The sequence below is a fragment of the Hypomesus nipponensis genome, chromosome 21 (assembly GCF_054491055.1).
Source record: "Hypomesus nipponensis isolate SF chromosome 21, ASM5449105v1, whole genome shotgun sequence".
NCBI lineage: Eukaryota > Metazoa > Chordata > Actinopteri > Osmeriformes > Osmeridae > Hypomesus > Hypomesus nipponensis.
In genome coordinates, this window is record NC_140381.1 from 11338007 (window position 1) to 11626364 (window position 288358).

General features: G+C 41.3%; 5 protein-coding genes, 2 long non-coding RNA genes and 3 pseudogenes across 12 annotated transcripts; 7 read left to right on the forward strand and 3 right to left on the reverse strand.

The window, feature by feature from the left end:
• The first annotated feature begins 272 nt into the window (after nucleotides 1-272).
• On the forward strand, nucleotides 273-71973 carry map4k3a (mitogen-activated protein kinase kinase kinase kinase 3a). Of its 3 annotated transcripts, none has more exons than XM_084684820.1 (34): nucleotides 273-500; nucleotides 20653-20710; nucleotides 30057-30147; nucleotides 30900-30964; nucleotides 33134-33189; nucleotides 33549-33596; nucleotides 34493-34535; nucleotides 35472-35544; nucleotides 35976-36107; nucleotides 36414-36476; nucleotides 37120-37201; nucleotides 37649-37768; nucleotides 41375-41447; nucleotides 43914-43972; nucleotides 44747-44809; nucleotides 50992-51050; nucleotides 53226-53264; nucleotides 54240-54347; nucleotides 55317-55371; nucleotides 55533-55716; nucleotides 60142-60245; nucleotides 60612-60653; nucleotides 61053-61137; nucleotides 61837-61916; nucleotides 62136-62196; nucleotides 62467-62584; nucleotides 62743-62801; nucleotides 63208-63311; nucleotides 64834-65005; nucleotides 65399-65467; nucleotides 66149-66241; nucleotides 66394-66464; nucleotides 66687-66742; nucleotides 70124-71973. In XM_084684820.1, exons 1-34 carry the CDS (start codon nucleotides 405-407, stop codon nucleotides 70209-70211), a joined length of 2769 nt encoding a protein of 922 aa, XP_084540946.1. In that variant the 5' UTR covers nucleotides 273-404; the 3' UTR covers nucleotides 70212-71973. The 3 variants fall into 3 exon arrangements, with proteins under 3 accessions (XP_084540946.1, XP_084540944.1, XP_084540945.1); XM_084684818.1 differs by lacking the exon at nucleotides 70124-71973 and adding an exon at nucleotides 67233-67513; XM_084684819.1 differs by lacking the exons at nucleotides 44747-44809; nucleotides 70124-71973 and adding an exon at nucleotides 67233-67513.
• Nucleotides 71974-73442: 1469 nt separating this feature from the next.
• On the forward strand, nucleotides 73443-109642 carry sos1 (son of sevenless homolog 1 (Drosophila)). Its single transcript, XM_084685119.1, has 22 exons — nucleotides 73443-74474; nucleotides 85265-85390; nucleotides 87450-87581; nucleotides 88309-88473; nucleotides 88840-89049; nucleotides 89373-89516; nucleotides 91020-91130; nucleotides 91438-91536; nucleotides 93197-93324; nucleotides 96083-96744; nucleotides 99561-99642; nucleotides 99807-99929; nucleotides 100124-100227; nucleotides 100516-100738; nucleotides 101804-101923; nucleotides 103636-103798; nucleotides 104184-104301; nucleotides 104773-104945; nucleotides 105178-105294; nucleotides 105786-106059; nucleotides 107631-107752; nucleotides 108013-109642. The coding sequence occupies exons 1-22, from the start codon at nucleotides 74388-74390 to the stop codon at nucleotides 108580-108582; spliced, it is 4053 nt and encodes a 1350-aa protein (XP_084541245.1). The 5' UTR covers nucleotides 73443-74387; the 3' UTR covers nucleotides 108583-109642.
• Nucleotides 109643-110856: 1214 nt separating this feature from the next.
• On the reverse strand, nucleotides 110857-112103 carry gemin6 (gem (nuclear organelle) associated protein 6). The gene is made up of 2 exons (XM_084685643.1): nucleotides 111643-112103; nucleotides 110857-111542 (listed from the first exon to the last, which is right to left on the reverse strand). The coding sequence occupies exons 1-2, from the start codon at nucleotides 111771-111773 to the stop codon at nucleotides 111164-111166; spliced, it is 510 nt and encodes a 169-aa protein (XP_084541769.1). The 5' UTR covers nucleotides 111774-112103; the 3' UTR covers nucleotides 110857-111163.
• Nucleotides 112104-115828: 3725 nt separating this feature from the next.
• LOC146238007 (uncharacterized) lies at nucleotides 115829-119420 on the reverse strand. Its single transcript, XR_014740588.1, has 2 exons — nucleotides 119110-119420; nucleotides 115829-118017 (listed from the first exon to the last, which is right to left on the reverse strand). It is a non-coding gene; the product is annotated as an uncharacterized LOC146238007 (long non-coding RNA).
• Nucleotides 119421-120183: 763 nt separating this feature from the next.
• Nucleotides 120184-122052, forward strand: LOC146238008 (uncharacterized; annotated as a pseudogene). Its single transcript, XR_014740598.1, has 3 exons — nucleotides 120184-120241; nucleotides 120663-120965; nucleotides 121106-122052. The product of XR_014740598.1 is annotated as an uncharacterized LOC146238008 (transcript).
• Nucleotides 121874-122756, forward strand: LOC146238009 (uncharacterized; annotated as a pseudogene).
• A 10679-nt stretch (nucleotides 122757-133435) lies between these two features.
• LOC146238010 (uncharacterized) lies at nucleotides 133436-135631 on the reverse strand. The gene is made up of 5 exons (XR_014740626.1): nucleotides 134606-135631; nucleotides 134268-134329; nucleotides 133878-133946; nucleotides 133730-133786; nucleotides 133436-133616 (listed from the first exon to the last, which is right to left on the reverse strand). It is a non-coding gene; the product is annotated as an uncharacterized LOC146238010 (long non-coding RNA).
• Nucleotides 135632-164337: 28706 nt separating this feature from the next.
• Nucleotides 164338-219737, forward strand: hnrnpll (heterogeneous nuclear ribonucleoprotein L like; the record flags this gene model as incomplete). Its single annotated transcript, XM_084685979.1, has 13 exons — nucleotides 164338-164424; nucleotides 193649-193767; nucleotides 196112-196349; nucleotides 196743-196828; nucleotides 199498-199594; nucleotides 199746-199818; nucleotides 210262-210333; nucleotides 211450-211664; nucleotides 212468-212589; nucleotides 216643-216844; nucleotides 217099-217156; nucleotides 217318-217416; nucleotides 218359-219737. Coding segments are annotated over 13 exons (1524 nt in total), but the record flags the coding sequence as incomplete, so codon positions are not given.
• Nucleotides 219738-240515: 20778 nt separating this feature from the next.
• LOC146238012 (atlastin-2) lies at nucleotides 240516-278475 on the forward strand. Of its 3 annotated transcripts, XM_084685374.1 has the most exons (14): nucleotides 240516-240636; nucleotides 259747-260039; nucleotides 264675-264809; nucleotides 265851-265955; nucleotides 266038-266088; nucleotides 266625-266681; nucleotides 267337-267429; nucleotides 267953-268091; nucleotides 268170-268297; nucleotides 271766-271822; nucleotides 272022-272093; nucleotides 275541-275972; nucleotides 276444-276458; nucleotides 276598-278475. In XM_084685374.1, exons 1-14 carry the CDS (start codon nucleotides 240564-240566, stop codon nucleotides 276706-276708), a joined length of 1761 nt encoding a protein of 586 aa, XP_084541500.1. In that variant the 5' UTR covers nucleotides 240516-240563; the 3' UTR covers nucleotides 276709-278475. The 3 variants fall into 3 exon arrangements, with proteins under 3 accessions (XP_084541500.1, XP_084541502.1, XP_084541501.1); XM_084685376.1 differs by lacking the exon at nucleotides 276444-276458; XM_084685375.1 differs by lacking the exon at nucleotides 276444-276458 and having other exon boundaries at nucleotides 277231-278475.
• LOC146238013 (uncharacterized) lies at nucleotides 250631-251635 on the forward strand (annotated as a pseudogene).
• Nucleotides 278476-288358: the final 9883 nt, after the last annotated feature.

The following is a 288358-nucleotide window of genomic DNA, read 5'->3' on the forward strand; positions in this document are numbered from 1 at the left end:
AATGTTGTGGTCGTCGCAATTGAAACTCACCTAGGCTAGCCTTGTCACACATAGGCTACCCGATTAAACTGCCATTTGTTTGTAATTCCTGTTGTTGGGTGAACATTGTGCTGCCTCTGTTTGAATATTATTTAGCGGGTGGAATTGCTAAAGTTGCCCTTCGCGATAGTCTATCAGTCGGTGACCCACCCCCCTTTGCCTGCCATTCCTAGCATTCCCCTCTTGGAGAACCCAGCTGGCTACGGCGCATGCGTAGAACGTAGAGGAGGCCATATTAAAGTTACAGTAAAGTCAGCCTTGATTTTTTTCTGACGACGTATGTTTATATTGTTTGTTTCCCGTTGTTTGTTGAGCCAGAGTCCCAACAAACAAAACGGTTGGATAAAGAAACTGGAGTTATAAAAATGAATTCCAGTTTCGACCTTTCAAGGCGAAATCCGCAGGAGGATTTCGAGCTCATACAGAGAATTGGAAGCGGGACCTACGGAGATGTGTACAAGGTAAATCTGAGGCTTTCAACTCGATCCCGTCTGGCTAAACGTCATTATTCTGATATCATACGTCAATATGGAATATAACACGACCTGTGGTCATTGCACTGGTTATTAGGTGGCAGGTTCAGTCTGCCATCGCTGTGAAAGAAGACAATGAACTTGTCAACTGCGGTTGTTGTTCAACTGGAATGGGAAGCTATGTTTACTTGGCACCACAGAATATTTCGGGTAGCTTAAATCAGTTTATCCACAGCGCTGCTAGCTAGCTCGATGCAGCAGATGCAGGGTATTGGTAGGCAAAAGACTAATAAAAAAGGAGATTCAGTACCCCTTCAAGAACGGCATAAATGCCAGACCAGGGAACGGTGATAACTTCAGTTGACCGTTCCAATTGTTTCATTCTGCCTGGTATCACCTGCAATAACTTCCTCCCTAGACCCAAGAAAACGATACAGTCACGCTTAAGAGGCCTCAAACATATGTACAGCCTACCTGATCAAGACTAAGAGTTAAAAAGAATGCTTTAGTTAGAGTAATGCTTCTAAATACTAGATATGCCCCATGGTCTATGCCTGCCTTATATTTTTGGTATCTTGAGCTTGTGTCTTTGCACAGTGACCCTGTGTTTATGAGAAATAATTTATTTGAAACAATGAGCATTGTTTTTAAAATTGAAATGTGCCTACAAGTTGAGTATACTGACAGACCGGACTACAGTAGCTCACCTGAAGGTGATGATGACCGATGCAAATACATAAGGTTGTGCAACCATTAAAGGCCATTTTAGGCAATCATGTCCCTCTGGTTCATGTCATTTTCTTAGACATGCATAAAACCAGACTAACATCCAATTCAAAGTCCTCCTAACTTCAGAGACAAGAAGAGTAATTTGGATCTTGTTGGCTGGATATAACGAAAGTGGATGTACCCACTGCTGATCTTCTTAATTCACATCCCCAGTGTGTCACGTTGTGTTAACATACATTCAAACCAGTCAAAATGCTCACACGCTTTTGAGAATTGACAATGGTTTCCCGAGACCATTGTGGACCAGCTCTCCCTTCCCCTGGCGTCAAGCAAGGCTACTAGCTTTAGCTTAGCCCAAAACTTGTTGAATAATCAATCCTATTTAGATTCTACACTGAGTTACCTGGCCAAATATGGTACCTGGAATCCGAAATCCAAAGATGTTGCAAGTCAGGATTACTGTGCATTACTAAACGCTCAGTAGTATCTCTGTGACATGAAATGGGTTTCCAGGACTTGTCACAGTTTTTAAACAAACAAGTGCATGAGTTAAGTCACATATTATACAGAGTATAATTGATACACAGGCAGGTGAGGATGGTACAAATGAGCCTTGTTCTGTATGGAAAAGGTTCATATTTCACTCAGTCTGTACTCCCTTTGGTTCAGGAAGGACAGCCCTTGTTGCAGTTTGGAGAGAGCTGCATTAATTGAGTAAAATAGAAAATCAGATTGACTTTGATAGAGGAATGCAGATGTAATGTGTCTCATAATGGTCCCATTCATCTTTTTTTTAAATGTTCCCAGCAGTCAATTTTCACCGTTGTTTCAGGCCACCATGCTTTTAACTAAGATAACCTTTGTGCATTGGAGAATGCCACCCTGTCTGGGCATTCCAACAAATATTAGCATTCCAAAACATTCATAGAGATAATCATGCAAGGATTCCAATTTGCTTGGATGATCTGATCTGCTTCTTGGAACGTCATACGGAATTAGCATTTGAAAGAATGCCAGGTAACTTAGGCATGCCTGAAAGGGGATGAGATGACTAATATTGTCTGCTTTTGCCTGCGGTATGTCATTTGATAGCCACACTCTTCACTTTGAGTGAGTAATCAGCATAATAGGTTGTGACACTTGCTGCGATGTACAGTGACTGTTGAAACAAGAAAATAAATAACAAGAAAATAAATAAAATGTTATACCTTTTATAGTTAGCATCAAACTGTGTAATGGTACCATTGTCAGGGTACCTACGGTATGTTTCATAACAATAAACATCATTATTTATTAGCACATGGCTTGTGGCTGTGCCTGAATGTATTAGAAGGGAAGTGTGTTGGACTTAACTTGGGTTGTTTTGATAGTTCTGTGGCTTCTATGTACCCAGCAAGTAGTTTTGTATTGATTTTTTACAATCTGAGAAACAATATTACATAGGGAGGGAGTGTGTTAATGTGGACAGATGGGATAGGAAGAAGGACAAACGGAAGGGGGGGAGAGAGAGGAAATGAGAGAGAGAGAACGAGAGAGTGTAAAAAGGAAGGTGGAGTGAGAAAGGGGATGAGGAAGGCAGAGAGAGGCAGAGTGAAGATGAGGGTAGTAATAGAGAGAAGTGGAGAAAGGAGGAGAGGCAGAGGAACAGGGATGGGGGAAAACAAGGAAGGAGAAGGAGAGAGTGGTGGCGAGGGGTGGAAACCTGGTGTTGCAGCATATTTAAGTTACAGCCCTAGTTCAAGAGGAATGTGCGTCCATCCTCTCTCAGGGCTGCAGTGGGAACTGGAAAAGGGGTTGTGTAATCGGATTCCTCTGTCACTTTTTCTGTCAACCCCATCTCTCTCTCTGATTCCTCTCAGTCAAGGGAAAATGATGCTTTTCTGTACGATGAGGGGAGGGAAGGGGAGTGAGGTGGGACTGGCTGGTTTGAGACTGGGCCCTGTTGACCTAAATTGTCCATTTAAACCATCCGCAAGCATGAGGATGGGTTTCATTTGGTTTAAGATGCTTACTACTTGATCTCAGTAATCCTGCTAAGCCTTATTAGTCCTACTTTCCAACTTTCTCCTCAGTTTGTCTGTCTGTCTGCATGCCTGTCTGTCTGTATGTCTGTCTTTCTGCCTCCTGTATGTCTGTCTGTATTTCAGTTTGTGTTTGTCTCCTGTATGTCTGTCGGTCTTTGTCCCTCTGTTTCCTCTGTCAGTCTGTGTCTGTCTCTCTGTGTTGACTGTCTGCTTGTCTGTCTGTCTCTCTGTATGTTACTGTGTGTGTCTGTTTGTCTGTCTCCTGCCTGTCTCCCTGCCTGCCAGCCTGCCAGTACTAGAGACAGCAATGCAGTTAAAATTCCAGTTCAAGTTTAGAGGCTGGACTGCTGATATTACCACACTGTTAACTATTCAGATCATTCAGTTCTTGGAGAAGGAATCACATTTGTTAGGTCAGTTTTGATCTCTCTCAATCTCCTTCTCTCTCCCCCACCGTCGCTCTAATTTCCTTTGGTTTCCTTACCACAGTTACAGAAACCCTACACTCGTTATGGAATGGACGACAAATCACATTTCTATCCTCTATTCAAGGGGACACAGTCCCTGCTTTTCATTCATCAGTATAAAGCATGTCTTTTACTCAACATCCTTTTGGTCAAAAATAGCGCATGGGGAAATATTAGACGGAACCGTGGTTTTTCGCGACAGTCCCTCATGAATGTCGTCACCCAATCCCTTTACACTCTCAATTTTAAAGTGAATTTGCTGGGGAGAAAAAAATGTACGCGCTCCATTAATTCATAAATTATTTACCAGTGTCCCACAACTGGGCATTGTCCCTTCCTGTAACGGTATCACAGTGCTGAGATTGGAATCTCCCAATACATGCCAGGGCTCACACAAACCCTGATTTTTTAACAACTCAGGTGGATATATTTAGATTAGGACATAGATGTTATTTGAATGTCGTATGGTTTTCAGAAGCATGACATTTGAATTGTCAGGCTGGTTGTACTCAGGGATCCAGGACCATTTTTCAGATTTTGATGTTTGTGTCTTGCTCACAAAATGTATTCGGAAATTGGTGAGCCCTGCTCCACCATGTGGGTGGAATGATTGAATGATTAATTTTGCGGGGTCCTAAAACCATTCAGGTGCCTGTATCTTACCGACAGTGAAAAGAAGTGAGATTGAGATTGTCGAGATTAAGACAACCTAAATCACTGGCTCATCTAGCTCGTCATCACATTGACTACAGCTCTGCAATGTGTCCTTTTGTGGCATTCACTGGATTTTGATGACAGTCTGTTTTAGTGCTAACCCTCCCTGATCTATCAAACATTGAAAACACTTTTTCATGCACCCAAATGTTCCTTCTCTTACAACTCTGGACGTTGACAAGGGGGGGGGGGGTCAGATGGCTGAGTGGTTAGGGAATTGGGCTATTAATCAGAATGTTGCCGGTTTGATTCCCGGCCATGCCGAATGACGTTGTCTCCTTGGGCAAGGCACTTCACCCTACTTGCCTCGGGGGAAATGTCCCTGTACTTGCTGTAAGTCGCTCTGGATAAGATAAGATGACTAAATGTAAATGTAATTACAGCATGGATTAAATGTATTGTCCTAAAGAGGTGGGGACAATATACAGTATGGTGTGATGAACCAGGTATTTAATTGTTAATCACTGTTTCCTATCAACCACCCGTCTTTGTTGCTTTGGAAGATAGGAAGTTTTAAATTTTGTTAGGTAAATGAGAGAATCATGTGTCGGGTCGCAAACAACCTAAACATTAAAGCAATGGAAACCTCTTTTTACATAGATGGCATAACCATGTGCTTGAATGACTAATTGGTTGTTCTTAATGGAATTGTAGTGCTGGAAATAAATTGTGTAAGTAGTCACTTGCGAAGAGGCCATTTGGTAGAAGCAGCAGCATCGCCCGACACCTCCTGTCGACACACCCATAACCTGCTTCGCCAACTCTGTGGCAAACATTGCAGAATCTTCGCAAGCCACACCTGAAGTGGAATGAAAAAATGTAATGCCCAGAGCAAAGACGACTGCATAACGAAAGAGTTTTGAATGTTTTCAGGGGTTTTAAAGCTAATTTATCAGAAAAGTCAGTAGGACTGAGACACTAGGAAACTGGGTGGCTTAAACCTGGTTTAGCTTTCAACAGGTTGGGATGTTTTGAAGCATTGTTATGATGATGTCAATCGGTTGCCGGAAAGATGCACGACAAAATTGTTTTGTGATAGAAGATTCTGTAAGATTTGAGTTTTATGGAATTTCTTACAAGGATAGTGTCTAAAAATAGCCGTGACACAATAGCGTGTAGCCTAATCTGTGAACCTTCTATGACATGATAGTCCTATGGAATTCCAGTGCCAAACCCTGTTTTTGCTCTACAGCTTGTCTTTGCATGAATAATTAGATTTTAAGACTGCTTTCTGCAGAAGCTTCCACTTTGATACTTTGATTTAGGTGTCCTTATTACTTGTAATGCACGCGTCTTCTTCAACAACATTGTTAAGGGTTCAAATGTTTTAGAAGTAGAGTTAAACAAGCCTAACTAAAAACTCCTTCTTTCTTCATACCTTTTCTGCACATTATGCAATTTGTACTTCTCAAGGACCCATAAGGTCCGCCATGATTGATTTTCCTGTACTGTGATAATTTGGGAAAACCTTCAAAATTCCTCTTCTCTTGAACCAAAGGTGAAATTGACTTGAAATTTGGTACAGATATGTATCATTGACGTATTTAAAAACGTTACTTAAGGCAATTGAATCAAGTACAAAATGGCTGAAATGGGTGTATTTATGTAAATGTCCACATTGCCTCAATATGTTTGTGTCACTAAATCAAATGTATTTTTGAAGGATGATTCAAACCTAATAAGCTTTAAGGTGACATGCGTCTGAAGTACCATGCAAAGTTTCACCTTGATATGTCAAAATATGACTGAATTACAGCTGTTTGAACTTGGACCAAATCTGCCAATGCTCGCCATTGGAGAAACAGCTTTTTTTAAATTATCCAGTTATTGAACTTTGTGTATTCCATGCCTGGGAATGGCTCAATTGGCTGAGATGTTGTGGCGTTAAGAAAAGGGTTGTAGGTTCAAAACCAGTCAGAGGCATAGTTTTTTATTCTGACAAAACGGTTTCTAGTCTTCAGATAAATCCTTCGGTTGTAAAACATAGCAATGCGTGTTTATTTGAGCCCATCACAACACTCCAATCATCTGTTTAGCGAGACTATGTAAACCACTGCAAAATAAGTCAGGTTCACCACAGTAGCTAGTTACTTGTAGTCTACGCATGGTAGAGATAACGCTAATGGTTATCTCTAATGAAGTAAATTGAGTGTTCAGGTGGATCCCTTGTCTGTTGCACAAATTCATTTCAGTAACCTAAGCCAGGACACATCCCCACTGATGCTAGGCATGATTTGAAATTCCCTTCCATGACAAGTTATGGCACTCCAAACAACAACTTCCAAACAAAAAAACAATAAGTTATTCTTTACAACAGCAACCCAGTCATCCCATTGTCCCATTTTCAAAGGAAATGTACAAGCAGTTTCAACTTTGGCTGAATCTAACAACCCTTACCACAGGAGAATTCAGCTTGTTGTTGGCCAAACATTAAGTAGTTTTGCTCTATTGTTGTCCAAGTCTCGATCTTCTACAGTGTACATGTTTATAATATTTTGCCATTTTGCGGAGGAACCCGCATCACTGCTTGCAGCTATATTTAACTTTTGTTCTTGCAAAAAAAAGGAAAATTATTTTATCGGCCATTATAAATGCCGATACTGATAGTAATGCCTAATATCGGCCGATAATATCGGCCCACCGATAAATCGGCTGGGCTCTACAACCTTTTTGACGTTGCAACCAACATACCCATCCCCTTTTGATGTAGTGTCTGCGTTGGGCTGTATGTAGTCCTATGTGGTGATCATGTGGTCTCTTAACCCTTTCCTACCGGACCATTCAAATATGAGCATTAAAACGCCCATGGTTCCCGCCTTAATATCTTTGCCGTCCAATCACCGATTTTATTTCTGAAAACTGCCAGATACTCATAACAACTTAACCTCAGAGTACATATCATTGGTTAAGGGGTTACTGGGAGGGGAAAATAAATGTATCGTCAGCAACAGCAGTCATTGTTTTCCGAGGCGGAGCCAGAGCGGAGACCATGGGAGATTGCCTACAGAGTTAGATTTACAGCTTTTCGTTGTTAAAAGTCAAAACCTTTTACTAACGAAGAATTTGTTTGTGGGAGTGACAAGAGTTTTTCAGGAAATAATTATGTGACCGGTTTGGCCGTTTGTGACACAGGCAGTTCTGACGGTAGTAGCACTGTTCAGCCTCGATTTTTGTGAAACTTCGAAAGACAACATTAACTGGCTTATGTACACTTTAAGCTAAATGTACATGCCTTATTTGGTCGATTGTGGAAGAAAGTCAAACGTTTTTTAGTTATTGAGAGGAGTATCCAGCCATAGCGCTAGCTACTTTTGGGTGAGGAGAATTCCGGTTTCCCCCATGTTTCCACTAGTCACTAGAATGGTCATAATCTTTAATCAAAATATGATATTTCTAATCTGTCTTCTTTTCTACATTGCCCACAGATTTGTGGATATTCCACCTACTCAAAGTTTTCCACCATCTTGTAATTAAAGTAGTTAAAAATTAAGTTGTCTGATGATGTATGGTGGATGGAGAAGTTTTAGTAAAAAAATGGCTGCCTGAAATCACCTTGATAAAGTATGATTTGCCTTAAGTAATCATATATTTATTCACATCATAAAAATCCCCTAGTTCTCCTCTAGCCTGGCTGCCAGCCCTGGGAACAACTACATAAAACCAGGATCTGGGCGGACCAATGAAATTGCCAGGGCGGGCTTTATAAGATGATGGACAGATGATCAACAGTAACGTAATCAACAACGTCACGAAAGAGCCCTTGGGTTGAATTTGTTTTCAACAAACAACATACTACGTTGCTCTGATTGGTTGTAGGTCTATCCAATTGACCGTTCCCGAAACTCCTCCCTTGAACGGCCCTCGTCCAATCGTACCTTAGCAACCGCTACTAAGAGAAGAAGGTCCGTCAAGCTTTGACTCGGAAGCAACATGTTTAAACGGTGTGCCTATGGGACGTGTCGATCTGACACTAGATATCCCAAAAGTTTAGAGGGAGGTGTGATCTTTTTTCCATTTACAAAGCCGAAGACTCAAGAGGGAAGGTGCCGGCGGTGGATAAAACAGTGTGGGAGACCCCACTCCCAACTTAATTTAGAGAACATCACCAAACATATAGCATATGTCTGCTCCAAGGTAGCTAGCTAGTATTAAGCTGCTAGCGAACAATATCTAAGATGTTAGTTGAGAGAACATCCCCAAACAGTTATGGTTCATGTAAACTAGTATTATTACCACTCTTAGTGCATAACTAGTGACTCCAACAAATTTGTTAATGTTAAAATCAAAATGTTAATGTTAACGTCTGTAAAGCTGAGCTAGCCAACGAACGCCAGCAAGTTGGCAGGAGCTTTAAAATACTGTATCAATGTTGAATAAAACGTCCCAACAAGCCATTATAAACTTATTTTATTTTAATCTTTGTAGAATTTTGTGAGTGGGCGACCTATTCCTGAGTATCCCAACCCTGTGCTTGCTGTTCAAATGCCTGGCCAGACAAGGCTACTTGAGACCTGTATGCTTTGGCTTCGATTTTTGTTGTTTCCCCTTCGTTGCTAACTTTAATATTTTGAATATATCCTTCCACTGCATATTGCAGTCCCTTCTGCCTGGATCTGGGAGATATCGCAGAGGTATTACTCAAAAAATCCTCACTCACACTGACAGCTGTCACGCTTATCCCCGTACTCACCATGGCTTTTGGGTTGACAGTTCCGGGAATTGTGTCAGACGTAGCAACAATAACTAAGGGGGCGTGGCCTGGGGAACAGTCAATTGAGCGAAGAGGCATTTGTTTTACGAGTTCGGTTGAAACACGCCCCATAGTCACAGCCCAACGGAGAGTTTTCAGACTCATATTCTGACTAGAATTATGAGTATGACAACGTCAGGCTAGTTCTCCTCTTCAATATGTATACAGTTAAGGTGTATGATTTAATATGAAATATCATATTCATAACATATTAATATTAATATGAATATCATAGCATATGGAATGTTGCATATGGAATGTTGTTTCAGGCAGTAAAGGGTTAAGTAGCTGTCATGTTTCTTACATGCATGTGATTTAGTATTTGGGACAGTCTATTTGTGTGGGGGAGATCAACTTGTGCAGGTTAATCCATAAAATGTTTCATCTTTATTTAACTGTGGTTATGATATAAGCAAAAAATAACCAGTAGCTTACTAAATACATGTTAATAATGTTAATATTATTTCTTAAACGTATTTAACCCGTTAATGAGTAGTGTCACATATGTGATTGTTCGAATGTGGTCCCACAGCGTAACATTGCAAATATATGATTCGAACATTCCAATTGAATATTTTCCGATAGACAACAACTGTGCGACAAACGCTTTATTATGGCTTTAAACAGGGCTGGACTGGGACAAAAAATCGGCCCTGGCATTTTTGGCCCAGGCGGCCCACACCCACCGTGACTGGTCAGACACATTCCCTGCAGACCGTTCTTAAATTATGCGTGCATTCTATAATATGAGTTGCCTAGTGTTCTGCGTTCATGTGATAGTTTTGGATCCTTCAAGAAGGGTCTCAAGACTTAGCTGTTGACCTTACACTTAAATAATTAATTAATTCTTAGAGTTATGATTTGTATATTTATGGTATTAAAAAATATATAACCTACATATTGATATTTGATATTGTACTGTTATTATTACTATTTTGCTTAATATTGGCTTAGCAACTTTTAAAAATGTTTCCTGTTAATTTAAATTATTGTAAGATTTATATTTTGTCACTTTGGACAAAAGTGTCTGCTAAATTCAATACAGAAACACACACACAGCCTCCCTCTCTTCCTGAGTCCGTGTTAATTTGCCTACTCCTTACCACGTTGTCAACTACTCTTTCTCCAATCTTTTTCTCACTCGCTCCCATGGCCCTGTCATGGTCACTCCTGCTCCTCGGCTTCCCTGACACTGTCATTATGTTTCTGCCTCTCTGAGCCAGCTACCTGTCCTCCTTCCTCTACAGGTAATGCTGATGTTGAAGCAGCTAAAGCCCCCCTAAACATGTTCGACATGTTTGCACATTGTGTGGCATTCGCCTGTAGATTTTTCATCTTTTTCTCCCTTATGTTTTCCGCGCCTCCCTTGCGCTTTGGTGGTCGTTTCTCCATTTTAGCTATGCTAAACTTGAACGATGCTAAACCAGCATACGCATTAGCCAACAGCTCGTGTCTCAGGGCCTGCAGGGGGCGCTATTATGAATCAGGGGAAGGGGATTCCTGAATTTGATTGGGTCAGGCCAGTGCCAATAAAGAAAATGAACCAATGGGCCGCTGTCAGTTCTCTATAGGCCGGACCAACCAAAACCATTTTTACCAATGGGCTATTGTCAGTTCTTTATGGGCTGGTGTTGTCCCTACTGGTTTCCCGGCTGTGCGATCGAATCCCACTTCATGCAAGCCTGCATGAAGCCTTTTATTTTGTTCCCATTTATTTTGTTGTGAATGGTAATGTAGTGTGCACGTAACCTATACCAGAGAATGTCTAATATAGAGAAACTGCCACTCTCGGGAAACTTCCGGGTTCTGAACTGGTTGAAGTTCCATGTGAGGGCGCTAACGAGCGAGTGCAGAATGAATGGAGGTCTATGGAGCAGTACCCCTCAAAATCCACTTTTCTCAGGATATAATTTTTTGTCTAGTAATTTGAATTCTGAATTTGAAAGGGGAGGCAAAAATAATACACACTGCTGGCTGTTAGATTGTTTTAAAGTCGCCTTTTTGTTCTAAAAAGCTTTTGAAAATGTCATTGATGTCATACATATCGTACGACCAGAGCTACTGCTTTACGGCATGCTCTGGTCACTTTACTTTTTTCTCTCAGGGCATCGACAACACAGCTGACAGGTTAGGCTCTTCCTGTCAATACACATGCTAGAAAGAGTTTTGGTTTGCTAATGTTGTTCCTAATATTCTGATTCCGCTTCGGATGCCATCAAGCGGGAGCTCTGGTCGTAACAGTCCTTCACTAACCAATCACCATTCATTAGCAGAATGCTAGCGTGTTATGGGCAACAACGACTTACCCTGTAAGAAATCAAAAGGACATAAGTACTCGTTCATTTAACTTTCGACCTATAATTAATGTTGAACATGCAAAAACTACAATCAAATCGGAGATTTCTCAACGACAATTAGGCGAAAGAGACAAATTTAGCCGTTTTGCTCCATAGACTCCCATTCAACATGCACTCGCTCACGATCACCCCCAGTGGAACTTTGGTGGAACTGCAGCCTGCAAATTTGGTACAATGGGGCTTAATAGGGAGTGGCAAGGCTCTCCTTAAACAGGCTCTGCCTATACTTTCATATTTGCCACAGCAAGAATGACCCGACTTGAAAATCGCCAGTAGGCCCAATATGTTTGTGAATTTGTGACAAATCTGGTGTTAGAGGCAGACTGATCGGTGAACGCACAGCTGGGAAATCAGTTAGTTTGGAAACCAGTAGGGAGTAGGGACATAACACCGGCCCGACCAAAAACTTAAAAAGCCTATAAATTATATCAGCAATTCGGCCCAAAAATGCATCGTTCTACTGGGCAAATGCCCGGTTGGGGAGCCCAACCATTCTCGTGACGGCAGATGTATACGTCATTTAAACATGGCGCCCAGTTCTTAAGTACATAATTTACACACTAGAGATTTCGATTAATCATAGAATATGGCATACAGTTGTATGTTATATATTTTTTTATATCATTAAATGTATATACTATTATAATATCACTGTGTTTAATTGCAGTTCAGTTTCACTTTAACATATCTTTAGCAATCGACATCTTCTCGAGTGACACTGAACTTTTGAGTAGCCTAATTATCTTGCCGTAACTGTCTTTGCCCTTACCTCGAACCCAGGTCTATGTTTATAGTTACTTCCTAGTAGAGAGTCAAGTCGAAAGTGCGCAAGGGACTCAATTGGTTTAGGCGTTTAAGGCGGTGCTCTCTAATTTGCTTGTGCTACCTGTCGATCAAGCTGAGGTGGCGTTGACAGCTTCGGTTGAAGATGTTTTAAAGCTGAACGCATACTACAAATGACATGCATGGTCTGGTGTATTGTTTGCCTCCTAAAGAGGATGTATTTTGGGTGGGTTATGATCAACTTAAATAAGTTCTCAGCCCAGCCACTTTGCCAAACCTGTGCTGGCAGATTGCTATATCCAGAAAGATTAATTCTCTCAACAAAATGATAATTAGCCACAGACCATGTGTTCGGACAGTATATATTTGAGACATGCTGAAAATCATTTAATTATACCTTGGTTGTTATCAGAACAGAAAACATATATTATTTTTCCATCACTGTGTGTGGGTCAGCACCACGTTAAACAAGCCCTGTGTAACTTGCACCCTGTCTTGTGGATAGGAGTTGCCATCTTTTGCTTAAACCTTTTGACTCCATGAGATTGAACGCTAGCTCAGTTACACTTTCTCGTTTTATTGATGTAGTCTGTCTCTGACAAATAGTTCAACAAAACCCACCAAAATTTTTCTTTTGTGAGAGTTGTGCACAGTGATGTCAGGGCTTCAGACTAACTTATAACCTTGGTTGCACTGGTGCTCCTAACTTTTTTTATTTAGGTGCACCAGCACAAAATGTAGGTGCACCCACATTTTTCCTTGCGTCACCACAATAGCCAATTCCTTCACCACTACTGTAACAGAGCTACCTGCCGTAGTTGGAAAATCAAACTGTTCCCAAACCCCGTGGGGAGGAGGGCCACAACATCATGGCCACCAACAAAACTCAGCAAAAGTTGTTCTTGCTCCGGCTTTAGTTTATAGAAATTCGGCATGTGTTGCCACAACGGACCGAATGGCTTCGCTTGCATCTTTCTCTGCCGCCATTACGGAACTACAACACAAACTAGCGTACAACATCAACGTCACATCGTTCTCAGCCACTCCCTCTGTTCGCTGATTCGCTGGTAGAAAATCAACCAGCAAAATCTGACTTACATACCGAATGGCCAGACCAAGTACAGAAGCAAAATCCAAATTGAGCGGAATTACTTAGGAGGGCAGAGCCAGGCTACTTCAGATGGCCATCACCTATAATTTGGCCTTCTTGCCTTTTGGCCTGGGCTAAACCAGCTTGCCACACTCTCCCTATTATCAAAATCCTAGCTCCATGGGTTAGCTCCATGGCCCAGCTCCATAACTCAGGGGTGGGAAATACATTTTTACAAGGGGCCACATAAGAAACCTGAAATGTGTTGGAGGGCTGCATCAATGATAACTTGAACTTAGTGAAAAAATCTGTAAAATATATATTTTGATTAGCTGCTACTGGTTATCAGAAGAATAAGGATATTCTGTAAATATTTATATAAATATTTTAAATTTTGGTGGTCAAATAGGAAAAGACTATAGAAGTAATAGTAAAAACCAAAACAATCATTACATCAGTGTTTCATTTAATTTGTTGTAGTTAATCTTCACAAACACTGAAACGTTGTTTTGCAGTATGTTAAAGATATGCAATTGATCAACTTTATACAAAAAGCAATACTCTTTTTCAGTTAATTTTGTTCTGTGAGAGAAATCCAGTGGGTTTGAACAATTAAGTGCATCAAAATCTGTCTGAATGTCTGAGGTGAATATGCGAAGGACGGCAGACAGGTGATGATCAAGGTCTGCAGTTTAACTAGCAAACCATCAGCGGCCCGTGCCCTCTGAATCAGTCAAGTTCTTATTACGTCCGCGTTCGTTTTTTTCTTTAGTCCCTTTACTGGTGATTCAAATTATAATCCTTCAACACAACAAACTGTTCTCCACAAACTAAAAACACAGCTTTGACCTCAGTAAACATATAATTAGAAGTCCATGTCTTGTTAAAAACTCTACATTCTGAATCAACCTTTTGGTTTTCATTTTCGAGGGCTAACCAACAACTAACTCTTTTGTCGGTGAAGTTGTGCAAGCGCACATAAATTATCTGATCACTGTAGTCTTTCAGCACTAGCTACATATTTACTACCGCTCAACATGTTTATTTATTTTAAATTTTTGATTTACCTCACGCGGGCCGGATTGTGACAGCCCGTAGGCCGGTTGTGGCCCGCGGACCGTATAATGCCCTGGTCTGCCGTAACTCACTACCGATTCTCTGGTCCTGGTAATTCAATCGCACAGCACGGAGCAGTGTAGGCCTACAGGAATATCTGGACTATAGCCAATAGCCATCAGAGGCAAAGACCGGCCCCATCTCTGTCTCTGTTTGGTTTAGACCAAGATATGATCCAACCATGAGTGTGAGGAGAACAAACGCTTCGTTCGTGGAGAGGCAGCGGGTGCGAGGAGGTTAGGTGCACTGGTGCGACCTAGGAACATTTTTAGTTGCACCCGTACAAATTTTGGTCGCATATGCAACAAAATTGGTCGCACTCTAGAGCCCTGGATGTCATAATGTATTTCAAGAGGGCTTAAACAACTCCTCGCCAAATAGTTCCTTTTCAGACTTTGACTCGACCCCAGGCTCCTCTCTTACCCTCACACAGAGGTGTCAACTCAAGGTGTGAGAAGCTTAAAAGTCTTGAAAGGTTTTTCTCACTTCGGTCTACTGACAGCTCAACCATCCTTATCCGGAGGCTTCCGTTGGAAGTTCAGCTAGTTGAAGTGTCAAAATCGATGTTAAATAAATCCTTAGATGACAATTTATCTCCAGAAGATATCTCCAGTATACTTAACAAACAAGTCATGAGAATGATAATATAATCCTGCTCTAAACATTGGCATTATATCTAATTGCTGTGGGAAAGAGGTTATTGCTGGAGGATTTTGTACACAAATAATTGTTTGGGATTTTATCTGTTCCTGGGAGTGATACTCACTCGCTCACTATTAATGTTGTGTTTTAGCGCTACTGTTAGACACCCTACCTATGTGTCATACTCTCTTCTGTAAACAAATCTGTTGGATCAATGGCTGGTTTTGTGAGACGGATTACAGGGCATAGAGCAGAGGTGGCAGGAAACAATACTAGATTAGATTTGAGAATGTAAACTCAGACTAGAGAAACAGGAAGTGAGACGGATTACAGGGCATAGAGCAGAGGTGGCAGGAAACAATACTAGATTAGATTTGAGAATGTAAACTCAGACTAGAGAAACAACAAAAGTGTTTGTGCCTGGGATCTGGGTGTGTTTGTGTGTGCGCATTTCCATGCCTCAGCAACTCATTACTAAAGTCCTTTCATTTTGATAAACACCAACAAATACTACATCATCTTCATACATCAGGCGGCAAAGCCCCAAAGCCACCTGGAAAACAAAACTCGAAAGCAGTTACAAAAAAAAAAAAAGAATGTAGTGAATAGGGCTGTCCCCACTCAGTCGACTAGTCGATTTTCTGGTCGATATGCTCTTGGGCGACTAATATTTTTTGAGTCGAGCTGCAGTATGGCAGTGTGAGATCTGATTCCCGCTTGTGTCATAGCTGAATTAATGAAATGTTCTACAGAAATTGTAGATTATATTATTTAAGACAAAAAAAGCAACTCTAGAAATATATTAAAAGAAAAGGTGTTACTATTTTCCCTTTCGTTAATCTGCGCTATGTTTTGGTTTGGTATTTTGAACACGGCACAAGCACAATTGGCTCCAAATTCTGCCATAGCCTACTTTGTCGGTGTTATTAGTCAAAATGGCAAAGAAATCTGTGGTATGGCAGAATTTCATTACATTTACATTAACAAAGTACCAGGTGAATTGAACTCTGCCAACAACGGTTTATTTTTCATAGTTCGACGTCGAATATGATGTAGCCTACCACATGAAAAACGTAAGTTGGCCTAGCCATTCTTCGCTCATGCTAACGCGCTGGGTTGAAAAATAAATATGCCTATTCACATCCAAATCGAATGACATTATCTTCTCCGGCCAATACAACAACATCTTTCTCTGTTGCACCGTTCGCCACTCAACTTCTACGTAATTTCGCATGCCGCAAGTTCAGGCAGTGATAAGCGCGCTCTGATGATTTGCATGTTAAACAAACAATATTTTAAATTTGTAGTACGTTGTAAGAGATACTAAATACCATCGGCTTTCGGTTACAACAGGACTGGTGATACGAGTCTTATTATTAGTAGGCTATTAGCGGCTGAATCTGCAATATCCAGCTGCTATTGAGTCAGATCTCGAAAATGTTTACTTTAAAAAAAAAAAAGCGTTTCAAATTTCGATTGGTCGATTTTCAGAAGTTTTAGTCGAGTCTTGGTCGACCAAAGAAAATCTTAATCGGGGACAGCCCTAGTAGTGAACGTGCTGAACTAGACTGCACCTTGTTACAGGGAGAAGGATGCTCCAGATTCAGTACTGGACCCCAAGGGCCTGTGTCGAGTTGGCCTGTTGTGATTTATTTTCTCCGTCTGTAATTACCTGAGAAATCAGCCAACAACCACCCCACACACACACTCCCCCACCAACCACCCCACCACCCGCTGCATCTGTGTGGGTCTTTGTGCGTGGCAGCCAGGGGGCTGGGTCAGAGCCCTCCCTGGAAAGAAATAAAGGGCACCTCGAGCCTTGAGGCGAAGGTTGGCATGTCCGATTGGCTGGCCGCGGCCTAGATTCTCAGAGGGTTTCAAGGTGTGTGTGTCTTTCTGTTTATGTACATTAGTGTGGGGTCCAAAAAAAAGGTAAGGTAAAGGCTAAGTTTGTGACCCACTTATCAGCATGGCTTTTCGTGCTTCATAAGCAAGCATGTTAGAGCAAATAGAATGGTTTACCAACAGAAAGTAAATGGCATATTGAAGATTTTAGGTCATGAAACTGTTTGGCTTGCCTTTCACCTATGATCTAAATATGTGAGTGGTTGTTTCTCGAAAAGTGGCTTTGAGCTATGGCTCTATGACTACACAGTGGCCTATGTTTAAGGTTTTGGGGTTGAGTTTAATTTCAATTTCCTGCTTCCTTTACTGTGCTTCCTTTACTTGGTGCGTGGCCATTTTGGTTGATTTGGAATCGGAAAGGACAGAAAAGGGTCTACAATGTCTGGACAAGTAAATCATTACTAAATCATTACTGAATATCCAATGTCCTGTAGCAATTGTTGCGTTTTCCTGGAGTTGACGGTGCATTTTATGCAAAACAACATTGAGGAGATTAAGAAAGGAGTTACAAGAAACAGATTGTGAAATTCAGATTGTGAGTCGATTTAAAATGTTGTGTGGCATTGCATAGAGACTTTGCGACATGAATCCAGCTCCCTACCTTACTGTATGCCCCTCAATGAGCACCAATCGATATCCGGGTGGGTTGTTTCCCACGATCCTTAGAAGGGGGGTGTGCTGGGTGTGTGGGGTCTGTTGAAGTGGCCAGTTGTACCCAGTTAGCATTTTCATTATTTCATGCATGCTAATGAGCCCATTTAATTTTCTCATTTTCTCAGAGATGAGACATTGATCTGTGTTACAGCAGGATGATCATCAAAATTGACTACATTTCCCTACAAGGTGCTAGTTAGGCTAACCTTTGGAGGCGTTTTGAAGGCACGTTCAGGTCATTTGGTCAAAGCAATGCTAAATTAGCATTCAGTTTCACCAAGGTTTAATTAACACTTCCTCACAAGGGAGACAAAGGCTGTTTATTCATTTCACTGTCTTGCGGGAGAAAGAAAAATAAATAAATGTGTTGCTGGTCGCATCATTCTAAAATATGCTCCAACTGACACTTCTGCTGTGATACATGCCAAGACGATGCGTATGTTATAAGTACAACATAGATTTTTGATGAGTTCCATCGGGTCAGCTACAGTGCGGCAGCGCTCCCCTCGCTCCACAGGAACTGCCGGTGTTATGTGACAGGTTCAGCGCTGATAAGCATTTTACGTGTCACCTGTTTGACGCTGTTTGAGTCCTTCATGTGTAAAATGAATGTGGTGGACTCGCTGCTTCAGAGAAGGTTTTTCAGGGATGGTAATGTTTTTTTGGGGGGGGCTTATCACACCATGTTAAACCATGCTTCTCTATCAGATGGGTTTGAAAGATTCTAAGAGTAGAATAAATAGAGTGTCATTGATTCTTCATCCTGTTTCCTCCCACACAGCCCATTCCAGGCCCTTTGTGAGGAAATACTGATTTTTCAGGACCTTATTCTAATTAGTCTCGCTGAAGTAAACAGACCTTCTAAAGAGAATCCGGGCTTTGTAAGGTGTCTGTTTTATCGTATGAAGTACCTCATTTCAGAGGTCTCATCAAATTGAACTCTAAAGGTTGTTTTTCAATTTGACTCAATGCAATCTGGTTTGTAGGGCCTGGATGGAAGTTTGGAAACACCTTAGGCCTCGTATAAAGGATTGTGCAGCTTTCATACCAAAAGATGGCGTACGGCCTAAACTCGAAAAGTACCTACGCACAGAAATATTCACATGTATAAAACCGGTCGTACGCCAGGTCCTGTGCACCTTTCCTTTATAAATCACAATCAACTTGAGATTGACCGCATGTGAATGAGCCACTGACCCCGCCTTGCCTCCTCCCATAAATTAATATGCAGATGGCTTATAAATGCACTCCTGAGGTAATTTCTTTGTCTGAATTACAGTAATTCTTCAAATAAATGCTGCCCTCGAATAAACGCTGCACCAAAAATGAACATTAAACGCCGCGGCATTTATTCGAAGAAATACGGTTACTGTGTGATCGAGGTTCTGACAACAGAGGTGGAGGCAAGAAAATGTGTCCTGTTTAGCGGCCTGTCATCAGGTATTAGTGACAAAATGAAGTTGGCGGAGTGGAAAACTGTCACTATTTGCGCCCTTTCTTGTTTTTAACCTGTAGCACTTTGAGATTTAGCTAAATGTAAAGTGCATTACAAATAAAATCATTATTATTATAGGGCCATAAATGCTGTGGTTTCAGAGAACTGGACCATGGTAGAAATTAAGAAATGGTTCAATGTAAAACTTTAAATGAAGAAACAAGTGGTTGCGCATCGTAACAGCATGGCAGCTATAGGGTTAGCGTGACATGCATTTCCTGAGTGATTTTGTCATTTGTTTGACACCCCCAAGTTTAACAGAAGTTATTAAGTGGTGGTGGATTAAACAGAAGACTATATAGCATTTCCCGTTTTGGGTTTTGGCATTTTGATGTGATCATCCACATTAATGATCAAACTTTTATTTGTATGTTTTTGAATAGTCAACGTCATAAACGTAGTAGTGGAAACTTTATTTTATAATGTTTGGTGAGTTTAGGCGCTTTTCAGTTAGAATTTGCCATGTTACAGAGGCAGACAAGACTTTGTGGACGGTCCGCACATTCTCACGCATGCTCAAAACTTTTTGTGATGGCCCGTACATTCTCACGTCAAGTTAGTCATTATACATCACAAAGAGTGCGTGAAAACCAGCTTAAGCAAGCTTTTTATGTGTACGCAACATTTATACATGAGGCCCCAAGTCTTATCATTTTTGAAATGATACATTCATCCTATTGTTTATATGCAACAAAGTTGGTAATTTAACTGTATGAAGATTTACTTTTACCAAAATGTAGGCCTATTGGTACAAAAGCTGTCACCCTGGGCATTATTTAGGAAAAATGCTACCTCATTAAAGTTACATTCCCTACAGAGCGTGATTGAGGGATTGATTGTGTGATTGAACTCATGCATTGAAAACAAGTGGTGCATGTGTCTCTCAAAAACGATAAAAGGCTAGGTGTTTCCAAATTTGACAGGCACTGTATAGAGAGACAGAAAAGGTAGGGGATAGAGGGAATGACATGAAGCAAATCTGATTCAAACTCAAGGCTGCTTCTTGCTTCTGTGAGGCATGGTGAGCCACTGGGGCACCCACAGAAAGGACCAATATTAATGATGCCGGCTTTTCTATTTAATGAGCACTGTTGGGTAGCTTGTGCATGTGTCACCTAAACAAAATGCCAAAAAAGCTCACTGACTCAAATTACAAACCCAAACTTGGCATTCGCCCAAGAACCAGAACTCTGGCAGTGCTGCCGTAATTAAATGACCTCTGTATTAGCCATGACTGTGCAGATTTCAGCCTCTGGGTTTTTGAGGTACCAAACACCATCTTGACCACTCTCCAGATGCTGAGATGCCCCCCTAGGCAAGTATTTGGGGAAGCCAGCCATCGATCCGCACTGCTTCTTTGTGTGTTTTCGGAGAGTGGTCGATGCGACTCAATCCTTTGCTGTTTGTCTTTCAGGCTCGAAACGTCACCACAGGAGAGCTGGCAGCCATCAAGGTCATCAAATTGGAGCCTGGTAAGATTTTGACTTCTCATCCATTTTTTACTAGTCTGGCATTGAACTGGAAATTTGGCTCATGTATGTTTGGTGCTTTGTTCTTCACCGCATCTTTTCCCAATCGTCTTAACTTATGTTTCACCATTAGTAACATCATAGAAGCAAGTTTCCACCAAGTGCCTTCCAAAAGGTTCTAAAAACTCAGCCACAGCAAGTCAGCATGTCATTTTGTTCCATCAACAGTGTGCAGGCATCCAGTAATTATGACCGATTCTGAAATGGTATGGTTATCCAACTAGGCCTATTTGTTGGGTTTCTTATTGTTTTTGAAAACGCTGGTCTTTAGTGTGGTTCCAAAAAACAATTTCCTTCCCTGTAACCATCCATCCATCCACACAACCAACCATCCATCTAACACACTACACATTTACAGGTACTCTGCATTCCTCTCTCCAGTCACACATACCTAGATAAGAGGAGTGTTTGCTTCTTTTTTTCTCTTTCCTATAATAGAATGGCCTCTGTCTCTTGAGGAATGTGGAGCTCAGTGGAGCTGTATATCGGACTAGATCTCCTTTAATCTCATGCTTAGATGGAAGAGCTTGATTTAGTCCAAGTGTTGGTGTAGGGGAGAGTAGGAAGAAAACCTGTTACAGCTTGTGTCCAAGCTGTCTGTTTGCACAAGCGGGAGATTATCAAGAGAAAGCTGAAATTTCTCCTTTTCTAATCACTGATTTGGAAGCTTTTGCCATTGTGGCGTTGAAAAGCTGCCTACCCATGCATACTTAAACACTTTTGGGTTTGCAAATTTCATATGCGGGTTCATTGTGTGACATTTGTGATTTTTCATGAGTTGTGATGTTTTCAGCAAGAGCCTAGTGTTCATTCCTTACAGGAGTGTTCAGTACTGGTGTTCATTCTATCCTGGCATGGTCGTCAGATACCACGATGCAGCTGCAATTCATGCAAATCATTACAGAAGAGTAACTGGAGCTGTGGTTAAGATCACAGTGGTGTATTGTACTTTCATAGATCAGTAACCCCAAAGGTGGTTTGGGAGTCCTCAATGTATAACTAGACAAGGATTACTTCAGACTCGGTTATAGTAGAGTCCTTTGATATCCTTTGAGATCTTGGAGCATTTAGCTTATTAACGAAGATTCAGTAGACTTCAGATTTGAACACTTTAATTGACTTTTGGAACTTTTTTACTATGATCTATTCTCCCTTGACAAACAAAATAAGTGCAAAATCCCTAATTGAGTAAACAATTCGAAATCAAATCAAACACAATTGTATTTGTATGGCCCTTTTTACAAGTAACGTCAAAGGGGACAGTCACATATTAGCCATGGATTCAAAGTCTGACGACAATGGTGTTAAAATCTTGATAGTGACGATGTACATCATGGGGGCGGACACTGGTGGGCAGGCCAGAGACAAAATGTTTGGTTGCTTTCATCCTGTTGCAATATAAATCAACTCGGATAAACTTTTAAAGTTAAGCTCGTTAGGCTTCCAGAGTCAGCAGGTGGGAGGCTTGCTTGATGCTGTGTGTGTGTATGTAGACGTACGTGGAAGGGGGCAGCCTGAGGCTTGTAATGTACCATTTGATGGTGCGGTTTCCAGCTTGCGAGACCGGATGACTACGAGACTGAAGATATAATTAATACTGGTAGCCTACAATGTTTGTGCAAACATTCAATGCGCAAGTAAAAAATGTTTGAGCTTTTTGGTCATCTCAGGTGTCAGCTGTTCTATTAGAGCCTCAGCAATACCTCTTACTGGACTATCAGTTGAAGGTTTTAATGAGTTGCCACTAGTTACTTACTCATGCTGCATTTCATGTCGTGAAATTCTTCACGTTATGTTATTGCTATATTATCTATTCTAGTTTTGCCATACACAAACAACATATTATGCCTTAAGCAGTTTATCTGCTTAGGTTTTCTTCAGCATTTAACCTGAATGTTCCATTGATTTGCCTCAATGCACTTTCCCTCTGTCTGTGAGGGCCTCATTGCATCACTTTCGCCAGCACAGCCGGACCTGATATAGGGTACGCATGCAGGATATTGCTGAGTGCAAAAGCGGTTTGCGTTCCTATCAAATATTTAGCGTGTTAGCATTAGCATTCACACCTGATCACCATGCTGATTCTCTGGAGAGCTCATCATGAACATTCGAACATCACGCGGTCCGAACGCCGAGGCTTGCACCAGTGCCTCTTTAATATGCAAGGCCCATGACCAGGGGGTTTAGCGAGGCGTCACATCAATACCAGGGAGTGTCTTCTGCCTCCCTCCGCATGCAGTCGCTCCGAGGCACTTCACTCAAACCCTCTTTCATGACAAACAATCAAAGACGAGTCATTCTCTTTTGTGTCATGGTTAGAACCGTCTGACATTATCTGTTCAGGCTGTAAGACAGATTCTTCATTGGGGGGAGTTCCGGAGCTTGTTTGAACTTCTTTCAGAGTGTCTGACTGGTTGATGTTTTCATTTTTGCTAGCAGGGGAAAGGTTAAAATTACTTTCCAGCCAGGAATGGTACTGAAAAGCATGCTTTTAAGTCATGGTCAACATATATTTTCTAATGTACCCTATGTGTGTGTGTGTGCCTGGCCATTCCCTCACCAGGGCCTTTTTGCCAATTTGCCCACACACATCATCCACAGCCCCAGAGGCCTCCTCATGTTAGCCATGCAATGCTAATGCACGGCAGGAACCGCATCTAAAATTCATGGGCCAACATATATATAAAAAATAAAAATAAATCCATCCTTCCCCTCTTCAAATGTCACCGGCGCTGCTTGACAAGGGGAAGGCGTTACAATCCTCTGACAGGGCCGGGTGACAAGGATGTGCATGGCGCTTCACAGAGCGGTCAGCAGCAGCTGGCGTCTCTGACAGGTGTCACCAGCGAGTCCAAGACTGTGTGTTTTCCAGGGTGACAAGGGGTTGGATGGCCCGGAGGAGTGTTGCCAGAACCTTGCACGATCCCCCCTTTTGGGCGCACGCTGACAGGATGAATGACAGCGGCTGGATCCAGTCTCACTTCTCTACGCACGCACGCTGTGCACGCACGAAATGCCAAACATGCATTTTTGCATGCGTGCACGTTCAAGAACACGCGGTCACACTTGTACCTAAGCAGTGACAGGCATCGTTTCAGCCTTTGACCCATTCTTGCCTTTTGTTCTCACTTTTTTTCATTCTCACACACACACACACATACACACACACACACACACACACACAGCCCAACTCAAACACACAGACACACACTGTAACACGGTTGGTATAAAACCCTGCAACATGCCTGCAAGGGGGAAAACATGTCACATTTGACCAAAGCTTGACATTGTGCTCTGCACCTTGCTATATGCCAGTCTTCTTTAATCTCAAACAAAGAATTGTGAGTTCACCTCTGCTGATGTTTCCCTAGCAACAGTTAGCTGCCAGCTCATTGGTGTCCTTCTCAGAAGGAGAACTGTGCTGCCCATACTAAGTAGTCCTTTAATGTTTGCCTCAACTGTAAATCGTCTCAATTCAGTTCTAATTTGCCCTTAATCGTGCTGTTTTGTTTTTGGAGCAACATCTCTCACAAGGATTCCATGAATTCCCGTAAATTATTATGGCATGCAAGATTTATCTTTTGTGTGTGATTCCCTTTGTCCATGTAAAGAATTCCTACTTTGTCAGGATTAGAGGCTGCCCAGATCTTTAGAACGGCTTCAAAAGCTTCCAACCCGGCCAATCTGTTTGCACAAAGCCTTCAACTTCCTCCCTGGCTCCCTGAAAACACACATCACATGGATATGCTTAAGCATGCAAGCACACACACACAAACACACATTCTACCAAGAATATGGTTACACACACAGGCACCCGCATCCCTCAGCCAATGGTTTTCATACCTCAGGACTGTTTTCCCACCAGTGACGTGGTGTTTTTTAGCCATTGCCACAACACCCTATTTAAAAAACACACACACAGGCACATGGTGTGCCTCACAATTATTTTGAACACATTGAATAATGTGATTTGTATCAAACTGGGGTCTGATTTAAAGCTCAGCTCTCATAATTATTACCATTATAGTTATTTCTGTTTGTAAACATAAACAAAGTATATTAATACTCATTTTAAGGTGTTCTTTTGACACCGAACTGTCTGTCAAACGGCAGCTTGCTTTTATGTCCTGACTGCTCAAGTAAACTTGGCTGCTGTAGTGCTTGGATGGGTCAATGTTAAAGCTGTATTGATTCCATGTCACCTTTTTGGTACTGCAATGTCAGGTCAATGTGCGTAGCAATCGTTTTTTCAGCTTCTAGGTACATCAGATAGTTTTCCCAGCAGACCTGTTATATATCAACAAATCTTTGGTTGATATGAGTCTTTGGTTTCTGGGTGTCTTTGGTTGGTTCAGTTACAACCCAATATTTACCTTGATAAATGCACTATTTCTACTTATGGTTATGTAGTCTAAATATAACCTGACACGAAACACCTGTAAAAAGAACACCTGTGTAATTTGGGTCAGGTGACCTGTGATTTCTAGCTTTTGATCGGTGTGGGGGCTTTTTATCCTATGGCTTTTGGTGACAATGAGAAGGGAGGCTGGATAGGACCCAAGCACAGCCAGCTATCCATCCCCCTCCCTGTGCCGGAAAATGTCATTGTGTCACCGGAGAAGGACTACTTGCTACGAAACGGAAGCCCCTGAGGTCACCTGACCTCACCAGCCGTGTCATCTCTGAAAGTGAAGCCCGGGTTCACAACCTTTGGGAGTAGACTGAGCCGCAAAAAAAAAACAGTTTAATGTTTAATTAATCATAGGGTCATGCAGCTACTGTAAACTTTTATTAATAGAAATACTGCAACACAAAGTGTGTGTGTGCAGCATTGTTGTCAGCTTGACTGACTATTTAAGTGTGTCCAGGGCTCCAGACTGCGACCAAATGGTCGCATTTTGCGACCAGTTTTTGAGACAGTGCAAGCATTTTTTACAAACACTCGCGCACGTGCGACCTACAAATGTTGAATTCATTAGGTGTGCACAATGTCAGCACACGTTAGCAACAATGCATATATACGACGTTCTAGTCAGACAGTGTTATCAGTGTTCCTTCTGTATTAGCCCTTACCAGAAAGAAGTATACTTCAAGTTTATTTTGTAAGTGTACTTAGTATAAAAAGTATACTATTATCATGTTACTTAAAGTATGCTAGCAGTGTACTTATTTATATACTTTTGTTGTACTAAGTAAACTGAATTGGCCCACTTTTTAGGTCATTTAGTACACTTTAAAGTACACTTGTAGTGTATTTCAAGGTTTACTTTTGAATACTGCAAAGTAGCCTGTGTAGTGCACTTTGAGTTCATCAAGTATACTTCCTAAAGTACTTCAAAGTATACTTTGGAATACTCTAAAGTAACCTGTGTAGTGCACTTTGAGTTCATAAAGTATACTTCCTAAAGAACCTCTAAGTATACTTTGCAATACTTTCAAGTGCACTATCATTTAATGTAAGTACGTCATCAAGTAAACTTCTAAATGTAATTTTACTATTATTTACTAATGTATTCAAATGTTTATGGGCCCCTCAAACGCCTCAGATATTGAATCACTTGGCGAGAACGGGGCCCTCATCGTTTACTGCAGATTCGTAGCTTTTCACTGCGTACTACTACCAAGAATCCAGCTGTTCTTATCAAATGTAACAGTCATTTAACTCATGGTTACAATGGTAAACCAGCACAACAATGACAATTACCACGCAACAAAACTCTACATTTTAAGCAGACACATTTAAAAAACGAAATTCATGAAGTTACATTTGTATTTCGAAAAAACGGCTAACTTATCAGCAAATTTTAACACTATTTACCGCCTTGCATCATGGGAATTGACTAGCCAATGAGCCACACTATCTTCATTATTTCACGTTGTTATTTCGTTCTTCAGTCAGTTTGACAGTATAACCTTCAAATTCTCAAGTAGCTTTTTCGTTTTTTTCCATTAATACTCCAATAGATAATTATTAGTATAAGAGTATAGGGTTTCAGAATGTTTTAGCAGTAATTAAGGTTACAGCTTCAGTAACAAAAAAGATTCAATGCAATGCATTAGATTTTCATAGACATGAATAATTAGAATGAGATGGATCTAAAAAATGTAACCTGTAATGTACTTTAAAATTATTTTGACAGTTTTTGCTGTATAATAATAGAAAACATACATCCTACTCCAGAAAAAATTTATACAATTTTCTGTTTCTAAGCATACTTCCTAAAAGTACGTTATTGAGTACGTAGTGAAGAGCTACGAATCTGCAGTAAACTATTATGAGGGCCCCGTTCTCACCAAGTGACTCAAGATCTGAGGCGTTTGAGGGGCCCATAAACATTTGAATACATTAGTAAATAATAGTAATATTACATTTAGAAGTTTACTTGTTGACGTACCTACATTAAATGAAAGTGCACTTGAAAGTATTGCAAATTATACTTTGAGGTTCTTTAGGAAGTATACTTCATGAACTCAAAGTGCACTACACAGGCTACTTTAGAGTATTCCAAAGTATACTTTGAAGTACTTTAGGAAGTATACTTGATGAACTGAAAGTGCACTACACAGGCTACTTTAGAGTATTCCAAAGTATACTTTGAAGTACTTGAGGAAGTATACTTGATGAACTGAAAGTGGACTACACGGGCTACTTTAGAGTATTCCAAAGTATACTTTGAAGTACTTGAGGAAGTATACTTGATGAACTGAAAGTGCACTACACAGGCTACTTTGCAGTATTCAAAAGTGAACTAGTTTCAAAGCATACTTAAAAGTATATTAAAAGTAAACTATGTTGTAAGTATACTTCTTAAAAGTATATTAAAAGTGAACTATTTTTTAAGCATACTTCTTAAAAGTATATCAAAAGTGAACTAAAAGTGTACTATCCATATTTTAGTATACTTATAGTATACTTTAATATACCTATTTTTTGTAAGGGAGTACCGTAGCTAAAAGTCTAGGAAAGTTTAGGCTATTTTTCGCTAGGTTCCTACGAACGTCGTAATCTGCCAGACAAGTGGGTTCCCCTTCGTTCTTTTGGTGAGCAGTTTCACAAGCCTTTCTTACCTGGCGTCATGGAGTCTAGCAGCTATACTTATTTAGCACTAGCGTTTCTACTGTATCCCTGCCTGTGTTTGAGCTGTTGCGTTGTTATACTCAGCAAGTATCGTGTTGTGGTGTCGGAGGACTGATTGAAAAGAGCATCTTACATTTAAGTCATTAAATAAGACTTGCATGTACAGTAGGCTACATAAGTCACATTAATATAAATAATGTATTTAAACTCAAGCTTATATGGTGTGTCGCTGTATATCAGTTGTAAAAATGACAGTAAAAAAACTGACCCATCTGCAACCGACGCAGTCACACCCCACAATTTCCCCAGAAATGGTCCCAGGGGCGATTCTAAGATCAGACTCAGCCCCCAATGAGAATGTGACATGAATACAGTGCCTTGCGAAAGTGCTAAACGTAAACCCCTTGCTAATATAAATCCCTAATTTCACTGGATAACAATTGATACATTTATGTATTATAATGCAAAATATTGAATGAAAAAACAAAGGATGTCCCTTTCTTCATGAACTAGCAGCATCAAACGATAATAAACAACATATTTTACAAATATATTATTTTTAGGGGTGCTGAGATTAAATTTAGGGGTGCTCGATTACTCCCCAAAAAAAACATTGCCACTAAATTGTAGCCTCTCTAGTTACATTAATAAATGCATTGCAGGTCAATATAAGGTGTGCCCCTAAATGTTCTGCTTGCGCTCCTAAAATGTTCAGTCAGGTGCTACTGTGCTCCTAGTAAAAAAAGTTAGTCTGGAGCCCTGGTGACAGTCCAGCAAAGTCCCTACATTTAATGAAGAGATTATGTAAGCACTTTATGTTCATTTTCATGGTAGGGAAAACAGACCCCTTTTTCAGAAAATTGAACAGTGGCAGTAAAAATTGCGAAAGGAGAAAAGGAAGGGATGAGCTTCTTTTTTTTTATGAGGCCTGCAGCTTCCATCATTAAGCCAGCAGTCACAACAAAGTGACTTTGTTCTTTTTCTCACTGAGCGCTTGTCCCCCCGCGCGCACAAGATGATGCACGTGTCTATAGATGTTGAGACCCGAGCTGGAGATCAAGGTCAGCGGAGATCGGTGCCGTCAGGTCCAGAAACCCCCCTGGGGGGGTGGATGTTGTAGGGGGAAGAAAAAAAAAACTAAAGAAGAAGAACGTCCTCTTGCCCAATCATATGGGTCGCTGGCATCCTCCCAACTGCCCCTGAGGCCAATCGAAAGTGAGGGGGAGGCTTCGTGGCCAGTCGTTTCTCATTAAAACCAGTAAACGTGCACGCCTCTTTCCTCTGAAGAAGCTTCCGGAAGGGGAAGCTCGCTCAATAGCCCCGGCCTAGGAAGGGAAATGTGCTGACATTGCAGTGGGACGCTAGCAAGTGGGCTGCAGATAGATAAATGGGGTGAAAGAGGTGGGGGTTTTGAGAGATGGGGGGGGGGGGGGGTAGCAAAGGGGGTGTTGGTAACGGAATCCACACATGTCCCCGTGTCGACAGAGGCGCCAGAAACGAGAATCAGGCACCTTAGTGTTTGAGGTTGTTTTGTCATTGTTAATTTAAGATATGGGGCTGGTCATGGCTGATGGAGGGGGGGGGGGGGGGGGTCTGCCAAGTGTCTCGGATGTTGTCAACTGTCAAGACATACCCAGTCCGCACTCCCCCACCCCCTCTCAGTATTAGTATTGTTGCATATCCAACTGTTTATTAACAACCTGGATGGACCAATATCTGTGTGCTCTGTCAAAGTGAAATACCATGACTTCCTGTAGACCTGCCAAGCCCCCCTCAGCCACTCCGTTATAATAATGATGCCTCAAAATTGATTCTCCCTGGCGATTATGACTAAACATCGCCAGGCTCATTGATTTCGGAGATGGCCTCACCGGTTTACAGCTCCGCCGCCATGACGGATACCCTCATCAAAAGAGACCTGCATGGATTACGAAGAACCCATCGATTCGGGATGAGTCGATCTGCAAGCCATTAAGGCTGTGTGTGCATGTATGTTTTTTTGTGTGTGTGTGGCTTTTCTGATGGCTGGTAAGGGTGGGGCGTGCTTCTTGGGCCAGCGTATCAAACTTTGACACCACAGCGCTGTTGCAGTGTGTGTATGTGTGCGTGCACAGGCGAATGTGACTGTCCCTAATGTGTGTGTGTGTGTGTGTTTAGGGTGTATCTTGTGGGCAACCCACTCACACAGTGCTACCTCTGTCACCTTCACAGGGGAGGACTTTGCAGTGGTGCAGCAGGAGATCGTCATGATGAAGGACTGTAAGCACTCTAACATCGTGGCCTACTTCGGCAGTTACCTGAGGTACCGTCTTTAAGGCTCTCCAACCACCCTGCTGTCCGTCCAATGTCATCCCCATCGAGTCCATTCTCATGCACTAGCAGGCTTTGGAGGGCACACAAACACCTCACACTCACGGTGAACGTAAACACATCAACAACAACAAAATATAGACACACAAGGCACAGATTAACTCTAATGTCACAAAAGCTGTAAACACAGACTCTGTATGGTGTTGACAGAGTTAGTTGTTAACACACACACCCATAAGCCATCCTACGTCTGCGCACACACAAATGTCCACACAAATGCACACTCACACACACAGACAAATCTCCAGCTTTTCTTGTGGCTGTGGTGTGTGAGCTCACACAGTCTGCTGCACTGCAGTCAGGCTGCGGTCAGACCTCTTAGCCTCCCTGCGCTAGCTAACACAGTTGTTAATTGCTAGCTCGGGGGGTGGCGAGGTGTGTGTGAGGAGATGGTGGTTGGCTTCTCTGTGAATGGTCTAGTGGAAGGGGGGAGGGGGGGGGGTGTTGGACCATAGGGGTGGATGGTGGTTTAGACAACTTGTACCACACTGTGTGGCGACCCAGAAAAGAAACCCCCGAAGCATTAATCTGTATATTCTCAGTTCTGCCATTCCCCCCCAAGACACTCCCACATACACGTCCCCACCTTCCTCTTTAGGTATTCTTCTTTTTGCTCAGACGAGTCCTGAGACATATCGATTGAAAAACCTAATTTGTCTTCTTTTTTCCCTTCCCTCGTTTCAGGAGAGATAAGTTATGGATATGTATGGAGCATTGCGGGGGCGGGTCCCTTCAAGACATATATCATGGTAAACACACCACCAGAGTGCTCAAAAACATAAGTATTTGAAATATGGCACAGCAAGCCTGGACACTTTGAAGTTGAATTGAAGTTTGATTTACATTGGCTTTTTGTAGGCTTTATTTGTTAACAGAGTCTGTCACTAAGCTGCCGAACCCGGTCAATTTTTAACAAATATTGTCAAGTAATAATTGATGATTATTTGGGTGTGCTTGTTCGTCCACTGTCATAAAACCAACATAAAACCAACAAGGCAACTGAAACTCCCCTCAGGCAATTTTTTTAATGTAATTGACCTACACAGTATTTGGGGATGCTGTAAAATGGGAAACTGGACAAACAGGAATTCTTTACCCCAAAAAAGGAGTGGGTACCGTATCCATGACTGATATGACTGAAATGACAATAACAGAGATTTTGTAGTATGGTTAGTCATACATTTTAAAGGTACAGTTTACATGCTAGGCGGTTGTTAGCAAAACACCTTGAAGCAAATGGTGAGCGACAAAATTGCAGTGCTTTTGAAACTGTCAGCAGCCAACCACGTAATAAGGCTGGCAGTTGATGAGGAAAGTGTTTTGTCCGTCTCTTCATAAACAGAGTGACTAAGTTCAGTTGAGTTCTGGATTTTAATAAGTATTTATCAATCTGCAGATTGGGAGAGAAAAACAGACCTCTGACAATAAATGACAACACAACACCCGGCTTAGATCTCAATCATGTCTCTCTTGGCTCTGAAGGCCAGAGGACCATCTTTATAGGGCACAGGAATGTAAACATAGATAGTGACAGTCAGGCAGTAATGACGTTACAACAGTCTCAGAAAAAGAGATTCACAGCTCCCAACGCATGACCACCCAGACTAGAGAGATCATAGTTGGCGCTCTCCTTGTAGTCATGACAAAGGACATTTACCCAGGACTCTCTCCTGATCCCGAACGTTTATTAACCCAGACACAATCTACTCTTATTAATAGAGAGCTTACATGAGAACATACTAACTAGTATCCAATGACTAGTTCTATTGATTAGTGAATAATGTAAGCACACAGGAAATCGCAATTTCTTCAACACACTCCCTCCTCCTCCTGACGGTGGTTAAAAGCCCCCGGGATCATTAGAGCCTCGGACTTCAGCAGCTGCAGAAAGACACAGTTGATTCCGCTCTCAGACACTGTCGTTTTGGGGCTGCCAGGCCTCATTAAGGGCACCATAGCACCAAGCTCCCCCCTCCTCCGCCTCCCCGTTCAGATACTGCCTCCAACATATTGACCTCCTGTCGCCGAGGAGACACTGATTTCACCCCCTCACCTGCGAGCCCCTCCTTTCAACACCCGCAGGCCCCTCCCACTATTCTGGAGAAGAGGAAAAAACGGGGTCAAGGCACGGCAGGCGCCCGGCTAAGCGAACTTCCCTCGCGGCCTCGCCAAATAAAGAGACGAGAGCGCAGGGGGAAAAGAGAGGAGAATATGACGCCCTGTCGCTGCCAAACGCTGTTTAAATTCCTTTAACCTGTTGAAGTTCTCCAACTGTCTGAACCACGCCTCGGTTTGCCTTAGCAGGGACCTGACAAGAGAGAGGGATGCATTTCCATAGTGTGAAAGTAGTGGTTCAAGGCTTTTTAGTTTAGTCCCCCCTTCACCCAAATGGGGCACACAGGATAGGAAGAGACAGCAATGTACCTCAATAGGGAACTCCCAGTCAAATTGCTTTAGCACTAAACACACAAGAGAGAAGGGGGCTATTTTTGACTATTGAGATCCGGCCAAGGGCTGAGGAGTCTGGAGAGGTTGCACTTTACTGCGGTGTGTCTGAGCTCTAATCTGACGACAGGCTCTCTTACAGACTCTTAATCTATTGGTATGATCATGATCAAGTAATTCCGTCACGTCAAGATTACCCCCCTTTCCTGGGGAAGACCAAAAAACTGGAGTCTGACATTTTCAAAGCATAACATGCAGTGTTGTTTGTTGTTGTCTATGGACAGATTGTGATGGTGGTGGGAGGGGTAAGGCTGGGTGTGTGGGAGGAGGGGTGGGGGGGGTGGGGGTGGTGGTGTTTGAGAGACAGTGTGCCATACTCTGTAGTTCAAAATGATGATTCTTGGAAATCTGTTTTTCAAAGCAGGAGCTCTCCCCATTTGTCTGACTACATGTGTCCTTTCCTTATCTTGCAGTGACTGGCCCTCTCACGGAGTCGCAAATAGCCTACATGTCGAGGGAGACTCTGCAGGTAGGGCCACGATGGCTTCCGTTTCTCTGCCCAATCACACACACATTAACCTTTGTGGCGTGCCGCCTTTCGTCTTTTGAAGTGCCGCCTTTGAACTGACGCTCTCTTTTGATTTGATGGAGGCACTTGAAATGTGATTGGGAAGAGAGGGGAAAAAATGGCTTGATTTAAAATGAATGAATAAAAAAAATAAAAATAAAGAGACCCAACTCTCCGAAATGATCCTCTTGAAAATGCTCGTAGGAAATTAGTTTCCTATCTCTAAAGCAAGGCCAAATCAATTTGTGCGTTATCATTTGCAAGGAATGCAAAAAAAAAAAAGGTGGACATGTTTACATGCCTGGCTTTTGTCTCCACAGGGGCTGTATTATCTACACAACAAAGGGAAAATGCACAGAGATATTAAGGTGAGGTTTTGAACACGTGTGCCCCTGTTGGCACAGTAAATGATCGAAGCCCGACGGAGCAGCTGTAGCACTGCATATGGAAAATAAATATCACGATATGCAGCCTACATCAAAGCCGATTGTGTTTGTATTGCCCTTTTTCAAGCAATGTCACTGAGTGCTTCACATATGCTGGCTTCATCGAACTGCACCAAACACCCTCAAGCTCAATTATATATATGGACTTTATGCAACACATTTATAAATGAGTCTTCACTAAATGATTAGAGTATTCATGAGATGTACTGTACAGTATGTATAGTGTTGATTGGCCTGTAATGGCTAGTTGTTTGGGAATGTAAAGAAGCCATCTGTCACACATGCAGGGTTATATGTATAATATACCCCCACATAATACTATACTTTAAATATTTAATTAGCATTAGGCCATCATAAGATATGTACATTTGAATCTCCCTAGAATGTATCACCAATTCATTTATTTCATGTTTTTAAAATAAAAATTTGAAAATTGCGTTATTTATTTTTTCTTTTGTACGCCTAATTGTTGAGCTCTCCCTGCCTGTGACAGATGCCTTCCTTACAGTCAATAGCAGGCCTCACAGGGAATTATTCGACTAGACGCGTAATGGCCATTATACAAACATTTATGACACTAATGGCGGCCATTTGAATCCCCCGAAGACCTATCTTTCAAACTCACTCCGGGCTTCCCTCCCTTTGGTTGCTCCTCTTTTAAAGTCCCGTTTGATAAATGGCCTTGTTAAGGAAGTGCAGTGCCGATGACGGCGACATAGAAAATGCACCGGCCCACTTTGGAGCTTCATGTTGAAAAAACAAGAAAAATGAATGCTAATGCGGTATGTGTAACTTGTGTCATTGACTCTTTCCCAAAGGGAGCAAACATACTGTTGACCGACAACGGATATGTCAAACTAGGTAAGCTGGCATGACTTTCTCTGATGGTCTGTGGCCCAGGTCAGTTAATTGCAGATAAACAGGTATGTTGTAATGCATGTCTCATTATGTCATTAAGCAATGTATGTCTCCATTTCTCAATATAAGGGGGTAATTAACATGCATAATGTAATAGTTACGTGTGATTGGCCGGTTGGAACTAAGCATAATGGAATTGATTCTTAATTCTTTTGGTCTATATTTGCAATTGATTGAACTGAAGCTGGTAACCTACTTTCTGTTCCCTCAACGTTTAATGAATAATTTAGCTTTGGCCAGCGTAAAGACATTTACGTTCCTACTAATGACTGACACGTGGTTCATTGAGATGGTCTGTGAACATCACCTTCTGCTTTCACATTGTATGCCATCAACTAATGTAATTCTAATTTAACACACATCCAATCTTTGGAAAACTAGTGTTGTTAGCTGAGCGCATGATGTTTGACATTTACATATATGCGTTTAGCAGACGCTTTTATCCAAAGCAACTTCCAAAAGAGAGCTTTACAAAAGTGCATAGGTCACTGATCATAACGAGATAGCCCCAAACATTGTGGGTAGCCAAAACATGAAGCATACACTGTGAACTAAATAAGTCCCAAAGGGAAGAACCAAGTGTAGTTGAACTATTAAACAAATTAAACAATGTTTTTACACAAGAACCGTGTAACTTTTTGTAGCTTATTACAATAGCTAGACCTACACTAGGTCACCACTGCATGTGTACAGTTATTCCTATTTTGCGTTATATGTCAATTCTAATGTGTAGAATTGTTTATCTGGGATTCCTTGGGCTATAAGTATTCAAATGTGTAAATTTGTTGGTGTTACAAAAACACAGAAATATCAATGAATGCGTCCCTAATAAGTAATAACGTATTAACTGCAATGTTTTTTTCTTTTTTTGTGGGGCAGCTGACTTTGGCGTCTCTGCACAAATCACAATGACAATAGCCAAGAGAAAATCCTTCATCGGCACACCTTACTGGTAATGTCCTTGGTCTCCTCCTCCTATCGATCTCGCTCCCTCGATACCTGTTGTCAGGCTTACGAGCAGAGATCCCTTATCAGCCATTTTGTCAAGCCACATGTAAATGTGCCCTGAGATTGATTTGAACTTTGGAGGTTTGAGAAAGGGGCAAGCAATGACGCACTACTGATGATGATGATGATAATTCAATTGTTTTAAATACATTTTATTTAGTTCATCGTTGTGTTCAGTTGTCAAGCCTGTCCTGTATCATTTAATACTACCTGTCATCTGTTATGGTGCCATGATGATGATGATGATAATAAGGATTTTTATGATTATGATGGCCATAATTTATCGTCAGTATACATGCTCAATAAGATCCAGACTGACCATTGCAGCATTTAATTTGGCCTTGCCGGTCTGTCACCTTCCGTGCCCATGAACAGGATGGCACCAGAGGTGGCAGCAGTTGAGAGGAAGGGCGGGTACAACCACCTGTGTGACATCTGGGCGGTGGGTATCACAGCCATCGAGCTGGCAGAGTTGCAGCCACCCATGTTTGACCTGCATCCAATGAGGTCAGTTCACACACGTTTGACCTGGCAAACTAAATTGATGCAATCTTTAGCATGCTGGACCAAAATGTTGTCTCTTATATGCATTTGTTATTATTATTTTAACTTTTGTGAAATCCTTTCCATAGGCGTAAACATCCTTTTACGGATCCTTACAAGAACATTTATTTAGATTTTTTTTTTGTCTTACTCTACTCTTTACTCGTCTTACCCTACTCTCTGTGCGGAAGCAGGTTTTCTACTTCAATCCACAATTTCACTGTTTGTTCTCTTGTCTTTTTTCTGTTTTTCTCTTCCCCTTCTCCCAAGGGCCCTGTTCTTGATGACCAAAAGTAACTTCCAGCCTCCAAAGTTGAAAGACAAGGTGAAATGGTGAGTTTGTCATTGGACCGGTCTCCTGTCTCTCCCTCCTGTCTCCATCCATTTCTATCTCTGTTTCACTCCCTCCTGCCATTTCCTCCCACAATGAAGGGCAACGTCGGTCAGAAAAGGAACACATCAGGAAGACGGAACTCTGTTGTAAATTTAGGGAAAACTTCCAGCTGCTTCCAATTCTGTAGTTAAATACATGAATGCAATTTAATTAATGTATTGTACACAAACACTAGATTCTACCTTCCAGTTGAAGGTTTATGAAGGAGATATCTCCGACCCTCCAACCATTAGATTCATTCACACCTAGTCTGATCCCACGGCTCAACAAAGCGTCAAACGTTTTCACCCCATCTGTTTACAGATAACAGGATGGAAAAAGTTAGTGATACAATATTCATGAACCAAATCAAAACACTACTGAAATATTAACAGTCAGACGCACCTGCCTTAAAGGGACAGGTGCCCAATATTAACATGGCAAGGGAAGGTACATTTGACAGTCTAACTATCTTGACTTCACAAAGCAAAATTTTTCTTTCCCTTCGCAGAGGTTTGGCACTATTACCATATAAATTCAACTTTTAGCACAGAGGGATGGAAGAGGTGTAATCATTTAATTTATTGTTTTTGTTTTCCCAAGGACCAATAATTTTCATCATTTTGTGAAGATATCCCTGACAAAAAACCCTAAGAAGAGGCCTTCTGCAGACAAGCTGTTACAGGTGAGATGATTTTGGCAAATTATTTCTATGAGAATGTCCAAAAACTGACACAAAACAACATAATTTTCAATTGAAAGTTTCACATTTTTGTAACTGTAAATTATAAAATCTGTATTCCATTAATTAGGACAATATGTTACTGTCCAAGTGACTCAATGTTTTTGCATGGTAAATACATGGTAATCATTTATACTTTTTTTGTATATTGTTATCATGCCATAATTATTTCCATTTACAACTCACACTTGATTCATTGTTTTATCGTATCAGTCAACAACATTTAAATTGAACATCTTTTTCTGCAAGCAAATTATGAAATTGTCAGTTTCCTCAACTTAAACTTGGGTCTGTGTGTTTACCTGTATTTCCGAATGTTTGTGTGCGCAGATGCTGGTGTGTTTTGCGATTGATCCTGCATATGCTGTTATTGCCTTGTTGTTTTCCCAGCATCCCTTTGTATCCCAGCCGCTGAGTCGGACACTGGCCATCGAGCTACTGGACAAGGCGAGCAACCCGGACCACTCCACATACGATGACCACTTTGACGACGAGGAGACGGAGCCCGAGGTATATCTTGCTACTAAATTCTATTAAGATTTGGCCATATTCAGCTTCCATAGTCAGCTCAAGGGTTCTATTCAATTAAAACAGGCCCACAGGTTACATTTTCAGGAGACTGAGAACGTTTATTTGAATTGAATTGGTTTGAGAGAAGTCCAAAAGCCAAAAAAGTATTTTGATATTGTTTTATGTAGTTTGAATGATAAGAATCCAAAATGGCTGATAGAAGCACATATTCTCCCTGGAATGCAAAATTATTGATGTTTTCTAATATTGGCAAAGCTTTTACCAGTAAACTTACAACAGTTTCTACATTTTTCTTCTGTATAGTCTAGACAATGACATTTGAGTCTGTATTTTAGAATATCTTTGCAAACATAGATTCACCACATTTTATAAGATTAAAAGTCAAAACTGTATTCACCAAATAGAGTAAATGATCAGTGGTACAATTGTTTGCATTACAGTACTGAAATATTCCAGAATGCTGCAAGAACACTATGAAATCCTCTTTAATGTACTGCTTAATTACATTTTCATCACAGTATTCTGAGTAGTATGGTAAACTTCGCTTTGAGGTTTAACCAAGACTTTTCCAGCTTTCTAGTCATGCGCTGTGTATACGTTTCACTCATTTCTCTTAATTTATTTGTTGATGTGTGCTACAGTAGGAGGCTATTGTTTTCTTATGCATATTTCTGCCTCTCTCTTCCTCCTCACACTTAGTTTGAATTGTGGGGTGAGTTGGTGGTCAATATGCGATGTGTTTTAAGTTATTTGAAAGGCTTTGAAGTGACGAGTTATGTTTTTGTTGTCTGTGTTTTGCGTTTGTGCGTGCTCATACTGTATTGCACCTGTGTGCGTAAGAGTGTGTGTGTTGCTTTGATAAATAGGATTCCCCCACTCCTATGCAATTGTCACTGGGAATGTTGTTTGGTGTGAAATGTAAGTGCATGAGGCTACTCTACTCTGTGTTCTAGTTGAAATCCAGGCAAGCACGTATTGAAATGGTTTGCTGTGGAGTATGGTGTGTTTTCTCCCCCAGTCATGCCACTCAAAGCTGTAAACCTTTAATGAGAGCGTTTTTGTCAAACTATTGTCGATTATGGGAAATTGCATTGCGGATTCATTTAGAAAGCTTCTGCTGTTTCTGAGGTGTTGTCTGCATTAACACTGTGTCAACCCACAAGCTGTTCTTCCTTCTCTCCCTCCTGTTGCCCTCTCCACTCATTGTATATTGATGTAAAACCACACCTGTTCAGACAAAACAGCATCAACATGCAAAGTGAACCAGCTGTAACAGTTCTCTGGCATCTTACATCAATTGAATCGTGACCAAATGGCCTCAGCACATTTTTAGATTGTACCCAAAGCACCCCACCCTGTCGGACTCGTACCCCAAATGCTCGCTTGAGTCCTTACCCTGTCCTTGGCTCGGACCAACATTTTGTCGCAAGTGCTTTTAGTGCCTTCCTTTTCTTCTTCTCGATGGAGCAACAACTGGATGGAAGTGAGTGACAGATGCTCTTCAACTGCCTCGTTGTGGCCTGGAACTGTCAGTTCTCTTATACTGTAGGCCTCTCTTCCTATAATGTCCTCTCAAGCATAAGAAGGACGCAAATAAATAAATAACAGCGGAAACATTGAGGGCCACCATTCCGCAATTGCTCCTCGGCGGCGTAATGCAACAGAACGCTAGCTATGCTATTCCCAGGGAACTTAGCCAAGGGCGGATGTCTGGGTGTGCGATCCCACAAGATGAGTCGCTTTCGTTGTGTCTCAGTCATCAAAATGTGACATTCAGGGGTCAGATTTTTTTTCCTTCTGTTTTTCTTTATCTCTCACGTCCGATTCTTATCAGCTTTGTAACAGGGGAAATTGCCAGTATGTTGCAGTTTCTGTGGAGATGAGGCAGTTCTTCTCTTATCGTCGTTTGTGCAATGTTTTCTTTTTTGCATCGTCATGTTCATCATTCTAATTCACGAGCCACTGCTTGTTGTTAATGAGCGTCTGTTGTTTAGTACTGTTTGTTGTGAAACAAATTGGTCTCCTGTTAAGTTAGTATGAATAACATAAAGCAAACGAATTTCTCAAATGTCCAAACATTCTTATTAGACTTGTTAAATCTGTTGAAAACCTCTCCTAAGATCAGAATTGGAGCTCTGGAGTAATTGTGACACTACAGTTGTGTACAGCAAACAAAAAATACTATAGATAGAAATATTTGTAATGTCATTCTGATATATTAAGCGTCAGGGACTCTCTGATTTACCAGGCTGAGGGTGAAGCAGCGTTGCCAGATGTATGGTAATGATCGTATTTGTGAGATTAATTTGCCCTTTGTTTGATGTACAATCAATAATACCAAGTCCCATAGTGGATGATAACTTGACTAATTTCTCATGAGCATGGCTGCTCATTGGAAAGGATTTGCACAAGAGAACTGCTGCATCCATGGAAAAACAAGAAAACAAACAAAAAAATGGGGTAAAGAAAAAGGCAGAGCCGTTGCTGGAACAGTAAAAAAAAAAAAAAAAAAAAGTAAGCTTAGCCAGCAAACATGCAGGAATGAGTGGGAAAACAACTTCAATTTTACTGGATGTCTTAAACCTGTTGCAGGCTGTGACTTAAATGCATTATGTCTGTTGTAACATACAGGTGGTGGCTGATGTCACAGTTTTACAAATGAAATTAAATACAGTAGCCTTTTTAAGATTGTGCAACGCTAGACTGAGGAACTTGAGCTAATTAAGTAAGCAGGTTATTGATTTATGTTTCATGTAGATGCTGAACAGGCTACACCTTGTACACCTCGCACCTTGTAATCGTTTACGTTTATAATATATAGATTACTGAATATTTTAAATTTCAATGCTGGACAGTTTTATTTGAGTGAATCCGGAAAGACTACTCCCTTCTACGCATAAAGTACGTCAGCAATAACAACACGTTTAACTGGATTTGTAGGTGGTGTCAAAAAGTAGTTTGTCTCAATTCATGTGTTTTCAGGAATTTTACATATACAGCTAGTTGGTTCTCTTGGTAATGACGATAATAATAAATACAATTTGTTTCCTCAAACTACAATAATTTAAAGCCTCTGGGTAACATTTCCGATCTGGTACCGCTGTGAGGTGTTCTGCATGTGTTTAGAGTTGAATTTACACTTAACCTTCTCAATCTTAAAGAAACCTAGATGTAATTTAATTGTATCATTTCTTCAAAAATTGACATGTGAATTTTTGCACATTAAAAAAAATGAGTCCTTGATCATTTTCCTTGCCAGCCTCATGCAATGGTTGACAGCTTATTATGAGCGCAGACATCTGACGACCAGCGACATGAATGCAAATGAATCACAACAGCATATGGAACTGTATAAATTATCAGGCTGCTGATTAGCTAAATTAGCGCCGCAACCTGTGAATCACCTTCAGAATGTGTTATGTTTTTTTTCTGTGGTGATATTTTTGTCCAAGGTTCCAAACTCCAGTGTCAAAATTTGAAAATGCATCTTTTGGATTGCACCTGTTTATATATATTTTGTTTCAACTGTTGTTGCGTTCCTCCACCTACATCCCTTCAGCTCAGTGTTACTCTTTTTCCTTCCAGACTCCTGTGTCTGTGCCTCATCGGATCCCCTCAGGGAATACGCGGGAGGGGAAAACGCTCTCTGAGATCAACTGTAAGTCTACCTGGGGACATGTACTTCATATAACGTCCAGTCCATGGGCATCAGCAGCATTTTGAAAGTGGGGGACACACATTTTGCCGGGGGGTCTGGGGGTTTGTCGCCCAGAATTTTTTTTAAAGATGTAGATGCAATTTCCCACATTCTGGTGCATTTACCACAACTATTACAACCTTAGTTGTTATACATATACTGAGGGGCTGGACATTTAAATATTTTGAAAACTAAACTTGCCAATAAGCAATGGGACATCTTCAACTACCTGTCACCTTTCAGCACTCACCTCAGCAACAGAGCTGTCTGCACTGCTCCTGCATGCTGCCTCTGACTCACTCTCAATCTCAACCACCTAGGCTATATCAGGAGACGTGGAGATGCATTGAGCATTCTTTCATATTGATAATTGACATAAGCTTAATGTAGATTGTTCATATGAAGATTTCTGAGATGTATATCATGTTATCAGCATATCAAAATTACCATTGGTATAGGTTTAGAAGCCTAATAATTATGTAGGCTACATAAAAAAATTGCATCTCCGTAAAGCATGACTGGACAGTTCAGAAATGGTCAAATGTGTGTTCAAATCTGTGGTCTTTTCCACAGATCACATCCTTAAGATGTAAGCTTTCAGAAAATACATGGGTTAGGTGGTTGAATCCGTTTCCCTAAATGGCACAGCCCAAAAAAGCCATATACTCCATTTACCAATACTGAATTTATTATGCATGGGCAGCATACTAATATGGAGAGAAGGATGTGTCTCTTGTCTCATTAGATAACATCCTGAGGATATACATTTTCAGATGATGGTTTTAATGGTTGAATCAGTTTTGCCTTCATACAGACTATCATGTAGTAATGAAATGCTACGAATTGCCAAAATTACAAGTTGAGCAACCTTGTTAAATTTGGAAGACAATTCTGAAATAAAGGGTTTTTCTTTTTTTCCAGTCGTTAGAAAAACTAGCATGTTAGCTAACGTTAACTCCAGATTAGCTCACGGTTGTTATGGCAATAAAAAAAACACCAGCAATTTATTTTGTAGCTACTTGGAAAAAACATCCTTGTCATCTCTCTCTGCCTGAAACAGACGCCTAGGTCTGAACACGGCCAAAAGCACAACATATTTCAGACCCATATTAAAAAATCAACAAATGCTGTTCCACTTGTAATGGGTAAATAAAGTATGCTATTGCAAAGTGCTAGATGTAGGTAAAAAGCTTGCTTATCTAGCTAGCTATAATGTTTGCAGAAGGATCTTTGTGACTTAATGCTAACTAATGCTATTATAGTCAGAGAATGTCTCATAAGGGTGCTTTGGCCACTGAAGGGAAAACTTGGGCAACTCTGACTTACTTTCCTTTTCCTCGAAAAAAACCTCCTTATGTCCATCTCGTCTGTGGAACAGTCATGTCTGAAGTGCTAGCTGCAAGCGCGATGCGTCGATCAGAGTATGGGAGTTGACACTGCGTGCGTGATGCCGTTTGTCTAGAAAACGTGGTGTGGAATTCTATTGCTATGGGTGATTCCCTACTGATGAGTGGAACGGATTTGATTGTGAAGCAATGGAATGATCGCTGGACTAGTAGACCAGTCATGCACTAATATTTTGATCGCAAAAGTGGGGGGGTCCAAACGACTTTTTTTTTAAGTGGGGGGGACCTGACCCCCCTAAGTTACATTGCGGCAACGCCCATGCTCCAGTCTCTCTCAAATGAGAAAACATTTTTTACATGACAAATGCATGTTTTAAGTAGTGTGTCATATAAAACTGACCTTATAACTTCCATTATGTGTGGTATAGTTTGACTGATCTGTACTTGAGTTTGTTGCTCTCTTTAACCTTGATGCATATAGTTATTCTTACGGACACGTATATGAGATTGTGAAAAATGTAAAGGCGGCTTCATGAAAGATTCATGCCTTGTGTTTCTACCCCTCTCCCCCCCCCCCCAGTACAGTTATCCTGCCTTTGACCTTGTGGTTTAGCTCAAGAAAACCACCCCCTCCCTCCCTCCATCTTTCTATCTCTCCTACCACTTACTGAGTCGCCTCTCTGGAGAATTAAGTATTCATCCTTCGAGTGCAAAAAGCATAAGGAACAGCTTACTGTTCAGCCTGGGACTTTATCTATTGGTTTTAATCACCACCGTTTTGTTTGAGTCAGTGTCCTGGAGGATTATGGGGAAATAAATTGCTTGCACAACCATTAATATAAGCCCATAAGCAATATTCTACGTTGGCAGTCTGTTACTTTTACTCCTAAAAAGTTGTGTATTTGAGGAAATAATTATTTGATTTAGGACTGAACATTTTTGGTTTTGGCATGCTTTTAATGTAACATGACATTTTCTGTAACATGAGAAAGCATTTTTTAGTAGTCCACCTGAAGTAGTAAAGTTTTTACGATGTAATCAATGCATGTTTTACCTATTTGTCTCTGTTTATCTCCTACAGTTGACCAAGTCAAGTTTGATCCCGTACGTAGAAAGGAGACTGAACCATATCATGACCTAGTGAGTGCTTGCTCTAAAACGCACACAAGCACACACATACACACTCTCTATTTGTTTGATGCGTACGTGCATGCCCTCTGATTCATTCAGACACTCACTCTCCCACTCCCCATTTTCTGGCTGACCAGACAACCTCATCAACATCTGACAAATTTTAGCCATGAAATCATACAATGCAATAATAATCACCACCACATCACAGCCTCCCACTGCCAGCCTCCCACTGCCAGCCTCCCACTGCCAGCCTCCCACTGCCAGCCTCCCACTGCCAGCCTCACATTCCCAGCCTCACAATTTCAGCCTTACACTTTGTGTTCATGTTAACGGTCACTTCTATCTGTGGCCATCTCATAGCTGACTACTGCATGATGATCAAGCCCGGGTATATTGATGTTTCCTCAAAAGTCTACTCAATATGATGTCATTTATTAGTTTTTACAACACCATGAACTTCCTAAAACGATCAACCTAATCAACAGAGGTACCAAATGACAGACAATTGTAACTTCTGTGACTAGTTCAAAATATGAAAGGGCTGAATGACTTACACATTGCCTATTTCTCTATCACTGCCACATTGTTAAAACTGATCATTTTAGCTAACAACAAATGCTCCCCCCAACCCAACAGTCCTGTTGGATCACTTGTTTCTCACCCCTCACTTCTCATTTCAGCGACAGTCTCTCACCCCATGGTTCTGTGTGTTTTTAGTAAACCCGAAAAGCCGCCCCTCTGAATAATCTGTATTATTTTCTTGGTCTGTCTACTAAACAGCACGACTCTGACGATTTTTTGGACTGTGAGGAAGATATATACTACACTGCAAGATCTAATCTGGTATTTTTGTTTTCTCTCATATGCTCTGGTCTCTTGAATTCTTCCTGACATCTTCCTGACTGTCCCTTTTTTGTTTTGCTTCATCTTGTCATCTTTCATCCCGTCTTTCAGCTCACTCATGCTTCGTAGTTCATTGAAACAACATATCCTCATCTCTCCTTTTGTCCGTGCTGCGTTTCATTGCGCATGACGGCCACTGCCAAGCTGTCTGTTAAAGTCCAGATTCCCGGTGATGTGCTGTATCCTCATATCCTAGTGTTTTGTTCACAGGCAGCTGTGATCTATCCGTCTGCCTTCCCATATAAGAACACGATAGTAGCCCCTTGGTGGTGTTATTGCGATATGAGCGGGTATTGTATTTGACGCTGGAAGGTTTGTCATTATCGTTATTTAATGTATTCAAATACCCTAGTTTTGACTTGAATTATGCAATAACCAGCCCAAAGGTTGAAATAAGGGTGACCATTTCTATTGTAATAGAAACAAAACAACAATTAAATAAAGGAACAGTCCGGAAAATGACCGCTGAAATGTTGAGCTAACTAAAGGAAATGGACTTTGACCTATGCATGGAGGTAGGGAGTAAAGGAGTAGCTATTTTATCCACCCCCTTGGGGAAATTGTTGGCAGTCCAGAAGAAGGGGATAACAGTGTTTCCTCTATGTTGATTTTGGCCGACCACGGCTTCATTTCTGCCGCCACGGTATCAGAAATAGGGCTGTACGAAAGGCCGTCTATCAGCAGTGATGTTGTGCATGCAGCAGAATAGCTCGGACACGCGCTTCACACCGCAGTTGAGATTGTGTGTGTGCGTCCTTGAGAAATAAGTCATATAACTTATGTTGTCAGTTACTTATGTCAGTAACTTATGTGGTCTATAGTTCTTTGAAGTTAACTGGTGATTTTTGTTGTTTGTATTCTTCCCCTGCTAGTTAAATTGCACATGTCTGTTGATTCGCTAGCGATTGCTGCCCTCGCTCACGTTTGTATTTTAGGTGCATTATTATGCTGAAATAATTCATTAATAAATAGTGGATTTATTGTTATTATTTGCTACAGACTGCTTAGCCTATCAAGATCAAATGACCAAGTAATAATTAATTAATCGATAGGCTAGGCTTCCTGACCATTTACAATGAGTTGTTACGTCAATCATTAATTGACAGAATTTATGCCATTTATAACATACTTTCTAAGTGGAAGGTGTCTTTAAGTAGCCTAACCTTATTACTTTAGGGGAAATAGGACAAAATATGTGCAATATTACATTAGCTATTAGACTATTACATTAACCTGCTCCTAAATATAGGGTTAGGGTTAGAACTTTGTTTTGGCTTTGTTTCAAACACTTGTGAAGGAATTGTTTATGAGTCCCTTTGCCCTCTTTAGGGCTAAATGAGCTGCTGGCACACTCTTTTTTCATGGGACCACAGAAGGGCATTTTTTTCAGCGTTTTTCGGCTTCAGTGAGGCCATGTCTCTGGTCTCAGACAACGAGAGAGATGGAGGTGGTGGGAAATCTAGATGATGAAAGAGGAGACTGCACAAGAGAGGGATGGTAAAAGGAAGTGGGAGAGATGAAGGGAGAGTTGAGTTTTTATGTTTGAGGGAGAGGGAGAGAGATGGGGAGTAGGTGAAGGAGGAAGAAAAAAAAAAGCCAAGATGGGGAGAGGGAGAGGAAGAAAGAGCAAAAGTGTGATTGTGTGTTCCATAGGGACGTTGAGGCTGCAGCAGGCTTCGCGCCACCAAGTTGGACAGAAGAGTGCTGCCTCAGCGCCCACCATTACTTAGCATAACAAACAGCAAAATAAGGCAAATACAGCACCTGCGCTGAGGTAAAGGAGCTCCCATGCTAAAGTCAAAAAGCCCCCCCCCACCCCAGCCTGGCTCTGCCCTCCTACGTACTTCCGCTCAATTTGGATTTTGCTTCTGTACTAGGTCTGGGAGCTAGGCTCTGAAGTCGGTTTCTAGAAACAAATTTTTTGTAGGTCCCATCAGCAAACAGAGGGAGTGGCTGAGAACGATGACGTTAATGTTGTGCACTAGTTTGAGTAGTTCAGTAATGCCGGCGGAGACTATTCTGCGGTTGTGGCAGCAGCACTGCCGAATATCCATAGGTTAAAGCCAGAGCTAGAACATTCCTTGCTGAGTTTTGTTGGTGGCCATGATGTTGTGGCCCTCCTCCCCACGGGGTTCGGGAAAAGTTTGATTTTCCAGCTACGGCAGCTAGTTCCAGTAGTGGTGAAGGAGTTGGCTAAGGCGAACGCTTGCGATTGGTTTTGGCAAATCAGAGTGGCTCTGGGCAGATCCAATAGATAAACTTCAACAGAGGACCCGTCTTCAAGGAAGCTAACGTTTGTCAATGGAGAGATCCCAGACCCTCTGTACAAATGAAATGTACGAGGGTCTGGTTAGGACCAGGCTCCCACCCCCCCCCCCCCCCCCCACCCCCGACAAAACAAAGTTCTAACCCTATATTTTGGAGCAGGTAAATGTAATAGTCTTATAGCTAATGTAATATTGGACGTATTTTTGTCCTATTTCCCCTAAAGCAATAAGGTTAGGCTACTTAAAGAGATCTTCCACTCATAAAGTATGTTCTAAATGGCATAAATGCTGCCAATTAATAATTGACGTAACAACTTAATGTAAATGGTCAGTAGCCTCTGGACCAATTATTTGTTTGTAAACATTTGGGATGTGCGCGCAGCATGGTGGTAGAAAACCGGGAAAATTTAGCCTTTATAATGGCTGGAGAATTACACTGACTATACAAATACAGGGCCGGCATAAACTAACTAAGCGGCTGCTTAGGGCCCCCGTGGCCACCAGAGGGCCCCCAAGAGGACATGAAATTACAGTTTAATACCGCCTTTCTTCAATTTAACGCTACTGTCGTTTAAATGCCGCACCAAAAATGAACATTGTGTAATAAACGCCGCCAGAAAACACCGCCCAGAAATACGGTAGGAAAAGCATGTCCTGAAATACCTAGTAGCAGCATGTACTTATAATGAACATTCTCTTGTGTTGCACTAGGGGTCCACTGTTAGTTGAATACGTTTCAAATATCACATCAACATACCTTATTTTGCAAAATACTCTAGCTAGCTAGAGACTAGGTGTAAGTCAGCATTAGAAGGGAAACTTACAGAAACATAGCCAGAAAACGAATAGCAGTCTAGCCTATGGCTAACGCACATGTAGATTATCTATTGAAAGAACTGGAGAGCTGTACTCTTGCGTTAGCAAGCTAAACTAGTTTACAGGCTACAGTAGGTAGTCTAGGTGTTTTTGCTATCTAGCTGTTCTTGCATTCCTTGCAAATCAGTGTTAATAAAAAGCAGATGAGATAGAGCTAGCTAGTCTAACTAACATTGACATTTGCTTGTTGCTTAAACGGTGATTTAGAAGACCGTGATGTTCAAACAAGTATCTGAATCTAAGAACATTTAATGTAGCAAACACTAAGCATTCTAGTGCAGCTAGCCTAGAATACCGTTTTTCTTAGATTAAACGCCGCCCTCGAATAAACGTCAAACCAAAAAAAAAAAAAAAAAAATTGAAGTTTAATCAAAGAAATACGGTAATTAAGAAGAAAAAAAAATGGCGACGCCGAGGGGCCCCCAAATCAATTCTGCTTAAGGCCCCATAAAGGCTTGGACCTGCCCTGTACAAATATTTTGATTTAAAAAGACCAAAAAGGTCGAGAAGGACAGTCTTTAAGAGAGAAAGCGATTCCCCATTGATCTGTCACATCAAAATTTTGAATGAAATTGAGTTTTGAAATTTGAGTGAGAATGTCGCCCTGTAGACCGCATAGAAATAGGCAGCCATGTCTTCACGTCATGTCACACAGTTCATAATTTTACAGTTTTACAGTCAAATCTATACCAAAAAAAGTTGAGCAGGGAAGATTTCAAGGGAATTCAGCTTTTTGCACCTAAAATACAAACTTGAGCAAAGGCAGCAATCGCTCTCGAATCAACAGACGTGCAATTTACAGTAGCTAGCAGGGGAAGAATACAAAAAAACGAAAATCACCAGTTAACTTAATTTAAATTAGCAATAACTATATAGACTTATACAATAACAGGCTTAAATGAACTGACAACATAACTTATACGATTTACAGTTCTCAAGCACGCACACAAGCAATCTCAACTGCGTTGTGAAGCACTTGTCCGTGCTATTCTCCGACATGCAGTCTAACAATCACTGCTGATAGACGGCCTAAAATTTTGTACAGCCCTATTTCTGATACCTTGGCGGCAGAAATTTAGCCATGGCTGCCTCACTATCCAGGCGAAGTTGCAAATATTGGTTTCTACATCTTTACCACAAATATATATTTGATTTTCCTTTATATGTATAGTCTAAAGCAGATAGGCCGGTGGAATTGTTTCATAAACTTCAAACCTGCACAGACTAACTACAGTACCAGAATAGATGTTTCTGGAATATTTAATTAGCTCTAAACATGCTAGGCAAGCTTAATCAATCCCAGATCCAGTCATTAGGAAGGATTTCAACCCAGGTATAACAATGTGTTAAAAGGTTGTCAATATCCAAGGCACAGCTGTAACAGCCAGACTGTCACCTCACCAATGAATGTCTAAGAATAAAAAAAGTTGGGCCAGTTATCAAAGCATGGCGCCATCGTGACAAGAGACCTAGACAAGGGAAATGGATAGATGAAAGGGGAGAGGAAAGATGGAGCAATGGAGAGATGAGGAAAGATGGAAAGGAGAGATGGAGGGATATAAAGGGGAAATGAGGGAAGAGAGATGAGAGGGACAGGAAGGGGCAGAGAGGTGACGAGTCACTGAGACGGAAAGCCCTGGATCTCCACTGTCAGTTCTCCTTCCCTCTCTTCCTTCTCCTTCACTCTCTTCCTGTTCTCTTTTTCCTCTCTTTCATATTCACTTTGCTTTCTCTTAGGGCCTCACTCACTCTCCCACTTCCATCCCTGTACACTTCTCTCTCCCTCCTCCACCGCAAAAACCCCTCACTCAGCAGAAAAAAAGGCTAGTGGTGAATAACGATATGACAGTTTGCTGCGCGAGGGGAAATTTCCATCAGTAATCTAGAGCGAGTGGAGAAAAAAAATGAAATCAATGGTGTTTTGCATGACAGAGAGGTCTGGTCTGGAGTCAGAAGCGAGAGGTGGCTCAGGTTGGTGAAGGAGAGGATCTGATCATCACTGAAGCTTTGATAATCACTGAAGCTTAGGTAATCACTGGAGCTTGGGTAGAGTTAAAGTTTACCCCCAGCGATGTGGTGGGGGGGGGTTAAAAATTAATTTTAAAAGCCTCTCTCCACACTCTCCCTCCATTGCACCAAAATCTCTTAAATGATGGGATGATCATCAAGCCTCTGTGTGATTGCTTGAGCAGAGCTGCCCCCGCCCCCCCTCCTCCCACCTCAGTATTAATCTCTAGAAGCTGGATTTGACTAAATTGAGAAATGGTGTACAGCCACAGTGGTTTGGGTTCCAGAGGATAAATCTGAGTTTTTCCTGCAGTTGCCCCGTTGCTTTCATCGTCTTGTCATCATTCTTCAACTTTTGCTGTTTTTGTTTCCTTCTCTCTACCTATTGTCTATCTATGGCATGTGGATACTTCAATTAATGCTCCTAAAGTAAACCTTCTAGTCTGAAAAGAACAAAGACAGTTGATGGAACCATGTCAACTAACACCAAAGTGGAATAACAAATGAATATTAGCTATATGTTAATGTTTTAGGAGGGGCTCAGGGATCATTTAGGTGTCATTAAAGGAAGTGTCAACCAGTATGTCCTCTGTTTGTTGGATTCCAAGGTCTACACAATGCCTTTCCATTTAATCTCCACTCAATCTTCTGATCATCCTATCTTTATATGCTGTTAATCATATTCATTATGTATGAACATATCAATGCATGTATACCTGTATACATCTCAATGTTCTATTGGCAAGTTACTGGATTTTCGCCAAAGGACACTCACTTAACACTCAAGGCACACCACTCCAAGTCTGAAGTGTGGCTTTCAAAAACGATTGAAATTAAATTCACGGCCTAAATTACTTTAGATGAATAGTACTCACCATGCACCTGTATGGCTATGGGACTCTGGAGGTGTGTACATGTAAAAATATTGCGAGTATTCCTTTTTCTTACAATTTTTGTTCCTTCTTCTCCGAGGATTTGCAAATGGACTATGAAGACGTATCTCCCAAAGGTTCCATCTTGGGTGGAAATAAGTAAGTGAGACTGTTACCATGCACAGCTGTACGCTATAGTGCAATTAGAGAGTATTGAAACTCCTTTGCTTTTCCCCACATTTTTGGTTTTTGATTTTTTATAAAGTTGCAAAAATATGTCCAAAACCTTTTTTGCCTTGTTTTTGTGGGTAGATTGGCCATTCCACTGAATGGGTGACTGGAATGGATTTCTGTCCCCAGGACATTATATGTATAAAAATGCACGAAAATGAACTCTAAAATGCATTTGATTATTAAGCAAAGTGTCCTGCACATTCAGCTAAATGCAAAATTTAAAATGTATGATTAAAAACATTAATAAAACCTACATAGAACACAACAAAACTACTACACCACTACTACAAGGAAAGCACCAGACTCTTTTTTTTAACTTTTTAAATAATTTATAAATACACCTGTCATTCTCAGTGCTCTATTTACTCAGGACTCAGGGTAACTCTATGAAAACGAGTGATACGTTGACAGATTTTTGTCTTCCCTAATGGTTTAGCTTCTTGAATGACAACTTCGGGCTAGCATCAATGACTGGCCAAGCCACCATCCTCTCAAGTACCGTTTCTGTAAAGAATTGAGTTTCTTTGTCAGTGTGTCCGTTTATTGCAAATCATTATTGATTGGGATTGCTGACTCAGTTATCCCTGGGAAAGTGAAGCCTTCTCACTGTTATGAGTGGGAGGGTGTTTGTATATGTTAGTATATGATGACGGATGGGTGTGTATGTTTGTGACTGTAAGATGGGAGGAGAGAAAGAAGGCAAAGGAGAGAATACCATGTGACAACCTCATCTTCATAGTCTTACTCACAGACATTTCAAACATTGTGTCTGTGTATATACATTTATAAACAATACTCTAATAATATACACTTGCGTTAATACTTTGACTATCATCAAAAAAAGCATGCAACTGTTGGGAACTGGAAAATGAATTAGACCTTTCACACACACACACACCTCGCACATCCACATTAAACTCACACACACAGACTGGAAACACACCAGAGCAGGAACAGAGAGTACTGCATCAGATGGAATGCCACACGAGCGAGACAGGGGCAGGAGGCTGTTTAACTAGACCCTGGAAAGCCAGAGGCTCCCAACAGAGAGCGACAGGTACTCAAGATAGATTTACCATACAACCGCTCATTTGGCCAGTGTCATAGTAGTCTGGCGGATGGCTGGGTGGGTGGAAGGATGGAGGGATGAACGCTTACATGATGTGAAATGAGAGTCCAAGCTTGTATGTGTGTCAATAACATTGTATGATAGATCATTGCACACACAACACATTTTCCCCCATCAAAGGACAGTGCATTTTGCCATGAGAGAAAGGAAAGGAACTAGTCTCCCAGCAATCCAGCCATACCATGGCATGCCCTAAAGATTTGGTTTGTAAATGGGGGGGGGGGGGTCACATGGCTCAGCGGTTAGGGAGTTGGGCTATTAATCAGAAGGTTGTTAGTTCAATTCCCGGCCGTGCCAAATGACGATGTGTCCTTGGGCAAGGCACTTCACCCTACTTGCCTCAGGGAGAATGTCCCTGTACTTACTGTAAGTCGCGCTAGATAAGAGCGTCTGCAAAATGTAAATACAGCACTGGATATTTTTGCATAGAGTGACGGTTTAGTCCCTGATAGGAATTGGACCCTGTTTGTTGATGTTTTTCTGCTATTTCCACCAATTGAAACGTTTTACCAGGGGGAAAACCATAAAACATATTGTTTTGTTCTTCATTTTATTAATTTTTTTAATTAGCTCCGCCACAATCACTTGTGATTTGCTTGTGGAAATTGCACTCTCCTCCTTTTCTCTTCTCCCCCTCAGTGTTGAATTATTAACAACCAAAACACAGAAATGTGGATTTTGAGGAGGAGAGCGAAACATTAAGTTATTTGACCAACAAAAAAAGAGTTTCTTTTTAAATGTTAAAGCTGAGGCACTTGAGTTACAGTGCTTCAGTTTTGTTTTTTTAAACGCTTGGGGAAAGAAAAAAATCAACCCTTGAATGCTTTATATCCATCATGTCTCTCCACTTGAAGTTTATATAAGCTTCCTAGTTTACTTGTATTTTGTAAATTGTTTTTCTCCACCCTCTATCCAGGCATTTAGTTGTTGTCCAAACACAAATCTCTGATCTCTAATTATCTCATTGACAGGAGTCTTTTGAAATCGGTTGAAGAGGAGCTAAACCAAAGGTAGGCTCTATTCCTTTGGTCCTTCTCTTAATCATAGCCCTTTTACTTTTCCTCTGTCTCCCTATCTATATATATTTTTGTCTCTCCTTTTTGCTTTTATCTATCTTCTTTGTCCTCTTTCTCGTCCTCCATGCCTCTCCTCTTTCCTCTCACCTCCTCTTAGAGCGGCTTCTAGCGCTGCTCAATATTTGATGTGACCTAACCCCTCCGACGCCACGCTTGTCCGGGTGAAATGGAGGAGTCATTTGCTTAGAACCACTACTGTGGACACAGCTGGGGAGTCTCTCCTTTCCCTTCTTCTCATCCCCCCTCCTTTCCTATCCTCTTCCCTCCTCTCTTGTCTTCTCCTCTCCCATCCTCCTCTCCCATCCTCTCCTCTCGCCTCCTCTCCTCTGGTAGAGTATTGGGTATTAAAGCCATATGCCTTGTCACGGCTCATGGTAAAACAGTGTTTGACATTGTTTCAGGCCCATCTTTGGCCTCACAACTAGCTGCTCTGCACATCTATTATTTCGCTGGTTCCGAGGTTAAGGTACGGGCAATCAAGCGCTCGGCAAGACTTAAGTTGTTTTCTTGACCTGCTTTTGGTTCCGGATGCATTCAGGGTTCATACTTTAAACTCTAAAAGACTCAAATATCTGTGCCCCCCACCACGCCCCAGTATTTAAAAAAAAATGCTAGTTTGTCTCAAAAGAAGGCTTTGACTACCTAAAAATGCAGGTGTCCCCAAACATCATAACCACCTCACTGTACTTCTTAAAAAGCCAGTCAAGAGCTCTGTTAGTGACTGCTGTGTTATTAGTCATCTCTCAGTTGTACTAAAATACAAGGTTACCCACCTCTGAGAGGTAGTAACTAAAACAATAATGGAACAATCCCATTCTTGCAGACCCTGTTGTTTACGGTCGTTAAATCAATGATCTCTCCCTTTCAAGCAAAGTAAGCTAAGACATGCTTCCTCTACCTTTTCCTCAGGGGACACGAGACTCACTTAGAAGACGAAGAGGATGATGATGGCGGCAACGACGCAGATTCCGTGAATGGGGATGACGCCGATATCGAAGATGAAGATGAGACGCTACAGTAAGTCTACTCACATGATACGTCTGGAGGGCTGGCTCATCTACAGCTCTTGAAAGATCTACGAATCTACAGTTTTGAGAAACTGCCACTGTGATTCTATTGCAATGCAACAAATGTTTGGTATGCAAAATCTTTTTTAGGTGAACGCTGTGTAAAAGCATATATATATATATATATATATATATTTTTGTACACAAATTTGGTTTTAACCATAAACGGCGACCTTATTGTAATGTCACTGTCGATGTTCAAAACAACAATCTTTTCACAGAAGCTACAGGAGGCCAATGTGACATCTGAACATACTTTACATATTTGTTTGTCATTCCAAATCCATTCCTAGCAGTGTCAAGGAATTCCATTGCCCTAGATTCTCTGGCCCCATTCCTTTTCAAGAAAAAAAATGACTAGAATACAAAAATCAATCTAAACCCTGTCGTCTGTTCCCCTCTGCCCCAGTCACATACCAAACCCCCCTTTCCAGACATTTTCTTTACTTTTTATTCTGTACTTAACAAAAAATATATAAATATTAACATTTAGGCTGCATACGTAGTCTTTGTTTGGACCAACATGAAAAGGCTCCAGAGGAAATTATTCCTGGTCGGCATTCAAATTTGACCCGTGTTGTCATATTTGGAAAAGAAAAGGCAGTTTCTTCAACTACACACACTGATCAGTCGGTCTTCTATTCTACCTTTCCACATCAGAAACATTCTATTACATGCATTTTTCTTTCTTTGCATTTTGACACTATTTCGCAAAGTACTTTTTGAGGGAGAGAAATGCTCTTTTTTTGTCCAGCAAGCTTATCTGTGAAAACAGGCCTATTCAGCCTGAACAGTCACTAGCACTCACATATATACATTTTCTTTGTCTTTATTGCTTGCCATCAATTAGCACAAAAGTATGTGGGACAACAAGTGTATTTTTGTTTCCTAAAATACACCTTTACTTTCACCCTCTCAGCTCTAAGGGCTCAACTATGCGACCCAAAGTGCTTCCACCGCCTCCTCCAACCAAGGTAGGTTTGCCATTTATACATTTTTTCCCCAAACTAATGTGCTAAAAAGCATTTTTTTCACCCTACATCACACTGTCAGTACCTAATTATACCTCAATTCAATAATGGTATCTTGACCACTTTGCCTGATGTTCTTCTTCAATGGTGTGTCTTGCTCTCAGGAAAAGGCCATTCCGACCCCACTGGAAGACTCCCCAACCCACCAGGGTTCCCCCAGTGACCATGACAACCACCAAGGGACCATAAAGCGTTGCCCCACGTCAGAAAGCCCTGCCCGGTCAGCCACACATGGGCCTCCCAGACCGCCGCCCCCCAAACTCCCCCCACACAAGCTCAGCAGCTTAGGTAGGTGCTGAGTTTGCTATGAAGCAAATTAGTGCTGCTAAACAATGTTCCCTCGAATTTTTTCCCGCACTGAGCAAATAGAAAATCTGTCTTAGCACAAACCTCAGTGCTCTGAGCAAAGTTTGCAGAGAACTCCGCTAGCTTCTTCGTAGCTAAATATAATAGAAATCTTCACCAGCCTACCTGGACCATTGCTTGTGTCCGTTTTAACAATTTCATCAAGCCATTCGTGTTTAAAGTTAAAATGTAAAATTGCCCCTTATTTGGGGCACCTGTAACAAGGGCATAGGTTTGGTCTCCGCTTTGGTAGGGACACTTGTTTGTTCAGAATTTTTTTTTAGACGTAAGGTAGGTAATTGGTTCAGGTTTTATAGAGCTGTACTAGGCCTAGCAGTTACATCATCTGTACTGGATTTCTGAGCAATGAAATCATATGATGCACACATTTGGGCATCCCAATTTATAGCACCTTTTTACTACAAGTATAACTACTATACTCTTATCTACAAGTATAACTGTGAATGATAACATTCATTGGTAACATTGTCTAAATATCCCTTATAAAACTGCAATTTAATGCAATATTTACCAAAATGGACAATTCAACTTCTCACCTTAACACCTGATGCTGATTTATCACCAACCTGCTCTACATCTGTATCTTCAGGGTGCTGTTTTTCCTGCACAGTTATTAATCAATTTAACACAGACGCTAACCATGCTTAGTTGACTGCTGACATTGGTCGAGATTACAGGGATAGGCATATTACTATCCAAGGGATCATATAGGCCTACTTATTACCAGTTAATATTTTGAGTTGCTAGCCTGCTGGTACTAGGTTAAACTAGCACGGTCCCATTATGTGGGAAGGTTAGGTTTATCCTTCTGGCTTCAACAAGACAAGCTGCTGCTAACACACTGGTCGAAAGATTGCAGACGCTAGGGATATATTTAATGCAAGCAAAAGTTACATGCTCTACTACACTAACAACTTTCAAAACGTGTCCATTGTAGAATGGGTGTCGGTGTAAGGCTAGCAGGTTTGCACTGTGTGTGTAGTTTTCCTACTAGCTATTTAACAACGACCTTCTTGATAGCTACTTACTCTCTGGGTGATGAAAAAACTTCTGACATCTTTCTTCTTTTTGGGTGACATTTTCCTATCTATAAAGCACACAAGGGTCAAAAATATCAATGCTGAGACCAAACGAAATACTAATATGAGGCTTTATTATTTCCTGGCGTACTGCCAGCTGTCTTTCTGCAAGTCATGATTCACTAAGTGTTTCTGATTCTGCCTGCCACTTCAGCCAATTAAATGACATAATCTTGTCTCGCAGGCTCGAGGGCGCATTGTTTAACTTAGAAATGTATTTTTCACTTTTCTGGGTGACAAATATAGTAAAGATAAAAATACGAATGAGTTTTGCATATACAAAGTGCAAAATATTTATTTAAAAAATTCACAAAATATTTGTGGGGACGATTGTATCTTTCCCTAACTTTGGTTGTGACTAGTCCCTATGGACCCTATGCAAACCTACGCCCTTGGCCTGTAAAGGTAACATTTCAGATTTTTGTTGCCAGTCAAAGTTTGAGCAGAGCGCCAGGGTCGTTGTTTTGTTAAAAACTTGCTTGTAGTCTAGAGTGACATTGAAATGTATGAAGTTTTGCTGATCAACTGAACATTTATTGGTTTTATAACATTTTATAAAAAGTTATAGTTTTATAAAAAAAGAAATACAGATTACATTTTGTGCGCGGTCTGGAAAATGTAGTGCGCGGGTCCTTTAACTGGTCTGCGCGGTCTCGCAGGCGCGCAGCTTAGAGGGAACATTGATGCCATGGGCGTATCTAGCCCTAAACTTTTCATTTTTCATATACATTTTTTTTTCTTCATATTTTAAATCTAAATGTGTTCATTTCTCTTCCTAAAACCCACTAAAGGACACTATTTAAAAGGATATTTTAAAACATTTCTTCTGGGGGAACACGCCCCCAGACCCCCCTAGTTTTAGTTTGGGTCACAGGAAAAATAATAGGTTTTATCTAGGGGCTTAGCCCCCCCAAAAGTGGGAACCTAGATTCGCCCCGATTGTTGCTAAACCCTGAGAGATAAAGGGCCTTCAAGCTGAGGACACACACAAAAAAAATCTAATAAATACATTAAGATCTGTGTTTGAATTATCCCTACAAACTGAATTATTCTTGCTGCTAAATCGCTAAAGTTTCATTCTGTGAAACATTTTAGTTTGGGGGAAAATGTAAATGTAATTTAATCTGGGGCAGTGCAGTCAACCTTGAATACCTTTGGCATAATTAATTTTCTTAATGCTTTGCTCACAAAAAGCCAGCGCAAAGGTGCTTTCTAACTTAGTCATTTGAACTTATAAAATGAACTCCCCCATCCCCTTCCCTGATTCTTTCTTTACAAAACAACCCTCTTTCCCCCCTTACACACACACACACAAACAAGTTAATTGTGTCAGTCTTTTCCGAAGGCATCAACCGATCGCACCTCCTGCACCCAAGCGTTTTGTGAGGCTATTTATAGTCCGGGGGCAGCGGTTGTTTAGGCATGCGATAATGTCACACACCCACTCTGCCACATCATAAGTCACCATGTACAACAGCCCTGGTCTGCGTTTCCTGATAACGATGGATCGTAGCAACAATCAAGCAAAAAACGAAACCATTGACATTTCTTACGTGTGTTTCCAAAACATGCTCGTTAGGAGTTGGCTAATCTATGCGCTTTCAATAGCTACACATTTTCAAGAGACACTTTAGCTACCATGTCTTTGGGAACGCCCGTAAAACTAAGATTCGTTGTACGATGGATTCTACGATCAATTTAGGCTTACGACACTTTCAGGAAATGCAGCCCTGGTCAATATCACTTCCATCCAGGGCCACCCAAAGGGGGAAAGCTTTCTGGGACCCAGCGGTGGTGGGGCCCAGCCGCGATGCCTGCAATAATCATGTTCGTCCTAAATATTTTAAGAAATTATAACAAATTTTATTTTGAACTGAAATACTCACCATTACTTAAAAAAAGCAAACATAAACATTGTATTGTTGCTCTAGTAAAATGTAGCCTGTTTCATAATGAGGGTTCCCCCCCCCCCCCCATCTCCTAAAAATGGTATGAGTCGTTTTTTGTTTAGCAATGTAATTTACTGTTCTAAGGTTAAGATAATACTAATGTCAGAGTAGACTACATTTTGTAGTTATGACAGGACCTGTTCAGAAATCGGGATATCAGAAAAGAAAAGAGAAAAAAAGGAGAGAGCTAACAAGGGCATTACCCCCAAATAAAAGTAATAAACATTTTTTCCAGTCAACTTCGAAAGATGCTCCCAGCCAGGCTGCAGAGACAAGCAGAGCAGCAGTAGCCATGATGCTAGCCAAGAGGAAGCTAGTTTGAGCAAAGCTGACACTGAGAAAGTGCATGTTCTGCATTGCTCATATTGCTCTGAGGATATTCTGCACTTTACCTTAACCACTTAACTGTGGCAGGAGGAGAAAGGTCCTTAAGTAAACACAAAATCATAAAAATGACTTGCGCTCCACAATGAGCCAGGAGAGGCTCAATCACAATACTTGCCATTGAGTGTGAAATGGCTAAACAAATTTACTTCAAATAAATTATAAAAGACTTTGCATCCAGAAAGACAAGGACGATGGCTGTATAATAGGCACAGATGAAGGCAGGTAAATTGTATAATATACTAGAAAATGTGGTGTAAGTGTAGAAGATTTCAGTGTGTGAAATTGTCATTTTTATGTGTGTGTGTCTGGCCCGGCACCACACAAGTTATTAAGGCCTCTCAGTTATATTTATTGAACTTCATGTTTACATTTTAAAGATGTATAAAGATTCTATAATGTAGCTCCCATCACTGAGTAAGTCTCTCTCAGTTTACATATGTTTTATGAAGGAGAGAGAGAGCACACAAGTGCAGGCGTTAACATAAGTAAAGACCTATTGGGGGGGCCCATTCACTGGACCTTTTCAGGGACCCAGCCATTTCTATGGGCGGCCCTGCTTCTACCTCAAGTAGTTTGACCGCCTGTCTGACCGCCAGCTTCTCCTCACTGCTGAATCCACATTCTATATTATCTGTACTGCCTTCAGTTTCCATGTGGCCCTTGTGCTTATATATATATATATATATATATATATATATATATATATATATATATATGAAACTGAATCAATGTGGTAAATTGTAATAATTCTGTACTCTGCATATGACTTTACTAAATGTAGGTTAAAGACAACACATTAGTATGTTAACTGTTACATTTCAGTTAGTTGAATGTTGTCCATTGTAGTTATAGTATTTTGTCCATTGTAAGAACCAGAGTCCATTTTACATTTTGACAGCCAAGTTCTTAAACAACAAATCCTTTTCCGACAGGCAATGGAGTTAGTTCGACAGACGTGAGCAGTGATTCTGGGGCCGAAAAGCAGTCTACTACGCCCCATAGTGGTACCACAAGGAAAGACAGGAAAGAAATTCCGGTAACAAGGATACAAGGAAATTGTTAACTCAGTTTGTTTGCTTATAAGTACTCAGAACCTACATCTAGCTATATCTAGTTTTTTTTCTCCAATATAAATATTAATTGAGGACTGCTTTGACCTTTTGGAGTTCATGGTCTTTCTCACTTATTTGAAAAGAGAATATTTAAATGTAGCCAAGAGCTAAAAACTGAAAAGGAAGCCATCTATTCTTACCTAATTATATTTACTTTTTTTGCATGTATTCAAAATGTTATCATTTTCTGAGAGTGCAATATGTCCGTGTACGTGAGTGAGAAAGATTGCAACTATTATTAGTCACTGTTTGGCAACCTTGGTGTTAATGACGTCACTTCTTTTCATAAGAAACCTATCAGTAATGGCCTCCCCCCCACCCCGAAAGTCCATGTAAGTCCCTAATCACAACCACATTCATACACACTGCTTTGGTCTGACTGGAAGTCTTAATACTAAAGCTATTTTTCAGTAAAACTTCTAGGGACTAGTCAATTTTGTCTCAGTGTAATTTAATCAACCTTCTACTTACAGAAAAACTAAAATACCAAAAGTTTCAAATAACTTCTGCTGGTCTGTGACTTACTGCATAAACTAGAAATATGACCTTCAGATTTAATTTATTTGTGTCATTGGAACATTGGTTTGACAGTCACAAGTTGAACAAATGAATGTACTATTAAGTAACAATAAAATGTTTTCTTATATTTTGACATGGAACAATAGACACCTGCAATAAATATAATGTTCAATTTTGATTATAATTTAATAATAATTGTTTTTGTGCCTCAGATGGGTGCTTGTTTCTCAAAAGTCTTCAATGGCTGTCCTCTCAAAATACACTGTGCTGCATCCTGGATCAATCCCGATACAAGAGGTTTGGCCTTACATCTGTGATTCACCTAGTATCCATTTATAGGCTCACCAGTGGCTAGGATTGGTTGCAATGTAGTTCAATTAAGGATTTGTCTACTATTTTTACAGTTGCTTGGTGGTATCTCAATTACATTTAAAACTGTATTCAAAATAGCCCTTTGGCCTTTTTGCAGTGTAGTAAACTAGTTAAACTATTATTTTCATTTTTTTCCAACAAAACTTAAACAAAGGCAATGTTTCGCTTAACAATTTAAGTACATTTTAACTACCAAGTGTAGCCAATGTCTTCAGGGGCACATCATTTTGTTATAGTGCTTTCCAACAAGATTATATATTAATATCCAGACTCAAATGTGGTCTGTTTTAGCTGCCTCTATCATATTACATTACAGATATGGCAATTGTCCATGTCTGGTAGTTTTATTGAAGTGTCTACTTTTTTATGGATGTATGTTTGGATCTTTGGATGGTGTAGCTTAGTGCAGCTCATATTTGACAAATTGAATGTCTTCTTTACTATTGCAATCGGACTGCAGTAATTATAGGAGTGTAGACTTGCATGACACAGAATTGCATTGTCAGTGCTTTAGTTGTGACGTTTGCAATTTTAAATTTGGTTCCAAGGTAGAAGCAGATGCACAATGAAAGATAAATTAGTAAAAATGGTTTGTATTATTTGTCTTTTATTTGCCTGTTTCAGACCAGTATCTCATATTTGGAGCAGAAGAGGGCATTTACACGTTAAATCTGAATGAGCTGCATGAAAATTGTATGGAGCAGGTACGCTTAACGATCTTCCCTTTGTAAATGTATCTCTGACATTATACATACCCATAGGCACAATTTAGAAGAGTTTAGTTTAGATTTTGCCTATGAAATACGATATAATTAGAAAGGAGGTTTGAAGTCAGACCGAGAACAATTAACTATGTTGATGTGCACCACAAAACTTGTATAATTTTTATTAAATACCTGTATATAAACTTTTATTTTCGTTAGCTGTTTCCCCGAAGGTGTACGTGGGTTTACGTCATGAGTAACAGTTTACTCTCCATATCTGGTAAGGGTGCACAACATCATAGTCATTTTATTCACTCATATTCACTTTACTACTTTATTACTATTATTCCAGTTAGTGTCACCAAGACATAACATATCCTGTGCACTAAATGTCACAATTGAAGCTACTAGAAGCCAGTTATCATAAAGAATATACAGAAGTCGATGGCTCAAATGTGTCCACACACGCCTAGAGTCAAACTTTCCTGTGAATTATGACTGACATTCCTGTAAAGAATCTACAGTTTTTCATCCTTGAATAATTTCCCAGGAAAAGCCTCCCAGCTGTACTGCCACAACCTGGCAGGTCTGTTTGAGCATGCTCGGCAGATGCAGAAGCTACCTGTGGCCATTCCCACGCACAGGCTCCCTGATAAAATCATTCCAAGGTAAAAAGATGTCAGAGTCCTTCTTTGAAAATGTCCTGTTCAAATAAGTATCTTTTTCTTTGTGTTACTCTCTAAAATACAACTGCGGTGAGCCTCTGTCTGTGAAAACTTCTCACTATTCTGATTTCTTATTAACTTGACCTCAATCATGATTTTAGGAAGTTTTCCATCTCCAATAAGATTCCTGACACTAAAGGGTGTCAAAAATGCTGTGTTGGTAAGTAAGACATAATCTCCCATCACTCCTGCACATGTTTTTTTGTCTCTGCCTTTGGTCTCCATTTGCCTGTCAGGAAGTTCAGAATCAGAAGATTCAACCCTTTAATAAACTCATAACTATTTTTTTGATACATTTTGGGACTCCTTAAATGTCAAAGTACTTATAGGCCATTATAATTGTACTTTCAGCAATAATCAGTCTATCAGCCTTTTTTGTAAGGATGACTCGGCACAAAAAGCTTCGCTTGCAAAAGCAATATCCAGGTGGTAGTCTTTTTGGCAAAGGCCAACCTATTATTGAGACTTCTCATTGATAACCATTACAAAAAGGAAGGTGCTGTTTCAAAAGGATTGATAATGTCTCACAATGTCCAGATCTAATTATACTTGTTCTTCACCCCCAGTGAGGAATCCATACACGGGCCATAAGTACTTGTGTGGAGCATTTCAGTCAAGTGTGGTCCTTTTAGAGTGGGTGGAGCCCATGCAGAAATTCATGCTTGTCAAGGTAACCCCCAACCCATCCATGTGTATAGCAAGCGAGTGTTGCTAATTACATTTGCTCCCAGTATTTTACATCAACAAGGTTTGTGCTAATTTAACTCCAATAAACAAAGTTTTACCCAGTACAGTTCAAGTAGGTTTATTCAAAATAATACAAAACATTCATGCGTAAATACTCAAATGTTGTAAGTTATAAAAGGTGGTTGAGGGCCAGTTTGAAAGATGGAAGACAAGTTTGCCTGTCGATTGTGGTTGTGCATTATAGAGGGAGGGTGTGGCACCTGAAAAGGCCCTGTCACCCCAGATCTGGAGCTTGGTCCAGGTGGGTTTAAGGGTGTAGTGCAGTAGGCCTGAGGTAGGGGTGTGGTAAAGGACAAAGTCAGGGGTAGGGAGGGGCCAGGCTATTGTAGGTGGTAAGGAGTATTTCAAGGTGAATCCTGTATTTAACCAGGAACCAGTGGAGGTTGTAGAGGACAGGGTGGATGTTATGTCAGTAGTGGGTGGAAGTGAGCATAGTCATAGTTTTTCTTAGTTGATAAAGGCTTCCCTACAACAAAGCCAAAATAATTTATACTGAAAGCAATTTAATTTAGTCATTACATAACTGAAAAATAAAAAAATTCCCCCCTGTGTCCTGTAGTGTCTGTGTTGCCTATTGCAGTGGTCTTCAACCCTGGTCCTCTGGGCCCACTGTCCTGCATGTTTTAGATGTTTCCATGCTCCTATACACCTTATTCAAATTAATAGTTGTTATCAGGCTTCTGCTGAGCTTCATAATGATTCATTTGAATCAGGTGTGTTGGAGCAGGGAAACATCTAAAGCATGCAGGACAGTGGGCCCTGAGGGCCACGGTTGAAGACCACTGGCCTGTTGGACGTTTTAGAGATTACTTCATGTAGACATGACAGATTCATATACACTTCCTCTTTAAGTCTGTCCACTAATTTGAATACTCTCTTTCTGAATGAATTAGCTAGGGGTGGGAATCTTTTGGTACTTCACGATTCAAATCGATTATTGGGGTCACAAATCGATTAAAAATCGATTCCCGATTTTTTCTGATTTTTAATCCCCCCAAAAATGTACAGTTGTGAATCGATGTGATTCGCTATAAGACTGAATCGCGATTCAAATGTGAATCGATTTTTTTCCCACACCCCTAGAATTAGCTTCCTCTTCCTGGTATGATATTAGTTTTTCCTGTTTAGTCAACTTTAAGCTAACACTGCACTTCTTTACATTGGTTTGGGATTGTTAGGGATTGTTATTGCTGCCTATCATTAGCAACAACATAAAACCCTATGAAGTATTCATAGTGTCCAGGTTTTAGCACAGTTTAAAACGTATATTTAAATGGGACGGATAAATCTGGCCTAGGCCTGTGCTAGGGTCAGGCTCTATTTTTGACGTGAGCATTGAAACCTTTTCAGATACACATTAGCTTTGCATGCTAACAATGGCTTCCTCTTACAATGTGCATGCTAATGTCTATGCTAAGTTGCTAAAATGCTGCCATGTCCCTCAGAACATTGAATTCCACCTGCCCTGCCCACTTGAGGTGTTTGAGATGTTGGTGGTGCCAGAGCACCCGTACCCCCTCATCTGTATGGGTGTCAGCAAGGGTGCAGAGTTCAACCAAGTGGTGTGTTTTGAAACCCTGGACCCAAACTCCACTTCTCCTTGGTTTGAGGAATCTGGTAAGATTTACAGAGGGAAATCATATTGTCTAAAATCATATCATTTGATTTCTTTATAAATAGCAGGAAATTAATTGGTGATTTTCTTTGCTGAAAATATCCCTCAAACATATGCAGCAATATATATGTGAATAAAATAAATGCTTCTATAAAACGGGTACAGCAATACAGAAAACAATATGTTATACGGTAAATGAATATTACATATTACTATTCAAGCATGGAAAAACACAAACTTTTTTCCCACAAGGACATCATCCTCATCATCATATTTGTAATTACAACATGGATGGGGAGGTGTGTGGCCTCCATTACAATAGAAGATGTGATCATGACGAAGTGAAATGGAATACAGTGTACAGTAACTCAAAATCAGTTTTGTGTTTGTTCTAGACAATCCACAGACCTGTGTTATCCACGTGACTCAGCTGGAACGAGACACCATTTTGGTCTGCCTGGATCGTAAGTTCCATTTAATCAAGATGCAATGTAGAGAATTAATATCAGATAAGACATTTGGCTTACACAGCACTTTCTACCCAGTATTAAGCGTTCAGAAACTGTTGTTCTGGGTGTAACACAATGTTCAGCACCCACATGGGTAAACCCTTTATGTGAACTGTCATGCATTCCGATAGCTTCTATGTTGTTATGTCTATGGATGGCTCTGTATGTGTTCCCACCCCACCCCCCCCATCCCGTAATGTTGAACGCAGTGCCCATTTTGTGCCTCACAGTTTCACACACAATTAACGGCTGGGGAGGCAATATTGTTGCGATAAACTTCACATCCTGCTGAAATAAACTTCACATTCTGATAGAAACCAATACATCTAGGTTTGACAGTAAAATGGAATCAATCTGATATCTGTTGGAGTTGCAAAACTAATATACATGACCAATAGTTAAGGTTGGACTGGCACAAATGATTTGTCGGCATTCAGAACTAATGCAATGATTGGACAGGCTTATTTGTCTGTCTACCTACCTCCGGCAGTAGTCAAGCATGTTCATGTGTTTTGGGGGAGTGGCTTTGAAAGGGAGGGGGTGGGATATTTTGAATCCTTTCAAACGTGAGCTAAAATTGCTAGGTTTGCAAGAATGGCCTATCCTGACATTAATATCTGCATCTCCCACCCTTAGGGTGCATTAAGATTGTGAATCTGCAGGGGAGGTTGAAGTCCAGCAGGAAACTCTCAGCCGAACTGACGTTTAATTTCCAGATTGAGGCAATAGGTAATTATCCTTGATCGATGTTGTAGAAATTCACTTTTATTTGTTACCTTTATTTACACCTACAGTGCTAATATTGTCCAACACGCACATGCACACATACATGCACAGGTGGTGAGATAATTTTAATTTATAAATATTTGTTCTTTTCATAGTTTGTCTTCAAGACAGTGTTCTTGCATTTTGGAGGCATGGTATGCAGGGGCGCAGCTTCAAATCCAATGAGGTAAAGATTTGTCATGGAGATACTATGTGAATGCTCACGATGATATGTATCCGCTTGAGAAAGGAGCAAAATATGGAATGGAGTCACCTTTACTGAAAATGAAACAATTTTCATTCTATCTTGAAACAGTTAATTATTAACATTAAATTGTCTATTTGTTATTTGTTAAATATTTGCTATACAGTGAGTTTAAAATCCTGTCTATGTTGCATTCTCGCTCAGATTACGCAAGAGATCTCAGACAACACAAGAATGTTCCGGCTTCTTGGATCAGACAGGTGAGATGCTCTGGAAGATAAATAGAAAGTTGTTTTGGCAAAAATAAGCTATATAGCTGCCAAAACTGTCTTTGACTGAGTTTTGAATTGACTGTTTCACAATTTTGTTGCACTTCTCAAAGTGGTTATACAGAGGTGTAGTACAAATACTTTGTTACCTTACTTAAGTAGAAATTTCGGGTATCTGTAATTTACTGAAGTAATTATTTTTCAGACAACTTTTTACTCATTACATTTTCACGCAAATATCTGTACTTTCTACTCCTTACATTTTAAAAATAGCCTCATTACTCCAATTTCATTTTGGCTTGTTTTCATTCCTGCTTGTCATCGTTCAAAAAATAACCTATCCAGATAAATCGCGCCATCCGGATAGAGTGAATTTGATTGTGGTTGGATGAGAAGTATAATTATATACCATTCCGACACCCTATTAGTTTGTACGCGATCAATCGCACCGGCACATGACGCAAATTATGTCACACTCCAGCAAGGAAATAGCAGGCTCATGTAGCCTAAGATGTCCGTGGCAGAGACTCAAGAGAACTCGAGCAAAATGTCCCAACCAAGCACCAGCGAGGAGGTTGGTAGCCAGGAAGACCAGCCAACCCTTCTACATCCCTGGCCGTACCTGGATTTTTTTTTCAAAATGGTTGGATGAAAAACAACTTTCGAATGCGCTGCAAGCTCTGCGCACCCAAGTAGGCTACCACGAGCTAATGGCTTTCAAAAACTCGCTGTTTAATTTGAATAAAGGCTATTGATAACATGCCTCTGAAGTTTGACTTTTTGCACCATTACAATACTTATAGGCAACTAGTCATCATATCTTCCACTCCATGAAACACATGTTAATGCTAAGTAGTACACATATATGGTACATTGCATTGTACTAAAATGCGTTGTTGTCGTTATCTACCACTTGTCCGGGGGTCGGGTCGCGGGGGCAGCAACCTAAGCAGTGAGGCCCAGACTTCCCTCCCCCCGGCCACTTCCACCAGCTCTTCCTGGGGGACCCCGAGGCGTTCCCAGGCCAGTCGAGAGACATAGTCCCTCCAGCGTGTCCTGGGTCTTCCCCGGGGCCTCTTCCCAGTGGGACGTGCCCAGAACACCTCACCAGGGAGACGTCTAGGAGGCATCCTGATCAGATGCCCGAGCCACCTCAGCTGGCTCCTCTCGACGCGGAACAGCAGCAGTTCTACTCTTAGCCCCTCCCGGATGACCGAGCTTCTCACCCTATCTCTAAGGGAGAGCCCGAACACCCTGCGGAGAAAGCTCATTTTGTCCGCTTGTATTCGCGATATTCAATCTCGCGCTCCATTCTTCCCTCACTCGTGAACAAGACCCCGAGATACTTGAACTCGTCCGCTTGGGTCAAGATCTCCTCCCCGACCCGGAGATTGCACTCCACCCTTTTCCGGTCGATAACCATGGCCTCAGATTTGGAGGTGCTGATTCGCATCCCAGACTCTTCGCATTCGGTTGCGAACTGCTCCAGTGAGAGCTGAAGGTCGCGGCCCGATGAAGCCAACATGACCACATCATCTGCATAAAGCAGCGACCCGATCTTGAGGTCACCAAACCGGACCCCCTCAACGCCCTGGCTGCGCCTAGAAATCCTGTCCATATACGTAAAAGACAGAATCGGTGACAAAGGGCAGCCCTGGCGGAGTCCAACCCTCACCAGGAATAAGTTTGACTTACTACCGGCAAAGCGGACCAAACCCGGTCGTACAGGGACCGGACAGCCCCAATCAGGGAATCCGCCAGGCCTGACTGGCGTCCTCCCCCACCATAGAAGCCAACCACCAGGTGGTGATCAGTTGACCACCCCTCTCCTCAACCGAATTTTTAAGACATTCGGCCCCAAGTCCGACGACGCGACTACAAAGTCGATCATCGAACTGAGACCTCGGGTGTCCTGGTGCCAGGTGCACATATGGACACCCTTATGTGTCTAGTCCAACAACAAAACACCGCTCGGGTTCAGATCGGGCTGCCGATCGGGCTGCCGTTTGGTGCGTAAGTACAAACAACAGTGAGGACCTGTCCCCCCACCCGAAGGCAGAGGGAGGCTACCCTCTCATCCACCGAGGTGAACCCCAATGTACAGGCGCCAAACCGAGGGGAAACAAGTATTTACACCCCAGCTCAACGCCTCTCACCAAGGGCAACTCCAGAGTGGAAGAGAGTCCAGCCCCTCTCAAGGAGACTGGTTCCAGAGCTTATGCTGTGCGTCGAGGCGAGGCCGACTATATCTAGCCGGAATCTCTCTCCCTGGTGCACTAGCTCAGGCTCCTTTCCCGCCAGCGTTTCACGTCCCTAGAGCAAGCTTCTGCAGCCGAGGATCGGACCGCCAAGGCCCCTGCCTTCGGCCGCTGCCCATCTCAGACTGCACCCGACCCCCATGACCCCTCCTGGGATGATGAGCCCACTGGAAGAGGGTCCCACGTTGTCTCTTCGGGCTGTGCCCGACCAGGCCCCATGGGAAAAGGCCCGGCCACCAGGCGCTTGCCATTGAGCCCCACCCCCGAGCCTGGCTCCAGGGGGGGGGCCCCGGTGACACGCTTCCGGGCAGTGGCAACTGAGAACCATTGTTAGTTTTCTTCATGGTAGGTTTTTGAGCCACGCTTTGTCTGGTCCTTTGCCTGGAACCTGTTTGCCTTGGGTGACCCTACCAGGGGCATAAAGCCCCCGACAACATAGCTTCCAGGATCACTAGGACACGCAAACCCCTCCACCGCGGTAAGGTGGTGACTCAGGGAGGGGGTACTAAACATTAAAATGCGTTCTTTTTCAATTGGCATAAGCAGGTGCAGCCAAAATTTGTCAACATTAACATTTCAATATAACATTATAGTCATTATAGCCTTTAGAAAAACATTTTTTGGGGGAGGCGGGGTCGTGCATTATAGGCCCCTGTGGTGCGGCCTAAGCTTTTATCCTTAATGGCCCTTACATTGCTATTTTTACTTTTATACTTTAAGTAGTTTTGAAACCAGTACTTTTATACTTTTACTAGAGTAAAAAGCTTCTACAAAAGTATTTTTAAACCCTAGTATCTATACTTCTACTTGAGTAATGAATGTGAATACTTTTGACCCCTCTGAGGTTATACCCCTTGTAAAACAAGTATGCCACACTTTCTAGATGGAAAAAAACAATGGAGAAGTGAGTCACTTCAACTTCTGTTTAGTGCCCGCAGGCATATTGGGAATAAGTCATTTCCCAATATGCCTGCGGCACAGGAATAAGAGTAGAGATGACTTTCTCAACTGATGCTTCATAATGGTTATTGAAATGGTTTATGATGGATTCTGTTGTTGCATTGTGAAACTCAACTGCACCTATAAGTAGCTGTATTTGATCTTGTGTTATCAGGGTGGTGGTGCTGGAAAGCAGACCTACGGACCACCCCACAGAACACAGCAACCTCTATATCTTAGCGGGCCATGAGAACAGTTACTGAAGTGTAATGTGCAACATTTGGATCAGAACGAGGACAGGAGTCAAACCCCTTTTGAAGAGATTTCTTCTTTTTTTAACTATACACGAAGTTGCTTTTTTCTGCAAGCTAATGCTGTTGCTGCTGTAGTAGAAGAGTAATCAGCACTGGTTTAGACGGTAGTTAAACTACAGTGTGATAACATTTTTAAATCAATTTGTAATATGGTTGAGCATTTAAGGCAGTGTTGGGAACAATCTATAATGCAAGAACAAAACCGCTCAACCTTACATAGCAATAAAGTGACTAAGCAATAAAAAAGGTGTACAGTTGAGCAGAGCAAAATGAGCAACTTTATGGAATGTGTGGATAATTAATTCATTATTGAAACATTTCCTGATCCCAACTCCATAGTAAAGGAGTTGACCTTGAGTTGACCTTGACTCAAATTGTTTTATTGTCATTTTTTTGTTTTAATTTGTAGGTGACTACAATAACCAACCTGTAAACTAAGTATAGTGACCTTAGATAGCATGTGCCATTTAGCCTACTTGTCTTTTTCAGAGACAGTCAGATCCCTGTAGATTGCATAATAATCCACACAGACAGATGCCATGCTTCAGATTTGTTTGTTTTCTGATGGGTTAATGTCAATTTTCCAGACGCTCTCAGATCTTGATCAATGTCTGGAATATGAGGCTTAGTAAAATGTGATTCGATCATGGAGATTAAATGTTTCACAGAAGAGAATAGCTAGACTGAGCAGTGAAGTGAAACAGAGCTCAGAGAACGAGACAGTGTGGATTACCAGATTTACAGACTTAAAATGTACTGCAAATGTTGTCGTCATCCCCCCCACACACACACACATCTCTATCCTAACAATAGCATGTTACATTACCGACTAAGTGCTTGACAGAAGTGTATGTATTTAATGTAAATAGAATATTTAGGCTGTACACTGACCATGTACTGTAGATATTCTAGAATATTTTGTACAGCTGTGCCCTTGCTTGACATTTGTAAAAAGCTGCTGCCTAAGGTTTGCGGGGTACTGCCTCAAAGGGCTTTTTTTGTCATTCTACGCAACAAAAGTAGTTTGGACCACAAAGTGCAAACTATTGGTCCATCATTCATCAGATGCCTTTCTTTGTTTTTATTTGTTTTATGTTGAACCACCTTCTTTAAATTAAGCCATATAGAGATATGTTATTTGCTTTTTACACTGTTTTCATTTCAGATCTTGTATGATTTATATTCCCCTTGCTCAGACATGCACTGGCTATAAAATCTGCACATAGTAGCTTAATAAACATGGTATGTATCCATACAGTACATTTAGGCTATAAGTAAACAAAGTATAAGTATACTAATAAAGCATTATGCAGGAGTGTATAGGCTGCAATACATTTGACATATTGCTAGAAACAGAAACACCTGTTACGTGAAATCGAAGCAATAGAATACACTACATATTTTACAAATGATACCAACCTATTACACAAAATACAATTACAAATCAGTTACACACATGAAAAACACAACATGTGTTTTATCATATTGAGGTTTTCCGGCTTGAATATTTGCCATAGTTCATGTGCCACTTACTGTTAATGTTTTTCTGTTTTATGCTGGAAACAAGGTGGGAATACTTTTGGCCAAATTCATTTTTACAGATTAGTGTTCGTTTTCCTGCCAAATGACCATAATGTAGGTCATTTCATTGTCTCTTTCCATAATGATTCATTGTAAATAATGTACAATAAAAAATTTGGTTTACAAACTACTGAGCCTCGAGCCTTGCAATAACCATCTCTAATAATGCGGTGTGTGCGTGCGTGTACAAATTAGAATGGGTTTATAAACTATAGTTTCCCACGATCAGCTCAAGATCCGGGCACAAGTTCATATTCTGCATGTGTCGTCTTTATAACCCAACGTGCAGTGTCACGATTGACGTTATTTGGATAAGCATTTCGACATCAAATAATGAAAAAAATATTTGCTACTGTTCAGCTTGCTTTCTTTGCGTCCCCGCCACTTCACTTTGATTGGTCCGCTGGTCTGCAGCAAGTTTCCTATGAACATCTTGAGAACAGGGCACTCTGCGAAGTTAATATTTTAAAATATTAAAGTTAAAAGTATCCTTTTGATAATCCAACGGAGTGCAGTATAGGCTACCGCGATTGAGCTAATGCGATTAACAAAGGCATTTGCAATTAAATTAAATGAAACGTAATATGGAAATTCTGTTTCGTTATTTAGAAGCAAATTGGCTTTTACAACCTATAATCAGCTACTTTCAAAGGGGCTGGCTAGCGAACAGAACGACAATATAAAGTGGATATACTTTCAGTAAGTTGTTACATAAATTAATGTGTTTACTGATGTCAAAACTGCCAGCATATGTACAAGCATATGGTGAATTAGGCCTACAATTGTGACAACTGGCTCAACCATTGTGCATGTAATGAATTCTGTTATGAACTAAATGTATAGATGTTTATGCTGGTAAGACAATTTAAAAGATCACCAATACAGTGATTTCTGATCAACATGACATAGGTTAAGCAATTTATAACGTAGGAAACAGCAGACAAATAAAGGCTAGCTACGTAATCATTTGTATGAATGTAGGCTACAATTGGCTATTTGACTAGAATAGATGTGGAGGTTGATTTAGAGATGACAGAGAATTTTAATTGTGATCTGAGAAATATAGGTACCAAAACCACTGATAAGAAATGTCATCACCAACACTATCTGCACTATCTATTTATAATTCTAGATATCACCGACATCATCGCGGGCACTGTGCCCTATCTATAATTCCAGGAATCAGTGTGTGTGTGTGTGGCACCAATTTTAGCAGGGGCACTATGCACTATCTACCAATGGAACTGAATTTGTGCGTTTTATTGACGTCTCATCGACTGCATCACGGGCACTGTGCTCTAGCTTTAGCCAATGACGGGAAGTTTTTGGTAACGAAGCATGCTTCTCTACTAGTTAATCCCTATATAGTGTTTATGCCGAGTGACGCTGCGATCTGTTGGTCGAGTCTGCGACTTTGCCAACAGAGCGCAAAAGTACACTTCACACACACACATCGTTTACGTCACCCACTGCTGAGTTTGTTCGGATAATTAAGCTGTTTCGATCATTAGAACCTCTTGTCAACTTATCCTGGTTGTTTTAAGATCTGTGCGTTTTGGCAGGCATTGACAACCGAGAACAAGCCCCCTAGCACGTCATGTCAGCATAATTGCGCATGCGCAATTAATTCACCAACAACTGCACCCAAGTCATAACAATCGTCCAAATAAATCGTTTTCAATAGTTGCTAACTGGACATTGAGTGGATGTGTACGTGGGATTTGGTTTGATGTATATTTCTTACGAAACCACTGACGATCTTGAAGATATCGTCTTGAACATGGTACATTCATGGAGGATAACAAGGTTAGCCACCCTTCCGAAGATTCTGTGAAAATGGGCGATTATGCACCGAAGAGGGTTTTTTACCCCAAACATCGACCATGCTAGTAGAAAATGATTAATCTGTCTGAAGAGGACTATTACATTTCCCACGATTTTGGGCTATCCAACTCAACTTGGATAATAGCTCTCAATAACAAATATATGCCTAAAGATTGCTAGCTTGTCCATCATTACGTCCAACCATCTTCCGATTCGGATCGATCGACAACAGTGGCTAGCTAGTTAGCCTACTACCTAGCTAACAACATAGCATGCTGGTTCGCTGTCTATCGTCGACCACGAATCATTGACGTGCGAAATGAAGTTTGAAATGAACTGTTCTTGTCAACATATGCTTGCAATATTGGTACAGTTTTTGCCCTGTCAAGTTGAGGTTGTCAGTGCAACCATACAGCAAGTTTATCTGTCTGCCATACTAGCTAGCTTGTGTTAGCAAGCAAGCTAGCTGCTGCCTAGCCATTGCAGCTGGACACTGCTATCAACATCTGTCTACCGATGCAATGGTCGGATTGCCAACAGCTTTGGTAGAGGAATGCTCATTCTTGAGTGGATATTCTGAGGCTGCGGGGCGCACAGAATATTGCACTTCTCAATACAGACCACGGGCCTCAACACACACTGTTTTAATGTAAAAAGTGGCCGCGAAGACACCTTGCCCGCTGGCTCCGAGATAGCGCACGACGACGGGCGGCTGAAGTCATGCAAGCGGCCCAGGTTCAGTACGACTTTTTCAGCGAGGAGAACGCACCGAAATGGCGGGGACTCTTGGTACCCTCCCTAAACAAGGTAAGGGTGATGGAGCATATACTTGTTTAAAGTTTCCAGCGCAAAATTGCAGACAACTGAAGTGGTTCAACTGAGCTACTTGCCTCATTTGTGGATGATGGCATACCTTGCAACATAGGCTACTGACATTGTAAACTACCTATAATTGGGATATAACAAACACAGTGATTGCAAGGTGTCGGAACACGACTACAGCAATACCCTGTGGTTTGCTTAGTTACAACCAACATTTGTATTCAACACCAATCAGTGTTGAATCTTGACAGAACCAGATTAGTCGATCAGGTCTTCGACACACACACACAATACGCTAGACTTTCATTGAATGTCCAATTGTTAACATAAAACCACCATCACTCACTGCACGTCTTGTCCACAGAATCAGCTTGTGTGTGACATGCCTGGCAGCTTATGTGGGGGAGGACGCTGTCACACTCACAGAATGTCCCTCCCAAACAGTGCTGCACTCTCTTTGAGATGGGGTGCGTAGCAACAGGGATTGAAGAACTATGCTCAACAGGCACAGTGAAACCTGAAGCATGTTGACAAGTGTAGGCTTCCAAACACAATTAGTGTATCCTAACATGACCAGAGAAGATTTGTCAATATTATTCCACTTGTATATAATGTCAGCAGGGTCCTCAGGATAGCGTTGACTTTTCGTGGACTTTTCTGTGGGATTCTGTATGGCGTGGTGGCAAACATAGAATTGCATTCTTCACATTTGAATATCCGGTAATACTTTTACAGTCAGCCATGAACCCCCAACTAAACACACTAACTCACAACACCACCCGCTTAAAATCTTGCAGCTGTTACTGTGAATTGCAACAGACATTTTGACATATACAGGCTTGGGTGCAAGCCCATTAAGATTGACTCAGCATTTTATTTTATTTTTTTCTGAGTCAGGCAGAATATTTAGCCCTATCAAGAAAGGTATGGCAAATGTTGGGTGATTCAGACAGCCAGTACTGGTTATTCATGAGACCAAACTCAGCTTTGGTGTGGCATCAGATATCATGTGCAACGTGGGCTTACATGGTGACACACACACACCTACCGTCTTTTTTCGAAAATAAAGCTGCGGTTTATACCCTGATTTTTTTCTTTTCTTGTGGTGGTGAGGCTTAAATTTTGATGCAGCCTATAGCACATTTTTATAACAAAACAACTGTAGAAACACTTTTTTTGTGAATGCCATTTAACCCGTTAAGGAGTAGCATCGCACATATATGAACGTTCAAATGCGGGTCTCCGTCGCATACATATGCTGTAAGATCACCTATACTCGTGCATTGCTTGGTATCATTGTTCATGTATCAAGTGCGGCATATATTCCAGTGTTGTTTATACTCAGATTTACAAGCACAAAGCTCCCATTATGGTGGGGTGTGGTTTATAGAAAAGGCGGCTTATTTTCAGAAAAATACTGTATAGGCCTGCTTTGCCAGGCCCGTAGACCATCCTATGTATAAACAAACGTTTCTGCCTCACAGGTTCTCCTCATCAGTTTGATGTTTTGTGCATGTTGGTAAATAGAGGCCTGTCATGAGATGATCAGGGTGCAGGGTGTTAAACATGATGCTGCAAGCAGGAAATGCCCTATGGACTTCACAGCTTTTAACTGAGAAATGGTATTAACAGGGTGGCCACGGGTCCTTAAGTTTTTAAAAGTTTTAAATCACTTCCTAAAAATAAGGCCTTAAAAGGTATTAAATTGTCTTAAATTCAGATTGGATGGGTCTTAAATTTGTTTGTGTCATGTCACTACAAAAATGCAGGCAATCTGTTCTGCCAGGTCGAATATTTTTTTGGGAGGCTATAGACCAATTATCACCCTACGTCACACAACTGTCAAGCAGGCTCAACTGCGCATGTCTGTTGCAAAAGACGAACTTCTCCCCGGTCTATTACACTTGGAGTGTCGATCAGGTCATCATATATCTCTGGCCACTGGATTGCAGGGCTTGATATTAACTTTTTGAGGCTCTTGGCCTTTGGACAAATACATTTACGTTCCACTTGTCTATGCACCAAAGTAACTTGACCCCGATACCCATAAATAGCCTGACCAAGTGATCGGGCAAAACTAGCCTAGCTAACGGAGGTCGCTTTCTCAGGCAATGACGAATGAAACAGGCTCGGTTAAAGAAATCCGAGATGCTGGCTATCTTCATCAGGCTCGTATCTACATTAGGCAGTCCTCCCTAACGTTTCTGGTTTAGTATAAAGTGAAATACACATTGTGCACACTGCCAGTAAGCGACTCTGACTGAGGCTAACGTCAAAACAGTTAAAGGGGATGCAGTCTCACTCACATTGCCAGTTTAAACAAGTGAGAAAAATAATCGGACCAGCTGGCTAAAAGCAGAATTCCCATATCTCTTGAAAGCTGCCCTGCTCGACTTTTTAGATTGACTGTAAAATTATGAACTTTGTGACTTATGTCACATGACGTGAAGACATGGTTGCCGCTCGACTATGCGGTCTGTAGCCTACCGGGCGACATTCTCAGTGAGAATCTCACTAACATTTCAAGACTTTTGTGACCCGAATCAAAATTCTGATGCGACAGATCAATGGGTAATTGCTTTCTCTCTTAAAGGCTGTCCTGCTTGACCTTTTTGGTCTTTTTAAATCTAAATATTTGTATTATCTGTGTGGTCCTTTTGCCATTTAAAATGCTATCCTTTCCCGGTTTTCTGCAGCCACATTGCGCGCGCATACCGAATGTTTACAAACAAATAATTGGTCTGCGTTGTCTAGCCCAGTGTTTCCCAAAGACTGGGTCGCGATCTTCGGGTGGGTCGCAAGAGATTTTTTTGGGGTAGCCTTGTCACGATCTGAATCTCTGCCAGTGGCGATTTCTTAAACTAATTAATGGTCAAATATTAACTATTGTGTTAACATTTTAAATGCGTTAGAACACGTTCATATCGAAGACGAGTTCATTCAGAATCAGCTACATATATTAGCAGGTCGACTGACTGATTTCCTTTTCATACATTCCCGTAGCGCCACAGTGCATTTCCCTGTTGAAGCTCAGCTTCTATGTACTTCAATGGGGCTGCTTTGAACAGTTTTTTTCAGTGCTTCGACACTATACGGTCATTGGATAAATGCTGCGATTATGTCCCGCCCATAGACGCTCAAGTGGGGGTGAATGGAGGAGTGGGCTGGCCTGGATGCAGGGCTTCCGCGTGATGATTGGAGGGTCTGTTGAAAGACATCTCCTTTTGATTGACAATAATTTTGTACTATAAAAAGTCACCGAAGCTATTCAAGCTCAGTCCCATCGCGGACTCTGTAAGTGTAGTCGAAAGAGCTGCTGCAACCTCTTTCTTGGTAATTGCTTGGCGAAGTTGCTAGCAAGTTTTCATCATACATTTCATACAATTATACACCCAGTGGCGACTGGTCATTAGGGGCAGGTGGGGCCCACCTGTTATCAACAGAAAGTACTGCAACAAAATTGTTATTTTTAATTTCTCGAAGATTTTTATTTTTGTTTAATTCCAATCATTTACTATCTATGAATATAGCGTCTTCCTAAATTGTTTTGTTTCATTTGTTTGTGTTAAGATTAAATTTTATGTTCATTGATCCCTGCCTTGTTCCTTCAGACTGCGTTCTGCCAATTCGAGATAGCATAGGCTAATCGTGAAGGTGGGGCTCTGGTGGGGCTAGCCCCTCTCTCACAATGCAATGTACATTGGACGTGGGAAAGTATTAATACGCATGCTCAGAATATAATGTAATGTAAAGTAGATCACACAAATTTGATGCTAGTGGGGCTGAGAGCCAGTTGCCCCACCACAGCGTCATTTCGTATTTCAGACCTGATTGGCTATCTGTCTTTCTGGCGCCAACACCAGTCGGCAAAAAGAAGAGCGTGGTGGGGCTAGCCCCTCTCTCACAATGCTATGTACATTGGAGGTGGGAAAGTGTTAATACGCATGCTCAGAATGTAATGTAATGTGGATCACACACATTTTATGCCAAGTGGGGATGAGAGCCGGTTGCCCCAATACAGCGTGCTGAATCTCTGCCAGTGGCGATTTCTTAAACTAATTAATGGTCAAATATTCAGGGCCTCCGCGGAATGATTGGAGGGTCTGTCAAAAGACATCTCCTTTTGATTGACAGTAATTTAGTACTATAAAAAGTCACCGAAGCTATTCAAGCTCAGTCCCATCGCTGATTCTGTGTAGTCGAAAAAGCTGCTGCAACCTATTTCTTGGTATTTGCTTGGCGAAGTTGCTAGCAAGTTTTCATCATACATTTCATACAATTATACACCACATGCCTTGTTTCAGTTGAACCTAATTCCCACATTTTCTTTGAGTTTAATATTTTTTCATTGATCGTTCCTTCATTCATTCATTCATACATACTACATACATACAGTAGGCTAGGCTAGTGTCCTTAGGGTGAACTAGAAAAATAATGTAAAATATATATGATTTATGAAAATGAACTTCCCCTATTTGAAAGACCAGCAGCCATCTGCGCTTAATAAAACTCATCTCGTTGCGCTTATTGAGAACTTTGATCGCTATTTTCCACAGAGAGGTATGCCCTTCTGAATGATGAAAGGTGGATGCAAAATCCCTTCGAATTTGAGAGTCCTCAGGCTTAACTTGAGTTGATAGCCTGGCTGCCAGCCCAACTTTTCCCCGCCCACAAAAAAAAAATTTGGTCGGGAAGTTGGGTCTAGAGGGTCTCCTATTGGGAACAACTACATAAAACCAGGATCGGGACGGACCTATGAAATTGCCAGGGCGGGCTTTATACGACGATGGACAGATGATCAACAGTAACGTAATCAACAACGTCACGAAAGAGCCCTTGGGTCGAATTCGTTTTCAACAAAGAACATATTACGTTGCTCTGATTAGTTGTAGGTCTATCCAATTGAGCGAAGAGGCATTTGTTTCACGAGTTCGGTTGAAACACGCCCTGTAGTCACAGCCCAACGGAGAGTTTTCAGACTCATATTCTGACTAGAATTATGAGTATGACAACGTCAGGCTATTGAGTTGACGCTTAGTCCTACAGAAGAAACCGAGTTGTTGCAGTCTAGCTGCGATCGCACTGACGCTATGGATCTGTGACCTTATCATTCAGGATAAGCATTTCGTCAGAATATCCTGTCCTCAGTAGGGCCAGTATTTCTAATTATGTGCTTATTCCTTTCACTACCACGTAAATGTGCGAATTGGGATTTTCTGTGCTCACAAAAATGAAGACAAGCACAGAAACTGACTGAATGCTGCGCCTGATATGCGTGTTGCGCTCTCCTCCTGCAACACGGACTGAATCGCACTACAAAAACGCAGACAGGCCCAGCTATCCAATTAGCAATGTTGAAATGGTACAACATGTTTTGTATAATTTGTAATCTTTTTGTAATTATTTCATATTTTGTTCCAATATTGCTGGTTCAATTGAATGTCGAAAACAATAAGAATACATGGGCTATATGTTTTTTTATAGCTGTATGTCCAGTTAGGCACTTACCTTCTTTAAACATTGCTGGTTCAATTGATCAGAGAGAAGTGATCACTCAGTCTGAGATAGCTTACAATGGCAGTAGGCGTACAAGTTCTGAAATAACAATATTTCAAATTTCTCTTGAGGCTAAATTCACTCTTTTAAATTTTAAGTGGCGAGATGGCATTCTTGGTGCCTGGAAATGCTTATGAAGCGAACTGCGTGTCGGAAGAATTTCAAACTTGGGACAATGGGATCTGAGCGATTGAATCGCACGTGCAGATCAAGAAACACAGACACTAAGTCAAGGCACGCCAGCAGTCTGCAAAATTTCTAGTTTCTGCTCCACCATTACCACCGCGAGCAACGATGTCAACGCTACAACGCTGGATGTTACGATAGGAAATCCAGAGCCAACAATGACACCTGCCCTCTGAGCAATTACACACATTTAGTCGATGTTCTTAAACTCAAACTGTTATTGTAATTTTACTATAGGCCTACTGTTCATTTTGAACAGACATCAGTGTGTTTATTTGGAAAGATTACTGTATATTTCCACTTTTGATTTGTATTTCCATTATAAGTTTGGTCTCAAATTTCATTTAGAAGTGGTATTAAAAGGTCTTAAGTCTTTAATGTAACTTTTTTTTTTACCTGTAAAAACCCTGATTAAACACCCCTGTAAACACCCTGATTAAACACCCTGATTAAACTAGGAATGAATAGTGTCCCTTAGGAAAGAAGCTCAAACCAAGCTGCCATTGATTTTGTATGTGACAACTATTTGGCCTAATTTTGCTTATCCCAAATGCAAAAAGTCTCTTTCCATTCACTCTAGGTAAACTGTTGTTCCTGAATTAAGGATATCCAATCTAGGCATTCATGTGCAGCGTATCAATTCCAACAGTCTACTAGTTAGCATCACATAAATAACCTATTGAGTTTACAGTGGAGCGATGAGCAATGTTTCTAATCAAACTATTAGTTTTACATGCAGTGTTATCAAATGTCACACTCATGCCACAGTGGTATCTTTTCGGGAACTGTCCTAATGATTGAAAAATGCCATGGCAACAGTAACCACCATTCTTAACCACACGTTTGAAATGGCTTAATTTGTGAACAAAAAAGAAATGCAGAAATAAGAAGTTTGCGTGAATCACCACTGTCAGAATTGGCATGTGGAATTCCAGCACGGAGGCAGGGCTCCTGAATTCCTGTTGTGTGTAGACTGGCAGAGCGCTGCCAATGCTAAAGTGCCACGATGCCTCTGAAATGCCACTCCACAGGAATGGCAAGAATGCCAAGGTGTGCAAATATTAGAGAAAGCCAGAAAAGACAAGCAGAACATAAAAGAAAATTCCAGTTCTTGTGGTTCTAGGCCTTTTTACAACAAGCTTTTTACTCTCTTTATTCTACTCCCCCCTTGGATCTCCTCAAGTGTTTCTTTTCCTTGCTCAAGCTGTGTCAACATGTCTCAGAGCTCTTTTTTGGAAGACTTCAAACACCCTATGGCAGAGACGGCTTCTCCTCGCTCCGCGTAGTCGCCTGGATCGGACACGCCCTCAGTTCACTCTATTGATTTTGGCATTGGTCTGCCCTCACCAAAAACAAAAACAGTTACATTTGGCTGGAATGTGCTGGCACAGGGAACTGAGGAGACAACCCTGTGCTTCAGAGCAGAAGTATTTCTTCTGGAATGAAGTGGATAAATGCAATTTTGTTGTACCGGCGCATTTTTACAACATCCACAATGGTTGTTTCATGGCAGAAGACATTTTGGCAAGCCTTGCCGAGAAAAGGATGCCAACGTTCCCTGCTCTGCTGGAGACTGGGGGGGGGGTTTGCATAATGGTTTGCCAAGAAGCATTTTGCAAGAACAAGCTCCCCTATTCTTCCCTCCTCATAGAGTAGGCTATATCCCCCACTGAGTTAGCACCATGTTGCTGAAGTCATCTGCGCTGTCAAGATTTAGCCTTAATTATTTATTGGAATGTTATGACAAATTAATAATTGGTTCCTAATAACTGAGATTTATTGTTCGTTCATTCATAGACTGAGAAACACCTACCTAATTTAACCATAAAGACCTTTATAAGATGTGGGGATAGAAATGCCACAGCTACTTTTTGTTTCATTTAGCAAACATCTTTATTCATAGTGACGTACAGACAGTGCATGGCGAGTGCAGCAGAAATTCAAGGTTGTCGTGGTTGTAATTTTTTTATGTACTTAGTTACTTTCAATGCCTTTTCAACACGACTTCATAAAAATTGAAAAGAAAAACTGTTAGGCCAACCTAACCTATTTGCATGTTGTGCCTTGCAGGCCTGCACAGGTTAGGGTTCCTGGGAATGGAGTTCCTGGCATAGTTTTGGGTTAGTCTAGCATGCACAAACTAGGGCTCGATACCACCACACCCAACCTGATTTGGGACGGACATCTCCTGCCCAGTTCTATTCTGTTCTGTGCAAGCCTTGCACCACAACCTTGCACCTCCAGACGTTTGCGCTGACTTGAAATGGCCTCTGGAAGGGGACAGCAGATCAACATATCATGTGTAGTTGTGCATCAGACAGCACCATACAAGGTGACCTTTAGTAGAGTATACATGCAATTCCCCGTAGTTACGTGTGGGATACACTGTATAATTAGATGTTTTTAGAAATTACTTCTCCAAGCTTGGTTCTGCTCATGTTTGCCTCACCCAGCCAATGGTTGGTGACCTGGGTGTGATGGATGACTTTTATTTGAGGCCTGTGGCACAGATTATAGACTCATTACCCATTATATTGTTAATTTAAACATTTGAGATGGAAGAACCAGGATTCACAAACATTCCTCTTAAAAATAATCTGCCTTAGATGCATTAGCAGATTACATTTGAAGAAGATAGCTTAATTGCAAGACGATCCGTAATAACTATAAACTGATTTTTTCCAACAAAGATCAATGACTCCCAAACCACTGTGAATGAAAGCACATCAACAGGCAATTTTTATAATGAAGATAGCAACCCGTTTTAACTTGAAATTTACCTCAGGCACTGAAATATTGGAGTGTACCATGCTCCTGAATTCAGTTGAAACATCTTACTGCTCAGACATTGCTCAGAACCATGGAAATCTAATTAGTTGCGCATTTTTTTGTGCAAGTTTTTTTTTTTTACCTCACGTGTAGGCATTTTCCATACAAACATGGACTACATCTTCATACCACATGACCAAATTAAGTCATCAAGTTCTGATTTTGCAAGACATCAATGGCACCAATGTATAGAATTTTTTACAAGTCTGTGGAGATAAATACCAGCTATCATGTATTTTTTGTCTAGTCAAAATGCACTGTAACTAAGCTGTCTGAATCTCTGTCTGAATCACATGTCTTGTGGGGGTCAGATGGCTGAGCGGTGAGGGAGTCGGGCTTGTAATCAGAAAGTTGCCGGATCAATTCCCCGCCGTGCCAAATTACATTGTGTCCTGGGGCAAGGCACTTCACCCTACTTGCCTCGGGGGGGGGTAATGTCCCTGTACTTACTGTAAGACGCTCTGGATAAGAGCGTGTGGTAAAATGACTAAATGTCTGTCTGAAACTCATACTCAACTCAAGCTCAGGACCTTACTGCAAGACCTTGGCTTGTGTATGTGGTCTATATGCCCTCAATGGCTGTATACCTTTGGATGCATAGTGAAAAGGATAGGTAGCCTGGGTGTGTGGGGGTGCTGGATGACTTAATGTTCTTGACGCAGGCACTTTGGATAGAAGATTCCCTTGGCAGTAGCCTTGTGTGTCGTGAGTATAATGAGGTTTTATGGCCCAATTACAACAACTTGTATAAGATTCGATAGAAAATGTTCTCTTGGGATTTCTCTTGGGGGTTCTCTTGAGAAGATTGCGCTTATCAGGTTTTAACATCTGTCACTTAAAATGTAGTCTATAAAAGTTAACTGAAGTTTTGTGAGGTTGGTGGCCAACAACTTAGCCCTGCGTTCTTTTGTCGTGTCAAGTTGATGGCCTGCCCACTCACCTCCCCTTCTTCTGTTTCTAATAGCCTGGCTTCTTCACGCCATCGCAGTGTCATCTTTTGTGTTGTTGGCTCTCCATCTTTTCCCATATCAACCTCCGCATTTACCTTTTTGTTCTTCTTTCTCCTTTCTCCGGGAATGTCTCCCATTCCCTTTGAAGTGCTGCCAAGTTGAGTGGTGACCCTGCTCGGTCTAAAAGGCAGAGGAGGTGAATAGACACGCTTGGAGCTTGCTTAGTCATTCCTAGGCAGGGTGAGGAAACTGGAGTGTCGGCGCTCATTGTCGCCACCCTATGCTCAAAGTGCCCCTGATGCCAGAGCCGGAAAAGTGTAGTGTTCCAAATTTGAAAGAAACAAGACATTGAAATACACCGAAGCTTAGTTACATTTTGGCCTTAAACCAAACCTGTTAGCATCCCTAGTTCAGAATGTTTGTTTCAATGTCATCTGGACCACTCACGGCCTTGGCCTTCAACTTCTGAACTTGCATTGGCATTTGGCATCGGTAAACTTGTTGTTGAGCTCTCACGTCGTTTTGAGTGGTCCAATTAGCTAACCGACTAGCTTAGCCCTCGTTAATATTAAGGGTTAAGACATGGGCCTTTGTTCACAACTGCTTGTGAATTGTGATAATAGGAGTTTGAAATACTCAAAATATAATTTGTTGGGGATAATGAGCACGAGAGCAACATTTGCCATGCAAATGTTTGGATGATTGACAAACAGAAAATTGCTTTCTTCATTGGACTCATTGTTTGTTTAGTATTTCATTATATTAAACAAGAGAGGCCACCAGCTCTTATTCCAGCAGTTTCAATGGGCTTGAAAATATCCAGCATATCAATTAGTCAACTATTGATTTGCTATAGGCTTAGAACTGTTTGGATGGCCTTTAACCAGATATTGCCCAACAAGGCTAAGCAAATGAGCCACTTCATGCACTTTCCATAGAGTCATCATGACTGTCATTTTACAATACATGACCATTGTCAGATATCGCTCCATGCAATATCTGATAGTGCGATAGTACACTTTCCACAAGTTCCCCGAAATTGCACGTGGCATATATTTTGTCGTTTAGAAATATATGCCAATCACATTGTGATCTCACACAATTAACAGCTGTGGTATCGTTTCAACATTCAGCCCAACACCACTATCAAAGATGATGATTATAGCTAACCTTGTAGCCTACATGTAACACCTTAATCCTACTGGCGGAGCAGTACTGAACTAACGGCCTGTTGTGTGGTTCCCCGGAGAGCAGGTGCTGAGCCAGGTGCACCCGAAGCTCAAGTCCCAGGAGGAGGCGCTGCAGTACATCGAGGAGCTCATCCTGCTGCTACTCAGCATGCTGTGTCAGGCCCAGCCCCGTAGTGTGCAGGACGTGGAGGTATGCACAGGCGCACAAACACACACACTCTCACACACACACTACAGGCTGTATATGGCACAGCCCTGCAGCATGCAGGACGTGGAGTTGAGCCCCGCGTCACGCAGAGCCAGTGCTCACGCCACACCTTTAAATCACCTCCCTTCAAGTATGCTTCAATGCTTAAAGACCGAACGCAAAACCAGCAACCTTCTGATTAATAGCCCGACTCCCTAACCACTCAGCCATCTGACTCCTGTTATTATTTATGAGTTCTCACTAAAATAATATGATAATGCAGTTTAAAAATAAACTTGTTTGTTTTATTGTCACAACAGAACAGAGGAACATCAAAATATATTAAACTTCTGATAAATAAAAGGTGTAAAAATACAACTTAAGAGACTCAAAGTCCTTTGAACAAAAACACAATAACCACCCCAAAAAAATAAATACATTAAAAAAATATATTGGCCCTTATAAATGCCGACACCGTCTGGAAAATGCCTAATATCGGCCCGATATATCGGTCGGGCTCAATTAGTGATACACATGATATATGATATTATCATTTGGTTTAGTTATTACTTTCTGGGTTTAGTAATTTCTCTCAAAAACAAATGTTAGTTCCACCCCCAGACACTAAAGGATTCCACTATAGAAAAATATATTAAATACTTAGACACCATTATTCAACATATTGTACATCTCGCTAATGATTACTGATTAAAAAAAAAATGTTTATTCTGAATGATTGCTTTAAGTTTGACTTGTTGTTTTCTGCTTTGTCATTCAAGCTACATTGTGAAAAGCTCAATTGATTGTTATTGTGCATTTCCCTTAATGCTATCAGGTTGCTTTGTACTTCTAATTTTATTTACATTTTTTAAGTGGACATGACACGCTTGCGGAAAAAATCACCTGGTATTTGGTTGCTTTAATACAGTTTTGTAGAAGGCAACTTGATTTTACCTCTTGCTTTTGTTTTTGCTTTTGGTTGGTCCTCAAACCTATTTTGCGGCCAGACGGATCCGGTGAAATCCGCAGGTGCTTTTGTTTATGGTTCGTGGCTTTAACCATGGGGCATGGTAAACTCAACCATGAGAAAGTGGTAATTTTACCATGTTTCTCCCCCCTCCCCCTCAAGTGTGTACTTCATCGACCTATTCCTTCGTAACCTGTGTGTTTGACATTTGACCCCTGTGTCACAACCTCAGCCTGAGGCAGTGACCACTGCTTGTTCGTACCTTTGGTGACCCATCCAACTGTATGGATTGCTGAAAATGGCATTGTGTACAGTTAGTCTACATAAGAGCTACATAACACATTCATAAGTGATACTTAAGTTGTTCTTAAGAACCTGCTCGGGAACATAATTCCCTTAAGACACAAAATGTTTTTAAAGACCTAATATTTGGTTGGCAGATATGAACTTAAAATCGCCAAGCACTTATGAATGTTTATGTAGGCTAGTGCTTTTGACAGCATTATGCATTTACTGTAGCTATGTTCCGTTGTTCTAACCCATGTCGTGTTGGTAAGTAAAAAACAGTAAGTCAGTATATGAAGTCAAGATGTTTGACAGAAGCAGTCATAGATATTTACTCACCTGCACTTACCTTTGATGTAACCTGTTGCGTGCCTGTTAAGTCAGGAGAATGAACCATGTGAAACGATGACTAATGCATGGACACATAATGTGAACCTGTGTTAAATGAGTAACCTCTTTGGAGGGTGGCATGTCAATCCAGTATGATTGTTCTGCCCTAAGGATTTGGTACATCCCCGTGAATGACATACCAATAAAATAAGATGGTGAGAATATACACTGTGTGCCTGGTTCCATTTAGTCATCATATCTATCTATCAGAACCAACAGTGAGGCTGTTGAAATGGAAATGGAACCAGGTCTTACTCTGGGTTTGAATATGATGACATTTCACCTCCTTGATAGCAAAGTATCTGCATTTCTTACTTGACTTTCTTGTCCTCTTTTTCTGTCTTAATGTCTCTCTCATTCTGTCCTCTCAATCTGTCTCAGTCTATACTCTCTCACTCTGTGTCTCTATCTCATTTTCAGGAGCGTGTGCAGAAGAGTTTCCCCCACCCCATAGATAAGTGGGCCATAGCTGACGCCCAGGCAGCCATTGAGAAAAGGAAGAGGAGAAATCCATTGGCGCTGCCAGTGGACAAGATTCACCCGCTACTCAAGGTGCGTCCTGGAATACTTGTCATAGATGTCTTTTGTTTGTGGTGACATAAGAATATTTACAGTCACCACGTTTCCCACTTGACCTTTGCTTTGGAGGGAAATATTCCATGTATTTATTGATCACCTATAGAGGGAGACAGTGAGCTGTTGTTCAAGCATTTGGTCACTTGATCTCTAACAGAAGGTGTGATTGATTACCGCTTTTTTACTTCTTGTTGTATTGTTAAATAAATAAACAATTTGAGTTAACTGCAACCAGTTCCAGTTTTTTCGACAGATTAGCATTGTAGAGTTGATAAGGGAGTCAGGTGGCTGAACGGTGAGGGAATCGGGCTAGTAATCTGAAGGTTGCCAGATCGATTCCTGGCCGAGCCAAATGACGTTGTGTCCTTGGGCAAGGCACTTCATCCTACTTGCCTCGGGGGAATGTCCCTGTACTTACTGTAAGTCGCTCTGGATAAGAGCGTCTGCTAAATGACTAAATGTAAATGTAAATGTAAACAATAGGAACTGGAACATTTGTCATGTTTTGAAAATGTTGTTCGTCACCTTAATAGATACCCATTCCCCTCATTTAGAAGTTGGAAAGCCAGTGGCATAATTAAATAACAAGTTTGAATTAAACCCAGGCAGGGGATTGTAAAAGTATCCTTCACAACACTCAAAAATTCCGTTCACCTCAGTGAAGGAATGACAGATTTTTCCACAAATCTTTGTACCCTCACAGGAGGTACTAGGGTACAAGATTGACCACCAGGTCTCTGTGTACATCGTGGCAGTGCTGGAGTACATCTCTGCCGACATCTTGAAGCTAGCGGGGAACTACGTACGCAACATCCGCCACTATGAGATCTCCCAGCAGGACATCACTGTTGCCATGTGTGCCGACAAGGTGAGGTGGCTTGCTGTGATTGATTGATTTTCAAAAAATATTTGTTTTGAAGTTCCTGATTGGGGAAATGGGATATGAATGATTAAGAATGGAAAGAAGGGTTGTTGTGTGGGGATTGTAAACCTTGCCCCTTGCCCGGGGTGCCATGTTTTGTATGTTAATATTTAAACTGATGTATGTCTTTTGAGTGGAATTTGTTTTTTAAGCCATTACATGCTTCTACCACATCCTAACACACTTTTTAATTTTTCTTTCATGTTTTCTTGTAGTTATTTTTTGTATTTACGTGTATGTGAAACCATCAATAAAAATAAACAGACACATTCTCACCCACATCTCCTCTCCCCCCCCCCCCCCCCCCCTCAGGTTCTCATGGACATGTTCCACCAGGACGAGGAGGACATCAGCGGCTTCCCCCTCATGGACGAGGAGCCGTCTACAGCAGAGGAGCAGAGCTACTACGACCTGGTCAAGACCTTCATGGCCGAGGTGCGCCAGTACCTCCGCGACCTCAACCTCATCATCAAGGTGTTCCGGGAGCCCTTCACCTCCAATGCCATGCTGTTCTCTCACCACGTAAGTGCCCACCTGCATACACACAGACACACACATTTTTTTTTTTTTTTTTTTCATGTGTCATATGGAAATGTCTCTGTGTTGTTTTTCTGTGATACCTTGATTTAAGCAAGTTTCCATCATTCTCCCATGTTCTGTACCTCCTTCTCTACCCTGTCAACTTCCTCCCCATCTCTCCCCCCCACCCTCTCTTTCATCCTTCCCTCTCCATCCCTGATTTCCTCTCCTCCACCCCTCCTTCATCCTTCCCTCTCCGTTCTTCCTTCTCCTACCACCTCCTCTACATCCCTTTCCTCCCTCCTGCCCACTGTTGTCGCCTGCAGGACGTGGAGAGCATCTTCAGCCGCATCGTGGACATCCACGAGGTGTCCCTCAAGCTGCTGGGCCTGATCGAGGACACGGTGGAGATGACAGATGAGGGGAGCCCACACCCGCTGGTGGGCAGCTGCTTCGAAGACCTGGCCGAGGTGTGTGTGGGTTTCAATTATTCATTTGTCATTCTGAACATGTTGACACAAGAAAAAAATATGTACTCAGGACCAGCAACGTACTGTATAGAAAAATAAATAATATACAAACTTACAATAATTAAAACATTATTTACAGGCAACTACACTAAAACCTATTCATTAATAACTAAATAACAAGTTTAAAAGCATTGCATCATATTACTATATTAAACCAGAGCATATTAAACCAGAGCAACATTATGACAAAGCCGCACACAAAGAGATAACAGGTATAAATATGTTGTAGATGTGTCCACACTCATTCTGTCTGGTAACCGTTTCATCTATCAGTGTTTGTAGCTATCACGTTTTTAACATCATGTCTTAAGATGTCCTAAAGTGATAGCTAAGACTTAATCCTTCTCGCATTAACTGGTGTTAAAATATCCCTGGTTACATTCAAAATGCCCCTGTCTGGGGCGTTCAGTAAAACAACATTATAAAAAAAGAAAGAATTGTATAGCACAATTTTAAAACACCAGTTGACCAATTTACTCTACAGTGTGTTTGTGCAAAACCCCCAAATACAATAAGTCATAGACAGGGGTGCACATAAGTGGTACGGAGGTATGCATGCGCAACAAAAACCAGGAATGCGTATTACCACGCGCCTTTGCATACTTGACTGATATTATCTAACCTACACATGACATGTTGGTTGTCAACTACTGTCAGAGATGTCCAAAAAGCAACAGACAATCAGTTGCTTTCTTGGCGTCTCGCTGTCTACAAATAAACGCCAACTGGAGCCAGAGCTGAAAAAGTGGCTCCAAGACATGCAGTGGCTTGAAGCTAACGATGAGCGCACTGAAATGTAGTGCAAGATTTGCCGCTCAAATCCACATCTAGCAGACAAAACGGGTGCTTTTTAACCATCCTTTATTTGACAAACATGAAAATAGCAAGGAGCACACGATTGTGGCCGAAGCCATCGCTAATAAACAATCTAGCCGAGAATAAATGTCCAGTCGCCCACTTACCGGATGGCGAGACAAGCTCTGTTTAATATTTTTCTCCTTGCCTTCCTTAAAGCTAAACACGCATGTCCCATGTCTTCCTATTCTGAATATATTCCTTTACTGAAGCGGCTAGGAGTAAATGTCGGAGGTGCATATGTATCATTCACGTGAACGGGCACACGGATCAGAGCATGGCTCACACAATCAGCGGGGAGTTACGAGCAAAGTTGCTGTCTGCTGAATTTTGGGGGCTGCGTACCAGACACCATCTCCTGGTACTCCCCTGAGTAACTCACTGAAAAAGTTATGTGCACCCCTGATCATAGAAATAAATAACCAGAAGACGAGTTTTAGGCTAGAGAGAAAAGATGCATATGTTGTGTTGGAGTACATCACTGATGATGTGTCAAAGAGAATCAAGAGAAGGATTCATCCTGCTAATGAGAGCCTGGTGTTTACCCTGAGTTCAAGTCGTTCATATGTCATCGACGACCTTTCTCAGGAGCTGGCCTTTGACCCCTATGAGTCGTACGCTCAGGAAATCCTGCGGACCGGATTCCACGACCACTTCCTGAGCCAGCTGTCCAAGCCGTGCGCTGCCATCTACCTCCAGGTCAATGCCTCTCCCTCACGGACCGACCACCCATTCACTGTTGTATCCATTCCATGTGTTTGATTTGGGATATGCCTTGATTGTCTCGCTTTTGATCTTGGGGCTTTCAGACCTTATCTATGGTTTCTTCTTTGTCTTTGAGAGGCTTTATTAACCTGGTATCTCGTGTGTGTGTGTGTGTGTGTGTGTGTGTGTGTGTGTGTGTGTGTGTGTGTGTGTGTGTGTGTGTGTGTGTGTGTGTGTGTGTGTGTGTGTGTGTGTGTGTGTGTGTGTGTGTGTGTGTGTGTGTGTGTCGTTCTCCCAACAGTCTATATGTGAAGGCTTTAAGGAAGCAGTCCAGTACGTCCTCCCCAGGTTGCTGCTGACGCCAGTCTACCATTGTCTCCACTACTTTGAAATCTTAAAGGTACGGACAATCTAAACTTAACAATGATTTTAAAGAGATAAATAGACCAACTGACATAATTTTTTTGTTGTTGCCATTTTTCATCCGTTATTGGACTGTTTTAAGTGAAGTGTGACAGGAAAGGCGGACGGGCGGGCAGGAGGGAGAGGGGGAGAGAGGGATGCAACAAAGGGCTCAGGTTGGATTTTGCACTTATCCGGTGGGTTACTGGGATGCCCCCTGACTTGATTCAGTGTGTTGGATGTATTCATTCCAGAGGGAAAATTACACAGTTGCAGCAGCATTGAAAAGCAATAACCATGAACATATGGATTTAAAAAACTGCAAGTTTATAACAAGAAGTTGTTAAGTGATGGGTTTAGCCCAACCTGTCACTGGTGACCAAAGTTCTAACAAAAGGACTGGTGACAAAGGTGTGTCCACCATTCCGTCTCTCAGCTTACCAAAAAACAAATTAGCAAAGCTGTCTCCTGTTCAGAAGTGTTTTCTTCCACCATTGAGTTTTAGACCCAAAGGGCATTACATAATTGGTACCTTCCAGGTGTACCCCCCTCCCCAAGACATTGACCCCCCCCTCCAACACAATTAACGTCCATCATCCACCTTTCTCAGAAGTCACAAGGGGTCCAAGCATGCGCCCCCTGGAGCAACGAGTGCCTTAGTCTCACTTACTCTCCTTTTCCCCTGTCCTCACATACTTTTGCCTTCACAGCCCTAAGCTACTTTACGCCAGCTCTGGAAGGCAGTGGCTGAGGGCTAAATCTCTGAAATGCCTCAAGTCATTTTTTTTTTCTTTGCGCCCCGGCTTTACTGTTGGATTCCATGCTGAAAGTGTGGACGGGAAGATGGCAGCTGTGGAGGTATGCATTCTGCAGCTTGTCCTCCGACGGCTTGGCTAGAAGCCATGTGCAACTTTCACAGTTTCTTGATCCTTTTTATTTATGAATTTTTTCTTCTTTTTCAAAGGAGGCTCAAAGTGCAACCATACATTGCTGGTGCCCAGCTTAATTGAATGAGCTTCGGAATTTCTTTCTTTCTCTTATTGTGTTTGTTTCCATTTCCAAAAAGACCACTGGAATTGTCGAGTGTGAATGATGAAACTAACTAAAACCCTTTTCTTTACCTTTGACGATTCTAACCGTCTTACACAATTAGTGTAACTCCATACACTAGTTGCATAATACTAGACATGAGGAAAAACATACTAGGCAACTTGATCTTATGTCGGTTTACAATGGTATAGAAAACAGCTAATGGTAGATTGTAGACCAGCTAGGCCACTGGGGATCGCTTCAATTATCCCAAACCCACAACCTCAATCAGGCCATATTATGTCCACCAACCCTGAATGTGCCCAAGACTGTGGCTTTGCGCCCAACTATGACAATTTATGGGAAACACTGAAATGAGGGAATAGGGGAAGCCAAAGAGCATGTCTGGTGGAAGAGGGGGATGGAGGGTGGATTGAGAGAGAGAGAGAAAGAGAGAGAGGGGGGGGGCGGGAGAACTTGTTCTCTCCACAGTTCTAATCTCACTCATGAGTTTGGCCTTGCATCACAATCCCTTTGTCGCCTTCCTCACCAGCAAAGCCACCTGACTCACCATTTCCTCCCCTCCTCCCCCCTCTCTATATGCATTTCTCCCTCAATGTTTTCCACAGCAACTTGAGGAGAAGAGCAAGGATGAGGAGGACAAAGAGTGTCTGAAGCAGGCCATCACTGCTTTGCTAAACCTCCAGAGCAGCATGGAGAGGATCTGCTCCAAGAGCCTGGCCAAGAGGAGGCTGAGGTAGGCCCCCAACACCGACGTCACTCCCCTTGTCCTTCACCAAACCAGCCAATTGGTGCCATTCTCCCTCTGCTGAAAAGAAATGTAAATAAAATGTAGTTCAATAATGGCTCTCAAATGAACACTGAAAAGTAACGTTCTTAGGTTTCCATGAGGTTTGAAGCCAAAGAAATGTAAAATCACTTAATAAAGACCAGAAGCACCACTGTGTATGTATATGCTCATGAGTACAGAGTACTCTTGCGTATACACACCTATAACAATACAAATGTGCCCTGACATGAAGCCATCAACACTGGTAGACCCCAGTGCATTTATCAAAAGGTACAGGCTACATAAACACACACGTTAACATTCATGCGACTGCCCTGTTGGAACACCCCTCCCATCCTCTGTACACTCCACCCTAAAGCTCAGTCCTGAGTTTCCCTCTGGACCTAAAATAGACCTGTATGGGGGTTGGGGGGGGGTTGACGGGTTGTGTTGTCAGAGGGAAGTTGCGTCAGGAATTGGGCCGTGCTGTTCTGGTTTTATTGTTCTCTGGTTAGGAAAAAAAAGAAAAGCTGAGAAAGAGATTGAGAGAAAGGAGGAAAAAAATCAAATCACCTTTGAGCACTAGACTTCGGCCTCCCATCTACACTGGACCAAACTTTTTTTTCTTGATATCCCTTCTAGAAATGTACTTTAAATGCAGTTTTGTTCATTGCCTGTGCTGAATTGAAGATTGTTGAATATGAGGACATAGCTATAAGCTTCCGTTTTTGTCCCTTTGTTGCTGTGCTATTTTTGTCTAGTTTTTCTTTCATGGGGAAAGGATGGCTTATATTACGGTATGTTCATATGTCTATACTCTTTGGGAATGTGTGTCGGAGGATTATTTAAAGAAACTTGGGTGAAATGGACAAGCTGTTGGGGGTTTCTATTTTGGGGGTACCTCAAGGTTCAGTTTTGAGGACATATGTTGTTGGTACACCTTTCCTGTCTGTAGAGATCTTTGTTCTCAAAAACAATGAACAAACCAGTAGTTCCATCATCACAGCCATTTTTATGATACTGTTAAGTGTTTGATTGCTCTGAATTAGGCTAACCATGAATATCACTGAGTTGGTAATGCTTTGGTAATTCTTTGGCAGGGCTCTCGATAGGATAAACAACTGTTGTTTTGATACGACACTTGTTTGCTTCCATTTTACTTACATTGAATGTACTTTTTATGTTCTGAAGATACACTGCCATTCATTTTAAGGGGGAAAGGGGGGGGGTTAGAATGATTTGTATATAGAGATAATGAGATTGATAGTCCTGTGCTAATTCTCTAGATTTTTGGTGGGATGTACCACGGTGCTTTTGGTATGGAGTTTTGAGTGTAGTCTTGCTTGCCTTCAGAGGGGCTTTCAGTCGGGCCGCTTGACAGTCACCCTGTACTTTGAGGTGCTGGTATGAAGACAGGCGCGCACGAGTCGGGCTTGCCTACGGCCATCTCCACCTCTCGGGAGCCCTGACGCCTGTCGTGCGTCCCTGAAAACAAAGTAAGCTCCTTTTCCCCATGGTTGTTTACTCGTAGACTAGTTCAGATTCCTGTAGCGGCAATGTGAAATCCTTTTTTTTTTTTTTCACGATTGATTATATAACCCCCCCAGCAAATCTTTTACAAAAAACAAAAGAAAGAAAAGATCTGGGCTGGAACAGTACAGGGGTGGTACAGTGCTGTTCGGTTACATAGTTGGCTTTAAAGATGAAATCAGCTAATAAGTACCATTTGCTGATTCAACTTCTTCTGTGAGCAAGATTTTGGTGCTAACATTGCCTTTATTATCTCACTACTAATGGATATTCATTCCTAAATAACAGATAACCAGATCAAAATGAGATGGAATGTTGGAGAGAAGGAAAATTGTCAATTTTCATCTAATAGGATCACAAATTATCACAGAGATTTTATATTATCCATTAGTTTTCTCCTCAAATCAAATACATGGACAGAAACATCTATTGAGGCCTATGAACACACTTCTTGCACCCTATTAATCTTTGGGTGTGGGCCCCTTCCTCAGTAGACTCCCATTTGTTCTAGTGAATTGTAGTAAGGTTTAGTTGACTGGCCTTTTTGTTTCTGAGATGCTATGAGCAAGTGGCCACATGGAAAATCCTAACCATATTGTGTTGTGTCTATCAGTACTAAGAGAAGCAGTCAGTTGAGATGGTCTTTGATCATCTCATTAACACTTCCATTTTGCTGACATTTCTGCTTCACAAAAACTGCCAACCTACACAAATATTCAGTCTCCTCAGCCTTTGTGACTAGGTACATTTGTGAATACATTTCACAAATGTCCCTTTTCCAGCCTTCTTTACACACCATCCCACTCTTTTGTAATGTAACTTTGCTTACTTTACCTAACACCTTTTTGGTTCCAAAATGTATACAAGCAATTTTTCCTTTACTCTTGATTTTTTCTTTTTTTTTCTCTCTTTTTTTTTCTTTGTCTCTCACTATACTGTTTTGTTCTGGCTCCATTATTGTCCTTATGTCTGTCTTTCTCTCTTGTCGCTCTCCTTCTCCCTTCGTCTCTTTCTCACTTCCAATCACGTCTTAAACTCAACCTAAATCTGAACTTCTGTCTTGTTCTTTCTTACTCCTCGCCTTTTCTCTTTGTCTCTTATCTCACGATAGTATCATACCGTCTCACTCTGTCATCTATCTCTCCTACTCTCTCACTCCCTGATCCCCCCCCCCCCCCAACCCTCCCCCACCCAGCGAGTCGGCCTGTCGCTTCTACAGCCAGCAGATGAAGGGAAAGCACCTGGCCATCAAGAAGATGAACGAGATCCAGAAGAACATCGACGGCTGGGAGGGCAAGGACATTGGCCAGTGCTGCAACGAGTTCATCATGGAGGGCACGTTGACACGCGTGGGCGCCAAGCACGAGCGCCACATCTTCCTGTTCGATGGCCTGATGATCTGCTGCAAGTCCAACCACGGGCAGCCTCGCCTCCCTGGCGCCAGCTCCACCGCAGAATACCGCCTCAAGGAGAAGTTCTTCATGCGCAAGGTCCAAATCAACGACAAGGACGATAAAGAGGGCGAGTACCGGCATGCCTTCGAGATCATCCTGAAGGACGGCAACAGCGTGGTGTTCGCCGCCAAGTCGGCGGAGGAGAAGAACGGCTGGATGGCGGCGCTGATCTCGCTGCAGTACCGTAGCACGCTGGAGCGCATGCTGGACTCGGCCATGCTGCAGGAGGAGAAGGAGGAGCAGATGAGGCTACCGGGGGCGGAGTTGTACCGCTTCGCCGAGCCAGACTCCGAGGAGAACGTGGTGTTCGAGGAGAACGTCCAGTCCAAGTCGGGCATCCCCATCATCAAGGCGGGCACAGTGCTAAAACTCATTGAGAGGTTAACCTTCCACATGTATGCAGGTAAGATTTGACTGTCTTGAAGATTTGGTAACTTGAGACACACCAGTCTGGGTTTTCATTATTTGTTTATTTTCCCTGCAAAGAACGGATGGCAGACTGGGAATTTCAATCATCTTACAGCACGCCGTAATATTATTGCAATTCCCAGTCCGCCATCCCAAGGTGGTTACAATTACTAGCTTTTGGCTGTTCACTAACATATTTGAAATACCAACAGCCGTAAAAGAAATGAACAACAAATCCTTGACAAGAGTATTGATTGTTGGTGCTGGCATGCCCACACAGTGTCAAATAGCAGTCACAAAATGCCTTTTTGTGAAGTAAACTGATGTTTTTGAGTTAAGGGGATACACTTTAAGGTTAGGGGAAAAGTAACAGACATTGCTGTATAGGGCTATTAATAGTTTTAGTTTAAACTTGCAGTTCAGGTGTTGCAAACAATATGAGAAAAAGAGTACACTGTACACAATACATGTCCAGTTTCCTTGCCTCAGTGGATCACGTGTGTAGCCGGAGGTGTCGATGTATAGCTCGATCAGATTTGGTTTTGGTTGTTTTTCCTCAAACCGCCTCTTATTGAGACTTATTGTGTGACCCTCCACTTCAAGGAGGTAGTCCTAATCCACAGGTGGTTCCCTATTTGTTGCTGTTGAGTCATGTTTGTGTTTGAACACACTTCCCTGTAGTGACTATTTCTGTCACCCTCTTGTTGTTTTACTGAAAACCTTGGGGTTTGTGCAAACATGGTATAAACTAAACATGGAGAAGGAAATAGTGGAAGGTCCGTGTCTTTCCTAACATTTGTTATCCAATGTCCATTCAGAGCTGTTTTTAAGCATGTGGTAAATATTTGACATATCTTGACGTCAGAAGCCGGGACATGATGACCTGCTTTGTCCTTCTGTCATTTACACACTGATAACAGAACTGGAAACTGAGATGGGAGGCCTATTCGTCTTTGAGTGTCATTTAGCAGAGTTAGTGGTCGCTAGTTAGCCTTTCCTGTCAGTAATTGACTGTTTAAACATTGGTCTTTTTGTAGAAATTACACCATTAAGGAAATACATTTGAGGACCTATATGGTGCACCAAGGCTAAACACTAAAGAACCTGGCCCAAAAACTGGGTTTTACTGCAACATTGTGGGATCTTTTTTACCTAACTTGATACAAGCCACCAATAAGCTTTTCATTAATAAGAATCATGGAGCTATTTGGAGAAAAGAAATTGCTGTTTCAAAATTCATATTAATGTGGTTCCAGTAATCCCTGAAACCAAACGTTGAATTTGTGTTTAGTCAATATGTTCATTTAATTATAATAATTATGATAATAGTGTAGTCTAGTGTTGCTCCTGAAACATATACTTCAAACCTCCTCAGTAAGTCTGTCTAAAGTATATGTACCCTCAGACATACTTTTTTTTCAGAACAAGGTTTGATGTCAGTTTATTGGATAGTTGGAGACTTAATCTGAGAGTCACCTGGAGAAACAGGAGAAACTTGGGTATTGAGGTTTTAAATGGCCCTGAACTAGACAGGGAAATCAAATAGAAAGTGGGGGCAAAAGGTGATTTCGATAGGTCTGTGAAGTGCAGGCTGTTCTTTGTCTCAGTTAGTCCATGTGCCCTTCATTTGCTTTGTCTGGAGGCCAAGAGGGTTTAAGTACAAGACAAAGCCGACAAGAGAATTCCTAATGTGGGTGGACTATCCAGCTAACACCCCTGAATAAACTTCCTCCCCCCAAAAAAACAGGTACGGTGGTAAATATAGGCTGCCATTTGTCTTTTTAGTTTCCAACAGTCAGTGCCCTGCCGATTTCTAATAACCCAGGGGAAACAAGTCTTTTGAGGAAAGTGTGTGTGTGTGTCCCATTAACATTTGGAAGGGGAAAAAGGTGCTTCCTGTACGATGCACCTAATGTTTGGACCCCATTACCACACCCAGTAGACAGGGGAGGGAGGTCAAACACACATACACACACATTCCTGTCTACCATGTATCCCTAATTTGGCATTGTGTCTCTCGATATTCACTTGCAACAAAGTAGTAGCCTGCCCTTCTAAACAAACTTTCACAGCCACAAAATTTCGTTTCTCGAACTTGAGTTGTGTCTACTGACCAGTGTCCACCACTTTGTGTCTGGGACCCTCATCTTAGCATGGCTGCTCTTTGTCTTACTGTGAACATGCTGTGTGTATGTTGCTAGGGTGGGAGGGGAATGAGTGAACAGTCTATTTTAAACGTGTGTGTGTGTGTGTGTGTGTGTGTGTGTGTGTGTGTTCTGAAGTGCTGTAGTGGCTGCGTGCGTCAGAGCAGCGTCTGTTTCCTGGTTGGAATGTTTCCAGGCCAATTGTTTGTAAATCCACACTGAGGCGGCTATTGTTCCCTCTACTGGATGCCCACCCCCCACCAGCCCCTCCTTCAGTGAAACAGCCCAGGACAGATCCATCATGTGAACAAGTGTCTGCTTAACTGCTCACTGCTTGTTATGTACTTTAAATGATGCTCTCCTCTACAACCAGCAAAACAGGGGCAGATACATGGACAGTTGGACAGTATTGTCCAGTATTTTAAGGATGCCAAGTACTTGGAAAAACACTTGTTTGCCTGCCAAACTATAGGAAACATCTGATACACCCACTGTCCCTCTTGACCCTCCATGGCAGCTTGACCATTTAGGCAGCTACAATGTCTAGCCTTATACTTAATAAGCAGATCTTATTTTTGTGATTATGTAGTAATATATACTTATTTGTTTCAGACTGCCACACTGTTACTGCAAACTAAAGGAAAATCTGTTTTGTCTTGTGTTGCAGATCCCAATTTTGTCCGAACATTTCTAACAACCTACAGGTCTTTCTGCAAACCTCAGGAGCTGTTGGGTCTTCTAATGGAGAGGTATTTGAGAAAATATATGTTATAAGGAACTTGTAACCGGCACCATTCTACTAAGACAAGCAACAAAGTACATTGCTGTGTAATTACTCACCATACATCCAGTGTCACACCACGTGATAAAATTGACTTGATTGATTTTGCATTGATTTTGTTGTTCCTTCCAGGTTTGACATTCCTGAGCCCAAGCCCACGGAAGCAGACCAGATGGCTATAGAGAACGGAGACCAGCCACTCAGCGCCGAACTCAAGCGCTTCCGGAAGGAATTCGTCCAACCGGTCCAACTTCGGTATCCTGATCACACACTATCACACCACTCATAGCCACTACACTATTAGTCAAGCAACAACAATGGAAAAACTGATATGTTGGATGTGTGCTCATTAAAGAAGGCTTTATGAAGTCCTCTTTCAAGCTAGTCTCGGCAAGTTCGGTTCACAGCTGTTTTGGAAGTGATGCTGACTGGTCATTCTCTTCTTGCAGAGTATTGAATGTATGTCGCCACTGGGTGGAGCACCACTTCTATGACTTTGAGCGGGACGCCCATCTACTGAAGCGCCTGGAGGAGTTCATAGCATTGGTGCGAGGTATGGGATCTTAAGCTAGGAAAGACTTTTCATTCTCCCGCTTGCTTCAACTGTAATGTGCCGTGGATCGATTTAAGATCGTAGAAGTTCATGCATAGGTATCAACGTTTTTGTTCCAAATCTCATGTAATGTAAGTCATGTAATGTCTAATAAAAACAGGAAAGTTTGAAGAGGCCCATTGCTTGTGTGATCAAGAAGCCTGAAGTTTCAAAATGCGATCTGGGGGTTAAAGCCACCGAGAAGACCTTTCTCCACAAAGGTTATTTTACCCTTTCCCCCCCCTCCAGGCAAGGCCATGAAGAAGTGGGTGGAGTCTATAACCAAGATCATCCAACGGAAAAAGCAGGCCCAGGCCAATGGGCCAAGCCACAACATCACCTTTGAGAGCTCTCCTCCACCCATTGAGTGGCACCTCAGCAAACCCGGACAGACAGACCAGTTTGACCTCATGACCCTGCACCCCATTGAGATCGCCCGTCAACTCACCCTCCTGGAGTCTGACTTCTACAGGTGCGGCCATTGTTGGTTTGGTTTACGAGGTTTTGGCGATGATAATGCCTCTGCTTGTAGGTTGTTGTGTGTGAGTGGCTGCAGTTTGAACCCAGCTCAGTACATAATATTATCATAATGTTCAATAGACGGCGCTAGGATACTTTTAACCTTTTTTTTTTATTACATAAGTATTTGTATACTCTTAGGAAAGCACCACATCTGTCAGGGAATTTGAGGTCATTTGTTGCTCTCCTACCTGCTGAGAATGAACCTTGCAAACTCAATGACATTTAAGTTTAATTTATATTCAGACAATGAGGCAAGATTCTGTAAGACAACCCCATTCATGGATATTTTGAAATTAAATTGTTACTTAAGTGGTCTGCATTTTCAAGTTTGTTTTCTGATTGTCCTCCTTTTTAACATTACATCTTGTTTGATACAATACAGAGGGGTTAAACACACACACACACACAAATCACCAATTGAGAGAGGACATGGGGACACACTTCCCTTTTGTTGTCACACTCTAGCATCGGGCGTACCCAAGGTTAGCCCCTATCCTCTTTTTCCCACGCAGTACTCATTCCCTGTTGTTCTAAAATGGCTGCCAGTATTGTCTTAAAATACCACAACAACCCTAGCAAAGAAAACCTCCTGAGCTGCCAAAGATGGATTTTATGATGTTGCCCCTTAAGTCCTTATAAAGGACCGGCCTGTTTGGTTATTTTAATACAGAGCTGTTTGGTAATTTGTACAGTAGTAGGGTGCAGTTCCCATTCCACGGGATCAGACACACAACTCATCTTATTAAATCATCATACTTTGATCATCATACTTTAACTTTGATACTGCCCTACTTTGATGATTCTGTGTTGGTCGAGACAACCTTGTCCTCAGCGGCCTATTCTATTAAACCTATTTAGAGTAGTAAGGATATCAGAACAGTCTGAATTATTTTTATTACTATGCATATATTTATTGAACAATATTTGACACATCTATGTTAATACAAGTAATTCTCGTTGTTCCGTTTGTGTAATGTGAATAGATGTATCAACCCTCGCTGACCTATTCCCACAGGGCAGTGCAGCCATCTGAACTGGTAGGTAGTGTCTGGACCAAGGAGGACAAGGAGCTGAACTCTCCCAACCTCTTACGAATGATCCGCCACACCACCAACCTCACACTGTGGTTTGAAAAGTAAGGACCCCTCCACCAAATACACAAGAAGATTTATTTCTCACAACAGTCTATGCTCAACAACTTGATGTCATAATGTCGTGCTATAACAGGGTTTTATGGCTACAATGTATGGAAGCAAATCGTGACCAAAATGCAAATGCATTTCCAGAAATGCATTTGCATTTTTAGAATGTGGCTGCATTATTTGACTCATAAACTAAATTTGCAATCAATCATCCTATTTGCATTTTAATTTTCTTCTTCAAGAGTGCTCAATATTTCACTTAATTGAAATGAAAAAGAAATAGACATGAAATTTAATTTTCAAAATATGCCCCAGCAAATTCCAAAATGAATTTTAAATGTAAAATGTTCCAGAAATGCATTTTCATTTTAAGAACGTGGGTGCAAAATCGTGACCACAATTCAAATTCAAATGCATTTCCAGAAATGCACAATGAACAAAAAAGCATTCTGAGCGGCGCAGTAGAGTGACGTCAGTAGCCGCTCTTCTTCAGCTCCCTGCTGACCGAGCTACCCATCTTGTTCGGTAGGGGGCGGTGTGCACTGAGCAACTTGATGTCAAATAATGACTAAAACAGTGGCAGAGCTACAATTAAAGTAAATCTGTGACGGCAGAGTATGCAGCCACGCTCTCTATAACTTGTTCCACTCGGTCACGGGCATCAGACTCAGATATATTATTAGATTCTACCTGTTCAGCTCATTCTAACAGTGTTTGCACAATTTGAGGGAGCGCCATGATCTGTGATGTGTCCTCTAAAGCAGTGGTCCCCAACCTTTTTTGCGCCACAAACCACTTTCATGTTGGACATATTTTCATGGGAGGAAAGATAGGCCCTGGACGGCTGTTGACGTCACTCTATAGTGCCGCTCAGAAAGCTTTTTCGTTCATTTTGCATTTCTGGAAATGCATTTGAATTTGAATTGTGGTCACGATTTTGCAACCACGTTCTTAAAATGAAAATATATTTCTGGAAATGCATTTGAATTGTGATCACGATTTTGCAGCCACGTTCTTAAAATGAAAATGCATTTCTGGAAATGCATTTGAATTTGAATTGTGGTCACGATTTTGCAGCCACGTTCTTAAAATGAAAATGCATTTCTGGAAATGCATTTGAATTTTCAAATTTTACATTTCAAATTGAATTTTGGAATCTATTTGCTGGGGCATGTTTTGAAAATTAAATCTCATATGTCTATTTCTTTTTCATTTTAATTAAGTGAAAGATTGAGCACTCTTGAAGAAGAAAATTAAAATGCAAATAGGATGATTGATTGCTAATTTCGTTTGAGTCAAATAATGCAGCCACATTCTGAAAATGCAAATGCATTCTGGAAATGCATTTGCATTTGAATCTTGGTAACAATTTGCTTCAATAATAATGCACTTCATCGCTAGATGTCTCAAATGTGTCAGGGTTTGGTTTTGGTTTAGGTTAGCACTGAGTCGTTTTCCTTACCCTCCCCCTTCCAATTCTCTCAATGGAAAGGAAGGAATCATTTAGGAGTGTTTGATTACTTGTTTAGGCTTAATTAGAAGTCCTAACAGTTTAATATCATCATGGCTAGTATTAAAGTCAAAGTATGTCTTAAATGAACACTGCAAATAAATGGAAACTGTATTTGGTCAATTAAACATTGGAAAATGTGAAATGTTTGTTCGTTATTCTTCCTCACCTTGCTCTCCTGCCCTTCCTCTCTAGGTGCATAGTGGAGACAGACAACCTGGAGGAGCGGGTGGCGGTGGTGGCTCGCATCATCGAGATCCTGCAGGTCTTCCAGGAGCTTAACAACTTCAATGGCGTGCTGGAGGTTGTCAGCGCCATGAACTCCTCCCCAGTGTACCGTCTGGACCACACGTTTGAGGTACCACCGCAAGTCCACTACCCTTTGGGTCGTTTTGTGACTCCAGTCAGCAGGTTCATGGTTATATGCCGTTATTTTATTTTAATATACACATACAGTACTGTGCAAAAAAGTGTTTTGCGGACAGAAATTCAGAACATTGCACTTTTATACAGAAACACAAATAATGAAGACAAAAGATAAATATTTAAGATAATATTTGTGTAAAAACTCTTTGGTGCCTGTTTTTTTGCACAGTACTGTATAAAACGTTTTTTAAAGCTTTTTGTGTTATTTACTTTTTTTTCTTTTAATGATGACGTTGGTACAAGATTAGCAGAATTACATTACACGGCTTCTGGTAAACCTTAGACTTTATTGTCACTCGTTTTGCTTCCCATCTCAGCAAATCCCTAGCCGACAACGTAAGATCCTGGAGGAGGCCCACGAGCTAAGCGAAGACCACTACAAGAAGTACCTCGCCAAGCTTCGCTCCATCAACCCCCCCTGCGTGCCCTTCTTTGGTACGTCCCCGGCACACAACGCTTCAATGGATAACAACGGCAATGCCAGTTTTGGCAGGGGGAGGGGAATTGAGTGCCTTTGCAATTGTCCTTGATTAGCCTAATGTATATTGTGGATGACATATATTTACATATATTTTTTCCTGAAACGCCTGACTGACTGAGGAAGTTGATGTGTATGAAAATCTAACAGGAATCGCAGCAAATTTGGTGGAAAAAGGAAACCCACAAGGTGTATAGCCACATACACCTTGTGACTGCATCCATTTGTGGAGGCATTGTGATTAGGATTTTCAGATGAACATTCAATGATGAAAGACGAAACATCGTCAGTAAAAGAGTGTCATCATGGCTACACATATTTATCTTCATTTTTGTATAATTTCACTTTTTACAGACATGCTTTATGCCTGTTATGATGCTTGTCATGGCTTGCCATGGTGTGACATTTGTGCTCATTGGTCTCCACAGGGATCTACCTGACCAACATCCTGAAGACCGAGGAGGGGAACCCAGACTTCCTGAAGAGGCACGGCAAGGAGCTCATCAACTTCAGCAAGCGGCGGAAAGTAGCAGAGATCACAGGAGAGATCCAGCAGTACCAGAACCAGCCTTACTGCTTACGGGTCGAGAACGATATCAGGGTAAGGCCAGGTTTACACACCACAGACCACAATATAGTTGCATGGGATCATGGGAATTGGAACAACGTGAAATTATATCAGAAACGTTTGGCAGGTTTTCTTGGAATTACATTTAAATTCCTAGTAATAGATTATAAGTAACTCGCTTATTTGAAGTTGCCAACCATGTACATCAGTACAGAAAACATTCCTCCTTGTGCTTCATTGCGTCTTTCTCTTTTTTGCTACACAGAAGTTTTTTGAGAACCTGAATCCAATGGGTGACAAAGCTGAGAAGGAGTTTGCAGACTACCTGTTTAACAAGTCCTTGGAGATTGAGCCCCGCAACGCTAGGTCGTTGCCTCGATTTGTAAGTCTTTTACGTTTTTGTCTCCTGTTTTCAGCTACATCAACATAGTCTATGGTTCCTTATTGTGACTAATGAAAATCATTAGGGGAACCCTGTTCTGGACTATGGCCTGTAGATGCTCGATTTATTATGATCACCTAACCCTAACCAGTTTTTGCACATTAGCAGAGGTTACGGCAGAATCTGTTTTTGATCAATTGGTTATATACAGATCATTTATAAGGCAATATCCACATACAAAGCTAGTGCCATAGCTAGTGTTAATACTGTTCTACTGAATAAGATTGTAAATGTAAAGATTTTTTTTTTTTTGAAGTATGTGCTGATACCAACCCCAATTTCTTGGCGTTGACCTGAAGCAAAATCTGTTACCAACTGCCTATGCACTAATTACAGCGTACAATAAATGTGTAGTAGTATGTTTCGGATCCAATATATAACTGCAGCTCTCTGATTTATTTGCCCACCTCCCCCTTGCTCTCCCATCCCAGGCCAAGAAGTACAGCTGCCCTCTCAAATCGCCTGGCGTACGCCCCTCCTCGGTCCGCCCGGGCACCATGCGCCACCCAACGCCGCTACAGAATGAGCCGCGCAAGATCAGCTACAGCCGCATCCCCGACAGCGAGACAGAGAGCGGTGCCGCCTCGGCACCCAACTCACCCCGCACCCCGCTTACCCCGCCGCCGGCCTCCGCCGCCTCCAGCTCCACAGACATCGGCAGCGTCTTCGACTCGCCCCAGGGCCCCAGCAGCCCCTTTCACTCCAGTAGGTTCTTCACAGTCAGATATCGCAGCAGGGTTTTTAGGGGAGGGATGAAAGGAACCATGACTGTCAAGAAACAATGGAGCTAGTTGAGGCAATTTGGCAGCAGTTTACGACAATTTAAAAGATACAATGTTAAATATTACAAAGATTATTCACATTTTAGTCAATTTCAACATAGAGTTAATGTTAAATGTCATATTTCTGTTGTGTCATTTGGTATATGCAAATGATTATATTCCCACTGTGGCTCATTTAGATTAAGCAAATGTTTTCCCTTAGCAAGCTGCCCCAGAGAATCAAACTAACCCTGAACTAACTCATTGTACGTTTCCTCTAACATGCATTACCCAGTAACACGTTTCAAACAATGGATTCCAGTTTTGTTTTGCAGGGAAAATAGAATAAGTGATAAGAAATAGAGTAGTGTACGTTCACCTTGGCACCAAGCAAGCTAAATCAACTTGAAATTGAATCAGTCATCCATCTGCAAGAAATTATAGATGTTTTTAATGAAAGGACTTTGTTTTACACACATTTAGTCTATCCTAGTGATGAGGGTGTTTAGGCAATAAGGGTTTGACATGGAACCAGGCGAACTCGGTCATGTACTCGTCTCAGGGCCTCTTCTCTCTCCTTCTCTCCACTGGTCTTGCCCCCCTCTCCGCGCAGACTGTGACAGCATCTTTGCCCCGGTCTCCCTCCCACACGGCCTACGTCAGTATGAGCTCTCGCACAAGCCTATGTACATGTTGTCAGTGACACCCCAACGTTCCCTCCCCTCCATGTCCCCCACCATCCCATGCAACCAACCAGTCAACCCCTCTCTCACTCCGCCCCGACTCCCTCTCATCTTTCCCGTCCATTAGTTTCCCCTCGCATGCACCCAACATTTCCTTCCATGGCTCCGCCTCCGTCCGCAGCCACACCCTCCTCGTTGTCGTCGTGACATTCTGTCGCTAAATCTCCTGACAGTTTTCACGATGGTCACATAAACATCCATGCATCAGAAATGGAAACGTGCTTCATGACACATTGTCAGGGAGTGGTCTCAATGCAATGACGGACTCCTACACAGCAAAGCTATTTTTATGTGACTAGTGTGAAGCTGTTGTGCTCTGTGTTCAGCCTTGACCGATCCGTTACTGTGTGTCTCTTTTCAACATCTAAAGCAGGTTTATGATGGCTTGTTTAAGGCATTTCAAAGGGTTCATTCTCCACTAGTATCATCCCCGCAGCTATTACACTTATTTTGAGATTTAAAAAAGATTTAGAAAATTAATTCATAGCTTGGTATGGGGTCTGTGTTCAAAGGTCAGGATTCAGATTGTAAGGGATTGAAGGGAGGGGGGGGGGAGGTCATGTGCAAACCGTCATCCAGTCAGGATTAACATAACATGAACTATCAAATGACATGAGTTAGGTGATTAGGATCATATAAAGACAAATAAGGTTATACAACTTTTTGTTTAGTGTCAAACATTTTATTTCACGCTTATTCAGGGGTCAAGTCTTCAAAGTCACATTATCCCTGTGTGCTTCTTGGGAGTTGACACTGTTTGTGTATTACCCAGGGTCCTCTTCGGTATCCTCCATGGTTAGTTTCCACAGGAGCTCAGAGGACGTCCCCGTCCCCCCACCTGTCCCGCCCCGCCGACGGCCTGAGTCCGCCCCCGCTGAATCCTCCCCCTCAAAGGTGAAGACATTATTTTGACCTTCAATTGTTAGTGTGAATTGATTAACTGTACTGTTACGATGACGTTTTGGTAAACAAGGAGAATGTTACATATGAAAAGCTGGATTGCATCTTTGTTCAGCTGTTTTGAAGAAGAACAGGTCAGAGTACAGTGTCTGTTGTAATTTGTTCAGGGTGATGATTGCAGGGTGGTGATGATTCTTAGCTCGTGTTGGTACTGCTTTGTGTATTTACCTATTTTTTCCCCCTCTCCCTTCCAGATGATGTCAAAGCACTTGGACAGTCCCCCTGCCATTCCCCCTCGGCACCCCACCAACACCAAGGTCTACTCCCCCCGATACTCCATCTCAGCGGACCGCACCTCTGTGTCCGAGCCCCCGGATAGCCCGCCCACCCTGCCGCCGCGGGAGCCAGTGAGAACGCCGGACGTCTTCAGCTCCCCGCTGCACCTCCAACCGCCCCCGCAGGGGCGCATCCGCGGCGAATTGAGCCAGGCCTTCTTCCCCCCTTCCTCCGTCTCCTCCCCGCTGCCATTCTGCCCCCTCACCCCACCACCGCCCCCAACACCTTCTCCTTCGCTGGGGCCGCGCAAGCACCTGCCTTCACCGCCCCTGCTACCGGGAGGAGGGGGGATTCCAGACTGCGAGCCCCTCACCCCAAATGCCGCCGGGCCCCCTGTGCCCCCCCGCCAGAGCACAAGCGGGGGGGCCAGCGCTCCCCAGGCCATCCCCAAACTGCCCCCCAAAACGTACAAAAGGGAGTCGGTGTCTGCGCATGCCTCCCTACACCGGGATGGGCCCCCTTTGGTGGAGAATGCCAACCCCTCCTAAGACTTCTGTACGTGGTGACTCTTTGGTAGGGGGGGAGATTAGATGAGCTAACACTAAAGACTTCAGATCAGAACAAAAGAAGCATAAATTACAACTTTGAAAGGAAAATAAACTAAAAAACTGTCAGAGTAGATTGTGTTCTTACCTGGAGTAAAAAAATAAATAATGTGCCCTTATGAAAAAAAAAAGAAAAAAAAAAAAAGATGAAAGATGATTGTCTATTTCTCATTCAAGTGCAGACCATTGGAGATTGCCTATAAAACCCTTAAGGGGCTGTCTTAATGTTTGTTTGTTTTTGTTTATTGTTTGTGTGTTTGCTGTTTGTCATTGTCCAGTGTTTATTTCAGTGAGTTATTTTTTATGTGAATCGATTGCAGCAGTACATGTATGTGAGCTCAAGTAGCCTACCCACCCCTGCACATATAGCTTGAACGACGAACCATGACCAGGACCTCAAGTCCACCGCATTCTGTCCGGACATCGAAAGAAAAAGACTGTAGACCAGTTTGAACTTTTGACTCTAATTAATAATCAATAGGCTCAATATAGCATTATTACCTTGGTGAAAACAGTGAATGGGCACTACTGGACTAACTCATGTGAAGCCTAACAACCACAGACTTGAGAGAACTCCTTGAGCTATTGGAGGGCTTCAAACCGATACAACACACACACATAATATTGAATGTTCGACCCATGCAACCTGCCCCATTCTGATGTAAAAGGGACTCTGGAGCCATGTTGTTTGTGGTGTTTTAGGCTTTGTGTAGAGACTTTCAATCAAAGGTGAGCAGTCATGTGTGCCAGTAGTCAAGAGTACCATGATTTCAGGTACCCTTCCACACCAAAGAGGTACTTTTCAAGCATTCAAGAAACACGAGTGATTGTTCTTTTTTTTGTGTTAGAACTTTTATCTTCTGATTCATTTCTGTTTTGCCAATGAGTATGTAAAAAAAAAAAAAAAAAAAGATTGCCTTCTTTAAACAAGGGAATAAAAGTGTTTCTACCACTCTACAGTGCAAGTCAGCCATGAAAATAGTAAAAGAACTACTGCCCTGAATGGTTCCAATGTCTTTGAATTGTATTTGAAGTCAGCTGTGTGGGTATTTGATGTATACATACATTTATCTTTATGGAGCATCATGAATTGCTACAAACTGGACCTGTTTTCACTCGTTGAGTTAGGCACACATGAATGTATTTTAACAGTGCGTTATTAGATGTACTTGAAGCCTAATTTATATAGCTGACTTTTTCTTTGCTATTGACATCTGGTTAGATAAGTGTTTTTAATACTTTTCATTACAAGTAGACCATAGTTTTAGTTTTTAAAAGTGTTATACCTTGTTACTTTTCCAGTTTGCCTACTTAACATCTTTTTTGTGCCTTCTAGATTTGAGGCCATGAAATATTGTAAAATTTACAAATATTTAAGTGTAGTTGACTGGATCAAGACGGTACACACAAAGTGCAAAGACTCCCCAACTTTTCCCAAATACGTGGAGCTTTCTCTCCAGCACAGTTCAACTAACAGATGCAACTGTCGTACTGTGACCAAGCACTTGGTCAAAATATTTTAAGAAGAGGCCCATGTTTGTTTCAGTTAGAAGGCAGAAAACACGGGCTGTGTGTACTACCGCACTTTTTACGAAGTACTCTGCAATACAGTCCACTGCAAAACAGTGCACTTACATATTCAGTGCACTCCGTCGCTGATAAGTTCTGTCTAAAATGGAACACTTACGTTAAACACTTGGCGGAAGTGACTGCTCGCGACACCCGCAAAACTTGCCAATATGAACGCGCTTCTCCACCACAAGTGGAAAAGGCTGCCGAAAGGGCTCCTCCTCTTCCACTACGTAGCCAAGATGGCGCCCGTTTAGGGCGAGTAGTGTCCATCGTTGTACACTTTTTTTGGACCGTTTGCAGTGCGCCATCCGGGTACTTTCAGTGCACTGAATTCTGATGGTTTTGTGAGTGAAGCGCCCTAAGCACTGAAAGTCAGTGTGCGGTAGTAGACACAGCCAGTGTGTCACAAACGTGTGTCCGCCATTATAAACGAAAGTTCTTCTGTGAGCTTCTAGCTTTCCATTAGGTACTTCTGCCCGCACCACTGAAGTTTGTACTGCATGTGAACTAACTTCGTAGATAGCCAAAGTATTATTGTTGTGAACTCCAATTAGAAATTCCATATTCAGTAATCAATGACAGATGTGTGTGATGTACCAAGACATACAGGTTGAATTCCAGAAATCAATCTAAGAGATTCATTCTGTTGCAATAACCAGTGCTTGTTTTATTAGAAAAGTGCCATACAAAAATAATTATCAACAGTAACTACAGTCCACACAGCTGCAAATTTACAAAACGGAAATCATAAATCGCTATCAATTATGTTTGCATTGTTGTACTAACGGTAGTATTAGAAATATCAAAATAATTAAATTCAAATGCAGTCTTCTTAAACCCCAAACTGTAAAGACGATTCTCTTTCAGTCAACACAAACTGTTGACACATTCACCAAAGCAGCTCAAAGACCTGATTCTCGACCAAGCTTCTTGTCCAAATGGCGCGCCTTTCTCAGACATTCGCAGGTTGCTCTCCACCAGGGTTGCTCTCCACAAGACTTTGCACTCGGGCCAAAATGATCTCATTGGGGCTGTTGCAGTTCTCTACTCCATAGGGAGCGCTAATGGTTAACACGTTAGCTACCTTCAGTGTCTCCCCTTCCTCCTCGACGGGGATGCGATTCTTCTCCAGCCAAACACGGAGGCTGTCCTTCCTACGTTTCAGTTCGTCCACGCATAGAGTCTGTACACCCTGTGGTGTGAAGACGGCTCTCATGCGCTCCGAGATGGCCTCGTTCCCTTCCTGTAAAACCTCCACTTCTTCCACAGCATGACCCATTACCACCACCGCCACAGCTGTTCCTTTTTCAACCATGTTCACCAAGACGATACTGCAAATGAAGTAAAAAGATGTGTATGTATAACGACAGGTGTTTAAACAGTTATTCGGTCTCGGGAGCTAGCCGCCTTTCATTTAAGAAAATAGTTTACCTTGCAGAGACTGGGTCCACAGTGAACACCCAACCTTGATGTTGTTGCTTTTCGTGCGCGGTTACTTTTACTTCTTTGTTGACATATGCACCCCATTCAAGGGGCTTCAGTTGACGCCACTTAGTTGACATGATCAGCTTGAACAGTCCACCTTTAATGAGCGTTTGTCTCCAAGCTGTTTAGTAGAAATTTAACACATTGTGCACGTACCTAACACCGTGTGCCTGTAAATTGTGTCGTAAGGGAAACAAGGAACCTTGAGTGCGGAATTTCCTGGTCCATTAGACCCTCGCAACGTCTCGAATCATCTAATTTTCAACTCAGTGTGTAGCTGAGAAATATGTAGGCAAACCTTTTTTTGCAAATTGTTACATCCGCAGATAAACTGTTTCCTGTCAGAATCTTACACCAACCATGTCAAGATACGGTGGGTACGGCGGAGGTCAATTGAAATCGTTTTCAATGACACTGACGTTGCAATGCAAGTGCAATTAAAGTTTCACCTAAAAATATTATGAATACAGCCAGAGAATGTCTAATACAGGCTATTATTATTTGGCAACGACGGTACGAGCTTTCTGATTGGCTAATGGGTAGTCATGCCAGACGCGTATTGCCCTCCTCAGCGGTCAATACTGCTCCGTATTGCCCTCTGACGTCATTTTCAAAGTGAGCGACGAGTCAGCTGCTGAGTTTTACTATCCAGATGATGCTGAAAAGATTTGTCATCGAAAGTGAGGATGAAGACTAGACTCTTTTAATCACTTGTGTCGTTATTTTGTGTTGAAATTAAAGCCATTTTAGCAGAACCATATGTTGTCCGCTTTCTATCAAAAGTAATGAATTGCTTGGCAACACATGAAACACAGCGTGAGAAGACTTGAGAGCTAGCTAATTAGCCTAGGTACCATTTATTTTCGTTTACAAAATGAAAAGAAGCTAAAAATGCCATATAATAAGACTACTACTAGTTACTAGTAATATCTAAAACAGGCTCTGATATATACAATTAGTATAAAGAGTGAGTTCCGGGCAATAGCTGCATAAAAATGTGCTCCTGAATAGCCTATCTTCAATATGGACCTAGAAGTGGGACATCATCACCATAAAACAACCATTCAATAATTTTCTGAAAGGACTTTGAAGATGAGGTAACAACACCTATCAACTCGAAAAGAAGAAAAAAACACAACTTGGATACATTTTATCAAATAAACTATATAGCTAGCTATCAACTGCTATAATAAACTATTTCAACTGTCACGACAGTTACCAACATTCCAAGGGAAAATAGCCTATTATCTTATGAAGATCAGAAGAAGATTATGAGGATTACTGTCGGTAGCTTTGATCATCAGTAAACTAATACATTTGTGTATCCTGTCAACTATACTTAATTTAGTTTTGACAGTGTTTTTGGAGTAAACAAGAGCCATATAAAAAGAGTTGCAACACTTAGACTTCCATTGTTATCAAAAAATGTGGAAGTAAAGCGTGTTACATGCACATCATAACAAGCTTGTTAGATTCAGTTAGAGCTAGACTGTAGGTCTATTATCTAACGTAAGCAACACTTACTGAAGCTAGCTAGAGAGCACCAGTAGGGTGAGTTCAGGTAATGTGGGACATCAAGTAAAGTGGGACAGTTATGCATTTTGATGATTTAATGTACAACACCGACATCCAATCACCAGAGCTGATCTTGACTTGTAAATACAACACTTTTAGTCACAGTGGTTTTTATTTGTCTGACATCATCAGAGTATGCGTGATCTGGCTTGACAAGAGGTCTATACAGAAAAAACATCGAAAGTTCAGCGGCAAATGACATTATATTTCGCTGGCAAAGTAATTTAAATGAAGTTACAACGACTACTATTGCAGCATATTGAAGGGGTTTAACCACTGATTGAAACACACACAAACATTTGTAAAATAATGCTTTATTAGAAGTAAAAAAAACATTTTTCAGGTAAAGTGGGACATCTAGTAATGCTGTGTTTATGCTATAAAAGTAATTTAATTCGACAGTTGTCAAATGTTTTATACCAATGCATCATACTGCACTTAAGTTCCCAACTAAATAACAACTTACACTGTCATTGAACCAGCGCCTTCAGACTTGTAAGCGTAACCGCAAACGCTAGTCCAACAAAATGCTAACGTAGCGGGACTAGCTAGCTAGCATATAGAATGCAGATCACTAAGGTTTGCATCAGTTACACTTTATGCCTATTGTATAAGTCAACCCCCACAACTAAATGAATCTTGCCACACCCTTGCACCTATTATTGTTGTATATAAACTTATAATTATTATATCAGCAGACTTGGCCGACAGACAATGACTGTCCCACTTTACCAGACAAGCTGTCCCACATTACCTGAAAATGCTGCCTGAGTGAGAGAGGGGATCATGTTGTTTGAAAGTGTGTAGCTTCTAAAATATAGTGTATTCCCATTTCATTCAAACATGAAAATGTTCCTAAGCCCTAAAACGATTTACAGAAACACCACTGGGGCGAGTTAACAGTTATTTTGTAAGTCTACTGGAGCCTCTACCAAAAAGTGTCCCACATTACCTGAAATCCCCCTATGATAACCAGAAGTCAGTTAGTTTATATACTGTCAAATTAGTTCTACAACCCCAATTCCCAAAAAGTTGGGACGGAGTGTTAAATACAATAAAAAAATAGAATACAATGATTTACAAATCTCATAAACCCATTATGTTATTCACAATTGAACATATAAAACATGTCAAGTGTTTAAACAGATGAAATGTACAATTTTAAGGAAAAAATAAGGTAATTTTGAATTTGATGGCAGCAACACGTTTCAAAAAAGTTGGACGGGGCAATAAAAGGCTGGAAAGAGTAAGTGTTACTAATAATACATAGCTGGAGGGACAGCTTGCAACTAACTATGTTAATTTCAAACAGTTCAGTAACATGATTGGGTATAAAAAAGAGTATCTTAGAGAGGCAGAGTCTCTCAGAAGTAAAGATGAGCAGAGGTTCACCAATCTGCAAAAACCTACCTCTACATATTGTGGAACCATTTCAGAATAATGTTCCTCAACGTAAAATTGCAGACTTTATCATCATGTACAGTACATAATATAATACAATTATTCTGAGAATCTGGATAAATCTCTATGTGTAAGGGACAAGGGGGAAAATACATTCTGCATGCTTGTGATCTGCAGGCACTCAGGCGGCACTGCATAAAAACAGGCATGATTCTGTAATGGAAATCATTGCATGGGCTCAGAAACACCACCAGAACTCATTGTATGTAAACACAGTTTGCTGTGCAATCCACAAATGCAGGTTAAAGATCATGCAAAGAAGAACCCACACATGAACATGATCCAGAGACACTGCCATCTTCTCTGGTCTAAAGCTAATTTAAAATTAGGGATGGGGATCGATACCCGGTTCTGTAGGACCCGGTTCCAAATTTCTTAAAACCCGAATATCAATAAGGTCCGAGCTTTTCGATACCGCTATCGAGATTAGGTAATATACACTCACAGAAATATTTAAGCCTAATCTTTTAGATTTATGTAATTGAATTGCATATAGAATTTCCATTCATTTACATTACATAAGTTTGAATTTAAACAAACTAATAAACTTAATATGATTTGTATTGGTCAATGTAATAAAACATATTAGTTTGAAATGCATAAAAGCAAGTTTATGTTCATAAAGACTATTTGTTTGAAATGCATTATAGGCAGGTTTACAGGATAAACCCTATTTATTCAAAATGGATAAAATGCATGTACTTTTTATAAATACCCTAAGGATGTTAAATCCCATAAAATGTAGGTAAAAAACTGGCAGCTGTGGTTGCCTGAAATCTACTGTAAAAAATATGGTGGAAATGTTCTTCTGTTAACAGTATAATTAAAAGTGAACTGTGACATTTACAGTAAAAACTTGCAGTTTTGGTTGCTACAAAAAACATTCAAAATTGGTATGAAAAGCAAATACTTTTTTATTTACATTTATTCATTATTTAAACAGCACAAAGTCAATACATACTTTGGACGTTTGCTTCAGCTTGCAGAACAAACATTTTGAATAATTGCAATCTTTACCAGAAAGTCACATATTCAATAACCTTAAGACAACGCATTCTACAGAATGGATTAATGAACCAAATTCTTGGGTTAGAACTTTGTTTTGGGCGGGGGTGGGGGGTTCGGACAGACCTGCCCCAACTGCTAAAAAAAAGGGAGGAAACACTGCACAAGTACACATATAAACATAACTATTGCTAGAGCTATCCTTTTCTAAACCAAACACTACAATATAAAGGAAAACCCAGGTCCATTCCAACCTATTGAGTTTACAGGCTTACGATATACAGCCTGCTGTAAAAGCATTTAGGACACACAAAATGCTATAACTTATAACAGTGATATATATTCTCAGGCTTAACATATTTGTATGCATCTTTACCCCAACTGATGTTCCGGGCATTGATGGTTGTTTGGCGTGTGGTCAAGGCCAGAGATAACATCTGACGCACTCTCCCTAGTACGCTACATAACTGTTGGCTGCTCAAATACCATTAGTACTATAGAATAGAATATCTTTTCAAAGTAAAAAATGTTGTACAATGACTATAAAGATATTCTATTCTACTAATGGTATGGTACTACAAAGAAGGAAGAAAACCATAAAATACATAAAAACATGTCTTCACTGTGGGAATCTGAAGCCAATAGAAAGAGAGAGTTGAGTATTGGGGGGTCAGATGGCTGAGCGGTTAGGGAAGCGGACTATTAATCAGAAGGTTGCCGGTTTGATTCCCAGCTGTGGAAAATGACTGTGTACTTGGGCAAGGCACTTCACCCTACTTTCCTCGGGGGAATGTCCCTGTACTTTCTGTAAGTCACTCTGGAGAAAAGTGTCTGCTAAATGTAAATGTATTGCACTACTCAAGTCATTTTTTGATGAAGAAATTAAAATCTAATGAGACCTGTTGCTAAAGACATAAGAAAGTCAATTAAAAAAAATCATAAATACATAAAAAACCATGTGCCAAGATTTTTTAACAATGTGTCTACATATATATATATATATATGGTGAAGGGCTGTAGCATGGGCCAACATAATTATGACCATGATTCGTCATTAGGCTCCTTAACATCACTGCAAAAGAGCTGCAGTTCCTGTGCAGACAGGAGAACCTAGCAGAACAACCATCTCTCCATCGTAGCCAAAGCCCACCTGAGAGGTCACGACAGCTAGTCAGACTCATCAGATCAGAGAGGTATATTAACATCGCATCGTTTGAGTATCGTAAAAGTCGAGACTTCAGGGCCCCGGGTTCTGGACTGGATGGAGTGCTACAGAGATGGTGTTCTGCTAGGTTCTCCTGTCTGCACAGGAACACTGAAACTATGTAGGAGTGTCTCTTTTTAGTACAGGTTTACTGTGCAACACTAGTTCACTCCATACATACACACATGGAATAGTACAATTCTAATTGTCTATAGCTGTACTGTGATTACAACTCAAAAAAACTGTATTGGTTGTAACAAAACCAGGCTGCAACACCACTCAGTCCTGGAATGTAGAGTCTACAATGTGCCATGTTCTCTACTCATACTGGAACACAAGGGAGAGAGGGGGTGAGGGGGAGAACGATAATGTCTCTTCACTGGCATAGCTTTGTTTTCCAGCTATGAGACTTTCTTGACAGTTCACTCGCATCCAGCTCCATGATTATTTTTGAAATGTCTTTAACGTGTAGCGGAGCTTTGTAGGGTAGTGCATGTTCAAGGTAGCCTGACATTGTCAAACTCATAATTCTAGTCAGATAATGAGTCTGATACTGCTCCATTGGGCTGTGAGTATGGGGCGTGTTTCAACCGAACTCTGAAAAAATTGCCTCTCCACTCAATTGGATAGATCTACAACCAATCAGAGCAACGTAGTATGTTGTTTGTTGAAAACAAATTCAACCCAAGTGCTCTTTGGTGACGTGTGGTTGATTTCGTTTCTGTTGATCATCTGTCCATCATCGTATGAAACCCGCCCTGACAATTGATTGGTCCGAACAGCTCTTGTTCGGACATAGTTTTTCCCCAACCAAGTGACCCCAGATCCAACTTCCCGACCAAATGTTTATGTGGGCGGGGCTAAGTTCGGCTGGCATCCAGGCTATGTTCAAGGCATAAAACAGCCCAAACAACATTGCAGAAGCAATGCACTCTCAAGATCTTGAAGCACCATCACACCCTCGAAGACTATCCTGACATCAGAGGGTTCTGATGTACTGCTGGCAGTGTCTTTCACGACATAGATCCCCACTGACGTTCCATCTATGGCACAGAGGAAATCGTCTCAGCCATTTCCTGGTGAAAATTCAATACAATGCAATTCTTTAATGATAGGTTCAGCATTTTGTCACTTGGCTTGTAAACAATCCAACAGGGTAATCATTTCTACCTTTAGCAAGGATAAACTTTATCTTATATGAAAATAAGACAAAAAAACATAAATAAATCCACTGTTTGAGGTCCTACCCAGGCAAAACCACTGCAGGTTGGAAGGTGTTTTCTCTCCTGTGTGTGTTTGAATGTTGGTCTGTATGTGTATGAACACACATAAAAAAAAAAACTCCCAGACCGATTTGTATGAAAATTGATGAAGGGGTGTAGCATGGGCCAACATAATTTTGACCATGATTCTTCATTAGGCTCCTTAACAATCACTGCAAAAGAGATGCAGTTCCTATGCAGACAGGAGAACCGAGCAGAACAACCATCTCTCCAGCTCTCCATCGTAGCCAAAGCCCACCTGAGAGGTCACGACAGCTAGCCAGACTCGTTAGATCAGAGAGGTATATTAACATCGCATCGTTTGAGTATCGTAAAAGTCGAGACTTCAGGACCCCGGGTTCTGGACTGGATGGAGTGTTACAGAGATGGTGTTCTGCTAGGTTCTCCTGTCTGCACAGGAACTGCAGCTGTTTTGCAGTGATTATCTCCTATGTATGCACAAGAACACTGAAGCTATGCAAGTGTCTTTTTAGTACAGGTTTACTGTGCAACACTAGTTCACTCCCATGTTAATGCTTAGCTATAAAAATAGCATTTGCATTCGCCTGACCAACAGCTGAGTTAGCTAATAGCTAATCCTAAATTTGGAGCCGGGAAAACCTACACATATGTATATATAATTTGAACAGTACTTGCTACGAGTCTCTAGCTCAGGCAACATACTGTACTCTATGTTCCTATTTTACTGACGCCAGCCACAAATTAGCCACCCTATCTGAAGGTTCTAGCATCGACCATGTGAGACTTAGAGCTAGCTATAAAACTAGACGAAAATGTTTGGTATCATGACGGATTTACTGGATTTCATTGTTCAAATATGAGGTACAGTATTAACTGCACAAGTAAAACATAAGTAAGTACATGGATTACAAGCAGATATCTTACCGTTACAGAGCAAAAGTCACGATCTCGGCAGGCAGGGCTGAGTTGAAATGGTGGAAAGAAAAACCGTTGGGAAAGCGCGAAATCTGACGTCATTTCCACCTCAAAACGATTTCACTTCCCGAATATTGAATGTAAACAAATCTCATAAGTTTTAACCACTTGAATCTTGCTTGTTTCACAGTTAACCATATGTAAAACATTATAGTATGTTTTAATTGATTATGTTTAATATATTTTAGAATTAATAGAATTATGCTAATTCTACGGAATTCTAATGAATACATTTTGAGACAATGACTATTTAAATAAAATCAAATAGATATAAATACTTAATTATAAAATATAACATGATTCATTTCTGTGAGTGTAATGTAACGTATGTCTCGGCAAGTCATGTCATTTAAATCAAATCACTGGTGCACAAATATACATTGATTGTCAAATAAAATTAGTAAATTTAATTGAATGGCCTGGCAACCGCCTTTAAACTAAAAGAAGAATGTAATTGGCTCACGCCCTGCTTTGCTACATTTCTCATTGTGTTGCTAGCTACGATGGTCAAAGGCTTGGCTACATTTTAATAAAGCCAAAGATAAGGACAAAGCGACGTGTAATATATGGGTCAATATCACCAAACGGTGCCTTTGGTGTCCTCATCAGAATCACTCAATCAGCATGAAAATGTAGCAGACTAATGAAATTCTGAGGTCTTATTATAAATGACCAAACATTTACACACATATAAGTACAATGATTAGCCTCTTGAAATGTGTTTCCTTCATTTTATACAGTTTTTTTTTCATTGGATGTACGTGATTTTGGCATGTCCCACGCACAGCTCTGCTAACTACAAACAGTATGTGTAATAAGTGTTTAAATGAGACTAAATTTAAAAAAAATATATATAGTTGTATCGTCCACAACAGGTTACTTGATAAAATGAGTCATTTTGATCATGTATATTCTATTTTCATAATCACATTGAACATTTTGCGTGTGTCCCTGAAATTGCTGTCCACCCTGTCATTATGGGGTAAATGCCCCTTTAAGAAACCAACTGATGTACTCAGTGACATCACTACCATAATTTTGTCTTTCTTCAATCAAGGCTGAAACAGTGGCTTGTTGCAGAGTAAGTATTTTCACTTATATTTCTTAATTTTCATCGTATTATGTGTGTAGTCGGATGTTGACAAGCTTAACATGTCTACTCTGTCATAGTGAAATATCAATTAATATAAAAACTTTTAAGAAATTCGAAATATATCTGTTAAACAGTAAACTGTTACCTTGCTAACTGAATCATGTTGCTAACTGAAGGTCCACCATGTGCTCATTAAATGCTAACATTAGCCAAAAATGTCCACCCTGTCAGTGTCCACCCTGTCAGCAAGCCTTCCATGACAGGGTGGACATGGTTCGTGACAGGAAGGACATGCAAATAGTTTATGCCACATGCTGATAAATGTGGGTAATAGCTGTTGTAATATGTATATTACAACACTTTAACAGCAAATTAAAGTGTGTAGGGAACATTTTGAATTGTCTTTTAGAAAGAAATGAGCTCAGGAGCTGAGATAGCAAGGAGATGTCGGGAACGTTGTGATGCTGACCCGGACAGAAGAAGAATTGACCTTGAGCAAGAGAAGGACAAATGGAATAGAGACTGGAAAGAAGGGTGTCAGTGAGCTCAGTGAGAGAGAGAAGCGGGCAAAAAGAAAGCAATGGAGAGAGGCCAAAAGTCAAGCGAGAGCCAGAAACAGGGCCAGTGCTTTGCTACAGTCAGAGACACCACCACACAACTCCCCTGCAGCTCCTGAAAATCCTGAAAATCAGCCTCAGCCAGGGCCCTCCAGGTTAGATCATTTGAAGTGTAGCTGATGAGTTATTAGAAAGTTTAGATTTATTTGAAGGACATTTATCAACTGTTTATGTCCCCATAAAATAACAATGATAACTAATTTGTTAAAATCTTTACAAATATTTTGTGTTTCAGGCAACGGCGTCAAGGGGAAAGCATTCGAAGGACTTCGAAGACGAAACTGATAAAACAGATCGAAATATTGGAGGAACAGCTCGCAAAAGAGAAAACCAACACCGAGAAATATAAGAAGAGGTTCCATAGGACCAAGAAAGAAAGTGCATCCAAATCACCACGTTCAAAAGTCAATTCTTTGCTGGGACGTCAAAAAGTGAATTCACCCATCAATTTTCATACATCCCTGATTGAACACATTAGACATAAAAATAAAAATGCTAAAACAAACACGGAGAAGCAGTTGATAGCAAACGTACTCAGTGGAAACATTCTAAAGATATACAAGCTCCAAAAGCATGCCCAGACTGCTTTTGGCTACTCTAAGAAGAGAGCAAAGTGTTCTGTGGGTCTTTCCTACCGTGGGAGGAGGTGCGTCAGTCAAAATTAGATCAAGAAGAACTTCACATCGTTTTTTCTTCGAGATGATGTTAGTCGAATGACAACTGGCCGCAAACAGACGGTCACACGGCTGAAGAAAAGATGCAGGTGAGGTTGCTTACCGATACAATGAAAAACTTGCATAGGAGGTTTCTCTCTGAGCACACTGGCCATGTGTCGTACACCTCTTTTTGCCGTCTCAGACCCTTTTGGGTGGTAACCCCCTCTTCCTCTGACCGTGACACATGTCTCTGCAAAAAACATGAGAACTTGCAATTCATGGCCAATGCCTTGCAGAGCCAAGGGTTTCTGTCCTCAAGAAACATTGAGTAAATGTCTGAAGCAACCATGTGCGACCCGAAATCCAAGGTCTGTGCTTACGGTGAGTGCAGTGAATGGTAACTTGTCACCCAATGCTGTCACCCAATGCTGAAAACTTGTCACCCAATGCTGAAAACTCCTGGGGAAGAGAACATTTGTTTATCTCAGTGGATGACAGAGAAGATCACTAAGGATGAGAAGGTGTCAACAATTACAGTGAAAAGGAGACGACAACAACGGAGCATGACCTTAACAAAGATTTCCAGGAGAGGCTTCTCCATTTTAGGCGCCATGTCTTCAACATTAAATGGCAGTTCAATGCCTACAGGGAGCTCAGGAGGAGGCTGAAGCACAACGAGTCCCTTTTGCATATAGATTTTAGCAAAAATTACTGATGCATGTACGGCGAAGAAATACAATCTGTGCATTTTGGAGGCTCACACCAGCAGGCCAGTTTGCACACTGGAGTGCTCTACACCGCTGGTGAACAAGCGCCGCATGCCTTCTGCTCCATATCACCCTCCAGAAAACACGATCCTGTGGCCATCTGGGCCCACCTTGATCCAGTTCTGAAGGTAGTGAGAGAACGACACCCTAAAGTCAGCAAGCTTCAATTTTTCAGCGACGGTCCTGCAACGCAGGATCGACAGAAGGGAAATTTCTTCTACCTCTCAACGGAACCCTACAAGTATGGCTTCAAAGAAATAACGTGGAATTTCTTTGAGGCTAGTCATGGGAAGGGGGCACCAGATGGCGTGGGTGGGGCCCTCAAGAGGTCAGCAGACCGGATTGTGGCCCATGGAGGAGACATCCCTGATGCCCAGAGCTTGTATGACAAGCTAAAAAGCCTGGACACATAGAGCTGTTCTTCGTCCAAGAGAGGGATATTGAATCAAAGACTAAAAGGTAAAAGCTATAGGTCCCTGTCCCCCCTCTCCCATCCAGATAACAGACATACGTTGTCAAATCTGATCCTTTCATGTCTTAAGGTTAAGTAAAGTGTATTAATGTTTGATCCCCCCCCCCCTCCCTCACTTTAGGTACCTGCAATAGCTGCCGTAAAAGGCACTATGAGAATCCACCAAGCTATCAGTCTGATACCCGGCCAGATGAAATACAGAGACATTTCATGTCTTTGTAAAAGGGAGGAAGGTGTTTTAGACTGGCCCTGCTTTAACCTTCAAGAGGTCACTCTAGCGGATGTTCCTGTTTCATCTGATGAGTCCCCAACATGTGGGAAGACAGATAACTCTAGGAGACCAGAAATGATTGAGATAAAGCACATTGGAGAGTGGTGCGTTGTTAATTACGACAATGAAGCATACCCAGGTGTCGTCATGGATGCAGAAGGGCACAGTGTGCAAATTAACCGCAATGGCATTAACAAGTTCCATTTGCCAAGTCTCCGGGAGGATATCTGTTGGTACCATGACTGGCAGATACTTTGCCTAATACCAGAACCACAGGCTCTGAACAAGCGCTCTGTACAGATTGAAGCGTCTGACTGGAAGTATGTGGAACAGCAACTGCAGAATTGAGCCATGTCTCTGCAGAAAGTGATCTCTCTGTAACATGCCATTTTCAATGTTTTAATGTTCAACCGTTCTCCAGTTTTTTCTTCTTGTTCTACAGTTGAATATTTGACTTTCACTGTGCAAAATGATGTACAGAGTTAAACACTAGAAAGCCACATTATTGGCTCAAATTAAGGAATCTTTATTCAGTGGCCGCATGCAGGTAGAGAGTGGATCAAAACCAGTCTGTCCAACTGTTTTTTTTACATCACGTATTGCATTTATGAGGCCAATCTAATGGCATTTCACAACATGCCCACCCGGTCATGCCCAAGGTCCACCCTGTCATGTCATTGTCCACGCTGTCATTTTCATGTTTTATGAAAATAAACAAATTATTTTCACAAGTTAGCAAAGCCTTTTGTGTGATTCCTTTATAAACAAATGAGGGCCAATTAGTATTGTTTGAAAGTTTGACCAGATATCTTTATTAGATTTTATTTAGAAAAGAAAGTGCAACTCTTGCAGATTTTATAGAGAAACAAATGGTTTGCCATAATTTCATTACTAACCAAATACTTTTTCCATGAACTAAAATATACTGTTGAGAAAGGAACTAAATAGTTTTCTGCAAATTTTTCTGCATTTTATAATCACTATGTAATTACAATGTATTTACTCTACTTTGAATTTGTCCATGACAGGGTGGACATATTTTGCCATTTGCATGTACATGTCTGTTTGCAGTTAATTTATAAAACGTGTTGGAGCTTGACCAACATGCATTTCTAACAGCATAACATCTATTTAATAAAATGAATATTCAAGTTCAATGGAAAATCTCCACTTTTTGGGGGGAAATGTGAAAGTCTCAAAGGCACCTTATGGTGATATTGACCCATATGTTCGAAGATCATTTCTTGTAAGGGGGGGGGGACACACTACTTCAATGAATAAGCACCTCAGCGTTGTGCATCAGCTAAAAGTAAAATGCAGTACATTCGACTGTCTTTGAGAAGCAACGGTATACCAACTCCAGCTGCCGTTGCAGGACAATCCTCCTCCTTCACCCAAGGTATGCATGGTGAGCACAGTCAGTGCACCCCAACTTTGTAGCAAGTATCCATCGTTGGCAATAATAAGCCTCAATAATAAGAGCCAGGGCTCTATAGTTAACTATTTCACTCGCATATGCCCCTAAAATTTGATGCGCGTGCAAACCGGAAAAATTATTTACGAGCACAGTGTGTGAGTAAAGACTAGCCTCCCCTGCCCCGCTGCTGATCATTCAAAACAGTCACCAGGAGCATGGCTTTGTGGGCTGCTTAAACATTTTGTTAACAATAGCAGACACAGAACAAAATATGAATGAGATAAGGAAGGTTTGGGTTTGGTTAACTATCATTTAGCTATCAAGTGCCTTTTGTTGAAACGTGTTAAACTTTTCATAAAGTCTTGAACAATGATGGCTTGTCAATGTCACTTTTTGTCAACCAACCAATCACAGTCATTAAACGAGTTACTCATCCAGGTTGTGGATAGTACATCTGTAGTGGACAATTGTAGATTTAGCCAGAGCCAGGATCCATTGTGCCAATATGTGCTCCTTTCATCCAGCCTCCTCCAGAGAGCAAAACGTTCCCCTTGTTCTATTTGACATCTGTTTTACTTAAGTTATTGTTATAAATGTTGTTCAGTAATCTTGTTTATATAAAGTGTGGCGTGGGTTGTGTGGGTGCTGCTATATTTAACATTTGCCAAATTAATTCATTTAGGTGGTAGTTAGCTCAAGCTCACCCCAGAAAAGTATCCATAGTGGTTTCGTTAAAGACTCGGATTGTTAAGCAGTCTCGAAAATGGTATCAATATTGATAAAAATTAACGATGCAAAGGCAGCTCGGGTCTAACATGGACTCGACACACCGGAAAGACTGCAGCTTATTTGCTTTTGATTCCCGCAGAGACTGCGGCTTGTATTTAGTTTTGTGACATATTAATTTTGTATTTATTTATTTGTATTACTTGTATCACTTGTATATTTTTTTTTATTATTATTGTTTGTATTGATTTTATGTAAAGCACATTGAGCTGCAATTCTTGTATGAAATGTGCAGTATAAATAAAGTCTTAATATTATTATTGTTGTGACCCCCCCCCCCCCCCCCCCCCCTCCCGGGTGTTGCGACAACTTCATACAAAAATAAAGTGTTCTTTTAACCGTCGGCTGTCTCACATCCCCCACAACGCGAAGGTTAAAATAAAATGATTTTTATTTTTTTGTATTGGGTAAAGTTGCCGCAGCACAATGATGGGTCGTTGTGAACCGCTCATTGTGACCCGAAGGCAGCACAAGCTGACATTAAAATCCTCACAGTTAGACAATTGCCCATCTGAGTAAATTTGGCCACCAATTTGAGCATATGGTTTTGCAAAGACGAGCAACCCAATGCACCGTGGTCCCAGTCTAGAAAACCACCTTGCATCTATCAAATCTATTAAATCTATCAAAGCTATTTGGCTGTCAGTACGATCATCGTTAGAAAGCGAAGAACATGACTAGATGCAGAAGTCGGCTGATAGATACTCCTAGATTGACTAGACCTACTAGACCTTGGTCCAAAAAGGGTCGACCTGCAAACTCGCAAGGTTTATTTCCAATACCAATTAATGTGTACTTTTTTCATTTTACATTTCTTTTGATATCAAATGTAGTGTACGATAGCTTCATCAGCAGCTTTGTCTGTAGGCCTGTGCGGATTCCTACTAACATGCGTAATGCTAACTCTAATGTAGCAACCATCCCCAGTCTTTCTCCATTGTTGATTACAGCCAGTGAGAACAGGGCTGATTGTTGTCAGTGGCAAGGTCAGAAACAGAGGCAGATTTGAGGAAGTGTACGTGTTATGTGACATTCATTTGAACACACTCTGAACTTTCCTTCTCTCCTCCTTGTTATCCCCACCCCCAACCCCCAGTTTGATTGTTGTTCAGGTCCAGGTCCCACTCTTGGTCACGCGGGAGAAGGTACTCACGCTCTCGCAGCTGGAGATGGGGCAAGAGGTAAGGAGCTACAGTTAAGGGGTGCCGTAGGGGTGCGTTGGTGAGCCATCCATGTTTATGTACTACAGTATATATTAAAAACTCCATGATGACTTATGTTGAGCAATTAGACTATCATGAAGTGCTCGGTCAACGGATGGCAACACTTGTCATTGTCAACGTTGACAATGGAATAAAGGCACTGTTTGAACCGTTCAGAATGTAAAGCATGCTCCTGACAGCTGGGATTAATGAGTTTTTGCAACTTGGGATGTCTGAAGATATAGCAGTATCGGTAGTGGTAGTAGTTGTGTTGTGCTGCTCTTAGTCTTTTAATGAGACGAGTTGACTGAATAGCTTGTCTTGTGTCTCCACTAATCAGCTAATACCAATCACCTGTGTAAGAGACTGGCGCGTGTTTGTGTGGTTGCCACGGTGATGGTGCAGCTATGGCTGCTAATGCGCTGAGGGCAGAGAATAACAGACATTTAGCTAGAATCCACACCTCAAACAAGTTACACTAGACGCAAAACTGTACGCCCAATCCAAAAAATAAAGATATTTTCCGAGACCCAAGACTCTGCCAAAACTAGAGATGTCCTTTATATGTCTGTGCGGTCAGAAATACGACTCCACCGGCAGTTTCTAAATCTGGTTGTTTTTGCCTTTTCTAACGAATTTTTCACCAGATTTGCATTGGACTCTATGGGGCAAGAGTTGGACTTTGTCTCGCTTTTGTGGGGCTCTGATCAAATGTGTAAGTCTTTTGGATTCCACAGACAACTGTCTACAACCAGCACAAAATTAGCTATCTATTGATCCAAAAACGAAGCATGAAGAGCGAAAATTGTGGCAATGCTGGCAAACTAGATATATGTTTTCAACGACATCCGAAGCTCCCCTACACTCTAAGCGATTCGGTCTGCACTCTGGGCTTTCTCGTACACACCCATGTAAATCTCAGAAACGGTTTGAAAAAGTCATGAAACATAATCAGTGATATTGAAAAAAGTTGAATGGATATCAAAAAGCTGAATTATTTAAAAATAGTTTAGGGTTTTGTCAACATTTTTTAGTTTAAATGGTGGCTCTAGCTGAAAGATTGAGGAAGAAGAAGGATTTGGAAGTGAAGAAGTTTTAAGAAGTTTGAAAGGATTTGAAAGAAAACTCAATTTGAAAACCATGTAAATAATATTATGAATATTGATTTATATTCATTCAAGCATAAGAGGTACAAAGTTGAAAAGTCATAGCACCCATGGCTTGAAACTGCTGAATTTATTGATAGTTGAACCTTTTTAATAGCTGAAGATCTGAAGGCGCTGAAAGGTGCCACGGAAGAAATAAAAGAATAATAAGTTGATTAAAGATTCAAAGAACAATACTTGGAATGCTGAAGCAGCATTCCAACAATAATAACTAGAAAAAGGCTGTTCCTGCGAAACAGCAGTGCGAATGCTGAAAACCTGAATGGGGATAGCTGACCATGCTAAAAAAGCTGAAAATTGTGAAAATTTTCAGAAAATTATAAGCTGAAGCTTCAAACCACCCAAAAGGTATTTTAAATAGGGGCTGGAGCTGGACGAAGGCATATAACTACAAAAAAGAGAAGAAGAAAAATGCAAAACAAAAAGTGAAAAAAATCAGAAAGAAGAGAAACAATGCATAAAAATGTGAAAATCTTGCAGAAAATTATTTGCTGGAGTTTTAAAAGGCCTGAAATGTATGTTAGAAAGGACCTGCAGCAAGATGAAGGCAGAAAAGGACAGAAAAGAGAAAAAAGATGCAAAAGTACTGGCAGTTGGAAGATACTGCTGTGAAAGGTATTTTTGAAAGGACCTGGAGCAAGATGAAGGCAGAAAACGGAAGAAAAGAAGAAGAGAAATGCAAAACAAAAAGGGGAACATTTCAGAAAAATGAGCTGCAGGAAAATGTGAAAATTGAGCAGAAAACCAGTTGCTCAAGTCTGGGTTGAACGAATTTGAAGGTAAGAGGACAACACTGGAATGACTGGAACTTGCTGGAAAAATGTAGCAACCGCTGGTAATTGGCAACAGACTGGCAACGTTTCTAACCTAGAATCTCAAAACGGAGGATAACCTAATCATGCGTGCCTGCACACCCCGTCCTGTTCAGACACTTAATTGGGTGTGCTTTGGGTGTGCACATATATATTATTATTATTATTATTATTTTTGCCCCCCTAAAACTTTGTTAATATTTGGACTACATAGACAACCTAGGTGTCAAACGTTTCGTCTTGGTAGCGATTGAGTTGCTTGTATTGGGATTTACGTTCCGTTGCACAGTTTAAGTAAAAATTAAGTTTGTGTGGCGAAAAGTGAAGCTAACGGTGGCTAACTTGCTAGCAACAGTCACTGACGCCACTAACGTCACGAAAACTCGCGTGACTATCTCTAGCAGAACATTAGTTTTGCAGCTCGTTAACTTCTGGGAGATAACTGCTTTACTGCAAGGCGGCTGCAGAAACGCCACACAATTGTAATGTGTAATGTACAATATAAGCTAATATTATTAAGGAAGTACATCTACTTTCGGAAACAGTAGTCTACTATTTAACTGAAGCAATAGCATCATGACATTAGCCTCTGTTGCCCGGGCAACACATACTACAGCGGTCTATGATGCATCTGTTTTCAATCGTTAAAATTAACATTCCTCACAAATACATTTTTGTTGTAGGATTTAGACATTAGATTACAAGTAAACGATTTGTGGGTGAAATTATCATTACCTGTGGTTTCAAACCAGTGTAGCTCACTGCAACGCTGTAGCCTAGTCTAGTAGCTAACAAAAACATCTCCACAGCTGTTTACAGTACTAGTGACTACTAACCTGAACTCCATTGCCACAGCCTAAACTTTGTCAATCTGTTCATGAAAATAATTCATTTCAGCCTAGACCGTACAACCGAAGTAACGTTAAATCAAATTCAACCAACGCAATTGCTACCGAGACAGTCTAGTAGTAGTAGTAGCCTACCATTTACAGGGGCACCTTCTCCACACAGCAGGGCTATATCGCATTTTGCCTTGTTACTGACAATGATTGCTACCACTGACATGTTTATGAATGAGTGGTTTTCCCCTAAATAAATGTCAAGCTTATTTACGTTTTTTGGGGGATTTTTTTTCAATTAGCCTAGTACTATTTGAATCGCGATTCCATCTGAGATAGCTACTGCTGGTAACGTGGTTGTTAAAATAAGCTTCAAAAGTTGTTTTTTTATTCATGAATGAATGCAATATGAGTAGGCTAAATGCCTGAAAATATCACGAGAAGGGAAAAACTTACAATGACGTTTAAGTCATAGAGATTAGGTCAATTTTCTCACCGGTCTGCCAAATGTATTAGTTTTGATTCAACTATGAGGTTGCTGATCACCATTCCCTCTTGCAGGGGAAATGAAAAGACAACTATTTAATTCTACTCTTCACTCTTAGTATTTTGAGTTGTAAATGAGCAGTAAAAAATATGCTTTTAAATATATGTAATATTTATAAATAAGTAGGCTATGCATTTTTATATTAAATATACAGAAATATCAGTTGTGAACCCCACGTTCGCACTGCAGCGACGCAAATCGCTTGCCATCGCTCGCCTTCCCACAGTTCATCACGCTGGGGGGACGTTTCAAACTGATTATGTAGAATGTAGTTCTCTAAAATCACTGTTGTAGTTGTCATGGCCAAATGTGCAGACTTGGGTTTACGTACTCACAACATCGATCAAAGTACAACTTATACTCAAAATACAAAACTGTTTCATAAACATACACGTTGACATGTGTAAAAACGTTTTATTATATTACTCTGCTAATCTGTCGATACGACCAGGGAGTTCCAGCCGGGCTACTACTGTACAGTAACTAGCTAGAACAAAGTTACGTACTGTGACAAGAGACTGAATTTGAAAGTACAGAAAACCCACCAGGAGCACCAACAACGTCGGCAAGCCTGTGCCAGGCCTCATTCTTTTTATTAATGTCTTTGTACAAATACAGGGACGTATCGTACAGGACTGGATATGTAGCCACACAGGCGATTAGCTTCTCCATCTTAAAAACTGAAAGCTAGAAATGTTTACCATGGTTGCTACGTTACGAGAAACAAGAAAACACTGCGATTGGCCATCGCTAGCGAAAATCACTCCTCATTTGCATAACGTTGAGAAACTCTGTCGCGTCGCTACCCACAATGCACTACGCAAGCGATTCGCCTGGCTCCATAGAAAATTAATGGAAAACATGTTGTCGCTTGCATCGCGTCGCTGCAGTGTGAACGCACTATAATTTAGATACGGACCCCTGCAACCAACGCAAGCAAGCACACCCTACAATTTCCCCAGAAATTGTACCCTCTCTAGTTTAAGATTACATCAAAATAATAATTCATAGTGCAGGGTTGCTGATGTTGTCCCTGGTGAGTTTTTTTAAAATAGTAAATAACAAGATCATGCTACATCTAACCAACAGATCATTTCTTGCAAGTGGGTCAAAGTGGTATGTATTAACACCGTAGGCTTGAATAATAACCGAAGGCGCGAAGCTAGAGAGGATGCAATGGAAGATTTCCTACATAAGTATATCTACTACTTCAAATTGAAAACGGAGAAGATATTTAGAGTAAAGACAAGTTACTTTACATCTATGTTCAATATCGTCAATTAAAAGTAAAAACTTTCCAGTTACGAAGCGTTTCTTCATAGGACTAACTCCAGCTGCAGCAAACACTTACTGTACCCCAGCCCTGGTTTGGCTGTTTGTGACGGTCAGCTATGACAGTCGCACCTTGATTTTTGCAGATTTCTCTAAAACTTGCTAAACTAAAAACTATCTAGGTAGATTATGTACACTGTAAGATCAATGTACATACCTTGTTTGGCCAATTTGGTCGATAGTGGAAAAAAGGTCGAACCGTTATTAGCCTAGTTATGAAGAGCCATCACGCTAGCTGGATTATGAGAAATGTAGCTGGAATCCACACCTCAAACAAGTTAACCTAGACGCAAAACTATACGTCCAATCCAAGAAATTAGGATATTTTCCGAGACCCAAGACTCTCCCGAAACCAGACATGTCCTTTATATGTCTGTGCGTTCAGAAATACGACTCTACCGGCAGTTTAAAAACACGTCTACTTTCGAAATTCTCGAATTTTACCCACCTCTCCATTTAAGTTAGTGAGACAAAATGAAAGGCAGCTCTCGCTTTAAGGCTCAAAGCTGAAAATCTGTAAATGTGAGCTCTTAAGTAGTTACATTGGCTGAAAAACGACAAGTTTTCTTACATTTTAAGGTATAACTTGTTTCTGTAAGTTAAACTATATGAACGTCAGAGGAATTTGTTTGACAATTTAGTTGAATATCAGAAAAAGAGCAGCCAGCAGAGTGGCACACTCTGCAGGCTGCTCAATCATAAAAATCAAGAAGGAGCTACATTTTTCATGTATTTAAAACAATACCATTTTGAATTTCAAAATTCAAAATTGTTTGATTATATTTGAAAAAGCTGAATCATTTGGGAATAGCTGAATGTCTTGTGAACATTTTAAAGGTTGAATGGTGTCTCTAGCTGAAAGTATGCTGAAACAGTTAAGTTTGAAAGAGGAGGAAGCTTTTTAATGATTTGAAAGGATTTACCGTTACTTTTAATGGGAGAATAATTTGCACAAAAACCTTAATTCTTTAAAAAGTATAAAAGTGAGAAATACCAGCTGAAGCAGCATTCCAACAATAATATTCAAAGAACAATACTTGGAATGCATCCATTAATTGTGCATCCGTGGAAAACGTTGTTTTAAGAAGCAAAGTCCAGGTCATGTAATTGCGTGGCTACGAAGCTCAAATTAAATAAGTGTAGTCTAGTTAGCAACTATAGACCTGAGCTTCCGTCCAACGTTTCAGTAGCTAGACCAGCTAGTTAGCACTGATACTGTCTAGCCATTAGTTGCTACTGTAACTACTAGTAGATTTCTGTACTACGACGGTGGATCACTTGTTACCGGGGTAGATCGCCATGGTAACATATGCCGAACGGCTAACCTGGTCGGGAGCAGGATAAGTTGGAGATCAGAGATCAACCGGTATGAAAACCCCGCCCATTAACTAATTCTTGACGATAATGTTGTCACCGTTCATAGTAGATCCTGTGCAGCTTGGTGCGCTGATACTGTAGTGATAGGTGCGTTCAGAAGAGCCAGAACATTTAGAGACCGACAAAACCCTTTTGCATTCCGTCATGAGTATCTTTCTGAAAGATATAGATTCTTAGCAGAGGGAATTACGTATATTGCCAGCTTCTTGAGCCGTATGTTGCCAATGCGACGCATTGAAGCTGCGCACTCAGTCCCACAGACTGAATGCATAGCGTTTCGTTATTTCGCTATGGGTAGCTAGTTTTATAGTGTGGGTGATGCGGAGAACCTGAGCAAGAACACGGTCTGCCGCGCAATTTTGAACTGATTTTATGATGAAAAATATCCAAAGTGCCCTTTGTAAAAACTTTGGACTCCTAATATGTTGACAAAATGAAAGGAGGTTTTTCACTCAATGTTCTGATTTCTGTTCTGGAAATGTATGCAAATAATACCATATTTTACAACGTCATCATTTGCTCATTTAAACATAGGCCTACATTTACAGGAAACTAGTAATGAAAACATTATTTGACATACTATTAGTTATCAACCCTCCTTGAGGGTTTAGGTTGGTTGAGGGGCAGTTCTATGGGCGTATGTGAAGCCCTCTGTGACATGCTTGCGTGTAAAAAGGGCTATACAAATAAATTTGATTTGAACTTGGGAGGTTTCATGTTGTATGTTATCCCTATTCACTGTGTCTCCCCTTAACCCTTCTGTCCTTGGGTTGCTTTGACCCATTTTCTAATCATTTCCATATCAGAAATTGGGGTTTCTTTCAACCAAAACCTTTCAAACCAAAAAGAACAATGGGTATCTGTACAAAGCTCTTCAAAAAGGGATACATAAATGATCATTTCACTACTTTCATAGATTTTTGATGTTTCATTCACTTTTATAGCATTTTTCACAAATAATAAATAGGACATTGAAAGAAAGAAGTGGTGAAAAACCCCACAAAAGATTCAAAAGGCACAACAAAAAAGCCACAAAAAGGTATAAAAATATCAAAACGTAGACAAAAGTTTAACAAATACATCCTCATGTGTTCTCCCTCCCCTAGGAACAGGAAAATATGTCAGTGTAACTAAGTTTAGTGTCGTTCAGTCATGTACGATCTCTTCTCATATTCCAGTTTTTCTGTCTCCAGCCTTGTTTTTTTAATTAAAAACCTTATAATCGAGCTCCAGGGTTCTTTTATACAGGGCCCTCACACTGTCTGCTCCAACCTGAAACAAATGAAGAACATTGTCCCTTTGCAAGGCACACTTGGAGAAAGTTGAAGGTGTCCATTTGACTATTGTGGTTTTTTGCTTATACCTTGTGTCTTTGTCTTGGCCTTGAAGTGGAGGCCCTAGGCTCAGGGGGAGGAAGAAGTTCCTCTTCCTGCTGAGTTCAACACCATAGAAATGTAATCAATTGAGTCATATTTGAAATGAGCACTTTAAGGACTTGTGTCTTATGTTGAGACCACCACAATTAGTAAGTCATTACAGACACTTCAATCACAGTCACATGTTCACACACTCTCACCATCTGTGTTGCAAGTGGTAAATAAAACTCAAAGGTGAACCCCCAAAATGAGCAGGCAGACACAGTTTCCTGATCATCTAGGACCTCCACTTGAGAAAGTAAATGGTATATTTGATCCATATTCAGCAACCACATATGGCATACATACTGGAGTATGACTATTAGTTTCACTGTTACCTCTGTATGGCACAGTGGGACGACAGTGGGTGGTGGCAGCAACACCACTGTATTTCCTGTCACTGCAGAGAACAGTAATACATTTCACTCCTACAATATTCATAAATAATTGTTGAATGAACATGGTCACATAGATTACTTGAAACATACATATGCCTGGGCTTCCAACCTGCTGCCACCAGTTGCCTAATTGTTCTTCCTGTTGGCTGCAGGCAATTTCATTGTTCTATAGGCCTTTTGTAGCTATACAATATCCTACAAAAGGAACTAATTCAGGCAATTCAGCCTTGTACTTGTTGGCCTTAAAATATGTGCAAGTATTGCCTACTGCTACTTACCGTTTTGAATTATGGTTTTATATTTATTTAGCATTTGCTCCCACGATCGTTTGCCACTGCAGGGTTGCAACTAAAATAATACAGCAACAAAAGTTTAACTTTGTGGAATGCACCCGTGTAATTATGGTCACATCTTCAATAAGTCATGTAGCTTACGCATTTACAGCGTATGCTATTTTTTTCCAGCTTGGCAGCAGCGACTTTGTTAAAATTTGCGTGCATTATGTCTGTATTCCTGATATGCTTGTATTACAATATTTCACGCAGGAGGCGTAGACAAAGTTTGTAAGATTGTCTGCTCCTCCTCCGTGAAATATGCGGCTCTTGTTTCGTCCATGTTTGCGATTGGACATACGGTTCAAACACCGCCCCTTTATGTGAACGCGCACGTCTCTAGATTGGAAAGATCTGGGTTGAGTTAGAGAGTTGATAACCGCCGTCGTAGTACCGCTTATCGTGACTACAATTGTTAGGCTTCGCGTAGCCGGGTAACTGAAAGTAATCCAGAGCATGTTGATCTTGATTCGTAGTACAGGCCCCTGGTCTTGGCTGCTTAAAACGACGTTTTCCACAGATGCACAATTAATGGCGATATCCAAATCAACACAAGCTAACCTTAACAACAGCCTAATGTTTGTCTATCGAGTCCCAAATCACTCGTAACTAGTTTACAGCATATGTAGGCTAACTAGCTAGCATCCAGTGCATACGAAACATTTATGATTGATTTAGAATGTTAAGGCCTAATGTTTAAATTAAATATTATTTTATTGAAATTGTCCCATTGTCATTGTTGTTATTTTAAAGGCTTTTTTTTTATGAGCAATTTGAATGAATGGGACAAAATGCTGTTTGTCCGTTGCATAGCAACAGCCACACGTACGGGACTATTTTCTCTCGGCTACTGAAATGCGATACACAACATTTGTTGGCTATAACTATTTTGTGCTGAAAGGCAGCTCACTATTTATCTACTATTTATAATTTTGCTGGTAACCGTATTATAAAAGCAAGGGCGGATGGGCCAGCAAACCCTGGAACCCGTACATTATTGACGATAAAGTACTGCCTCGAGTACCTTATTGCTTAAATATGAAGTCAGTTGGTCCTTTGTGGGTGTATGTGGTGCAGGAGCACCTGTTCATGAGATTTCCTTGTAGTGTGTTAAATAGTCTGATGGCCAGTGGGAAAAAGCTGTTGCTGACTATGGTAGTCTTGCACCGCATGCTGGGGTAACACTTGGGTACTCAAGCACCCCTAAATTTAATCTCAGCACCCCTAAAAATAATTAAAAATATCGTTTATTATCATTTGATGCTGGTAACTGTATATTAGCAAGGGGGTTTAGCACTTTTGCAAGGCACTGTATTCATGTTACATTCTCATTGGAGGCTGCGCATCCTTAAAGGTCTGATCCTAGAATCGCCCCTGGTACAATTTCTGGGGAAATTGTGGGGTGTGCTTGCGTCGGTTGCAGATGGGTTTTTTACTGAAATTTTTACAACTGATATACAGCAACGCCCCACATAAGCTTGAGTTTAAAAACACTACTTAATGTGACATTACATACTGTGCATGCAAGTCTTAGCTAAATGACATGGATGTATGATGCGCTTTTTGATCATTCCTCCGACACCACGACACGATACTTGCTGAGTGTAACAACGCAAACACAGGCAGGGATGCAGTAGCAACGCTACGGCTAAATAAGTATTTAGCTGCTCAGCTCCATGAAGCCGGTTAAAAAGGGCTCTTGAAACTCAGACATCCCAACCTGCAGAGACTCATTTCCGGGAGGTAACTCCCCCCCCCCCCCCCCCCGGGACGCAATCTGCACGCATGATGTACCCCCTCAACTAGCACGTACCACCCCCTCGGGATGCAATCAGGACCCGCGATATGCACTTGTTTATGTACTACATAAATGGCCATTGCACAGTCTCGCACTCGCTCTAAATACAAAATCCCCAAATTCCGAGAGATTGTATAGCATTTGTGGGTGTCCGGAAGCCTCTATTGAAATGCGGGAGACTCCTGGAACTTCCGGGAGACTTGGGATGTCTGGAAATTGCTGAACAAAAGAACGACGGGGCCCACTTTTCTGGCAGATTAAGACATGTTCGTAGGAACCTAACGAAAAATAGGCTAAATATTCCAAGACTTTTAGCTAGATTTATAGGTACCTACTTAGTGAAAAATAGCCTAAACCGTCCGAGACTTGTAGCCAGGGCCGGCCCAAGGCATAAACGAACTAAGCGGCTGCTTAGGGCCCCCATAGCTGCCAGAGGGCCCCCGATATACATTAAATTACAGTTTAATGTACCGTTTCTGCAATTAAACGCACCTCTCGATTAAATGCCGCACCAAAAATGAACATTGTTTAATAAACGCAGCCCCAGAAATACGGTAGGAGTAGCATGTCTTGAAATACCATTAATGAACATTCTCTTTTCTTGCACTAGGGGTCCACTGTGGTCCACGGCTAAATAAGTTTCAAGTATCCCATCAACATACCTTACTTAGCCAATTACTCTAGCTAGCTAGAGGCTAGCTGTTAGGCTGCATTAGAATTTAAGCTTATGGAAAAAATAGCCAGAAAACAAATAGCAGTCTAGCCTATTGCTAGTGCCTGTCTAGATTATTTATTGAAAGAACTGGAGAAGCAGGTGCTTTTGCCTTAGCAAGCTAAACGAGTTTTCTGTACAGTAGCTTAGGTAGTCTAGGTGTTTTCGTTATCTATCTGTTCTTGCATTCCTTGCAAATCAGCGTTAATAAAAAGCAGATGAGATAGAGCTAGCTAGTCTAACTAACAATGACATTTGCTCATTGCTTGATGGGTGATTTAGAAGACCGTACTGTTCAAACTATCATTGCTACATTTCATGTAGCAAACTAACGCTCAGCTAGCCTAGAATACCGTGTTTCTTCGATTAAACGTCGCCCTCAAATAAACGCCGCCCTTGAATAAATGCCGCACCAAAAACTATAGAAAAAATTGTGTGTAATAAATTTATTCAAAGAATTACGCAAATTAAGAAAGAAGAAAAAATTGGCAACGCCGAGGGGCCCCCAAATAAATTCTGCTTAAGGCCCCATAAAGACTTGGGCCGGCCCTGCTTTTAGCTACGGTACTAATGCTGAGGGCTCGCTGATATCGCTGTCCTACTAGAACGTCGTATCTATGCATCATTGCTAACAGGTGCTGACGTTGTGCAAACCCAATAAATTCCAAATTTGTAGGTTGCACATGCAGGAGTGCTAGTAAAAAATGCTAGCACTGTCTCAAAAACTGGTCGCAAAATGCGACCATTTGGTTGCAGTCTGGAGCCCTGGTCTATGGTGATAGTGATGGCTCTCCTGTGGCAGCGGGACATGTACATGTCCTGAATGGATGGTTGGGCTGATCTGGTGATCTCCTCTGCTGTCGTCACCACTCTCTGCAGGGCCTTCTGGTGAGCAGCAGAGCTGCCGTACCAGACTGAGAGGCTGCTGGTTAGGATGCTCTCAATGGCACCTCGGTAAAAGATGGTGAGGGCACAGGGTGGGAGGTCAGCTCTTCTCATCCGGCAAAGGAAGTGGACGCGTGTTGCTGTGCCCTCTTGACCAGAGAGGTGGTGTTGGTGGACCATGTCAGGTCATCTGTGATATGCACCCCCAGGAACTTGGTGCTTTTCACAGACTCCACAGCAATGTCATTGATAGTAAGTGGAGAGTGTGGCATGTGATTCCTTAGTTTTATTTTAGTGTTGGGCCGTTATCGGTGTTAACGTGCTGTGTTAACGTGAGACTCTTATCGGGCGATAAAAAAAATATTGCCATCTGCAACACTGGATTTGGAGCTGGGTCTATACTACGCATGCTATGATGACTCTCACCTTGATATTTTAGCGTGGATGTATACCTAGCCAAATTGCACTGTAGCGGGACTGTTTGAGTGCAACCGAGGCAAGCCCGTCAGCACAGCTCTATCAGCCAAGCTAACTAATCTAATAAACAGTTAATAAACACAAGTACATCTTATTGAACATCATTTTTTTTCATCACCAATTATCATAGTAGAACAGCTTTCTCAAGCAGTTTGTGATGCATTTTGGAAACAGGTGATAATGCATTTTTTGAGCCCCTGGTCTAATGTGCCACCTGGCTTGAGAAACCCGTTCTCAAAGACTTACTTTTAGTCATTATTTGGGTAGCACACATTCTGAATGCCTTCGGCGGAATTCAAATGAGCCATTTTAATCTAGATTAATCTAGATTAATGCCAAGATTACAGTGAGATTAATCTAGATAAAAAAAAAAATCTATGCCCACCACTATTTTATTTATCTTCAGTTGTACGTTATTGTTGTCACACCAGTTAATGAGTCGATGCTCCTCTCTGTAGGCTGAGTCGTCAGCGCCGTGGATGAGGCCTACCACTGTTGTGTCATTTGCAAACTTGATGATGTGGTTCGAAGTGTTTTTGGCACAGCAGTCATGAGTCATCAGTGTGAACAGCAGAGGGCTCAGCACACAGCCCTGGGGGACCCCAGTGTTCATGATGGTGGTCTCTGAATAGTTTTTACCAGCTCTTACTGTCTGTGGTCTATCGGTGAGGAAGTCCAGTAACCAGTTGCATAGTGGGGTGCTGAAGCCTATTGAGCCAAGTTTATTTACCAGGTTTTAACTGTATTGAAGGCGGAGCTGAAGTCAATGAACAGCATCTGCACGTACCTGTCTTTGTTTTTCCAGATGAGCCAGGCATAGGTGGAGTGCTGTTGCTATGGCATCATCAGTGGAGCGTTTGGGATGATATGCAAACTGGAATAGGTCAAGTGTAGTGGGGAGACTAGATGTTATATTGGCCTTGACCAACGTTTCAAAGCTCTTCATCATAATGGGAGTGAGTGCCATGGGCCGGTAGTCGTTTAGTGTTGATACCGGGGATTTCTTGGGTAGTGGTATGATGGTGTTGGCTTTGAAGCATGTTGGTATGATGGCTTGACTCAGAGAGGTGTTATAGATATCCGTGAGGACGTTTGTTAGTTGGTCAGCACAATCTCTGAGCACACGCCCAGGTATGTTGTCAGGTCCTGCAGCTTTCCTGGGGTTCACCTTGAGTAGGGTCCTCCGTACATCAGCTGGGTCCAGGTGAAGTGTTTCATCGTCTGGACCGGGAGGGGCTTTTGTTTTTGTTGTTATTTTCCTCAAATCTGCAAGTAGGTGTTAAGTGTGTTGAGGAAATCTGTGTTGTCCTTGCATGGTGGGGGTGTTGATCTGTAGTCAGTAAGTAATTAAGTAAGACTTTATTTATATAGCACTTTTCATACAAGAATTGCAGCTCAAAGTGCTTTACATAAAATCAACAAAAACAATAATACAAGTGTTGACCTAACTGCAGTGACTGAGTGGATACCTTGCCACAGACGCCTAGGGTCCTTTGTGTCTGTGTAACATGCTTGTCTTTCGCTTTTCTTTGTGTTGCTAAATCTGTTGGTCAGAACGTTGGAAAGCAGTATAGATGGAAGTGCAGAGGCCTGTTCCATAAAGCGAGTTTACCAAATAAGCCAGACTTATGTCAGTTAGTCAGACTCATTTCTTGTTCATTCGGTTCCATAAAGCTAGCTCAACGTAGTTCGAACTAGGTTACTATGGCAACTTAGGCTATGAAACTAGTCTGGTCAGGATCAGACTAACTGTCAGGCTTAGCGTGACTTGGTGCTAAACCAGACGTCCCTGTAACACTGACCCAACAGGAAGACGATGATTTACAATGTATATTCTAATTTTCTTAACCTCATCAGTTCAACATTGATAGAAAATCAACGTAAATAGCCTACATAGGCTACAACATTTAGCCTAATGCATTAAACAATGATGAACAATGCTTTGACAGGCTACGCACCATAGCCGTTAAATGTATGGATGTTAGTTTGTGATTTCAAATGTTTAGGCATCAGGCATAGGCCTACATCTCAATCTAAATTATCCGAGTATAATTATCATAGCAATATAATTGTTAACAGTAGACTACAATTGCAAAACAAACCTAAATCCGCCCCCCATTTCCCAGACACAAAACCCATGTTAGAAAGTTAGCACTAGGCTACTGGATGTTTTAATTAATAGTAGGCTATTTATTTTAAACAATGTCAAAAAAGTCAATTTAGATTAGTTTAGAGGGTATTTTTTAATTAACGAAGGTCTACGTTCACAATGTCAATCATGGCGTGTTGTTTTACTTTGATTGAAGCGGTGGATGAGGGAGCTGTCATTGTACACGATTTAAAGGGGACGTTCTTTCTGGAAGAAGTCATGTGGCCGTGTGCATTGCTTTTGCCGTGGTGGATTGTATGATCCATGTTTTACCTCTCGGGCTGTAAAAAAATTGGGTGCACGTGCAATTAGCTTGACTACGTAAATCTGACTTGAATTAGTAGGACTGCGTGAGCTGAAATTGGCCTTTATGGAACCGCTTAAGCCCCGCTTGACTAATTAAACTTATTCAAGTCTGGTTTAGGACTGTAAGTCTAGCTTTTTTGAGCGGCCTTTATGGAATAGGCCCCTGGTCTGTATGGGTTGGCCTTTAGCCTGGCGCTGATACCCGCTCAACTTCCCCGCTTGCTAGGTCTTGCACACCGTTTGCGCTGCCTCTAGTGTCAGCCGGTGGTAGGAGTAGAGTACCCCTGGGGGTCCGCTGCTTGACCCTTACAGATGGAGTTTCGTAGTTTGAGTAATGTAGTTCTGTTGAAGACTATTCTTGTACTAAGGTGTGACAGTACAGGCAACATAAACGCACATTGTTATTGGGAGCTGAAGTAGCCGCTGCCTTACAAGGTGCTGCCAAAAGAATACCTGTGTCTATATAGTCAACATCTATGTATACGTGTCTGCAGTTTAAATAGTGAAGATCCTTTAGCTCTCGACGAAGGCAGTCACATTTTTCTCTCCTCCCCTCCCAGACCTTCCCTGCTTGGCTCTGTCCTGTCTTGTCTGTCTCAAGATACTCTCTCACTATCACTCTCCGAAACTAGAAGCATGGAATTAATTAGCTGGTCTCTCAATGCAATTTACACTATCTTCTCGAAGAGAAGCTCAGGTTCGGGGGAACCCAACTGTCCTGACGGGACATTCGCAGCTGGCTACACGATGGACGCGTGGGAGGGTTGGCGTGTCATGTGTCTTGCGGCGCTTTCCGTGGAGGACGTTGAAAACATCTTTATATTCGGAACCGTGATTACAGGCTTTCTGCTGTTTGGAATAGGCGGTTGGTTTGTATATCGGAAAGTCAAGGATACGGATGCAGCCATCAAAAGCCCTGTTAGGCTGCCCGACCTGATTGAATCGGTGGGTAGAGCTGTTGGAGCTCTGACTGTGACCTTACAGTGCAATATGGATTACAACAAGGATAAGTTTGCGGCTCTGCAAAGGAGGATCGAGGAGTTGGAGACATTCCTGAAGGGTGGACGGAAATTGAGTCGCGGCTACTCGTCAAAAGAACTACACCAATCTTATCTACTTTCGGCCCCGTAACCAGCACAGGCCTTGGCCAAGGCCGTTGCTGGAAAACAACTCCTCTGGAGAGCGCTGAAGCAAGACTATCTTGCCATTCCCTTCCCCCTCCCTCACCAACATCTGTGGCTTGGTCTCTACCCAGGTCATGACCAAGGATGTCTCCTTGCCAACACAATCTGCATAGGGAGACTCGGACTGATTGTGGCCTAGGTCGAGGGCGCCAACCCAGACCTATTCACACATTAACTTTCACCTACTACAGATACCACCACCCCCCCACCCCCATCCAACGCCTTCGACTGCTTGTTTCCCCTGTGTGGCTGGCGGGCCTGTGTCCAGCGCCTACTGTGGCTGCAGGTCCAGATGCTGCTTGTCTACCCCCCCCCCCCATTCCCCGTTGCAAGTGTCCTTGTAAATGTTGTGTTGTAAATGTTTGTGGGCTTATGTGCTGAGGTTTTTGCCTATTCCCACACTGTACTCCTCTAGGAGCATTGTATGGGGTTGCCTTTTTCTCTCCTCCTCTCTCCTCATGTTATGCTTTGCTGTAACCTTTCTAGTTGGCGCCGCTAATGGCTGCCTAGGTAGGCTCTCCTGCCAAAGTAAATTCTGTGTCTGTGCAAACTATCATGTCAAATAAACATCAATTCAATTCAATAATAGTGTATTTAGTACATCATTTGTAATTGTTAATGTACTTCAGTGAGGTATAACAAAAGTTTTTTATATATATTGTGACAAGGGGGCCTTGTCAGCCTTGGGCCGTTGGTTTCGTTACAGGAGCAAAGCCTCAACGAGGCACACCTGTTCCTCATCTACCTCACGCCTGGTGAGTACAAAAGGGGACAAATAGGGGCAATATGTTGGTTGACATGGTTTTTGTGCTACACAGACTTGCCGTTGGAGAAACGAGACCAACCACATGAGCCAGGAGGGCTTAAAGGAAGAGACCCTGGAAGAACAAGAAACACCCCGACGTAACTCAGTTTTTGTTAATGTTTTTTTGTTTTGTACCAAAAGGTGCTATTAAAACCCTTCAGCGTACCTTCTCTCTTGGAGTCTGTCTCCGTGCTTCACAATATACACACATATATATATATATATATATTAGGGCTGTCAAAGTTAACGCGTTAATAACGCGTTAATAACGCATTAACGCAATCTCCCTTTAACGCAACAAAAAAGATTGTGACGTTAACGCAGGTTTCTTTTTGACCCTGGAAATCACCTTTCGTCACATGACTTCGACTGCCGACGGTAGCTGAATGATGGAGAGAGGGCTTTTAGATGGGAAGTTCCATTTCAAAAAGTTGAGACGGCTCGTTTGACAAAACTAAGGCTTTGTGTACTGATTGTCAGGCTGAGTTTAGTTATCACTGGAGTACTTCCAGCCTAAACTATCACATGCAAGCAATGCACACAGCTAGCAGCAGCGTTAGCAGCGTTGACGGTAGAAGCAGCAGCGTTCACTCCGGTAATATATGGCGGACAACACTCGCAAAAGAAGCAAGCAGCTGACTGGGTTCAACAAAATAGAAACTGTATTGTTCAATATTAAGGTCAATCTGTAGTTAGTTAAGTATCTGAAGTATGTTTGAGTGAGATTTGAATATTATGGAGCAGGATATTGTAGTAGGCTATGAGACAACATGTCTTAAATGTATTTTATATTCCATAACAAGTCTAATTTTGTGGATTTTTAGTATACATAATTATCCAGTTAGGCCTACTTGAAGTTAAGTACACCCTTTTAATGTTATTTCAACAAAAATATCTTTATTGGGGTAACATTTTAACAGATTAAATAGATGTGATATTTTTTTTAATAATTGTGATTAATCACGATTAATCATTTGAAATAATGTGATTAATCGCGATAAAATATTTGAATCACTTGACAGCCCTAATATATATAAGTAGGGTTATTGTTTTTTTTTTCAGATCTCGATCAAGGTCCGGAACGTGGTCTAGGTCACTATCCCATGATAGAAGCAGGTGAGAATCTTGTTGTGCCTGTGCTTGGGATGTGAATTGAGGCATAGGCTATTTAAGTAAACTTACATTAACTGTTTAAAAAGATAATGATTTTTCCTGCATGTAAGCTGGTAAATTGTTCAATTACAATGAGCATAGGGATGAACCTGAAAAAATGATTTAATTGCTGAATGATAATACTCTCTGATAATAAACTATACTTTTTCATATGCTAATATAACAAAACTCATTAATTATACATTAATTAATGGGTCTTAACTGTAACAAAAAACTGTAGGGATTGGAAGCAAAGCTTTACCAGTCTCACAATTTAAAATCAGTTTTGATTCATGGCTTTACAATTATATTGCATCATGATTCTCAATTAATTCAGTCTATTAAGTACCTTCCTCTCAAAGCCATAAACTGTTGAATGTTCTATGTTTTTATCAGAGCATTTTTTTTTGGGGGGGGGGGGGATTTGCACTTCATATAACAGAATCATAAACATGAATTAACGTTTTCTTTAAAAAAATGTTTTACCCCAATTCTTATAACATTTACATTAACATTGTTAATGTAAATAAAATTTTGTGCAAACAGTACATGCATTATGTCATTCACTTTAAAATGACTACAAATACTATGTTCCTTCGGGTCAGGCTCTGAGGGGAGGTCCAGGTCTGGGTCCTCTAGAACAGTGGTTCTCAATCCTGGTCCTCGGGACCCCCTGCCCTGCATGTTTTAGACATTTCCCTGCTCCAACACACTTGATTCAAATTAATGGGTTGCTATCAGGCCCATTTATTTATCAGATTTTGTCATTTTTAAAGGAAACATCAGTGTGGCAGCACCCTGAAGCTGCCACCCCACCCATGAGGCAATGGGCACAATTTGCCAACATCAATGGGGCAGATGAGGTAGGATTTGGTGCATACCCAGCAATGGATGATTCCATAGCTGCTCTTGTACTCCCGCCTACAGTCCTCGTGGGGAAAGATCTTTCATGCCCAAATAAGCAGTGTCGCATGACGCAAGACAAATGGCTTAAGAGGATATTTTACAGTACAGCCTTTGGTGCATGCCTTATGCACAAGAGGTGGTGAAGGAGAGTACAGAAGGTCTCAGAGGTGCTGGTTAACCTTGCTAGAGGAGCGGCACACTCCAGTGGGCGTTCCATTGCTTCATTGTGGATGGCTCGGCGACACCTGTGGCTGGCTCAGTCAAAGCTCCCAGAGCCTGACAGGAATACACTGATGAAGCTGCCCCTCAGTCCTGGCTTTACCTTCGGGCCTGGAGCAGTTGAAATGCTCCACAGAGCCAAGGAGTCCAGGGAGTCCAAGAAACAGTGGGAGAAGCTGTTGCCTAGCGAGCGCTCATGCGAGTAGCAACTCTGCGCCTTTTTCAAAGATCCGGCACAAATGCTCGGGGGCATGTACAGAAACATCCTGCACACTCCTCCGCAGCTGTAAGCCATCGCCCTAACCTTCACCAAGCACCGACAGCGTGGCGGCTACAAACCCCCGCAATGCCACTCCGCCACTCTCTTCCTGACACTTTGTGCATGGAAACTCATGCGTTCAGTCCCGCCCAAATTGTGACTTGGGAAAATTGTTCTCCTGTTCCATGGGTACTTTATATAATAATGTTTGGTTATTGGCTGAAGTTCAAGCGCCGTCTGCCCATGTTCAAGGGCATTCTTTTCTCTCACCAGCCAAACCCACAGCTGCAACTGGGTCTTCAAAAATAGATCGATACACTGTTGACAAAAGGGGCAATCAGGGAGATAAAGCAGAGCGAACAGCAGAGTGGCTTCTATTCGAGCTACTTCCTTGTTCCGAAATGGGACGGTGGGTTCCGCCCGATACTAGATTTGAGACCACTGAACGACGACCTCCAGCCGTTACGTTTCAAGATGCTCTCCATCAAGCAGATCATACAGTCAGTTCAGATGGGGGACTGGATCACGAGCACAGACCTGAGAGATGCTTACTTCCACATCTCTGTCCACCCCGATCATTGGCGATTCCTCCGGTTCGCGCTAACATACAGAGCTATCTCTGGCACCCCGCATGTTCACAAAGTGCATGGATGTAGCTTTGAGCCCACAGTGCCAACAAGGCATCAGAGTGCTAAATTATCTGAACGACTGATTTGTGGCTGATTTGTTCACCATCAAGATGGCACGCCGTGTCAGACACAGCAGTGGTCGTGGCCCACTTGCAACAGCTAGGTCTGTCTCTCAATGTGGAGAAGAGCCAGCTGAATCCGTCACAACAAATCATCTTCCTGGGGGTAAATCTGGACTCCGTCACCATGTTAGCAGGTCTGTCGGACCAAAGGATTGTCAATTTGTATCAATGCCTTTCTCACTTCTCTGGTCAAAGCAGTGTCCGGTCCCACAATTGCCAGAGGCTTCTGGGCCTGATGGCTGCGGCCTCTCAGGTGGTTCGCCTCAGCCTGTTGCATATGAGACCCATACAGAGATGGTACTTGCCCTGGGCACTCCATCCTCTGAAAGAACAGGGAACAAGAACAAGTTCCTTCTGATAACATAGAGGTACTTAAGAGCTCTCCACTGGTGGAATACACCCCATAATCTGAGCAGGGGAGTTCAGCTAGGCAGGGTCTGCCGACGCGAGGTCTTAACCACCGATGCCTCAGGTTGGGGAGCTGTGTTGAATGGTGTGGGAGCTCAGGCAATGTGGTATCCTCCATGGGACTCCGCCCACATAAATGTTCTGGAATTAAGGACAATCTACCTATCTCTCTGCCATTTCCTGCCAGCACTAAAGGACAAACATAGTGCGGACAGACAACATGTCAGCAATAGCTTACATAAATCACAAGGGGAGACTGAGATCTTCAGCGCTACACAGTGTGGCTCAGACACTCCTTCTTCGGGTGGACAACCATCTCTCCTCCATCAGAGCGGTACACCTTCCAGGCTCATTGAACTCTGCGGCGTACGCGTAGATCTTTTCGCCCACTGCCCACTGTGGTTCTCCTTATGCGGAAACGAGGCTCCTTTGGGGGTGGATGCACTGGGGTACGTGTGGCCTCAGGGCCTCCTCCCTCCAACCTCACTCATCCCAGCAGTGCTGGAGAAGACGAGGAGAGAGAACTTGGAGGTTTTGCTGACAGCTCCACGCTGCCACCAAGTGCCATGGTTTGCAGAGATTCACAATCTCCTGTCAGGGGAGCCATGGGAAATCCCTCTGAGGAAGGATTTACTATCCCAGGAAGGGACAGTTGTGGCATCCAGACCCCTCTCTGTTCAGTCTTTGGGTCTGGCCACTGAAAGGGACACATTCCTGGCTCGAGGATTGTCCAGCACGTTGACACAGACTTTGCAGAGTGCTAGAGCTCCCTCTACAAGAGCACTGTATTCTTATAGGTGGGAGACGTTCAAGACTTGGTGCATACGCTGGAACGAATGCCCAAGGTCAGCCTCACTAACGTCAATACTTGAGTTTTTGCAGGAACTCTTTGAACAGGGCGCAGCACACCCCAAATGAGTAATGTTTTGATATAAGTCTCCCTCAGAAATCGTGCATGCGCGGAATATATTCCAGCCCTCTGGGCTAGCCGTCTAGCAGCCTTTCTTTCCTTCACAGAACCAAGGTTACAGCCATAACCCAATGTTTGTCGCTAACAGTTAGCCTATTAGCAATGCTAACGTCTCCTGTATCTAGCATAGGTAGAATGCTAAATAAGTTTCTAAACACATCAACATACCTTACTTAGCAAATGACTCTAGCTAAACTAGCTGTAGTCGGCATTAGAAGGAGAGCTTCCGAAAAAATAGCCAGAAAACAAATAGTAGTCTAGCCTATTGCTGCTGCCTGTCTAGATTATCTATTTGAAAGAACTGGAGAAAGGCAGGTGCTAGATCCAGGATAACATTAGCATTTCTAGTAACTGTTACTAACAAAATCATACCACAGCTTGCGGTTGTGATGTACAAAAGGTCGGAACGCGCCTCTTTTCAGCAACAGCTTCATAGCAAATCCGGCGTTACATTGTCCCAGGTTTTCAAAACAGTACTTACATTTAGCAAGCACTCTTATCCAGAGCAACTTACAGTAAGTACAGGGACATTCTTCTGAGGCAAGTAGGGTTTAGCGCCTTGCCCATGGACACAACGTCCTTTTGTACAGCCAGGAATCGAACCGGCAATCTTCTGATTACTAGCCCGACTCCCTAACCGCTCAGCCACCTGACTCGACATGGTTTGTGCAAATTTGTTGAGGGTCAAACTGCACAGGGATCTTCTATGCTGCTGTATAGACAAACTATACAAACTATTTTATTTAAATCCCAGTCATTCTCAGTCTATAGCGTCACCTGAAAAGCATTGGTGAGTTCCTTCTTCACAGCATCGATTTCAGTTGCTCCACCTCCAGGAGTCCCTGTATGAGTGAAAGCACAAAGAGAGACGACTAAGTTTCTGCACTGTTTTCTGTTCAAGATAGTTTTCTATAAACAAGTCATTTACAGACTTGTTAAAATATAACATTGTGTTGTATGATATGATTTGAAGTACATTTCATTTAGAATTTTCCTTAATGCATATTTTTGCAGTTCGCAGCATGTGAAGCCAGTTTGAATGCCATTTATCTGTTGTGTGTTTTGTTGACAATATATATATTTACCTTGGTGAGATTATATATAAACTAAGCACAGTCTCAATACATTTTCAATATAAGGAAAATAAAGATTTTAGTCTTGCATGTTGTTCATGGTGACTAGTTGGTCAATAGATGGCAATGTTGCTCTTCAAAAAAACATTTTATGTTCATAATTATAAAGTCTCACATTCCGGCTATGGGTTTTCTTTTTTTTTGGCCAAACAATGTTTTTGCAATGAAGCATTTATTCTTAGTTCTGTCAAATTTGCTACCTGCACAAGGTCAACGAGATGAAACAAATGACAGGAAAAGGGGAAGAGATAGTCGTAAAACATGATTGCCTGTCTGTATGCCGTCCATTGATGAGCCCCTCCCTGTTACAGCCTCCACTTCTTCACGCTTGGTCTAATGTTGGTCGTAAACATCCTTTTTTTTAATCACAAAATGAAATATTTTCTGGAGTGTGTGTGTGTAGGGGGGGGGGGGGGGTCGGACCAGTTTGCTAGAACAGCTGTTAGCAAGCGAAGACTGGGGACCATTTAGTCAAGCAGACATTTGACCAAGAAGGTTTGAACTGCAGCTGCTCAGCAGACCCCCCACCCTCCTTAACCCTCCCTTTTCAGATGTTTGATCATAATCCAAAGAGACTCGCTCCTATCTTTTAATAGCGTCATTAGCCAAAGGCAAAATGTCAACTACCTAATGCACTTGACCTTCTGGCAGAAGTTCTGGTCTGCAGGGGGGTGGAGGTTGCGCGATGTCTTGGAAGAAGTTAGAGGCAAACCTTTTCCGTATGACACTAGATTTGAGTAATTAATTAGTCCACTCCATGTGAATGTCTGTGTTTGTGTGGTATTGTACCACTTCTAGAACAGCTTGTACCTTCTCTTCAAAGCAATTGAGCTATTTTTGTCCTAGAGCTCCATCTTTTGACTGGTTGTTTCTATGGATGAAAAAGAGTAACACTACTGGCAAAAGAGAAGTGGTCCTTTCTATTGATCGTAACACTTAACTTGTAACTTTTGATTCCTTCATTTAATCTTTGATCCTTGTATCCTTGTAATATGTCTGATATCTGTGGAAGTCCTCGATTTGCCTACAGAACTTTGATAATCTTGTTTCTGTTTTCTAGCAATCGTACAAGGAGAAGACATTTATGAGAAATTCAGAAAGACGGTTTGAACAAGGCTGTCCTATTGCTCGTTGGTGTTGTACAACAACCACAGAAGCATTCAAAAGTATGCTGTGAGTCATGAAAAAAAATGTACTAGGGTTTCCACCAGAGTTGGGACTTGAGTGAGTGAGTCATCTAAGGGGCAATGCTAACTGCTAGACACATTCTACATTGTTCTCCTGCAGTCTGCCCACGTTCCATCAGGGGGTGGATTACCGGCTCTAACTTTAATCGATGAGTGAGTTGAACCTCAAACAAAGGTTCTCCCGGAGCTACTATATAGTCCCCAGGAAGCTAAAGGTAGATAGACATCTAATTGACTTAATTAAAGATTTTGTCCTGAAGGTAAAAGACAGTGTATGAAGTTACACTTTTTTTCAGGTGGAATGTTGAGGTTTATGTAGAGTGGTCCATGTAATGCAAACATACACAATTTCAAATGGATAATAGACAAACATTGTTGGTCTAGCCTAGTCTCTCAACTTTGGCCATTCTGATACAGTTAGATTTCACAGACAATCACAAAGTTGAACCTATACAATCCAGCCAACCACCACAAGTGCAGGTGATCAAGCCCTTACAAACCCACACAACCAGCTTGAGGCACAATATGATATGGAGCTTTTTCGCCAGAGCTGTGTTTGAATGAAGGCTTCATCAAATTCCTGTTATCCCACTGTGTCCAAAACTGTTGGTTCTGTCCAATGCAGACCACCTTGGTTGGCCATAATGACAGGGGTTCAAGGTGCTTTTGGTAATAATGAATACATTATTCAAATGTATTCAGTGATGACATTTAAAGTCTTCCACCCCACAAATCCATTCCCATTTATGCTGCTCTGCTGTGCTGTTGTATGTGTTGTTCAAGGCAGTGGATATGGTCCAGTGGTGGTGTATTTATTGCACTAAAAATCTTTAATACTCTTTCATTTCGGGCTTGTATGTAATTGCAAGACCTGATGCAATGATTGTTTTAGAGATGTATGCCTTAGCTTTCTTTAACCATGAGCTATGGCCTGGAAGTGATAACACAGAAGACTCAATAAATATTGTTGAGTGGGTTTGTCTCTGTCATTTCTCTTAAATGGACAGGTTGTTGAAAGGCTCAATATAAAAGCTGCTGGTGTATTTATGAAAAATAATCCAGGTAATTTACTATTTATTGGCTTTCTATCAATGGGCGTAAACATGGATTTTTGGGACTGATAAGATCTAATGTGTTTCTCTGGAATTTTGGAAGGACTGAGCCTGATATTTGGAGAACATTCAGGGGGTGCAAAGTGTGTCCTCTTGGCTCTCTTCTCCCACTTCTCTCCACCCCCACAGGCCACTGCTTCACTGCTTCCAACCTCTCTTTCACCTCCTCCTTCAACGGCCTCCACTCTCGATGAGCATCCCTCCACAGGGATGAGAGCAGAATCGATGCACATCCCCAGCCACCCACTCGCCCTCAAGAAAAACGGCACACAAGCTCTCTGACTCCCACTAAAACTCATCTCTCACAGCCCCAGTCTTTCATAGGTAGTCCATGCAGTCAAGCAGTTCATCTCATTTGAGCTCCCTGCTAAATGGTATAAGAATATTAAAATATTTAACTTTAAAGCATGTGGCTCTGGAGGCAGTTTACAGATCCACTGTGGCGCAATTCAGCATTTTGTATTGCCCTTAATCATCTCCTTAAATGTCTCTCATTAACGTGGTTTTCCAGAAGATTCATAGGGGGTCTCTAAACTCCTGATTGTAAATATGGCTCAGGGTCCCCCTCTCTCAGAGTAGCGCTAAATGTCAAGGGGTAATCAATAAATACGTGTAATTGAATTATAAAGCTCCTGGAAATGGTGAATGATTGCAGGTTCATTTGTCTAAATGGATTTGTAATGACACCCCTCCGGTCTCTGCTGGGGAGACGGAGAGCTCATACGTCTTCTCTCCAACCATATTCCAGGGCAGCTTCTGCTTCCTCTGGGCAGAGCAATTTGGCTGCTCCCCATCTCCGCCTCCCATGACGCCACTCTCCACGAGGTTGCCAATGCTTTTTTTGGGGGGATGGAGGGGTCCAAAAGCCCCTGCTAACACTGTCAGCGCTTAAGACAGCTTATGCCGAGCAAAATCCCAAATACACACAGTCTGTTTTTTGTTATTCAAGTTTTGGCATTCCCCCCAACTCAAAGCACTCTGCCTCTGTTCCTTCTTAACATCCAAACAGGCGTCTCAAAAAGGCCCCCGTCGGGATGTCTTGCCGGCGGGAGGAAGGATTCCCACTGCTTTAGCGGATCTCACGGAAGTGGACGCCCTTCAGTTCGCGCTCCTTCCCTTGCGGGTGATAATGCTGCCACTTTTTTCCCAAACTGTGGGGCAGAATGGGCTTGGCAAGGGCCATGAGAAACATCGTGCCACCTCCATCAGTGACTCAGACTGTCTAAATTTAAGGACTAACGCACCAGGAGAGATGCCAGATGGAGGGGGCTGTTGCATAATGCAAAAACATGGCAAAGAATGTGATACTGTTACCGGTGAACGAACGTCCAAAACATTATTCTTCATTTTTTCAGTTGAAAGGGGCCTTTTGAAGTTGCTCAAAGGTACGCCTGTCAAGTCATACTAGTCACCAAGTCTTTTAGTCCAACAACAGAAGGTCATGAGGTGGAGCCTATAACTATAATGTTTTAACTTTCCTCAAGACATACAAACAAGCATGGCTGCAAAGGAAGACAAGGTTGGATGTTTGCGATACAGCAGAGCACTGGAGAAAGATTTTTTTTTTTTAAGTAAGGTTGTCGTTTTAAAATGTTTGGATAGACACATCCGCCGGCTGTAAGTAAATTCAGATTAACCTTCATGAGAAGAGATGGACGTTAAAAGGACCACAAAGGAGTCTGTAAGGCCCTAAGACTTTTTCAATTCCAATCTTGCAGCCCCTGTCGTGCTAAGCTTGACCAACAGAAAGGCTAATTGGGGTGAGAACTGCAACACGTCAGTCAGAGATAATACAGGATAATACAGTCTCAATACGCACTTGAAAAACTTTGCTGCTCACCATTGTTTTGCTATTCTCTGCACTATGGTGTTTTCATTAGAGAATGTGTTTAGAACTCTTTTTTTAATCACTGAACATTTAGTCTAGACTTTGAATTAGTTACTTTAAGAAGTTGAAGTAGTAAGGTTTCTGTGATTATAAAGTGAACAGATCTTTACAGAATAAATATTTTTGTATTTTGCAAAATTGAAAGAATCTTTCATGTGTATCGAGATACGGCAAAGACTTCGACTTGTGGTTTGTAGAGAGTGTGTTTTGTTGTGTTATATGTTTTGGAAACTGCACGAGGCAGCTCGGATCCAAGACGGATTTGAGAGACCGCAGATAGAGTGCGGCTAGTCTGGTTTGTTATATGTGTGGAAACTGCAAGTGGCAGCTCGGATCTAAGACGGATTCAAGAGACCGCAGATAGAGTGCGGATTGTCTGGGTTGTTATATGTGTGGAAACTGCAAGTGGCAGCTCGGATCTAAGACGGATTCGAGAGACCACAGATAAAGTGAGGCTAGTCTGGTTTGTTATATGTTTTAGATCTATTACTTTTATCACTTGTATTATTGTTTTTGTTGATTTTATGTAAAGCACCTTGAGTTGCAATTCTTGTATGAAATGTGCTATATAAATAAAGTCTTACTTACTTACATTGACTTCTTTTATTTCAACCAGGAAAAAGTTCAAACCTCGCCATTAAACGATACGCTATTTGTAGCTTTATACATTTACATTTAGTCATTTAGCAGACACTCTTATCCAGAGCGACTTACAGTAAGTACAGAGACATTCCCCTAGGCAAGTAGGGTGAAGCGTCTTGCCCAAGGACACAATGTCATTTTGCACAGCCGGGTATCGAACCAGCGACCTTCTGATTACTAGCGCGATCAGGGCTGGCCCAAGCCTTTAAGGGGCCTTAAGCAGAATTGATTTGGGGGCCCCTCTGCGTCGCTTTTTATTAAAATTACATTAAACTGTTACATTTGATCTTGGGGGCCCTCTGATGGCCACGGGGCCCTAGGCAGACGCTTAGTTTGCTTATGCCCTGAGCCCGATTCCTTAACCGCTCAGCCATCTGACTCCCTGTAGCCCAGGTGTATCCCAGGTTTTACTTACCAAACCAAACATGGCTCAATCAGTCACGTGAGAGGTTGTAAACTTCAATATTGACATGTTGCTTATCGATATCCAAAACCCTGCATTGTCTGGCCGAATGGATTCAGGCAGTAAGGATTCAATGTGAGGAATCCGACTGGTTTGCCAACTGGAGGTGAGGGTTAGGCCCATGTTACCTCAGGTGAGAGCATCAGAGAGCCTGGCATATGGCATCATTTAGCGGACGCTGCTTGACATGTTTCTGTTCTGACGGGCGCAACACCACACCTCCACTCTCGCCATTAACACCCGTTATGACAAATGCAGCCTGATCAATACCTGCAGCTGTCTCCTCCCTTGCCCCCTCTTTGTCTCCTGCTACCTCCATCTCTTTCTCTTCCTCTCTTTCTCCCCCTATCTCTCTTTTCTACCTCACCACCCTCCAATAATGCAGTTATCAGATGGGGAAAAAATTGATACAGGGAAAAAAGGACAGCTAGTGAACTGCAATGCGGTGGCCCATGGAAAAAGAGAGTAGAGGGAGACGCCGTAGAGAACAGACGATGAGAGCAACAAATAGATGGACTCAGAGTTTAACTTTCTCTCTTGCTTTAGGATTCAAGGCTGCTGTGCACAAAGATACATGGAAAATCGGTTTGATCCCATTAGCCCAGCTGTACATGTACATTTTTTTGTCCCTCTTGCACGTAATTAAGTAGCTCATTTGGGTGTGATGTATGCAGTGTGCTACAGCGCAGTACTCTGATTACTAGGGAACTAGGCTAGAAAGTATCCTAAGCCGGTGTGTTGTGTGTGTGGTGTGTGTGTGTGCGCATGTGCATGCATGCTAGTTTTCCAACAGTTGTTTGAATGGATCCAAAATCAGTTTGCCTATGTGCTCTCGGTTCATGTTTACGATGACTTGTGAAATGTGTCAGCTTGGAGACTGTTATAAGTTTAAATTGTATACGGAATGTGAGACTGTGACAAGACTATTGTCTACCTTAAGTGTAAATGTGCATGTTTGGAATCTGTGCCTGTGTGCATATGGGAAAATATCCAGCGGTTCTCCCTCCCTGGTGTCTCTCCCATAATAACTGTTGCTCCCTGCTGGGTGGGAGACCACTCAGGGCCATCAGATAAAGCCACCGAGGTGCTACAGCCAAAGGGAAAAGGAAGAGCTATTTAATCCACAACACCTCACAACACCGCAGCTTATTTACCCGACCACTGAAGAACAAAGCCAGCTGTGATACAGTGCCAAAAGGCTATAAATATACATTTAGGAGCTTACAGAAGGAACGGGGTATGGTTTATGAATATTAAAATGCATAGGATTAATGTGAGGAATTGAGAAGATACAGTGGCCACTTTTGCAGCCAGCTCTCTGGGTGTACATTATCTTTTATGGTATGCCCCCTGGGAATGTACAGACGTTGATTCATATTCAGGCCTGGCCCCTTTAGGCATCTATTGATTACTTGAGGCTGTCAAAAAATCCCAGCCAAGCATAGCAAGCTTTTTGGACCGTAAATGATTGCTGCCTGATTTGTGGCTAGTTTGTTTTTACATTCTATAGTCTGGATTTGCCATTAGCAACCCTTTTTATCATGAGGCAGAGCAAGTATGTTCGTTTTTTTTTCCATAGTGCAATGCTATTCAGATAACCCTTAAAATGCTGAGGGATTAACACAGAATGTTTTTGCATGAAGATCTTTTTTTGTCATTTGGGTTTTAATTTGTCAAACCTTGATGATTCGTTTACAATGGCCTGGGGCATATATTCATGTACAGTCAACAAGTTCAAGAGCGCTTCATTCATACCAGGACATGTGTGTGACCTAGTACATTTACCAGAACATTGTTCTGTTGAGAATGTTAGGTTAGGAGAATTAGGTAACCTGTTACCAGAAAACATTTTTTTCCAATGGTATAGGGAGCCAAAGTGAACAATTACATGGAGCTGGTTGACGTGATCTAGAGTTGAGGTACAGTAGAGCAGAAATGGGATGGGAAACAGCAAGGTTTTTCTTTATTCTATTTCCCCAACGTGGTTGTGTATGATAATCACCCCAAAGTATTACTAGTAATACACAGTGGTGAGATGAGCATTTCTTTGGAAGATGGACATCCCAAAAGATGTAATCTCACGCGCCAATGCCTTGTCCTTCTGTCATAATCGACTCCCAAAGGTTCTTCGGCCTGGTATCCAGAGCTTCTCCATCCTCATTGTCTCATCTTGTGATTGTCATGAAGTGGGGTGTCCAAGACCCATCTTCACAGCGGGGACTTTACCGGACAGGTAAACAAACTCCATCTGTCACTAATGCAAAGTCATTATCAAAATCTGTGTTTATAACTTTGACCATAAATACAATTTCTAATATATTCCTGTATCAAATGAGATCTTCAATCTGGAGAGCCTAAAAAACAACAGTAAACAAACATCCCCAAATCAAGAAAACCATGAACTCTAAAATTGCCAGAAACACTAGTAAAAACGTATACATTTGATTTACCTGAACACTTCACAAGCTTTGACTATTACTTAAAAGTAATTTCAATTAAACTTATCTCTTTCTGTTTCTTGCTCTTTCACTCTCTGAATGGGCCTTTCATATATTTTTTGATTCTAAGATTTTGAAATGATTTGACTTGCATTTTTCATGACAGTGCAGTTTGATATGAACCCTTCATGCTTATTTGCACCCAAATACTGTTAGAACTATGCACTTTTGGTCCTTGATTATCTCCTGTACATCCTAAATACACTACTTGTATGAGCTTTGGATGAAATTAGCAAAAAAATGCAAGAATGAATACATCTAAATGTAATATACACAACAATACTGGAGTTATCTTAATAGACCTGAACTAGATCAACTTTACCCCCAAATCACACAGTATTTCGGCTTTCTTGACAAAAACATGAGTCTTGAAAAAAAGGTATTAACAATCCCAACACACGATGACACATCTTACAGACATTGTCACGGCATTGGCTTACATCTCTTCTTATTTGATTATGTCAGTCATGCGCTATGATTGGATGCTCACAATGGGACATGTGTCCTAAACTTTGCGCTGCTGCAAAATATTTTCCAGCCCACAGCAGTTACCGTAGAAACCAATTTTTTTGTTTCTTGAAAAATGTATAAATCATGAGGTGTATGTGAGAGAGAGAGATCTTAAGTGAAAGAGTGAGTAGATTTGATTGGATTAGAACAATTTGTTTTGTCATCTTAAATCAGAAGCTAGTTGCAATTGTGAATAATTTGGCTGGAATAAAGCTTTAACTTTTGCAGTATTTTTTTTAATAATCAGACACCAACTTTCCATATAGTGCACTTTACTTTGCGGAACTATGAAACATGGTGAAATATGTTGAGATAATTTCTAAAATATATATACATTCAACTTTCAACAAAATCAGTTACACTTTGTCAGGGAAACTTATGTTCAATCAAGCAAAGCAAACCTTTGAGCTTTATAGTATCATTCAAAATCAGCAGCTTGAAGCGCAGCTGAATACCATCTGAAACATTCCAATACAGACATTCAAGACAAGTTTATGTCAAATCATATAAGATGTTACACAAAAGGCAACCCATATTAGTACAAAACTGACCATTTTGGATGAAAAAGTCTACATTGAAACAAAGGCCTTGTAGTAAGCATGTTTGGAGGCCATCCAGGCACATTTCTGCCCGAGCCCATTATGAGAAGGGAGTCAAATGAGCAGTCTCTAATTTTCAGATTATTCAATCTATCCTGCCTTGTCTTTTCATCTCAGAGATTTATGGTCGACCGTCGCTACACAAGCAGGATCTCACAGCTCCCTTTCTGTCTGAGCTCCACTTTCTCTGACAGTTCTCATTCTGGGAGAAAGCTGCCGTATTGCAGGGTTCACATTTTGAAATATTAAACCTGAAACTCTTTGCACCTAGAAAAACGGCACCAACAAAAAATTTGCAGGAATAGTCAAAATAAATAATGCCAAATTGAAATGCAATGAACAGTATGAGAACAAGTGAATCACTTACCAATCAAAGATTTTGTTTTTCTCAGAATGTTCACCGCAAATTGAACCATTTTATTGTGGCATGTGTTGTTAGCGAGGAGTTTGAACTTTTATTCTGACACATCACATTCTTTTCATTTATCCTTTAGCATTTTAAATGGTCATGAAAATTGACTTTTCCAGTTTCCAGTAGGCACAGCATGAACAGGAAGTTCAATTAACAATTGTCAGGGTACATACTTTGTTGATTTGCATATACATTTACACATGAAATTACAGATACAGTACAGTATACGCTCTTGGCCATATAAGGATAATACTGTATACTATTTAAAATAAGACAGTAGGATAACAGAAGCTATCTGAAAAGAAATACACCGAATCTCTCAATTCCTGCAGGAATTGATGATGTTTTGGAGACAGCTAAAAGGCTAAAAGATTACATTTACATTACATTTATTCATTTAGCAGACGCTTTTATCCAAAGCGACTTCCAACAGAGAGCTTTACAAAGTCCATAGGTCACTGATAATAACAACAAGATAGCCCCAAATCATTGCGGGTAGCCAAAACAAGAAGCCCACTGTGAACAACCAAAAACATAAGTGCCAAAGGGAAGAACCATAAGAGCATGTAGTTAAACAAGTTACAATTAAACAACATGAATCTCTAAGTGCAAGTGTACCTGTAATAAAAGCAAGCAACAATAAAAAATAAGATTAACTAAAATAGAATATTTTGCAGTTTAACAGAAGCCTATCAATTGCATCGCAGACTCCTGTGGCAAGCTGCTCATTACCAAATCTATCTTTTTTTGTAGTCTAGGTTTTAAACCCTTATGTTAGCTTTAATATATCTTACAGATAGCCTACTTTGTAAAAGCAAACATATCAATAGGTCAAACAACAGCCAATCTTATCAATTGAATCGCAAATGTGCAGTAACCTTGTTTAGCGCTTCTCGTGTATCTATAGCCAATCAACAACTGTATCGAAAAGACGAGCAAAAGACTGTCCAATAAAAAAAAATCCTGACGTGCGCCTTGGCTTTTAAAGATGCAGTGTGAAAAAAAGAGCGAAAAGGTGCGCGCACAAGGGGGCGTATTGGTGGGTGACATTATACCGTCAATGCGCACAGCTTTCAGTATTCTGGTTAGCTGGTTCGACATCCTCTCGGAGACCACATGCAACTTTTTCCGAGCATTTTGATGATTACATTTAGCAGCGCAGCCGTTTATTTAACGTCTTGAACAGAAACCGATCGACGATGTCTCTCATTGAGGAATATGAGGAAGGAGAATACGAGAGGGCACCCAAGCGTCTCAAGACGCTAGATGTTGAGGAAAGAGAGGATTTGGAGGAGGGAGAAGACTCAGATTCAGCATCCGCCGGGCTGCTAGGAGACGAAGAGGATGCAACCGGGTCTGGCGGGGAAAACCGGGCCCGGTGGTCGGCATCCAATTATGTATCTGGAAGAAAGGTGGGTCGTTTTTCAGAAACCGTTTTTCTAGTGTTAGTTTTATTTTTCGGGGGGGGGGGGGGGGGGGGGGGATAATTTCTGCATCAATTAGCTGATTAGCAATTCACTGAAGTGCGTACACTTTAAAACTAAGATTGGCAAATTTATGTGCCTTAATTACACACATGAGTAGCCCCCCCAATGGATGTTGTTTGTTGTAAATGCAAACATGTTTATAATAAGATGATTGTATAACTTATTTGCCAATTTGAGCTACACTGCTATTTAAAAGTGAATAGCAAGAACTTTCATGCAAGGCACTACGTCTTGCATCAGAATCGTCCCTTCTTTATTGCCTTGACAAATTAAACTGCCATTTCGTACTTTCACGAAACGGTTGACAGCCTTGTCAATTTGCCATATTGTTCGAAACAAAAAAGTGTAAGGCTATATGCTTCCTCCGTTTTGTATAGGCTACAGTGTAGTGTTTCCCAAAACACAAGACTTTGAGTTCGAAACATACTGAAGCATGCTATTTAACTTCGTTAGCCATAATTAGATTTCACATTAGTGTCCCCGACAGTCTGGCGGCTTGAAATCTATTTTGTCTGTATCTATGCTGCCCATACGACTATCATTCATCGTTTGACTTTAGTGACTCGTCCCTTGAAGAACGGTGTCTAAATTTAGACTGTGTGGTGAAGGCCTTAAAATACGTATTTGAACGTTTGTTATGTTTTAAAATGGCTCTAGCGGACTCTTGCCTTTTTCTTCTTCACAATCATAAATGAAAGGGAAAAAATAGGCTTCTGTAATGTCCCCACTCCATGGTAACGAATAGGAATTCTCCCATAGCGCGTTGTTCATAAATATGGATGGATGTTTGCACTGCCATTTAAAAAGCATGAACACACCGTGTTGTTTTTCAACATACTGAGAGTAGATTCAGAAACCCTTCTATATGTAGATCTCCAGTAGAGTCCAGAAATGAGAAATGCGGTTGTGCCTGTTCAGGATTCCAAATCGCACAGCGCGCACAATGGTTTGCATCAGGTGCATTCCCGCAGAGAGCTGCCAGAGAAATGTAATCGTTTGAATACAGAGTGGCAAAGGAACTCGGTAGTGTACCGCCTGCTTATCTGTCTCATCAGAAGAAAAAGAAAACACCATCCATGTAACAACTCGTCTTAAGTTTGCCGTCCTTAGAGGCGCGTTGGGAAAAAAACATTGCTCAAATGCTCTTGTGAACAGCCACACGCGTATATTGCTGTGCATTGTTGCGTTGCAGCTTCAACGCTGACCTACGGGCAAAACCGTTTGATGTTTTAAAGCCTGCATGGATATTGCTTCGGAGCAACCCTGATCCCTTCTGCCTCACTTTGATAACTTAATGAAATTGAGGAGAAATTACTTGGACACCCTGGGCCATATTTGAATTAATCACCCACATCCAACCAGTTGACAACCTTTAGCACACACTTATGATACCCCCAATGTAAGCTACCAGCCTTCAGTTGTACACTCATACCTTTTTATTGCCAAGAGGAAGAGGAAATGATCATTGTTGTTTAGGTTTTGCAGTTCTCTCTAAAACAGTATCTCCACAGACTTGTTTGACATTGCCCTCTCGGAAGGGGTCTTCAGCACCTTAAGCAAGCATGTAGAACAAACCTAGGTGTCTGGATCCTGGCAAAATAATCACATCTAACCACACTGTTCCCCCGCAGTGGGTGGGTTTGTTTGATATAGTGAGATAGTTTGGGAAGGCTGGGAATGGCTGGGGGAGGCAGGGCCGCCCAAAAAGGGGAAAGGGGGGAAAGCTTTCTGGGGCCCAGCGGTGGTGGGGCCCAGCCGCGATGCCAGCAATAATCATGTCCGTCCTAAATATTTTAAGAAATTATAACCAATTTTATTTGGAACTGAAATACTCACCATTACTTAAAAAAGCAAACATAAACATTGTATTGTTGCTTTAATAAAGTAGCCTGTTTCATAATGAACCGGTCCCCCCCCCCCATCCCCCCATCTCTCCTAAAAATGGTATGAGTCGTTTTTTGTTTGGCGATGTAATTTATTGATCTAAGGTTAAGCTAATACTAATGTCAGAATAGACTACATTTCGTTACTATGACAGGACCTGTTTCGAAATCGGGATATCAGAAAAGAAAAGAGGAAAAAAGGAGAGTTAGCAAGGGTATTACCCCCAAATAAAAGTAATTTAAAAAAATCCAGTCAACTTCGAAAGATGCTCCCAGCCAGGCTGCAGGGACAAGCAGAGCAAATCAAAGGTACTCAAAAACGGCCAAAATAGCTCCAGACTCTAGAGTTAAGTAAAATCAAAATCGTAAAAATGACTTGCGCTCCACAATGAGCCAGGAGAGGCTCAATCACAATACTTGCCATTGAGTGTGAAATGGCTAAACAAATTTACTTCAAATACATTATAAAAGACTTTGCATCCAGAAAGACCAGGACGATGGCTGTATAATAGGCACAGATGAAGGCAGGTAAATTGTATTTTATACTAGAAAATGTGGTGTAAGTGTAGAAGATTTCAGTGTGTCAAATTGTCATTTTTATGTGTGTGTGTCTGGCCCTGCACCACACAAGTTGTTAAGGCCTCTCAGTTATATTTATTAAACTTTATGTTTACGTTTTAAAGATGTATTTGTTTTGTTATAATGTAGCTCCCATCACTCAGTAAGTCTCTCTCAGTTTACATATGTTTTAAGTAGGAGAGAGAGAGCACACACGTGCATGCGTTATTATAAGTAAATACCTATTGGGGGGGCCCATTCACTGGACTTTTTCAGGGGCCCAGCCATTTCTATGGGTGGCCCTGGGGGAGGGAAGGGGTTTGCATGCAAAAGAGCGTTAGTTCCGCCATGTCACCCGGTAATGCCTGGTCGGCATCGTGCTGCCCCGTAACAATGCTGATAAACATCTGTGCCCGGCTTGGAATGTAGGCCTAGATCCGAGGCAGATGTGGTGGAGAGTGAGTCACTAGATGTGGGGGTCCCTAGATGGTGCCACAGGCTGCAGAGAACCCAGCCGTTCGCTTGGAGATAACTCCAGAGCAACCGCACTAAGAAATGAGCTATTGATTTTGAATTGCTAATATATGCGTCTGAGAAATGAGACGTAGTGTGGATCCCAGGGTGCCAACCTCTCTAGTCTTGTTTGAAAAGCTGGGATTGTCTTTGAAAGCAAAAGTATGTAATGCATGTATGTATGTACTGTGCTATGCAGAATGCTTTACACAAATATTGTCTTATATAATATTTTTAGTCTTCTGTATTTCTGCGGCAGTACCAAAATGCAATTTATTTACTATTTTTCTTAGTCTTTTCATTTAATTATTTCTTTTTTTCTTAACATTTTTTACTTTTCTTAAAACTTTTCTTGTACTTAAGACTTTTGAACAATACTGTATATCTGACTCTAATAATAATCGACATACCTCTCTTAAATCAAAATTCTGAGCATGTGAACAAACTCAAAACATGCTCGGAGTCCCATCACACGTTGAACACTGAGGTATTGATCATATCCCATTAAAAGTAAGCTGTAGAATCTGAAGTATGTGTCTAACCAAGAACCTGGTGAAAAACATATTCTTTACATGCTTCTAGACTTTGAAAATAGCTTGCTGAAGGTCAGTGTACAGACTGGCATTTTACCAGCACCAGACAGATTCAGTGTGAGACTGGCCTCAAAACATGTCCAGAGTTGCAATTGCTGTTTTCGATCCTTTCTCAAAATGTACTTTTCCCCATGTCAAAGGCACTCACTTCAATTCCTCCTCATGCACACGTCAGACATGCCATCTGCTGACCTCGCAGGAAATACTGCTACCTATGACAGATGCTGGAGAGGTCTTAAGTTGCTGTGGCTTTTTTTCTTATTCTTTTTCTTAGGTTGTTACTCTCATGCAGCAAAGGAAGCCTGCAGCTGATGCTATCTTTCTATTGTCGTTGTTTGTGCCCTCATTGAGCTTGTATTTTGAGGCCCTGAAGCCTCCGTTGGTGGTGTTTGAAGCAAATCTGAGTAGTGTTTCATTATTGTCTCCTCCCTATGTTTCCATCCTCCTCCGTTATTTCATCTTTCTTTCTTATTCTTTCTTTCTCCTGCTGACAAGCTCTCGGGCAGATTTCCACTGTGTTGATTTTATCAGGAGTCACTAAGGAGCTTATGAATTACACCCAGTCAGGGCCCTGAACATAAAAAATGTCTCCACCTTCCCCTCATCCCTCTCTTATATCACTCTTCTTTCACTACTCTCTTCGTCTCTTGCTCTCTCCTTCTTGCTGTCTAAAACCTGTCTGTTTTTCTTCTGCAGTCATTTTTCTTCTCGTTTTTCATTGAGTGACTATGTTCCTAGTGAAAGCCTAAACATTGACCACTGTCAAAAAAAACTATTTTGTCTCAAAAAACAAATAGAACTAGCCAAACCTCAGAGATGCACCAAGTCTCAAATGTACAAAAACACAATATAATACAGTATCTTGTGTTTCCAAAATAAACAGACATTGAGTCAATATGACAACGTTTAAAGCTCCCACTGTACTGTATTACCACAAGGAAAATTCAGTGCAAACATTTTTTGCTTAAGATAAGAATGGATAACTTGGGAAAGCTCCAAATACCACTCTTTTCATCCTCAGCACACGCAGCTCCTCTTCATTTTCCACCCTTGGTGGGCCTGTGAGCCACAGAAATCTCACAGCGTCTTTGTCTCTCTCTGCTAGGGATATCTGCAGGAAAGGCTTCTTGATGTCTGCCATGAATGCGATCTCATGTAGTCTGAACTTTATCAAAACGCTGAGCAGATCCGGATTCAGGTTCAGTCCTGTGAGTAGTCATTGAGGGATGGACAACCACAGACGAGGCATCAAACACCACTCTCAGTTTTGTCGTCACCTTATCTTCTCGGAGTACTGCATGGTGAGGTAAGTAGTATTTTACGTTGTCTGCGCTTGATGCGTTGTCCTTGGGTACTTCCTCTGCCATATCCTGTTGTAAGTAGTCCTTTACTACTTCATTGTATCTGCTGTACAACGTCACATCCTTCTCCAATCTTCTCTTCAGACCGCCAAGAAACCGTTTCTTGGCAATTCTATAATTTTCTTGGAGTTCTGGCATTTCTCGTTTCCATGGCAACTCCACGTGGTATCGCCCATCTTTGAAGGTGGATGTTTCCTCGAACCTCTGTGGAGCCTTGTTTCCCTCTGGGTTCTGTGTTTTCTCGCTTACAATACCCAGAGACTCAAGCTCCCAGAATGCATGCAGTTGTTTGGAGACTAGTGTGTCTTCATCAAATGGGATGAACATGCAGGTTGCATCCGCGACACTTGACATGGACGGGTCCCTGCACAGAACATCCAAACGTGCTCTCTAAAAGCGACTTCAAGCCCTTCACAAGGTTTTCATGTATGAAGCTTCTCTGACTAACTCCATCTAGTAAGCAACGAGCTATCTTCCTGCCCAACGGGCCTTCAACTCATGCCTTTGCCGTTTGTAGCAACACACTGTTCTGTCGATTTGGTTTCATCTTCACTGAATGGGGAATAACTGAGGAAACAACAGCATCTACGTAAACAGTAGGGGGCTGCACCTCACTCCTCTTAGCGGTACAATATGATGTCTGCTTCCACATGTTGCACATGATACATTTGACCTTTGACTTTACAGAATTTTGCCATGTGTTTCTGTTCCTAACATACAAAGCATCTTCCCCTTTTTTTCAGTTTTTCCTTGCGTGTAGCAACATTGTGGTCAGGGCAGTTTTCTGATTTGTGGGCTGCACTGTCACAGAATAGACAGTTTTGTTCCTTCTGGCTGGCTGTATGCAATGCCGCAGCAGATGGCATGTTGGGTCTTTTTGTTTTCATTTCATTGGAGGAGCATGACTTGTTCCATGGTTTGCTCTCTTTCTGTTGGTTGCATGATCTTGTCATTTGTGCCACTCTCTCCCTGCTCTGAATCTCCTTCTGTAGGAAACTTACGATCTCAGCTATTTCCCATTCATCATCTACTCCCATCTGACGACTATAGTCAAGAGCTATGTCCTCTGGAATCATCCACCGTAAGATTGGGCATTGTAGGCAGGGCCGGCCCTCGCACATTTGGCGCTCTAGGCGAGCTTCACTCTTGGTGCCCCCCCCCCCATTTTTTTTTTAACGATTTTGCACGAAAACGCTATTGCAATTGCAAAAAATTATAATATATTTTTCTTTCAAATAAACACAACAACGATCGCAACGATGAAAATCCCTGAGAAAATGTCTTGCTGTGCTGATCTACGCTCCGGCCACACCCCCCTGTTCAACGGTGCACACACGGTGCACGGTCACATTCACTCCCTCATTGCCTGCAAATAATGTTTTTTAAGTCTTCTGTTCTGTTGATGGCTGGCAAACAGCAATCTTAGAAGGTCTGGGTCACTTGTGGCACATATTATTCACTCATTTTAAGCAATCAATCTACCTGAAAAAAACGGAATAGAAACGGCACATTCTTTTTTTTTTTTTTTTTTTTCAAGAACAGAACTTTTAATGATAATTAAGAGTCTTCCTCTGTCCACCTTCCTCTTCAACTGTTGAGATCACCTCTCCAGAGGTGTGTCATTAGGTGTGATTGTCATTTTAGCATTCATGCAAATCAACGACTGTCCCAGACGAGTGTCTGGGTGACCAGTGACAAAGGGGCTGCCAAAACAGCCCTACACAACACTCAAATTTTTACCAGTATTCCTCACTTGACAGATTGCCGTGTTTGTCGGCTTAATGGGTGTGCTATGCAACGAGTAAGATCTTTGTAGTGTTGTTGCACTGGCTATTTGCTTTATATGTGCGCCCCTATTTTAATCATGTCTTTTTTGTATAATGTAGAATAAATGGACGTATCATTTTTGTTATACCCACCTCTATAAAATCCTTAAAGAACTATGTGACAGGGAGTAGGAAGACTTTCAATGATAAGGTACATCTTTTCTTAACTCCACTAAAGTGCCCACCTATTCACGCATTCATGAACGTTTTCTTATCAGGAATTCATTCCAGGCTAAGAAGAGAATTTAAGGATTTAGGCTACCTTTCGCCTTTGCACGTTTCTCTTCTTCCTTTCTTTTCTTCTTAAATTCCGCCCCGGATGGCTTTTGCCTCTTCATTATTTCGCTCTTCAACTCAAACCCACTCTAACCAAACGCCTCACTGTGCTAGCATGTTCTGACAACACCAAGAAGTTACGTACCCCTTCCGTTTTAGATTTTTGGCTCATTTTACCCTAATGTTAGATTTATTAATTTTTTATGTCAAAATATTGGATGGAGATATAGAAGGGGGCGCCAAAAACTGCCCAGCAAGTTTTTTTTTTTTTTTGCTGGGCACATTTTTGGGCGCCACTCAGTGGGGCGCCCTAAGCGACTGCCTATACCGCCTGTAGGAAAGACCGCCCCTGATTGTAGGCTTCCATAGGTTTCTGACACTACACCCAGTGATTCCAAGCTCCTAATCTGAATTTCACATTCATCATATAGCTGCCTCAATGAATTTAGGTCAGAGGATTTCTTCACAGGAGTGAGATTCAGCAGCTGAGCACTAACCACAAGATCTTTCCTTCCAAATCTGCTCTTGAGCAGAGCGATTGCATCATCTTAGTTGCTATCTGTTATCAGTCCTGCTACTACTTTTGCAGCTGTTCCAGCGAGATATGTTTTCAGATAGGTAAACTTCTCTTGCTTACACAGTGAATCATTGTTGTGAATAGCGGTCTCATACTGGCTCCAAAACTCCTGCCACATACTCCTGCCACAATTCTACATAGAATTTATCAATAATCAGCTTTGGTAGCCTTACTGATTGTCTCTGTGATCTGTTTGAGTTAGCGTCACTCATCCGTGCTGATAGTGGATTGAGGTCCTGTGTTTTCTTTATCACTCGTTATGCACGGGTCTTCAGCATGATAACGCGCTCTTTGTAATCCTTCGTGTTTGCAATCTCCACCTCCAATCCATCCAATGGCGTTAAATGTTCAATTCCACGATCAAGTTCAAGCAAGCTGTCCTCCTAAGCTGATAGCAATTCCAACAATATACTCAAGTGGTCGGTATCTGCATTTGACTGGGTTATTTCCACATTAATCTGATTCAAAATCCGTGTTGTGGCACCTCGAACGTTACCCCGCTTTCATTTCATTCTTTCTGCTTCATGCCGATGTTCCTCCTCAGCCATTTCAGCTGCTTCATCCCTTCAATCTTCGTTGCGGCCCATACTTTTCCCGTATTTCGGCACCAAAATATAGATTAACTATCTTCAAAAGTGATGACTCGGGACGTCGGGTTTCAAATGAAGCTCTTTTAGTAACAATACTTGTTCACGTTACATTTAACGGTTATAGATTGGACAGAATAATCAAGGTATGTTGCTAGCGAAAAGTCAAGTTAATAACTTGTCATCTGAACATAACTGGCGCGTTCTAGCCACTTCCTGTCGCAAGGTATTCTGGAACTTGCAGTCAAAGGAGTAATTCAATATTAAAGGGGCAATTGACTGGGTTTTTGGGGTATTTCACACTGTTCCTTAAGGTCTCCGAATAGGGTATGTAACATTGGTTGGGTTGAAAATGGCCCGGGTGCTCTTCTATGCCCCCTGATAGATCCTTTGAAATGTTCCCGGGAAAAAACACTAGCTTTTCTCCTTTTATGGTATGCTCATTAATATTTAGATAAGCTGCGCGCTGATTGGTTGGTTTTCAACAAGTGAAGCTGGGGAGCAAAAACGCAACACGGCCAACAGCAGCACTCACTGAAATACCAAAGGTGGAGACTTGAAATAAAAACGCGCAAATAAATGTATTGTCTACACAACACTGTTTTCAACAGATTGACTACATATCATTTGAAATGATAACATTACTTGTTTCCACTTTTCTTGTTGAAGCAAACTGGATTGACTTGGGTGGGTAGAACGTAAGCTTAGCAACCAAACCATATCGTGATTCAACTCGGCTTCAGTTAGCTAGCTCTAGATATCTTGCTGAAAAATAACCTGACAAAGATCTGGACAAACATGCATCTTTAATTGTAGATTTACATGACACAGGTTATTTATTTGAATGAAACACAGTCAGGAACATGAAACAACGTCAGCCCTATTGCCAATAAACTAGGCTAAATTAACACACATTCTACCTATGCTCTTGCGTTAGCAAGCTAAACTAGTTTACATGCCTACTACAGTCTAGGTGTTACTAGTAACAGTTAACTACTAGAAATGCTAACGTATCCTGTATCTAGCACCTGCCTTTCTCTTGTTCTTTCTCTTTTAGATTATCCAGACTGCTGTTTGTTTTTCTGGCTATTTTTTCGGAAACTTCCCTTCTAATGCCGATTACAGCTAGTCTAGCTAGTTATTTGATGTGTGTAGAAACATATTTAGCATTCTACCTATGCTATATACAGGACACGTTAGCATTGCTAATAACTGTTAGCACAACATCATACTGTCCTTACAGCTTGCGGTTGCAATGAGCATATGGTCGGAACAGCACCTCTTTCCAGGTTCAGCTTCCTAGCAAATCCTGCTTGAAATTGTCCAAGGTTGTCAAAACTGTCTTGGGTGAAATGTTCAGAGCAAATGAATGATTGAGTGTCGAACTTCACATGAGTGTCGGATCTTCTCATAAACAACAGCAGCCATGCCTGTCGAATGTTTGGCTCCTTGGGAAGACTGTGAGTGTTAGCCTTCCCTGTACAGCCTGGAACACAGCATTTACGATCGTGGTCCATTTTCAATATCCTTGTTATAATTCAAAACGTTCTTCTTTGTAATTCCTTATAAGTAGCCTACACAGAGCAGCGCGCAGCTAAATTAGTAATCGGAGATAGACGCTACCTCGGGCTGGTCTGGATGTACATTTTGGGGCGTGACAAAGGTACAGACCAGAGCCAAAAAGGGCGGTCCCCGGTCCTACGTCACACCGGTGGCTTTGTTGAAAAGCTAGCGTTTTACAGCCAAATTTTTTCTTTTTGAGATTTGCATAGGAAAGAGGTGTCAATGGACTTTGATATTCACTGTATGTTCATTTTACCCACCGAACTGTCGTTATTCAACTATGACAAGGTAAAATCGGTTTTGCAATCAATTGCTACTTTAACCAATACAACAATATGGATGTAGTTCTCTCAATCATCAACACACAAATTGTAATATAATTACATATAACTTTCGATACAGCTCAATGAATTAACTTAAACATTAACTTTGTAATCCATTAAAGTTACAACACAGGGAGAAGAGCAGTGGGGAAAGGACGCAGCTCTGAGGAGATCCGGTGCTGATGGACCGGTAGTCAAAGAAGTGTCAGAAACGTGTAACAACCAGGTGCAAAAATTCTATATAATGGTTCAGTTATTCTGATTCTTTAAACTTTATTCTGATTCTGATGCGTTCCTAGTGAATATCAACCCATTACATAATCTAATCTAATCAAAAATAAAGTCCTTACATGTACAGAACCAAAGAAGTCTAGTTGAACAGTTCCCTCAGAAAAAAGAAGCAACAGTTGTAGCACATGCAAATGTTTTGGCATTGGCATTGTGGGATGTCTGTTACAATATTTAATGAATTTCCAAATGTATAAAAGTCAACAAACTGGTAGACTTTCTTAAATCACACTTCAAGGCCCTGCCAGACTCTAGATAGCTTCTGCTTACATCCCCAACTGAGCAAGGCCAGGCAGAAGTCTTCATATGAGCTCCATTGACCCGTCTGTGCATAAAAGTTTGATTTTGAGACTGCAGCTGACAAGAAGAAGAGGAGGAGGGATAGGGGTATGAGGAGGTGTGTGGCAAAGTTAAATATAGCATTGGGTCGAGCAGGAGGGGTGTGGGTGGGGGGACACTGTGATCTCGCCATCATCTTCAGAGGGAGTCGAGCAAACCTTGAAAGGCTGCTCCCCCCCTCCCCCGACGACAGTTCTTAAGAAGACGGGAGGCAGGCTGCGTGGCAGGCAGGGATCCCAGGATGCCCTACTTAGCCGCCGTAGCTCTGCAGGGTGTTAATTCGACTCCAACCTGCTCCAACATCTGAGATCTTGATGGAGGGCCGGTCCTTCCTGTTCCCCAACTTTAATTATTTGACATCTTCGTAATCAGAAAATAACTTACGCTGATCTTGACTTAAAAAAAAAGATTTCTTAATTTTCTGAATTTTTTTCCCATCCATTCCAAATATGGAAATAAGGCTTAGTGCTGTAGACTGGTTTAGGCCCGACCACCAGCTACAAAACTACCAACAGGTGGATTAACCAGTATACGGTCTAAGGTTTTCTACATGGCCTTTACACTAATTTGAATGTTCCTGATGGCGGTAAATGTCACACAAAGATAAATGCTCTCTTGCCTGTTCTGAGAACGCGTTCAAAGCCAGAAAACCTCATGACTAATTTAAATCTGAGGAGGCTATATTTACAGACTGCACTGTGCGTTTCATCAATAAAACGTTATACATGCCAGAGCCAAGACATTGATGTATTTACTTCAAACATGCATAGTTTGTTTTAGCTGCAGATTTAAACATGCATGATTTTTTTTTATCGTAACCAAAAATCAAGACCTTGGCTTGTTTACATGTAAAATATTCGTATTCCCTTTGAGGATCCAAGTGGACAGCAACATATGCAATCTTATATTAATTTACAATGTGCTCGAATGATTAACGCAAACAGAGTACAAACACACATAACACCAACAAAATGTAATACAATTACATATGCTAATGGTAATCTGATCACAGATCACTGGAACAACAGCAACACATGCACAGCGCAGCATGAACAGAAATGTTCCCTGTTTTTAAAGACACATCATAACTTGTTTCTGCCCTCAGCGCTGAACTTATGCCACCAAGACTACTTCACTCAAAATCAAGCTAATTGAAATTTGCATATTGACAAATAAAAAGTTTGTCTAATTGACAGTTACATTCTATACACTGCTTTTGTTTTTAATATGTGCCTAATAACGGCTGTACAGAGCTTTACAGAGTCTTCACCAGTTGTATTCTAGTTGGCTAAGTAGCATATTCCTTTGGAAAATGCACCCAAAAGGTCTACAACACTATGAAAATGGTGAGCCTAAACAGAGGTCTAGCCTTGCTTGTCTGTTTGATGAAAGTACTGAAGGCCTTTTCAAGAAACCTCAATTTGGTAAGCCGCAGCAAGACTTTATGGTGGAGTGCTAGTTATCATCACTCTCCAACCTTTGCTAGACTTACTTTCTGTTGTAGCGACCATATAAAATGTTAACAGTGGTAACAGCACAATGAATGATGAGATGTTTTAATGGAAATCTCTACAGAAGTAATGGAGTGTTATTTTGACAGCCCTTATCTAAAAAGCATTGACTGATGCAATGAAAATTGACATTGGATGGAAGAAAGCTAAAAGTGCCTTGATAGAAATTGAAGCACCATAATCTTTTAGAAACATTGGGCCTCATTCTCGAACATTTTGTGAAGTTTCTTCTAAAATGTTTTTTACGGGCATCGGAAAAACAACATAACAAAAAGACATCCGCCACATTCATGAATGCTTGAAAATGTGTTCCTACACAGCAGAAGTTTTCTGAGCTGTGCCGGAAAGAGTTTGAAAGCGCTTCCTCGTGCTCCTGAATTTGCATACATACACGCCCCGACAGCTCTTTATACGGGCACGCAATAGCAGTGACGTGTGCAGTCAGAATTGACACAATTAGGAAAGTAACAGGAACGCAAGTTATGTCCAGAGCCATAGAAAAAGAGAGTTGCGACACTTCCATAGACTCCCATTGTTATCGAGGAATGCGGAAGTAAAGCGTGTCTCACGCGAGATATAGTTCCAAACATTGTATTTTCCACCGTTGAACCCCATTCATTTTCAGTGTCGCCGAAGCAAGTTACTTGGTAAATTGATTAAAATCATGAATTTTTTCATATTTCAACCACCACATATCAATTGTTATGAGTAGTATTTCGTATAGCCAACTTTAGATATACATTTTCGTAAGATTATAGCTTGTTAGATTCTAAATGCAGTTAACGCTAGACTGTGGGTCTAGTATCTAGAGCTAAGCAACACTTTTACTGTGGCTAGCTAGAGAGCACCTGTATCATAACCAGAAGTTCGTTGGTTTACAGTCTGTCAAATTAGTTCTAGTTATTGGTGTTTGTTGGCATACACAGTTTACAGAATATGCTCTTATTAGCCTATAGTACATCTGATTAGAGCTAGCAACAATGAATTGCAGATTAAAGCTTGGGTCCCCTATCGTCCAGCAACGCTCGGCAGGAATTTCAGGTCCACTCAATAGCTAGCTAGTTAGCTCAACTAGATGCATCTACTACTGCGGTCTAAGGTTTGTGAAAAGCAGACATTTAGATCACCTGCTCACTACAAACAAAAGGAGTGGAAGAACACTGGACATATTGTACAATAAAATGTTTTATTGAATTGCAGTTGGTTGCCTTGTATATTCTGTTCTATTTTTTTCTATTGAACAGTTGCTGGTGATCATGGTTAGATTCAACTTGCATCAAGTACTAAAAACATTAATGTTGTTAATGTGGTAAATTGTAGGATGGCTGATGAATAAAAAAGAAGTTGAACAAGTCCCATTTACTTCAACAGTCGAAGGTTAAACGTTAAGTGGAACAATATAGACTACTGCTGGCATAGCCATTTCTAGCTCTGCTTCACAATATTGAGTTATGTATTATAAGTTAATGTTATACATAAATGTTAATAAAGTAGCAGACATACATGATACAACACACCAGTAACCAATTGACATTGTGTTAATATACCGAAAATATCCGTAAAATGAGATGGTCCTGCTGTCTGTCCCGCCGAAAACCATTCAAACAGGTCGACAGCAGTGGGGTTTTTTTTAATTACAGCGAGCTACCGGAACCACGTGACAAAAAAGCTCTAGCTTTTTTCCTGCGTTTCACTGGCAGTGAGTGTTCACAATGTTGTAGTTCACTCCATTTTACACCAAAAATGTCAGAGAGAACTGCCTTATGTAAATACGAGTCAGCTGAAGATAGCCAGAATATTGGAATTCTTCAACCGAGCCTGTTTCATTCGTTATTTGCCTGAGAAAGCAACTTCCGTTGTACAGCTCCATTGAAAACGATTCAAAAAAGTTGACAGCAGTGGGGTTTTTTGGAACTACAGCGAGCTACATGAACCACAAGATCACGTGTCGGCGAGCTCAAAGCGTGTCGCAAATCTCTTTTTCTATGGCTCTGGTTATGTCCAAGCGAAAAGCAACCGGTACACAGGTGCAACATCATGCCAGTAAGATGAGCAGTGGAATTGTTCTCCACTGGATCTAAAAGTGTGCACACTAAGCAAGGTTAATTATTATAATTATTTAAATCCGAGGATGTCTGTAATCTATTAATTTCGTAGGGAGTCAGGTGGCTGAGCGGGTAGAGCATCGGGCTATCTGAAGGTTGCCAGTTCAATTCCCGGCCGGTGCACATGACGTTGTGTCTTTGGGCAAGGCACTTCACCCTACTTTCCTCGGGGAGAATGTCCCTGTACTTACTGTAAGTTGCTCTGGATAAGAGCGTCTGCTAAATGACTAAATGTAAAATAGTTTTTTTAGCTTTATCTAGCCTAATGTAAACACTACGTTGGACTCATATTGTTATATATTCCGGAAATTACAACCCACATTTTTACATGAAAGATTCAGGGCTTTTGAGAAAACTTATTTTTCCCACCCTTGCAGGAACCTATGAAGTGAAAGTTAGATTTTTCTTTTTTTTACCTGGCTTTTTCAGTTCCTCCTGGCATCTTTTTTCCCATTCATTTTATTATTTTCGAATCAGCTTAATCTTTTTAACTTCCTCCACAACAATAAATGATGGTTTAGGGTTGTCTCCATGAAAACAATACTTGAAAGAGGAATTATTTCTACTGTGTCAGTTACAGTGACTTGCAAATGGGTAGTAGAACATAACATTTCATAATGATTTCAGTAAATCAAACAGCTGCAAGACCCAGTGAAATCTAACGCTAGCATCACTAAAGACATTGGCTAATTCAACTTCGGTAGTGTAACCAAGCTCTTTGTAGGTTCGTTTTAGATATAATTGTATATAGTCGTGTGGACCATTAACAATTGATGGTATTTGAGCATCCAGGTAGGCTAACTTTGTGAGGTTTCTATGATGCATATATTTGTATTTTGTTTCTGACAAACACACAACATGTATTGCCATCAAATGCACAGGCTTGCCTTGGCTGCAGCCTAGGGGCCCCATGTGTGCAGGGGGCCCCGGATTGTTTTTTAATATTTTAAATGTACTTCAGCGGGAACAAAATAAAGACCTTAATTGGCCCATAAGATAATAAGCAAGTGATTGGGTAGATGTGACTTGGGTCACATCTGTCCAATCAGCTGCTGCTGGTCAAATCATGTCAATCATATTCATTACTCACTGCTATTGCTAGATGGCATAGTGGCAGAATGACACTGTGGCATAGTGGCAGAATGAACGAAAGTGGAGCACAAAAACGCAAAATACAAAAGTTAAAAGAACAACGTGACCAAGATATCCTGAAACATATTCCGAAATTGAATGGATACTTCAAGGCTGCTGAATTTGCATCCAGTCGAAGACAAGATCCACAGCAGGAGGACTGCCAGCTAGCATCGGCCATTGGTAATATTTCAGCGAATTTGGGAGGGTTAATGCTAGTGGTATTGGTACTAGTGTGTGGTATTAGTACTTTTAAGGATCTGAATACTTCTTCCACCACTGATGTTGTGATTTTGCCTCAGTAAAACATGGTGTTCTGCACTGATGCAGATGCTGTACCTTTTGGTTAATAAAGCTAAAAGCAATTACCAGCTTGCAGTTTAACTGTGAATGCTGTTGCTTTGCTGTTCATAGTTACATTTTGTTCATAGTAATTGTTTTGAGGCTGTGGAGGCAAAGGGTTATAACTGGTATTCTTTCCACTTACATCTCTTATATATACGTTCTTTGCTAAAGCTAGCTAGCTTCCGTTTTGCAAAAATAACTCACTCTGGTGGAAGCGTCGTAAATATGTAGAACTCACACGTTAGGGCTGATTTGAGCACTGTAGGAATGTCAAGAAAACCGTAGAGTTGGCTATGTCAATGTGTGTGTATGTCAGTTCACCTTATTTGAGGGGGGGGATTTCCAACTGAAAAATCATCATAATTATAATAATTATAATGCCGATATTATTCCAGTATAGAAATATAAGGCACCTTTTAGGCATGTATATCACAAATCAGGCAGAACAATAGATATATTTAATTGCTCATAAAAGTTTCCAAAACAAATACACACTCAACTTCCCAAGCTTGTCGTGGGTGCCCTTTCTCAGTGGTCTGACGAACTTTGACAGTAGGCTAGGTCAACTTTTCGAAAATTGCCTCAAAAACACAACAGGAGTCAAGGGCAGAAATGAGAAAGAGAAAGAAACTGCCAGATGATGCCCAAGCATCACTTTCAGGTAAGTCCATGTTTAATCATTGTTAAATATGGGAAATGTGCTGCTAATTTAATGGTTAGCCTATACATACACCTCGAACTAGCTGACGTTATTGCTAATGTTAGTACACTCAAATATTTCAAGTGCAAGCTAAATTGAGATTTTACATCATAAAGGAATTATGCTTAGGGCACCAAAATGGCTAGCAGCGGCACTGATATCTTACTAAGTAGGTCTATTGCCTTGACACAACCCCAAATACGCGTTTAGTAGCCTACATTCTGGTTGTGTCAACGATAAGTTGTTTCAGAAGAAGCCAAAACAAAATGTTGCCTGAAGTCCATCGTAGTTAATACATTTGTGACTGAATACTAGAAATTCCCATCTGCTTCAGTAGCTCGCGGTGTAATGCAAATGATTTCAATAATTTACATTTAGTAATTTAGCAAACACTCTTGTCCAGAGCAACTTACAGTAAGTACAGGGACATTCTCCCCGAGGCAAGTAGGGTGAAGTGACTTGCCCAAGGACACGACGTAATTTGGAATGGCCCGGGAATCGAACCAACAACCTTCTGATTAATAGCCCGAATCCCACTCGAATCTTTTATTTTCTTAGCTTCCATTTATTTTGGCGTGGCGAATGGCTGTAATGTAATGCTTGCTACATATGACATTAATTGATTTCAAAAGATACAGCAAAGAAACACTCAGCCATACACAAAATCGCATAGGAACGAATAGACACATGTTGTGTTTCAAAGGGTTAGCATAGGCTATTTTGATCGTATTGTCTGGGTTAGCAGCGATCGTTCTTAGTATTAATCTTTTATATGTGGTGCCAGAAGGAGCTGTGATGTCGTGGAAAATACAGCTATTACCTCAAAACAACACCAAATACGTGATTAGTAGCCTACATTCGGGGAACCAGTTGTTTTAGAAGAAGCCAAAACAAGATGTTACCTGAAGGCAAACGTAGTAAATAAATACGCAACAATTTAGCAATTTTTTCATGAGCCAGAATAGCTTGCAGTGTAAAGCAATGGACTTTTTGGAATCGTGTTTTTGCTATAGTGCGATCAAATTCCACTCCTAGCCTGGCTCGCAGCCCGACTTCGCCTTGCCCACAAAAAAAATTGGTCGGGAAGCTGGGTCTGGAGGGTCTCGTATTGGGAACAACTATATAAAACCAGGATCTGAATGAAATTGCTAGGGCGGGCTTTATACGATGATGGACGGATGATCAACATTAACGCAATCAACAACGTCACAAAAGAAAGAGCCCTTGGGTTGAATTTGTTTTCAACAAACAACATATTATGTTGCTCTGATTGGTTGTAGGTCTATCCAATTGAGCGAAGAGGCATTTGTTTTACGAGTTCGGTTGAAACAAGCCCCATAGTCACAGCCCAACAGAGAGTTTTCAGACTCATATTCTGACTAGAATTATGAGTATGACAAAGTCAGGCTACGCGTAGCCTATACTTTCATACTTTAATATTTGCCGCAGCAAATATGAGATCCGACTTGAAAATCACCAGTAATAGGTATGTGAATTAGTGAAGAATCTGGTGACGGAGGAAGACTGATACGTGAACGCTAGGGATGTGCATCTCCATCACTGAGGACGATGCGATACACATCTCGATGCACTGCCAACGATCCGATACATTAAAGATACATAAAAGCAACTACTAATGCGATACGATACGATTCACCCCTATTGCGATGCAGTGCGATTCGACATGATGCGATTCAATGAGATGCGATGCAAAGGGAATATGATGCCATGCAATTTAATATGGTACATATTGATTTACATTTATGCTATGATTTATTTCTTTGTCAGACTGCAAATCATCAATTAACTAAACAAGTGAAAGTTTTATTTCACATATTAAAAGTCTCTGACAATAGATAAAATAACATCAGGCCTGGACCTTGCCTTAAACCAGTCCTTCTTTCCTGTTGTATGTGTTCTCTGAACGTAAAAAAGGGTTAACTATTACAGGCAGTCACAAGCTGCTGTAAACACTGTCATAATACAACACACTAAATTGAACTCATACGTCCTACTTTTTCCCTAAACATTTTCTCAATGACTCAGCTATCTCTCGTCTTACTTTGTCGTACACAACAGGGATTTGTTTTGTCGGAAAATAGCTTCCTATTCTTGCTTAGGGTACCGGTGGAGCTAGCCACTGACTGTAGCCAGCTGAATCCGAGGAGGAGGCAGACGTCTCCACACAAACACCATGTGTAGCCTCTTCAGGTGACTACCTAAATTAGCCGTGCTGCCTGTGTACTTCATAGCAGTCCGATATATCTTGCCAATTGCATGGGTCTTGTCAAATTGCCCAGCTTTCTTGTAAAATCTGAAGTGTTGCCAAACCTTGGATTTATTGCAATTTGTAGTAACGTGTAACTCTTCCTCCGCCATGATAACACTCGACCGAACACGCCTCCAACTCGCGCGAAACTTTGCCGAGAGACTTCACGATAATCGGCCACTGACAGCAGTGGAGATAAGAGCGTGCTTAAGAAACTAACTAATTATAAAATTATTGGTCACAAATCATTAGTTAAATTTATAAATACTAAAGGTGTTCGCATACACATCATTCTATGTAAATACATCGGATTATACCGATGCAAAGATGTTAGAAACGATGCATCGCGATTTCATTCCACATTGTATCCGGTGCACACTTTTTTGATCCGGGCCATCGCATCGTGAACTTTTATGCCGTGGCACCGATGCGAATCGGTGAATCTTCCCATCCCTAGTGAACGCACAGCTGGGGAACCAGTTAGCGTGGTAACCAGTTGGGCGACACCACCGGTGCTACGGTATTGTTCCCGTTTAAAATGCAGCCGATATTCCAGTGCAGTTTGTTAGTCAGGTTCATTATATTCAGATTTTAACCTTTGTGGGAACTTTTAGGGGATTTGCTAAACTAGACATTTTTGGAAAGGTTATTGTATAAGGAGTCAGAAAATCTATGTTTGCATTTGCTCAGATTTGTCTATATGGCGACCATATTTAAGTTTAAAAAAATGGCCGCCGTAAAACTTCAATTTGTAATATCTCGGTTTCTGAATAAGTTGGAATGTTGATTTTAACTGCTAAACCCACATTTTCAGGGTCAAGGAATCCAGTTACACTTTACCATATTCACCCTTCCAGGGTGGTCAGGGGCCCCTAGGCTACTCTTTGTGTGAGCCCCCCCCCCCCCCCCCTTTAAACATTGTGCTTTCCTAGAAAAATGTATTTAGTGCCATACATGGTCCACATGCAAATAAGGTGAACTGGCATACATGCCAACTACAAGATGTTCCTGTCTGGGAACAAGAAGATTACAGTGAAACTCAGAGACAATAGAGAGAGATAATAATAAAGAGATCTGAAGGACACCAAGGACCTTTTTGCAAGGCTGATGTTACTTGCCAGGTCAAACCGAGACATCAACCAGAAAGAGGCCATAGGAAACTATGAATTCACTCTGACACCAAGGGCACTGTGACAAGTCCAAGTTAATCTATCTACTTGAGAAGCTGACAAAAGAAGACATGCCCCATGAACACCATCAGCCACCTCAAGTTGGAAGTTCTACTCACCATGGTGCATTGTACAGGACTCACAGACCTCACATCTACTGATTAGCCAATTCGGAAGATAGCACTGGTGGACGGTATGATGCTTGTGCAGAAGCTGAGAAAAACTGCGACTGTATTGACAGTCAAGGATATGTGGCAGCTTCAATGACAGACTGATGCAACTAACATGAGATTATGATAAAATCATTCTTGTGTTAGGGCAGATTCTCTGAAGAGTGCAACTAGAGATAAACAAAGACAAGGAAAAGTAATCAAGTCAGTGATTACACCAACATCAAACACATCCCAATTCCCAATGAGCAGGTTCCTCTCCCATGACAAGACTAAGAGTGATCTGACTGAATATCTTGCTGCCAAAACTCTGGAGTACAACAAGGGATCCTCCGAGCTGATCATCACATCTGCTTCTGTACTCACTAGGAGCAACAAAGACCTTGTCTTTGAAGAAAACAACCACAAAGAAGCAAACACTGCTGATCCACCAGGCTGTGCTGGCTTCACAGCGAAACCCACATGATGCACAGTTGGTGTGTTTCTCACCAGATACAGATATTTTAGTGCTAGTCACAGCAAACTAGGATCTCATGTTGAAGAACACGTCCATTTCTATGGCCTCTGGTGTTGTGCCGATTGAACCACTGTGGTGAGCTCTAGGTAAAGAAAAATCAAAAGCTTTGCCAGCCTTCCATGCATTCACTGGGGCTGACAACACAGGAAGGTTCTCCCTCATAGGCAAGGCAACCTGACTGCAGGTTTACCTCAAAGCAGATTAAGATATTGTCAAAGCTCTGCAGATGTTTTTGAATGAAGCAGATGTGACGAAGGTATGCTGCCAGCCCTGGAATCCTTCATATGCGCAGCTTACTCACTCAAGGGGATCAACATCAAGGCAATCCCTCAACTGCGATGGCATCTCTTTTGCAAACATAGGGCAGAAAGTGACAAGCTCCCTCCAACACTTGGAGCTCTGAAGCAGCACATCTTGAGAGTCCATGTCCAAACAAGAGTATGGGCTCAAGCAGCCATGGCTCTGCAGGATCCACAGCTGGATCCTCTGCAAAATGGATACTTCAAACACTCGGATGGCATGCTCAAACCAGTGACCACAGAGGTCCTCCCTGCCCCAAAAGCCATCCTTGAGTTGGTTCAATGCAAATGTAAATCCTCTTCTGGGAGGTGCTCCTGCAGAGCTAAATACTTCGCCTGTACTGACGTGTCAGTGCAGCAGCCAATTCCAGAACAATGACGATTCCCAAGCCGTGATGTATGAAAGCGATGTTGATTATGATGATGTATAGACCCTGTCTAATAAAAACTGTTGCTCAATCATACTGGGGTCTAAATGTGCATGTCGATAGTTCCAGAACAATTTACATTAGGTCATTTTATTCAAGTTAATTTAATTCATTCTTCAATAAAAGGAACTCTGACTTATCTGACCAACTGCTTGTGATGTGTAATTTTCTTACCCATATTGTGGATGTATTTCAATGGGATGATAAAAAAAGGGTTTTGAGGAACATGGAATATTAAATGTGAACAACTTTTAATTAGAATGATATTGCAAGAAAACAACCACACCAGGTCATTTTTGACCCACTTATGCATCTATGGGTTTATGTGGTAAAGTCTTGTAGCTTGTAGCACCATTGGATTCCCTGACCCTGAGGGTATTTAGCAGTTAAAATCAACATTCCATCTTATTCAGAAGCTGAGATATTACAAATTAAAGTTTTACGGCGGCCATTTAAAAAATATTCAATATGGCCGCCACATAGACATCTAGGCAAATGAAAACATTGATTTTTCCTCCTTATACAATAACCTTTCCAAAAATGTATGGTTTAGTAAATCCCCCCCCCAAAATCCCACACAAATATATAGTGAACCTGACTATGTACTCCAATTTACAAACACAAAGCTCCCATTCTGGTGAGGTGTGTCTTAAAGAAAATGCAGCTTATTTTCCGAAAAATACGGTACTCAGTGACATCACCTCCCTAACTTGATCTTTCTTGAGTGGATGTTAAAACATCTGCTGCACACCCAATAAGTATCTACACTTATATTTCCTAATTTTCATCATGTTGTGTTTGTAGTTAACGTGGTGCATGTCCACCCTGTCATTGTGAAATATTATTTAATATAAAAACTTTTCTTCAAAATATATATTTTAAACAGTGCGGTCAGCTTCAACAGTGAATCACTTTGCTAACTGCAGGTACACCATATGTTCATTAAATGCTAACCTTAGCCAAAAATGTCAAATGTTATGCCTTGCTTGTATTGCGGTTAATTAATTTTAATAAAATTAATTTATTTATTAAGTGCTGGAGCTTGATTAAGGTCTCCTTAATACAACACATATGAAGTTAAATGGAAAATCTCCGATTTTCAAATTGTGAAGTCTCAAAGGCACTTTATAGTGATATTGACCCTCCTTTGTACAACACTGTAAGGGGAGGCGGTTCCATACAGATCCAATTTTTTACGTATATGTTTTGATTGCCATTTGACATCATTGTGCATATGCACTTGCGTGCGTTCCTTCATTAATCCTATATGGAAAGGTGGCCTTGTTGGTGCTCAAGCTGAATTCCCCTTCAAATGATTAATGAGAAAAGCAGGCATCCATTCAATTCATAAATCTTTAAAGGGTCTTTTAAAAAAAGCTAATTTTCTTACACGTGTTCTCAAGCCATGGCTATCACAATGTTTGAGCATTGCAGTGTCCTTAAACGGAAGATGACGTTGGTTAATGTACCGCAGTATTTTGTCTGACAGCCAGCTTTGAAGGTGTCTGTATGTGATGCATTGTACGGGATATTGTGATGTCCACACTGCAGAGAGTCTGCATTGAGGGTTGAGCAGTTGAAAGGGACAGGGCCACGTTTATAAAACAGTCAACTAGCGTTCTCGCCTCTCCTCCCTGGAAGAACCTTTTCAATTTGTGACAAAAAAAGTAGTTACACACTGCTGTGTAAAAATACCATACATCCACATGTAAAGAAATATATCTACATTCGTCACATGGTTGACCTCACTGCTCAGCAATGAATGTGGAATGTAAGAACAGCCATTGGTTGAACATCCACACACAAGCATGCCTAATTTAAAGTGTCTATAAAGGATAATTTACCTTTGAGAAGTCTTGTTTGACTGATTAATCTGTCTACAACTGAATTACCTTTAAATATACAGTATACAGTATGCACCTCTTGCCCACTGCAAAAGACCATCAAATGCAGACAAATGCTTAAGAAACCATAGCATTATAATTTAACTTGTTTCATTCACTCGTTTTGTTTAATGTTTTTGCAACATTCTATTTATTGAGGATGCCAATAATGATATAATCCCATAATACAGAACAGGGCCACCTTGTTTGTGGAGGTTTCAATTAAATCACTCAGGGAAGACTCCACTCACTGTGCCAAGGCCAAACAAGATGTTGTTTTTGTTCATCCACACACTGTTTACTCCCCTAACTAATTGTTCTTTTCAACCAACCCCAATTGTTTTTGTCACACAGTTCTGCCAAATACTTTTTTCATGTGAAAAACTTGAAACAGACCTTTGTTCTGTACAACCAACCACAGTTTGCATATTTCATGAAAAAGCCATAATAAGAGGAGATTGGGATTTTCTAAATCACATCGCCACTGGCGCAACAGAAACACTCACAGAATTCATAAATGTTTAGTGTCTGACCTTTCCCTCTTGAAAAACTCCTGTGCAAACCCAGATGAACAAAAAACCTCACATTTCATTTTATTCTCTCACCTTTAGCCTTCAAACACTGCACAAAATTATCAGTTTTCATAAGCAAAGAGTTACCTGGTCTTCCTGTGTATACCTGAATAAAACCAAATACTGTATTTTCTTCAAGGGGGGACTTTCACTTACACAATATAATAACACTGGAAATACTGGACACAGCACAGATTACACCTCAACAACAAGACAGCGCAACTCTCCCATCGCAGGCGGCGCACAACAAAACACGTGGCAACAGTGCAGAAAAGGGATACAGTACCAGAGCGATATGAGCAAAATACCAGAGACCTTGCTTTCTTTTGCTGCCTCATCTGAGCACCGCGGCTGAACTAATGTGACACAGGGTAGGTATCAGTGAGAGGAGGGAAGGGTGAGTGGGTTTGTTGCATGACAGGAGGCAAGGAAACACTATAAAAAATTTAGCAGGATGGTTCAAGATGGAAAGGGAGGGCTCTTTCTACCTTGAGTGGCAGAAGAAAAAAACAGTAATAAACTGTAGGTGTTTAATTTGCTGCTTGCATGCTTATACAGGGAACACTCCCTTCTTTTTTCTTTCTGGTTGGGAGCTTATTGTATCAATGTCAGTGACACATGATAAGGGGTGAATCTCTGACTGATTATTCCAAGTCTGAGGTTCTTAGTTGTAAATGCTACTTGATTATAGATTTGTGGTATCTGTGTCCTATTTACTGGCCATTAGTGTGCAGGATGCTTGTATACACCACTCCATATTTCTGGGAACAAATTGTCGGACTCAGGTCCAGTTTGTAGTTTTTAATATCTCGCCAATAGGATGGAAGATAGGAGAGATGTTGTGGCAAGAGAGTGGCTGCATCTAGTTGTGACATGACAGCACTATGAATGGGATCCCGTAAAACTTCATGTTCTGGTCATTACTCTGTTTCTCTGTAGATACAGGCTATTGTTGTCACTACTGTTGCTAGGGTTGCATTGTCATCTGTACCTATGTACAGAAGCCAAATATAATTTCTCTTTATATAGGCTACAACAGTCAATTTCAGTTGTGAAAGATTCTATGTTGAAAGTATATTATGACTTTTAAGATGCCATAAACATCTAGTTCTCTGTGTTACACAGATAACTAAACAATGAGCTATTACAGCTATAAGATTGAGTGAAATGTACTTATTTTTCAGAGCTTGGTCTGTGGACAAGATCAATTATGCCAACGTTTGATCTTGGAAATGGTTGTCGCACTTGTTTTAACAAGAAAGAGCAGGTTTTATGAGAGCACCTTAATGACACTGCACTACTTCAGAGACAAATGCATCTTTGCAACGAGCCGTCAGATGATGAGATGTCGAATGAATGCGTATGTGCAAAGAACCCTCCTTACACCTTCATTGTTGAATGTAGCAGGAAGGAAAGGGACATGTTCCTGCCTGTCAGCCCCCATAACCCCACACCCAGCCACCCCCCCAAAAAAAGCTAAGGTTCAGTCACCATGGAGACTCACCAAAAAATAAAATAAGGGTGGCCCGAGGAGTGCACTGTCCTTGAGCGCCCTTGTCTCCCGACCTGAGTGTAAGTTTCGCTGTCGGGGCTCCTTGTCACATCCTCTCTTTTCTAACTGATGGGGGTGGAGACAACCCCAGCGGCTCGACCCTGAGAAGAGAGGGGAATGTTCCGTGCTCAGCGGAAACACGCTTTTCCCTCCCCTGTTGCCAACGGTGATGCCCCCCCAAACTCTCTTACTTCACGCAGGGAAAGCTACCACTGTAAACAATGCATCAACTCTCTATCAGCAAGGGGAGAGGGGAGGGGGAGTTGACCTACTGTAGAACTCTTCTTACGCTTTCTCCCAACTTCACGACGATACCCGAGACCTGGCTTTGCAAGCTAGCAAACCTTGACTTGAAAATATGACAACCTTGCAGGGGGGGGGGGGGGGACATGACGAGCACAGTCAGAGATGAGCTCGAGGCAATTGGCGTGCAATACATTTAACTCAATTTGTTTTGCTGATTTGTACGCACTATTGTGCCGGCCAACCAATGTAGGGCACCATCGGTGACAGGCCTGATGGTCCAGACAGCCACTTGACTTTCTTTTTACCCATCCACGTATGATTACACATTTCCACACACCTGTAGACACGTGGTAAGCTCACAACCACTCTGTCTCTTTTCCGCACGCTCATACATTCTGTCAACCTCTGTCTGTGACCTGCTGTCACCACACTTAACAGAGTGCCGTCTCAGACAAGAGCAGTGCTTGACCTAATCTGCTCCTTGAGTGTCAGCAGGAGTCTACATTTAACCCCCCCCCCCCTCCAAATGCCTGCACATATAATGGGAGTGCACAGTTTTTTGGGGGAGGGGTAGATTGACTGGGATTGACTAAGTCAATCTTTTATTGGGAAAATCCTATTGAACATATACAGTAAGTGGCTATGTGGTCATATGGAGCGATGCTATTTTAGTGTGAGGTGGGGTTTTTTTTTTGGGGGGGGGGGTTCTGTGCAACATTTTAAAGTGGGTGATGTCAGTTCCTGATAAATACCTGTAGGTCAGAGCTCTCTGTAATAAAACAAGGGCAGAGGAGTTGGTGTGCTGTGTGATGTGAGAGGTGGTTGTTAAAGATGTTGTGTAGTACCTTGTCATCTATCTATTTTGTATAATTATTTTTGATGTAAACTTTAGCTTTAGCCCAGCACAAATACATCTGATTAAAATAACAGTTTTACATGGAAATAATGCCTGACATTAAATCCTTTTGAATCTGTTCTTCCCCACCAGCCATTTTCCATCTGCCAGCTCCAAGCAACAAACCAAGGTCTTATTGCAGAGGCTTGTGACATACTCTTATTTCCGTGTAATTGTAATGTAATGTGACTTGGTGCGGCTTCGCAAAGCCTTCAGCTCAGCTGCCGGAAATAAGGTCGTGCTCTGTGTCGAGCAAAACTGCAAGTGCTTGTAGTTCTTTGCTCCTGTTTGAGGTGTTTGTGACAAAGGACCTAAAGGTTGTTATTTTCATTTAAACGTTTTATTTTATTCGGCTTCAAACTTGCACCATTTTTCCAAGAAACTAAGTAGGGTTGTGTTTGAAAAATATCTTTACCCTGTCAACTTGATGTTCTACTTTAAACCTGTAGGGAATAGAGCTTGGCCTGTGCTACAGTGGCTATAATGTGAGTCAGTTTAGAAACTGAAAAGTGATTCTATTCAACCTAACATTCATGGTGTTCAAGTACAACATTATATAAAAATCTGAAATAATGTAAACAGATGACACAATAAAAAGCTAAATTCAAATTGAGCAAGGGTATAAGAAAGCTGTCTGACGAGGCACAACTCTCAATTCCCCTCATCATGGGACAGGACCTCATACTGTGTCCTCAGAACTTCCCACAAACAACACATTTGACACTACGCTTTCCTCTAAAACAATCCGGAAGCGATCTAACAGACCTCACGGGGCTGCCTGTGCACCATTGTACATTTGCTAAAGGCAAAAATTTGCAACAGACAAACAGTAGCAGTTCAAACAGTTGCTGTAGCAGGAGGAGGAAAGTATCTTTCCTGGCCATTTCGGTGGCTGGGTGTGACGTCTTTGATGTAGCTAGGTTTCAGATCAAACAGTACGCAGTCTGTGACTGCGGAACCTGCAAATACCCAAGGCGACTGTTGCAAAGCATCAAACAGTGGTTGCATTTAGATCAAAAGTTTGGTGTCATCTGGTACTGGGGCTAGAGGACGCAGAGAAAACAATCAACAGTAAAATAGTTCACAGCGAGTACAAGAATTTAAAACCATTACAACTAACCAACAAGAGCAATAAGTCTCTCAATAAGAGTCATTGTGATCCTGAAGGAAACTAACAGGAACAAGTGCGTCTTGAGTCTTTTCTTGAAGTTGGGGAGACAGTCAGTGTCCTTGATGGAGGTGGGTAGTTGATTCCACCATTGGGGAGCCAGACAGGAGAAGAGCTTGTGTTTGGACCGGGTACTCTTGAGCGGTGGGACCACCAGACGGTTGTCAGAAAAAGATTGTAAGTGGCGGGGGGGTGGGGGGGGGGGGTGTAAGGCTGGAGGAGAGACGTGATGTAGTCGGGTGCAGTCCCGTTCACCACTCGGAAGGTCAGTACCAGAGTCTTGAATCTGATATGGGCCGTGATGGGAAGCCAATGGAGGGAGATGAGGAGCGGGGTAACAAGGGAGCGTCTGGGTAGATTAATGGGGAGGGGTCATCAAGCCAGGGTGAGACACATGCTCCCTTTCTGCCTCGTCACCATCTATATCTATCAATCCAGACCAAAAATATGACCAATGCACGGACCAGCACCACAAAGGCAGGATGATAAAATATGTTTCACTCACCAAGGCTGAGAGCTCACTTGAAGAGACACGTGCCTTCTTTTGAATGCTAACCGTTAGCCAGGGCCGGCGTTTGCTATAAGCAAACTAGGCATGCGCCCAAATAACTTATCATCAAGTTATATTTTTATTATAAATAGTATAACACTCACCACTAAAAAAAAATTTTTTTACCACGGATTACAAAAAGTTCCTATCAAAATATTGATGTTATGGCAATTTATGTAGTATTTTTTTGTCATTTGAGCAGAGTTGCGCGCTTAGACGCGAGAAAATACTTGGTTTCTAATTGTAAGTGCAATGTTGGGTCTGTGTTCTTTCATTAATTCCAATGCATTTTATCTGCAGCACATACGCAAGTCGTGTGAAATGGCCTTTAACCTACTGTAACATGACACCACACATTAATGACTCTTCCGCTGTCAACACAAAGTTGAATACTATGGAGGATTATAAGGGCCAAAACGAAATAAATAAATAATGATATAACACAAAGCTTAAATAAATAACTAATTACATAATGTAATGCCTAATTGACATACAAAATATAGAAATTACAAATGTTATGAGACACTAAATATATAAATGTTAAAATGTATTTCTGTTTATATATATATATGTATATTTTAATGTGTTCACATTTATTTATTTATACTTACATTTATTTATATATCCTTACATTTATCCACGGTGCAACTTGCTGCAGCAAAATAAATCTGTTGGCCCCCGTCACCAAATCAGGGGGCGGATTAAAGCCTCTGATTGGTGGTTCAACTTGACTCAACTGCTTTGGACTAATCCAAGATGGCAGCACCTTGTGCGGATTCAATGAATGAAATATTGCATGCTACAGTGGTCGAAATGTTGGCGGTAGCTGAAGAGATGGAGGCAACTGCCAATTACTTTTTTTCACATCTTATTGAGAGCTACGCTGAATGATTATTATATTATATTATATAATTAGTCATTTATTTAAGATTTGTGTTACAGTATTTATTTATTTAGTTTTGGCCCCTATAATCCTCCATTGAATACATGCACTTTGCGGCCTAATCCACATTAGGGACAACAGGGGCGGAATGTCGTGCGGCATTGGCTAACACCACTATATGTAAAGTTAGCTAGTAGCAACGTTAGCTAGCTAGCTATCAACATACATTTTAGTCACAAAATAACCATTGGCATTGCAACTAACAGACACACAAAACATTTCAAATTGTACTGACTTACATTTCTGAGAATGCCTCATTTGGAGATGTCTTTCCAATTTGTAAATTTTTAAGCTCCCATTACTGAGCAGGTCCCCACATAAAACACACTGAGGCCACGTTTACACATAGCCGGGTGTTTACAGAAACAAATATTTCTGCCGCTCCGTATTCAAAAATAACATTGTAGCCTACACACAAGATTGTTTTCAAAAATATTTCTGTTTACATGAACCCGCATAAATACGCCCCCAGCGCCATCATAACTATGCCAAACCTGTAAGCGGCAGTGTAATGTAAAGGATAAAGCCATGCAAACCAATCAGAATAGGCTTTATGCCAACGGCTAATGTGACGTACTGCCGTTGAAATCTCAGCCACAGCAAAAACATCCGTTACTAGGCTACGCATCCACTTGTTATGGTAGGTAGCGTTAGATGCTACGCTAGTTGACATGAACAAGTCAAAGTTTAAATACCAGAGAGTGTCTGGTACAACTTTCGAACACTGCTGTGTGCCACAGTGCCAGGCATCTGGAAAGTAGTTTGTTTTACTTTTCCTGTCGATGAGGAGCTGAGGCGTATGTGGATCGTCGCTATCCGCAGGGACAAATTCATGGTAACGCCTCATAACCGGGTGTGTAGTCGACGGGTGTTAAAAAAAGTGTGCTGTTCCTCAAAACAACTACGGATAGCACGATCAACTTCCTTTACCTTTCAGGCGCGAGGTTCATTTGCTTGAATGATTCACAAATAAATGTAACGCGATGCACAAATGTATTTCGTTATTCACAAATGTAACGCAATTCTACGGTGGCCCTGAAGTGCAACAGACCCCCCTAATATGAGTACATCCCCCAAATGAAAACACTCCCCCCGAAAACGAGTCAATTCCCCCCAAATCGGATGACTTGTTCACCTCCCCCCAATACAAAAACCCGCTCCCCCAAATGGAAAACGACATTACATTAACTCAAAAACACATTACATTAACTCTGAATGGAAAGGGTAGGTACTACTTCAGCGCTGATTGGATGCAGTAGGCTAACTAACAAGATAAGAAATTGATCTACAGAAGTACCAAATGCAATAGCCTGACAGAGTTACGTGCACAGGGACATTTGTTTGGCCATCGAAAAATGTAGCAAATAGTACAATACTTAATTAAAGTATTGCGTGTTAAAGTAAAAATCCATAGCCAAACAACTATATCCTGGTCCACGTTACTCTGTCATTGTGGCATTTTGTTCTATTAGTTGACTATTAGTTCTTTCTTCTGACAAGTCCTGCTTCCTGCAACTGCGTTTTTAGCGTGCGCATTGTAGCCTACTTATTTTAATATTGTGAAACGTTAACAGCATATCTAAGATTGTTTCATAGGAATGACCCTGATTATAAGAGTAGTCAGCAGCGAGTCATATGACTCTGAATTGTTAACACAAATATTTCCTCTTTCCTTCCAACCAAAACAATTAAGTTCATGATAATGACGGAGTTAAGTGGACTAGTTGTTTGGCTATTGATGTTTACGTTTAACACGCAATTTATGCTGTTGCATTAGTAGCCTATGCTACATGCTTCGATACCCAAATAAGTGGCCTGGTGCATGTAACTCTGTCAGGCTATGGCATTTTGTACTTCAGTCGATCAATTTCTTATCTTGTTAGTTAGCCTACTGCATCCAATCAGCGCTGAAGTGTAGTACCTACCCTTTCCGTTCAGAGTTAATGTAATGTCGTTTTCCATTTGGGGGAGCGTGTTTTTGTATTTGGGGGAGGTGAACAAGTCATCCGATTTGGGGGGAGTTGACTTGTTTTCGGGGGGAGTGTTTTCATTTGGGGGAGGTACTCATATTAGGGGGGTTCTTTTGCACTTCAGGGCCACCGTACAATTCACAAATAAATGACCCCATTACAGTAAATTACTACAAACAGGACGCTCACATGACGGGATGCATTTTTTGTTGCATACTGTGACGTTTGAGAACCTAAAACTCAGTTTAACCGAGTGCACATGCAAACACAAAAATTGAGTTTTCATAAATATCCACTTTGGCTGGAGTTTTTAGAAATTATTGTTTTCCGTGATTAAACCTCAATTTTCGTGTAAATAAAAGGCCAAACCACATTCAAAAATAAGCGTTTTTCCTCCGTATAAATGGGGCCTGAGGCATTTTAAATGGCTTTGGTGAAGCCAACGTTAAAAACTTTTCCTCAGAGCTGCCAACTCTCACGGTTTCACCGTGTGACACACGCATTTCAACCATTTCTCACGACCGAGTTGTGTGTTTGATCGTGAAAAGAAGGGGGGAGGGGTAAATCGCCTCGCACGCAGCATCTGTGCTAACTAGACTAGTGTAGCAAAAAGAACGCTCATCTTCTATTTTAATTCTGAAAATTATTTCACATATCATAGAATTGTTATGCATTTTCTCTTTGTCATTTTGCGACCCAATACAAACGTGTATGCAACCCATTTTCGGTCGCGACCCTAACATTAGGGAAACCATGCTTGTTTAGAGAACTATGACTCTGCATTAATCTGTCTGACACGCCCTGAGCATGGTGCACTGTGAGAAGGCAAGCGATGGCAAGCGATACATGTCGCTGCAGTGTGAACGCACCGTTCAAGTGTCAATAGCAACAATTTGCTTTGTGAGGGCTGATGGCCGCCGTTCCCTCAAACTGGCTTTGGTGCATTGCCTGTCAAGGGTGGAGTTGACTGGTGCTGTTTTTAAGGCTAAGGCCTGGCCTTAGTAACGTTTTGAAGAAGGGACTCCCACACAATGCCCCACATAGGAACACCAAGTCCTGGAAGAATAGAGATTTCTTCAAATTGCAGTTGGCATATTTAAGAAGGGATAAAAAGAGAGATACATAAGAGAAAGTGAGCCAAAGAAGAGGATGGAGCATTCGAGAGTGTTCGAGAATTATAACAAATGAAAACGACAGTCCAGAGAGAGGAAGTGGAAAGAAAATGGGAAGTTAGAATTATAGATGTAGAGAATGGAAAGCATAGGAGATGAAAGTTCTGTGTGGTCAGAGAATGTTAGACATTGTTCTAGGCCAGGCATCAAATGGAGACAGCTCAGATATTTAGTGGAAAGCAACTTTGGGAATCAAGGAGTGCCTCTGAAACCCTGGTAATTGTATCCCTACAAAGAACTCATTCCTTTATTCTTGATGTGCTTTCTGCTTCTGTGCCTGTCAGAGATTTACACCATAGATACATGTTTCACTTCCTGTCATACTGGCAAGCAACATTATCATGTTTTTATCTGTTTTTGCTCTCCCTCTTCCTGAGAAAGATATTTGATTTAAAAGGTCTCACTTCATGAACATGTTCAACACTGAATACAATTTGTCTCTAACAAAAGCTTTTCTCCCAAAATTGGGAGAAGAGACTTTTGTTCCTTTAATTCCATAAATATTCTTTCTTCACAGAATTGGGGGGGGGGGGGGGGGGCAAAAGAAAGAATGCAGTTGATTGTAAAAAACGAAAGGGAAAAAAAACATCTCGCTTCAAGCACAGTTCCTGTCAGCAGGGATTCAATTTGTCTCTGTGTCAGAAGTGGAGCAATGTACACTGGTATTGTTTTCTAAACAGAGAGGGAGGAGAAGAGGGGGGAAAGGATTGATAGCGAAAAGACAGAAGAAAGGTTCAGTCACTACAGACAGCTCTTGTAATGGATCAGGGCAGTAGAGGGGCCTCAAGCTAACGCTGCTGAAAAAAGCAGGCCAAGTAATTGCATGCTGAAGGTCCCTAGCCAGGCTTTGAGGAAATGAGGCAGTCGAACACCAAGTGTGAGGTGAAGGAACTGAAGGCTTGATTGGATCTCAAGTCAACATAGTAACGCATGTTACTAATGGAATATCCCACCTCAAATTCTGTTTTAAAATAAATGGTTCATATAATTATATAGCTTATTTTAAGGACACAATTTACTTTAACTACTCCCCTGGGGAGGACAAATAAATCCTAAATGTAGGGGGGTCATTCTTTGAGATCTGTAAATTTTGTTACGTTGATTAATGTGTTTACTGATGTCAAAACTGCCTGCACATTGCAAATGTACAAGCGCTGTATGGTAAATTAGGCCTACAATCATGACAACTGGCTCAAACATTGTGCATGTAATGACTTGTGTTATAAACTAAATGTTTGGATGTTTGTGGTGGTAAGACAATTTAACAGAGAACCAATATAGTGCAGTGTGATCAACATAACATAAGCAATTTATAAAGTACGAAACAGCAAACAAATTAAGGTTACATAGTCATTTGCATGAATGTAGGCTACCACAGCATTGGCAATTTGACTAGAATAGATGTGGAGGTTGAACAAGTACTTGAGAGATGACAGAGCATTTAAATTGTGATCTGAGCTATATAGGTACCAAAACCACTGAGAAGAACTGTCATCACCAGTGGCATCACAGGCACTGCACTATCTACCTATAATTTCAGAAATTTGTGTGTGGCACTGACATCATCGCGGACACTGTGCCCTAACTATAATTCTAGGAATCTGTGTGTGTGTGCCACCAATTTTTTCACAGGTATTATGCACTATCTATAGTTCAAGGTAGCCATAGTTGTGTAGTTGTTTCACTGACATGTAAATCACCGACTGCATCACGGGCACTGTCTGTTCATTTTTATTTATTTACTATTTGCGTTTGTCCCATGACTGCAATGACTTAAGTGCCCTCTGTCCTCTAGGACAATGGGGAGGATGCCCACAGGATTGCCCCCTCTTCAGTGGTCCACGTCCGGGGCCTCTGTGAGTCTGTTGTGGAGGCGGACCTGGTTGAGGCTCTGGAGAAATTCGGCAACATCTGGTAAACCATTTTTTGCCTCTTTTTTTGATATTCAGACTCAAAAATCAAACATAGAAACAGCCTCTGCTGGGATTTGTGTTTGTATATATGTATTTTGAGTGTTTTTGAAGGGTCTATATTGTGTGTCTTATGGAATTTTCGCACTGTTTATGCCAACATACTCACATATGGTATGCCAGTTGAACATTAAAGATAGAATATGAGAACTACTCCATGAGTTTACATTCACTTCTTATTTTATAATTTCTGCTTTAGTAAACCATATACTAACTAACCAACAACTCAATGTACTGATAAGAAATGTTATTCTACGCAGTCTCATCACCCTTGTATGGGTTTGATCGATGTTTGGACTACAAAATGGGATAAGAGTGTTTGGTCTACTAGAATTACAAATATCTCTGGAGTCTTTTTGTCTCCCATCAGCGAATGTTTATTTATCTTCTGAGAATGTTGGGAATCCATTTCAGTGCTATTAATGTCCCAAATACTTATCGAAAAACAGCCTTTGGCCATCAACGACCATGAAGGGCTAAATCAGTAGCCTGTATGTCATGTAGAGAGGAACTTCACTTAAAACGAGCATTTTATTTTCAGCCCATGTCCGCTCACTAAATGTATTGCTTTGAACATCAGACTACCCATTTACCAAAGGGTAAACTGGTCATGGTAGGGTATGTATGTTTAGCAAACCTAACTTTTTTGGCTTAAGTTTGAAAGGATATACCCCCCCCTCCCCCGTTTAAAAGCCACTCCTCCAAAACACATGAATCTGCTGCCTGTCTACTGCTGGGAGGTAGGTAGAAAGACAAGTAGCCCACTCAATCATTGCATGACATCCAATCACTTTGTTCAGTCCAATTTAAATGATTGGTTGTGTTTATTACAGTCCTATGACGCCCACAGATATCAGATTAATTACATTTCACTGTCAAACGTTTAGATGTATTTGTTGCTATCAGGATGTGTAGTTTATTTCCGCATATATTACAAAAAGTGCTTCTCAACAACATTACATAACCTGCCTTTAGCACCTTTAAACTTATTCTTCATTTATTGAATAGGCCTATGTTAGAGAATACAAATGGAAGGTGTAAAAACAATATGCGCACAAATAAAATAAAATAAAAAAAACGACATCTCCCTCGTTTGTCCAATGTCACCTGATATTTCCATAACTCGGAGGTCCCGGCTTTGAGGATAGAATGGCAGTTTGATTGCAGGGGGACTTGACAGTGTGGTGCTTAAATACGTTGTTTCCTGTTGCTGTAGTCGGAAATGGAGATCAGGCGAGTGTATTTTTAGGCCTGGTGCAATATCGATGAAGGTCCTTTTGAGTGCGCTGGGGGGTGACATAGTTTGACACACTGTACGTGAGCTGTCAGTTCAACTCAAGTAGATTAGGAGAGAGTGTTACCAGTGAGTGAGACAGTTAATGAAATGCATAACATTTTGTTTACCATACAGAAAATATTGCACTGTTGGGCAATGAGTTAGAGAGTTATTGAATGTTTTAAAACTACATTTTGAACAAAGTATAAGAGATCTTATAGTCTGTTGTTTATGCCAACACCAGGCATTGTAGATATCAGATTGTATGTTCAAATATAATCTTGTACCATCTAATTACTTTCCGGTAATTAGATGGTACACTGTACTTCACTGTTAAACAAATACAGTTGATGAAGCGCAGGCATCTTGCCAGAGACTAGAGTACAGAAATATAATATTGCATTCTGCTTTCTCTAATCCTTCCCCCTAAGTCGATGGGGTTTGGAGTTTGGTTGGGTGAAACTAATTCTCATACAAGCAAACACTTTCAATTTTCCACCCCTGCTTGCAGTCTATAAGAAAAACATTAAGCAATTCAATGTGGGAATTAGGGATCTGAAATTGGAAATGGGCCACTGTGAGATACTATCTGCAAACCAGTGTGGAGATAATTGCTAGCTGTGTGTGAATGCTCTCTCTGTTTGCTGTATTGAAAGCCACCAATTGAATCTGAATACAGATTTTGTATTTTTTCTGCTCTTCCAAATGAATGTTGCAAAATGAAGGCTGTAATTCCACAGTGAATAGATATTGTAGGATACAATTTGACGCAGGCTTGTTTAGTATAATTTATCCAATGCTTCAGTTGCAGGGTTGAAATTCAATCTAACTGATATGGAGGCATGGAAACAGTGTACAGAGAGCAAGCTCAACACATTCCTCTGCATGTTGTGAAATCAAACACAGTTTGGAGCTTTTATATTACAATGGCACAGTAGGCCAGCCAGCCCACTCATTGTGTTCACTCTTTATTCACTTTCGCTGTCTTGATTTCCACCTTTCTTTCCGGCAGCTATGTGATGATGATGCCCTTCAAACGCCAGGCCCTGGTTGAGTTTGAGGGTATGGAAAGTGCTGACAAGTGCGTAGCGTGTGGCGCTAACGAGGCTGTCTACATTGCCGGACAGCAGGCCTTTTTCAACTACTCCACCAGCAAGAGAATCACCAGGCCTACCAACTCAGACGACCCCAACAGTGGCAACAAAGTCTTGCTCCTGTCAATCCAGAACCCACTCTACCCAATCACTACTGTAAGTTGAATTTGTCTTCCTGGTTTGCATTCGGAGTACTTACAAAGTAGGGAAATGTATAGAGGAGAAAATATAGCAGCTGATTATTTCATGGAGCGTTATGCTCGGTGGTTCTCATGATGAATGTGAAGCAACTTTTCCTAAAATGAGCAATGTTCACAGAACAATGGGTTTTTAAGCATATTGCAATTGGAGCGAGCCCTATTCCTGCAAAATAAAAAAATCACTTTTATGTTTTTTGTGCAACTTATCATTTCGTCATGCTTGTTTTCGCCGACAAAATCCTCTCTGATGTTGTTGTTGTCCTTTAAGCATGGCATACTTTTCATTGTGCTTGTACAGCTGTCACTCACTTTGTGTGCATGTTTGTGTGTGTGTGTGTGTGTCTTGCAGGACGTTCTGTACACAGTCTGCAATCCCATAGGCAACGTGCTACGCATCGTCATTTTCAAACGCAACGGAATCCAGGCCATGGTGGAATATCCTTTACTGAGTCAAGCTGGGTTGCATCAGGGAGGGGAAGTGGGTGTGTGTTTGTTTGTGTGTGCGTCAAAGGTGTACAAGCACAGAATTTAAAGTGTCTGTGTTTCTTTGTGTTAGTCTGCTCATCTTTGTATGAAAGTGTGTGTGTGAACGAGCAGATGTCTGTCTTTTGTGTATTTTCTTGTATGTCTGAGTACGGCCTAAATATGTCAGCATGTGGTATTTGTCACCGGTGAGTTTGAGGGGCAGGGTGTCAGTCCACACGCACACACACACACACACACACACATACTAACACATTCTCTCTCAGGCAGTACAAGGCTGTTGAGAGGAGATGGGTGAGAGTTCCTCACTCCCACTCGGCCCGGCCCTTGAGAGAGCTGGATCAGGAGTAGCAACACACTCCGGCCCTCTCATCTCAGAACTCCCTCATCAAATATGGATGTGCCTCGGCAACACACACACTTGCCGGGGGCGGGGGGCGTGTGACACTGACAAAATGGGCTGATGATTCGGAGGACGCTCTTGAAGGGGTAAACACACTCGCTCATCTCTCCCGGCCCCTGGAGGAGGTGCTCAGTCCTTTACGGTACCTGAATCTGAACACTGTGTCACACTTACAGACGATTTAGTACACACTAACCCCTATGATAATTCACGGTTGTGTGTTTGAACAGCTAAACAGTTCACCCTGTGTCTGACTCATTGTAAGAAGTGTATACGTGACTCTTAATAGTACTGTAATGTTGGGGTGTACTTGAGTTAAAAATATGCATTTGATCAGATTAGCTATAGCAACTAAGGTTCTAGTTCAAACAAGGCAAGTTAGCGAGCATACCATATAGTGTGAGATAGTGAGCGCACCATATGGTGTGCAATCTCATGCCACCCTCTTGCCACCCCATGTTCTCCTTGTTCACTCACGACTGTGCGGCAACGCACAGCTCCAACCTCCTTGTTACGTTTTTTTAAGACACAACCACCTCTAATCTGTCAAAGCATCTTGGAGAGGGTTTTCACCGACGTCACATTCTGGGCAGGAACCCGGATGCGCGGCCATTGTGGAGGCACTTGGTGTAAATAACTGAACGGAGTATAATGGAGTATTATGCGCTTTGGATACTTTAAGTGAATGTAGCCATGTCCAAACAACCGAAAAGCTAATCAAAACACGGCCAAGATGCAAAGGCATATAGGGAAGGACTCGGACCACAAGAAAATGCGAGATATTTCGAGAAATTACGATTTATTGGCGGTGTAGATCCCTACGAGTTAGCTCCCTCTTGGATCCGTGACGACCCGGTGATTCTTCCTTCAGTTAAATATCCCAATATAGTCAACTACCTGGTTTTCTCGCCGAGCCCATACACAGCGGAAGACCTTAAATCCTACAAAGGTTTGGAGGCCTATAACCAGATGGTGTGTGGATGGGTGAGGGAGACGCAGTACACGTTATCAATGACCGTTGTGTTGTAAGTAAGTAATGAAATAACGTCTTTAACCAACCTAAACTTAACTGTATGATATTATTGCGATACTCAAGGTGTAGCCAAATGACTCTCAATCCTGTTTTTTCCCTGGTAGATCTTGGTTGAGCATTGCCAACCACAAGCGCTTCCTTTACATTGACTTTGATATTCACAGTATGTTCATTTTACCCACCGAACTGTCGTTATCCAACTATGACAAGGTAAAATCGGTTTTGCAGTCAATTGCCCCTTTAAGCATTTTTTTTGTTGTTGACATTTTGCTTACTTCCAGTACTGTAGCCTTGTTATGCTTGACAACTTTTAGGTTGATGTTCACAACTTTTTGTCAGCTTTGTGGTACTAAAAAGCATTAAAGAGAGAGATTGTGTATGTCCTCATTATAATAAGAATGAGTTGATTTGGCATATGGTACATATATTGTTATTTGGCAAGTGCATCTCAGGTGATGTTACGGAGTAATCTAAAAGTAATGTATCAACTAGTGTCACTAGTTACTTTCAGCAGTGAGTAATCTAGTAAAGTAAAGCATTACTAATTACTTGTTTTAAAGTAATGTGTAATCTATTACTTTTTGTAGTTATTACCCCAACACCGAACATGGCCATACTTTTTTTTATTACTTTTTTGAGACGTGTTGTTGCCATCAAAATCAAAAAAAGTATTTTTTCCTTAAAATTGTACATTTCATCAGTTTAAACATTTGACATGTTTTATGTGTTCTATTGTGAATAACATCATGGGTTTATGAGATTAGTAAATCATTGTGTTATGTTTTTTATTTTATTTTATACGTCCCAACCTTTCTGGAATTGGGGTTGTATTCCAGCTCCCTACCATGAAATGAATAGGGCACTTTAAGAAGTATTCGTTAGACTATTACTTAATTTAGTATAGTGCTGCAATTTTGTCATTCTTATCCTTCATATATGTCATAGTTGTATTGTATTACCTTATTTGGATAGCATCTCCCTGCGATTATTTTGCGTAGCCACAAGCCAATCAGCTCAGTCACTGTGAACAGGTTATAGTTGTGTGCCTTTGTGGTGCCCTGCACTGTCCTATTTCTCCCTTGATATTTACTTTGTCATTGTGATTACATGCAAGCCCTACTTTGTTCGCTGTATTTGAATTCCATTGAGAATCTACTGCTTGCTCTTCCTTAATGGTGTCGCAACGTTTGAAACGGTTCAAAATGCCCAGAAGGCCAAAGCTGCTCTCAATGGAGCCGACATATACGCCGGCTGCTGCACCCTCAAGATTGAATACGCTCGGGTAAACATACACACCCATACACACACGCTGCTCATACACACACACACACAAGAGGTGCTCTTACACACATACACACACTCCACCAGGTCCCTTCCCTGTGGACCCCTAACACACATGCACTGTTGCTCTGCTCTCTCTCCTCCCCACCCAGCCCACGCGACTCAACGTCATACGTAACGACAACGATAGCTGGGACTACACCAAACCCTTTCTTGTCAGACGAGGTAGGACTTCTCCCTCTCTTACCAGAGTGTCAGAATGCAAGGATTCCATCAAAATTGTAAATGAGATAACCCTCTCAGGGAGTGTCATAAAAATAGTGTGTGGATACAGCCATATACAAAATGCTAATTTTCAGAAATTCAACTCAACATGAGTACATTGTAGTGTGAATTTCTACATAATGTGCTATTTTGCCCAGGGGTCAAGATTGCATGACGGGTGTGATCAAATCCTACCCTAAGTTTGTCTCAGTGTATCTATTATGAGGAACTAATGTGGAAAGAAAAACCCAGCCGACCCCCTCATACCCTGGTTTGGTTGTTGAATCGCAGTCAAAACCATTCCTAAATCCCTCCAACCTTCACACTTCTACAGAGGCATAATCAGTTGAAATGGGCTGTGACAAGAAATGAGTTACGCCACCGTGGTTTTACACGTGCTTAAAGAGCTGCAATGAATCACAATTTAGCAGACAGTCTGTTGAGTTCAATTCACATCTACCTTTCCATCTTTCCTTTTTTTTTAGCTCTTTTAAATGAAACATTACAAATAAACACTTGGGGTGTCATCAAATTATATTAAATAAATTGGAGGAGAGTGGATATATATATATACAGTGTACTTTGTGGTTTCTATTTATACTCACACATGACCTTCTATTTAGTTTACCACTTCCTGTGCTTGACAACGCTGTAATTCGACAATGGTCTCTGTACATTCTCTTTACATTCTCTGTCATTCACTATATATTGAGGGAACTTCACCAGCAACAGTGTGAAGGACAATTGTCTCTTAGAAGGGCTCTCGAGTAACAAATTCAACCTGACCTTAACCTTCCTCTTCAGACAATACCATAGCATTTTAGTCTTCATTTAAAATACTTTGTCCATGTGAAAGCTGATTTTAATGTCAGTAACTTTGTTTTTGCAGCACTCAGTTCTCCTGGTCTTTCAACCGCAATAATATACTCGACAAACAGCACTGTCGTATGAAAACTATTATATATATTTGGACAGGTCACCATTGTAAATGGGAATTGGTTCTCAATTGATTTTACCTGGTTGAATAAAGGTCATATATTTGTATTTTATTCAGTCAGACAAACTGTTAAAAAACCATGAATTATTTTAGACATGTCTAAGGAAGTCCCTCTGAGTGCACCAATGAACGAACATGCAATCCAATCGCATCCTTACAATTGGTCCTTTTGATCTCCTGATTTCAAGGCTACCTTTTAAGTGCTGTGAAAAGACTATGTTGAAAGACCCAGGATCCAAAACCAATTTTCCTCCAGATGGCTGCATTGCAACGGTTTTGTAAATGGTTTGCATTTCGACCATTTTGAATGGACAACAGGAGCTTTTCAAAGTGGTCCGAGGCGCTTTAATCACAGAAATAAATAAATAAACTCTGTGGCTATAATGATATTCATATGAATGGGGAGTGTGGGGGTCTTAACCGAGCATAAAACCACATGAGGCTTCACCTTGATTAAACAGTGCTCAAACTGTGTGATTGACAAGCAGCCCAAATTCCCATTCTCTCCCCCCACAAATGGAGGGTAAACAGAGTCTTATCACCCGCAAGCCAGGACTGCTTTCCAATCGATTGCCTTCCTCCTCGCACTGGATATGAAGGTCTGTTTGACTTTGACGGCATTGAGGATTGCTCAAGTCCAGGTGGAAGATCGGCAAAGTGGCTTGACCGTTGTATGTGTTTTTTTTTTTTTATTGACAGTTGTTGAAGAAGACCAATGTAGCAGGCCAAATGCAAAAAAAAAAAAAATACATAGTGTTGATACAACACTGAGTGTTGATCCCCCATGTGTGTGTGCCGGTGTGAAACAAGAACACACCACTACCCAGGCCTCTCGAGCTACAATAGAGCCACATTAGTTTGAGGGTCCACTAAGCTTGCATTCTAGGAAAGTTAAAATGGTTGCTCAAATATGGATGGTTACTCACGCTTATGTATCCACTGTTCTTCAAAATAATTTGTTCAGTATTCTTAACTTGGAGCCTTGTGATTAGTCCAGTGCTCATATATAGAAATGCCATAAATATTGCACCAAAAAGACATGTTCAGCATGCATCAGCCAGGAGGTACAGAATGGAAGTACAGAATAAACAACAACATATGGGAGCGTTTGATGGATGAACAGACAGACAGATATGGTTTGCATTCCTGTTTAGTCTTGTTTAGTCTTAATGACTTGTGTGTTTCTGGAAAATTCAGTAGGCCTACCATTTGTGGGCCTACATTAAAGAACTCTGCCAAACACTGTGTAGAAGTGTAGAATGAAACAGTTCTCATTCCCCTGCAAGAGGGAATGGTGATAGGCTAAAGCAGTCCCTTAAGTTTTTCCCTTCTAGTGATATTTTCAAGCATTTAGCCTACTCATTGCATTAATTCATTGATAAAGAACCCCCTTTGAAACAAGCTTATTCTAACAACGTTGTCATTGGCAGTATGTCAGATGGAATTGTGAATCAAACAGTACCATCTGCTGAATGAAAATATGCCCCAAAAAACATAAATAAGCTTGACATTTATTTAGGGGAAAATGGCTCATTCAAAAAAACATCTAAAACATGCAGGACAGTGGCACCGGAGGGCCAGGGATGCCTACCCCTGCTGTAGGCCTACGTGTACTGGTTACCTAAAAGTTGCCGTCCTCCACAATTAGCAAACACAAGTTAAATAGGGTTAGCTAGATGGCTAGTCAGCTGCTAGCCCCTTATTAAACCGATAAGTTGGCTAACTAATTAACTTGAAACATTGTCAAGTAAGAAAAATATTAATTGTGGTGAAAGGTATGCTGTATCTTGGCAGACTACTTTAGCTGTTCAGCTATCCAATTTAGATTCATTATTTGCTTGCCACATTTCAGTCCTAGATACAACCACACATTATCTAACTAGTATTAGTATCACTGCTCTTTGCTTTCATTATAAATTGACAGTTTTTAATAAATTCCCAGTAACAAACAATCAAATATGAAGTTTGTGATACGGGTTGCTGTGAAGCAGGGGAGACTGGGGACAGTCGCAACAAGGGACAGTTGCAACAAGTCTTATTCCTCCAATCAGAAACAGAGCTAGAGTGATGACACTCATACTGCACATTCACAGTTAGACCCCTCCCCCCACCAAGAAGACAAATATTCAACATCTGCTGTTCCATTCATTGATCAAAACTTGTTTTGGAGGTATGAAAGTAAATTTTTTCATGAGCTGTATTTTTGTCATACTGTCCTGACCTTTTGTATGAATTAATAAAAACTTACTTAGTTTGAATTATTGTTTTGTTGACTTCTAAGTGAGATGGTTAGCATGTGTCAAGGTCAGTTTGTCTAGCTAGCACATGATGTTCTGTCATGGCTTATCTAAGCATCACTATCAAAACAGACCACACAACAGTATTTTTCAACATGAACAAGTCAATATTTTGGAACGAGCGTCAGATTGCAAATTGTTCCATTCTTCCTGTCTGACACTGAAATATGGAGAGATTGAATAGCATCTGTAACACCTGCACACTGAATCTATGTAGGCCTGTGTTCTACACATAAACAAACTAAACTCAACAACTGGTATTCGATCAATATTACTACATAAAATACAATAATATTATTGTATAAATAAATAATACTTTAATATTAAAATAAATAAGTTAATATTTTCAGAATTCTATGGTCATTGAGACAAAAAGCTTAAGTTAATTAGTGAAATTTAAGGTATTTTAAACATGTTGCAACTGTCCCTGAATTGTTGCAACTGTCACCTGGGTTGGGGTCAGTTGCAACATCTGGCTTCTTCCATTCAAATAAATACTGTGAACGATATGTCATATGTAATCATCTTTAAATAGTATGGGTAATTAGCAGACAGATGCAAGTTTTGCATCTGGCCCACATTGCTGCGGTCTCCCGGTCGTGCGAACAAGCTAACATTCTGTTAGCTAGTCTATCAGCTTGTGATCGCTTTCCCACAGCGGGCGGAACTTGTCATAAAATTAGCGATAACAAAGCCCGCCCATTTAAAGGGAAGATATGATTGGTCAATTTTACTGTCAATGGAAATTAGTCTTTCATTGAATTTCTATTAAGGGGCCGTCTGTAAAATTCATAGCCAACACCAATCACAGAGCTGCATTTTCCTCCCAACAACGGAGGCAGCAAAATTCTGATAGGGTGACAAAACTGTTTTTTTTTCATTTAACTCTTCACATTCCAACACAAACTGAATAGGCAGGATTGATGGGTTTATTTCAGAAACATTGTTTTTAGATTGACAAATTATGAATTGATAAAATAAAATAATAACAGATTACTTTTAAAATATATACTTTTTGAATATATTACCCTGACGGTTCCCCACTGGTTGAGCGCAAAGAAAGTAACGTTAGTTAACTTGTTGGAGAAGAGGTAGAGTAATGGAGTATTTAAGGTTACCTAAAAAGCTGAGAAAACTGGACCAGCAGCCATACACATTTTTTTCCAGACAGTAAGTAACTTGTTACCTAGCTAAATGTGTATGCAAATAAAATGAGTAGCCTCATAAAAGCATGAGTTGCTATTTTTCTGATAAAATGACATGTGGTCGCAATGCAGGCAGTCACTGTCTCTGAGAAATGTCACTATTCCTTTAGATGTGAATTCAAACGGTCAATGTAGTCCTCGAAATTATGTTTTAAATGTGCACATTTTTATATATAAATTGTAGGCAATGCACATAACAAAAAAAATATATGGGTATTTATTTGGACCCCCCCCCAATGTCTAAACCATGGTTACGCCCTTGCTCTCTTAAGGCCGCAATATGCTACTCCGACTCCGTTTACGGATGGGCCGGCGGACGGAAACGGACGGATAGACTTCGTTTAAGGTTCTCCATAGGCTGTGGGTGCCGAAAACAATTCACTGCGCTGTGGTGCTGCACTGCGATTCTAGCTAGGTTATCGAAAAGCCGGAGCAAATGTACTATTTAGCCGTTTCATCAATAAAATAAGCAAATTTTCAGCAACTACACTGCCCATTTCTTGTCGCATTCTTCGCATTTTAATGCAGATGCTGATTTACATGTACTGTACTGAAATATGAATTGTAAACTTACAGCAATGGCGGTCAAAGGATTCTGTTTGTCTTGTTGGTCATGGCAACCCCGCCCCTGATGCAAGCGGTTCTCAATACGGACCAATCACAGCCAAGAGATATCCGTAAAATGACGGACAGACGGATAGTCAGGAAAATCAGCAGGTGCAAGTAGAGCTCTCCGACGGGCTCGGAGAGGGCGTTTTACATTGGAGAGGGCGTTCCCGGTGTCCACGAAAACTGAGTTGTATAAATTGGCCCTGACAACTCGTTTCTCTCAAACAAACAAAACAACTATGACAACGTCAGGCTACCGGTGTTGGGCCAAAATCTCACTCCCCTCCAGAATTCTAGCGTATGCTATGTAGATTGGCGAACCAAGGCGATTTTTACAAGTAAAATGTTAAGCCTAGGTTCCCTCGTCTTAGGCTTTGAGGAATCTGTCAGTAGGCTATTTTATTCATTAATTGTTTCATTAACTGTTGAGCTGCACTTGAGAAACGATGTTGATGTTGTGCGACATTGTCCTATTATCGGAATGAGATAAAATTTGAATTATGTTGTAGTTGCGACTGCTGTTATGTCATTGTCTGGTAAAAGCGAGCATCCTTCTTTGTATTCATTTGTACAAATCACTTTTAGTAGAACTATTCACATCTGATTCTTGATTACGTTGAACTTGCTAGTAGGCTACTATAGTACTATATGACTATATGCCTATGCCTATATAGTACTATATGCCAATTGTAATAGAATTGTCTGGTAAATGAGTATAGCTACATTCTTTTACACATTTATATAAAAAGGCCTCTGCTCACAGCCAGAGGTCCCTCCTACCAGAATTCAACTTCTATTTCCGTCTCAGTAAACTACTTGCTACACAACTGTTTTGTGGTTACAATCGTATCCATTATATATATCCTGCTTCCCACAACCTAGTTAATATCTATCTCACTTGCAACATACAGTGCTTGATTCTAGTATGATAAGCCCAGCCTGGACCTTCCCTTTGTGACTGGCAAGTGGAAAACATTTAATAAATGATGACATTTTTATAGGTTCCATCAAATTTATTTTAAGCAAAAAACTATAATGATATATTTAACAAAAAGTAGAAAAAAAAGAAAGAAATTGTGATAATTTAAACAAGAGTTTGAGGCTTGATCATGAAAACAGGTCAGGGCTTTTAACGCAGGCAGCACAGACATATTCTTCTAAGTTGGATTTGAGCACAACACTGATGGAACCATCTGAGGCAGCTGTCACAGCCAACCTGAGATTTTGGATAAACATTGAGACAAATTTGTGGAATGATAATGAAGGATCAACTATTAGGAATGGCAAAAACTGGCTTAATTATAAATGTGTCTAGTAGTGAAAAAAGTATTGTATTCAATACCAGTTTACACGCTATTACCCAGTTAGTGTCACCATCCAGATTGTCCACATCCCCGCATAGCTTATGTGTCGGATCTTATAGTCCCAAGATATGAGGGGGAGGATTTTGGCAGGTATAAAAAAGTGTTGCCAAAATCCTACTCCCCTTCTAAGTAGTACTATGGTACTATATGCCTATATGTACTATATATGTACTATATGCCTATGTATATATGCTATATAGGCATGAGTAAGTTAAAAATAATTACTGAATCGCTCGATCATTAAATAGTTGATTCAAGTAGAGGTTGGTTTTTAGGATTGTTAAATTGCTGAGTTAGAGTGCGAGAACAAGATAACTCATACAAAGTAGCCTACTGCAATGCATACATGGTGAAAATAATGGGGCATCTAGCATTTAATATATTAGTTATTCAGTTAGTTAGTATTTGTATTAAACATAGATAAACACAGCTCTATTTGAACGTTTCAGGGATGTAGGAGGTGGAAGAAAAGAGATTTCCTATGTGCTTATGCTGATCACAATAGTCATTTCCTTATCAACTATTCATACAGCCAAATCCAGAATTACTGGCACCAGTAACTTTTAAACATTCTCTCCAATCCGAGGATAATTTTTTCAGTTTTATTATACTGTTTCTAAAATTGATTGTGAAATGCATTGCAATGCAAATTTGACATTTCACATAACTGATTATGTAGGCTAATGTCTGCAGATTGAAAAACATCTGATCGCTGTTCTCCTACAGGGCAAACTGTTAACTCCTTAATGGTTAATGGTTTGTCAGAGTTACAAAATTTAGCTAAGTTGTGGGTTTTATAAGAAGCCTATTATCAATCTGCAGAATGGAGAAAATGTTTTAAATAACACAACAATGTCAAATGTCTCTCTGAGGATAGGACGGTGTTGATATTGAATAGATAAAACAAATTGTACCTAATTTACAAGTCAAATAGGGTTTGTCAGGAATCAGAGAGCAATCCTCTTTACAGAATCATATAGGAAAGTATAAAAGTATATAAATATAGGCACATACGAAATCAATTTTCTTCCACCTCCTACATCCCTGAAATGTTCAAATAGAGCTGTGTTTATCTATGTTTAATACAACTAAATGCCCCATTATTTTCACTATGCATGCATCGCAGTAGGCTGTAGTACTGTGTATGAATTGTCTTTATCTCGCACTCTCACTCACCAATTTAACAATCCTAAAAACCAACTGCTACTTGAATCAACCATTTAATGATGCAACGATTCAGTATTTCTTTTTAATTTACCGAGTGAGTAGGATTTTGGCAACACTGTTTTTCATACCTGCCAAAATCCCCCCCCCCTCATTTCTTGGGACTATAAGATCGGACAAACCCCAACTATTTGGGGATGTGGACAATCTGCATAGCGACACTAAATGGGTAATAGCTTGTAAAACTGGTATTGAATACAATACTTTTTTATAAGACACATTTATAATGAATCATTGGTATTTTGTTGTATAAGAGGTAATGTTATTATAGGTGACAGTGACAGTTTTTGCCATTCCTTATGTTTGATCATTCATTATCATTCCACAAATTTGTCTTAATGTTTATCCAAAATCTCAGGTTGGCTGTGACAGCTGCCTCAGATGGTTCCATCAGTGCTCAAATCCAACTGAGAAGAATATGTCTGTGCTGCCTGCCGTAAACAGCCTTGACCTGTTTTCATAATCAAGCCTTCCAACTTCCAACTACAATATGTCCATACATTTCAGTATGTGGTGCATCCCTAGGAACAATCACTTTTGATCTGAAATATAGTATTTAAGAAATATAGCTTTCTGAAAAAAAGTGGTCTTGTGGCACAGCTTGCCCCCGGTGCAGGCTAAGTTGTGCCTTTAGAGAGAATACATTGGGATAAATTGTGCAATTGATTATTGAAGTAAAACTCTATATTTTCATCTCAGAAACTGTGATGCTATATAAAAGGTAGACAAATTCAATACAAAATTACTAATTTAAAGTTTATTTATAGTTATTTTACAATATCAAAGGCCAATTTTCTACAAGCCAATTGCGCCTCACAGACATCCCAACCTGCAGGCTTCTCCCCCTCCTCAACCAGAAATGTTTTCAAACTTTTCTATAACTGTTCAGACACAACAATCAAAAAACTTTGATCATAGAAATGTTACTTTGGAAGGCAAAAAACAGTTTTTTGAACTTGAATGTGTTCACCTCTCATGCAATGAAGCTCTCTTCTTTACAGGATGAGTAAAATGACTGACTCTTCAAAAATCTGTGGTCCCATGACCAATGTCTTCTATGGTTCCCTAGAAACAGGGGGTGGCACAACTTCCCCGCTGGCACAACTTACCCCACTCTCCCCTATACATTTGTAAAATAGTGTAGCTATCGGGGGGCTTTGGTCTTTTTTGGGGGTGCTGAAGCACCTGCTAGCCCTTCCCTGTCGCCGTCCATGATTACGATAATAGGACAGTGTAGCCCATCAACATCGTTTCACAAGTGCAGCTCAACATTACGTCTACACAGCAATAGACTAGAAAGGCAGTGCACGCGCTCACGCGTAGGGGGAGTAGAATTCTGGAGGGGAGTGAGATTTCGGCCCAGCACAGGCTCTGTTCGAGCTTCAAGGTTACATTGCGTTTAATCCCTTCCCCTCTCCTCCCTCCACCAATATATCATTTTTTGTACAAATATGGCAACCCACCAAGGCCCACAGGTTACAGCCTGCCTAACTGCTCGTTTTGTAGCAATTAGCATGTGTCTGCATGAGCTCCCTCTCCCGTGGGCTGTTGTAGCCAGCGAAAAGAGGGAGAGTCTGTTCTTTTAACTCAGCGGTGTATCTTCAGTTTGTGTCGGCGTACCGGTGCACTTGTTCTCCTCATTGTTCCTTTCCGTCAGACAACTTCGAAATGATGTAGCGCCAACGGTTTGAGGCGTTTTGCTTGCGGGCTTAATGCCACACACACAGACACACGCATGGACACATTATACACACACAAACACAATTCACAAGGAGGCTTGTTCCATATCTAAAGTCCCTATTTCAAGACCAATTGAATGAGCTAATGGCGGAATTTTCTTTTGTATCTTACTTCAGTTATGGATATGATAGAAAAGAAGCAAAATGGAACATTATGAATAGCCTACTGTGCTTCCATCCACCTCCAACACCACCCACCCCTTTTTAAAATATTGATAAGCTCCTTCATTTTAGATGATGTTTATTTGATGAATAAGCAATGCTAATGTGGTAAGAGATTTTACAGTGTACAAATCGTGGCCTCCACATTCCTGAAACCATAGCCTATAGAGCAACATCAGGGAGCCTGACATAAAAGCAATCACTTCACTCTGGATGACTACATCATAGTTGGATAGCATGTATTTTTTTTGTTAATAGTTAATTGTTAATTGTCTTTTTTCTCGGTCACCCCAAGTGGATTACTGTACATTGAAAGGAGTGCTTAATATACCTTTTTTCCAATCCCCCTCACCCCCCTCGTCTGGGTCAAGTTTTCTTCCCTAGGCCATTGAACTGCAACAGTGACATTTTAACAGCCTCACATGGCCTTCTTGAAACCTTTGCTGTTTGCTCCTAAATCACTGAACTCAACTGAGTCATTTGCGTTTTTGTAATGATTTGTATGGCACAAAGTCAAATCAGTTCAAATGTCTTGAACTGAATGGCATTAGTGTCACCAATAGCTTGAAAATATTGTTTGGAATGGGGTCGTGTGTCTCTCGTTTGTTTTATGATTCTTGTGTGTGTGCATATGTGTGTGTGTTAGTTTTTCTGACATCACCAAGTGTGTGCTAATAAAAAGCCGTTGTGCAGCCGTTGTGTGTGTGTGTGTGTTTATGGATGGATGGAGGTAGTTGTGCCAATGGCACCAGCAGCAGTCAGCTCTCATTTGCCTGATTGTGCTTTGCTGGGTACTTTGTGTTGCAGAGCGAGGAAAAGGCAGGCAGCGACAGGCCATACTAGGGGAACACCCTTCCTCCTACAATGACAACGGCTATGGTCAGTGTCTCTTTTCCTCTTTTTTATGTCTCCCCGCCCACTCCCATCCTATCCTACCCACCACCTCCTTTTTTTTTGTTGTAGATTTTTCTCTATCTTTCCACCTTGCCCTCTGTCTTTCTCTCATCGCTGTCCGCTTCAATCGGTCCCTCTGTCTATCTCACCGCATTTCTCTACCTCTTCCCTGTTCTCTCACTCTGTCTTAGTTTCTCTGACCGTTCTTCTCTGTCGCCTGCCCTTGTCACCATTTCTCTCAGACACACGCATCACCCCCCCCCCCCCCCCTGGGCCATGCATGCAGTTTTGCAGCTGGGCGGTGGCGTAACGCTGTAATTAAACTCCATCACACAGAGACACTTGCATCTGGAGGAAGAGGTTGGACAGAGGATAAAACAGAAGGAGAGAAAGAGAGGGGGAGGGTTAAAGTCTGGAGGGAGACAGTGGGGAATAAATAGAGTGGATTAGAAAGTAGCAAGGGGAGGAGAGGGCACAATGTAATGTTCACCGCCTGGTCTTGTTAAAATTTGCAAAACCTGCATGTGAACAGTTGTGCTTTAGCAAAAAAAAGAACTGAAAGAGAAAACAGCCCTGTGATTTGACAATGGCCTACAGATGTGGAAATGTGTTTCTCTTTTTCTGAGGGTTTATTTGAGTTGGTTGGCATTGTCATCTGCATCCTACCTGTGTTTGCCTCTCCCTCTCCTTCCATTTCTCTCTTCCACAATCTCTTGACTTGCCTTTCTGTGTCTCACTATTCAGTCTCCTCCACCTTTTCACGCCCGCCCTTTCATCACATCCCTGCTTTGTCAAATCTTCCCCCACTATTTTTTCTGCTGTCTACCTCAGACTTACAGTCTTTCCTCGCTGTCTTTCTGTCTCCCTGCCTTTCTCTCCCGGTCTCTCCATCTTTCTCTTTCTCCCTGTCTCTCTCTTTCTCTGTGTCCCTGTCTTTTTCTGTCTCAGTTTTTCTCTTTCTGTCTCTTGTCCCTCTCTCTCTCCCTGTGTCTTCTCTGTTTCCTTGACTCTTATCTTTCTCACGTGTTTCTCTCTCTCTATATATATGTATGTATAAGTCCCTAGCTCACGCTCTGCCTCGCTCTCCTCGTCTTGACCCAGGATCACACTGCCCCCTACTGCCCTTGCCAAGCAACAACAGGTACAAGAGGAGCTCCCACGACATGCCCGAAGTGGTGGCCTACCCGCTGCCCCAGACCTCGTCTTACATGAGCCACGCCTCCAGCTCTGTCGCCATGGTGAGCGGCCTGCATGCAGCCAAGATGAACTGCACGCGCATCTTCAACCTCTTCTGCTTGTATGGGAACATTGAAAAGGTCAGTGAGTTTGTGTTTTACGCTCATAAACACACACAACCACACAAATGCGGAATAAAGGTGGCAAGGAATTAATTAAATAACCTTTGAGACTATTACGTTGAATATCAAAATCTGTCTCAGTAAACTTTGTTTACAAACGCCCAATTGAAATCCAAATTTGATTGTGTTGTTTTTGGATGAACGGTTTTTGGAGCTGTTTGAACATATCAGAGAACAAAACTAGAGATGTGAAGTCTTTATTTATATCCTTATTTAAATAAGGATATGGTGGTTGCATTTGATTTTTTTTTAACTTAGCAGACACTTTTATCCAAAGCGACATACAAATAGTACAAGTAGTGCACAAATAGTGGGTCACACAAATAGTTATAAAGTTATTAAGCCCAGAGGGGGTCACAGCCACCTTGATACAATCGCTGGCCACTCTACTGCCCCCTCCCCCCTTTTCCAGAGTCACATATTGTCTGGAATTTTTTATTTTACTACTCAAAATGTTAACTGTACCGGTGTCAGTCTATGCACATCAGATCATTTGTACCGTTAATTGTAAAATAAGAAACCAAAGTATATTCGTATGCAATTCCTTAATTCTCAACAGCACAATAGAATTTTTGAAATTCAGTTATGGCTTTTGATTTTGGTGTGCCACCCCAAACATTTTCAGTGGCCCCCTCCTGCCTACCCCTATGAAAGATTTCTGGGTACGCTACTGTGAACGAGGCCCTAAGCACAGTAGAAGTGTTAACGATTTGACAGTTTTGATCTGATGCCTTGGTTTGGGGGGTTACGCTTCTCAACAGGTGAAGTTCATGAAGAGCGTGCCCGGCACGGCGCTGGTGGAGATGGGAGATGAGTATGCGGTGGACCGAGCCATCACACACCTCAACAGCATCAAGGTGTTTACCAAGAGGCTGAACGTCTGGTGAGTGGAGCCGTGCAACTTTACGTCTGTACGCAAACATACATACACATGCCTCCATAGACACACACACAAATGTACACACACGAAAAACATACACACAAATACGCACACTCCTCCTTACACCAATGTTCCCTCTTATTTTTTTCAGCACTGAGCAAATAGAAAATCTGTCTGAGCGCAAACCTCAGTACTCTGAGCAAAGTTTGCAGAGAACTCCGCTAGCTTCTTCGTAGCTAAATATATCAGAAAGCTTCACCAGCCTACCTGGACCATCGCTTGTGTCCGTTTGAACAATTTCATCAAGCCATTCGTGTTTAAATGTAAAATTGCCCCTTTTTTGGGGCACCTGTAACAAGGGCATAGGTTTGGTCTCCGCTTTGGTAGGGACACTTGTTTGTTCAGAAATTATTTTTTTATACATGAGGTAGGTAATGGGTTCAGGTTTTATAGAACTGTACTTGGCCTAGCAGTTACATCATCTGTACTGGACTTCTGAGCAATGAAATCATATGATGCATACATTTGGGCATCCCAATGTATAGCACCTTTTTACTATCTACAAGTATAACTGTGAATGATAACATTCATGGGTATCATTGTCAAAACATCATTTATAAAACAGCAATTTAATGCAATATTTACCAAAATGGACAATTCAACTTCTCACCTTAACCCCTGATGCTGATTCATCACCAACCTGCTCTACATCTGTATCTTCATGGTGCTGTTTTTCCTGCACAGTAATTCATCAATTTAATACAGACGCTTACCATGCTTAGTTGACTGCTGACATTGGTCGAAATTACAGGGATAGGCATATTACATTTTACATGTATTCATTTAGCAGACACTTTTATCCTAAGCGACTTCCAAGAGAGAGCTTTACAAAAGAGCATAGGTCACTGATCATAACAACGAGATAGTCCCAAACATTGCAAGTAGCCAAAACATGAAGCATACATTGTGAAAAAGCTAAACAAGTGCCAAAAGGGAAGACCCATAAGAGCATGCAGTTATACAAGTTACAAATTAAAACAACATGAACCACAAAAGTGCAGGACTGCACCTGTAGAAGAACAATCAACAGTAAAATATTTCACAGCGAGTACAAGACTTAACTTCGTTATATCTAACCTAAAAGAGCAACGAGTCACTTAAGTCATTGTGATCCTGGAGGAAACTAACTAACAAGTCCAGCCAAGCATTCTTAAGTGCCGTTGTACTCCCGGAACAAGTGCGTCTTGAGCCTTTTCTTGAAGGTGGGGAGACAGTCAGTGTCCCTGATGGAGGTGGGGAGCTGGTTCCACCATTGGGGGGCCAAGCAGGAGAAGAGCTTGTGTTGGGACCGGGCAGTCTTGAGCGGTGGGACCACCAGGCAGTTGTCTGAAGAAGACCGTAGGTGACGGGTGGGGGTGTAAGGCTGCAGGAGAGACTTGATGTAGACGGGTGCAGTCCCGTTCACTGCTCGGAAGGTCAGTACCAGGGTCTTGAATCTGATATGGGCGTTGATGGGTAGCCAGTGGAGAGAGATGAGGAGCGGGGTAACATGGAAGCGTCTGGGTAGATTGTAGACCAGGCGGGCCGCTGCGTTCTGAATCCTCTGAAAAGGGCGGGTTGCACGTGCTGGGAGACCGGCGAGCAGGGAGCTGCAGTAGTCCAACTTGGAGAGGACCAGTGCTTGGACTAGCAGCTGGGTGGAGTGCTCAGACAGGTATCTCCTGATCTTCCGTATGTTGTAGAGGGTAAATCTACAAGACCGGGAGACTGCGGCGATGTGGGCCGTGATGGAGAGCTCGTCATCCATGGTAACCCCGAGGTTCCTGGCAGAGGATGAGGGGGTCACCGTCGCAGATCCCAGGGTGATTGACAGATCGTGGGAGATGGAGGGTTTAGCCGGGATATTACTATCCAAGGGATCATATAGGCCTACTTATTACCAGTTAATATCACTTTTGAGTTGCTACCCTGCTGGTACCAGGCTAAACTAGCACGGTCCCATTATGTGGGAAGGTTAGCTTTATCCTTCTGGCTTCAACAAGACAAGCTGCTGCTAACACACTGGTCGAAAGATTGCAGACGCTAGGGATATATTTAATACAAGCAAAAGTTACATGCTCTACTACACTAACAACTTTCAAAACATGTTTCCATTGTAGAATGGGTGTCGGTGTAAGGCTAGCAGGTTTGCACTGTGTGTGTAGTTTTCCTACTAGCTAGTTAACTAACAACACCCTTCTTAATAACTACTTAGTCTCTGGGTGGTGAAAAAACTTCTGATATCTCTCTTCTTTTTGGGTGACATTTTCCTATCTATAAAGCACACAAGGGTCAAAAATATCTATGCTGAGACCAAACAAAATACTAATATGAGGCTTTATTATTTCCTGGCGTACTGCCAGCTCTCTGAAAAAAGTGTTTCTGACTCTGCCTGCCACTTCAGCCAATTAAATGACATAATCTTGTCTCGCAGGCTCGAGGGCCCATTGTTTAACTTGGAAATGTATTTTTCACTTTTCTAGGTGACGAATATAGTAAAGATAATAATACGAATGAGTTTTGCAAATATATTCTGCAAAATATTTATTTCGAAAATGAACAAAATATTTGTGGGGACAATTGACCCTATGCAAACCTACGCCCTTGGCCTGTAAAGGTAACGTTTCTGATTTTCGTTGCCAGTCAAAACTTGAGCAGTACGCCAGGGTCGTTGTTTTGTAAAAAACTTGCGTGTAGTCTAGAGAGTGACATTGATATGTATGAAGTGAGCTTTGCCGCATTTCGCCGATCAACTGAACATTTATTGGTTTTATAAAATTGTATAAAAAGTTAGTTTTTTTTTTTTATACAGATGGTCTGCGCGGTCGCGCGCAGGCGCGCATTTTAGAGGGAAGATTGCCCTACACAGAGAGGGAACAAGAACACAAAATCCCTCTAGCCCAGACTGGGCTTTTCAAAGGCTCGTCAAGTGCGCCGTCCTCTGGAAATAGAAAGCTCCATCCATCAGAATAATTCATTGGTTTCAGCCGCGCATTTGGTTGAGTCGGGGTACGTCCACAACTGAAAAAACCCTGCCTCAAGGATTTCAAACAGCATTTCATTATGGCTGTGATAGGCTTGCAAAGGCATACACATACACAGACTTACAGAAAATACATAAAAATACTTGTACACACATTCAATCCCACAATCCCACAGACATGTGAATGCACACACACGTATAACACATGCCCTCTCCCGACCTTTGTCCAAGAGTATTTTATACTCACATTTTCTTCAGGGCCCTGCTGTAATCCATGTCTTGTTTTGGTGTGAATGAAAAAGCCAGACGGACGTTTCTTAAATCTCCTGCCCCAAGGGGTGTTAGCTCAGTGTCTCAGTGTGAACACACACTCACTATTACACAGGGCATCTTTCTCCCTCTCTCTCTTTCACCTTCTCTGTCTCTCTTTCGCTCTCTTTCTATCTTCCACTTGCGAGACTATTTGTTTTATGATGCTACCTAAGTATACCTACACCCTTCCCTCTTTTTGTATCTCCTTTCTATCACTCTTAACCTGCTCATTCATCCATTCCCACCATCCTGTTATTTTCCCTTCCTTCCTTACGTCCTCCTTCCTGCCTTCCTTCTCTTCCTTTCCTTTCCTTACTTACTTACTTCCTTCCTTTGCTCTCCCTCCCCCTTCCTTCCTTAATCCCTCCCTCCTTCCTTCCATCCTTCTTTTGTCAGGAAACCAAGTGTGGACCCAAAAGCAGATCCCTCTGATGCTCAAAATATGTGTCTTTCATTCTTTTATTGGCTGTAGAAAATATACAAAAAGCAGAATGCAAAAGCATAACCGAGGAACTCTAATGTACACTGTGGCATGTGAGAAAAACTATGCACAGAACTAAGAAACCAAGTGCCACTGAAAAAGCACAGACAACAAACAAGGCCTAAGGAGAACAGATTAACAGAACCAAAACCAAGAAAACACAGCGAGGGCCTCTGGTGGCCAACAAGGGGTCACAACCCTAACATCCTTCCTTCCTTCTCTCCCTCCATCCCTCCCGCAGTGTGTCCAAGCAGCATGCTGTCATCCCCAGCCAGGTGTTTGAGCTGGAGGATGGCAGCAGTAGCTACAAGGACTTCGCCATGACGCGCAACAACCGCTTCAGCAGTGCCGGCCAGGCATCCAAGAACATCATCCAGCCCCCTGCTGCCGTGCTACACTTCTACAACGTCCCACCCTGCGTCACACAGGACCAGCTGCAGAGGGTGAGGCAGCTGTTTGAGTGTGTGAGTTTGGAACCACAGCTGTTGAGGTGTGGCACTGTGGCTGTGAGGAAAGTTGAGGGTTGACTAAAAATATATTTGGCATTATGGGGAATGTGTGTATGCGTGTTCTACAAACCCAATTCTGAAATCCACCTGCCCCTTTTGTTTGACATTTATAATAAATGTTGCCATCTTGTACCATTGTTATATATCTTCAATACTGATTAAACAATGTATGTATCCCCCTCCCCCAGTTATGTACAGAACACGATGTACCAGCATTCATCAAATTCAAAGTGTTTGACGCAAAACGTAAGAGCAAACTTTAATCTTATTTATGTCAAATGTTATTGAATCAATGTATTATTGTGCTTGTGCCTGTAATAATGTGTCATTGGTATATTTTGAGGTCCTGTTGTGAAAAAAATCCTTATGTTCAAGAAACGTGTGACAGATTTGGTCTTTCCTTGTAGCCAGCTCCAAAACCATCTCAGGATTATTAGAATTTGACAACAAGACGCATGCAGTGGAAGTTCTAACAGTCCTAAACCACCACCAGATCAGAATACCAAGTAAGTAGCATTGTCTGCACATTTTTTAAACACATTTTTTATTAATAATTTAACTTATTTTGCTGTGTCTGTCTTTTTTGTGTGTCTTTTAGTCTCTTAAGAGGTTATAAAAGCAGTACATTCTACAGAAATTCACACTTTAATAATGCCACTATGTTAGCTTTGCATAAAGTTATTTTTAAATCCTCTGCTGAAGAAAGAATTTTTGTGTGGTGTTGATAAGTAATGATATTAGGTGGATAGTTGAAATAAAGTGTAAAGTGTAGAGAATTCATGTCAGCAGACTAACCTAATAAGTTTGGATGGTGAACAAAAGCCATAACCATGAAAGAAACATTGGAATTCAACACAGCACTGCTTTAAAATAGCCCTACTGTAAAACTACAATTTCTCCAAAGATAAAGTGTTTCTTTAGCACAAAAAGACATTCTATGTCAGACTATTCTGACAAAAGACAGACTATTCTGTGTTTTCAGTGTATTTATTTGCTGACGGGTGGAAATTAGTTTTTTTCTTTTTTTTTGAGTTTGTTTTCTCAAATATTAATGCCTTCTATATTACGTTTGTACCAAGCTCCATGGTGGTAGACATGAGGTCAACTTAAAAGAAGAGGAAGTTGTGATTTTTAGGGGGGAAATATTTATTTTATGCCTATTCCTATTTGGGTATAGGCTAACTAGGCTGTGTGAAATAACAAATGTCTTCAAATACAGTATTAAAAAAGATAAGACTAGACTGAAATATTGACTCATAGCTTTTTTCTATTGCTATTTTTCCATTTCATTTGAGTGCATAGGTAGGTTATTCCTTGAGGGAAAAGGATTTTCGTTTGAGTTTCATGGAAATGTAATTTGTTCAAGCTGTGGTGTTTACACTGTATCTCACTGGTTTCATCATCTCTTTTGCTCCCTTTCCTTTTCATGTACCCTTGATCACCCTCAGATGGTTCAAATCCATACACCCTCAAGCTCTGCTTCTCCACTTCTTCACATCTTTGAGTCCACACATCCTAAACAGCCACCGCACTATCCTGCTGTTTGCCAGAAACACGTGAACAGGAGAATCAAAAAAGAGAGGGACACCATAGAAAGGGATAGGAAGCAAGTCAGGACAGAATTTCGTTGATCCAAGAAGAATAAGGCAAAAAAAAAAAAAAAGATGTAAGATCATTTTTTGGTTCCTACATCTGAACAATGTCAATGGATTATCGTTTTTTGTGTTTAGGTTTTTCCCACCTTGTTTACATGGACTACTCTGAGTAGTGGTTGAACTGATGGTTGTGTTCAAGAGGAGAAACTAAAAACAGAACAAAAAAAGCCCCATAAGGCGGCGCCGTTGGACATTACAGTGGATCTAATGTTGTTTTTGTTTTGTTGTGCTGACCTGACAAGAACCGAATAAAGACCTCCATCTTTTTTGTGCCCTACTCCACTGATAAAAGACAAAGTGACTTAGATACATTTCATTTTTCATTCCTAAGATGATGTCAATGGCCGGTGGTGCAACTTTCAGAGCATTCTCAAAGTTGAATCTTGTGATGAGCGACCAGTGTTTTTTCTGGATAGTTTTCCTCCAGTGGTGGTGGTGTGATATACTATCTACAAAGCAGCCTCCACATTTGCTCATTTTAGTTTGGTCAGCTAGATCCAAAACAGGTCAAATGTATTTTCAAGTGGTGGAAATATCACTTCAGGGAAAACACTGGTACATTATGAAGATGTGTGTGCCTAACTCTGCAATAGAAGAGATTACTCAGTGCTTGTTAAAGACAAACCTGTGTTTTAGATCACAGTATATTGTGCATATATATGTATAGCAACTTGACTTTTTAAGTTGCACTTAAACAGAATTCAAAAGCTCATTTGCAGTTGAAACACGAGCTGTGAACAAGCAGAACATTTAAGGCCTCACCGTAGACACAAATAGAGATTACAGATACGTAACAGTCTAGTGTTGCTTGAATGGTGCATCCATAATCTCTATATGTGTCTACTGTGAGCTGTGCTGCCTAACAGTCTGATCCACAGGCCTGTATGGAACTGTTAAGGACTGAATAGAACATAGAAGGTTTTCAACAGAGATTTGCTCTGTCAGCAGAAGTGTACCATGTCAACAGAAGTGTACTCTTATCAAACAAGAGTGTGCGTGCTAAGTCTCACACTGGGCTCCGTAACAAGCCATTTCTTACGAGGGTTGTGTGTTGTGTGTTCCCACCGTGTTCCTATGTTTGTACAAGGCACACGACCAAACCACGTCTGAAAGTCCACTGTGAGCATGTTCAGTCATTAAAACATTTGACAGTCAATAGACCATCTATTTAATCTATCTACAGTCTTCATTCTTTCTATGAAAGGTTTATGATGTTTTTTTTGCTGTTTAATTGAAGAAAATAACATATACAGCTATGTATTAGTATGTAATACACAGTTGTTGGAGATGGTTTATAGCACAACGAATAGACACATTTGTTGAAAAGCAGACATCTTCAGTGCTTTTTGTTGAAAACCATTCTCCATTTATGGCTTCAAGGATAGGGTATATAAATGTCAACCATGCGTATATCTGCTGCTCTCCACCACTTGGCACAACGTCACTTTGACGACCCAGGCCTCCAACTCAAGCCTCTCTGGTCTTGAGCGTCTGGTTGAGGAGTTTGTGGGGGTAAACACAGCTGTGTCATTGGAGGACGGAACTCCCTCAGCATGGCTCGGTTCAGTGAAGCACAGGGGGCCAAGCAACAGACCCACATCTTTTTGTCAGCCAGTTAGAATACGCCTGCTATTTAACTCTTTAGCTCTGTCAACCAACATGAGTCTTTGGCCCGTACTGTCTGGTAAGGTTAAGCTTGGTAACCTTATTTTGCAGGTTCTCATTCTGTCTCTTTCCAAGATCAGTCTAGCTTTCTCGCAATTATATTTTGTCTGTTGACGACCATGAATTGTTTAAATGGCACATGCTTTTGTCCATACATTGTGAACGATCTTTTCATCACTTAAGTGGGCCAGTCACTGGGACAACAGCCGGCATGAAAGGCATGTTGGTATGCTCTAAAATGTGGAGGATGGATCTAGCTTGACCTTGCTTTCTCACCTAAGAAGGTTACTCCAAAACATCTTGGGACAGGCATATCCTCCTTGGTTATCATAGAGTTATTATTATCTGATCAAACTAAGCATGCCAAGGGTATTCAAGGATATTGAAATGCCTGTCCTGAAAAAATACAGTAGTATCCAAATAGCACAATTTGCAATTACTTGCTTTTACAATTTTCCACACTTGGGTTAGGGTTAGACACTAAAAGGAAACCCCTACCCATGTGGCTGCTGTCAGACACAGAGTTTCCTGCTGATACTTGAGATCCAGAGTAGTTCTAGAGGTTCCTGGTTCCTTCCCAGGCCAAGTTCTGTGATGGACAACTTTACATTGTGTTATTTGTTGTTCCGATTGATTTGGAAGTTGATGTGAAACATTTGGTCAAATCTACCAAGCTACATTATTGTACAGTACTGCACAATTGAAATATACTCAAAAAATGCCATCAATGAATGACATTTGACAATCTTTTATTTGTCATTATTTTAATTCTCTGTATTCTTGTGACTTAACTCAACGAATCTTGATTCAGGTTTTTCTACATATTGAAGAAAAATATCCACAAAAACAACCCTATGTGTCTAGACAGACTTCTAGACAGACTTTTACCCTCCATTCCCATATTACCAGGGGGCTCAACTTTTTTCAATTGCTGTGACACCATGAACTTAGTTGACCCATATTTTTTTACCACTCATATCTATTCACCATCATCACAGATGCTTCACATAACAATTCTTAAAATTAGAAGTGGTGGCAAAAACCTATTAATTTATTTATAGTTTATAATGATTTACATTATGCCTTATCTCCCTGAAACTAACCCCTTCCAACAGAGATTCCAAAGTAAGCCTATGTTTAGCAACAGGGGTCACGGGAGGTAAAACTCCTACAGGTTGATCTACATGTGGGCCACGACCCAGACAATGTTTGTGTATGATCCAGTGACATGACTTGTCATTGGTGTTTACATTCCGTTGTTGCCGTTGAGATCCCTTCGCAGCGGAAGAGTGTCACGTCCCAAGCATAAGCCTTGCACCTTCTTTAAAGCACCCTGCATCTGAAAGAAGATTGGATTCACATGTGTTCATTTCTCTGATGTTTTAAAACGGCAACCCCATGTCACTTTGGATAATTGTATTTTGACTCATCATCTGCGGTATACTGCTGATAGTGTGTAGCATGGATGATGGCTGAGTATTTTAATTACAGTTTTGTTGTTTCAGGGTGGACCTCAAAGAAGATGAATGCAAAAGTGTTGGTTTGGTATTCTGCAGCAAAGCAGAGCTATTTAAAATTCTAAAAAGAAGGGTTAGGGTTATCAGCTTCACATGTTTGCAGCAATCATTTCAAATGTAAAAATGTTAATTGAAGAGGGGATGAATCTGAGTAGAATTTGTGTACTGTAGCTAGGAAAGAAAGAGAGAATGAGAGACAGAAAAGAGGGATTTTGGCTCTTAGTCACCCGTATCACAAAAACTCTCAGCTGTTGAACTCTGTGCCCTAGTTTTGTCAAAGTTGATTTTCTCCTGAGGGACAGCCTTGGGTAATCAAAGCAGAGACAGGAGGCTGACTACAGAGACCAGTGAAGAAGACACATTACTCTATTACTCTCTTACTTGTGGCTCCTAACTAACAACAGATAAAAACAATGCTTTTTCAAATTTTAAATAACTATTGAATCATAATTTTTAAATAATTGTCATAACAGATTTTAAGAGCTGTTGCTTCAGGTCTTTCTTTTAAAAGTGGAGTACATTCTCTCTAGCAACAATTCACTCTACATATTTATTTGTAAGAAGCACATCTCAGCAATTGGTTGTTTCCACTAAGCTCTTACATCCTTTTTCACATGTTGACTTGCATGTAATTAAACTTGTTTTTTGCCTACTGTACACGTTTAGCACTGACCTTTCTCTCTCCTCATCCCTCAAGCAATGTTCATGTAGCAAGGCCATTAAAATTGACCAAGGCCAAAATACACTCCTCTGACATACTTGACGTAGGTCCACCCTCGTTGTGTAATTAGGTCATCAACTCCAGGAGGTCAACATAGTATGCTTTTGGTTTCCTGGTATATGTTTTAATGGTGAAATTGTTTTTAGATTGATTTTATTTTTATCAAATAGCCCCTTTATATTCCAAGAAGGTTTCATAAGGTCTTATACATGGAACTTTCAAGATGAGTTTTTATGCAAACACAGAAAGTGGACCGTGGAAAACATTTTCCTGAAGGAAATGTGTTGAAACACTGAACCGCTGGTTCATCATACTACGGCATGTTCACTAGGATTATCTTGTTTAAGCACGGTGTTACTCATGGATAGGGCATTCAACTACACAACTGACATTATACAAAGCCCCCTTAAAAACAATGATTTTGACACAAGAGCAAGATACATTATTTATGAACAGGGCTGTCAAGTTTTATCAAAAGTTTGGCGTAAGACAACATACCTGTGAACGTTTGGGTACTAAATCTTAGAAAATGTACCTCCGAATGACTGCGCCTCCTCCATTAATTATAGCGGTACAAGTTATCCCATACTTCTCAGCGTGAGAAATAACTTCTCAGAAATACAAGGTGTTCCGTGAGAGATATGGAATGCTGTTTGATTCCAACTTAAATACATAAATAAGTAGATAAATAAATAAATAAATATGGCTATGAAATAAACCCTGAAATTAAAAAAAGATGGCAATAAATATAGAAATATAGCATCATATGATTTTGCTGAATCAATTTACCTACATCAATAAATAAATACATTTACTTATTTCAAAATTACGTTTTTGTATTGACAACATTTATTTAATTTATTTAAGACTTTGTTATCAATGTCTTTGTTCTGTAAAGCAGTTTATATGCCCAAGTACCTCTACAAAATCTTCAATGTGTGCCAAAATGATATCCCCTGACAAGCCATGCTGATCAACTGAATCTACTAAGACCAGCATGCCATCTCTAACACTACTCCATCATCCATCATCTCTCTAATATAGGTGTGCCTATCTGCCTTAGATCTTCTACAGCTGCTTTGGTCTGAAGATAACCACGCCCCTCAATCGCTTGCATGTAGGATTGGAAATAAATACAGCACAGAAATGTATGTGGTGTTCGGAAATATATGTGGTGTTAGGAAATAAAAGTCTCAAGAAATATAAAAGTGTGGCATTAGGAAATAAAAGTCCCATTAACTAAATAAATGTTGTCTTTACAAAAAGGAGTCATTGATTGCAAAACCGATTTTACCTGGTCATAGTTGAATAACGACAGTTCGGTGGGTAAAATGGACATACAGTGAACCTCAAAGTCCATTAACACCTCTTTCCTATGCAAATCTCAAAATAAAAAAATTGTAAATCTCAAAATGAAAAAATTGTAGCTGTAAAACAGTAGGTTTTGAAAAAGTCCCGCCTTTTTTGACTCTGGTCTGTATCTTTGTCACGCCCCCACAATTTACATCCAGACCAGCCCACTGGTGTTCTTGCCCAGTCTGAGTAGCGTAGAGCTACGATACTAGTTTAGCTGCGCGCTGCTCTGTGTAGGCTACTTCTAGGGAATTACAAAGAAGAATGTTTTGAAGTTTAATGAGGATATTGAAAATGGACCACGGTCGTAAATGCTGTGCAGTGTTTCCTCTATTTAGTGATTTGGGGGCCCCGGGCAAAGACAGGCATGGGGCCCCCTTAACTCCTATTCTCACTCGTTTCAATCCATATAATAATTATTAATATAATAATAATAACTAGAGATTGTACAGGCAGTGCTTGCTAGCGTCGGTTGTAGAAGGATCCGTTTATTAACTGTAATTTTTACAATTGATATTTCTGTATATTTTATATTAAAATGTGTATGCCTATACTATTTATAGAGATTGCATTTAAAAGCATACATTTGTTGCTGCTCATTTACAATTCAAAATACAAAAAGTGAAGTCTAAAGTGAAATGGTTGTCTTCTCATTTCCCCTGCAAGAGGGAATATTGATAAACTATAGCAGCCTCAGTTGAAAAGTTGGATCAAACAAAGATATTGGGCAATCCGGTGTAAAACAGTGCTAACCTCTATGACACCTTGAGTTTTTCCATTCTAGCGATATTTTCAAGCATTTAGCCTACTCATATTGCATTAATTCATTAAGAACTTTGAAACAAGCTATTGTACAACATTGTCACCGACAGTATTTCAGATGGAATCGTGATTCAAACAGTACCATCTGCTGTAGAGAGCTAAGCTGACCCATATTAGAGTGCGACACACAAGTATTGTACTTAAGACATACACAGGTGAAATAATTTCTCCGGAGGGCGTCATCAAGGTGCGCGTGAGGCTGAACAAACAAATCGCTCGACTATCCATGTATGTAATAAGAGGTGATACAACACCACTTTATGGGCGCGAATGGCTCAGAAGAATTTGCCTTAACTGGCATGAAATCGACGAGACATTGGACTGTATCCTGAATTTTTTTTACAAAAGTGTTCAGTGATGACTTAGGAACTTTCAATGGATATGAAGCAACATTAAATCTGAAACCAGGACATCAGCCAAAATTCTTCCAAGCACGTGTTGTGCCATATGCAATCAGACCTAAAGTGGAAGAAGAGTTAGACCGCCTGGTGAAACAACGGATCGTTTCTCCTGTTCGGTTCAAAGAATGGGCAACCCCCATTGTGCCAGTAGTCAAGAAGGGCGGCAACATGAGAATTTGCAGAGACTTCAAGATCACCGTACACCCCGCACTTTGTGCTGAACATTATCCGTTACCACGGATTGAAGATTTACTTGCTTCACTGGCTGGAGGTCAGCGATTTAGCAAGCTAGATCTCTCACAGGCTTACCTGCAAGTGCCAGTAGATGCGAACTCCCGCAAATACCTCACAATAACTACTCATAAGGGCATGTTTTCATATAACAGACTACCTTTTGGAATAACATCGGCACCATCCATATTCCAGAGGGTGATGGAGCAAGTACTTCAGGGGCTACCGTACGTGCATTGCTTCCTGGACGATATCCTGGTCACAGGTAAAGATGATGCTCATCACCTGGCAAACCTTGAGGCGGTTCTGAGTCGGCTGGAGAAGGCGGGCCTTCACGTGAAACCAGAGAAAATAGTTTTTCAAGACTTCACTAGAGTATCTGGGACATCTGATTGATGCAGCAGGGCTCCACAAGTCCCCAGACAAGCTGCGTGCTATCACTGAGGCTCCAGCTCCAGTTAATGTTAGCCAACTTCGATCTTTTTTGGGACGGATAAATTACTATGTAATATTCGTTCAGAACCTGGCTACAATCCTTCATCCATTAAATGCAATGCTGCATAAGGACGTCAAATGGAACTGGTCTCCAGAGTGCGAGAAATCTTTCCAGGAGGCCAAAGCACAATTGTTGTCTCTGAGTGTACTCACTTATTATGATCAAAGACTTCCAGTTTGTTTGGCGTGTGATGCCTCACCCTACGGGGTAGGTGCGGTGCTCTCCCAGGTGATGCCTGACGGTCAGGAGAGACCGGTGGCGTTTGCGTCTCGAACGCTGAATAAGGCGGAACAAAACTACGCACAGTTAGAACGTGTAGCACTACGTATCATTTTTGGGGTCAGGAAGTTTCATACTTACCCAGGGCTCCAGACTAACTTTTTGCCTTGGTTGCACTGGTGCCCCTAACTTTTTTATTTTGGTACACCAGCACAAAATTTAGGTGCACCCAAATTATTCCTTGCGTCGACACAATTTGAGGGCCCCCTTTTTATCCCGCTCCATATACCAAAATAAAACATTTCAAAATAGAAAGTGGTACTGTTTAAAAGTGCTTCCCTGAACTGAGACCTACCATTTAATGTCTCAAAGTCTTATAGCCCCCTTGTTGTCGCAGGCCCTGCAGATGGCCAACACCTGTAATTTGGCCTTCTTGCCCTTTCGCCTTGGCTAAACCAGCTTGCCACACTCTCCCTAGCATTCCAATCCTAGCTCCATGGGTTAGCTCCATGGCCCAGCTCCGTAAGGGGTGGGCAATTAGTTTTTACAAAGGGCCACATGAGAAACCTAAAATGCGTTGGAGGGCCGCATCAATGATAACTTGAACTTAATTCTGCTCACTATTCATTTTCTCCCATTGTAAAAAGCAGTAAAGTATATATTTTGATTAGCTGCTACTGGTTATCAGAATAATAAGGATATTCTGTAAATATTTATTTTTGTGTAGGTCAAATGGACTATAGAAGTTATAAACAGAAACAAACAAAAACAATCATTACATCAATGTTTACTTTTATTAGTAATTAGTTCATCTTCACAAACACTGAAAAGTTGTTTTGCAGTATGTTAAAGATATGCAATTGATCAACTTCATACAAAAAGCAAAACCTTTTTCAGTTTATTTTGTTCTGTGAAGGAAATCCAGTGGCCTTGAACAAGTGCATCGAAATCTGGCTGAATGTCTGAGATGGATATGCAAAGGACAGCTGACAGGTGATGATCAGGGTCTGCAGTTTAACTAGCAAACCATCAACGATCCGCGCCTACTGAATCAGTCGAGTTCTAATTATGTCTGTGTTCATTTTTTTCTTTAGTCCCTTAGTGCCGATTGAAATTGTAATCCTGTTCTCCACCAACTAAGTACACAGCTTTGACTTTGACCTCAGTAAACAGATACTTAGAAGTCCATGTTTTGTTAAAAACTCACTCTCAACCTTTCGTTTTTCATTTTTGAGGGCTACTGTAACCAACAGCTAGCTCTCCTGTCGGTGAGGTTGCGCAAGCGAACATTATGTAAATCGCCTGATCATGGTAGTTTTTCAGGATTTACTACCGCGCAACACATGTATTTATTTGTAATTTTTGATTTACCTTAGCCGGATTGTCCCAACAATGCCCAGGTCATAACTGATTTTCTGGCGCTCAGGTCGCAATTTCAGTCAATCACACAGCACGGAGCAGTGTTAGCCTACAGGAATATCTGGACCACAGCCAATCAGAGGCAAACACCCGCCCCCTCTCTGTCTCTGATTGGTTTAGACCACCATATGATCGAACCATGAGTGCGAGTTCGTCAATGGAGAACAAACGCTTTGTTCGTAGAGAGGCAGCGGATGCGAGTAGGTTAGGTGTACCGGTGCGACCTAGGAATTTTTTTAGTCGCACCCGTACAAGTTTTGGTCGCACTCTAGAGCCCTGTTACCTCTACGGACGCCACTTTACCTGGTTTACGGATCACCGTCCACTTACTACCAGTGCCGCTGCTAGCCATTTTGGTGCCCTAAGCATAATTCCTTTATGATGCCCCCCCCCCCCCACCCTCCGAAAAAAAAACGATTGTTTTTGCCAGTTTAACTTTTTATTACTATACATATACCTCAATACCAATAGCCTAACACAACAGCAGCATCACAATGTAACACCTATTGAGAGGTGGTGGTTCTCTGCTGTGTATCTGTCCATAAACAGCTGGTTGAGGGTGGTTGATCAGGGCTTGGCAGGGACGGACTGGGAGTAAAAACGGCCCCCCAGAACCGGGCCGTATACGCCACCACAGCTGCCCTGCCAATCAGTGTTGCCAGGTCTTCAGTTTTCCCGCGGAATTGGGCTACTTTTGAAGTGTTGACGCGAGTTGATTTTTTTGTCCGCTGGTTCGGGTAGACATGTTTTGCATGCAAATTACATTAATATCTTTAACTAGAAATTTATGTTTTCTATGAAATAATTTATTTATGCCCAAATCCTACCAAACTGACTCCAGATCAGCACATACACACATGCAAACACGCACTGTGCGTGTGCAGACGTGCCTAATGCACTGAGAAAATCTTCTAAAAACTGGTTTTAATGCTGGCATACTAAACATTTGGTGTTACTTTGTAGATATTACAATAGATTTGGCAATGAAAGCAATGCTGTTGGACTTTAAAAGCAGTGTATATGGTTTGGCAGGGGCATATTTTGAATTCTGATATTGGGCTGATTTTGATTGGCCATTGGGCTGGTTTTGTCACACAGACCTGGCAACCCTGCTGCCAATGCATCCACATTCTGTGTTTGATGATGCTAGTTACGGAGTTCCCGACTTAATGCGAGCGCGCAACACGCGCAAGCGTTGGCCTTTATTTCAGCGCAAAATAGTTTTTTGAGCTTCATGTAAAATAAACAGCAGTTTTTCAATTGGTAAAACCTTGTCTAGTAAAGTTGATGTATTTTTGTCTCTTAATTTTTCAGCCCCACCCTTACATTTCTTAGCCTAGTTTTCCAAAACATTTACAACTGAAAGCAGCCAAGGAGCTCTCCACCTTTATTACTCATTTTAAAACTATTTGATACATTTAATATAAAAGCATCATAGAATGTAAAGTAAAGTAACAGCTAGCTGGCGTCAGTTACTTGTAAAATGCATAGATAATGTTTAACAGTAAAATCTCAATTTAGCTTGCACCTAACATATTTGAGTGTGCTAACATTAGCAATAACGTCAGCTACTGTAGTTCGAGGTGTATGCGTAGGCTAACCATTAAATTAGCAGCACATTTCCCACATTTAACAATGAATAAACATGGACTGAAAGTGAAAGTGAAACTGAAAGTGATGCATGGGCATCATCTCGCAGTTTCTTTCTCTTTCTTTTTTCTGCCCCTGACTCCTCGTCTTTTTGAGGCAATTTTTGAATAGTTGACCTAGCCTACTGTCAAAGTTCGTCAGGCCACTGAGATGGGAAAGATTTGATTTGATTTGATTTATTTTTTTGGGGGGGGGGCACCATCGTAACTTTTTTTGAGCAATTAAATATATCTCTTGTTCTGCCTATTTTGTGATATACATGCCTAAAAGGTGCCTAATATTTCTATACTGAAATAATATTGGCATTATATTTATTATAACTATGATGATTGTTCAGTTGGCAATTTTTTGGTGCCCCCCCAAGACTCGGTGCCCTACGCACAGCACGTAGTGCGTGTTATGGGAGCGGTGGCACTGCTTACTACCATCCTCAGCCCTTGTAAGGCCACACCATCCATGACTGCTGCGAGACTCCAGAGGTAGGCTCTTTTCCTTGCTGCCAGGGCCGGATTAAGGCAATGGGCTTTAGGGGCTGCAGCCCTGGGCCTTGCGACAAGGGTGGCCTCAGGTTGCCAGATGGGGGGCCAAAATCCGCGATAGGACTGAGCTTGAATAGCTTCGCCGACTTTTTAGAGTACTAAATGGCTGTCAATCAAAAGGAGATGCAGTCTTTCGACAGACCCTCCAATCGTCAAGCAGAAGCCCAGCGTCCAGGCTAGCCCACTCCTCCCTTCACCCCCAGAGACGCTTAGTGTCCGTGGGCGGGACATAATCGCAGCATTTATCCAATGACCGTATAGTTTCAAAGCACTGAAAAAAATTGTTCAAAGGAGCCCATTGAAGCTGGCCTTCAACAGGGAAATGCACTGTGACGCTACTGGACTGTATGAGAAGGAAATTAGTCAGTCAACCTGCTACGTAGCTGATTCTGAACGAACTCGTCTTCGAGATGAACGTGTTATTAAAGCATTTAAAATGTTAACAAGGTAAATATTCGACAAGGGCACTATTCAACTTCACTATTTCAACCAGCGTAGCGCGTTAAATGCAAGTGTAGGGTTCGGGTTTGGCGGGAAAAAAAATCCCAAAATTAGGCCGAAACAAAATCCTGGATTCGGTACATCCCTAGTCTATAGAGCATGACATACTGCGCCAACTGGACTTTGAAGAGCTCATTGATGAGTTTGCATTGAGATTGAGCAAAAACGGGCCTTTTAATATCACTGATGTGATGATGGTGACGAGTCACATGTTTAAACTGATCATAGTGACTGTGGACTTTTAAGCACTGATGTGTGTGTGTGGTCTGTTCACTCCAAATGCAGAGTTTGCTGTTGGTAAACCTGTGATGGTTTGGGATTATCGACACGGAGAGAAGTGGAAAAACTGGTACTGTTTCTGCTCAGACAGGGCCAGTGTCCAACACGGTGGAAGTGGGAAATTCGCAAATCTGGAAAAGACATGCTGATCAGATGTTAGACGGTCATCCGGAAATTGCCAAGGCCACAAACTTACCTCAATCAGTGGATATTCCATCACAAACACCGGACAATGCTGGACAGGACTTGTCTTCGCCAGTCAGTGACACAAACTTGTGTGCTTCAGACCAAAGTGACACAAAGCTCTCGGAAACATCCACAACTCCTTCTGTTATGAGGTTTCCTGTTAGGGTTCGCAAACGACTTAACAGACTCAACTTATAAAGTGTTCCTGAGTGGGGACATTACGATTAGGGTTCCAAAGAAAATAACAATAAATAATAATATGTATAGGAATATCTTTGATCTGTGTTGTATATCTCCTAACTGAGTTTGCATTCATTTGAAGTGACACCAACAAACAGGGTTCAGTTACATTATTAAGTGTTAACATTATAGTCATATGTTATGTTGAATACCCATGTTTTGATAACCTTGTAAAACATGTTGGTATTTGATTAAAAGGGGAGAAGTTGTGATGTATTTAGGTTTATTCAGAATGCATGTTGCCACTAAAGGACGCTCCAGGCGGATTGGGTTGTACAAAAAGACACAGAAACCCAGTTGGTTCTACTCAATGTTTCAAATATAGTCTAATGATAGAAATTGTAATATAAGGCATATTGATGCAGTAATAAGTATATAGTGTTGTAGCATATTGATGCAAACATAAGTCATACTCATAATTCTAGTCAGAATATGAGTCTGAAACCGCTCCGTTGGCTGTGAGTATGGGGCGTGTTTCAACCGAACTCGTAAAAAAAATGCCTTTTCTCTCAATTGGATATACCTACAATCAATCAGAGCAACGTAGTATGTTGTTTGTTGAAAACGAATTCAACCCAAGCGCTCTTTGGTGACATGGTTGATTACGTTACTGTTGATCATCTGTCCTTTATCGTATAAAGCCCACCCTGAAAATTTGATTGGTCCGAACACCTCCTGTTCGGACATACTTTTTCCCCAACCGAGCGATCCCAGACCCAACTTTTTTTTTAGAGCAGGGCTAAGTTGGGCTGGCAGCCAGGATACATTAGAAGGGAAGCTTCTGAAAAAATAGCCATAAAACGAATAGCAGTCTAGACGATTGCTAACGCATAGGGGTATGGACAAGCAGCATCTGGACCTGGAGCCATAATAGGCGCTGGTCACAGAACTGCCAGCCCAACCAGGGAACAAGCAGGCAAAGGTGTTGGATGGGGGAAGGGGTGTGATAGCATATCTGTGGTAGATGAAAGTTAAGGCCAAAAAATGCTTCTGCATCTTCGTTTACGGATGGGCGGGCGCACGGATACGGACGGATAGACTGCGACAAATTAGCCGTTTCATCAATAAAATATGCAAATTTTCAGCAACTACACTGCCCATTTCTCGTCACATTTTAATTCAGATACTGATTCACATGTACCGTTTAGCTGAAATATGAATTGTAAAAACTTTACAAGCAATGGCGTTCAAAGGATTCTGTTCGTCCTGCTATCACGGCCCCTGACGCAGGTGGTACTTAATACTGACCAATCACAGCCAAGGGGGGCTGCATAGCTCTCCGTAGCTACAACGGATAGTTAGAAAATTCAGGAGGCGCACGTCAAGCTCTGCGAGGCTCTCCGAGGGCTGACGGAGAGCTCGTAGAGGGCTTTCCACGGAGACAAGGGCGTTCCCATGTGTCCGTATTTCGAAAAACGCAGAAGCACATATTGGCCTTTAGTGTATGAGTGTGCCTGGGTTGGTGCCTTCGCCTAGGCCACAATCAGTTAGATTCTCAGTTCGCAGATAGTATTGCCAAGGAGACATCCTTGGTCATGACCCAAGACAGAGACGCAATCCACAGGTGTCTGTGGGAGGGGGAAGGGAAGAGACTACAGAGAGTCTCACTGCAGCACTCTCCAGGGGAGTTGTTGTTCCAGCAACGGCCTTGGCCAAGGCCTGAGCTGGTTACGGGGCCGAAAGCAGGTAAGATTGGGGTAGTTGTTTGGTCGAGTAGGCGCCTTCAATTTCACGTCTCATCATCATTATGGCCTCCACGTTGGTTCACTTTCCTTTGCAGAGCCGCTAGCTTCTCCATGATGTTATCCAAATTGCGTTGTAACGAGTTGTAAAGTCACAGTCTGAGTGCCACCAGCTCTGCCCACCGCATCAATCATGTCTGGCCCCTTACGGGGCTTTTGACAGCTGCAGCCGTTTTTGTTTTTTTCCCCGATATACCAGGCCAGCGCCCAATCCAATCAGCAGAAAGCCTGTAATCATGGTTCCGAATAGAAAGATGTCTTCCATGTCCTCCACGGAAAGCGCCGCTAGGCATACGACACACCATCCCACGCGTCCATCAAATACCCAGCTGCAAACGTCCCGTCAGGACAGTTAGGTTCCCCCGAACCCAAGCTTCTCTTCGAGAATATGGTGTCAATTGCGTTGAGAGACCAGCTAATCAATTCCATGCTTCTTGCTTCGGAGAGTGATGCGGAGAGAGTCTCTCGAGTATATACAAGACAAGACAATACGATGGAAGCCAAGCAGGGAAGGTCAGGGGAGGGAGAGAAAAAATGCCACCGCCTTCGTCAAGAGCCAAAGAGAAGAGGCAGGTGCTAGATACAGGATACGTTAGCATTGCTAATAACTGTTACCGACAAAATCATCCTACAGCTTGCGGTTGTGATGAACATAACGTAAGGTTGGAACGCACCTCTTCTCAGCAACAGCTTCGTAGCAAATCCTGCTTTACATTGTCCCGGGTTTTCAAAACCGTCCTAGGTGAAATGGTTCGAGCAAATGTGTAATTGAGGGTCAAACTGCACAGGGATCTTCTACGCTAGAGCTACGGTATAGACAAACATCTGCCATGCCCATCTAGTCAATGTTAGCTAGACTGTAGCTCATCTGCTTTTTATTAACGCTGATTTGCAAGAAATGGAAGAACAGCTAGATGGCAAAAACAGACTGTAGGCATGTAAACTAGGTTAGCTTGCTAACGCAAGAGCATAGAATGTGTGATGATTTGGTTTATTGCCAATGGGGCTAACGTGTTATTTCATGTTCCTGACTTTTTTCTATGGCTCTGAGCATACCATTAAAAGGAGAAAAGCTAGTGTTTTTTCCTGGGAACATTTCAGAGGATCTATAAGGGGGCATAGAACAGCACCCGGGCCATTTTCAGCCCAACCAATGTTACATATCCTATTCGGATACCTTAAAGGTGACATGACATGCTGTTTTTGGATGCTTTTATATAGGCCTTAGTGGTCCCCTAATACTGTATCTGAAGTCTCTTTCCCGAAATTCAGCCATGGTGCAGAATTATAGCCACTACAAGTAGTCCCACAATCAGCTTTCCTCAGAACGCGCGTTTCTGTAGCTTTAAATGCTAATGAGGAGGAGAGGGGCGGCAACATGCTAATGTTTACAACGGATGTATCGCAATGGCTCGTAGCCCCCGTTGCTGTAAGATGCCTCGAATTTAGCCATTCTCATCTGATCACCGTGGTCATTTCAATGTGGAGAAAGGCGGATATCGCGCACGCCATAACACCAACAGCAGAACGGTTATCTAAATAACAAAGAAGTGTACAACACTGGCGTTACAGCGTTTGTATTCACACACACACTTGATGCCATTTGCATTTATCTTTACGTTAGCAACAGTAACTCAGCTGTTGGCTGCAGAGCTAATGTTACAGCCACATTCTAAGGGTAGCAAGCTAGGTAACCATATACAGTAAAGCAACAAAATGATATAGCTTTAGTCAACTTACTTGTCCAAGGTTTGTAGCTTGACCAAGGAGATTTAGTAATGATCCAGAATTTAATTTCAGCAAGGCCAGCTTTGTGTTGGCTCAAGTTGAGGAAACAGTAGTGGCTGACATGTTTGGCGCAGACATGCAAAACTTTGGGAAGTTGTGTTGCCGCTTTTCCAGCGAAAATGAAATTGAGATATTGGTTGTGCAGAGGCTCGGATGAAGGAATTAAATAAAGACTTGTGCTTGCATTTGTACATCCAAGCACTGAGCAACTCTTGTGCTTCGTTTGTTTGCTCGCTATAATGTCTCTCCAGGAAAAAACGATATCGCACTTGCCATTGCACGGTGGTAGCTCAGTTTCTCATCGGCGGGCCAGATGATCTGGGCGGGCAAAGCAGAGGGAGGGGAGGTATACGGTGTTCATTTTAGGACATCCTCAGACTCAAACGAAAAGGTGTCAAGTCTCAGACCAAACAGCTTCAGTCTCAGAAAAACTTGTAATTCTCAGACAAAACGCTCTCAAACCAAACGCCATCGTTCTCAGACAAAACGCCCTCAAACTAAACGTTGTCAGATTTGTTGTTATCAAAGTTAGCTAGATGGGGGAGCTGCTGACTAGCTTTCTGAATTAGCTTAAGTAGCAGCTTTTAAAGTGAATACCATGGTGTTGTTTCTGTTAACTGGTACAGCAAGAAAAATTACTTTTGATTAGTGCTGTCAAACGATTAAAATATTTAATCGCGATTAATCGCATTAATGTCATAGTTAACTCGCGATTAATCACAATTAATCGCACATTTTTATCTATTCTAAATGTCCCTGATTTCTTTTTGTCCCAATCTTTTTTCAAATTTTAATGCTCTTATCAACATAGAAAAGTGGTTCGGATTGCTTTGTGCAAATATTTTTTTTATTGAAAACAACATTGCAATCGCCTGGCTTTGACGAGGGGGCAGAGAATTCGCATCAGCTGTGTGCTTGGCCATCAAGTGGTATTTCAGACTGGACGTGCTGCAATGATAGCTCAGTTTACAACGACAAAACACACAGATCACTGGTCTTGTCAATAGAACCATTTGGCAACTTTTTAAAAGCAAACTTTCCATTCAGAATCTTATTGGCATCCATTTCGGCATCTCGCGCTCGTCATACACTCAAAACGTAACGTTAGCCTACTACCAGAGAATGTCTAATATCCGTAAACGGGCTCTGCTACTACTCTTTAGCCAGCTCGCAAGCCAAACGAGTGTTTGGCGTGCCTGTTGTTTTGTTTCCGGTCTAGCTAGATCCGGTGTGGTGTTGTAGTTTTTCTAACGTCGGTAGTTGTTGCAACATCATGTGAAAAAAACTACAAAGTTTGCTAGGCCAAAAAGAGCGTTAATCGCGCGATAAAATAATTGACGCCGTTAATTTGGGTTTGCGTTAACGCCGTTAATAACGCGTTAAACTGACAGCACTACTTTTGATATAGCTATTAGAAAACAGTTGTTTTCTGCAAGCTAGTTCACTCGTGTAACTTAAACCCATGCGTAGTCCTTCGGTTGCCATGGATACTTCCACTCCACCATCCTTAGACTCAGACAAAACAACGTCAAAACCAAACGGCATCAGAAAACCCTTGTGCGCCGCGTGTTGATGACGTTTATGATTCTTTACCAAAGTTTGTTTGCAGTATCCATGGCAACCGGAGGACTACATCAGAGCCATAGAAAAAGAGAGTTGCGACACTTCCATAGACTCCCATTGTTATTGAGGAATGCGGAAGTAAAGCGTGTCTCACGCGACCCAGAGCCATAGAAAATGGCTCTGACGCGACCTATAGTTCCAAACATTGTATTTTCCACCGTTGAACCCCATTAATTTTCAGTGTCTCCGAAGCAAGTTTGCTGGTAAATTGATGAAAATCCTGCATTTTTTTATATTTCAACCACCACATATCCATTGTTATTAGTAGTATTTCATATAACCAGCTTTAGATCAAATTTATCGTAAGATTATAGCGTGTTAGATTCTAAATGCAGTTAGAGCTAAACTGTAATTCTAGTAGCTAGCTAGCTATCTAACGTAGAGCTAAGGAACACTTTTACTGAAGCTATAGCTAGAGAGCACGTGTATCATAACCAGAAGTCCGTTGGTTTGGTTATAGTCTGTGAAATTAGTTCTAGTTATTGGTGTTCATTGGCATACAAAGTTAGTCTTCTCATATTAGCCTAGTTAGTAGAGCTAGCAACAATGAATGGCAGATTAAAGGATCCGAAGCAAGTTAGCTGGTAAATTGATGAAAATCCTGCATTTTTTATAGATTTCAACCAACACATATCAATTGTTATTAGTAGTATTTCATATAGCCAGCTTTGGATACAATTTATCGTAAGATTATGACTTGTTAGATTCTAATTGCAGTTAGAGCTAGACTAGGGCTAGTATCTAATGTAGAGCTAAGCAACACTTTTTCTAGGATCAAATGAAGTTCAGGAGCTCAATCATTGGACATTTTATACTGCATTTCAACCACTATAATAATTGTGTGTGTGCCTAGGCTGAGGTTTGTGAACAGCAGACATTTAGATCACTGGATCACTACAAACAAACGGAGTGGAAGAACACTGGACATTTTGTACAGTGAACAATAAAATGTTTTATTGAATTGCAGTTGGTTGCCTTGTATATTCTGTTATAATTTTATCTATTGAACAGTTGCTGGTGATCATGGTTTGATTCAACTTGCATCAAGTACTACAGATATGTGTTGTTAATGTGGTAAATTGTAAGCGGAATGATGAATTTAAAAAATACCAGTTACTTCAACAGTCGAATGTTAAACGTTAAGTGGAGCAATTTAGTCCTCATTAGGCTACTGTTTGGTATGTACAGTTCGTAAAGTATGGTAGCTAGCATAGCCATTTCTAGCTCTGCTTCACAATATTGCGTTATGTATTATAAATTAATGTTATACATACATGTTAATAAAGTAGCAGACATACATGATACAACACACCAGTAACCAATTGACATTGTGTTAATATACCGAAAATATCCGTGAAATGAGATGGTGCTGCTGTCTGTCCCGCCGAAAACCATTCAAACAGGTTGACAGCAGTGGGGTTTTTTTTTATTACAGCGAGCTACCGGAATCACGTGACAAAAAAGCTCTAGCTTTTTTCCTGCGTTTCACTGGCAGTGAGTTTTCACAATGTTGTAGTTCACTCTATTTTACACCAAAAACGTCAGAGAGGACTGCGTTATGTAGATACGAGTCAGTTGAAGATAGCCAGAATATCGGATTTCTTCATGCGAGCCTGTTTCATTCGTAATTTGCCTGAGAAAGCGACTTCCGTCGGCCAGCTCCATTGAAAACCATTCAAAAAAGTTGACAACAGTGGGGCTTTTTGGAACTACAGCGAGCTACATGAACCACGTGATCACGTGTCGGCGAGATCAAAGCGTGTCGCAACTCTCTTTTTCTATGGCTTTGGACTACCTATGGGTTTACGTTACACGAGTGAACTAGCTATAGCTTAGGCTACATCATATTCGACGTCGAACTACGAAAAATAAACCGTTGTTGGCAGAGTTTGCATTCAACGTTTTTCGAGTCACCCGGTACTTTGTAAATGTACTTTAATGAAATGCTGCCAAACCACAGATTTATTTGCCATTTTGACCAATAACACCAACAAAGTAGGCTATGGCAGAATTTGTAGTTCGGCAGCCAATTTGGCTCGTGCCGTGTGCAAAATACCAAACCAAAACAAAGCGCAGATTAACGAAAGGGAAAACAGTAACACCTTTTCTTTTAAATTATATATTTTTAGAGTTGCTTTATTTGTCTTAAATAATACATCGACAATTTCTGTAAAACATTTCGTTAATTCAGCAATGATGACACGAGCGTGAATCAGATCTCACACTGCCATACCGCAGCTCGACTAAAAAAAAATCTTAGTCGACCAAGAGCATATCGACCAGAAAATTGACTAGCCGACTGAGTGGGGACAGCCCTGACCATCACAACAACCTTCTTCCGAGGTGCTGCCGGTATTGTCAAATGACTGTGGGGATTCAAAATTGAGTCTTTGCTTAGGTATTTATCTATTTTTATGACCTTTGGTGTGCTGGAGAAGTTCATAAGGTGAGTGATAGAACAATGAGACCCACTTCACCGGTAAGCAGATCGATACCAACTGTACTGAAGTGATGAGGCCAATGCCATGTGGCACATTACCCTGCTAAGTTGTTTTTTGGTGGTGATTCTATTGATTTTCCTTAACTAATGAATGACCTAAAGGCAGGGTGAGTCTGGTCTGAGCTCATTAAGCAATATTTCCAACCTCGATGGGGAACTGTTTAGCAAAATCCCAGAGTGTAGCTAACACAAGAAAGTAGAGTCACGTAATTTCACCTCAATTGTTATACTCAAACAACAATTTTCACCAAAAATACCACCAAAAGCCCATAAATATATATTCTCATAAGTGATACTGCACTCCTCCCCCTTGGACAATTTTAACTTCTACCTCTATTCATGGCTTGTTCTCTCAAGCTTACAATTTTTGTTTTTGATGTATGGCCAATTTTCAGTGCTGCCCCTTTCAAAGGATCCCTCAGGTGTAGTTGTGCTGTCCTGTATGTATACTTTCAATTCAACAATGCTGTCTAAATGCCTCACTAATGGAGCCTCGCTTGTGTGATTGTTTTGTGTGTGTGTGTGTGTGTGTGTGAAAGAGTCTATTTGGTGGGCATGTCTTTGCGTGTTTCCGCTTGGGGCCTTTTGACATTTCTCACTTTGATTGAATCTCACACTTGCCCATGTCTTGTATTGCACACATGGTGCAGGCCATCCCGAACCCCCAGGCCAGGACAGGAAAACACGAGAGCTGAGTCAGCACCAGGTCAAATGGCATCCATTATGTATTCTCCGCACAGAAAGGGCTGTGAAAACACCCTGATTCTCTCTAAGCAGGGTCTTATGTGTTTTTTCCCAGCCAGGGAACTGACATCTGCAAAGGTCAACCAGAGGGCGCTAAAGGTATCTTAAACATGTTATGTAAAATATATAATGGCCATGTGCTCCAGGGATAGAATAATGTGTTTATTGATTAGACTTAACACTGATTATTTATTGGTGGGATGCTGGATGTGGGATCATTTCACTGGACAAACTCTGGTGAGCTGTGGTGTCATCATGCACCTCTCATGTTAGATTCAGCAAGGTATCTAGATAGGTTCTAGGTTTTCACAATCCACTTTTCAATACAAAGGTGGTCAAATGAGACGTGAAGCTTTCCCTTTATAGGTACCGTCAGTTCAATTTCAGTGGCTTTATCAATTGCCATCTCACAGAGATTAGTGTATATTTGAAAAACGAATGCATGGTGTTACTTTTTAATAAAACACTTTTTGCATCACATGCGCGCTCCATTAGCCCATTACAGAAGGCAAATACCACTTTGTGAGAATACATTTTTGTTGTTGAAAGGCAAATTATTTTTTTTAATTCCCAGCTGAAATTAAAATACAACAGATAAAGAATTTGTATGGTAGGTTTAAATGTCAAACTTACTGTGTCAGTTCGCTGTTCTCTGGATATTCCAAATGACAGTGACCCCTCTGTTCTCTGGTCAATATTAAATGTTCCCTTCATGGTTCATAAATTGCTGTGACAAATGAAATATTGCTTGACGTCACATGGGTTCCCACATCTATGCTTCACAAATTAAGAATTGAGAGTATGTATTAATGTTTAAGTTATCTGTTGGTGTACAGGACTTTGTAAGTAACTGAGGGAATCAAATCCTTAACACCAGGCCAAGCAATATTTAGGATTGCATTAGGACCCTAACCCTATCAAACTATAGACAAACTATAGGTATTTCCAAATAAATACACCTTAATCTTAAATACGTGTTTTTAATAATGTACAAGGCTTCTAATTTAAAATCATATTATAGCATAGTTTAAAAAACATTCAGTGTAAACAATGAAATTCCAATTGGGCACAGTTTCTGGTAAAAGTTTAACGTATCGTAAAATGATAAGCTAGACTTTTATGAGCAACAATTGTTGCTCATAAAACACATTAATGTGTTTGGCCTGATTTGAAGAAACATAATCTTAAAAATATGCTTTAGGCCTATTGTTTCAGTTGGAATGTTTCAGTAATCGCTGAATCCGTGAGACAAATTTAGGACCCGGCGGAAACCCACGGTCGTTTGAACTTGATAAAGAGGCAAGTCGGGAATCTGGTTTTTTTACGTCAGCTAAATTTAATTATTTTGAACGGGTCAAGAAGATGGCGGAGGAGAGCAGGTTGAAGCATCGGAATCACTCTCAGCAAATTGGCAAAAACAGCATCTTCGACGAAGGTAACCCATTCTTTATTATTGAGGGTGTGTAACGATGGTGTTGTCAAAATGTGGTTGTTTTATGGGCGACGCAAGAAACATTTGTTATATACTACTGGCTGAGCAATTACTTCTGGCTGAGCAATAGCGTACTACCGAATTGCAAGTGCAGACTATCCTGCCCGTCGCATCCCTCGGACTCGCGCCATCAGTGAGGGTCAAAATATGAAATATGTCAGCACACTGGGTGTGATACTATGTTGATTGTGTGGAAGAGTTTGCTCTAATATTTATATCCTCACTGGCATCACTAGACAACCACGTCAATCCACTAAAACGTTCCTCACCAGACACAAGCCAACAGTATGGGTGGCAGTAGTAGCTCTAACCATTTAATATTACACTCACTAGGCAAGGCAGCTTACGTCGTGCTTTCTTATTGTTTTCTTCTGAATGTTTGATGGCTAACTCCGCCTGTTTAGTGATACTGTAGCAACGTAGCTAGCAAATATTTCACATTTGGTACAAGGAACACTACTAACAGAGCACAACAATAGCTTTTTGGGGGATGTATCATATATCTACTGTATGTTAATGATACCTAGAATGAAGGCATGCCATCTGTCAGCTCGTTAATCAAGCAGCGGTCAACGATTAATGCCATTCTGTCTGTCTAGCTAGCCTAGCTATTGTGGGCAGATTGGCTTGCAATCTCTCGTCCCAACCATCTCATCTAGGCTAACTAGATAACTGCTTATCATATATGCTGCTAGTTAAAAATACATCCAGGTATCGATAGTCCTTTTGGTGGCAATTTTAGCTTGAGCTAGCTTAATGTTCTTAGCACAAATGTTCTTAAGTTTAATGTTTATTCTCGGTCAAAATGAGCATGGATAATGAAGGATTTGATATGGGTAGCAACATCTGAAGGATAGCCAGAAAGCTAGGCCAGTCGACATTCAAATTTACACAACGCCTTAGACGGATTGCCAGCTAGCCAGCTAGCTAGTCATTGTGCCGGTTAGAGCTAATCAACAATATCGTAGAATGCTTTGCATTCTTGAAATGCTTCACGTCTTCAATCATCATGACTGGGCCCTCTGCATCGCTGCTCAGCGACAACTGAGCGAGCTACCGTTGTGGGATCCTAATGAATTATCACTAAGCACATGTTTGGTTATATGCCTGTTGGCAATGTATTCTTCTCGTTTGGAATAGTTTGCCAAAAATTACAAAATTCAAATAAATGTTCTTGACCTATAGTCAGCTGTCAATCAAGTGATAAGAAATTCAATGCTAATGTTCACTATCAAATCCCCCCCCCGTTGTTGCTTACATGCAACAGCTTTGTAACTGAGCCCAGTATTCCTTGACTGGCTATCATGTGGGGAATGTTTTGAACATTGACCTTCAGTTACATCCTTTGGACATCTTAATTGGCTGGGGAGACCGATCCAGGCCAGTTTTGTGAGATTAAACAGGGGACAGAGCCAAATGGTACATTAACATGTTTGCATGATGACCTTTGGCCTCTGTCTATCCTCCATTGGCTGGAAACAGCAAATTAACTAATCTCCTTATCCTCCGGTACAACAGGCCTAAGCATTCTTGCACTTTAACCCTCTCAGCTAATGTGAATGCTGGAGGTTTTTAAGCTTGTACTGTCGACTGTCAACAGGATTGAGCTGTACTGTCAACTGTCATAGCTTCCCAGTAATGGCAGTGTCATTGGTTGAGTGCCAATCAATAAATCCAGCACACTAGTGTTCCAGTTGTGCTAGGTATGTCACTGTAACACACCTAGGATTCTACAACCGCGTGTCAAACCCGTAACATCATTTTATGTGGCCTGAGGGAGCTTAAATGGTGTATTGAAATAAGTTTACGCTGCTTTACAGAGTGCATTTACCATAAACTACATCTCTCACAATGCATTTCGATTATGTTACGGCAAAGTGATTACATCCCGCCTCTAGAAAGCTGTGTATATTCGTATCAGTGTTTCATGCAAAGTTCAAAGTTTAACTGTGGCAGGGTCTGATCGACCGGGTTGGCAACCGCCACCCAAAAAATAGCCTTGCCACCCTAGTTGGCAACTTTGAAAAAGTTGTGTCTCATTTGACATTTGCGAGAGCGAATTTTTTATATCCGAATGCAAGTGAATGCAGCACGAGAAGACTCCACCCACCCTCCCCACTCTGCGACCGAAGTTGCTTTCATTTGCACACAAGGAAGGCGCGAACTGACCATAGAAGGCTCCAACGCAAGGATGCAGTCGTCAGCACGGACAGCAGATGAAGTGTTACGGTGCGATACACTGCAGACTTTTTTACCGCTCTGCACCGCCGGCCTTCCCACAGTGCACCACGCTTGGGGGCGTGTCAGACAGATTAATTCAGAGCTGTACTTCTCTTAAATCACTGTTGTAGTTCGTATAATGTCATGGCAAATGTGCAGACAAAATAATTTTTTTACACACATTAAGCAAAAATCCGATACGCATTCTGGATCTGACATGATCTTATCTTATCTACAGCACACAATAGGCTATCTTTTTCCACAATTTTTTAAATTTTTTTTGTTTACATCTCTGTAATTGAACATAGACGTATCATACAATACTGGGTATGAAGACACACATACGATGAGTTGATCTTCCATCTTGAAATTGTCAAACCTAGACATTTTTACCATGACAAACAGTTGCTACGTTACAAGAAACCAACCCGATTGGCCATCGCTGGCGTTTTCACGCTCCTCATTTACATAAAGTTGAGAAAATCCAACTTTCGCCGCCCCACTCGCCTTCCCACAATGCCCTACGCGAGCGGCGACGCCCCGCTCGCCTTCCCACAATGCCCTACGCGGGTGTCAACGCCTGGTTTCATTGAAAATGAATGGGAAGCCGACGCCCCGCTGCAGTGTGAACGCACCGTTAAGCAATTATCTATTAATGAATACAAATAATTTGAAAAGTGCACGGCTAACTGAGTTGCAACGTTAGTTTTCCTGTGGACTTGAAGTTAATAATGTTAACTCGTGAATGCTTTGGGAAAGCAACAACAAAGATGACCACGGTAAAGTTAGTTTGAAGATTGATATTTAGATATTCGGACACCCAGTATTGTGTTATTTTTAACCGGTGTTTAGCACCGCTACGACCGGCCGCTTAGCCAATGCTTTTGGCTGCCTAAACAACGCGTATATTTAGGGACCGTCAAAAAATTACACATTTTTAAAATCAATAGGTTGGAGCATCAAAATAATGTTTAACTGTTAAAGATGTATGTATTCATGCTGCACAGTCTTTACTTTGGTCCTTTTCATCTCGGGTTATAAAAAATAAAATGTTTATGAAAAATAAATCTTCAAACTTCCATAGCTTTTTGGTCATGTTCACTGACTATGCATACATGTTGCACAGCCTTTAGTTTTCCAAGGCTGTCAAAGTTAACATGTTATAGCAATCTCACTTTAACACAACAACAATTGTGCCGTTAACGCAGGTTTCTTTTTGACCCTGGCAATCACCTGTCAAAAGAAGTGAGCAGCTGACTGGGTTCAACAAGATAGAAACTGTATTGTTTAATATAGTATTAAGGTCGATCTGTGGTTGCTTAAGTATATGACGTATGTTTGAGTGAGATTTGAATATTATGGAGCAGGATATTGTAGTAGGCTATGAGACATGTCTTAAATGTATTTTATGAGTCTAATTTTGTGGATATTTCTTATACAGCAGTATAGTTTGCGAGTGGAAAAACTCCCTCACAATGTAATTTGTGTTCCATCTGAACTTGTTATATGGCGCTCAGACCTACTTGCCACCCCATGAATAGTTTTCTAGATCCTCCCCTTAACTGTGGGTTAAGGCAAGCATTGTTTGAATGACAGCACTCCAATTCAGCCGGTCCTTAGGGCTGGGCGGTATGGCCTAAAATGTTTATCACGGTAGAATTCGTAAGCACTGACGGTATCGGACGGATTTGGTAACTCCGGTGTGTCACTCACATGCATTGAATTTTCGAAATTTTGCAGCGTTTAATTGCCACGGAAGATTCACATATCAGTAGCCTATGCGTTCAACAGTAGCCTACGTTTATGGGATCGCAAAAAAAAATCTATATTTGTAGAGTTAGCTCTAGCTATAAACAATTATTACATAACTGAATACTCGATTCTGTTGGCCTACAATAAACATACATTTCACAATTCTAACCAACCTGGCATTGGATTTGTCAAGCGCATTCTGGTAGATTCATTTTCGCGCACATGCATGGCTTTCAGGTGGTGAAAAGATTGCTAGTATTTCCACCTTTGGCTAGCACAATTCGACGACACAACTTAAAGTAGGCTACTGTTTGTTGGTCGATGTCCGATAACTTGAAACCAAATCATTTCCAAACAACAGAAGCTACATTCTTACTGACTTATATTTTATACCAAACAAACACTTTACTAGGGCTGCCACTAACGACTATTTTTCTTTCGATTAATCTGTAGACTATTTTATCGATTAGTCGTTTAATCTAAACGATTCATTTTCCTCAAAACAAAAATGGTATTATTTTTAAACAAAACTGTAGGTTTAAACTATCAACTCCAACGTTAATTAAAATATTTAGATAAGGTACATAACATACACGAACACACACCCCTTTTAAACCAAAAATTCCAAGGTGCTGGTTCTGGGCTGGTGCTTATGCCAGTTTGGTAATGATTAGATAGCGATATTCGCCAATTATCTAAGAACCAGGTAGTCTACATTTACCACACTCTAGAGCCGGGGTAGGGCTAACGCCTCCATTGTCCTAGCAAAGCGTCATGGTTACGGTTAACAAGTTAGCTAAATAGCAAGAGCTAACCTAGAGAGCCATCTTATCGACCAACGTAGAATAAACCCCGATTCTAACCTACCTAAACATTTATTCAATGGAAACTCTAAGGTAGCAGGCAGACAACTTTATAGCTTTAATAATGCGTGTATTTAGCAGCTACAATGACAACATAGATTAAAAAGCCTATCCCTTATAAACATGAATAGACAACACCAGACAACGGTGGTTTTGCCTTTTTTGCGCCTGTGTTTTCTTTTCAGGTGCTTGTGCATAGTGCAAGTGCTGCTGTGGTAAGCCATTGAAACTTTGCACAGTGTACAAACCACCTTATTGTTTGGTGATAGCGTTGAGTCGAAGTATTCCCATACTTTTGAAGCCTCGGGTATTTGAGGACTCGGGTTTCGGAACCAAGTCGGACTCTGCATCTGCCATGATATTTGAGCGTTGACTGGAGCCGACCAATGACTTGAGCCAACAACGACTGACGTCATGCAAGCACCAATTACGATGTGATATTGAAGAAGAACACTTGTTATAATGAATTGAGGTGTTTTTTGTATTTTTTATAATAAAAAAATTGTTTTAAAAGATGCATCGATTTAAAATATTGATGTCGACGCATTTTCAGCATAGACGTCGTCGATGACGTCGACGAATCGCGGCAGCCCTACACTTTACTAATACATTTATTAATATATTGTGATATGGCAAAATCCATATCATGGCACAACGCAATACCGCTATACCGACCACCCCTACCGGTTCTCCAAACATACCCCATGCACATTTTCAGCCAAGGTCTTCGGGCATTCAACCCAAGTTGGTATCGCTCTCGAACTTGGTTAGAGTACTCAGCCAAGCTAGATGAATGTTTCTGCTTCCCTGGATTTGGAGCCTGAAATGATGGACATCATCTTGACTAGACAAGGTTTTATCAATTGGAAAACAGCATTGCTTATTTTACATCAAGCTCAAAAAGCTATTTTGCACTCAAGTTAAGGACAAAACATTTCACGTGCACACTGTGCGCACTCGCATTTTCTGTGGAAGTCCCTATCTAGCATCACATCAAACCCAGAATACATCCTACTTTTGGGCTAATCCCCGAATGTTTACAACGTCTGGCTCTGCACCTGATTAACACTGATTGATAAGCAGTCTAAAAACTGTATCAATATAAAAAATTATACGATCCCTTTCCGTAATCATGATACCCCAGAAATGTTCACTGCACCCCCAGTCAAAGCAGGCTGCATCTAGCCCTGGATGGAAGGCAATTTCAAGAAAGATGGGAAAGCATATACATCAGCAAGGGATGTCTCGGGGGGGTGGAAACTGATTGGGGGGGCCCCCTGTTATTAATATTTTGCAGTGCAATAAAATATAACACTAAAGTAACCAATAGCAACCTCTATTGTGAACAGCACATATTAGCCTGTAATAAATGTGTTCAGTCATCATAGCCCATAAGCGAACAAAATGTAGGCCAGTAGGCTTGCATTCAGCATTCATTAGAATCTTTCACACACAGTATACTGTATGCCTACACAAATCTATGCATAAAATGGGTTTAAGGATCTGTCCATTTACCAAATACATTATATTTAAATTCAACAAAGAGGTCATAAGCCCCCCCAAATGAAGTTAAAGACATCCTAAGTGACAACTTATTATATATAAACATAGGCCTATATAAAAATTCTTCCAGCAATAATTTGGGTCGAGCTACACGCAAACCAAATTATTGCTGAAAGAATTTGTATATAGGCCACCTACAGCCAGCATGCTACAAATGAACTCAAATTCCATTAGACTACAATAAAAAAAAAAATCAGAACTGACATGTATTGGGATATTCAAAACCAGCGAACTCATAGCCTACACACAGGTAAAAACACATTAACTTTTGTTTTACAAAGGCAGAATATAGGCTATGCAGACATGAAACAGGCCACAACAAATGCCCTTGCCTGTTTAAATCATCATGTGTCTGTTCTTATCGTTAGCAAATCTGGTGATTACTTTGTTAATGTAAATCTCGACGTCCCTGTCGATGCACAGCAGTGCCAAGTTGGACAGCCGTTCCTCTCCCATGCTTGATTGCAAGAAACTCTTTTCAGACGGCTGAACGTCCTCTCTGCCATAGAACTGCTTATCAGAAATGAGAGAATGAGAAAGGAATGAAAATGGAAAGGTTGGGGAAAGCACGGTCCATGTCGTTGTCAATGAGAAATTGTAGGATGCTGTGTGTGTTTAGTTATGTTTTTCCATGCTCAGCCAGCTCACGGTACGTAGTAGAGGTGTGAATAGACACTGATATCCCGATTCGATTACAGTTATCATGTCAGCGATTCGATATCACGATGCGTCAAATATGCATTTTTCTATTAAAGCCGTATACATTTACATTTAGTCATTTAGCAGACGCTCTTATCCAGAGCAACTTACAGTAAGAACAGGGACATTCCCCCCGAGATACCTACCCATTCTGTAGGTAACCAATTTGATTTGTTGTTCAAGTTTTATGTCTCGTGCTGTAAAATTATTGTTGTAAAATTACACCTATGTTGTGGGGATGAGTGTAGTTTGCCTGTGACACACACAGCCATGAAATCTCTATTACAGTAGGTCAGGGCTCGAAATTAACTTTTTGGCTTACCAGCCAAAATGGCTGGTAGATGAGAAATGACCAGCCAACAATAATTTTTACTGGCCAAAATTAAACCTGGCATTTCAGACGTAAACGACCTTTACCTATGATTTTAATATCATTCATTCAATTCAAGTGATATCAATCACTCTCAGAAGGCAAGGTTTTTCATGGGTCTTCGGTGCTCCAAAAAAAAAAGATTCTCATCAATGTATTTATTCCCAGGTGTTTTGCAATTTCCTTGGATTTCTTTGTGCTTACACTATCATTCCAGGTTAAGAATACCAATGGAGGCTGCGTTGGAAATCGTTGTCAAACTTGTCAGCATTTTTAGTGGAAATTTCATTTGCATTTGTACAGGTGTATTCGTGCACATTGGGCTGGCACTCGCAGCGGAATGACAGTTTACTGGCCGCTCTGTCCGTTCGCGCACCTCACAGTTGCGTATTGATCAGACAAGAAGACACGCTTATCAACTCGATTACTATTGATTCAAACAGAACGAGGGTTCAGCTGTAGCCCACTTGAAACATACTATTGAGAACGTATTCGCTGACATTTTTCATTCGCTCTGGATTTTTCATAGGCGCTCGGGAAAATGGCTTACGCTCGCGCCCAAATATTCTCTATGCAGGAAAAACCCTGCTTTCGTGACCCAAATCATTCATTCAACCCAAATCAATATTCTGATGTGACAAATCAATGGGGAATTGCTCTCTCTCTTAAATGCTGTCATCCTCAACCTTTTTTGTCATTTTAAATCTATTTGTATTATCCGTGACATTCTCTAGCTGTTATAAAAGCTATGTTCCTGATTTTCTGCCACCTAGATGTGCCCACAACTGTTTGTGTTCGCGGTGCAAGCTTTTTTAACCATAAGGGGCGCGGTAGTCGGGAGCTCTACTCTGCAATTTCACTCGCCAAATGGCAGAAAATCGGATACAATTTAGTCGCCAGCCCAAAAATCTACACGCCATTGGTGCTTGGCGGGTGCCAATTTCTAGCCCTGCATTAGTTGCATCCAATACCCATTCTACAATATTATTTAGTATGCCAGAGTAGTGTTTTTACAGTACCAAGTAGTCAGTAGTCGTGCAGAGCGAGTTTGAAAGAGTGGATTCAACATGCTTCATGGGAATCTTTCAATTTTGGTTATGCTACAAGCACAAAATATACATCTCAAACTGCAAAACTCCTCCTTTTGCCTCTGAATAAATGTGTTAACCCTGTTGTGCCCTCTTTTTTGTATGCCCCAGTATTAGGTATCACATTTGTAGTATGCTGCTAATTAAACCATAAAGGACATGAACGGTGATGTTTGCCAATTCGTTTGTGGTGATTGACGATTGTCATCTGCATCACACCCTAAGTATTTCCATACGTGGCTGTCTACTTTTCTTGTCACCAACTTTTAGCATTAGCTGACCCCTGCAGCATTAGCTGCTTGTCTAGTGTTGGCAATTTAACGACTTTGACACTAGATTTAGCAACGTTTTGCTTTTCCGTGGAGATGACAAATCTCATCTAGCGACAAATATAGTCGTTTAGTGACTTTTCAGAAAGCCACCAGCTTCTGGATATATATTGGGCAACACTGTGCTTGTCTGACTCTAACCCGGTACCTGAGGAATTTTGGTATTGTACAGTTTTTTTTTTTTTTTTTTTGTGAGTACCGACTTGATACCCTTTTTTGTGACAACACAATGCCATAGAGATATTTAGAATGGCAAATGCAGTATGTCAAAAATGTAAGGATGTCCTAATGCATCCGGGCGTATTTTGCTGTTTGCAAGCCAGCATGCCTTTCTGGCTATACTGACCCACAATCCTCAGCATATTGGAAGATGGATCACAAGAACTGACCTACAGACATGACAAATAACAACAGCAGAGCTGTGGTAGCCCTGACAGTATGCTCGTATTTGGTCAGCTCAACGTATTTTTTTTTATCTCAAAGGAAATTAGTGTTGCACTAAAAAAAAAAATCCCTCAAGAATATAAACATGTTGAGCTACTAACTGTTGACAACTGTATGAGCAAGGGGATTAAAGTTTATGGTGAAATATTGTGACAAATAAGTGTCCCAATTGTGTACTGCATGCAACAGTACTCATCTTCCAGTTCTTGCGAAATCAAGATGGTCATGTCCTCTGCCTCATCTTGCCACAGTAGTACTGGCATATGAATGCATATTGATTTCAGCCAGGGGAGTATCATGCCACTGCTGTTGCCGTTTTTGCAGCACTAAGGTGTGTTCCAGCCCTAGCTGTATCCCCAGGTTTTTTCCTCAACCCTTTTGAAGAAGCCTCCTGATTTTAATGACATTAAGAATCTGGATGGAAAAGCAAACCAGGGCCTTCTTCTATGGAGGACCAAACCTGCCATATTTAGATATGAATGAATAAATACATGTCCACATCCATGCATTACAGAAATGAATGAATACATGTAGTTTTTAATGCGATTTTGTCAATTTGACTTATGTAAAATGTATTTATATATTTATTCATTCATTTCAAACACCTGCATGAGAGGTCTGCAGTCTCTTGGGGACTCGGGCATTCTCTTTATTCCGTCCATGACGGAAATACATTTATTTTCATGTATGTAAGGCTAACATAATCGAATACGTGTTTAATGATTAGCCAATGGTGTCAGATACTGCTTAGATTTGAGTGACACTTCTAATTATTGTATCCTGACTGATGGCGCCGATGATGGCAGCCGCGGTAGCTGGTGTGCTCTGTTTTGTCTTGTTTTGTCTGTTAATTCAGTGTTCTGCCAAGATTTCCGGGGTTCTCTAACAAGAGAAGCACTTAACATCAGGACTACAACTCCTGTGGATTTATTTCCCACTTTTCTGCTTCCAGCGGCAGATTTAGTGGGAATTATAGTCAAAGCCACCCTCTGCTTTGTCCTAGCAGCGAAGAATCGCAGGAGAGGTAAACGGGCCGGTGCATTGGTGCGACTTCGTCGGCATGGAGTGTGCACAGCGTTACCGGGGATATTTCTCTCCAACGTTCATTTGCTGAGCAACAAACTGGATGAACTTCAGCTACTGGTATGGAAAAACAGAGACTTTCGTTCATCTTCCGTTTTGTGCTTTACGGAAACATGGCTGAGTGAAATGATCCCAGACTCTGCACTACAGCTAGCAGGTTTCAAACTGCTAAGAGCGGATTGTGACTCCCTGCTTTCTGGCAAAACGAAAGGCGGCGGTATTTGTTTTTTTATTAACAGTGGCTGGTGTGTAGATGTGACAGTAATTCTGCAGCATTGTTCTCCTGATTTGGAAACATGTTTTATTAACTGTAAACCTTTTTACTCGCCACATGAGTTTGCTTCATTCATACTGGTCGTCGTCTACTTGCCCCCTCAGGCTAGCGCCAACGAGGCTCAACGTGTACTCGCCAACCAGATATTGTGCGTGGAGCATTAAAATCCAGATTCCTTGGTTATTGTGCTAAGCGACTTTAACAAAGGCAATCTCAGTCAAGAACTCCCCAAATACAGACGATTCATCAAATGCTAGGGATGGAGATTTGAACTGATTTCACTATTCGAATAGTATCCGAAATTATTTTCGAATATCCGGATAATCTATTTTGTCAATGTGGTTCTGTTATGTAATTAGCCTGACGTGACGCAAAGCATACAGTAAACACATGAACCACCACACATTCTGGCAATAATTGGGACTGTTAAACTATTAGATTAAATAAGGGTTGAATAAAGAAAACAAATGAAAGATCAATTTATTACTAGACGAAAAGACAATGAACTTAAAAAAACACTGCGTCTTCAGACTTAGGCTCTTAATTTGGCGGAAAAGCGATTAGCCTATTATTATGTGAAATAAAAAGTAGGCTACATTGGACTAAATTAAACACATTGGGTAGACTATCCACCATAAAAACGAAAGACACACAGAGAAATATTGCATAATAACTTGGAACCGGAATCCTATGGGATACGGTGCGCCACCACACAATGCATAAATATAACATTTATATATAACGTTTATATAAATAAACAGCCGATTACGCTAGCTCTACATGGCTACTGGTAAGAAAATAAATAAGCCACAACTGCATTAGCCATACGCATTTTTATTCAGGAGAATTAGCATGTAAACATGCTCAGGGGAGAGGCGAGTACGGAGTCTATTTACGCGCAGGCCGGCCTAGAAAAGACTGCAGGAACTGAGGTTGCTGCGAGGTACTGCTTAGCCAGGACACTATGCTTCTTGTAGCGCCAAATGAAATGAAAGGAGACTCGCAGCAGAACACAGGCATAGCCTACCTTTTTTGATGGTTTTCATCATTTTCTAACGTCACAACTATTACAATTCACAACACGGCGCGACGGTTTTTCAATAAAACATTTTTTTTTATCAAATTACGCTCATAAGTATTCGAAAAAAGTATTCGAATACTAACTTACTTTAGGATATCCGGATATTCGATTAACCACACCCATCCCTATCAAATGCCCTACCAGAAAAGAGAACACTTTGGATCACTGCTACTCTACTATCAGTAAAGCATACCATGCGGTTCCCTGAGCAGTACTGGGTCACTCAGACCACGCCATGGTCCATCTGATTCCTGCATACAGGCAGAAGCTTAAAAACTGTAAGCCTGCTGCGAGGACATCAAAACAGTGGACCAGTGAGGCTATGGAGGAACTGCGGGCATGCTTGGACTGTACTGACTGGGACATGTTCATAACTGCTACCAATAGTCTGGATGAGCTCACGGAGGCTGTGACCTCATACATCAGCTTCTGTGAGGACTGCTGTATACCAACACGCACCAGGGTGAGCTACAACTAATGTTGCTTTCGTCAACGAAAATTATGTCAAAGGTTCGTTGAGACGATATTTAATCAAGTGACGAAAACGAGACGAGACTCATCGTATATGCTGGTGATGTGGCGATGACTATAATTAAATGTATAATGCAATATCGTTGACGAATAAAAACAAGACAATGTAGTTTACAAAAAACAGACAAAATATTATAACGTTATTTTGTCTCGTTTATTCGCGTTATTATGATGAGGCTGTGCTTTGTCTCATTTTCACACTAGCTTTAGACGTTAGCTTTAAACGTTAGCCACTGAGACAAACGTGTGTGAGTAGCGTGTGTGTTTGAGAGAGTGTAAAGTGGGTTACCATGTGTGACTAGTGTGTGTAGCTACTGTGTGTGTGTGTGCGTGTGTATATTTGTATGAGAAAGTGGGTTATTCCTACCTGACTGATTGCATGTGTACTACTGTAAGCATCCCTTGTTGGACAAATACTGTAGCTAGTTTTGTCATTCAAATAGCAATCACAGTGAACTGAATTTGGCATCAACAACATGACTTTGAATACCTTATTCTAGACTAATAGGCCTACATTAAACAAATGGTTTTGGCATTGACATACTTCTCGAAACTACTGCTTAGACTACTTCTGTTTTGATTAAAAAGAGACTAAAATACAATTTTAATTGACTCAAACTAGTCTAAATGTCATCAGTTTTCATCGACTAAAATAAGACTAAAATACTCAGACATTCAGTTGACTGAAACTTGACTAGACTAAAAAGAGTATGAACGTGACAAAAACGAATAAAAACTCAAATGACAGCTTGACACAGACTAAACAAAAAATTAAAACAGACCGCCAAAAACAACACTAGCTACAACAACGACAAACCCTGGTTTACAGCTAAACTCAGAATGCTGAGGTTGGACAAAGAGGCCGCGTTTATGACTGGGGACAGGGACAGATTCAAGGAGTTGAAGAACAGGTTTAGCAAAGCGGTGAGAGAGGCTAAACAACTGTACTGGCAGAGACTAGAACATCAATTCTCTGCTAACAACTCTGCTTCTGTCAGGAGAGGCCTCAGGCAGATCACCAACTTTAAACGACTTCCGCCTGGCCAATGACCTGAATGAGTTCTACTGTAGATTTGAAAGACAATTGGACAGTCCTGAACAACCCCTTTCCACCCGTGAGGCCTCCCCCCTCCCCCCGTCTACAGTGACGACCCTCTCCATTCAGGAGAGAGAAGTGAACAAACTGTTCAAGAGACAGAACCCCCGCAAAGCAGCGGGGCCGGACTCTGTCTCTCCAGCCACCCTCAAGAACTCCACTGACCAGCTGTCTCCGGTGTTTACATACATCTTCAACACCTCCCCGGAGACATTCCATGTGCCAGCCTGTCTCAAGTCCTCCACCATCATCCCTGTGCCCAAAAAGCACAGGCCAACTGGACAAAATGACTACAGATCCGTCGCCCTGACCTCTGTGGTAATGAAGTCTTTTGAGCGCCTGGTGCTGGCACACCTAAAATCCATCACAGACCCTCTACTGGACCCCCTGCAGTTTGCCTACAGAGCCAACAGGTCTGTGGACGATGCAGTTAAGATGGCCCTCCACTTCACCCTACAGCACCTGGACTCTCCAGCATCCTACGCCAGGATCCTGTTTGTAGACTTCAGCTCTGCCTTTAATACCATCATCCCCGCTCTGCTTCAGGACAAGCTCTCCCAGCTGAACGTGCGTGACTCCACCTGCAGGTGGATATCAGACTTCTTGTCTGACAGGAAGCAGTGCGTTAAGCTGGGAACACAAGTCTCTGACTCCCGGTCCATCAGCACTGGATCTCCCCAGGGCTGCGTCCTTTCTCCTCTGCTCTTCTCCCTGTACACCAACAGCTGCACCTCCAGTCATCCGTCCGTCAAACTCCTGAAGTTTGCGGACGACACCATCCTTGTTGGGCTCATCTCTGGTGGAGACGAGTCTGATTATAGGTGGGAAGCGGACAACCTGGTGACCTGGTGCAGACAGAACAACCTAGAGCTCAATGCTCTCAAGACAGTGGAGATGGTTGTGGACTTCAGGAAGAACACAGCCCCACTCACCCCCATCACTCTGAGTGACTCCCCAGTTAACACTGTGGAGTCCTTCCGCTTCCTGGGCACTATCCTCTCCCAGGACCTCAAGTGGGAACTGAACATCAGCCTCCTCACCAAGAAAGCACAACAGAGGATGTACTTCTGCGGCAGCTGAAGAAATTCAACCTGCCAAAGTTGATGATGGTGCACTTCTACACAGCCATCATTGAGTCCATCCTAACCTCCTCCATCACCATCTGGTACGCTGCTGCCACTGCCAAGGACAAGAGCAGGCTGCAGCGTATCATCCGCTCTGCGGAGAAGGTGATTGGCTGCAATCTTCCTTCCCTCGAGGACCTGCACACCTCGAGGACCCTGAGGCGAGCGAAGATTGTGGCTGACTCCTCCCACCCTGGACACTCCCTGTTTCAGTCACTCCCCTCCGGCAGAAGGCTGCAGTCCATCAGGACCAAAACCTCACGCCACACACAGTTTCTTCCCTTCCGCTGTTGGCCTCCTCAACAAGGCCAAGAGTTCACACTGACTTTAATGACTTCATATCTTAAAACAATTGCATTTGCACTACTTCACAATTCGTGCAATATTTGTATTTTATATTGTATTTTATTGTGTAAATTGGCAACTTATATTTTATTTTAATTGTATTCCACTTAATATTGCTAGTTTATGTATCCTTAGTATAGTTAGACCATATATCTAAATTTAAGATTCCTATATGTTTATTGTATGCACCTTCCTGCCAAAGCAAATTCCTTGTCTGTGCAAACTTTCATGGCAAATAAATCCCATTCTGATTAACATATTCGAATTAGGGGTGGGCGATATGGCCAAAATCTCCTATCACGGTATGAGTAATTTTATATCACGATTACGGTATATATCATGGTATAGTAATTGATATAGTAAATTCAATTAAGAAATGGTACAAAATAACCATATCGTACTTCATCATCACACTTGATTATTTATTACAAATAAAAACAACTGCCTCACATGAGACAACACTTGAGTTAAAAACAAAAGACTCAAAGTTAAGAGTACGAGAGTTCCGATTGCCTGATGTGCAGTCATGCCATCCGCCGTAATGCCCCCAAACGGGTGGGGGGGGGGGGGGGTCGAAATAATTCCTTTGTTAATAATTTGTTACACAGAACTTTATTATATTAAATATTCATCCAAAATGATTCACACCTTCACGAAATCAACCACAAACAAAATTTCTGCATATGCAGGTAGCAACGCTAGTGCTAAATAACTATTTAACTGGTCGGCTCCATGATGCCTGGTAAGTAGCTAGCTCCTGAGACTTCTCACCAAAAGAACAAAGGGGAACCATTGCTTAATACATGTTTATAGGTACCTAGCGAAAAGTAGCCTGAACTTTCCTAGATCTTTAGCTACGGTACTAATGCTGAATGCTCGCTGTTATAGATGTCTGTCTTACTAGAACGGTGTATGTATGCATCGTTGCTAACGTGTGCTGACGTTGTGACTATGTATCTGAGAAAGACGCGTAAGTGACAGAGAGACGGAGGGAGAGCAGGGAAAAGATATGCCGCTGAAAGAATTTGCTGCGTGTTTAACTTAAATAGTGTTAAAAACGAAACGCAATATGTGGCGGCCGGTGTTGATTCTGTGACGCACCGCCTCAAAATATTCCATGTGTGGGAAACACTGAAAATTATACCGCGGTTGAAACGGTATAGCCAAATCTCTCCCGGTAGACACATTTCTACTGTTGCACGGTATATACCGTCATACCGCCCAGCCCTAATTGGAATGAACAAATACAGAAATGAAAGCATGAATATATCAATATTGGTTGTAAAGTGAACTATTCATCTATATGTTTAATATTTCCGCACAATTAATACATTACTTAGGTTTTAATTAGGGCTGCAACTAACAATTATTTTAATCGATTGACATGATTAACATGTCGATAATTTTTTGGATGAATCCGATTAAACAAAAAATGATTAATTTCCAACCATTTATTAAAAAACACAACTGACTGTGCAAAAAATGTTCAGAAAGTTTTGGCACACAATTTTGAAAACGTTATTGGCCAGGTTTCCCAGATTCGTTAAGCTCTTAACGCTGAGCTTCTTAGGAATGTTGTAAGAGCGTTCTGGAGCACTCTTCGGACGTTCTTAAGAAGCTCTTAGCGTTAAGAGCTTCTTAACGAATCTGGGAATACCGGCCATTAATGGTATTTAATGGGATTTAATGCTATTTTCAGAGATGAGCAATTTATTTGAATTGTCAACTTAATTGATAATTGAAAGGTTGTGGAAGTAGGCCAGACTTTATTAGAATCATCTGTTGTGTATTTGTATTTGAAGATTTTCAGTACAATTCTGAAAAAGTTATTAAAATTAGAGAGGATTTCATGCCATTTTTAAGATTAGCGATTGCTTATCATTTGTTTGTTTGAAAAAGTAAAGGGTGTGGAAGAAGGCCAGACATTATTAGAATAATCTGGTGTGTATTTGAGATTTTTTGACAATCTTAAAGTAATTAAGATTTGCGAGGATTTAGCTATTTTCAGAGATTAATTATTTTTATCATTTTATTTGAAATTTAATTTAAGAAGTAAAGGTTGTAGAAGTATACCTGACATTGTTATAATAATGTCATTATTCAACAACGTCTCTCTGATCTTTCCTCTACCTCCGCTCTACTCCAGGTTCAATAAAGGAGATTGATGGGATTTGTGTGCCTTTATTTTCTGCCGCTTCGGAACTACAGTAGACCGTTAGATGGGACTTCCTGCTTTGCTAGCTTTCTACATAGCGTGCTTTATTACCTCGTTGGCTTAGACCTATGAGTTGGACTGCTGTTGTAATGGCGCTTCAGCCAAAGGGAAGGTTGTGTGGTTTAGGACTTCAAAATGGAATGCTCAGAGGTGAAAATGTCCACTGCCACTGAATTGGAATTTGACTTTCGTCAGGGAACATACATGTGCAAATCGTTCAGTTGTTTTGGACTGCCCTCCTGTGTTTGGCAGGATAGCGCTTGCTTTTCACGGACAAGCAATGCATTCTAAATAATGCAAGTGGGCCTCACTCCAAAGAGCTCCTATTCTGTGTGTCCTGTTGTCTCATTAAATAGTTGCAAACGGGCAACATTGGCCTCCACAGCAAATTCTTAGGTGCCTCTGTCAGAACTGATGTAGGCTACTATGGGAATTTTTTTGGGCATATTTCTCTTTGATAGGAATTTGCCCACAGTCATAAAAAGCTCATAATTCTACCAGATCATAAACCTGCAGGGCTTTTGAGGTGAGAATATTCTAACTAAGCTATGACCTTCACCTGTCCAGTGTCTTCAGTCCATTCTGACCCTGAATGCCTGGTGTATACGGAGGACACTTTAAGCAAGGTTTAAGACCGGAAAGTAAGCTAGTCTGCCAATAAGCGTCTTTGCACACTTGTTGTCAGGCTCCCGTGTACAGGCCAGTGTTGGGACGAGGTGTCTGGGTGTGACTGGGACGATGTCTCAGCAGACTTTGGCGCTGTCAAGTTTGGCTATTTATAGGGGGAGTCTTGGAGTTGTACCCATAACCAAGCCAAGACTTTTGATAGCTGTGGTACGATTAAGCCCTTACAAGGCCTTACAACCCTGCTTAGATCCTGCAGCTGTTTTTTTGCCTCAGAAAATCCAAGCATTTTGCCCTTTTTTGCAAATGGTTCAACAGTCTAGCCTGTCCTCCATTCGGAGTGGTGGGCTAAGTGAACAGTTGCTCAATGTCTGTCAAGCTTTGATTTGATCAAACGGGTCCAAGTCTCACAGTAGTATTAGTCCCTCAGGAAACGAAGGAATGCCTGTTTGGGTTCCTGCCGTCTGATGGTAACTGCAGTGTCATCATCAGCTGTAATGTGATCAGGGTGGTTGCACACCCTCATTATGGTCATCCCAGCAAGCTGTCCTTGGCAGGACATTGAACTGAAGCCTGCAGACTATTATGAAGGAATTTGGATAGGGAGGGATTTTGATGTTGTGCCATGCAACGCTGTGTGACTTGTCTGTGTGTGAGAGATTAGGCCAAGGCGAGTTTTTATAAATGTTCTCATCTTCTCTACCCACTCAAACCAACATTAGCGTTGCTTTTGCCTACTCAGAAGCAGCAAACTTGTCAGCCTTGTTCTGACCACATTTTAACAGGAAACGGACATTTGTTTGCACCAAGCAAGTAGTTTCTCTCGTATCGTAGTCTTGGCCTATAGATCAGCCTATTCACTGTACTGTAGTCTAAAAACTGATATTACAATCATAAAATGTGAGTAATAAGTTGGCGATCATTCCCAGTTGGTGGTTTTTCTGTTATATGGGCCATGGAGACCTTTTGACAACTCATATTGTGACTTTAATGGTTCATGCAGCTCTCACATATCTGGGTCTCTGGCTCACATATAAGACTGTGGTCTGCACCTCTGTGTCACTAACAGTCTCTGGAGGAGGGGAAGTGCTCACTGAATTGTTCCTACTAGTAGGTTTCTAGTGGCCTCAGCCCATGTGGTATACACTTTCTTGTGAAGCCCTCTAACGTTGCTTGTAAAAAGGGCCACACAAACAAAATGCTATTTGATTTGACTTTCTCTGAACATGGTGTAATAATCCGCTAATCCTGGTCTTCTGGTTAGGTGACTGGCCAACAGGCATGGTGGTCTTTTCACAGTCTGTAGGGGCTCTGTGTCCATTCCAACACCTTTCTCTCCTTCCATATGCTAGGCGGGCCCAGGATTGAAAATGTTGGCCCCAAGATGATACCTCGGAGGGAGGCAGAGGATGAAGGGTTGCTTCTGGAGGAAGAGGACACGGGTGTGGCCAGGCCGGTCCAGATTGTCGTGGCTCACGAGGATGACCATGATTTTGAGCTGGACGAGGTGGCACTTGAGCGCATCCTGCTGCAGGAGCACGTCCGAGACCTCAACGTGGTGGTGGTGTCGGTGGCCGGAGCCTTCCGCAAGGGCAAGTCTTTCCTGTTGGACTTCATGCTACGCTATATGTACAGCCAGAGCAAGGTGAGCAACTACACCTGCTTACTCCCTTACCCTTCACACCCACAGACACACTGAAGCCATTCTTGGGGAGGGGAGTAGGGGGGCAGCCTTCATGCACAACCAGATGACTCCCCCAGAAAACCAGGGGCAAATGTGGGTTCATATCCATACAAGAAAGCCAGATCCATTTATTAAATCTACATGTTCACAGTCAGTGCAGTGTTTCCCACACAGACAAATTTGTAGCGGTGCGCCACAGAATCAACACCGGCCACCACATATTGCGTTTTTATTTGTATTTATTTTTAACACTTTAGGTTAAAACACACAGCGTATTTGTTCAGCTGCATTTCCTTTCCCTGCTCTCCCTCCATCTCTCACGCGTCTCTCTCACATACACACACAGTCACAACGTCAGCACACGTTAGCAACGATGCATACATATGCCGTTCTAGTAAGACAGACAGCTATATCAGCATTCAGCACTAACTTCAGCATTAGTGCTTTAGCTAAAGGTCTAGGAAGGTTGAGGCTACTTTTCGCTAGGTACCTATGAACATGTCTTAATCGAAGGTTCCCCTTCGTTCTTTTGGTGAAAAGACTCAGCAGCTAGCTACTTACCCGGCGTCATGGAGCCGACCAGTTTAATAGTTATTTAGCACTAGCGTTGCTACCTGCATATGCAGAAATTACGTATTTGCTGTTGTTGATTTTTTCCAAATATAATATCTCTGAAGGTTTTCATTGTGTTTCCCATTCACCTAAAGTGAAACTAATAGACCTGCATCACAGAAAGTTAACCAATGCCTTTTTCTTTTCCAGGAACTAATGAGTTTCCCTCTGCCAACCTGTTTTTACAAAACTGTCCTCTTAACGTCTCTACTGCCAACTGCTTTATAACTTTTCTGTGCAATGACTGTAATCCATTAGAGCTTTGCTTTTAATGCGGATTTTGCTTTGGTCCCCATGTTTGGGCTGTGACCCGCCTTCGCAAAAACACACTGCCTTTTAATCCCCATCATAAAGGGCGCTTTTGTGTTTCCCCTAAAGAGGTCTCAGCGGCGTTATCTTGGGATAACATCCAAAACGCCCCTGAAGTATGCTAGCCAACACGAGGGCCTGGGTTGGGGGGATTGAGTCGGGACTCGAAACACAGATCATGGCAGCATTGCAAGATGGAACTTGACTTCCTTGGTCTGAGCGGGATTCGAACCCTTGAAGTAGTGCGGACTATGCAGGACACAGGAACAATGCCTATTAAGTAGTGCTGTCAAAAGATTAAAATATTAAATCGCATTAATGTCATAGTTAACTTGTGATTAATCACACTTTATCTATTCTAAATGTCCATTGATTTATTTTTGTCCCATAATGTTCTCGTTTTGATGCTCATATCAACATGGAAAAGTGGATCGGATGGCTTAGTGCAAATGTTTTTTTTTTTTTTTTTTTTAAACAATATTGCCATTGCTTGGCTTTGACCAGGCAGCGGAGAATTCTCATCAGCTGTGTGCTTGGTGGTATTTCAGATGTGCTGCGATCATGATAGCTCAGTTAACAAAGACAAAACACATAGATCACTTTGGTCTTGTCAATGGAACCATTTGGCAACTTTTTAAAAGTAAATTTTCCATTCAGAATTTTGTTGGCATCCATTTTGGCATCTCTCGCTCGCCATCCATTCAAAACGTATAACAATAAATATAACAATGTGTATGTAAATGGTATATACAGTATAAACACTTAAACGATAGATTTACAAAAATACAAATAAGTATAGCCTACATGGCATGAAACTGAAAATTAAATTTACACTTAAAATTAAATATTTGTAATTCCCTCTGCAAGTATGACTTTTCTTTGTAATTTTTTTTTCAATGATAAACAAAATTGATCTTAATTTATTTAAGAATTCCCTCTGCAGCCAAACACATTCACCCTCTAGAAGCAGACTCAATAGGTCCCCAAAACATCTCTCCTCCTTTCATTTTCCTGAAGATATTGCTGAGCTGTTTGTCAAGTTTGTCTTGGTGAATTTAGCACACATCAATGCCATTGAGCTTTCTTTGTTTCATGGTTGGTCGCAACTAATAGGTTAATGAAAGGGAGCGAGCCAAACATTTCCATTTTAAGCAGCCAAACTAACGGGGCTACTAATGTCATCTCCATGACAACCAGGAAGACAAGCCTAAAAGCACAAACGCCCAAAACTCAAAAAATACTTTAAATAAGCATAAAACTTTTTTTTTTCTTTCAAGTGTTGTAGTACTTTTGTGTGGCCAACCTTATACACGCCAACATCGCTAATATCGCCTGATCAGCTGTGCAGTTATGAACTGATGCTTGTCGCGTTACGTAGGGAGAGTGGTGGGGACGCATCGGGGTCACTAGGAATCTGGGGGGAATCTGTCCCCCCCGTCCCCAGTGCCATCTGCGAGCATGGGTCTAGCTAGATCCAGTGTGGTGTTGTAGTTTTTGTAACGTCAGTAGTTGCTGCAACAGCATGTGAAAGTTTGCTTGACCAAAAAGAACGTTAATCGCACGATAACAAAATTGACGCCTTTAAAATAGGTTTGCGTTAAACTGACAGCACTACTATTAAGTGATCAAGGTGCCGTGTTGGAAACAAGTGTGTACATGAAAGGGATGTTGGCAAATCTCCACACAGAAAATGTGTGTGGAATACACTTGTGTATTTTCTTGGCTATTAGAACTTCTTAGAACTTGTTTAGCATAGTGTAAAAACTTCCTTGTGGGCAACACAGCACTTTAGCATGTAAGAGCAAGATGGCACCCATACTACATGAGAACTTGAAAAAACCCCAAACTAGGTTTACGTCACCTTAAGTGGAATTGAAAATGAATTTTAAGTTCATCACACCACAGAAGAATGTGTTAACTACCCATCCAATTCAAATGAAAAATATATTTGCAAGCAGCAATGGAGGGGCCAAGCAGTCCAGAGGAGGACATGGCCTCCATAATACTTGCGCAACAATTAAGTCACAATAACCTGTTGCAATCATGCAACACACCAAGTTTGGTTGAAATATCTGTTTGCGTTCCAATGTACTCAGTGTTCAAAGTGTTTTTTCTAGTATAACAGCGTGGGAACAATGGAACCTAAATTTGGTGACAATCGCACAAATGGTTGCTGAGTTACGCTCTCACGTGTCTTTTGCGGCTTCGCCGCCGCCTTTGATCGGCTCTACCGAAAAAAACGGTTTTGAAAATGGAAAATCCATCTGACTCATTTGTAAAAGCTTGGTCTGAAGATCATCTGCGCCAAATTTAGTAAACATTGGACAACATTTGGGGCATGTAAAAGGTTTTTACACTTTTCCATTAAATCCAAAATGGCGGCCGTGTCAATTCGGTTATGAAATATTATCTATGGTCAAGCTTGATATCTCACAAGACATCAAGAGACAAAATAAATTACTTTTAAGGTAAACACTTCAACAGTTATTAGCCAAAACATGTGTATGCTTCCGGCCACGCCCCCTTTTAATCACATGACAATTTTTGGAGGACATCCTTAGAATAAAGTTCCGAGTAGGCCTGCCAACTTTGGTGTCACTGCCTCAAAGAACTGCTGAGATATGGCTTCACTTCCTGTTTGGCGGCTTTTCTGCTGAATTTGATTGGCTGTACTGGACAAACTGTTTGAAAATCAAATATCCTTTGATAACTTTTTGTGAGGCTTGGTCTGAAGATCATATCTGGTCATTTTGAAGAAGATTTGACAACATTTGTAGGAGGAGTAGGCTTTTAAAGGTTTTTGATAAAACCGGAAATAGCGGAAAATCTATAACCGGAAATTGACGCCATGGTGTGCATTGCACTCAGCTTGATCCAAGGAATCCAATGGTACTTCATTTTTGATGGGTCATACGGTTCAAGAGTTGCGTGTGTAAACACAAGTCCAACTTTGACCCATTGGTGGCGCTAGAGTGCACAAGTATGGGACATGAAACTTTGTGAATTGGACCAGGGGACTGTCCCCAATGAGCTTCGCTGCTTGGCCCCTAATAATAGAAAAACTAACAATAACAATAGGTGCTTCGCTGCTTGGCCCCTAATAATAGAAAAACTAACAATAACAATAGGTGCTTCCCTGCTTGGCCCCTGATAATACTAACAATAACAATAGGTGCCTCGCAGCTTCGCTGCTTGGCCCCTAAAAAGTATGTTAAATTAGGCTTTGAAATTGTGAGAATCAGAAGGCTTCTCTGCTTGAGACTGGGGGGGTGTGTCACCTGAAGGAGCTGAATCTGCCCCCTCGAATTTATAGAATTTAGCAACAACAGCAACACTAGTTAAATCAATTGCCGATATCAGAACAGACCTACCTGCAGACTTGAGTGTTTTATGTATTAATTACTTTGTCTTTGCATCGTACCAGTTGTGTAACAGAATGCAACCGTCTGTCATCTGACGTAGATGGGTCGCTGTGATGTTTCAGTCCGGCAACGTTTTTGCGCAAGAGGAACTCATTTCAAACATATATAATGTACTAAGAGGCAAATCATAGAATTTGCTTTACAGGATCTTGTAGCACAAAAACAGAGCAGTACCAAAACAGAGCATCCGATATGCACACGTAGCTTGGTTATGACCCACCCTTTGCAACAGCGTCATTCTTCTCCGTTTCAGTCGAGCCACTCTTGGATCGGAGGCCACGAGGACCCTCTAACGGGCTTCACGTGGAGGGGGGGCTGTGAGAGGGAGACCACGGGCATCCTGGCCTGGAGCGAGGTGTTTGTGGTGGAGAAGCCTGATGGGAGTGAGGTAAGACCTGGGCTGTGTTCCTCTGGGTGCTTCTACCAAGACCTTGTACCAAGGAATTTCTTCGCACATGAAGGAGAGCTATATCCTTGATACAGCAGATGATGCATACGGTCAGTGATGTATCATTAATGGTGTGCCCTGACAGGTGATGTGGTTGTAGATTGTTAATCAGGGTTCGTACAAGGTGCTTAAAATGCTTGAAGTACTTGAATTTGATTTTTTGAAACTTAAGTCCTGGAAAACCCTTGAAAACCGTCATATTAATGACGAGTTACTTAAAGTGCTTGAATTATTTAAAGACAATATATATGAATTGACAAAATAATGTAAGTATTCATTAAAAAATAAAACATAAATACAGTCTTTTCGCTCAAAATTAACGCCTTAGCCCATCCCCCTCCTGCTAATTTAATGCAAATGTTTAAAAGTACAATCCGTTTTTTCTGGCATTCTTTGGTTTGCGTTATAGCATATGATCATGTTCTCAATTAATTCAAGTGTTTTTCAAGCACAATAGGAGCCAAAGTAGAAATCAATTCGGTTCTGAAGAAGCGCTGTCTGAAACGGCATTCTTTGTACATACACCAGACTCAAACGAAAAGCCGCTTCTTCTCAGCCAGTGCGCGCCAGTACCATATTGATTAGGCCTACTTGAGGACAAAACAGAACATTATCAAAATGACAATTTTGGCGAGTATCCTTGTAAGCAGTCTCTAAGTTTCAAAGTCTTAAATGAAGGTGAAGAGCTGGAAGAACTGGATTTGTGGCAGATGTGCATCACTTCTTAAAGAGACAGCCGTCTAATAAACCCACTGCTGTCCGTCTCATTAATGTTAATCAAAGAAAAAGGGAAAATCACTCGCTGCTCTTGATTGAATAACATATGTAGCTTTAATAAGGATTAATTGAAAGTATATGTTTGATAAATGAGATCTGATTGTAGTCCCCCAAAATAGTGCTTGAAAAGTCCTTGAAAGTACTGGAATTTCATTATACAGTCTGACCAGTATGAACCCTGGTTAATGTGCTTGCTTTCCACAGGTTGCTGTTCTCCTAATAGATACACAAGGGGCTTTTGATAGCCAGTCAACCATCAAAGATTGTGCTACGCTGTTTGCTCTGAGCACCATGACCAGCTCTGTGCAGGTACAAACAAAAACATTCTACGGATGTGCCTTAATCTTGTATTGTGTTGTAACTTGGGTTAATTCATGATGTTGTGTTGCAGGTTTACAACTTGTCTCAGAACGTTCAAGAAGATGATCTCCAACATCTTCAGGTTAGTGTGAGATTTATCTTCAGTATTGCATTGTCTATGAGCTTTGGACTTTCAACACTGAACCAGTGACCTCACTGGAAAGGTACTATTCATGCGGCAAGATGTGAAAAGCCCCAATGGTGGTGGTGTTTAAAAAAAAAAAAATATATATATATATATATATATATAATAGATAACAATGCCTTTTCTCCTCAGGGATTCCATCTAATCTTAAAATAAGGTGTTATCAATAATTTTCTGTTGCTGCAAAACCAAATAGAAAGGCATTAAAATGCCATAAAAAAATAGTAAAATATTCAATTAACTGGCAGTTCAATTGACCTAAACTTTTGTTTGTTTTGATCCCTCCAGGCCAGGGCATAGTTATATGCATAATGCACTGCCTGACCTTCAGGACGTATCAGCAACTTTAAAAACAAAATGAATACAAAATGATTAAGCCAAGACCCTGGTCATACTGCAAAGTAGTAGTTTGCCTTAATTCCATGGATAATATGTCTTCAACCCATGCTGACAAGGTGACTCTTTCTCCCCAGCTCTTCACAGAGTATGGAAGACTGGCCATGGAAGAAATTTATGAGAAGCCATTTCAGGTATTTTTTTTCACTTCCTAATCCTTCAGTAAGAATGAGTATCCTTGGTCATATTCAGTCAGTTAAAGGTCCCATGACATGACTGCACTGAACTTCACTTTCGAAGGTCATTTAAACTTAATGAGTTCCCCTAGCCTGCCTTTGGTCCCCCAGTGGCAATACATTTTAATAGGGGTAAACCAAGCCCTGGGTATTCTTCTCCGCCTTTGAGAAAATGAGAGCTCAAAAGCGTAGTTTTGAAAATCCCCTATTGTGACATACGGGACGACAGAATTTGGCCCACCAATGAAAAAACGAGCTACGACTGTGCAAGCACGACATGGGTTTTTCCTCGTGACATCATGTCTTGAAAATGACCGAAGCATGGCAGTTAGTCCTGCCTCTTTCTTCCTCACAGCATTTAAAACTACAGACACAGAAACAGCAGGTCCTGAGGAAAGCTCAACTGTGGGACTGCTCGTAGTGCCTGTAATTCTGCACCATGGCTGAATTTCAGGAACGAGACTTCAGATACAGTATTAGGGGACCACTAAGGCCTAAATAAAAGCATCCAAAAACAGCATGTCATGGGATCTTTATATAGCATTACTGTGATTTACAGATCTTTCTGCGAAGCAAATGTCATTAATCACAATGTTGTCCTTCCTCCCATCAGACTCTCATGTTTCTTATAAGAGACTGGAGCTACCCCTACGAGCATCCTTATGGCTTAGAAGGAGGAAAGACGTTCTTGGAGAAGAGGTTGCAAGTATGCATTTTCCACCAGTTATTTTTTTTTTTTGTTTTTTTTGCTCATGTAACATTTCAGAGTTGGTTAAACTCACTTCTAAGTATAAATACCTCCCACCCAAGCTAGCTTTTCGTTGGCTTAGCTGGTCGATGCATTTGTGAGTCAAGAGTTCACACCCCAGAAAAGGAGATGGGGAGGAAGCGCTACTTGCGAGTGACACCTGTTACGCTCACATTAGGAGCTGAAGGAAGACATTTTAGAAGGGCTCAAGTCACTTCACAAGGACTTTGGAATAAGAGTTATCATTGTCTTGTGACACGGGCATGTGCGAAGGATCTGGTAAAAAAGGAAATCTTGACTCATTGAGCCAATCGGCAACCTAACTAGCCCCTGATGCCAGTTGATAATACTTTTTGCTGTGATGATTCATTTAATTATCAATTGATGTTATCCTGCATCGAAGTCGACACTTTTATTTTACTTAACGTGTGCCTAACTGTTATGACGTTGTGTGGGGGGTACTTTTTGTTCTTGTGTCTAGGTCAAACAAAACCAGCACGAGGAGCTGCAGAACGTGAGGAAGCACATTCACTCCTGCTTCTCCAACATCAGCTGCTTCCTGCTGCCCCATCCTGGTCTGAAGGTGGCCACCAACCCCCACTTTGATGGCAGACTAAGGGGTAGGATCAGGTCCATTGCAAGTTGAACATCAACGGGTGATTCCATTTTTTGTTACATGTTTTTTAAACCTTTCATAGATATCGACGGTGAATTTAAGACGGAACTTGTGAACCTTGTGCCAACTCTGTTGTCGCCGGATAACTTAGTGGAGAAAGAAATTGGAGGATCGAAAGTCACTTGCCGAGACCTTGTACAGTATTTTAAGGTAAGTGGTCAACTGTTGGATTTCTAGTATTGGATTTTGCAACATGATTACTCTACCTTTTTAAAGGGGAGATTGACTGGGTTTTTGGGGAATTTCACACTGTTCCTTAAAGGGGCAATTGACTGCAAAACCGATTTTACCTTGTCATAGTTGAATAACGACAGTTCGGTGGGTAAAATGAACATACCGTGAATATCAAAGTCCATTGACACCTCTTTCCTATTCAAATCTCAAAAAGAGAAAATTTGGCTGTAAAATGCTAGCTTTACAACAAAGCTACCGGTCATACGTAGGACCGGTGATCGCCCTCTTATTGGCTCTGGTCTGTATCTTTGTCATGCCCCAGAATTTACATACAGACCAGCCCGAGGTAGCGTCTATCTCCGATACTAGTTTAGCTGCGCGCTGCTCTGTGTAAGCTACTTATTAAGGAATTACAAAGAAGAACGTTTTGAATTATAACAAGGATATTGAAAATGGACCACGGTTGTAAATGCTGTGTTCCAGGCTGTAGCCTACAGGGAAGGCTAACACTCAGTCTTCCCAAGGAGCCAAACATTCAACAGGCATGGCTGCTGTTGTCTATGAGAAGATCCCGGCGAAGTTCGACACTCAATCATTCATTTGCTCTGAACATTTCACCCAAGACAGTTTTGACAACCTTGGACAATTGCAAGCAGGATTTGCTAGGAAGCTGAACCTGAAAAGAGGTGCTGTTCCGACCGTATGCTCATTGCAACCGCCTATAAGGACAGTATGATGTTGTGCTAACAGTTATTAGCAATGCTAACGTTTCCTGTATAATATAGCAGACCAGGTAGAATGCTAAATTAGTTTCTACACACATCAAATTACTCTAGCTAGACTAGCTGTAGTCAGCATTAGAAGGGAAGCTTCCAAAAAATAGCCAGAAAACAAACAGCAGTCTGGCTTATTGCTAACGCCTGTCTAGATAATCTATTTGAAAGAACTGGAGAAAGGCAGGTGCTTGATACAGGATATGGTAGCATTGCTAGTAACTGTTACTAGTAACACCTAGACTGTAGGCATGCAAACAAGTTTAGCTTGCTAACGCAAGAGCATAGGTAGAATGTGTGATAATTTAGCCTAGTTTATTGGCAATGGGGCTAACGTTGATTCATGTTCCTGACTGTGTTTCATTCAAATAAATAACCTGTGTAATGTAAATTTTCAATTCAAGATGCTTGTTTGTCCAGATCTTGGTCATGTTATTTTTCAGCAAGTTATTTAGAGCTAGCTAGCTAACTGAAGCCGAGTAGAATCAGGATATGGTTTGGTTGCTAAGCTGTAGCCTAACGTTCTACCCACCCAAGTCAATCCAGTTTGCTTCAACAACAGAAGTGGAAACAAGTAATGTTATCATTTCAAATGATATAGTCAATCTGTTGAAAACAGTGTTGTGTAGACACAATAGATTTATTTGCAAATTTTTATTTCAAGTCTCCAACTTCGGTGTTTCAGCGAGTGCTGCTGTTGGCCGTGTTGCGATTTTGCTCCCCAGCTTCACTCGTTGAAAACCAACCAATCAGCGCGCAGCTCATCTAAATATTAATGAGCATACCATAAAAGGAGAAAAGCTAGTGTTTTTTCCCGGGAACATTTCAGAGGATCTGTCAGTGGGCATAGAACAGCACCCGGGCCATTTTCAACCCAACCAATGTTACATACCCTATTTGGAGACCTTAAGGAACAGTGTGAAATACCCCCAAAAAACAGTCAATTGCCCCTTTAAGGTCTCCAAATAGGGTATGTAATATTGGTTGGGCTGAAAATGGCCCGGATGCTGTTCTAAGCCCCCAGATAGATCCTCTGAAATTTTCCCGGGAAAAACACCAGCTTTTCTCCTTTTATGGTATGCTCATTAATATTTAGATGAGCTGCGCGCTGATTGGTTGGTTTCCAACGAGTGAATCAGCGGAGCAAAAACGCAACATGGCCAACAGCACTCACTGATACAACATGGAGACTTGAAATAAAAACGTGCAAATAAATCTATTGTGTTAACACTGGTTTCAACAGATATTTCGCTGAAAAATAACCTGACAAAGATGTGGACAAACATGCATCGTGAATTGTAGATTTACATTTGACACAGGTTATTTATTTGAATGAAACAGCCAGGAACATGAAATAACGCGTTAGCCCCATTGCCAATAAACGAAATAATCACACATTCTACCTATGCTCGTTAGCAAGCTTTACATGCCTACAGTCTAGGCCTGCGTTTCCCAGATTTGTTAAGAAGCTCTTAACGCTAAGCGCTTCTTAGGGAGCGTTCTAAGAACTCTCTAGAACGCTCTTAAAACGCACCTATGAAGATCTCAGTGTTAATAACAAATCTGGGAAACGCGGCCTAGGTGTTTTCGCATCTAGCTGGTCTTGCATTCCTTGCAAATCAGCGTTAATAAAAAGCAGATGAGCTAGTCTAGCTAACAATGACTCGACGGGCATGGCTGATATTTGTCTATACCGTAGCTCTAGCATAGAAGATTCCTGTGTAGTTCGACCCTCAATTACACATTTGCTCGAACCATTTCACCAAGGATGGTTTTGAAAACCTGGGACAATGTAAAGCAGGATTTACTTTGAAGCTGTAGCTGAGAAGAGGGGCGTTCCAACCTTAGTTATGTTCATCACAACCGCAAGCTGTAGGATGATTTTGTCGGTACAGTTATTAGCAATGGTAACGTATCCTGTATCTAGCACCTGCCTTTCTCCAGTTCTTTCAAATGGATCATCTAGACAGGCGTAGACTATTGCTAACGCCACACAGACTTTTCAGCAACAGCGGCTTAGCTGTTAGCTTAGCTGACTGTCCTAGGTGAAATGGTTCAAGCAAATGTGTAATTGAGGGTGGAACTGCACAGATCTTCTCATATAGACAAACATGACACAGCCCATTGAGTGTTTGGTTCATTAGGAAGACTCTGAAAAGGTGTCAAAATTTCCTGTACAGGAAACTGGAACACTGTAGTCCATTTTCAAAACGTTCTTTGTAATTCTGTGGAAGTACATAGAGCAGCGCGCAGCAAATTTTGGGGCGTGACAAAGGTAAAGACCAGAGCCAAAAAAGGTGGAGCCCCGTTGGGACGTCACAGCGGGGGGACTACTGTTTCACAGCTACATTTTTTATGAGATTTACATAGGAAAGAGGTGTCAATGGACTTTGAGGTTCACTGTATGCCCATTTTATCCCACTGCACTGTCGTTATTCAACTGTGTCAGGTAAATTTGGTTCTGCAATCAATGGCCCCTTTTATAATCTTTCCCTAAAAAAACTTTTGCAGGTATGAACCAACCACAGATTAAGTAGTCATTTTCCATTTATTTATTTATTTTCTGTAAAAAATATAACCCATCTAATTTTAGACGGGTTATCATTTAAATGTTTTTGTACGGCTTTGTTTTTAACTTACAATTAACTATTGGATTGTTTTTTTGGATTAGGCATACATGAAAATATACCAAGGTGAGGAGCTGCCTCATCCCAAATCAATGTTGCAGGTAATGAACAAGAAATATATAATCAAATAACCATTACCATTTCGGTGTTAAAACGGACAGGATTTGGCGTATTATTACGTTAACTTAAATCCTGTTCTCAGAACCCTTTGGCAGTGTGAATTGTTAAAGAATGTGACTCATTCTACCTGGTGAAAAGGCCACAGCCATCATGATGCATCTATTTTCTTGCCGTAACTAGGCAACAGCTGAAGCCAACAACCTAGCAGCTGTAGCTGGAGCAAAGGACATCTACAACAAAGGCATGGAACAGGTAATTGTACAATTTACTTCAGCAGTTTTTTTTTGTTTTTTTTTACCTTAAGATTTGTAAGCAGGCAAAGAAGTATTTATCACTTTTTGGCCCAAAATGTTTTCACCACGATTTGAGAGAGATTCAATTGTTCAGTGTTCATTTAGAAAGTAATAAGGGTTCCTCTGTCAGGAGGAACCTTTTGTAATTGTTGGTATTATTATTATTATTATTATTGTAATTTATCTCATGAACACATTGGTAAAAAGTTTTGAAATTTGGCATATTGATACAACATGCCACAACTACGGCCCAAACACAGACTGGCCCACATCAGACCATAGGGGGCGCCACAGGCCACGCCCAAATGTCCACTTTTCAGAGTGATTGCATTTCCACCCCATTGCTCCAATTCTTCAGAAACTTGGTGTGCATGCCTCATTTTTCATGAGGAACAAAAAAGCCTCAAGGACCCATAAGGTCCGCCATGAAGGATTTTCCTGTAAAGTGATAATTTGGGAAAACATTCCAAATTCCTCTTCTCTTGAACCAAAGGTCTAATTGACTTGAAATTTGGTATATATATGTATCATTGACGTATTTAAAAATGTTACTTAAGGCAATTGAATCAAGTACAAAATGGCTGAAAGGGGTGTATTTGTTTGTCACTAAATCAAATGTCATTTTTGAATGATGGTTTTTCAAACCTAATAGGCTTTAAGGTGACATTACTCTGACGTACCGTACACAATTTCACCTTGGTATGTCAAAATATGATTGAATTAGAGCTGTTTCAACTTTTGCTTACCACAGGAGAAACGGCGCACTTTTTTTATACAGTAACTGAACATAAAATTATTTAACACTGAGATTGGCTCGCTGGGCTGGGACGGCGACCTGCAAAGTATGAGATCATAGGATCGAATCCAGCCACAGTCATTTTGCCCGTCTTAAATTTGAATATCTGTTTAGTTAAACAGGATGACATTGTTCTGAAGTACCATGCGCAATTTCACCTTGATATGTCAAAAGATCATTGAATTACTTTGGACGAATCGAGCAATCCATGCTGCATGAGAAACGGCTTTCTTTTTTTAATACAGAAACTGACCATAATTTCTGAATTCTGCAGGTGGCTCAATAGGTTGAGATGTTGTCCTGCGAAGCGCAAGGTCACAGGTTCGAAATCCAGGCACAGTCTTAATTTTGATTACTTGTTCAGTTAAACAGGCAGACATCATTCTGAAATACAATGTGCAATTTCATGCAATTTCACTTTGAAATGTCAACCGTTTCTTAACCTTTTTCCCAAGCTGACCAAAAACTAATACTCATATCACGCAGTCAGTGCACAGCTAGATAATCAGCGTCAGCCACTTGGGTACCCAGCATGCAGTGCGGCATGTCCAAAAACGCAAAGACTTGTGGGAAATAGTTCGGTTACAACAGCCTTGCGAGGGATTTCAGTTGTGTTCGTTCAGGTAGATGTTTGTAATGTTATTGTTTGTTAGTTAATATAATCTTGTTGGTCACCCTGATTGTGCATGTTGTGTATTTAAATGGGACCAGAGAGTCGGCTGTAGTACTTTCACAATTTATTCTCGCAAGTAGCTGAACATGAGCTCTGCCCAGCCCAGCTGACCACATGACTACTGTTAATTGTGCATTGCCTGAGATTCTGGAAAGAGATCAACTCAAGAAGACTTTCAATATCCTATAAAAGGCTAATACTCTGCCCTTTCTCTTCGTAACATTTCAGCAGTTGGTGTATAGCAGAGAGGATAGAGAGACTGACTTGTGACCTTATGCTCATGAGTTCTAATCCCCGTTCAGCCTATTGTTGCTGGCCAAACATTAAGTAATTTTGCTCTATTGTTGTCCAAGTCTCGATCTTCTACAGTGTACATGTTTATAATATTTTGCCATTTTGCGGAGGAACCCGCATCGCTGCTTGCAGCTATATTTAATCATTGTGTTCATGGTCATTCGGTGGTGAAACTGACAAGGGGAATGTGAAAGTGGCAGTGTGATAGCCTTGTGTAACCCCTCAAACCTTGAAGTTGTACACTGTTTACAAACAAATAATTGGTCTACTAGATCGTCAATCAGGATGCGCACGCACTGTGGCTGCAGAAAACCGGGAAAGGATAGCATTTTAAATGGCAAAAGGACCACACGGATAATACAAATACTTATATTTAAAAAGACCAAAAATGTCGAGGAGGACATGCCTATAAGAGAGAAAGCGATTACCCAATGATCTGTCGCATCAGAATTTTGATTTAGGTCACGAAAGTCTTGAAATTTGAGTGAGAATGTCGCCCGGTACAGACCGCATAGTCGAGCGGCAACCATGTCTTCACGTCATGTCACAAAGTTCATTATTTTACACCTTTACAGTCAATTCTACATTTAAAAAGTCGAGCAGGGCAGCTTTCAAGAGATATGGGAATTCTGCTTTTAGTCAGCTGGTCCGATTATTTTTCTGATTCGTTTAAACTGGCAATCTGAGTGAGACTACATCCCAGTTACACTGTTTTGACGTTAGCCTCAGTCAGCCTCGCTCACTGGCAGTGTGCACAATGTTGTATTTCACTCCATTCTACACCAGAAACGTCAGGGAGGACTGCCTAATGTAGATACAAGTCTTATGAAGATAGCCAGAATCTCGAATTTCTTTAACCGAGTTTCATTCGTCATTTGCCTGAGAAAGCGACCTCCGTTAGCCGGGCTAGTTTTGCCCGATCACTTGGACAGGCTATTTAAGGGTATCGGGGCTTTTGTGCATTGACAAGTGAACGTAAATGTAGTTGTCCAAAGGCCAAGAGCCTCAAAGTTTATATCAAGCCCTGCAATCCAGTGGCCAGAGATATATGATGACCTGAACAACACCAAGTGTAATAGAGCGGGGAGAAGTTTGTCTTTTGCAACCGACAGGCGCAGTTGAGCCTGCTTGACAGTTGTGTGACGTAGGGTGATGATTGGTCTATAGGAGGGATAGAGAAATGGCTCCCCCTAGTGCTGTAACATTGTACCATAAGTCTATGTTTGGGACTGAGATTTGCTGATCAGTGGACTTGATTTCTGTAAAAACATACTGTCACAATAAACAGCAAGCGTTTTAATTTAATTGTTCATGGCTTTATCAAGAATAGTCTTTAGACCAAAGACAAAGTTAAAAATGTGTTTTTCGTACCTACTGTGTTGCTGGAATATCTCAATTTGGACTGTTCTCTGGTAAGCATCAAGGTGACAATGCAGATGCATCCAAAACTCCCTAAAGAGATGCAGCCAAGTGTTTTTGGACTAACAATGTTATTTCACTGCTGTGGGAGACGGTAAAACCATCAGTTAGGGAGTAGGAGTAGGGTCCAAGTGCTTAGAGGAAGACTTTGTAATCAAGTGTTTGAGCGTACACTAGTATCCCCCCACAAACTCAAAACTAACCCTACCTCCACCCTCCGGCAGGTGTGCGGCGGAGACAAGCCTTACATGTCTCCAACTGAGCTGGAGCGTCGCCACGACGACCTATGGCAGGCGTCTGTGCGGCACTTCCGTTCGGTGAAGAAGATGGGTGGCGAGGAGTTCTGCCGACGCTACCAGGAGCAGCTGGAGGGCACGCTCGACGAGGCCTATGCCAACTTCACCAAGCACAACGACGGCAAGAACATCTTCTACGCGGCACGCACGCCCGCCACGCTGTTTGCCGTCATGTTTGCCATGTACGTGGCATCGCTCGTCACCGGCTTTGTGGGCGTCAGCTCGGTGGCGACCCTGTGCAACCTGGTGATGGGCATGGCTCTGGCGGCGCTGTGTGTCTGGGCCTACGCCAAGTACTCAGGGGAGTTCCGCGAGGTGGGGAGCGTCATCGACCAGGTGGCTGAGACCTTGTGGGAGCAGGTGGGTCTGGTCGGTTTGGAATGCGGCTTGTGTTCGGAGAAGGACATCTACATGTGTCACTTTAATTACCTTTTTTTTTATGTCCATTTGAGAATCTGCTTTTCATTTGATGTCACCAAATAAGATGATGGGTTTATCTTCCTTCCCTCACAATGGGGATGTTCTGTGCCCTTTTCTTTTTTTTTTCTTTTTTTTTTACTGGTGATTATCTGCTCCTGCATCTCACCCAGTCTACGTAGACTGTTCTGTTTAGAGCACTTGCTCGCATTCACACTTTGTTTCAGTTTACTTGATTTGTTTCCTCCTCTCTGTGACCATAAGTGATTCCCCAACCTGCTCTTCAGATCACATTCCATACCATAGAGGTTTAGCCATTTACTCCAAACCCCTTTCAACTTCTGTGTGATATATCCTCTCTTTTCCTCCTCTAATGTATACCACACGCTCTCTCTCCCCTTTCTGCTTGCGCAGAGGACTCCCCGAAAGGTGAGCCAGCCATCTGGGGAAACACAGGATGACTTGTAGCTCGGCTATTAATTTTCTGTGTGTGTGTAAACAAAATGGTGTTTAAATCTCCCTCCTAACATAACGCCACCCCCCCCATCCCTCCCCTCCCTTCTTCCAGGTGTTTTCCAAACTCTTTGAGGTGGCAAGAAGTCGAGTCACACTGGGCGCCTTGATACCAGTCCAGAGAACGAGACTGGCCTCCAACAACAATGTCAAGAAGAAAAACTAGCTGCGCCTACTGTCCTGCTCAATTTCAGATTCCAATTTTTAGGACTATAATAATATATTATAAATAATTATCTTCCCAAATCCCCCCCCGTAGATCATGGTTCCCATGCCATGCTGGTCTAGATAAAAAATATATATATATACAATTGTATACTTGATTCACAGCATATGTAGAATACCGGTTGGCACTTGTTTTTATTTTTAATTTTTTTATAGTCATTCCATTTTCTGGGGATGGTTTGGGTGGGATTTAGGGCTGTAGAATAGAGGGGGGAGGGGATGTCAATATTGTTGTACTTTAAACTGTTCTATCACAGGTCTGTCATCAAATGAGTGGTCTTGACATCCATTTCTGTTGGCTGAGTGAACATGATTGTGAATGAATGTTCCCATTTAACTCCTTTCTGTACTTGTTTTGTTGTTGCCCGCTGTCTACTCTAGTGTTTTTTTCCCCTTTCCCCCCCTTGTCTGACGCCTTTCTTTCTCTCCTTTTTGTGTTCCTCACACGGCTGTTTCTCTCCAGGTATTGAAGCCTCAAAGCGATCAGTACATGGAGGATCACATTAGACTGACTGTGTTCAACTCCTTGAAAGCTTGCCTGGGTGAGCAGGTGTCGCAGCACACAAAGTTAAAGACTTAACTTGAGCGGCCATGGTGTGGCGCCCGTAGTACCAAAGTTTACAGCTTTACCCCATGTTGTGTAATTGGTCTTATCCCCTGCCCACTCTTAAACAGTGGTGCCCAATGATGGGAAGGCATTGTGAGCAGACCCAAACTACTTCCTCCCTGATTGGACTGCTGATTGGATATGTGTGTGTGTCCCGTTAGACTATGGAAAGGTGTCCTCAGAATGGTTTTGCTGTCGTTAGTGTTTTGTCTGGGTTAGGCCACTTTTTCTATAAATATTTAAATATAGCTTTTTGCCGTTGAAAGTTTTTCTCTGACCAGCTTTTTTTGTTCCTTTGCTTCTATTTCTCTTGAGTGAATGGAAATCAATGTTAGAATCAGTTGGCGTTTTTAAAGATGCCGCATTATACGCTTTGTTCTCTTGATATTTTCCACCACTACATAGACCTACCCACAGAAGTAAACACTACTCTTAAACCGCATCCCCCTCCACAATGTTGCTGATTTCGAAATCAACCCTTTACCCTCTAGATCGGAGACCTCTGAACTGGCTTTAGCAATGGCATCAATTTCACCCTCTTGTTGGCAAGGATAGTTTAGCAACTTGCCATTCTTAACCTCAAACAGACGTGGGTCTGATTGGGTAATGTCGATTCTCGGGGGTCCATTTCAGAATTTGGCATACATCACTCAACCAGCTGCTTTTAAGGTGAATCATTGTGTATATTGCCCTTAAATTTGAGAACTATCATGTTTGTTTTTTTTCTTTGATTATTCCATCCAGACCATTACCGCCAATGTGTGCTGTTTTGTACGGTTTAGTTTTCTAAAACTCATCATGGGGCATGTGTATTAAATATACATATATAAATAAATTTTATATACCTTTTTTGTAGCTGGAAGAACAATGGTTTCATGGTAGGCCACTGTGCAGTTTACTGTATGTAAAGGAATGCTTTTGTGATTTGTGTACATGTCCAATAAAATCATTTTTATATATATTTGTAATCTACATTGAGCACTGCAATTCCACCCCTGCTGGCAAAGAATGTTTATAATCTTATTTTGTCTTTTGTTGCATTTTAAATTTATTTTCGTTAATTTATTTTTCAATACAAGATTAAAACAATCTCCAACAATACTGGAAGTGTATTTTGTCTCCAAATTAGAGAGTTCAATTTCTGGGAAAAGTAAATGCTTGTTGCTGCTTCGACTAGGGAAGTTTATTCAACTACATCACCTACAAACCTATTTCAATATATATCAATATATATCAATATATATATATATATATATATATATATATATATACACACATATATATATATATACATATATACACACATATATGTATGTGTGTATATGTATATATGTGTATATATATGTGTGTATATGTATGTGTGTATATATATATGTATACGTATATATGTATGTGTGTGTATATATATATATATATATATATATATATATATATATATATATATATAATGTATGAGACAGTCACATAAAATGCTTTTTTTCTTCTAACAAAGCATTATTTTACAAGTGTGTGTGTGTGTGTGTTTCAGTGTTTTAACCCCTTCACTATGCTGCAATAGTACTCATTGTAACTTCACCTTTGCCAGCCTTATTATTGAGAAATATAACGTCTTATGCCGCTGAACTTTCGATGCGTTTATTCTATAGACCTATTGTCAAGCCAGATCACGCCTACTCTGTAAGACCTAAAAACCACTGCATAGTGACTAGAAGTGTTGTATTTACAGTCAAGATCAGCTCTGGTGATTGGATGTCAGTTTTGCACATATTAAATCATCAAAATGCATAACCGTCCCACTTTACCTGATGTCCCACATTACCTGAACTCACCCTACATAGCCGGCGAGCTTGATTGGAAAATCCTGACCACACTCAAATCATAAAGCTATACACATCTTTAAAGTGTGCTTGAGGTTATTTAACATTAATATCAGTTCCCCTAGCCTGCCTTTGGTCCCCCAGTGGCTAGAATTTTCGATAAGTGTAAACCAAGCCCTGCGTGTTCTTCTCCGCCTTTGACAAAATGAAGGTTCAATTGCGCTGTTTAAAAATCTCCCCCGAGTGACGTAGATCGGGGGAAGGTTACCTCCCCTCTCTGCTTTGCCCGACCAGATCATCTGGCCCGCCCATGAGAAACTGAGCTACCACCGTGCAAGGGCGAGTACTATATATTGGTTTTTCCTGGAGAGACATCATGCAGGGTTCGTACGGTCATGGAAAACCTGGGAAAGTCATGGAATTTTAAAAAGGTTATTTCCAGGCCTGGAAAAGTGCTTGAAAAAAATAAAATCCCCAAAGTTTTGGAAAAGTCATGGAAAGTTGTTATCATATTTTCATGTTGTTCATTTACGCTGAGTTTTAAATAATTCACATGCTTTTAAAAGAAATACGTTCAAAATATAAGCAGGCATACGCTCTCATACTAACTGAAGTTCGATGGCCATAGCAACAGTAACTCAGAGAAGCGCAAGGGATAATTCAAAATGCCAGGAAAGTGTAGATTTAACGATGCTTGGCTACAAATGGAAAGATACATTACAACAGACAAGACCCGGGACGAGCAAAATGTCGGTTGTGTGGTGGAAAATCATTCAACATTTCAATCATGGGAGAGGCGGCATTAACTAGCCATTCCTAAGGTAGCAAACATCAGAGCGCTGCTGCTAGCAAAGCTACAGCAGCCGGTGATGGGTGCTGCTATCAAAGCTACAGCAGCACCCATAACCGGCTTTCTCACCACAGCGAGGTCCACTGCTACGCCTTGCAGTAGGGGTCGTTAACCGATGCTGTGACAAAAAATTAAGTCCTAACTGCGGAGGTAAGGGGCTTAAGGGCTGAAGGGGCTTATTTTCCCGACTATGACCGGCGTTCTATACATTATGCTGCTTATTACACAGCTACTTGCCCAAAAAATAACTTAACACTGTGTGTCTTTTTACAATTTATTTGTTACCATTCGTTGTGTTGATCGGCAGAAAAATAGTTTGCCAAAGACGTTGAACTTCATAGACGTTGAACATTCTTTAGGTTTCAAATCAGCTGACGTTGCCAAGCAATGGAGTACGCTGGCTTTGAAAAGTTACCGGACTGCTTGCGGAGTGCTACGAAAGATGCAAATCCGAGGCAAAAAGGCCACTTCCCTTGACGGCGGTCAAATATGCATAGCCAAGTTCAAATATTGAAAAATTGTTCACCGCAGAACGTTGGGAAGCCCCATTTAAGTGAATGGAACATTCTACAGTATTACGAACAGCCGTGTAATACTAACTACTTACTAACCGAGAGTGAGTCCCATGCCGGGAAATATCAAACTGAGGCTCATTTTGAAGATGACGTCAGAGGGCAATACGGAGCTGTATTGACCGCTGAGGAGGGCAATACCAAGCCCCCACCCCTCGACTCTCGGCTTGAGGCAACAGCCCCGGTGGATGTAGTTGGTATTGCATTTCCGATTTTCTACCCGACTCGTCCGGTCGTTTTTATTCTATTAACTCCAGTCAACATATCGAAAACTATCTCCCCCAATAATTTTTGTTAGATTCTCGAACCTGGCTCATACTACTAGCTTTTTCATACAATAATTTTTCCTGATTTTTGCAAAGATTGAAACCAATCCGACATGGGTAAACTAGCAGCCCATTTATTTGCTTACGTCAAGAAAAGTTGCCTGGAAACGTGCTCGCGGATACGAACAATGAACGAGCACAAAAGGGAGCATCAGCAAATCGCTGATTTACCTGAGCTGAATGAGAACAAAGAGAAAGGATTTGATAATCTACAGCTGCCTGCCTTTATTGTAGTTTTACAAATGGTTGCACATACATGACGGTTGTTTGTAGAGTTAATTTAAGTTATTTTAAAGCAGATTTAACCATTTTGTAATGAATGCTATTATGCACATGGCATGACAAACGTAATTATAGCCTAATCTAATTAGTTATAATATCGTGGCATGTTACGGCTTCATTATATATTGTTGATGTAATTCTGAGGCAAAGACAAAGATGAATAAATCATGTCTGATAACGTCAATATTGTTATGGTCGTTATATTGTTAGAACTTTAAGTCAGTTAACACCACAACGATGGCATTAACAATAAGCTAGTAATTGTAAACAACACTCATCATCATTATAATAGTAAAGGTATAGGCTTAATTTGCTTTGCAAAGCTAGAACAACAACGGAGCCAGATATTCAGGTTTAAAGTTTATTTATCAGACACAATACATAAGCAGTTAAACTATAAACACAAAGCAAAAAGAACAACGTATAGGCCCTGCACGTATAATACTACAGTACTAATAGTATTGATTTTCGTAAAGTTCACATGTAGGCTATCTGCTTCTTGATCGGACTTCTACCACATTCTGACAGTTTTCTGCAATGCCTTAGCTCCAGCTCACAAGCTCGCGACTGGTTGTCGCAAAGTATGACGTATACAGCTAGTTGCAAGCATGCATGAGTTTCGGAGCTAGGACGAGTCGGTCTGGAAAGATGGCGCGGTCCGTTAGGAGCTCTCGCTTGCCTCACTGCGCCACTGAGCACTTTTCATAGAAATGAATGGGGACGCCATCTTGGAAGACAGAAGTAGCTGTCTCTAGTTATATTAACTCTATGGGCAATACGCGTCTGGCATGACTCCCCATTAGCCAATCAGAAAGCTCGTACCGTCGTTGCCATATAATAAAACTTTTTAACGTATACACCGAGATTTCACAAAAAGTTTGGTCATGGAAATTTCGTTTAAAGTCATTGAAATTGCATGGAAAAGTCATGGAAATCCATTGGTCAAAATGTGTATGAACCCTGTAATAGCTGTAAGCAGCTCTATTTTCGACATTTTGAACATTCAAATATTCCAAACCATATTGTTTTAATTTTTCTAAAAACATTATTCATTTGGTATTACGGTTAGCAAATATATAGGATATACATTATAAATGAAGTAAAAGAAATGGCCAAGAGAAAAAGGCACTCATCTATATATGCACAGCATGTTTTTTGGATTTAAATAATAAATGTGCTATGTGGCTCAAATGCAATTGTCGTTTTTTCCCGGGCTGTTTTTCGGTCCCAGTCCGACCCTGCTGGCACTAATCACCCCCCACTACATCTTGCCCACGAACAGTGCTCGATAAGTCTAAAAACTATTTAAGACATCTATATCTTTGTTCTGTTGAGCACTTCCGCCCAAGTACTTCTACGAAATCTACTATGTGTGCCAAAATAATATATCCTGACAAGCCATGCTGATCAATTTGATCTATAACGCCAGCATGCGATCTCTGACACGACTAATGTCTTCCATCATCTACCGAATCTAGGTGTCCCTATATCTGCCTTCGATCTTGTGTGCAGCTGCGTTGGTCTGAAGATAACCACGCCCCTCTCGTTGCATGTTAGATCGGAAATAAATACAGCACAGAAATAAATGTGCTGTGGAAATAAATGTGGTGTGTAAAAGTCTCAAAAAATAAATAAATGTTGCATTAGGAAATAAAAGTCCCATGAAATAAATAAATGTTGTTTTGAAATAAATAAATGTATTTATTTATTGATATCGGTAAATGGATTCAGCTATATAATTATATAATGCTATATTTATATATTTATTGCCATCTTTGTTTTATTTCAGAGTTTATTTCAGATCCATATTCATTTATGTATTTATTTATTTACCTATTTATTTATTTTTGACTAACTCTGCGTTCCATACTAACCAACAGCTAACTCTCCTGTCGGTGAGGTTGCGCAAGCGCACATATGTAAATCGCCTGATCACTAGTCTTTCAGGACTACATATGTACTAGCGCTCAACACATTTGCTAATTGGGACAGCCTGTGGGCCGGTTGTGGCCCGCACTCTAGAGTCCTGGTATTTATCTAGGTGTGTTATGGTGTATTTTAATAATTGTGGTATTTATAAATGCTTTATATTATGTTTTCCTGGTCAGTTGTAAACATTAATATATTTCAAATGTTTGTAATTTCTCTATCATTTACAACTATACACTTACACAGATATATATTTCTTGGACTGCTGTTCCATAACTTGACCACTATAACTGTCAACAGTTTATTCATTTTTTTTATTCCAAACAGAGTAAAATCCATCCTTCCTCCCTGTCATAAATACTTCTCAACTCTTTATCCATTACCACATTATTGATCATGAGGCCCCTCCTGAGAGAGATTTTTAGACTTGCCGCACACAATGCATCAGTCTGGCTTCGGTGATGCTGAGTACAGAGACAGACAGACATTTTTAGGTCCACAGATGAGACATACTGTATGCCAAGTTCAGATGGCAAATTATATTTTAGCAATTTTCCTAGAGCCTGTACTGGTTTGTTTAGGCTACGTTCAAATAGCCTGTCCTTGCATGTTTTGGCTATGTTCCTACAGCCTGTAATAGTATGTTTTAATATGTTTCTATCGCCTCTACAAGCATGTTTTGGCTATGTTCCTATTGGCTTATGTATCAGTGGTTGTAAACATCTACCTGTTTATTGTTTTATTACTTGGCTCTGATCTGTGATTTTTTTTCTCAAATCTTACAATCAAACTTTTAAATGTACAAGTGCACAGGCGCCTCCCAGTCCCTGTTCTTGATGGACGCTTTGCCCTGGTCTGTCCAGTCTTATTGTGGGTCTCAGGTACTGTTACAGTGAATAGAAATGGGTTGTGTGCCGGTGCCTCTGCACAATGTGCATGTGACCTCCGAATTGGTGAGTGGCGTGTTTTGTGTAGGTATACAACCAGAGCTACCCGTGAAAGGCTTTGACTTCCTGCTGGGGAATGATATTGCGGATGGTAGGGTGTTGCCTGTATTAGAGGTTTTGGATTTCCCCGACTCCTCTTTGTCTGATGGACTGGCTGGAGAGTTCCTTGAAACTTTTCCGGCGTGTGTAGTCACGCACGCTCAGTCACGCCGGCTGGGCGACGTGTGTGATCTGTCAGAGTCAGTGCTGGGTCCTGCATTTGCCACGGACAGCGATCCAGGTCCAACCATTCAGTTGCCACCACCCGGTAAGAAACCTGTTAAATCACACCGTAATTCAGTTTTTGACTGCCTCTGTTAGTCGAGAACGGCTGATCAGTTGCCAGACGTCAGACCCTACTCTCGTCAACCATTTTGCTTTAGCCACTACTCCCGTTGCCGCCCATAAAGACGGTGTTAAATACTTCATAGAAGAAGGGCTCTAAATGTGTGAGGATGTGGTCTAGCCGTACAGGGTTAGGAACAGATTGTGTTTGTCAGATAGTGATCCCCCAGGAGTACCGTCAGCATGTGTTAGTGCTGGCCCATGACAACAAATGGTCGGGTCACTTGGGCATAAGGAAGACACGGAAGGGCATAAGGAAGACAGGGTTCTCAGACATTTTTTTGGGCCAAACTTGAAGTCCGACGTGGTTCGGTTTTGTAACTCATGTCATACCTGCCAGATGGTAGGTAAGCCAAATCAGCCCATTCCGCCCCGCCCTGCTTCACCCCATACCGGTGATGTGTGAACCATTCGACGAAGTGATCGTTGACTGTGTTGGCCCTTTGCCGAGAACGAGAACAGGTAACCAGTTCATGTTAACGATTATGTGTAGAGCCACAAGGTACCCAAAGGCTATTCCTCTTTGCAATATCACCTCTAGAACCGTCATGGCTTCGGTTATCAAGTTTCCACGTTTGGTCTGCCTCGGGTGGTACAGACAGATCAGGGAACTAACTTCATGTCCAAGTTATTCTCAAGGGTGTTGTAATTGACCATAAAACACAATGTATCTAGTGCCTACCATCCTGAGAGTCAGAGCGCCCTGGAACGGTGGCACCAGACCCTGAAGTCCATGCTGAGGAAGTCCCGTTTTGAGACCCAGAAGGACTGGGATGAAGGTTTGTGCTGTTTGCCGTCAGAGAATCTGTACAGGAGTCTCTTGGTTTTAGTCCTGCCGAGCTTGTCTTCGGACATACCGTTAGAGGGCCGCTTAAGGTGCTTAAAGAGCAGCTACTTACTCCCCTGGCTGTCTGCCCCGCGCCTAAGAGCGTGCAAGAGTATGTTGGCCAGGTCCGTGAGCGGCTAAGCAAGGCGCGTGCCCTGGCAAGGCATGCGATCGCCGCTACACAGATGGGCATGAAGGAGCGGTATGACAGGAAGGTGGTGGCCCGTTCCTTCCAACCGGGTGACCAAGTGTTACCAGTTTTACTGCCTATTCCAGGGTCTTCTCTATCGGCACATTTCTCTGGCCCTAACATTGTTAGGGAAAAGTGTACTGTAAACTCACGGTGTTCCGTACAAAACTTTTACTCACGGTGTTCCGTACTCGTCACCTAAAACACCCCAGCCAATAAAAAATACTACCTGGCGAAATGTGTAATCGATACTGTTACAAAGCTATTTTTCTCCCGCTTCCAGCAAAGTCAAATTGACATCAGTTGGACTTCTGCTCAATAGTAGGTACCTGCAGAGCCGGAGACACCGGAGACCCCGGAGGGCCGGAGAGCTGCAGTTTCAGGACCACAGTTCCAGGGTCGCAGTTCTAGGACCCTGACAGCGCCACCTAACGATATTTGATTGGTTTGCCAAGCACCTAACGATATTTGAATGGTTTGCGATGGTTTGCGAGAGGCAAGAAACAACGATGTCACAAGATCGCAACAAGATATTCGCAACAAGATATTTGCAACAAGATATTCGCAACAAGATATTTTAATGGTTTGCGCAGATATGAAAATATGTAATGGTTTGCAAGAGGCAAAAAACAACGTCACAAGATCTCAACAAGATATTTTAATGGTTTGCGCAGATATGAAAATATGTTCGAATAATAAATATTGGATAATTAAAGAAATTAAAACCACATAAAATTAGAAAACAAATGTACACATTTCATAAATGCCTCGAGTGACTTTAAAACGTTTCCTGGGACTACAGAGAACCAATGTACATCCTGCAACATGAGCCTTAAGGTTTGGGGCTCATTTGCAGATACAATTTGCTTTGATGGGCTTAACTTCACTAAAGTTCCAAAGTCAACAAAGCATTATGTCCTGAGAACATCAGAAATAACAAGCTCCTGGATACCTAATACAAACAACTGGCCCTGTCTTCTGTGACCTGTTCAACTGGTTCTTGGAAGAGCTGGAACACAGTTCCAGCTCTTTGGAAGACCTCTGCCATCTGCCTTGTTCCAAAGAAGAGCAGACCCAGGCTTCCCAATTACTTCCAACAGGTAGCTCTTACATCATTGGTGATGAAGAGTTTTGAATGTCTGATACTTTTGCAACTACAAGAGACAGTCCAGAACCTGGCAGATCAACTCCAGTTTTCCTTACACGAAGAGTAGAAGTCAAGATGATGCTGCCCTTACTTTCCTGCATCATGCACACACTCCCATTTGGAAAAACTAAAAGCCCATGCTAGGCTTGTGTTTGTGGAATATCTCTAGTGCCTTTAACTGAATGTAACCACATCTGCTGGGTATACAACTTCCTCAACATGAGTTAATCCTTGATTCATACTGTGCAGATAATTAAATTCCTAACACACACAGGGTTCTGTCTTCTCCCCGGTCAAAATACTTATTCAATGTACAAATTCTCTGATTCATTTCATTATTTTATACTATGCTCTATTATACATGAATATCAAAAGTTATCTGACGAAATAATGACAAAAGTAATCAGTTATACTTTATTTTATTTAATGTCATCACGTTTTCTTTGTGTGATGTGGGATGGATGGCTGCGGAGGATCCACCGCTTCCTTCTCTTCTGCTGCTGGTGGTGAACCTCTATGGTGGATTGGCTGCATGAGGATGCTTCCTTTGGTGTGGATGGGCATGCTAGGATGAACTGTTTTGTATTGAACATTGACCACGTCAGTGGATCAGATCATCTTTCTTGTACCTGTAAATACAACACATGCCTGTGAGTTCTGGAAAATTGAAGTTATATTCTATTCTGTTTGCTACGGCTTTTGCAGTCACTCAATCTCAACCACAAATGTGTAATGTTAGAGAAGCAAGACACAAGGAAGGCTCTCAGAGCAGATTCAAGATATACATTTATACATTTATTTTATTTTACAACCACCCATCGACCTCCATCACCCCTCCACATCGACCTCCATACAACTTCATTCTTCAATGAGAGACAGAAGCAAGAAAAACAAATATAAAAAAACATTATGGATATCAGTATATACTGTTATGCCAATACAGAACCTCAAACCATTATACATAGGTCCGTACATAGGTAGCAACATGATAGGCAGTTTGTATATATAGGCTTTGAAAGTGCCGGAGCAGGAACATGTATACTTAACATGGCTAGGCCTACCTCTGGAAATAGAACACCAAGGATGAACTGCACTTCATCTGTGAACTTCAGTTTGGTTGGTGTCTGGTTCAGCACTGCCTTCAGATAGGTAATAAGGGTGTCCTGTAGTTCTTCACTGTCGAGGTAAACAGGCACCTGGAAAGAGGTCTTCAGAGGAAACCAAGAAGAAGGCTTTCCATTGAGTACACCCTATGGGCAAATCAATGTACAGACAAAAAATCTATGTACATTTATTTTGTGGGAATTGGAATGAGTGTGTCGTGTGGTAGTTGGTAGTCATTGAACAACTGACATTAAATACATACATAAATGCATTCATTAAAGACAAGCAATAAATAAGCTGCATAGTGAAATGATACATCTGTTGATGTTCCTTTGATGAGAACATTTGAACATTGTCAAAGTACCACCATGGCTGGGATGGAGGGAGTTGTCGGAGCTGGGATGGTGGTGGATATTGAATGGTGTTTCTCCTTGCACAAAAGTGTTTAATGAAGTATGGTTTGCGTGAAAGTATTGACTGGCAGTGGATGCAGTGGTAATGTAATTGTGGTTGGCAATTCAACCCACATCTGTGAATGGTGTATCCTAAAACATGAGACAGAAATATTATCAGGCCTAAATATTACTTCAGTGTCTGAATCAAATATTTG

Bases quoted from the DNA above. Each gene is read 5' to 3' on its own strand.
- map4k3a (XM_084684818.1), top strand. From the start codon at position 405: ATGAATTCCAGTTTCGACCTTTCAAGGCGAAATCCGCAGGAGGATTTC. The intron at 65,468-66,148 runs GTAAGTTCCATT...TCCCACCCTTAG, and splicing joins CATTTTGGTCTGCCTGGATC to GGTGCATTAAGATTGTGAAT. The intron at 66,465-66,686 runs GTAAAGATTTGT...ATTCTCGCTCAG, and splicing joins GCAGCTTCAAATCCAATGAG to ATTACGCAAGAGATCTCAGA.
- sos1 (XM_084685119.1), top strand. From the start codon at position 74,388: ATGCAAGCGGCCCAGGTTCAGTACGACTTTTTCAGCGAGGAGAACGCA. The intron at 85,391-87,449 runs GTATGCACAGGC...TCTCATTTTCAG, and splicing joins GTAGTGTGCAGGACGTGGAG to GAGCGTGTGCAGAAGAGTTT. The intron at 104,946-105,177 runs GTAAGGCCAGGT...TTTGCTACACAG, and splicing joins GGGTCGAGAACGATATCAGG to AAGTTTTTTGAGAACCTGAA.
- gemin6 (XM_084685643.1), bottom strand. From the start codon at position 111,773: ATGTCAACTAAGTGGCGTCAACTGAAGCCCCTTGAATGGGGTGCATAT. The intron at 111,543-111,642 runs GTAAACTATTTT...CTTCATTTGCAG, and splicing joins GTGGACCCAGTCTCTGCAAG to TATCGTCTTGGTGAACATGG.
- LOC146238012 (XM_084685374.1), top strand. From the start codon at position 240,564: ATGGCGGAGGAGAGCAGGTTGAAGCATCGGAATCACTCTCAGCAAATT. The intron at 265,956-266,037 runs GTACAAACAAAA...GTTGTGTTGCAG, and splicing joins CCATGACCAGCTCTGTGCAG to GTTTACAACTTGTCTCAGAA. The intron at 268,298-271,765 runs GTAAGTGGTCAA...TTTTTGGATTAG, and splicing joins ACCTTGTACAGTATTTTAAG to GCATACATGAAAATATACCA.